General features: G+C 35.1%; 2 protein-coding genes across 3 annotated transcripts; one reads left to right on the plus strand and one right to left on the minus strand.

Moving 5' to 3' along the window:
* Window positions 1–26,055: 26,055 nt before the first annotated feature.
* LOC127554765 (derlin-1-like) lies at window positions 26,056–26,439 on the minus strand. Its single transcript, XM_051986605.1, has one exon. The coding sequence runs from the start codon at window positions 26,437–26,439 to the stop codon at window positions 26,056–26,058; it is 384 nt and encodes a 127-aa protein (XP_051842565.1).
* Window positions 26,440–33,870: 7,431 nt separating this feature from the next.
* On the plus strand, window positions 33,871–216,538 carry CRYL1 (crystallin lambda 1). 2 transcript variants are annotated; one of them, XM_051986596.1, is made up of 8 exons: window positions 33,871–34,019; window positions 45,053–45,160; window positions 64,492–64,618; window positions 144,987–145,148; window positions 161,121–161,315; window positions 200,905–201,010; window positions 212,172–212,278; window positions 212,765–216,538. In XM_051986596.1, exons 1-8 carry the CDS (start codon window positions 33,979–33,981, stop codon window positions 212,876–212,878), a joined length of 960 nt encoding a protein of 319 aa, XP_051842556.1. In that variant the 5' UTR covers window positions 33,871–33,978; the 3' UTR covers window positions 212,879–216,538. The 2 variants fall into 2 exon arrangements, with proteins under 2 accessions (XP_051842556.1, XP_051842557.1); XM_051986597.1 differs by lacking the exon at window positions 144,987–145,148.
* The last annotated feature ends 71,820 nt before the right edge of the window (window positions 216,539–288,358 follow it).

A 288,358-nucleotide genomic window follows, 5' to 3' on the forward strand; every position in this document is an offset into this window, starting at 1 on the left:
ACACCTTACCAGACCCCTTATTTAATATGATAGGAAAATAAATTTGAGAGTTTATGGTGCAAATGCACACATTAAAATACTGATTTTCACTAAGAAAAATGTGTTTGGTAAATAACATTTTTGTGTTGCTAGAAAGTGCTGATGCCTTTTAGTGATGCCATTAGGCTGTGGACTTCTCCACTGAACTGAGGTCTGCTACTGCTGTGTTTTTGCATCGTGGCCTTTGATCCTCCCTCCTGGCATCTGCTGCTCTGTGCTGTCTCTGTGCTGTCATCTGCTGGTTTTTGCATTGAACTGCAGCTATCTGGATCTCAGCTTTTATCTCCTAGCACCAGGACCATTGCAGCTTTTTTGAAAAAAATTCTGATTACTAGCCAGCCAGTTAATTAGACATGTCCATAAGCATTTAAGTCTTTTTTTGAACTGTTTCTTTATTGTTATCATCTCATTTGGGTTCTATCATATCCCTGGTTCCCAGCCTGATTTGCTGAAAATCTTCATGGGAGCTCCTCATAGCCAACTCTAAAGGGTCTCTGAGGGAATTGTGTTGAGAAGATTCCTTTAAAAAATCCATCATAGTTTTAGGTGAGCCTGAGTGGGTCAGTAATAACACTGAAAGGAGCTGGGTGGAGCTGGTCCTACTTTGTCCTACTTCTCCAAACAAATTGCTTCATTTCCTATATTATAAATTGATGTTGATTTTGACCTGTGCTCTAATTAGTCGTAAATATGATTGCATTAAGACAACTAACACGACTCCCACATTAATAACCAGTCTTTCCTGCCTATTAAGACAATAATTGTTTTCCTCACCATAATCCTGTGATAATGGTTCCCATTTTAGAAGTGAGAAAATTGAATTTCTAATATTTTAGCTTACTTGCCCAAGGTCATTCAGCTAGTAAATCTCTTCAGTGGGCTCTGAAATAAAGGTTTCTAATTTAGAATCCAGTATTAAAACACAGCATGCTTCAACATGGTATGGTGGTAGGGGTGGTGGTGGTGATGGTGATTATGTATGTGTGTGTTTGTGTGTGTAGTTGAAGGGAGATCAGAGTTCATCTAGTCTACCCTCTTCCAAAGTATATAAGACATTTGAAAAATGGTTCTTCAACCTTTGTTTATCTCCAATGGGGGGAACTTACTGCCTCACATTTATAATAATAATTCATGTATATTTAGAGTATTACAGTTTACAAACCTCTTTCCTTATAGCAATTCTGATAGGTTACGTAGTACAAATATAATTGTTCCCATTTTATAGGTGTGGAAACTGAAGCTCTTTGAAATTAAATGACTCATTGGCAATGATAAAACTTGAATACATGAATAGTTAAAACTTGGATGAAAAAACTAGAAACCAAAATGACAGTAAAATGATATCAGAAGGCAGTAACTAATAGAGATGAAGATAAAAAGTTTCAAAAAATCAACTTTATAAGTTGAAAAATCATAATAAAGGAAAACCTATGAGTTTGATTATATAAATATTAAGTACTGTCTTTAAAAGCACTGGAGAAAATATCTACAATAAATATTTCAGGTAATAGTTATAGACCCTAACATATAAGAAACCAATTCATAGTAATAAAAAAAAAACAAACCTTTCCTCAAAGGGGCAATAATTAAAGGAAAGGATCAGACAATTTAGGACAGATTACAATATCATAGATTTAGAGCTGAAAAGAACCTTAGAATCCATCTAGTGCAATCCCATAATTTTGACTATCATTGACCATATTAAAAAGATGGTCAAATTTCCTAATAAAGAGAAATGATAATCAAAACAACCTTAAGATACCACCCTATTAGTATAAGCAAAAATATATTAGATTCAGTATGGATAATGTTGGAAACAAACAGAAACTCTCATACATTGGTGGTGGTACTATTGAATGGTGCAAACATTTTTAGAAAAACAATATAACAATATGCAATAAAAGCAGTGTCATTGAACATACTTTGTACCTCAAGATTTACTTGGTTAAAGCTTTATTCTATAAGTATCATTTTTAAAAGGGCCTTTTTTTCACTTTAATAGCTTTTTATTTTTCCAAATATATGCAAAGATAATTTTCAATATTCACTTTTGTAAAATCTTGTGCTACAAATTTTTCTCCTTCCCATAGATAGCAAGCAATCCAATATAGATTAAACATGTGCACTTCTTCTAAACATATTTCCATATTTGTCATTCTGTACAAGAAAATTAGATCAAAGGGGGAAAGCCAAAAGAGGGACAGAGAGAAAGAAACACAAGCAAACAGCAATAATTAAAAAAAAAAAGGATAAATATACTATACCTTGATCCACATTCAGTCTCCATAATTTCCTCTCTGGATGCAGATGGCTCTTTCCATTACAAGACCACTAGAATGTCTTTGAATTACCTCGTTTTTGAAAAGAGCTAAGTCTATCACAGTTGATCATCACATAAACTTCTTGTTGCTGTGTACAATGTCCTCTTGTTCTGTTCACTTTACTTAGCATCAACTCATGTAAGTCTTTTCAGGCTTTTCTGAAATCAGCCTGCTTATCATTTCTTATAGAAGAATAATATTCCATTACATTCATATACCATAAGTTATTCATCTGTTAGCCAACTGATGGGCATCTACTCAATTTCCAGTTCCTTGCCAGTACAAAAAGGGCTGCTACAAACATTTTTCCATATGTGGGTCCTTTTTCTTTTTTCATGATCTCTTTGTGATACAGACCCAGTAGAGATAATGCTGGATGAAAGGGTTTGTGCAGTTTGATAGTCTTTTGGGCATTGTTCCAAATTGTTCTCCAGATTTATTAGAACTGTTCACAACTCCACCAACAATGCATTAGTGACCCAGTTTTCCTATATTCCCTCCAACATTTATCATTATCTTCTCATCTTATCAAATCTGAGGAGTGTGAAGTAGTACTTCAGAATTGCTTTAATTTGTATTTTTCTAATCAATAACAAACAATTTATTTTATAAAAATGCTCAATTTAGAAAATTTTTTCATATGACTAGAAATTAATTTCATCATTTGAAAATTGTTCATATCCTTTGACCATTTATCAATTGGGGAATGACTTGTGTTCTTATAAATTTGAGTCAATTCTTTATATAATTTAGAAATGAAGCCTTTATCAGAAACACTGGATGTAAAAAAAAATTTTTCCAGCTTTCTGCTTCCCTTCGAATCTTGGTTTCATTGGTTTTGTTTGTACAAAAACTTTTAAATTTAATATAATCAAAATTATCCATTTTGCATTTCATAATGTTCTCTAGTTCTTCTTTGGTCATAAATTCCTTCTCTCCAGATCTGAGACATAGACTATTCCTTGTTCTCCTAAAATCCCTTTATCGTATCATCCTTTATGTCTAAATTTTGAACCCATTTCAACTTTATCTTGATATAGAGTGTTAAAGGTTGATCAATGCCTAATTTTTGCCATGCTATTTTCCAGTTTTCTCAGCATTATTTGTCAAATAGTGAGTTCTTATCCCAGAAGTGGGAGTCTTTGGATTTATCAAACATAAGATTTTAATAGTCATTGACTTGTGTCTTATGAACCTAAACTATCCCACTGATCCACTACTCTATTTTTTAGTCAGTACCAAATAGATTTGATGACTACTACTTAATAGTTTTAGGTTTGGTACAGGTAGGCCACATTCTAAAGAACCTATTCATTCAACAATATACATAGCCACTCTATTTGTAATACATAAAAATTGGAAATAATCCATTTGCCCAATAACTGTAAAGCATTAATTAAATATGACATGTTTTAATATTATAATATTACATCAAATATAAACATCAAAAAAAGATTAAAATATCCCTATACAAAGTGATGAAAAGCAAAATCAACAGAACTACAACTCTACATACATTGACTTAAAACTATATACTTACTTAGCACCCGAAGCATCATCCCTCCCTTTTGTCTATGGAGCTTCCAGAAAAACTACTCCAGGTTCAAGATACTCTGTTGACCCATATCCACTCAAAACCATTGTGTTTACTTTTAGTACCTGTTCATTGAATAGGAATAATAAGGAAGAAAAGTAGCATAGAACTCCTGAGGCAATAAACCTGAGGCAAACATTACCACAATTACATACACTATCAAGGGAAAGAACACACAGGAATTACACATGAGGAGCACCACACATGGGAAAAATCTGTGTGCTGGGGTGTAAAAGGGCAGACACATAGAATTCATAGGATTTAAATTTAAAGCTGGAAGAGATTTTAGAGGTCACCTAGGCAGCTAGATGGCACAGTGGGCAGAGTACTGGACCTGGAATCAGTGAGACATCTTCCAGACTTCAAATTTGGCTTTGAATACCTCCTAACTATGCAACCCTGGACAAGTCACTTAACACTGTTTATCTCAGTTTCCATAATAAAATGAGCTGAAGATGGAAATGGCAAGCCACTCAGTATGAAAACCTCAAATGGATTCAAGAAGGATCAGACATGACCAAATGACAACAAATAAAAGACTTAGCACAAACATGACAACTTCTCTCATTCTATCCAAGTAGTCAGTGCAATGTGCTTGATATATTAGAAAACATTTTGAGAATAATGCAGATTTTGAGTTATGTACAACATCTTTTGTAAGATGAGCAGTGAAAATGCAAAAAATTGTACCACTTCACAATAGCTTATAAGTTGCAACCCTTTCGATAATTACTTCTAAAAGTTTTTAGTGCCTCTGTCCTTGGGTTGTTCCAAGGCCTTGAACTTCTGCTAAGCCTGGGCCTTTATTTCATATATTTTCAGTTGGGCAAAGTCTCTTGAAAGTTGGGCAGGCTGCAATTCTGGGCCTTCAACAGAGAAATTGCTGAATGGCCAGTGTATTCTCCTCTGCCCATAACTTTTCTGTGCTGATATGCAATAAACATGATACTTTGCCATACTACTTTAAAAAATAAAATGTAGGATATCTAACAGAAATAATAAAAGTAGAATATGAGAATGTGGGCCAAGAAGAAGACAATAACTTTTCCCTCCTACCTCATTTTTTTTTTTTTTTTTGCAAGTTGAGACTAATAGGATTTTAAGGTTGATAGGATTCAGTCCTGCATATGATGGTAGGAATTAGTGGAGAAAGCCAGAAACATAAATAAGTTTATAATACTCCCTGAGGCAAATGGGGAGGAACTTTAGTGGGGTCTTCTCAGCTTTAAGTGGGCACCTTTTGTTTTGAAATAGGCCTTTTGGTCAAGCGGACTTTTGATTACAGTTTCCACCCCAGGTCTACAGAAATTTCACCTTTACTGTATCCAATCAGAAAGCCAAGTTAGAATGTCAACCCCTGAGGTTATATTTCCTATAAAGGATCTGTTCATATGGGAGAGCATTGCTAACTTTTCTGTCAGTGACATAATCCTATCTTTTGGCATCTCCCCCTTAATGGACTCTTCCTCTGCTAATAGCTAAAACCCATTTCCTTACTAAAAAACTCTTATGAACTTAGCTCACTCTTAGCAGCCTAATAAAATTTTTGCCCTTTGATTTGGAGGATGTCCAAGCCTAAAAATTCTTTTTAGACAACTTGAGATTCCAGTTGATAACCCCAACATTCTTTTGGGTCATAATCCTATACCCCCTCACTTTGATGGGTAATCCCATCATTTTGGTGGTTTGGTATAAGAAAAGTATTGACTGAACCTCATAACCTCATCAGATACAAATTGTTAATCTGAGGAGTTGATTGGAATTGAAGTAGACATTCTCATCTTAAATCAGATATAAGATTTTAGCAATTTAATGATTCTGCTAGGAAACTAGTAGGAGCTAATATCTCAGGCTAAAATTTGCAAACAGCAACAATTAACTAGTTAGCATAGTTGGTCTCTCAGCTTGATCTTGCCTTCTTTAAATAGACCTGCTCATCTTAATTAAATGGGTATAATAAAATTGACTATCATTATCTTTAAATTTAAAGAGGATATGAGTTTTAAATGATACCCACACTGCTTGGAAGAGGGAAGATTGAGAAAAAGAAACTGATAGACAATGTCCCCAGCCCTGAACGCACTTTAAAAGCTGAGCTGGAAAATGTCAGTAGCAAAGAAAGAGCAAGTCAAAGAAGAAACCAAAAGATGAGTAAGTCTACAGTGATGAAGGGAAAGATTAAAATGAAATACAGGCTGCCTACAGGTGAGCTAAGTACATACTGAATGTGTGCTCTTTCTCCAATTTCTTTTTCCTCTTATCAGTTCAGTAAAAGGTACTATAATATGGTAGATAATAAATCATGACATATACTATAATATACCATAACATAATATGATATATAATATGTTTTGTTTTCTTCAAAATCATCCTAATGTTGCTACAGATAAAGAGAAGCCAGAGGGTTAAATATAAATACCCACACATTTAGATTAGGGCAGAGAGCCAAACTTCTGTGTAGATTTCAGGAATTCTCTTAACTGAGTTCTGATATAATGCTGAAGAAACTGAGCAAGACAGAAGTTAGAGACCAATTTAATAGTTTATTAAATGGAGAGATATCCTGGGACCAAATGGATCTTGGTCCCAGGGCTGGATGAGACTATCATTTCAAAGAATCCAGCCCTAAGTATCAGAGAGCAAGCTTTTAATAGGATAACAAGAACAATGACATAATGGGGGAGGTACCTGGATGGGGATAACCAAAGTGGGGAAGGTAGTGGAGAGGTTACTGATATTCTAATGACATCTAAAATGGATAGATCTTTATCCTGTCAAACATTAAGAAGGAATTACTATAACCTAAAGATATAAAACCTTTATCTCATCAACCATTTAAGAGGGAATGATTATATCCTGGGGTTTTGGGGCAGAGCAACTGAGGTAAACCTTTATCTCATCAAACATTAAGAGGGAAAGGTTATAACCTGAGGCAAAGTAACTAAATAGGACAATTAGGGAAACTAGGCCAGGAGATCAAAAGGGAACTGTGGTACAACTTTCCACACTCTCTCTCTTCTAACTATTCAAATCTTTGAATTACCTTCCTCTAAGAGGTTTTAGCACCATAATTTTGACGAACTCTATGTGAAGTAAATAGACTAAATAAAAATTAAAATAATGCTAGAACAATACAAGGACTTATGGCAAGGTCAAGTCTCTCCCTGATAACCCCAGAGTTAATCAGCAATACACAAAGTTCCTTATTTCAGTCATGTCAGGCCCTCTGCAGTTGGGGAGCATATGGCCAGTTCACTGTGAGTTAGGTCTGTGGTCATTTGTGTTTGATTCGGCCTCTGCTTACAGAGCAGCAGGGCTCAAGACAGTTGTGCTGCCCATTCAGAGGGGCAACCCGATCCAGGGGAGAAGGGTGAGGCTTGGAGTAGCTCCACCTGTCCCCTCCCAGAGGAACAGACAGGGCTGCAGAAAGGATCAGATTTCTGAGCAGATTATGCACAGTTAGACCAAGGCAGGAAAACCCCAAACTTTTAGAGGCCTGATATAACTACAAGGTCCTTTGAGAATGCTGAAATACTAATTAAGAATCTGGAGTAACAGGAGTGGAGAAACAGATCAGAGAGACTGCTAGTTCCAAGACAGGTATCCAATTTCTGGTTGTTTCTGAAAAATAATCCCCAAAACTGAGTCTGCCAGAGCAATTCCTACAGAATAAGGTATTTCAAAGTTAAAGCACAATCAGCAAATCATAGTCCAGTAAATTTAAGCAAGGAGTTAAAAATGAAAAGGACTGTTTAGAGGACTTCCAATGAAATCTGAACTAATAAGATAGGGGATAGAGCAGAAGTACCTAAGAAAATATACCAGTTTCCCCAATATCCTATTTCTTCCTCCCTTTTTTTTTTCAGAAAGGAATTGTCAAATAATCATCCCACATATAAGTCATATACATATGCATATACACAACAGACTAAAAGTCCCTCAAACATAACAGCAATAGTTACATAAGTTTAACAATTTCCATCCCAAGTCTTAAACACACAGTAATACAGTTAAAATTCTAACAATTCAACCACTTTCCCACTCCCCCATATCAGTCCAAATTATATCAGGAAAAGGGGCAATGGCTCTCAAAAGTTGCTTCCTGCTGAAAATTGGCGAAGATGCTCAGTCCAGGGAGGGGGATGGGTGTAGTGTGGCGTGCTGACAATCAAAGCTTGATCTAGGTCCCAGAAGCAAGTCAATATATCTGTAATTTGACCAAATCTAGAAACAAAAACAAATCTAACAAAGAAAAGTTAGAACAGTCTGAGATAGAAAGACTGATTCACAAGGATTGCTACAAGATGTGGCCTCTCATTAGTTATAAACCTTAGAAAAAACTTGAATATCCAGACACAATATCTAGTAACCAATAGATGACCAGACAGCAAGGCATGACATAATTGAATTGCATTAACAATTTCTTATTGACCATTGCTTTGATTATAGAAATCAATTACAGGAGGAAAAAAAATGCAGTGACATATTAACTAAAAACCCAAGAAATTTTACCTCCAATAACAAGTCCTAAACAGATATTTACCATAACCTTGTATTTATACAAATTGGTTTGCTGCTTTTAGCCAAGAACCAGGTAGCTATAACTTCATAAAGAAAATGTCTGGAACAATTTAGAGGGAGAGGGGAGGAGAGGATTCCATGTGACTGTCCTTCCCCTCACTTTATCTCCCAAGAGACAGGGGAGTGTGGGGAGAGGGAAGTTGAAGTAACAGCGGGGGTGGGGGGAGGGGGAAAGGGGGAGTTGGGGAGTTAGGGTGAGTTTAAATCTTTACAAAAGATTCCCACCCCACCTAACATTTAAAGTAGCAGAAATCATTGAGTGGGTGGATGGGCGGGGGAATTCCATAAAATCCACATGTCTAGCAGAGCTGGATTTAAAGCATAATTTAAAATGTTATAATATAGGTAACAAACAGCTTTAAATTCCCAATAATATAAAACTGCTTTTCCTATCTCATTTCAAATAATGAAACAGTATAGTTTCTTTCTCTCTCTCTAGCCCCATGTGGCCATTATTCCTAATGGACTCCTCCTAAGCTCCAACTCTGCTAGAGTTGAAGCTTTCAGAAAAGTCAGATCCTTTTTGCTACATATTTTACCTAATTAGAGGCACATGACCCCTTTAAGGCAAGTTAACAGAACTTCTTTAACAAGCTATTGTTCTTTTAAGATCTTATAAAGGTAACCTATTCTAGCCTGCATAGGCAACAGTAAAATTTATTCCCCAAATTTAGAATCATCTGTAAATTCCTGATCAAATGTTTTCTCCAGCTGGAGTTCCATATTGAAATAACCAATTCCCAAATTTGATCATTGTTCTTAAATTTAACAGAGCCCTTAAATTAACAAAACAAACAAATTACACAGAACACAGAACATAACTAGACTGTCCAGCAGCCATTTAACACAGACCAAAAAAAAAAAAAAAAATCACACAGAACCCAGAGCACAACTAGACTGTCCAGCAGCCATTTAACATTTAACACAGACCAGGGTCTATCTGGAAAGAATAGCCCTGAGGGAAGTTGTCTGCTCCAGTCTTTCCTTCCATAATCCAAACGGAGCCTTTTTTTTTTTTTTGGCCAGATGGTGTCTTAAAAAGGACACCCCAATAGTGACAACCGCATCCAGTTCGATACTTAATCAAGGCCAAGCCAAATGATGTCTTTTAAAGACAATGCTAATGAAACTGAGCAAGACAGAGGTTAGAGACCACTTTAATAGTTTATTAAATGAAGAGAGATACTGGGACCAAATGGATCTTGGTCCCAGGGCTGGAAAAGACTATCATCTCAAAGAATCCAGCCCTAAGTATCAGAGAGCAAGTTTTTTTTATAGGATAACAAGAACAATGACATAATGGGGGAGGTACCTGGATGGGGACAATCTAATGGGGGGAGGTAGTGGAGAGGTTACTGATATTCTAATGATTCTAAAATGGATAGATCTTTATCCTGTCAAACATTAAGAAGGAATGACTATAACCTAAAGATATAAAACCTTTATTTCATCAACCATTTAAGAGAGAATGATTATATCCTGGGTTTTGGGGCAGAGCAACTGAGGTAAACCTTTATCTCATCAAACATTAAGAGGGAAAAGTTATAACCTGAGGCAGAGTAACTAAATAAGACAATTAGAGAAACTAGGTCAGGAGATCAAAAGGGAACTGTGGCACAACACCGAGTTATGTTGTATTAATGTTTGTCTGACATAAATTTCATTAAATTGCAGAGAAAGGGACTCACTTTTACCAGATGGCCATCACCTTGCCCTTAGGCTACAAAGCCAATCAATTTGTGGTTCACTAATCTATAGAGTGAAGGACTGAAAGGGAGAGGATTGGTGGTTGTGATTAAAAAGATCATACTCTAAATCTCCTCCAGAGGGAAAAGCTAGGCTAGTGCTGGGAAGGATTTCACTCCATCCCTATTCATTAGGTAGGAGGATCAGAAAGATTCATTAATAGTCAACCTACCACAGCAATCTTAAACCCAATTCAGTAATTTTTTCAGTCCTACCTGACTCTTTTGGACCTCATTTGAGATTTTCTTGGCACATACTAGAGGGGTTTGCCATTTTACAGGTGAGGAAACTGAAACAATCAGGGTTAAGTTAGTTGTGTAGGGTTACACAGCTAGTAAGTGTCTGAAGTTGGATTTGAAGTCTGGTCTTCCAGACTCCTGGTAGCGAGGTGACACAATGAATAGAGCGCTGGATTTGTAATCGGGAAGATTCAAACAATTGATTATTTCCAATTTGGCTTGGCTTCCCTGACTCCTTCAAATCTCAGCTAAAATCCTACCTTCTATAAGATGCTATTCCTGATCCCTCTTTTTTTAAAATAACTTTTTATTGATTCATAGTTCTTGCCAGTATCCCTTCCCCTTTCAGAGAGCCATATTATGTAACAAATAATATTTTTTCAAGATTAAAAAAAAGAGGAAAGAAAAAAAATTAGCATGAACAATCTTAATTAGATGCTAGTATTTTCCCTCAGTTTGACAGGATTAAGAGAATGCTTAACCTAGCTTTTTAGCAAACCATTTCTTAAAATATTTCATTATAATCTTACTTTAAAAAAAAAGATACAAACTAGATATCCTTACAATTAGAGGATTTGGGATTGAATTAAAGCACTTATGTTGTAGTTGGTAGTTCAGTGTCAGCTTGGCAGGAAATCTTCAGATGAGTGCCTTCAGGATCTAGGCTTGGTAAGGTGGTATAACATTTTGATCATTGAACTTGATGAAGGTCATGCTTTTCAGATATCCAGATGACCCAAAGTCTTGAAAATTAGCTATCCACTAAATGACTTTTAAAAAAGATCTTGGCTGCATTAGACTGAATTACATATGAAATTATCATAGAGTTCTAATGGAATAATAAAGCGAGAGCTGTAAGGGGCCTCAGAAGACAATTTAGAGTCTTAGAGTTACTTTAGATATTGGGATGTTAGTTGATTAATAGAGCATCATATGGTCTGTTTATGTCAGAAGCAGGAGTTAGAGCTCAGGTCTCCCTACCTCTGAGTCTAGACCTTTATACATTACACTACCTCTCTATGAACTCCCAACGCTATCATATCCCCTCCTCCCCCCCAAACCCCCAAACCAAACAACCCCCAAACCAAACCCTTAAGCCCACATTTAATCCTTTAAAGATTTTCCTACTAAAATTACTTTTGAGTTAAAAAGCAAAATCTCTCATTATATAAGTTTCTTATTTCACAGCTTCCCAGTATTATTTCCCAGTACTTACAGTCCCCAGTTCAGTTTAATAATGTTACATAATGGGGCTTTTGTGAATGTTCAGATCACTTAAGAATTTGGCTCCCATGTAGGAAATGTTGTTGTGCCACAGTTCTCTTTTATGATCCTGACTCAGTTTCCCTAATTGTTCTGCTTCAGTTTATAATTGTTCTGCTCAATTCTGCAAAACCACCCCTCCCTCTTAATCAGAATATTTGACAAGGATAAAAGATCTTATATTTTAGAATATCAGAATGCCTCTCCCCATCCCAAGCTATCAGAATATCATATCTCCGGGGTGCCTCCCCACATTATATCATCCCCATCTCTGGTGGCTCACCCCACCCTATCAGAGTCCCATTCCCACTCTCAGCACCCTACCTCTGTCTCTGCTTCAGTCTACCCCTTGTGTCTGAACCATATATATATGTCATTGAGAATTCACATTGTTTGCTGGATTCTTGGAGACGATAGTCTCATTCAGCCCTGGGACCAAACCATGGATCTATTTGGTCCCAGTAAATCTCTCCCTTTCAAATAAGATATTAAATTTTCTCTAATCTCTATCTTGCCTCAGTTTCTCTGGCATTACATTGTTTCTGGAAGAAGATATCCTGCTTTTCCCTATATATGGGTAGGAACAGTCTCTTTCCCATTGATTTCATAAGTAGAACCTGCTTAATCTTTAAAACCATCAGATTGGGACATTTTTGTTCTCTCCTGAAAAAAAAAAAATAGGTGAAGGACCTGTTTATCCACAGCATGGGTACCATAAACTAAACTGGGTGGAAAATACAGCTACTTCTGTTCCCTTCTTTCCTCCTCTTCTCCCTTAGTCCTTGAGATCTCCAAAAACAAATGGATTTCTGGTTCTGTTCTGTATCATACATACTTTTCAGTTCTAAGTGAATATGGTATGGATCTGAAAACTTAAGTCCAGGATTGATGTTTCTGCCTACCCCCCAGGAAGCCCTCAGAAACCAGGTTACCAGGAAACCAGAGTTTGGACTTCCAACACAGTGGGGATTATGCTATAGAGGAATTTAGTTAAACTGTGAAACTAATTCACCTTCTCTCATCCAGAACTGAGGTGGGAAAAGAGAAGATTATGCCCTTAAAGTACTGAGGGAGAGATGTTTTTATGTTTATTCTTGCCTTGCCTTTGAAGTAAATATTCCTTTATAAAAGTTAACCTGACTTTTTAGTGGTTAAATGGAACTGGAGTGCAGGAAGTCCCTAGAATTGGAAGAACACTATCATTGGACACTTGAGCCAGTGGTAGAGAAACTAGACACCTCCAAACTCCTTTCAAAGTACTTGAGAACTCTGGGGGAAGGGTAAAATGTTATATAATTGGCTTTCAGGCAGTAGGGCCAAGGTACTCACTGTTTCACATAAAATTTCAAAACAAATCTCTGATTAAAGCAAGCTATAACTATAAGAGAGTGAACACACAGAGAGAAGACGAGGAAAAAATATTTTTTTAATGAATGGTCAAACATTTTTTGTAGCAGGCAAAAAGAGTAAAAGGGGAATTATAGAATATTTAATGACTGTTTCTTGTAATCATGTTTGGCTTTGCTCTAAGTTCAGAATCCATGAAAGGGGCTCTTCAAAAAGCAGCAAACTGTAACTCTTTCATGAAGTTCACACACTGTTCTCTTGTTAAAATTTAGCCTTTCATCCTGCACCAAAAACTCATTTTTAAAAGAACATAGTATAGAGTATGTATCCAAAGTAAATTCCCATCATTTTGCTTACCTTCTGCTTTTAGATGTTTAGATAAAACATCAGTTTCTTAACATAACATTAATTTTTCAGTTTACTTGATCCAGCAATTGAATCAATTTCATAGTGGCATCCACAACTATAAATTTAGTTCTTAATTCTTTTGAAGAGGCAGGAATATGTGACCTGGAAAGAAAACACCTAAAACTAAAAAAACATCTTCTGTAGTGAAATCTCATTTGTCCAAAATCCAAAATTTGAAGTTCAAATGACCTGAAATTTTCAAAGTACTATACAACAACATTAATAGCAAGCATTTACGTTGCACTTTAAACTTTGAGCTTTTGAGCTAAAATGTTATTCCATTTTATCCTCACAATGACCCTGAGAGATTGTCCCCACTTTATAGATGAGGAAGCTGAGGTAGAAAAGCATCAAGTAACTTTCTGAGGGTGACACTACTAAAAAGGTTGGATTTGCATTTGAGTGAAGATCTTTAAAAAATGGAGGCCTAGTATATTCTCTTGAAAGCCCAAGTACCTGGTTTCTGAGGAGATCTTGTGACCCAACAAGAAAAAAACATTTTCTGTAATAAGATTTCATTTGTCCAAAATCTAAGACCCCTATTACGATCAAAGAGCTTGAATTTTAACCAATTCTTGATTGGTCTGACTAGATGGCCCCCTAGTCAGGAGGAACTGAGTTCAAAACCAGATTCAGACACTTTAATACTTTCTAACAATGTGACCCTGGGCAAATCATTTAACCCTAGTTTCACCCAAAATAAAACTGAACTATACAAAACAAAAAGTAGAATCTGAATTTTTCAAACTATGCAATGATAATTGACCTTCAAAATGAAGCTTTTCTTTGTATCTTCAAAGAGAAAACTTTAGTATATAGGCTCACAGTTGACTCTGAAACTTTATCCAGAGGTTCTTTTCTATTCTTCTACCATAACTGTGTTTGCTTTTGTTTTTAAACAAACACATGCAATGCAGCGAAATTGTTGAGGTTGGGAAGGGAAATCCAAAAATTTGAAGTCACAGACTAGTATCATGAGATACTTTAAAAAATTTGCAGGCTTGAACCCATCTCCTTAGCCAAGAGGCAAAGTTTTTTGTAATTGTAATGCCATTACAAAGTGAACTGAAATTCTAAGAGAATTCAGCAGAGAAATAGAAGCAAGGAGACACATTTATCCCACTTTCAATCATTGACATGCTAATTCTAAGGTTCAGGAGTGGTCTCTGAAATTTGGTACTCATTGACCAACAGATTGTCACTATTGTCTCAGGAGTTTGGTCTTTGGGATTATCCTGAGGCCAGAAGCTTTCTGACAGTCAGCAATGAATTGTGGAGTGGTTTAGTCAGAATCAGATAGATTCTTATTTTGAGAGTGTGAGAAGTCCTTGAGGCAGACTCCAAAGCCAGAAGACTTAGGATTACTCACTTAGAACAGAAGCCCCCCTAATCAGGGAACTACAAAATCATATTACATCAAAATCATCTTTATCTAGAGACAGAATCCATCCTAAAAGTACAAACAGCAAGTAAATAAGACTTAAGGATAATCAATGTCAATTGTCTAGGACAGGAGTCCTCAAACTTTTTAAACAGGGGGCCAGTTCACTGTTCCTAAGACTGTTGGAGGGCCGGACTATAGTAAAAACAAAAAGTTTATTTTGTGGGCCTTTAAATAAAGAAACTTCATAGACCTGGGTGAGGGGGATAAACATCCTCAGCTGCTACATCTGGCCCACGGGCTATAGTTTGAGGACCCCTGGAGTGGATAGAGCACCAGCCCTGAAGTCAGGAGGACCTGAGTTTGGAATCTGACTTCAGACACTTACCACTTTCTGGCTGTGTGATCCTGGGCAAATCATTTAACCCCAATTGCCTCAGCAAAAAAAAAAAATAATAAAAATAATAAAAATAATAATAATAATAATAATAATAAAATAAAATAATATTAGAGATAAAATCTCTTGGCACTGTAACTAACATTCTTTTGGGTTCTGAATTTGATTGCCTGATCATTAAGTCAATAGCCCACCCTTCCAGAGAAATGTCATAAGTTTCTAGGTGTATGTCTTATTTGGGCAAGAGTTGGGAGGACAATCTTAACCTCTGTCTAAAGTGGGATCCTTCTGACTCAATTTCCCAGTTCTGTTTCTTTGTTTCCCACCTGATTATTCCTGAGTCTGGCTATGAAGTGGAATTATTATTGCATGATTAGCTGTCAAACAGATCTAAGGATGCTTTATTTTGTCATGTATGTGCTCTCAGGCTGAGGCCTGAAGGACCTGTTTTGATGCTATTATAATCATATTCCTGCTTTTTTCTCTTATAGCAGATTTCTATAATCAGAGCAAATGGTCAGTAGAAGCCATGAGCTCACTACAAGCATCCCAGGGGACAAAATGATTCTCTATTCTAGATCTTAAAGATGCTTTCTTTTGCATATCATTGCATAAAGACTCACAATTTCTTTTTGCCCTTGAAGGGGCAGATCCAGGGGAATATAATCCCCCTTCAATTAACTTGGACAATCATATCTACAACATGGAGGTAGCTCAGGGCCCCTGTGACAGCCTCTACGTATTTGAACAGGCACTGGCTATCCAGTATGTAGATGATATCTTGGTCTGCAACCCCACCGGAGAGGCTTCTCTTATTGCAGCCATACAAACACCTAACTTCCAGCCCCTCTCCCCTTCACACAGGGCTAGGAAGTTTCTTTGTCTAAAGGCTCACAAGTCCTATCAGTTCGTTAAGACTCTGAAAACTAAATCATTGTTTGCCCTGGCATTAGCCCTACCTAAAGCCTTTTACACTGTACTTTGTTGGAAGGCAGGGCCAGGTCCTAGGACTCTCAACTTGACTAGGGTTTCTGGAACTCTATCCCAAGACCCCTTGCTTACTTGCCTTAGAGCCAGCTGCCACAGCCCTTCTATTTGAGGAAGCCTTTAAGCTCACCATTGGGTTCAGAGCATTTTAGAAGCCAAAGGGCAACGATGGCTCACTAGTGGGAGCTTACCAGATATCAGGCTCTCCTGCTAGACACTCCCAACTTGACCTAATGTGTCACTCTCTTAATCCTGACCCTCTGCTCCTGTACAACATTCAGTTGGGTGACATTCATAATTGTGAGGAAGCTTTAGAATCTGTCTACTCCAGTCGACCTGACTTGAGGGACATTCTTCTTGACAACCCAGATGGTGAATGGTTTACAGATGGGTTCAGTTTCCTTGAAAATGGGAAAAGAAATGTGGGTTATTCTGTGATGACTCTCAATAGCACATTGGAGATTAGGCTCCTGTCTCCTCTGGGACTTCTGCCCAGAAAGCTGAACTCATTGCCCTTACTAGGGCTTTGGAACTGTGGAAGGGAATGAAAATGAACATCTATACTGACTCCAATATGCTTTTCATATTTTACACATTTATGTAGCTATATGGAAAGAAAGGAAACTTTTGACAGCAAAAAATTCTCTATTAATATGCAAGGGAGACAGGCTTGCAGATTCAGCTGCCTGTGCAGCTGCCCATTTGCCCCCAACTATGGCCCCTTTAATTCCCTCGCTCCTGAAAATTACATCCCTTCCCTCATTGGGGAAGAAAGAGGAAATACCCTTTCTCCTTCTAGTGGTTTCAAATAGTGGTCTCAGGCCAGCTTCTAATCCCAGAAGATTAGGCCCGTGGGAACTTCTTTTTGCCTGCCCAGCTTTTTGCAAAGCAGCAATGGCCCAACCTTTACTTCTTAAATAACTCAAAAGATAGTGGAGCCACTTTTTTTTGTTATTTTCCACTTTTTCCAGCTATACCTTTAACAGCATTCCAAGGATGAGAGCTTTGCTGTTAATATTTTCTCTCCGGCTCTCTTGGTGTCACACTATGGGTCCCTGCCAATGGGAAGATAACTCCTTAGTCTTTACTCAGGCTAGGGAACTCCGTGGACAGTAGGGGCATTCAGGATTGTTGAGTGTGCCCTCAGCATCCTCAAGATGGCCCACAGATGTGACCTGATTCATTATTTGCAAAGGACTTATTCTCAAATGTCACCATCCCCACCCTGGATGCCATCCCATTTGTACCAGCCACCTCCTCAGGGGAATAACTTTAACCTGATAATGTCATGTAATTATAATCATCCTTGGGGACAACTAATTAGGAAACTACTATAAAATTTGACCTCAAGTATTATCTTTGTACCTAAGGGATATGCTTTTCTTTGTAAAATGGGTTTTCCATTCTACTTCGATGTTTCTGAGGGTCCTGTTAACAGGAATGCCTCTAATTGGAATCTCCTTAATCTGTAATTCTCTCTACCGAATGCTTAACACCTTTTAAACATTACGGTGCTTGCACTCTAGTGTTCCTTTCACTGTATATAGTGCCACTGCTTTAGACACTGTCCCCACCTCTTCAAGGAGACAAAAGTGGGGATTTTGGGGAAAACATTCTTTGCCTGGGAAAAGCTGTTTGGATGAGAGGCATTCATGATAGCCTCATCTTCTCCCCAGCCTTCCTCTGAATGGAATTCCTGGCTATTGTCTCTGCTAACCCCTATATTTAAGTTAGTATACTTATTAAATATTCCCCTATACTAACTTAAATATTCTTTTTTTGCTTATATTTGGCCTTGCATTTTTAACCTACTTAGGAGATTTGTTTCCTCTAAGCCTCAAGCTATGAACTTCCAACTACTTGTTCCAAATGACTATCATGGGACTAACTAATTCTCAGGACACTCAACAGCTGCTAGATGTCACTGCTGCCATCTTCAAGTTGTGTGCCTTCCCTCCCCAGTATGGACCCCACTAAGCAGGGATATAGAACTGTCCCTTTATCACCATGAAGCAGCTTCAGAAGCTGAGATCTCTGTCCCTTTGTCCCAAATGAAATTGGGGTACAACTGTTTGAGAGAGGAAATGATGTAATCTGGAGGAGACAGCAATGATTTTGAGGTTCCCTGACCTTTTCTTTTCTAACAATAAGTCAGTAATTCTAAATCTTCTGGCTTTAGAATCTGCCTCAGAGATCTCCCACAACCAATCTAAGAATAACAATCTGTCTAATTCTTAATAGGCCACTCCTTAGTTCATTGCTGGTTTTTACATAGCTTCTGGCCTCAGAATAGTCCCTTGGACTAAACTCCTAAGACAATAGTGATAATTTGTTGGTCAAGGATAACCAAATTCCAGAGACTACTCCTTGGTTCTACCTCGGGGCCATAAAATTAGCATATTTATAATATGAAGAACAAGATAAAAATGTTTGCTTCTGTTCCTCTTCTAAATTTTCTTGGAATTTAAACCGTTTGTGATGGCATTATAATTACAGTAAACTTTACAAACAAACAATTATCTTGTACAGGAAAAGGGCTCAAGCGTGCAATTCTTTTGAGATACCTCATGACACTGGTCTGTGACCCTAAAGTTTTAGGGTTCTATTCCGAACCTCAACAAAGGGAGGATCAAAAAACTTCACATGGATTTATCAAGTTGTGAGGAAGCCAAGTCCCTAACCCCTGTGATGTGGAAGGGATAATTGCAGTAATAATGACAAGACTTCAAAAGTGCTCCTGTTCGTGGGGCATACAACAGAAAGTTGATATTTTGAAGAAAGGAAAAGCCAGCACTATCTGTCTTAATGTATGGAAAGATAAAGAGTGAATGGCATGCTATGTAAAAGCAATCAGCTTACTTAATATTTTTATTTTCAGTTCCAAATTTTCTGCCCCCTTTCCCTGCCATTGAGAAGGCAAGAAAAACAAAGCTCATTACAAATAGTCATGCAAACAAATTCCTTCATTAGATGTGTTTAAAAAAAAAAAAGGGAAAAGAGAATGTATTTCCATCTGTGCAGTTATTTTTAAGAATCTTGGCTAATTCCCAGACTCACTTTAAGGAAATAAAGTAAAAAGATCCCCAGAGGGGTTGCAAAGGATTTCCAAAGGAATTTAAAGTTCATAGCACAGGCTTGTTAAAATTGTAATCTTGAAAAATGAAGTGAATCGACTTCTTTGAGCCCACACTTATTCTACTATTCCTATAACATTTTAGACCGAGAATAAAATTGTATATGTGTATCTGTGGATAGCCTATACAAACAAGCTGAGGGGTTTGTTTTGATTATTTATATGTATGTATGCATGTATATATATATACATACATACATGTATGTGCTTTTACATGTATATGTATATATGTATGTGTATATATATGTGTGTGTATATATATATATTCAGGGGTTTTTTGGTTGCTTTTTTTTTCCTGAGGTAATTGGGGTTAAGTAACTTTCCAGTGTCACACAGCTAGGAAGTGTTAAGTGTCTGAAACCAGATTTGAACTCAGGTCTAACTGACTTCAGGGCTGGTGTTCTATCCACCACTTATCTAAGTGTGCCACTTAGCTGTCCCCTATATTCAGTTTTTAAACACTTAACTAGATACCAGATCATGTGCAGAGCAGTTGCGAATACAAAGACAGGCAAAAACAGTCCCTGCTTTCAAGGACACACATACACACATATATATGATACATAAAGGAGGTAATTGGATGTAATTTCAGAGAGAAAGCACTAGTATTAAAAGGACCAGGAAAGACTTCTTAACAGAAGGTGGGATTTTAGCTGAGATTTGAAGGAAATTAGGAAGCTATTACAAAGAGGGAAAAGCCAATGAAAATGAATGCAGACAGGAGATGGAATATCTTGTGAAAGAAACAGTAAGGAGACCAGTGCTGTGAATTATAGAGTATGTGGAAATGAGTGAAATACAAGAAGACCAGGAAAGCAAGAAGCAATCAGGTTATAAAAAAGCAGAGGATTTTACATTTTATCTTGGAAGTAAGAGGGGGCCACTGTAATTTGTTGATTAAGAGTATGACACGATTAGACTTAATTGTCTTTAATACCTCAAGAAAGCAGCAAAAGACCAGTTCCCTCCAGAAGTATACAGAGATTGCCTCTAATATTAAGTCTGAATTTATGGAAACTGAGTGGATGCCCTTCAATTGGAGAATGGCTGAATAAGTTGTGGTATATGAATGTTATGGAATATTATTGTTCTTTAAGAAATGACCAGCAGGATGATTTCAGAAAGACTTGGAGAGACTTACATGAACTGATGTTGAGTGAAATGAGCAGGACCAGGAGATCATTTTATACTTCAACAACAACATTATATGATGATCAATTCTGATGGCTGTGGGCCTCTTCAACAATGATATGAAACAAATCAGCTCCAATAGAACAATGATGAATTGAACCAGCTACACCCAGTGAAAGAACTCAGGGAAATGAGTGTAAACCACTACACAGAATTCCCAATCCCTCTATTTTTGTCCACCTGCATTTTTGATTTCCTTCACAGGTTAATTGTATACTATTTCAAAGTCTGATTCTTTTTGGGCAACAAAATAACTATATGGACATGTATGCATATATTGTATTTAACATATACTTTAATATATTTAACATGTATTGATCTACCTGCCATCTGGGGAAGGGGTTGGGGGAAGGAGAGAAAAAATTGGAATAAAAGCTTTTGCGATTGTCAATGCTGAAAAATTACCCATGCATATATCTTGTAAATAAAAAGCTATAATAATAAAAAAAGTCTGAATTTAGAAACAGTTGGAAGAACAAAAAAAAGTCCCACAACAAAAAACTACTATTGTGATATGAATTCTAACGACCCAAACCCCAAAGAAAACATACCTTGGGCACAAATTCAACTAGAATTCCTGTAAGAGGGGAATTAAGAAGTGTTTTTTTTTTTTTTTTTAAGTGGTGGTGTTTTTTAATCTATGAAATGAGAGTGGTAGAAAGGAAAAATGTAAAAGAAATGAGAGCTATGAAAGAAAGAATTGGACAGGAAATTAATAGTTTGAGATAAGAGATACAAAACTTTACCCAAGGCAAAAACTGCTTGAAAATTAGAATGGACCAAATAGAAACCAATGATTTTATGAGACAGCAAGAAATATTAAAGCAAGATGAAAAGGCTGAAAAGATAAAAAGAATATGTAAAATTTCTCATAGCAAGAACTGACCTGAATAACAGATTTTGAACTGTCCCAAAATAATATATTCTACTTTGAAGGAGTTAGTTCTCCCTCACTGGAAGTCATAAAGAAAAAGAGAAGTTTTCCATTTATAAGGTATATTAAAGTAACAATATAGTAAAAGAGAGACTGCTGAACTTGAGGTTAGGAAGATCTGGGTCTAAATTATGCTTACATACCATCCTCATGACCTTGAGCCACTTAGATTTCCTTTTTGTAAAATGAAGATAATAATATATCTTAACTGACAAGGTTATTATAAGGATCACGTGAAATAGTACCTGTATTCCTTAAAGCATTGTGTTAACTTGAGTTATTAAAATTGGGAAATCTTTGTTTAGGCATTGTTTGGGCTAAGATCCTATATTTCTGTGGTGCCTTTGCTCCGGAGACTTTCCAGGGAGTACAACATCAATTCTGACTCAAGTCACCAGCCTCTGACTTCTTTTTTTTCTCTTTAGGCCCTTCTGAGGTGATCTAGAAGCCTTTCTTCCTCCCTCTCTCCCTTCCTTCCTTCCTTTCTTCCTTTCTATATTTGATATAGATTATATATGTGTTGTCATATTAAACATATTTCCATATTAGTCATATTGCAAAAGAAAACACAGACCAACAATAACAACAACAAATAGCAACTAAGAAAAATAAAGTATGTTTCAATCTGCTTTCACATTCCATCAGTTCTTTCTTTGGAGATGAAAAGCATTTTTCATCATGAATTCTTTGGAATTGTCTTGCATTGTTATATTGCTGAGAATAGCTAAACTATTCATAATTGAGCATTGTACAATATTGTTGTTACTGTGTACAATGGACTGAATATCAGACTTGAAATGGACATGTCCTGGCCCTGGAGATAACCTTGTGAGATCAAAATGCATGGACATCTTTGATCCTCAGACAGCATTGACTGCACTCTGAAGGAGTTGCCAACAACTACTCCAGTGCTATTGGAATAAATGACTACCAAAGGATGAGGCTGTTTCTTAGCCTAGTTTTCTAGAAGACATCTACCCTGATGGGGCGAACAGTATAGAACCAAGGTAAAATTACCTATTCAAGCAGTCTCATAAAATTATGTATTGATGACTTAAGTCTCATCCTTCCAGCAGTTGTCTGACAATGTATGCTCGTGAAAACGTTTTGTGCTTTTCATTTCTTTTATTTGAAAGAAATAAGTGCCTGCCTTATACTGTAAGGCAGTTTTTCATTGTACATTAAGTATCTTTTTACTCTTGTTTTGGGGAGACCTTAGACATAAACCAGTACCTAAGTTTTATGTAAAGCTTCCTTGGGTAGACCCAGAGTTTGGAGTTCAATGAGCCAATGAGTTCAAGAAAAGAAGCCTAACCTTTATTTCAGGTCCATGCTTCTCCAGGACTGAATCTGATATAAACTTCATGCCAGGATCCAGAGCAGAAGGTCCTTTGAGTGAAAAAAAAATTGGGTACAATGTTCCCAAGCTCAGCAGTGGTTCTAATTGCTAAACAAGTAAATAAACTTTTTTCCCCTTTGAGTTTTGTGAACTGTTTTTCTGCTTGCAACAGAAATTGGTGACAGCACACTGATGGTGTCAGATAAGATGTTCCCAGATTATCTGGGTTGGGGAAATGAGCCAGAGAATTGAGTAATCCCCTAAAATGTACCCAGTCCTTCAGTGCCACAGGAGAATATTTAATACAAAAAAAGGTGATATTGTTGCTAGATATGGTGAAATTAGTAATCCATGCATATAGGACATAGAGGCTACATAAGACATGTAAAGCATATAGAATATTAACTGGAGCTAATTCAGTTAAAATGAAACAAAGCTAACATATATGAAAAGAAACAGCATGGCAGGGTAGATAAAGAACTGGCCTCAGAGTCAGAAAAGTTGGGTTCATGGCCCACTTCTGACATACACTCTCTAGGTAACCTAGACAAATTTAGTCTTTTAGTCATCTTCCCAAACTAAATTGCACAAAAGATTCAGATGTTCATTGGTTGAAGAGGTTCCTCACTGGGAACTCCCCATGCTGGTGAAATCATAGGACTGGCAAAAATATGTACAATAACAAAAAATTGAAACACACCATTTTTCTGGGTCTTTACTATATCTTTTATATTAATGGTTCTCCAAGTATAGTCTGGGGAATCATGACTGCTGCTGTCTTCCAGGTGGTCAGTGAGTTTATCTCTTTTAGCATAAATGTTTACAGTAACAATCTATACGTTTAGTTTTTGCATAAATTAAAATTAATTAATAAGTATATATAATGACTATCTTTAGTAATTTAAGATTAGCCTGGCATAGTAAAAAATTCACAGAATCAAAGTTCTGAGCTCTAAGGTCATTTCCAACTTGTAAATTCTATGATACAAATCCTTAACTTTCTTTCAAAGATGGTCTCTTAAGGAAGTCATTCAACTTTTGTGAGCTCATTAGAAAAACTAGGGAGTTGGACTACATGATCTTTAAGGGCCCTTGTAAGCTCTAACACCTTTAAATCTGTAGTGTCTGATTAAAGAAAGTACTAGATTATTGAGTAATCATTTCCTGATTATCTGCCCACTCTGGAAAATTAACTGTTTGAAATTAGTGTTCTGCATTTTTTTTTTTTTTTGCCTTTTTGAAATAGTTCATTTTTTAAAAATTAAAAATATTTTTAAAACACTTCAAAAAACTTTATTTGGTGACAAACCTTGCTCTGATGGAGGAAAAAAAAACTCACTAGGAAAAAGATTTCCATATTGTTTTGATTCACAGAAGTTATTCACTCATATCTAAAAATGACAAAACCAGAAACATTTGGACCTTCCTGTATTTATTTTTAAAATATTTAACTTTTAATATATAATGCAGTTTGGGATCAATTCATATATATATATTTTTAAGAGAAGCAAAACTTTCCCATTCATAATCCATGATGGACAATATTGCTGATCCCAATACAAATCTGCATAGCTCTTGACTCAATAAAATGTCATATGAAACAAAAATATTTGGATAAGTGTGGCAAATGAGGTCTGGCTGCAGCTCTGCAGGAGCACTGCAGAGGGGTCAGTGTTGGACCTCTGCCAACACCCAACAGGTTAAGAATCAGGCCAAAGTCAGCTTCTGTCCTTCTCTCTTCTTCTGCTTTCAGCCAATCTTCTCCCTGTCTTCTTTCTCAAGCTATGAGGCCTTCTCCTCCTCTCTGCCCCCACAGGCAAGGAATAGTGTTCTACAAGAGCTCCTGGCACCCAAAATAACCCCAAAAGTCATAAGGTAAGAGAGCTCACTATATAGGTCCATCACTAAAGGAACAACCTCTAAGTTTCAAAGAGTGATGGCATCTTTGATGGGGTGGGAAACAGGCACTGGGAGGAGGGGGTCTTTAGAACCATCTTTTATCAAAGTTTTGGTTATATTACTGCAGAACATTTTTGTACAGAGCCATTCAAACCTGGACCAGAGTACCCGTTGTTCAGAAATGAGGAGGGTGAACAAAAGAAACAAAAACAGCAGCTCATTTTGGAAGTGCAGAATTGATGTTTCTTTAGAGTAGTAAAGAGTAGAGCATGATCACTAATTTGGAGGGAAATTTAACATTTTTTTCAGGATTTTTTTATTATACCTTTTTATTTACAAGACATATGCATGGGTAATTTTTCAGCATTGACAATTGCCAAACCTTTTGTTCCAACTTTTCCCCTCCTTCCCCCAACTCCTTCCCCCAGATGGTAGGTTGACCAAGACATGTTAAATATGTTAAAGTATAAATTAAATATAATATAAGTATACATGTCCAAACATCTATTTTATTGTACAAAAAGAATCAGACTTTGAAATATTGTACAATTAGCCTGTGAAGGAAATAAAAAATGCAGGCAGACAAAAATACAGGGATTGGGGATTCTATGTAGTGGTTCATAGCCATCTCTCAGAGTTCTTTCGCTGAGTCTAGCTGGTTCAATTCATTATTGTTCTATTGGAGCTGATTTGTTTCATCTCATTCTTGAAGAGGGCCATGTCCATCAGAATTAATCATCATATAGTATTGTTATTGAAGTATATAATGATCTCCTGGTCCTGCTCATTTCATTCAGCATCAGTTCTCTCCAGGCCTCTCTGAAATCATCCTGTTGGTCATTTCTTACAGAACAACAAAATCCATAACATTTATATACCACAATTTATTCAACCATTCTCCAACTGATGGGCATCCACTCAGTTTCCAGTTTCTGGACACTACAAGGATGACTGCCACAAATATTCTTGCACATATAGATCCTTTTCCTTCTTTAAAATCTCTTTGGGATATTAGCCCAATTTTCTTCAGGATTTTTAACAGTTTGTCTTGTTCCGAAAAAAATTACATTTTACATGGGCCAGATGTACCAGCATTAGATAAAACACAGATCTTAAGTACAAATCATACCAGGAAGAATCCTAAACTGCACAGTATCACTGTTTGCTGAATACGACTGTGCTTTTCAGTGATCTCCTAGTTGGAAGCCCTGGCCCTAGTTGTGTGGACCACCTCCACCACGCTGATGTTCTGCAGCTCATCTCATGCTTGAAGGTGGAACACCAAATCTAGAGATGGTTCCTCTCCTACTGGAATGCCAGGGGTACAGACACTGAGGGGTATACAAAAAAATTATCCCTCCCAAATCAATTGGGTATTTGAACATTAAGAAGTAATATAGATGTTCAACAAGATTTCTTATCAGTTCATTGAAAAGCAATCCTCCAGTAATGTAGTTGAATACAAGAATGACCCAAGGCAAATAATAAGCGTTAGTGTTCCAAACCGAAATGATAACAATCATTTCTCTCTTCAAATGGGTCCAGACATAGAGTACTGATATGATCAAAAGAATAGTCAGCAACTGCATGTCCATCATTAAACTAGTAATAATGATGCAAACCCAGTTAAAAAGGAGCATGAACATATACTCAGTTGGCCTTCCATCAAAATTCTAGTCATGTAGGGTACTGATAGAAGAAATATAAATTCACCAAGCAGAGAAGTCCAATTCCTGGACCAAGTGGGAAAAAAAAGGTTATAGTGATTGGCCTCCATATTTAGAAGTGGTACAGGAAGGTGTCTGGCCGGGGTAAGAAGTAGCTTGCATTGATGAGGCTGAGTTTGCCAACAAAGGGCACCACCATGGTGCCCTTGAGCCAGTACCACATGCTGATTAGGATGCTCCTAAAGTGGTCCCCTAAATCCAACATATTCACAACTCAGGCTCCTAGGACCAATAGCATCTCCAATTCCTCCCTTTCTCTCACCAAAATCAGAATCATTTTATTTTTAACACCTAGTCTTTAAAAAAAAAAGCCACAAGAGATTGTATTGTTAAAGATTAAGATATTTTTCTCTTTCTCTTGAAAAAGTTTCAAGTTTTCCTCATAGCAAAACTTTCAAAAGATCTCATCAATGTTCTCTGCAGAGCTTCAGCAGAATATGGCTGAGGTCATTCTAGGTCAACATCTTGTTTGACTCAGAACTTATTCTGTTTGTCTGTTTGCAGGGGCAGGCTGCCTTTTTGTTGATTTAACTTTTCAGTCTTCTATTGATGGCTAATTCCTTGTGATCTTAGTAAAATTCAGGACCTCCAACACACACACACACACACACACACACACACACACACACACACACACACTCCCTCTCCCCTCTTTCTCTTCCTCCTCTTCTCTTTCTCACTCCCTCCCATGCTGTCCCTCTCTTTCCTTTCTCCCTCTCCTCCCCACTCTCTGTGTCTCTCTCTTTCTCTCCTTTCTCCCCTCTTAACCTCAAGCCGTTGCCTACTTTACAAGTTCAGATATCTGAGTGGTCATCAATAGGGGTAAAGCCCAAAATCTGGCTGTAGGCAAACCCCAACAACATCATGGGGAAGAGGAAGACAATAAGCATTTATATAAGATCTACTTATTGCCAGATACTAGAATTCATATCCATCCTTTAATTGATTCTGATTTTCAAACCAAGTGGTGATTTCACTGGCTGCAGTTGCTGAACCAGAACAAGCAGGGACCTCCAAAAAGCCTTAGTAGTCTTTACTCTCTCTTGACTAGAGCTACATTCCATCTTTTTCTTTGAATAATATTTTCCCCCAATTACATGACTCTTTTTTTTTTTGCTTAGGCAATTGGGGTTAAGTGACTTGCCCACATAATCACATAATTAGGAAGTGTTAAGTGTTTGAGATCAAATTTGAACTCAGGTTCTCTTGACTTCAAGGCTGGTGCTCCATCTACTGTGCCCTAGCTGCCCCCTAATTACATGAAAAAATAATTTTTAACATTTTTTTGTAAGATTTTGAGTTCTAAATCTTTTCCCTCCCTCTCTACATTCTTTCTTGGGATGATAAGTAATCTGATATAAGTTATACATGCAAAACATATTTCCATACTAATTTTGTTGTGAAAGAAAACATACCAAAAACAAACAAAAAACCCATGAAAAATAAAGTAAAAAATAGTATGATTCAATTTGCCTTCGGAATCCATCAATTCTTTCTCTGGAGGTAGATAGCATTTTTCATCATAAATCCTTTGGAATTGTCTTGGATCAATGTGTTACTAAGAATAGCTAAGTTATTTAAAATAATCATCATACAATATTGTTGTCACTATGTACATAGTTTTCCTCATTCACTTTGTATCAGTTCATGCAAGTTTTCAGGTTTTTATGAAATCATTCAGTAAAGCTACTTCTCTTGAGTTGAATCCTTCACAAAAAAAATCCTCACACTAAAAAAAATTTGGTGTTATAAGGATTGAGGACCTGAAGCCGATATATAACTTAAGAATTCAAGTCTTTATTTCCTTACTAGCTTCAGTGTTTGTTTCTTTGTGAAGATTTATTTGGAGACTCTCACCCAGAATTTTGAAAGATCAAGAAAATAAATCATCTAGGCAGCCAAGATTTGACAATCAGCCTAGAATCAGTGCTTTTAGGATGGCAGCAATGCTTTATTTGGACATTGTTGTGCGATCTATGATATCCTAACCACTCTTCTCATATGAGTTTGGCTAGTTTTTCCTTAAAAGATATTGGGATCATCCTTGAGACTTGATTTGCTTAGAGGACTAAAGGCTCAGTCTGTTGATGTTACTTCATGGCTGCCAGGATACAAAGCAGCCAGGAGGAGCAACAGGCATCCATTTTTGATTTCTGACTAGATAACTCAGGTCCGGGAGTTTTGTTCAATTGAATCAGTTTGAGGTGACCTTAATACTTACCACTATTGGTATATCCTTCTACAATGGCTAAGTAAATCTCTATTTGTTAACTATTGAATAATTTACAAATGTCTCACTTTGTCAAAATATAAAACAAACTAGCAGAGGGCTGGCTTAAATTAGTCAGTCCAGAACAGACATGAATTTGGTAGGACTGATACTATGTAGAAACTGTGCTGAGTCTGAACACATTCTCTCCAGAGATGAAGGTTGTAAAGGGAAGTCAAGCACTCTCAAAACATCAAGAGAAATGTTTGTACTTTTCTTCTATTTCTTTGAAGTATTTCTTTGCAAAAACTAATGTTAAATGGCTAAATAGAATTGGGACATTGGCCACTGTTAGGTAACAAAGGGAGGAATTCCCAGAAATGGGGGCTTGAACTGATAGAATTAGAGAAGTAATATCTCATCTCTCAGGAACCATGAGAAAAAGCTATGCAGTTTGGCATTGAGATAGTGAGTCAGAGTATATATAACTTGTAATATTTTTTTTAGTCATTTAAATTTAACATGGGAGTTACAAATGTTGCTGACCTGATTTTCTTTATCCTCTGAACTTTTTTCTGCTCTTTTCTATTTTTTTTTCTTTTGGAATAGCATTTTATTTTTTTCTGATTACATGCAAAAATAGTTTTCAGCATTCAATTTTTATGTAATTTTGAGTTCTATTCTTTTTTTCCTTTTTCTACTTTATCCTTTCTCTCCAAGACAGCAAATAATCTGAAATGTTACACATGTTCAATCAAGTAAACATTTTTCTACATTAGCCATATTGTGAAAGAGCAAAACAAAAGGGAAAATCCATGAAAAAACAAACAAAAAAACCCCAACAAAAGTGAAAATAGTATGCTTTGACCTACATTCAGACTCTATAATACTTTCTCTAGATGTGGATAGCATTTTCTATTATGAGTCTGGACCCCTTATCTTTTTTTCACTCAAAATTGAAAGTCAAAAGACCAAGATCTCTCTTTTCTCAAGCTTTGTCAGCTCTACCCCTAACACAGGCATGGGATATTAAGGAATTGATCCCCACCAATGAGAATTCCATGCAAATGGGCTATGAAGCTCAGGTTACATTTGTTTTACACACACACACACACACACACACACACACACACACACACACACACATATATATTTATAACATGGAATGTTGTTTTCCCTTACAGAAAGTCAGTTCCTTGAGAACAGGGACTTTCTTTTTGTCCTGCTACCCTCAATGTCTAAGATAGTGCTTTTATATAGTGTGTACTTAAATAAATGTTTGTTCATTGATAGATTTACAGTGCCTTGTATATTGTATGCTCAATATAGATATTTAATGAATGAATGAGTCAAACAAGAATTGTGTAGTATTTAGCTACACAATATGTCTCAGTAGATAGAGTAGTATTAGATTGGAGTCAGGAAGACCTAGATCTGAATCCCACCTTGGATGTTTATATAATTTGAGGCTTAAAGTCATTTGCATAAGTATCTCTTCATTGGTGGAGATTGATTAATTATACTTACTACTTTTAATTGTAATCCTGGACAAGTCACTTAACCTCTTTCAATCTCAACAGCCTGATCTCTTAAAATGGGGAAAATAATAGCATTTGCTTCACAGAGTTATTGTGAATATTAAATGAGATAATAATGTGTAAAACATTTGCAAGCCATAAAACACTATATAAATATTAACTCTTATTAAACCAAGTTCAGGGAGGTGAGAGCTGATAAGCTTAGACTTATATTTCCTTCATTTCTTAGCTAAACTCTTAGAAAGTTGCCTACATTCATTGTACTTTTCTCCTTAAGTCATTCTTCAATCTTTTGAGATCCTATTTTAGACCTCAAAATTGCTTTTTCCAACGTTATCAGTGATCTCTTAAATGACAACTCTTTTCTCAATCCTAATTCCTTTAGACATATCTGCTGAAGACACTATTGACCAATCCATTCTTTCTGGGTTGTGTCTCTCTTCTGGAGTTTCATGACACTATTCTTACTTGTTCATCTTCTGCCTGACTACTTTGAAGTTGTCTTTATTAGTTCATTATCTATATTAGAGGTTCTAACCCTTATCCTTAGGGTATTTCTAAAGATTCTGTCTTGGAAAAATTCCCTTTCTTTCCTTGTTGCATATACTCTATTTCTTGGTAACCTTCCTTTACTATCCATTTAATTATCATCTTTATACAGAGAACTCCCATATCTATATACCTATGATATAATATAGCCTTTAGAGGAGATAGCAATGATTTTGAAGTCCCCTGATGTTGGGGGGGGGGAGCTTCTGTTCTAACAATAAGTCAGTAATCCTAAATCTTCTGGTTTTGGAGTCTACTTCAGGGACTTCCCATACCCAATCTCAGAACACTAATATGTCTGATTCTGAATAGACCATTCCTCAATTCATTGCTGACTGTAGGATAGCTTCTGGCTTCAGAATGGATCCGGACCAAACTCTTGAGACAATAGTGAAAATCTGCTGGTTAGTGAGAACCAAATTCCAGAGATGATCACTCCTTGGTCCTACCTCTGGGCCATAGATTTAGCATGTCAATGATAGTAAGCTGGATAAAGCTTACTCTCTCTTCTCTCAGTATTTTGCTAAATTCTTTTGAAATTTAGCCCTGCTTCAATTGGCATTACAATAACAATAAGCTTTACTCCTTGACAAGGAAATAAGTTTAAGCCTGGAAATAATTTTGAGATACCTCATGCCCCCAAACTTTTGGGGTCCCTTTCCTAACTTCAACACATAGAATTCAAGGTGAACTAACACTAATGGTATGAGGGTTTGACTAGCCCTTTTCAGGGCTGCTCTTATACCTTTGGTGTCCATCTGTCACTGAACTTTCACTTGTAGCTCCAAGAAACATGGATTGGCCACACACTGGTGAATCATCTGGGCAAATGGGCTAAATCAGGTTTGAGGGTAACCCAACAGATCCCTAACCCTTTGGTGAATTAGGAGAATGTTTATCCCCAGTGAATGAAGACTTTCCCCTCTTTATTGGCAGATAAGAACAGTTTGTTTCAATGAAGGCAGCTGAAGCAGGTACTATAGAACACTTAAAAACTTTGTTAGACATTAAAGACACCAAGATCACCCACTGCATCCCAGGCCATTGTCAATCATTTTCACTTTTTTCTTGCTACTAGACTTTGATGACTCTGAAAGAGAAAGAGAAGCTGAAGACTTTGTGCAACTCTTAAATCCAATTCACAAATTTTTCTTTTTCTTTTTTTATTATAGCTTTTTACTTATAAAACATATGCATGAGTAATTTTTTCAACATTGACCCTTGCAAAACCTTCTGTTCCAAATTTTCTCCTCCTCCCCACCCTCTTCCCTACATGGCAGGTAGTCCAATACATGTTAAATATGTTAAAATACATGTTAAATCCAATATATGTATGCATATTTATACAGTTATCTTGCTGCACAAGAAAAATCTGATCTAGAAAGAAAAAAAAAACCTGAGAAGGAAAACAAAAATGCAAGGAAACAATAACAGAAAGAATGAAAATGCTATATTATGGCCCACACTCTCTGGATGTAGATGGCTCTCATCATCACTGAACGACTCATTTGAATCAACTCATAGTTGAAGAGAGCCATATCCATCAGACTTGATCATCATATAGTCTTGTTATTGCTATGTATAATGATTTCCTGGTTCTGCTCATTTCATTCAGCATCAATTCATGTAAGTGTCTCCAGGCCTTCCTGAAATCATCCTATTGGTCATTTCTTATAGGACAATAACATTCTATAGCATTCATTATTTAGCCATTCTCCAACTGATGGGCATCCATTCAGTTTCCATTTTTTGGCCACTACAAAGAGTGTTGCCACAAACATTTTTGCACATGTAGGTCTCTTTCCCTTCTTTAATATCTCTTTGGGATATAAGCCCAGTAGTAATACTGCTGGATCAAAGGGTATGCACAGTTTGATAACTTTTTGAGCATAGTTCCAAATTGCTCTCTAGAATAATAGGATTCATTCACAATTTCACCAACAATGTATCAGTGTCCTAGTTTTCCCACATCCCATCCAATATTCATCATTATCTTTTCCTGTCATCTTAGCCAATTTGACAAGTGTGTAGTGGTATTTCAGAGTTGTCTTAATTTGCATTTCCCTAATCAATAGTGATTTGGAACACTCATATGAATGGAAATAGTTTCAATTTCATCATCTGAAAATTGTCTGTTCATATCCTTTGACCATATATATTTTGGAAATGAAGCCTTTATCAGAACCTTTAACTGTGAAAATGTTTCCCCAGTTTGTTGCTTCCCTTCTAATTTGTTTGCATTAGTTTTGTTGTACAAAGGCTTTTTAATTTGATATAATCAAAATTTTCTATTTTGTGATCAATAATGATCTCTAGTTCATCTTTGGTCACAAATTTCTTCCTTTAAAATCACATGACTTTTCATTTCTGTTCATACAGCATTATGGAATTTCATGGAAACTTTTAGTTTCAAAGATCAAGAAAATAGAATCTCCCACCATCCCCCTTTCAATTTATAGAAGGAAGCTGATGGCTTGGTGGAAATACAGCAATAAACACTACCAAGTTTGAAGGTCTGTAACAGTTGCAATCAAATGTTGTAAGGGTGTGTCTGAACCGAGAGATAATGTCAGCTTTCCTTTTCTTCTGTTTAAATAATTTGTGAACAATCCATGTTCAAAAAAGACCAGGGTTTTTCTTGACAAACTTGATTTTAAATTCTAAGATTGGCAAAAAAGTTTTTTTTAAAAAGAAGAAAGAAGAAATTGCTCAAGAATTAGTTTTTCCTCCCATACTCATACAGTTTTTGTAGCCATTACTTCATGCAATGGATTTATGAACTTCACCAGCCCCGCCCGGTAATTCATCCCTTCACCAAGGAATTAAATTATATAGATGTGCTGATTAGCGGGCCCGCCCGCAAGCTTTCTGGCGAAGGTTTCCCCAACTGTAGTCACGTTTCCACGAGTGCTCACTTCCCTCAGCCTATCGGAGGGCTCCTTTCACCTCGCATTGGGGGAGCCCTCCCTAACGCTGGGGCTGGAGAAGAGAAGGAAGGAGCCAATGAGAATGCGAGTTACATTCCTCTCGGTGCTTTAAGAGCCACTGACTTGGAGCCGGGCAGGCAGTTCTCCCCCTCCTCCTTCTCTTCCTGCCGGCTCGGCCTCCCGCTGCAGGATCTCCTCGGGCTTTGGGCTCACCCAGTCAGCGCAGGAGATGACTTCCACTCAGGATGGCAGTGTTGTGATTTTTGGCAGGTAAAAGTTTCGGCGTGCCCAGTTGGGGCTTGGCCACAGAGCCCGGCTAGCTGCCATTTGCGACCTTGGGGAGAAGAGAAGTTGCAGATTCTAGCTATTTGTACCTGAGAATGGAGCCGCCCCCTCCATCCATCCCCCTTTTCATTTCCTTCCCCGATCCTCGCGGCTCTGGCAGCTGTCGCCGATTTTTTTCCTATTTTCAAATTACTTGTATTTATTGTTTAAATGTTTAAAGCTCTCCTTCAAAATGCAATCAAAATCCGGTCTCCAGTTGTTTCTTTGGAAGAAAATGCACAACCTTGTACTTGTTCCTGCTTGTAATTATTTAGTTAAAGACATTGTCTTCCCTTGGGTGTGTGTGGTGGTGTTCATTTTCATGGTTTCTTAAAGCTAGGTCATGCATTTAAGCCATCCTTCTGGAAGGCTGGATGAGAGAGCCTTAAAACAGGAGCAGCACCTTTGGTAAATTTAATTCAGTCTACCGGAAGCAGTCAACGAACACTTATTAACTTGGCACTTGGACATTCAGAGAAGCAAATAGTCCCTGCTCTAGAAGGAGCTGCCAGTCTTAACAGGAGATGTAAACTTCTGTGTACAAATATATAGTAAAATGTAAACCTCTATGTACAAACAAAATATATGCCAGATTAACTGGGTATAGAGCCAAAGGGAAGGAAAGAAGATGGAGGACTGGAAAGTTTGTTGCAGAAGGAAGCTCATACTTTTCCAACCCAATTATTCCCTTTGACTTTTTTGACTTTGTGATCAACATAGGGAAATCTTCCCTAAGTGACAAAATTTGGAGCGGAAGAATGACGATTTTCCATTGGATGACATCTTGTCAATTTGAGATGCATCTTATGCCTGGAACTATAGTCTCTCCCTCCCTGTCCCTCCCAATAAACTTTTCCTGTTTTTATACAAAACAAAACAGTTTTTTTGTTTTGTTTGTTTTGCTTCTGGGTTTTTGTTTTGTTTTGTTTTGTTTTGTTTTTTGTGTGTAATTGTAGTAGTATGGCAATTTAACCTAGCAACATCTTTGGACAATTGACTTCATAAGTTGGCTTTTTGTCCCTGGAAAGTTGAGGAAACAGTTACATGTATTTTTCTTATCATTTATTACTAATAGTATTGGTGAATTCTGTAAGTTTCCTGTTGACTTTCTGCCCAGGAAATGGTGAAGATTAACCTGACTTTGACCTATCTGTGCATGATTTTGGCCTGTTGTGTGGTGAAGGCGTAAAAAATGACCTTGTAGATAGAAATGGTTATCTGGTGGCAATGAGCCTCATACTTAATGCTCTTTTGATGCATTTAGAGGTCTGCTGTTCAGCAATCATATTTTTGAAGTCATTTACCTAGTTTATTTCTAACCATATTAAAAATGGAATTGGACTTCAATTTTAAGCCCCAAAGAACTCCTAACGTAAATGTGTTTTAAGATTAAAAAAAAAATACTTGTCTTGATAATATGAATTATAATGTCCCCATTCTTCAGATCTCTACTTCAGTTTCTTCTCCACTGAAAACAAGCAAAAAATGGAAAAAAGATGGGAAACTGGATTGGGGCAGTTTATTGAGGGATTCTTGTAAATCATACTCTTAGATTTCAAGGTACTCAAATAGTCATTTAAAATTTTTTTGAGTCAGATTTTCCCAGGGTCATCCAGCTAGTGATGGAGGCCAGATTTGAACTATCCAATGTGCTATACAGCTGTCCCCCATTTCAATTTAAGAAAAAAGATTCCTCTGTTGGCTTTCCCCATTTTCTGTCAAATACCAAACTCCAGGTGAAAGACGGTTATCAGAAATGAACTTTTTGCATTATAAAATCCTTTCCCTTTTTCCTTCCTCCCACCTTTTTTTTCTCTTTAGAGGTAATTGGGGTTAAGTGACTTGCCCAGTGTCACACAGTTAGGAAGTGTTAAGTATCTGAGACTACATTTGAACTCAGGTCCTCTTGACTTAAGGGCTGGTGCTCTATCTACTGTGCCATTTAGCTGCCCCTCTCCTTTTTCTAAAAGGCACTTTGCATAAGAATTTCTCAATTATTTTTGTCTACCAGGTCTAGTGATTAATGCCCTCATTGGGAGTGGTACACGGGTTAGAAAAGGACTGAAAGGGCAAGAATAGGAAACTAAAGAGGGAAAAACTAGGAAATGACAACTTTTAAGGAATAATTAATCACTCCTACAGACTGAGCTCCTTGAGAGTCAAGACTTTTTCTTCTTCTTTCTTTGTAACTCTTAGCATAATACCTAGCACATAGGGTGCACTTAATACTTGTTGTCTTGATTAATACATGTGAATGCAAATGAAGATTAAAGTATAGCTGTTGAAGACTGAAGTGTAATTGTATATAACTCTACAAAGATACATGGTTATAAATGTTGAAAACAATGAGTAGTGTTTCCAGGGGTCATTTAAATCTTGTGCAAGATTATTTAGGATAGCTATATTTGACAATAGTAAATATGTTTCTGATTATGTGTGTACTTTGAACCTGGTTCTAAAGACTATTACTAAATCTTGGAACCTTAAAGGTTATATAATAATGTCACCTATTAGTTTCCTTGACTTCAAATTTCAACTCATGTTCTATCTTATGCAAGAGGCTTTTCCCCATCCCTATCCATTCCAGCTACTATTGCCTCTCTCTGAAATTATCTTCCCATCTCCTTTGTATATACCATACATATTTGTACTTAGCTATTTAGATATAGTCTCCTTTGAATGTAAGTTTCTTGGGACCAGTTCTTCTCCTTTTCTCCCCGCTCCCCTTTTCCTAGTATCCATAGTCCTTAGCAGAAAATCTGTTACAAATAGTTTAATAAATTCTCAGTGGACTGACTATGAAGGCCATAGTTTCAACTCAAAAGGAGCTTGGCTAACTAAATTGAGAGACACCAAATTACCAGTTGGTCACAGTTTGGTCACTTTTTTTTTTTTTTTTGCCTTAGGTCTTGGGGTTATCTACTAAATAATGATCAGTATGAATTGGAATAGTATTCACAAGATGAGACTGTAGATTACTAAAACATTGGATTGATAGCCTTTGTTCTCTTAGGCATGAGGGAGGGACTTAATAAGTACACTTTGGATTTTGTTTAGATGAGATTTTTACTTAGACTTGCAACCTTCTGAAAGAGGAACTTGACTTATTTACCATTTTTTAATAAAAAAAAACACATAACAATTTTTTCTTTAGTTTGTAATAATATTGATATTGAAAATCTCAGTAGTATTAATTTATTTTAAATGCTTTAAAAAATTTTAGTCAGTTTAACAGCATGCATTAGGCACTTACTATGTGCTGCTTATCATTTAAAAAATGTCTTTATATTTCCAGAATATTACTAAAAATGAAAAAAAAAAAGATGGGAATAGTATTAGAAGGATTGTGGAAAGACAGCACATTAATGAAATGGTGGAACTATGAATTTAGTCCAACTGTTTTTGGAAAAGCAGTTTTGGAAAAGCACAGCCCCCACAAGATGGGGCTGCCTCAACTGAAGAATATCAACAGGTAATTTCAAACTTGGTTGATATTTTAATTTATTTTATTAATTTTTTTTCAACTTTTAGTACTTCACAAGGTATAAACCATTTGAATTGGAGTGGAGTATCACTAATCAATTGGCCAATTAGAAAAATTAGCTTTCTAATAAAACTTTTTTACCCCCAATTTTTCATACTTGACTATGTAGCCCCTTTGGATACATATCCATTTGGATGTGTATCAGTAATAAATTGGCCAGTTGGAAGAGTCAGAATTAAAATTTTAAAAATATGATTAGGGTCAGGTCAAGCATAGAGTAGGAATATAATTGATCATAGAGTTAAGCCTATAATGGGGTAGAATCATGGCTAAATAATAAAAATGTTTTATTCTTCCTTCCTATACCACAATGTATGTGCTGATGTATAATGTCCAAGCTAGCTCTCTGGAAGGCCTCAGGATCAAAGTCGGGATCAGTCAAAGTCCTTGGTCTTTAGGAGGAGAAGTAAAGGAGGCAGGCAAGCTGCCATGTGGCTCATTAAAGATGAATCCTTGAGTTTGGAGCTTGAAATCTTCTCTTCTCAGTGCTCTGCAGCAGAGAGACTCTGATCTCTTTCCCTCAGCCCTCCAATCCTTGCCTACAATTATCTCACCACCACACATTCCGCTAGGGGCAATCTTGAGGAGAGCCATCACATTACCATATCATCTAAGTATATGCTTATAGAACCATTAACTCACATTGAGTAGTTAATTAGCCTTAAGTGCTCTGCTGTCTTAGATTCAAGTACACCTTTTCAGAGTTCTAGCCCTCTACACTGATGCACATACACATAGGGGTATTCCAAAAGTCTTAGTGCAATTTTAAATTGTTAAAGCTGCACTAAGACTTTTAGCACAGCCTGTATGCAATTGTAATTATTATTTTGATGTCACTGCTACCTAGAAATTTTGGTTCCCTCTTATCAGTTTTGTAGTTCATAAACAGATGTCATGATTGCAAGACATTTAATTTAGATTTTTAGGGATGGAGAAGAAGGAGATTATAGGTACAGGGAATAGCTTGAGAATAGAGCAAAGAAATCTCAACATGTTGAGAGGATAGGAAGCAGGGTTTTTTTTGATAAAGTATAATGCTCATAATAGGTACGAAATGAAGCTAGAAAGGCAGAAGTGATGCCAAATTGTGGAGGGCCTCTAAACTTACACAAAAGTTTTAATGTTTCTTGGTGGGTTAGAGGGAGCTGCTGAAGATTTTTTTTTGTAAAACTGAATGCTGTTGTTAGGTTAATGAATCAGTTAAGATTAATGTGGGAGCGGATGCCTATACCATTATAACATTTTAGTCTCTTTGATTTTAGTCCCTCCATTTATCTGCAACGTAGCTGCCAAATTAATATTGTTAAATCATAGGCTTATGTCATTGCCCTGCTCAAAAATCTTCAGTGACAACCTTCTATCTCAGAATAAAGTATTCTTCAAGTTTCTCAGCTTACAGTCTAGTCTACAGTTCCTTTTGTAGACTTCTTTCAGTGGTTCTCCTTTATGAATTCATTCTGCCAACTGAACTGGCCACCTGGCTATTTCCTAAAAATCAATGTTATTCTTTTACATAGGCTGTTCTCCCATTCCTGGAATGTACTCCCTCTTAGAATCCCTAACTTCATTTAAAGTTTAGTATAGGTACTACTTCCTATGTAAAATCTTTCCTCATTTCTTCCCTCACCTAGATTGTTGGTTAGTACTTTATCCTTCCTGAAATAACTTTTGTTTTTGTACACATTGTGTCTCACTAATAGAATAATAACTCTTTGAATTCACAGTTCAGTTTCATTGTTGTCTTTGCACATTACTGTCTTGCACAGAGTAGGGTCTTTATTAATGTTTGTTGCAAAATTGAAATGTGAAGCTAGTCTATTTTTGGACTACTCCAATTTGTAGGAAATTTTTCCTTACACAGAGCTGAAATTTGCCTCTTCAATTTCTACAGCTTGTTTCTCCTTCTGACTTCTGGGGCCAAGGCTTAATTTTTATGCTTTTCTAGCAGTATGTTTTCTGTTTTGATTTCTTTGAGTATTTTTCCCCAGAAGAATGACATGCTTTATGCAAATGATCAGTATTGGTTATCATACCAAGTACATCTCTGGTTGCAAATCTGTAAATTACAATCTGGTTCATAAACCAGTCTCTTAAGAAGTTGTTGATAAAAATCAGTTTCCTAGAGCCTTGATTGATGAGGTTAGTGGTAGTTTAGAGAGTTGTGATAATCCCCTTCCGGTAGGTGCAGGTCCTTTGTGAAAGACTTCACAAATCCAAAATATTGAATGGCAAAAGGGAAGTTTATTGTAGGATGAGAAGTCTGCTTTGCTAGGAGACTGACTTTCTCAGTGGCAGAGAAATAACAAAAAGTTTTTCCCCTGAGAAGAGGATGTCTTCACAATGGACAGGAGTCCTGATAGGCAGCTTCTGAACAGCTTTTGGCTAAATGTATTCCACATGTAATTGCTGCCCAGAGTCCTAATAGCTCTATTATTTTGTTGCTTTTTCCTACTCAATAATTATAATTTGAAGCTATAGTGTAGTTAGAGCATTTTTGGTCAATTTGCTTGTAACTGCCCTATTTTCTTTCACTATACAGTATTTTTTTGAGGAGCAGTAGCACACTTTTGATATTTCACTTTTTCCCCAAGGTACTGTTCAGCTGACCTATCCAGTTTGTTTTTCAGTGTTGGAAAGATTTTACATGTGTAAATAGTTAATACGCAAAGAATATCTGTAAACCTTTTTGTACCCATGCAAGCTTGAAAAGCCTCCTACTTGAAAATTATACTAATTCAACAAATTATTTAAGGAACACTTCTAGAAATCCTAAATCACCACATAGCAAATGTTATATATACTTTTTCATTAGCATTATCTACCCTTTTCTCCCCTACCTTCAATCAAAGAATAAATGCTTACTGAGCTAGGGACTTTGCTAAATGCTGAGTATATAAACAATCATCCCTGCCTTCAAGAAGCTGACAATCTAATGATTCCCAATAAGGCTTATTCATCTCTTCATCTGAGCCCTTGATCCATCCCAGCTTGATTCCTTCAAGACATTGACCCAGTACTCATTTCTTCTTAAGTATTTTCGTTTCCTTCCTCAAACCATTTTCATCTGTTTATGAATATTTTATGTTCAGAGCTCTTCAGTGTAAAAAAAAAAAAAAAAAGCTTTTTCTTAATGACTTCACTTCATTCCACTTCAGTTTGTCTCTATTTCCCTTTACTGACAAATTTTTGCCTTTTTGGAGGTCTCAGGACAGAGTTCAAGGTAATGAAACAATCTGGCTTTTGTCTTCACCATTCTACCACAATTACTGTCTCTATGGTAATGACCATTGACCTTGTAATTGCTAAATCCATTGGCTTGTTTTTTCTTTTAATCCAGGTTATCCTTGACTTTTAGCAGCATTTGATGCTTTGACTACCACCATCTTCTTTTAAATATTTCTCCATTGCTTCCAAAAGTGCTTTATTGTTCTAATTCTCTTTCTTCTTTCACCTAAAGACAGCCTTTTTTTTTTTTTTAATTTAATTTTATTTAATAATAACTTTGTATTGACAGAATCCATGCCAGGATAATTTTTACATAACATTATCCCTTGCAATCACTTATGTTTCGTTTTTTCCCTTCCCTCCCTCCTCCCTCCCCCCCCCCCAAGATGGCAAGCAATCCTATATATGTTAAATATGTTGCAGTATATCCTAGATACAATACTTATTTGCAGAACCGAACAGTTCTCCCGCTGCACAGGGAGAATTGGATTCAGAAGGTAAAAATAACTCGGGAAGAAAATCAAAAATGCAAATAGTTCACATTCATTTTCCAGTATTGCTTCTTTGGGTGTAGCTGTTTCTGTCCATCATTTATCCAATGAAACTCAGTTAAGTCTCTTTGTCAGAGAAATCCACTTCCATCAGAATACATCCTCATACAATATCGTTGTCGAAGTGTATAATGATCTCTTGGTTCTGCTCATCTCACTTAGCATCAGTCCATGTATGTCTCTCCAAGCCTCTCTGTATTCATCCTGCTGGTCATTCCTTACAGAGCAATAATATTCCATAACATTCATATACCACAATTTACCCAGCCATTCTCCAATTGATGGGCATCCATTCATTTTCCAGTTTCTAGCCACTACAAACAGGACAGCCTCTTTTTTAACTCTTTATTTTGTCTCTTCATCCTCTTCCCAGTTTCCTTAGGTGAATGTTCATAAGGGTCTATATTTGATCATCTTCTCTTCTCTCTCCTTTAATCTTTCTGCATCTAGACTCTTCCCTCTTGAATCCATCTGATAGCTACCAATCCAGAAGCTGCCTTCTTAAATGAAGGCAGGTAGGTGGCACAGTGGGTAGAGTGATGGACCTAGATAGGAAGACCTGAAATCAAATCCTACTTCAGATACTTACCCTTACTTCAGATATGACCCTGAGCAACTTTCTTAACCTGTCTGCCTCAGTTTCCTGAACTCTCAAGTGAGTCTAATAAAAACACCTATTCTGAGATTGTTGGGAGAATCAAATGAGATATTTGTAAAGTGTTCTGCAAACTTATAACAATATATAAATGCTAGTTGTTATATTGTTGTTCTTGTTACAATATCACAGATTTGACAACATCTCCAGATCAAGAATTCTCAGTGACTCCTTATTACCTCTGGACTTTTAGCAGTCACTTTTAGTTTTATCCTATTCATATGTGACAAATACTACTGGATGTTTAAATATAATTTAAAAACATGAAGCTTCAATTGATTCGTATGAGTTATACCAATTGTGTCAGTATGCTGTCAACTTTTGACTTTACATACAACCTTTCATGGCACCATTTGACCCTCTGCCTCAAAAATGACCCTGACTGTGTTTACAGAGCTTTTTTTTTAAGTAAGCATCAAGTTGGCACACTAAATAAAAAGAAGACTAGACATTTCCAGGATGTAGCTCTGTCTCAATTTTCAATCTTTTCCTTAGTATTTTTGTGAAGTTCACCACAACAGAGAAGTGCTTTTCTTTTGTTTTCCCCTTTTGTATGCTCTTTTTCTTTTTGTACAGTTATATTGTACAAAAGTTGATTCTTCAAAGTAGACTAGTTAAAGTTCCATAATTCCTTTTATTTAGTTTGAGAGAGAGAGCCTGTAGAGGTAGAGAAAAAGGTGTCTTAAGAGACACATACAAGTTCTCAGTATTCCAGGAGCACTTACACAGGTAAGTACAACTTATAGTTGTAAGTTATTGATAGATAGTTGATTTGCTTTGGTTTGATGAAACCTGTAATTCCATTTCCCTGTAATGATGAAATAAAAAAAAACTGGACCAGAAGAAGAAAACTTTCTTGAAGTTATGAATAGATATCCACATTATGTTAAAACAAATCAAAAACTTATGTAAGCCCCTTGACGAGAAAGATGACTCCATTTTTTGACATGCACTTAAAGTCAGACTTGTGGTTTCACTATTATTCTTTCATAGAAGGAACTTTCACTAATGTATATTGTAACTTGTAGTCTAATGTGTGTGGACACTGAAAGGTTAAATGATTTGTTCTGGGTTAAACAGCCTTGGAACTTGGGAGTTAGGATCAGGTTATGAAAATATTTCTCTGTCCACTTGCCCCTTATCCTTTTTGGGCTGGCACATAGGAGGAGATAATAAATACCTGATGAATGATTAAGTGAAGAAGGCAGGAAACAAATATTTATTAAGCACTTACAATGGACAGTCCCTGCCTTCAAGGAGCTTACATTCTAATGGGGGACAACAACTTATAATAGGTAGCTGAAAACTGGAAGTGAGCAGATGAAGCTACCTGGCATTAAGGCTTAATGTTGAAGTCTAGAAAATCGGGAACTAGTGATGCAGGAGGAGAAGGGTGGCCCATGCCACCCTTTTCCCCTTCACAAAATGGAGGCTTCAAGTAGAATTAACCAGTGGTTGACTGAGTTGTGAACAGCATGAATTTAGTAATTTGGGAACCGGTCCATTATATTGATCCTCTAGTTCTGATTCCAGCTTTGTTCTAGAAAGACAAACAAACCCTCAGGTAAATGGAGTCGAGTCTACCTCCCATATATAGGTATGTTGCTAGAGGAATCCCTTTTTTAGTGGCCTTTGGAAACAGAAAGCTGAGGCAAAATTTACCTAGTCAGTCATAGTCCTAGAACAACAAAGGAATTAGGATCTGAGCTTGGGGAAGTGTAAGGGGAAATGGAAAGAATGGGATTGTTAGAATTAATAAGTTGGCAATGAGGAAGAAAAAACAAAGTGTTATTAGGAAAAAATGAAAAGACCATAATGACTATTTCCTTTCTAGAATTGTTAGAGAAATTGCTTGGTTGCCTTCTAGTGTCAGTCCTTAGGACCTGTAGAGCATAGAAATTTTGTTTGACCTTTGCTATGAAATGCACCACAGAAAACTGAATTTGAATAAAAGTTTAGATTATATATCCAAAGTAAACTCAAAGACACATTCTCTCCGAGATTACTTTCCATTTCCCTTGTCCCATATGTACTTAGTTGTTTCCCTCATTAGAATGTGAACTCCTTGAAGGCAAGGAGGATTTTTGAAGTTCTTTTTATCCTAAGCACTTAACATAGTATCTGACATATAGTAAGTTCTTAATAAATGATTATTCACTTATCCTTTGTGATGCTTGTTATTTCATAGATCCATATAAGACAAATACAAGAAAAAATGGAAGGTAATCTCAAAGGGAGTAATTAAGAGCATAGAGAAATGAAAGGCTTCTTGCTAACAGTTGAATTTGAGCGATGTCTTAAATCTCTTCTAATAGGGTAGATACAGAATCTTTGTCATTAGATCACAGATTATTGAAGTAATATATGCTAAATCAGTATGGAAAGAGAATCAGACAAAAGGCATGGGTATTAGAAATCTGCTAAACTTTATCTGGCAGTTTTCTTTACACTGAGTTTAAACTGGCGTTTCCTTCTCAAGAAAAAATTTTTCTTTTTTTAATATGGACATAAAAATTGAGCACCGGCAAAAATGGTCAACATTTAAATATTGATAGATTGCTTTGTTGCTAAGAGGTTTTTGTTTTAAGTTCAAAATCTGAGTAATTGTATTTTCAAGTAGGAATTTTTGTACTTTTCCAAGCAGAAAAAAGGAAAATAATTAATTTCTTCATATTATGAGATGTCCCGCCTACTTAGAGTATATCATTCAAACTTTTCTTCAGATCCAGTTTTCTGTGGTTTATTTCAGGACCAAAGATGAAACAAAATTTCTGTGTTCTGCACTACTGTGAGAATAAAGAAAGACGAGAGATTTACTTATTAGAAATTATATATATGTATACATATATATGTATAGGACAATTATTAAGAAATTTTATTTCAGATTTCAAATGAGAAAACAAAAATCTCTTCTCCTGTTCTAATGTTGTTTTTCAGCATAAAGTAATAGTTCTTTTAGTTATTCAGATGACTTATGTTGGCTCTTAATTTTCTTTCTTTCCAGTGGACTCATTGGCCGAAGCTGGGCTATGTTATTTGCCAGTGGAGGTTTCAAGGTAAAACTTTATGATATAGAGCAGCAGCAGATAACCAATGCACTGGAAAACATCAGGTAAGATAGCTTATACTTTCTATTGTGATACTGAAGTTTTTTTTTTTTTTTTTTTTTTAAGAGAAACTTAGAGCCAAAGACTATAAACAGACCTGGTTTGTCTTGACTATGTTCAGCTCTGAGAATATTACCCAACAGGAGGATGATCTCATTCCTTCAATTCAACAAATATTTTTGAAGTGCATACTTTAAGAAACAGCATCATTATTGGAAACAGTTCTAGATCAGGTATTGCATTAATGGGACTCATTCATCTGGTGTTTTGAGTGTCAGGTTGTCAAGAATGCTTGCTTTTCATGCAGGGCATCTCTCTGAGGGTGCTTCTTCCCCCCATTATGTTTGGTTGAGACTTTGGAGCTGGTATTAAGCATGGGATCCTTAGGGCCTGGGGAACTTAAATAGTTATTTCCTTTCCCAGAAGGTTGGATTGAACTTTTAAAATCTTAGCCATACTATCTATACCCTCAGTATTCCTGTTTTTTGAGTATAGTAATAGAAGCTGATATCATTGCCCTTGTTCTATATCAGTTCATACTCATCTAAGCCAGTGGAATACATTGGCCCCAAACTGCTAATTCTGTCTCCATTCTATGTCAAAGTTTAAATCTCAGCTCTGCAATTTACTATCTGTGTAATCTTGATCAAGATTCCTAATGTCTTTGGACCTTTTATTTCCTTATTTGTAAAATTAGAGGTTGAATTGGATTAGAGATCTAAGGTCCTTTTTAGCCCTAAATCCTATCATTCAGATCTTCTTCTACACCAATTAATCTTTCTTTAAATTTTTTCTTCTTATTTATTTATTTTTAATATTCATTGCAATTTTTTTGAGTTCTGAATTCTCTCCCTCCTTCCAGCTTCTATCCCATCTATCAAGAAGGCAAAAAATGTAATATCAGTTATATATGTGAAATCATGCAAAAGATATTTCCGTGTTAGATATATTTACAATAACAAAAAACAATGTAGGGTTGAGGCTGCAAAGGGAAATAACCTGAGTTCAGCCAAATCATAAAATTAAATTAAACATATACTCTGAAAATAAGCCAATCATTTTAGGGCTCACAAATAGAGAGTAAGCCTTGGTATTTATTTTTTTAAGTTCTAGTATTTTTTTGCTGTTATCCTTAAATACAGTCATGCTGACTAAAGCTAAAGCTAAATAGAAAGTTAAACTGCTTCATGAGATATTAATGTTTACATATTAATATTTGTAGTGTCTCAGAGAAAGCAAGTTGTCTATGATGGAAACTGGTTTTTTGACCAACAATGTTGCAGTTAGGTAGTAGTTATTAGAGGATCAGCCTCAGACACTTAATAGCTATGTGACCATGGGCTTGTCACTTAAGCTTACTTCAGTTCCTTATCTCTCTCTCAAATCATTTACAGAAACAAATGGTAAATCAGTGCAGTATTTTGCTAAGAATACTTCAAATGAAGTCTTGAAGAGTCAAATTTGATTGAATGACAAACAATATAAAGCAAGAAAAATAAAGGAAGAAAAAAAATTAAAGCTTCATTCTACACTTAGACTCCACTGGAAATAAATACCATTCTTCATCATAAGTTCTTCAGAATTATCTTCGATCATTGTATTGACCAAATAACTAAGTCATTCACTTGATTATCATACAATATTGCTGTTACTGTGCACAAGGTTGTCTCACTTTACTTTGCAGGAGTTCATCTAAGTCTTACCAGGTTTTTCTGTAACCATCCTACTTGTCATTTTTTAAGGATAGTATTCCATCATTATCATATACCACACCTTGCTTAGCCGTTCCCCAACTGATGGTCATCATCTCTATTTTCAATTTTTTTTGCCACCATGAAAAAGAGCTACTATAATTTACCTTTTTCTTTAACCTCTTTGAGCTATAGATGTAGTGGTGATATTGTTGGATCAAATGGTATGTGTACAGTTTGATATAGCCCTTTGGGCATGGTTCCAAATTGTTCTCTAGAATGATTGGATTATTTCACAACTTTGCTAAGAATGCATTAGTGTCTCTATTTTTCCACATCCTTCCAACATATCATTTTCTTTTTGTTATGTTAGCCAGTCTATTAGGTATGAAGTAGCACTTCATATTTGTTTTAATTTGTATTTCTGTAATTGGTTATAATTTAGAGCATTTTTTAATATGACTATAGATAGCTTTGATTTTTTTTTGTTTGAAAACTGCCTGCCTGTTCATAACCTTTGATTATTTATCAAATGGAGAATGACTTATATTTTTATAAATTTGACTCTGTGTTCTATATATTTGATAAACGAGATCTTATTAGAGAAATGTGGTGTAAATCTCCCCCCCACCCCTTTCCATTTTCCTGCTTTTTTTCCCTAATCTTGGCTATATTGTTTTTATTTGTGCAAAACTTTTAAACTTATTTTCATCAGTTATTCAATTTTTCACTTTTCATCTCATGATTCTCTCTCTATTTTTTAAAATCATAAATCCTTCCTTTATCCATAGATCTGATATGTAAAATTTTCCATGGTCCTTTAATTTGCTTAGGATAATAGCACTCTTTATATCTAGATCATATATCCATTTTGACATAATTTTGGTATATATAATGTGAGCTGTTGGTCTACACTTTGGTTTCTGCCAAATTGCTTTCTTGTTTTCCCAGCAATTCTTGGTGACTTCATAACCTAAAAGTTTAGATATTTTGGTTTATCAAACACTAGGTTTACCATGTCATTTACTACTGGGTATTGTATACCTAATCTGTTTCACTAATCTACCATTCTATTTCTTAGCCAGTTTCATATTGTTTTGATGATTACTTTTGTGTGATACAGTTTGAAATTTGCTACTGGTAGGCCTCCTTCATTCACATTTTTTTCATTGATTCTCTTGACATTCTTAATCTTTTGTTCTAACAAATATATTTTGTTATTATTTTTTCTAACTCTATAAGATTATTATTATTTTTGACAATTTGGTATGGCACTGAATAAGTAAATTGATTTAGGTAGAATCATTATTTTTTATTATGTGGGCTTGGCTTATTCATGAGCAATTAATATTTTTCCAGTTGTTTAGATCTTTGTGTGACAAATGTTTTGTAATTTTGTTCATATAGTTTCTGAGTTTGTCTTGGCAGATAGATTCCTAGGTTTTTTTATATTGTCTGAAGATATTTTAAATGGAATTTTTCCTCCTATCTCTTTTGGCTAGACTTTGTTGGTAACATCTAGAATATGCTGATGATTTACGTGGGTAATTTTGTTAAAGTTCATTGTTCAGCTAGTTTTTTAGTAGATTCTCTATATATGCCATTATAATATCTGCAAAGCATGATAGTTTTATTTCTTCATTATGTATTCTAATTCCTTCAATTTATTTTTCTTGTCTTGTTGCTATATCTAGTATTACTAGTACAATATTGAATAATGGAAATAATGAGCATCTTTGCTTCACCTCTTTTCATATTGATAAGGCTTCTAGCTTCTAACCTCATTACAGAAATGCTTGCTTTGATTTTAAATAGATACTAATTATTATTTTAAGAAAAACTCCATTTATTCCTATGTATTCTAGTATTTTTTGGTAGGATTTTTTAATCCACTATGCTATTCACTTCTGTTTTATTTATATGGGAAAATATATCCCATTCACATTTAGTTATGATTATCAGTTTTGTTTTTCCTTCCATCCTATTTTCTCCCTTGTATGTACTTTTGTTCTGTCTTTCCACCTTGTCCTTAGTTGTGTTTTTATTTTATCTACCCCATCCACTATATCTCTTATTACCCCTCTTCCTTCTTTTAGTAGTATTTTAACCTTATCTTCTATCACCATTCCCTCCCTTCTCTTATCTTTTCCTCTAGTGTTTCTGCTTTCCTTTCTATCTTTTCTTTTCTTTCTCCTCCTATTTCTTTATAAGGTTAGATAAATTTCTTTACCCAACTGAATGATTAAATTATTTCTTCTTAGAGCCAAAACTGATGAGATCAAGCTTCAGACAATGCTCATCCCCCTCTCTCCTTTCCTTTCATTGTAATAGGTTTTTTACACCTCTTCATGTGAACTAATTGTCCCATTATACTGATGTTTATATGTAGGTGTTCTTGTTGGTTTTCTGAAGGTCTTGGGAGCAGCCTTCATTTCAGTTGAGTAATCACCACGAGAATAGTCAGATGTTAAAGTCTAAATCCTTTATTATCTCCTTTACAGTCTAGTTTCTTTGCCTGGGGCCCAGCTAGCTTTCTTGAGAGCCTTTCAGACTGGCCTTGGTCTCAGTGGGAGAAGTACAGGAGGCCATCCACGGTGGTGTGAGATGAAGTGAATGAATCTGGTTCTGCCCCTGGCTTTGTCCCAGTTTATATGCTCTACACCAAGTATAACCAATCACTATATCCCTAGGAAACCATTATTTGTTGTAAGATTAAATCAATCATACTGAACTTAGAGAACTCATTAATCACCATACTAAACTAGATAACCATTGTCTTATCAATTCCACTGACTTAATACTTTGTAAGAATCCTTGTTTTAAGTATAGAGTTCTGGCCCATAACATTTATAGAGGATGTGTCCAGAGATTTGAACCCTGGACTTCTGCTTCCTAGCAGAGTTCTAAATTTACTGTGTTTTGCTGCAAACCCCCCACAAAACTTCAACAGAAGTTCACAATTCCTTTAAGTCCAGGTCAAAATTCAATTTTTTATAGGACTCCTCCACTTAATTTTAATGCCTTCCCTCTATTATTTCCTATTTACTTTGTATATTGCTTGTTTTGTTATGTATTTATTTGCGTATTGTCTCCCCGATTAGTTTGTAAGTTCTTTTAGGGCAGGGACTGCCTTTTGCTTTCTTTTGTATTTCTAGCACTTTTCCCAATGCTTGGCACATAATATATGTTTATGGATGCATGATTGATTATACAGCCTATTATTATTATTTTTTGTATATTGAAATAATTATATTTTTCTGATGGTTATTATTCCATAATTTTTTAAAAGCACTACAAATGGTAGAGAGGAGAGGGAAAAACTGGCTTCTGCAGAACTAGAGATTTCATGTTCTCCTTAAATCCTTTAAAGAAATCCTTCTCCTCTCTTAAGCAATATAGGGAATCAAAACCAGTGGGCATTCTGGATGAAATCTAAGATTCCTTAATTCTAAGAGAGTAAGGAAATTTTAGTAGTGTTTCTTCTCGCTTTCTGTGCTTTACTGCTTATACTATAATCCTGGCTCTGCTTCTTAAGGATTTTTTACAATGGAAAACATGTATCATTTGTGCTTAAAATCTCTACTTCCCTTGAAGAGATTGTGTTACATGATTTGTCCTAATCGGACACAAGGGCCTGTTTACAGATGAGCTGTTTTTTGTTGTTTTAGTCATTTTTTTGGTTCTGTCTGACTCTTGTTACCTCATTTAGAGTTTTCTCGACAAAAATACTGGAGTAGTTTGTCATTTCCTTCTCCATCTCCTTTGACAGATGAGGAAACTGAGGCAAATAAGGTTAAGTGACTTGCCTACAGCCACATAGCTAGTATTTGGGGCCAAATAGGAACTCAGGGAGAGGTGTTTTCCTGATTCCAGGCCCTGCACTCTATTTGCTGTATCACTTAGCCATCCCTCATAGTGACTTAAAAAACCACAAATTAACATTATCTCTGTTGTGTTGTATCATTATTTGTTTTGCTAAATAGTTTCCAATTACATTTTAACCTGGTTGGACTTTTCAGGAGAGTTTCCCACTTACAGTTTTCTCTGTCCTTAGGAGAGACCCCTCTGGTGTAGTGGCCTTAGGAGTAAGGAACCTTTGAGTTCAAGGTCTTGCTTCTTCTGATCCATACTGGTTACCTGTCTAAAACTATAAATGGCAGAGAAGGTGCTAATATGTGTTAGTATGAGAATGTTTTCTTATCTGGTGTTAACTATCCCAATAAAATCACAGCTTCTGTACAAAAGAATGGTAAATGGGGAAAAAAAGAAATAAATTTTTAGAGCCAGATGGACTTTAGTTGTTATAAGCCTCTTATCCTCTAAAGAAAGAGTTCTCTTTCATTATATGGTGATTGGTTTCAGTATCAAGTACCTACCACTGAGCTTTCCTTTAAAATATATTGTATGTAGTTTCTCAGATGATACTACAGATGCAGAAAGTTGTCAGAACTCTTGTCAGAGTTTAATCCCTCACATAGTGATATTATACAATAAGAATGTTTTAAAATTTAAGATGCAGAGATATTTTTGTAGTGGAAAGATTTCATACATATTTTCTTCATTAGTGTTGCTACTCAGGTTCAATCATAGTGCTTTAAGAGGGAAAATAAAGTGAAAATGAAATCAATGCATAATTCTAATTTTAATTGACTAGTGAATTGTGAACATTTTTTTTTTTTTCAAATGGGAATCCATTGGTTGCTAGGTTCCTAGATACCTTAATTTTCTCTATGTATCTGAAATTGCAGCCTCTCCTGAGGGTTCTGAACCTCACTCAGGCTGGTAGACAGATCTAGGCAGGATTTCCTTTTGATCTGGGCCTTTGGGTGCCCCTGCCTTCTACTTCTAAGATATCCATGTTCCTAGAATAGATTCATCAACATTTTCATTAATATTCATTAGAGATTTTGGTCTATAGTTTTCCCTCTTTGCTTTATCTCTTTCTACTTCAAGTTTCAGGACCATATTTGTTTTATCAAAGGAGTTTGTTAGGCATGTTAAATTTAACAGAATTGCCTTGTCTGTTTTTGGTCATTTCTAGGTATGTTAATTTGATAATGGAGATGGGAAGTCTTGGAGCCCTACTTTTAAGAAAAATCTAATCAATTTAGATTTCCCAACTTCTTTATAAGATTCCCTACCCCTCACCTCCAACTCCCAGGTATAAATAGAAGCAGTTGGCCTTACCTGTTAAGTAGTGCCTATTCTTCTAGGATATAAAGGAGCTGTGTCTTGTTTTAGAATAAAGTGGTGAGTTTTAAAAATAAATGATTTATCAAGCTTTATAAACCTAAACTTAATTAGTTTAAAGTTCTGTTAAGGTTTAAAGTTATTTCACATCTAATTAATTACATTTTAGTAAAAAACAGTTCACTACATAAACTGCTTATAACAGTTATTTAATCACTGGAAAATTTTGTTGTCCATTTATCCCTTTACATTTTTTCAGCATTTTCATTCTTTTTAGTTTGTTTGCTTCGTGATGTTGTCTGCCCAGTTCTAATTTTTAATATATGATTTTCTTCAGTTAGCTTTTGATCTTTTTTCCATTTGATTAATTCTACTTTTTAAGGTGTTGTTTTCTTAAGTGAATTTTTTTTTTTTTTGTATTTGACCAATTGTATTTTTTAAAAATAAATTTTCTTTTTCCAAGCTGTTGACTCTCTCTTACATATCATTTCTTTGTCCAGTTTTTTTCTTCTAATACTCTTATTTGGCTTTTAAAATCTTTTGTGAGCACTTCTAAGACGCCTCTTTAGGCTTGAGACAAATTCATATCACACTTTGAGATCTCCCAAGTGGGCATTTTGTCCTTATCTGAGTTGGTGTTTTAATCTTCCTTGTTACTATAGTAGCTTTCTATGGTTAAGGTTCTTTTTTTCTTTCCCTCCCTTTGTTCCTTCTTCCCTCCCTCCCTCTTTCCTTTCCTTCTTCCTACACTTTAGGAGAAATCACTTTGTCAGCTAATGTGATCAGAATGGATTGGAGAGAGAAGAGATTTGAGATTAGGAAACCAATTCAGAAGTTCTTAAAATATAGTCCAGATCCTGAATTAGAGTGGTAACTTAATAGAAAGGAGACATATGGGAGAGAACGTTTGTGGAAGTAGAGATAAAAAGATTTGACAACTAGTTAGATATATGATGTAAGAGTGAAGTATTGAAGATTAAATTACATAGAGGTTAGAGCCTGCGTGACTGGAAGGATTCCCTTGAAAATAGAAGAGGACCTAAATGGGCAACATATTTATAGCAGCTTTTTTTTTTTTTTTTTTTTTTTTTTTTTTTTTTGTGGTGGCAAAGAATTGGAAATTGAAATGATGCCTATCATCTGGAGAATGAATGAACAAGTTATGTAATATGAATGTAATGGAAGATTATTGTTCTATAAGAAATGCTGAGCAAGCAGATTTCAGAAAAACCTAGAAAGATTTATGTGAACTGATGCTGAGTGAAGGGAGCAAAACCAGGAGAACAATGGACACAGTAACAGGAACATTATTTGATGATCAACTGTAATAGACTTAGATCTTCTCAGCAATACAGTGATTCAGGATAATTCCAACATGAAAAATGCCATCTGCAACCAAAAAAAGCTTACTATTTTCACTTTTTTTTTCCTTCTAGTGCTTTTCCCTTTTGTTGTAAGTTTTTTTTTCCACAATTGACTAATGTGGAAATATGCTTAACATGATTGTATGTGTATAACGTATATTAGATTGTTCGCTGTCTTGGGTGTGCTGGAAAAAAGAGAGAGAGAGAACATTTTGGAGCTCAAAATTTTACAAAGATGAGTGATGAAAACAATCTTTACATGTAATTGAGGAAAAACAATCTTTACATGTAATTGAGGGAAAAAAAACTATCAAATAAAAAGTTATAAGTAAGTATGAGTGCAAAAGATATCATAGGAGATAATTTAGGGTATTGAGGTGCAGGAAATGGGCTTGTAGTAGTCAGCCTCCAATAATAAGTAAGATTTTTGTCTTTGGTGTTTGCCTTCCACTTTTGTTCTATTCCTCGTGATTCTTCTTCCCAGAACCTGAGAATTCCAGTCTCCTGCTACTGTCTGGCTCTCCAGAATCTCTGCTCTATCTCTATTCCCCTTCCCTAATATCCTGTTGTCAAATTATGTAAGGGAGATAGATTCTCCCCCACAAAGAGCCAATCTCACAAAGCCAGAAGTCAGGACTGACAGTTTGGGACCTCACTTCTGAAAAATACTAACTTATAGCAAATCATATCTGTTTTGATCTCAGGAAACTACCGATTGCCTGAACAAAGACTTATCTAGTGATTATTCTGTGTTATAGAGACATATTTCCCTGAAAAAAGGAAAAGTCTCTCCCCAATCCAGATTTGCAGTTAGATGGTGTTGGCAAAGAACAATATTTCTGTGTAAGCAGCCGATGTTTTTCTTCAAGACTTTGACACTAAAAAATTTTCCTAAGTCCTCTGTCAATGTTTAGGCAATAAGTAGTGAGTGGGAGATGAATCTGTGGGGGAAGAGATGTGTTCAGGAAACTGGAGTATCATTTGGTGATATTTGGCTATGGTTCCCTGGAGAACAGTTATGAACAGCTTGTTCAAGAAAAATCCTGAGGTGTACATGAATACTGACTGAGAGGTGGAGCACTCTCTTTACAGAGGAAAAAGGGACTTGTGTTTGTTTTTTCACATATTCTCATATTCTTGATTCCAGCTATGTTCTTGATCAGTTTTCATTTCAGGATGAATAAATAGATTAAAAATGAAATCCTGCTTTTCAGAGTTTTTTATTTTTGAGCCAAATAGGAGATTCTGGATCTTCCTTCCCAGTGCCTTGAACCAAATGTCATTCATTTTGATATCCTGGTCCGGGATTTTACTTCACAGGGTTATTCTGAGACAAAAATGAAATAAAATTTGTAACGTAGTTAGTACTTAGTATGGTATCTGGCATGTAGTGCTTAAAAAATGCTTATTCCCTTCCTTTTCTTTCTCTTCACTTTCTTTCATTGATTACCTTAAATTAACAAAACTGCTACAGGAACTGTACAGCAACTCTTTACTACATGGCTTGGAAAAGAGCAGATTCATAGAAACTTTCTTTAGATTAAAAAGGGAAAAACTAAATACAATATACATTTTTTCTCTTCAAGAGCTTATGGTTTTAATAGACAAGACAGGAACATGTGAAATAGGCAATGGCACAAGATATATGTTTAAGTGAGTATAGATTATGGATCTGGAATCAGGAATCTGACTTCAAATTTGGCCGCAGACACTTACTCGCAAATCATTTAACCTCTGCTTGTCTCAATTTCTTCAACTGTAAAATGGGAATAATGAACCTTTCCAGGTTTATTGTGAAAATCAAATAAGATAATTATTTTTACCATAGTTGCTGACACACAGCAAGCACTTTATCAGTGTTAGCTGTTATTATCATCATCATTATTATTCATATATTAGGGAGATCAATGTGGGTTGTAGTAGTTGGGAAGGTCTGGTAGAGAGAGCTTGACTTTGACCACGGCTCAGAAAGTCAGGTAGGATTCAGATAGACAGGAGAAAATTATTCTAGGTGAAAAGCACTTCATGAGCAGAGCCTTGAAATCAGAAATGAACCTGATTCATAGGATCATATACTAGGTGGTAGAAGGAATCTTTAAAGTTCCTTTTTAAGAATGAAGAACTTGAGCCCTGAAGATATGAAATGATTTGCCCAAGATCTCATAGGTAGTGAGAGGTATTTCTAGGGCTCCTTGGGCAAATTTATTCTCCAGGACAAATGAAATCATCTACATAAAAGGCTTTGAAAACTTTAAAGTGCTATATGAGTCAGTTATTATTAATATCCTCATACTTCTTTATTTCATCTACTAATTGTTTTTTTTAAAATTAGGATATTTTATATTATCATTAGGTACTTTTGTATAATATTTGAAAGACATTTGTTTCATTCTATAGTAGTGGTTTCAAACTCTTTAAGTATGAGATTTCCTTTTAAATGTCAAATTTTGTTGATTTCCCTTTTGATAGTTAATATTTGCCAATTGAGAAAATATGTGATAACAAAAAACCTACTGTGAACTCATTTATGTTTTTAAATGAATTAGTACTTCATTCATTTCACAAAAAATCATATAGATGAAAAATATGTAGGATATTATTTAGCCTTTAAAAGATATCTATCTCCATTATATATTATTCATCTGTTTATCTTCTTGCTGCTAAATCATGATCAAAAAGATAATACTTTGTGTGTGGTGGATATGGAACCCTTGCTATAGCTCCAGGGCTTCATAGAGGTACTGGGGTAGCAGGTTAAGGAATCACTGACATAAAGAAACTAAAGAAATTAAACTGGGTTTGGCCAGTTTATAAATGTCATCAATAAAAACAAAACAAAACAAAAACCAAACCAAAAGAAACAAAAAACTCCCACAACGGTATACAATATTAACCAGTTAACCATTTAACCAACAGTAACCAATATTAGCATTATAACAATATTAAATTACACTATTAACCATTTGTCTTTGAATCCTTTTGTTAGAGTGACCTCTACTGGACAATTGAGGTTCTGCAATTGCATCCTAACTTGTTCTGTAAACCTTTTTCAATATTAGATAGTTAAAAATTCTGGCGGGTGAGAGACATTTTTGTAAGTTGGTTGATGTTTTTTCAGAAGCAGCCTAATAATGCAAAGCACATTTTAGATATCTTATGTTACTCCCTCCTTTGAGGCAGGTCCCGCGGTTATCATTATGCTCATTTTATTGATAAGGAAACTGGATCTTAGAGAGATTGACTTGCTCATGGAAACAGACCTATAAAGTATTGGAATTAGGATTCAAACCCAAGTCTCTCTTTACCTTAAAGTCTCTACAACACTATTTTGCCTTCATTAGATACATAGTGTAGTATAAAATCTAAAGAAAATTGTGATAATGTTCTAACTTGTAGGTGGCAAATCTACATGTAACAGTTTCCCTTCCCCTCCCCCCCAATGGGTCATAGGGGGTTATAAATTATCGGAATTATGCTATCTATGAAATTCATTGTAGGAATTGGATTAAGAAAGTTTAACATCCTTTGAAAGAGTAGAAGGCAGAAGGAAGCACTACAGTGATAATAAGCTTCATGTGGAATTGCAGGGTTGTGGAAAGTGACTGTGGATTATTTGTAGAGACTATTTTGTCTCTGTTATTTGCTCCACATCTCTCATTGGAAATATAGACTCATCAAAATAGGAGTTTCTGAAGGGTAGTGCCCTGTTTTAGGTCAAAGCAGGAATGATTACAACATAGCTGTGATAGATGCTACATAAAGTGGATGTGGGACAATAGTAACTGGAGTGGACAGCAAACAAAATAATTTTAAATGATAATGCCTATATACAAATAGATAGATCATCTTTTGTGAACAGCGGTTAGGAGTTGGACATAAAATAGGGGGAGAGAAGAAAGAGTTCCAAAACATTCTAGGCCTTAAGGAGAATGACCACAAACCAGAAAGAGCTTATTCAAAGCATTCAGCTGACAGCATTGAAATCTCATTGGTATTGTTTTTGTAGTAAAAGTAAAACAATAAACATTAACAAAAAAATGTAGTAAAAGATTTTATTCTTCAAATTTCAAGGAGAGCTATAATAATAATTTCTATTTTATGAGACCATAGATATGAGCTGATAGAACCCTAAGGGGCATTTAAGTATTTAAGTATTTAGCAATTTCATGAAGAGTTTAATGTATTATGGTTACTTGGTGCAAACTAATTAAATTTTGATCTTTCTCATAACTATTTATTTGAATCTTGTTTTTTAAAAATTGAGTACAGGAATTTTTCAGAATGGAAATAAGCATTATGAAAGAATTATCTTTATGATAATGACTTAATTTAAATAATCAATTTTTATTTATATAAAGTGTCATCTACTTAAATTAGTCTCTTTCAGAATGACATCTAATCTCTGAAACAGGCATCAATTTATTAATAGTTTTTCATTATCGCGAGAAATTAAAAATGCTTTATTACTATCACTTTTAATACTTTCAGCTTTAGGTTGAACCAAATGTTATGGCATAACATTTCAAGATTTAAACAATTACTGGTTACCATTATTAGCTGTTGAAATTGTCTTTAAAAATAAAAAAAAAAAACTATACCAGTGAGAAATGGTCATCAAAGGAAAAATCTGATTGGAAAGAGGCAATTGAAAGGGTTTGTGCATGGTAGGAGAGTTATAAAGATAACAAATCTCTCTTGAGTGGCATATCTTTTATTTTGGCTTAAGTCAAACTGCTGGGGAGTAGAGGAAAGAAAGAAAGCAGTGACAACAAAATTACAACCCACTCTCGTATCTTTATCAAGAAAACCCTAAATGGAGTTAGACGTGATTGAATGACAACAACCAACCAATAGTAATAATTTGTGGATGTGTATTTATTTAAATCTTGCTTCAAGTTATATTTCTTAATTATGCATATATATGTCAGAAATTATTGGTTGGTTGCTATTGGGTTTTAAACTACCAGATTTTAAGATCTTGAGGATAAGGACTTTTATTTATCATCCCCACAGTTCCTTCTTCAGAATAAATGCTCAATAAATATTTATTTAATTAAAATATCCATCCAATGTTATTTCTAATAGATTTGACTATATCTAGCATTTGACTATATATAGCATTGACTATATCTTCTTTCTTTTTTTTTTTTTTAATTTTCTTCCGGACTAGTCATTTTATGAAAGCTTTACCTTTGATTTCCCTGTAATATGTATTTACTAGCTTCTCCCTGAAAAACATCTGTTTCCTTTGCTTTTTTTGAATGGGTGTTCTCTATTTGGCTTCCTCTGTTCTATCCAAATTCATTTTTTGGTATGATAATCCTCTATTGTAGTAGAAGGTTGTTTTATTACTTCTTTATAATTTGTGGGTACTGGCTTAGAGGCCTGTATTTGTGAGAGCTCCCAGAAGATTCCCACTTGTACTAGTACTTGCCTGGTTGTGCAAATCCACAAAGGAGCGATAATTCTTTGAATTGGGGAACTTTCCTGATATGATAGATACTTCCTCCATCCTTTCTTGTTTTTTAAATTCAACATTCTATCTGCTATGTTGCCTCTCATTTGAAAAAAGGAGGGGAAAAGAAAGCAATATATTATTGGGGGTGTTTTTTTTTTTTTGTGTGTGTTTTGTTCTGTTCTGTTTTTTGCTATTGCTCCAATTTTCCAGGTAAGGAGGGATTTTCAGGCATAGAAAAGGAATTAATCAGGCAGTGCAGCAAGCTTGTGGTGTCTTAAGTTTTTTTTATGTTTGATCTGATGCATTTACAGATGGTGGTATATGTTAAAGAGCTGTTTAATAGTTATATTTCCAGCTACACTGGTGATCTTGATGGTCCTCCCCAGGCTACTTTTTGAGGAAGAACTCAGACTAAAAAGGAGTTCAAGAAATGCTCAATCACAATAGTCCTTTGGAAAAAGTACCAAAGGTACAATTGTCATGCTTTCAGTGTCAAGGTCCACTACAGAAATTTAGTCCAAGTTCATTTCCTTCAACAAACTGTCATGCTTGGCTTGCATGGAAGGGAGCCTAATTAATCCACTTTGATTGTAATCAGTGAATGAGATAACCCTTTGTACTCTTTCTTTCTACTTCATGGTTTTTGTAAGAAAAAAAAATGCAGTGTTCAGCACCCTGAAGATTACCAAGCTGTTGAACTTTGTTACAAATGGTTACTGATTTGAGATGCATTTCATTACTTAGATCATATCTCCTTTTAAAAAATTACTTATTAATTTTTATTTATTTATTTTGCTGAAGCAATTGGGGGTAAATGAGTTGCCTAGGGTCACATAGTTTTAAATGGCTGAGGTCAAATTTAAACTCAGGTCCTCCTGACTTCAGGGCTGGTGCTCTATCTACTACATCAACCAGCTGCTCCTATTTATTAATTTTTAACATTCATTTAAAAAATCAAATTCCAAATTTTCTCCCTCTCCCCCCTCCCTACCCATTGTGAAGGCAAGAAAAGTGATATCAATTATGTGAAATCATGGTTACAAAAAAAAAAAAAAACCAAGAAAAATAAAATGAAAAAATTACGCTTTAATTTGTATTCAAACCCATCAGTTCTTTCTCTAGAAGTAGATAACAATTTTTGATCAAAAGTTCTTTAGAATATTTTGGATCATTGTCTTGATGAGAGTAGCTAAAGCATTCATAATACATTATTGTACAGTATTGCTGTTACTTTGTAAAATGTCCTCCTGGTTTTGCTCATTTTCACTTTGCTTCAGTTCATATAAATCTTTTCAGCTTTTTTGGAAATTATTCTGTTCTTCATTTCTTATAACATAATAGTATCCATCACAATCATATACCACAATTTGCTCAGCTATTCTCCAATTGATGAGCATTCTCTCAATTTCTAGTTCTTTGCTACCAGAAAAAATGTTGCTATAAATATTTTTATACATATAGGTTCTTTTCCCTTTTCTTTGATGTTTTTGGGATGGGTCAAAGGGCAGGCACAATTTTATATCACTTTGGGTATAGTTCCAAATTATTCTCCAAGATGGTTAGATCTGTATATAACTCCTCCAGCAGTGCATTAGTGTTTCTTTTTTTTTTCTTCCATATCCCCTCCAACATTTGTCATTTTCTTTTTTAATTAGCCAATCTGATAGATGGGAGGTAGAAAATCAGTTGTTTTAATTTGAATTTCTTTAATCAATAGTGATGTAGAACATTTTTTTTTCATATGGCTATAATTAAGTTTTATTTCTTCTGAAAGCTTCCTGTTCATATTCTTTCACCATTTTGCCATTAGGAATAAATTTGAGGGGCAGCTAAGTGGTGCAGTAGATAGAATACCAGCCCTGAAGTCAGGAGGACCTGAGTTCAAATGTGACCTCAGACACTTAATACTTCCTAGCAGCGTGACCCTGGGCAAATCACTTAATCCCAGTTGCCCCAGCCAAAAAAAAAAAAAAAAAAAAAGAAAAAAAAAGAAAGAAAAAAGGATAAATTTGACTTAGTTCTTGCTACAGTTGATAAATGAAGGCAATATCAGAGAAACTTACTTACTGTAAAGTTACAGCAGGAAAAACTTGCTGTAAAAAGTTTTGTACTTTCCTTCTAATCTTGGTTGCATTGATTTTGTTTGTGCAAAACCTTTTAAATTTCATGTAATCAAAATCATTCATTTTGCTTCCTGTGATTCTCTCTATTCTCTTATTTGCTCCCCTAATTTGCTTATGATATTACCTTTTATATTTAAATTACGTATCTATTTTATCTTCATGTAATTAAAGATGTTGGTCCATACCTAGTTTCTGTCAAACTGCTTTCTGGTTTTCCTAGCAATTTTTGCCAGTTAGTAGTGAATTCTTATCCTAAAGATCTGAGATCTTGGCTAGATCACCTTCACAATTTTTTCAGTTGATTCCCTTTATATTCTTGATTTTTGTTCTTGCAGATGAATTTTGTTATTATTTTTTCTAATAGTATAAAATAATTCTTTTGGTAGTTTGATTGGTATGGCACTAGATAAGTAAATTAATTTAGATAGAACTGCTATTTTTAATTATATTGGCTTGGATTACTCATAATTGATTAATATTTCTTCAATTGTTTAGATCTGTATTTTTTGAAAAATGTTTTGTAATTGTGTTCATATATTGTTGGGTTTATCTTGGCAAGTAGATTTTGTAAATATTTTCTGTTATCTGCAGTATGGACCTTCTCTTTCTTTCTCTTTCTGCTGGACTTTGTTAGTAGAATAGAGAAATAATCACTTATATGGGTTTCTATATCTTTCATTTTGCTAAAATAATTATTTTTAGTTGATTTTATATATGTCATAATATCATGACAGTTTTTTCCTTCAATACCTATTCTAATTTCTTCAGTTTGTTTTTCTTGTTTTATAGCTATAGCATTTCTAACACAATATTGAATAAAAGTGGTGATAATAGATGTCCTTGTTTCACTTCTGATTGTATTGGGAAGACTTTTAGAATATCACTATTAGAGATAGTGTTTGCTCTTTATTTTAAGGAGATACTAATTATCATTTTAAGAAAAGTATCATTTATTCCTATGCTTTCCAGTGTTGTTGTTTTTTTCTAATAGGACAGTGTGTTGAATTTTGTCAAGCTTTTTTCTGGCTTTTTTTGAGATAATTATGATTTTTGGTTGGGGTGTGTGTGTGTGTGTGTGTGTGAGAGAGAGAGAGAGAGAGAGAGAGAGAGAGAGAGAGAGAGTGTGATATGGTCAATTTTGCTGATAGTTTTTTAAATATCTGGTCATAATTGTAGAGGGTCATAGACAGTAGGGAAACTCTGGGTGAGATATAAGATCCTTCAGCCTAGAGGGAACCTGTTAACAATGTCTGGTTTGGCTCCCCATCTCCCCTGGGGAGTTCTCTGCCTTCCTGAGAAGTCAGGGGGTGGTGACAACCTGTGTTGTGATGGAAGCAGAGTGATACTAGGTGGAAGAGTGATACCACATGGCAAACTACATATGATAACAAGTTGTTTATGTGGCCCCACATGTGCAGTAGATACTTGGCCCATGCCCAGAGTTGTGTTTATTATATAAGGGTCTGAGAGTATAAAAAGGGGAAAGTCCTTGGAATAAATGGACTCCATTTTTCCACCATCCTCAGGAGTCCTGCCTCATTACTTCTCCACTAGAAAGCATGGTATGTTTTGTCACCCCAATTTGGGGGTTTTAGAAAGCAAGACACAACACATGATGTATGATCTTTGTGATAAATTGCTATAATCTCCTTGCTAGTATTTTATTTTTAGAAATTGCATCAATATTTATTAGGGAAATTGGTTTATAGTTTATTTTCTCTGTTTTTTGTTTTTCCCGATTTAGACCATATATGTCAGAAAAAGGATTTGGTAGAACTCCTTTGCCAATTTTCTCAAATAATTTATATAGTATTAGAATTAATTGCTCTTGTTTGGTTGAATTCATTTGTGAATCCATCTAGTTCTGGAGATTTTTTTCTTAGGTCCTCTTCTGTTAATCTGGGCAATTTATATTTTTAAATCATTTATTCATTTCACTTAGATTGTCAAATTTATTGGCATATAATTGGGCAAAATTGTTCTTTTTGTGTTGTTTTAGTCTTATCTAAATTTTTGTGACACCATGTGGAGGTTTTTTTGTCAAAGATACTATAGTGATTTGTCATTACCTTCTATAGCTCTTTTTACAGAGGAGGAAGAACTGGGACAATGATGATTAACTAACTTGCTCAGGGTCACCCCACTACTAGATTTTTGAGACCAAATGTGAACAAAGATTTGAATTAAAGCCCTCCTGACTCCGGGGTCAACACTTAATCTACTGCACCACAAAGTTGCCCCAGTTGAGCAAAATAGCTCCTAATAATTGCTTTAATTTCACTTTTATTGGTGATGAATCTACCTCCAAAGCAGGTATAATAAGCTTCCTGTTTCATCAATTTTGCCATATGAATACATGTTTTTGGTATGGATAAAACTGGTTGAAAGCCTGCCAGAGGAGCTAGAACTCTGTTCTCAGTAGTTGGCTATCTTAAGTTGTATGCTCTGTGTTCTATTATTTGTATGGAATGAAGTTTGAGACAGAAGTTATATATGGGTGCTGTTCTTGACAGGCCTCCTGAAGAAAATGATCATTTCCCAGGATTAATGCAAGGTAGAACAATTTAAAAAATAAACAAACTAGACCTTGATCTCTCTAGAATACATGAAAAAATACCTAAGCATAAGTTTCTGCTCATTCCCCTCTATATAGCTGAAAAGAAAAAAGAACTTTTTTTCTTTTTTTTTTAAATTTTATTTTATTTAATAATAACTTTGTATTGACAGAATCCATGCCAGGATAATTTTTACACGACATTATCCCTTGCAATCACTTATGTTTCGTTTTTTCCCCTCCCTCCCTCCTCCCCCCCCCCAAGATGGCAAGCAGTCCTATATATGTTAAATATGTTGCAGTATATCCTATATACAATACATATTTGCAGAATCGAACAGTTCTCCCGCTGCACAGGGAGAATTGGATTCAGAAGGTAAAAATAACTCGGGAAGAAAATCAAAAATGCAAATAGTTCACATTCATTTCCCAGTATTCCTTCTTTGGGTGTAGCTGTTTCTGTCCATCATTTCTCCAATGAAACTCAGTTAAGTCTCTTTGTCAGAGAAATCCACTTCCATCAGAATACATCCTCATACAATATCGTTGTCGAAGTGTATAATGATCTCTTGGTTCTGCTCATCTCACTTAGCATCAGTCCATGTAGGTCTCTCCAAGCCTCTCTGTATTCATCCTGCTGGTCATTCCTTACAGAGCAATAATATTCCATAACATTCATATACCACAATTTACCCAGCCATTCTCCAATTGATGGGCATCCATTCATTTTCCAGTAAGAACTTTTTTTCTTAAGGAACTCATTACTTTCTTCTCCTGCTTTGCTGTTCTGCAGGGATATAATTATGTGATCTACCTTATTTAAATATGTAACATATGAATAAGTGTTTCCCTGTAGCATCCTAGACACACAGACTCTTAGACATGGAGATATATTTTGTTCCCATAGCCATAATTTCAGATATATTCTGTGATCTTTCTCTGTTGCTGTCTCCTAGAAAAGAGATGAAGACTCTGGAGCAGAATGGTACCCTAAAAGGATCTTTAAGCGCTGATCAGCAGTTGGCTCTTATCAGTGGTTGCACCGACATCAAAGTGGCAGTAGAGGGCGCCATTTACATTCAGGTGAGAGGAGTATCTGTACATCATCTTACTCATGGGCAGGAGTAATTCTGAAGTACTATGCATTTTGCCTATATTGGAAGAATGAGACAGGCAAGAAACAATCATATAAAGGATGTAACTGACTCTTATAAAACTTTGAAAAAAGGAAATGCTAATTTAAAATGCATCATAAATAGATTCTAACATAAATAAAATAAATATTGTGGTAATAATGGATTAGGAACATTTCTTTTTCTTTTTTTTTTAAATTTTATTTTATTTAATAATAACTTTGTATTGACAGAATCCATGCCAGGATAATTTTTACACGACATTATCCCTTGCAATCACTTATGTTTCGTTTTTTCCCCTCCCTCCCTCCTCTCCCCCCCCCCCCAAGATGGCAAGCAGTCCTATATATGTTAAATATGTTGCAGTATATCCTATATACAATACATATTTGCAGAACCGAACAGTTCTCCCGCTGCACAGGGAGAATTGGATTCAGAAGGTAAAAATAACTCGGGAAGAAAATCAAAAATGCAAATAGTTCACATTCATTTCCCAGTATTCCTTCTTTGGGTGTAGCTGTTTCTGTCCATCATTTCTCCAATGAAACTCAGTTAAGTCTCTTTGTCAGAGAAATCCACTTCCATCAGAATACATCCTCATACAATATCGTTGTCGAAGTGTATAATGATCTCTTGGTTCTGCTCATCTCACTTAGCATCAGTCCATGTAGGTCTCTCCAAGCCTCTCTGTATTCATCCTGCTGGTCATTCCTTACAGAGCAATAATATTCCATAACATTCATATACCACAATTTACCCAGCCATTCTCCAATTGATGGGCATCCATTCATTTTCCAGTAAGAACTTTTTTTCTTAAGGAACTCATTACTTTCTTCTCCTGCTTTGCTGTTCTGCAGGGATATAATTATGTGATCTACCTTATTTAAATATGTAACATATGAATAAGTGTTTCCTTATCATAAACATATGGGTAAGTTTTATCCATACCAAAAACATGTATTCATATGGCAAAATTGATGAAACAGGAAGCTTATTATACCTGCTTTGGAGGTAGATTCATCACCAATAAAAGTGAAATTAAAGCAATTATTAGGAGCTATTTTGCTCAACTGGGGCAACTTTGTGGTGCAGTAGATTAAGTGTTGACCCCGGAGTCAGGAGGGCTTTAATTCAAATCTTTGTTCACATTTGGTCTCAAAAATCTAGTAGTGGGAAGACTACTTATTCATATGTTACATATGAATAAATCATACTCAAAAATCTAGTAGTGGGAAGAAGTGCATCCTAGACACACAGACTCTTAGACATGGAGATACATTTTGTTCCCATAGCCATAATTTCAGATATATTCTGTGATCTTTCTCTGTTGCTGTCTCCTAGAAAAGAGATGAAGACTCTGGAGCAGAATGGTACCCTAAAAGGATCTTTAAGCGCTGATCAGCAGTTGGCTCTTATCAGTGGTTGCACCGACATCAAAGTGGCAGTAGAGGGCGCCATTTACATTCAGGTGAGAGGAGTATCTGTACATCATCTTACTCATGGGCAGGAGTAATTCTGAAGTACTATGCATTTTGCCTATATTGGAAGAATGAGACAGGCAAGAAACAATCATATAAAGGATGTAACTGACTCTTATAAAACTGAAAAAAGGAAATGCTAATTTAAAATGCATCATAAATAGATTTTAACATAAATAAAATAAATATTGTGGTAATAATGGATTAGGAACATTTCTTTTTCTTTCTTTCTTTCTTTCTTTTTTTTTTTTTTTTTTATTCTCCAAATGAAAAGTGGCAGTGTTTTCCTTTGTTCATTTTTTTTCTCTTTGTGAATCTATGTAGATGACTAAATGTCTGAAAAGTCTATAATAATATATATTTTTTATTTATTAGATTTTTATCCAGTCCATTAGAACAAAGCTCTTTAAACTGAATGTAGGGTTGCAAAATTATGATTTATTGTCAATAAATGTTTGATTTGTATACCTATTTTGCATATCTCTGTCTTTGTATGTCTATGGTGAAAAGGGCTCACAAATAGAAAATATTTAAGAAACTCTGCACTAGAACATCAAGTTTCTATTTCACATGGACTACTTTCTTCCCCCCTCCCATCTTTCTATACTCTACATTTTATTTTCAAAATATATGCATAGATAATTTTCAACATTCACCCTTGCAAAACTTTGTGCTCCAAATTTTTTTTCCTTCTCCCTACCCCCTCCTTTAGACAGCAAGTAATCCAATATAAGTTAAACATGTGCGTATTTCCACAGTTATCATGCTGCACACTAAAAATCAAATCAAAAGAGAGAAAATAAGAAAGAAAACAAAAAACAAGCAAATAACAAAAAAAGTGAAAATACTATGTTGTGATCAGCATTCGATCCCCACAGTCTCTCTCAGGATGCAGAGGGCTTTCTTCATCACAAGTCCATTGGAACTGGTCTGAATTATCTTGCTGGTAAAAAGAGCCATATTCATCAGATTTGATCATTGTTGCTGCTGTGTGCAATGCTCTTTTGATTCTTCTCATTTCACTTAGCATCAGTTCATATAAGTCTCTCCAGGCCTTTCTGAAATCATTCTGCCAAACATTTCATAAAGAACTATCTTATTCCATAACATTCACATATCATAATTTATTCAGCCATTCTCCAACAGATTTTTGACTCTGTTTCCACTTCTTTGCTGCTACAACCATTTTTGCACATGTGAGTCCTTTTCCCTTTTTTATGATCTCTTTGGGATATAAGCCCAGTAGAGACACTGCTGGATCAAAAGGTATGCACAATTTGGTAACCCTTGGGGCTTAGTTCCATATTCTCCAGAATAGATGGATCAGTTCACAGCTCTACCAACAGTGTATTAGTGCCCCAGTTTTCCCACATTCCTTCCAACATATGGATCACTTTGTAGACTTATTTCTCCTTTACTGTACTTGTGCAGTGTAGAATTTTTTTTTTTTAATTCACAGGCAGGACTTTATCCCAATTACATTTCATTTTGTTAATTTCAACCCAATAAATCAAGCCACTGAGATATTTTTGGATACTAATTTTATAATCCATTGTATTTATGATCACTGTTAGCTTTGTGTTAGGCAAAGATTTGATGTTTGCATTTCCCTATTTATTCATAAAGTGTTGAACAAAACAAATATTTAGAGTATTCTCTTGAAGACTTCCTTCTAATATAATGTTATATCTATCAATTCTTCACTCTTAGATCCAAAACCACTTAACTGTACTAATAATCTAGCTTGCATTATCCCATCTTATTTACAGATGATAGTGAAAGAAAATTGGTAAATAAATGACATGCTGAAATCCTGATACACAATGACTGTAATATTTCTCAGGCCAGTAGCCTGCAAAAAAATAAACTACTTTCGTCATATACAATTCTTTTTTCAAACCCATTTTACTCATAATTATTGCCTTCCATTGTTTCCAAATGCTCACAAATTACCACTGTAATAAATTCTACTAGAATTTAAAAGTTAAGTTTACCAGTCTACTTGTAATTTGAAATAGTCACCTTTTCCCATTATTTTAAGATTGGGATTTTTGTCCATCTGTAATGCTGATGTTCTTCTTTGATTCTTCATAATGCTTTAAAAATCATTGAGAACATGTCAGCAAATAATGTCTGTTGTTCTGTTTTTCTGTGTTGTAGTTTGTCCAGGCTCTCATTTGGGGGCAGTGTGAGCTGTCACCATCTTCTTCCTTTTTACAGTTCTATTTATTTACTTTTTTGTCCTTTATAGTCTGAAGATCATTCTCCTTGTAGAAAAGGTAGAAGCTAGTTAGGGTTGTATACTCTTCTCCTTAATACAGTATGATTTTCTTGCCAGTGCCAAAGAAGCTAGATGTCTCTAGCCCCAAAAGCTATCCTCAGAAAACTATAAACTTGTAGAATTCCTCAGCACTCACTATAAAAGAGAAGTTGGCTTATGAGGAATGGGAGAACAAGATTTTGTGAATACTGGCATTTTTGGTTCATGAATAAGAAAAGGGTGAGGGATATAATAAGGCCAATCTGGTTTGGTAGTGGAATCAGAGTTCAGAAAGACAAATTATAAAAAACAGAGGGATAGACGTGAAAACAGGTGACTGAAGGTGATCATAAAAGAATGATAAAGTTCCATGAGAATGATTTTGAAAAGACTTCTTTTTATCTATGTAGCTAGTTCCAGTATAGTGTCTTGTCTCCATAGTGGGGACTTAATACATATTTATTGAATTATCTTGAATTGAAGCCTAATATGAGCTAAGGTTTTTTTTTTTTTTTAATAAATGACTAATAATAACAATTTATATTTCATATAATACCTTTAAAATTTACAAAGTCCTTTGGATAAGTGCAAGTATTATTATTCCCATTTTATAGTTAAAAAAAATCAACTTGTGTACAAGTTCTTGCTGTATATTGGATATTTATGTGCATTGTTAGCTTTCGGTCTTGGTTTTGTCACATAGTAACAATAACAACAATAATAATTTTAATATTACTTTAAGATTTGCAAAGGGCTTTACAAATATTATCTTATTTGATCCTTATAAGAACCCTGGAAGGCAGGTGCTATTATTCTCCTCCTTTTATAGATGAGGAAACTGAGGCTGAGGTTAAGTGATATGCTCAGGATCACATGGGTAATTAGTATCTGAGACCAAGTTTGAAGTCTAGTCTTTCTGACTCTGTGTCCTGTGCAGTTTGATCACAAAGAAGTTCTTCTAGCCTCTTTTGAGTCTCAGTTTTTTCTCATTTGTAGTTCTGTTATTTACCTCAAAGAAGTATTTTGAGGAAAGTATTTTTTAAATCTTAAAAGCTCTGTAGGGGTAGCTAGTTGGTGTAGTGGATAGAGCATCAGCCCCAAAGGCAGGAAGATTTGAGTTCAAATTGATCTTAGACATGTAACACTGCCTGGCTGTGTGACCTTGGGCAAGGCACTTAACCCCAATTGCCTCAGCAAAAAACAAACACACAAAAAAAGCTCTATAATAAAGATTGTAGACATTATTTGGGGCTATCTTCCACCTTCTTTTGATACTTTGCTGAAGCCTGTCTATCCTTTTCTTAGAATAATGCTATTAAATGTGTAAAATACACATACAAAATACAAAGGAAACTAATTATATTGAAACTTATTTACCAAACTGTTGGAAAAAGAAAGATCTTAGACCCTAGGTTAAGAACTTTTATTTATAGGAGTCAAGTACTTATAGAATTATAGATTTCAACTGGGAAGGGACCTTAATAGCCATCTAGTAATGATAATTATAAGTAACCTCCTCATAGACACTAGAAATCAGGGCGACGCTTATGGGTTATGCTACAAACTTAAATAAATGACATAATATAAACATATACTGGGTATCACCTCAATCTGTACAATGAAGTACTTTTGATAAAGTAATTTTTTTTTTTTGTGGGGCAATGTCCTATTGTTGTATTTATGTCATAATTTCTTTGGTACTTAGAATTGCATGATAACTATTTCTACCCCATATTGCTGTCACATGATTGTCTCTGGTGGCTTTTGAAGTTCAAACTGTTCTGGATTCCTTATGATAATGGGGAGCAGTGGAGATTGGCTGTGTAATTTTGTTTCTGATCTAACTCTAAATTTAATTTTTAATGACGCCAGTAGGGCCATCTTAAATTCTTTGACATCCTACTCTTTAATTTCACCCATTGCTTTAGTATCATAAGAGTTTACTTGATCAGCTGAGCATAATTAATAAACAGCCTCTTAGGGAATATCTTTCAAAAAAAGGGTTAATACTCTCTTCCTGTGCTAGAGAGGTTTGTGAGATATCTACTATCTACAGGCACAATAAAGTACTTATAACTAAGAAAAAACTACAAGGGACCTGCTTTGGGCAGCATAAGCTAGTTTAGTATATATATAGTATAGGCATAATAACACAAGTCTGTATGATGGGAATACTTGGATCCATTATGGTTACATGTACTTTCTTACAGTAGATACAAGAAAAGTACCTGTTAATTACCTCTATTCATTCACCAAATAGAATGAGAGAAAAAAAGTCACTGTGCTAGGATACGTATCTCTTTGTACAGTTAACATCTTTGCTGAATTTATACTTTTTTGGGGGTATTCCATAGGAGGAAATCTTCCCCCATACCAATAAGCAAATTATAGATCTAATCAAAAGAAAAGTTCTGAGTGGGCTGGGGTGATTGATTCTAGGACAGATTTTTAAAATAATCATAATAAATTATATATATGTATATATGTGTGTATGTAGTATATACATTATATACTACATACACACACACACACACACACACGTGTGTGTATATATATGTACTGCTGAGGTTATTGGGGTTAAGTGACTTGCCCAGGATCACACATCTAGGAAGAGTTAAGTATTTGAGACCAGATTTGAACTCAGGTCCTCCTGACTTCAGAGCTGGTGCTCTATCCACTGCACTACCTAGCTGCTCTAAATCTAATATATTTTGTTGCTGATGCATGATTCTTGTATGACATGCCTCTAAAACTACTTCTTTTCTTCTTGAGACATTTTTTAAAAAATGGTATCTTCTAAATGACAATGCTATATGCTCAACAATCCAGGTCATTTTTGACTTGTTTTTCTTTATGTTAAGACATTAGATTAGATGTTTTTTCCAATTCCCCTTTAATCCCAAGATTCTGTGATACTTTTTTGGTTAACACAAAATTCATGAGAAGTTTCATAATACTCAATAGGTCAAAGTCATGGAAATCTGAAGGCATTCTTTCTTCTTAAAAATGAATTTTCCATCTAAATCTCAGAGGGCAGGAACATGGGTCAGAAACTTGCCTAATACTTTGTTGAAATGTAGGAGCATGCAAGTTTGAAACTTGAAATTCCAGACCTCACTACAGTATTTCAAACTAAATCTTGCCTGGCAAGAAAACCTTTCAGTTAGTTTAAAAGAAAAACCAATTCCAGAACATGTCAAAAGAACTTTTTTTTTAAAGTCATAATGCATATATATAATAGTTAATTGAGAATCGGGATTTTGGAGATCTCCAAAACCATCAAAGGAGAATGGGAAATGTCAGTGACATTGTGAAATTAGGTTAATCTTCTTTTCAGCAAACCATATCCTGACCTACTAAAAAGTTTAAAAAAAGACACCTAGTCACATAGTTGTACTACTGGAAACTGAAATTTGCAATCCAAACTTACATTTTCATTAAAATTTCTAAAATACTACATTTTAAATATTTTATCAAATCTATTTTTTCCTTCCAAATAACTAAGGGAATCCTTACATTTTATAAATTAAGAAGGAATTTTTCCATGAAAATAGAGGTTTTGAAACCAATAAAATTGACTATACTTTCCTTAATTCACTGAGAATCCAAATATTGTTATTGTGTTCTTCTGTTACATTGGCATGAGAGAGTATGGTTATAGATTTTTGCTTTTCTAGTTCTGTGGTTATTTACAAAGAAATCAGGCTAGAATCAATTTAGTGGAAATAAAAAAGAAATAAAGTGTATTATACTTTAAAGACTGGGAAATCATTTTTACTATGTTATTCTTTTATAATATACATTATATGTTAATGTAGATTTGACCATCAATCTTTGTGGGATAAAAATACAGTATTATCAAACTAAAATTATTTGTCCTTAGAATGTGAAGGTTCCAAAGAGTTGGAAACTATCCCGGTTTCTGAATTTAGATTTTGTTTCTTAATTTACCCTATTGTTAATAGAAGTTTTTTCCTTCAAAATTTAAAATTTAAAAAGAAAACATGATCTAAGGTTCCTAAAACATAGCTGCTAATATTGTCATCTCTTGCTTTAGGTATATGTAGTTTTATATGATTAAAAACTTTTGGAACTAATAAAGGAGCACGTTGTTTTAATTTACAGAGCCTCCAAACCTGGCCTTAAAGAATCTTTAGGCCTTAAAAAATGTTATGTTTAACATTATTGGATTACTTGCTATCTGGGGGAAGGAGTAGGGAAAAGAAGAAAATTTGGAACACAAGATTTTCTAAGAGTCGATTTTGAAAAATTATCCATGCATATGTTTTGAAAATAAAAAGTTTTAATAAACAAAATAAAAAATAAAAAATTTTTAAAAATGTTATGTTAAACAGAAATACTTATTTGAAAAAACAAACTATAAGAGTTCAACTCGGGAGTGTTAAAAATGGGAAGAAAGAAGAGAACCCAGATTTAAGAAATAAAAATGGGGAGTCAAGGAATCTAAAGTCATGGAGAAAAGAATGGACATATAGTGTGTGGGATGTTTAGTGCATACAGCTTTGAGAGGGAGCATTTGGACCTGTGATTTAGAATCAGAAGGTAAAAGAACTGGAAAAACTTGGAAAAAAAACATGATTAAAAGATTAACAAAGGCATTCCCAACAACTTGATACCACACACATTTTTTATCTTCTACTGTGATTTTTTTTTTAATCCTGTAGGAGCAACTTTGATTTTATTGTGGAATCCTCTATCACTATTAAGGAAACCCCATCATTGTGACATGACATGAAGAATAATTGTAGACATATGACCTCTGCAAACCACAGAAGAGAAAACAGGATGTGTCTTGCTGCTCTAACTCATGATAATGACAGGAAAGGTCACAAAAATGATGGGGAAAACAGAGTTTACTTTGCAACCACCTTTAAGGAAATGCAATATTCATGAAGCAATGAAAATGCTGGTGTGCTGTTTGTGTGTGTGTCAGAACTAGACATAATTAGGGAAATAAGATAATTAATCTATGAAGAAACAGGAGTAGTAAGCTAAGTGCAAGGTTTTAGAAATGATTGTTCACTTAAAATCAATTTGATTTATCAAAGAATCTAGCAGTTGGAAGGGATGTTGGTGGTGATCTAGTCCAACCCAGATTGTAAGAAGAATACTTTCTAACACATATTAGGTCATCTAGTTTTTTTTTTGAAAGCCTCTTGTTGGAGGGAATCTACTCATTCCTGAGCCAATCCATTCCATTTTTGGGTAACTCCAAATTTTTTGAAATGGCCATTGCGTGCCAGAGTTATGTGACATGACATTAAGTAGAACTGTGCTTGAATTGGGTTCCTCATGATTCCTGAAGGGGCAAGTATTAGTCATCCTATGTCAGCAGGAAAATATAGTCATTTTCTTTTGGAGTTCCTGAAAGAAAATCTGTATTTTTCCAAACTGAAGAATAATTGACCTTAATTTCCATCAAATTAAAACAATGTCATCTTTGAAAACAATTTAAATAACATGATGTTATCATAAACAACTGATTTGATTAAAACAACATGCTTGATTTCAAACCCATCACTCTACTACACCATATTCTAAGATCTAGGCTTATAGCTCAATTCTGATACCAGCTGTGTGATTGTAGGCAAAAACTACTTAGTCTTTCTGAGCTGCATTTCTTCAGCTGTAAGTAATATTTGCATTTACTTTACTTATTGTAAGGAGAACTTTTGTTAACCTAAATTGCTATGTAAATAAATTATAGTTATTCAGCACTGTACAGAAATTGTCATGATTTTACTATTTAAATAGTTTATTTGTTCTGGGGAAATTATACCATGCTTTCAAAAACCTCAGACTTCTCCCCAAAATAAACAAGTAAAAGCAGTATTTCTAATATTAGTATTCTTCCAGTGATTAGAAATCATGACACGTTATCATCTCTGAAGACTTAAAATGTAGGTTACAAATGGTAAAGGAGAAGTGTATAGTGGGCATCAAAAGGCCATGGCATATTGCCAATTGTGACATGCCCATGAGAAAGTATAAAATATTTATAAACATTTAGAGAGTCAAGATGGCAGACTTGTGGAAGCAATGTGATGAGGTCCCGCTTTCCAAAACAGGTCTAGAACATCCACCAAACTGAATCAGGATGGGGAAATCCAAGAAAAAGTCATGGTGAGTCGGTCATTTTTCCATCTCAGGTTGGAATAAGGAGGCAAATAAGATAGGTCTGCAGAAGCCAGGATTTGAGCCTGATGCAAAACTGTTGCACAGAGCTAAATAGCAATGAGTCGAACAGAGCACACTAGCACTCAAGAAGAGGCTGTGAACTAGGGCAAGAAGAGAGCTTAAATCCATACTGGGGCATTCCCAGCTAGCAGCTTCATTGCCTTCCTACCCACTTCTGGGTCACAGATTCAGGCAGACTGAGAAGGGGTTCTGTTCCTCTTTTCTCACACCTTTGTTTTCTAAAAGCTGTCCCAAGTCTGGTATTAGGCCATATACTGGAATAAGAACAAGTTGAGTAGCAGCTGTGTGGTTCAGACCCAAGGAACAAGATAGGGTCATAGATCCTGCCTCCAGCACAGTCTGAAGTCTGCAGAATAATGAACAAGGTAGGAATCCCAGACCAAAGGGGAGCCTGCATCTCAGTCACTTTGAACCATTGGAATTTCTGCAGACAATGATTGAGTCCAGCAGCAATATGTTGTTGCTCAGACCCCAGCCTAGATCAAAAATAACAATCAGATTTTACCCTGAATTAAATCACTTTGGGAGTGCTGAAAGATTGTAGGTCACAAGCCTGAACTGGATAATATAGCACTTAACACCAAGAAAGCAGCAGTAGGACCAGCTTAGACCTTCTGTAACATCAGGTCTAAAGTCAAGAAGTAGTCTGGAAGAATGAGCAAATGATAAAAAAAAGATTTCACCTTAGTAAGTTATTATGGTGACAGGAATACCTAAGACCAAACCCAGAAAAAGAGAATGTTTAATACATCTATAAGCAAAGCCTCAAAGGAACACTGTACAGTCATGGATTCAACTAGAATTCCTGAAAGAAATGAAGCAAAAGTTTAAAAAAAAAAGAATTAAAAATATTTTGTCAATGAATTGACACTGCTAGAGGGAAAAATCGAAAAAGAAATTGAAAGACTTGGAAGAAGAAAGACTTGGAAAGGGAATTAATAGCTTGGAACAAGAGATATAAACCTTACCAAAACAACAGATTTCCAAAAAATTAGAATAGCTGATATAGAAGTCAGTAATTCTATGAGATAACAAGAATTATTAAAGCAATAAAAATAATTGGAGAAAAGTGAAGGTATCTCATAGCAAAAACAAATGGACAGAAAAATGGATTGCAGAGAATAATTTTTTGCAGAGAGTAATTAAAGAATTACTCTATGACCTGAAGGCCATTTCTTTTTTAAAAATAGCTTTTTATTTTTCCAAACACATGCTGTTATGGGCCAGAACTCTGAAACTAGGATTCTTACAAGGTGTTAAGTCAGTAGAATTGATGAGACAATGGTTATCTAGTTTCGCATGGTGATTAATAGTTCTCTAAGTTCAGTATGACTGACTTAAATCTTACAACAAATAATGGTTTCCCAATGATATAATGATTGGTTTATACTTAGTGTAGAGCATATAAGCTGGAACTCAGAGTCAGAGATATTTACTCCATCTCACACTACTGTAGTGACAGGCCTGTCCTACTTTACTTTTGCACTGAAACCAAGACTCTGTAAGGCCTTTAAGAAAGCTAGCCTGGGCCCTAGGAAAGTAAACTAGACTGTGAAGGAGACAATAAAGAATTTGGACTTTAACACCTGGCTATTCTTGTGATTACTCAACGGAAAAGAAGGCTGCTCAAAGACTTCCAGAAAACCAAACAAGAACATTATAACATGCAAATATAGTTTTCAGCATTCACCTTTGCAAAACTTTATGTTACAAATTTTTCTCCCTCCCTCTTATTTCTTTCCATAGACAGCAAGCAATCCAAACTAGGTTTGTACATATACAATGTACAATTCTTCTAAATAAATTTCCATATTTCTTCATGCTGTACAAAAAAAATCAGATCAAAAGGTGGAAGAAAAATAGTATGAGAAGAAAAAAACAATAACAAAAGTGAAAATACTATCTTTTATCCACATTCATTCTCCATAGTTTTCTGTCTGGATACAGATGTTTTTTTTCTATCACAAGTCTATTAGAATTGCCTTGAATCATCTCGTTGTTAGAAAGAGCCAAACTGGACACCATATTTCAAGAAATCTTAAAAGAAAACTGCTCTCCTACCAAATTCCTTTTATGACACAGACATGGGGGTGATACCTAAACCAGGTAGGATGAAAAGGGAGAAAGAAAAATTATAGACCAATTTCCCTAATGAATACTGATGCAAAAATCTAAAACAAAATATTGGCAAAGAGATTACAAAAAGTCATCTCCAGGATAATACACCATGACCAAGTAGGATTTATACCAGGAATGCAAGGCTAGTTCAATATTAGGAAAACTATTAGCACAATTGATTATATCAATAACCAAATTAACAAAACCATATGATTATCTTAATGGATGCAAAAAAAGCATTTAATAAAATCCAACATCCATTTCTGTTAAAAAATACTAGAGAGTATAGGAATAAATGAATAGTCAGTAGCATCTATTTAAAACCATCAGCAAGCATCACATGTAATGGGGATAAACTAGAACCATTCCCAGTAAGATCAGGGATGAAACAAGGTTGTCCACTATCATCATTACTATTCAATATTTAGAAATGCTAACTTTGGCAATGAGAAGAAAAAGAGATTAAAGGAATTACAATAGGTCATGAGGAAACCAAATTACCACTCTTTGCAGACGATAATGATGGTATACATAGAGAAACCTAGAAAATCAACTAAAAACTGTTAGAAATAATCTACAACTTTAGCAAAGTTGCAGGATACAAAATAAATCCACATAAATCATCAGCATTTTTATACATCACTAACAAAATCCAACTGCAAGAGATACAAAGAGAAATTCCATTTAAAATAACTGTTGATAATATAAAATATTTGGGAATCTGTTTGCTAAGGGAAAGTCATGAATTATATGAACAAAATTACAAAACACTTTTCACACAAATAAAGTCAGATCTAAACAATTAGAAAAATATCAAGTGCTCTTGTGTAGCTCAAGTGAAAAAGATGACAATACTATCTAAACTAATTTATTTAGTGCTATACCAATCAACTTCCAAAACTATTTTACTGATCTAGAAGAAATAACAACAAAATTCATCTGGAAGAACAAAAGGTCAAGAATTTCAGGGGAATTAATGAAAAAATAAAGAAATGAAGGTAACCTAGCTGTACCAGATCTAAAACTAGTATTATAAAACAGCAGTCATCAAAACCATTTGGTACTGGCTAAGAAATAGAGCAGTTGATCAGTGGAATAGGTTAGGTTCACAGGACAAAATAGTCAGTGATTATAGTAATCTGATGTTTGACAAATCCAAAGACGCCAGCTTTGGGGATAAGAATTCACTATTCAACAAAAACTGCTGGGAAAATTGAAAATTAGTATGACAGAAACTAGGCATTGACCCACCCCAATCATTGTATACCAAGATAAAGTTGAAATGGGTTCATGATCTAGACAATAAGAATGATATTATAAACAAATTAGAACAACCTAGGAGAGTTTACCTCTCAGAAATGTGGAGGAAGAAGGAATTTGTGACCAAAGAACTAGAGATCATTATTAATCACAAAATAGATAATTTTGATTATATTATGTTAAAAAGTTTTTGTACAAACAAAACTAATGCAGACAAGATCAAAGGGAAGCAATAAACTGGGAAAACATTTTTACATTCAAAGGTCCTAATAAAGGCCACATTTCTAAAATATATAGAGAATTGACTCACATTTATATGAATTCAAGCAATTCTCCAATTGATAAATGGTCAAAGGATATGAACAGACAATTTTCAGATGAAGAAATTGAAGCTATTTCTAGTCATTGAAAAGGTACTTTAAATCACTATTGATCAGAGAAGTGCAAATGAAGACAACTCTGAGATGCCACTACAGACCTCATATTGGCTAAGATGACAGGAAAAGATAATGATGAATGTTAGAGGGGATGTGGGAAAACTGGGACACTAATACATTATTGGTGGAACTGTGAATGGATCCAACTATTTTGGAGAGCAATTTGGAACTATACTCAAAATGTTATCAAACTGCCTATCCTTTGATCCAGCAGTGTTTCTACTGGGCTTGTATCTCAAAGAGATCTTAAAGGAGGGATAGGGACCCACATGTGCAAAAATGTTTGTGGCAGCCCTTATTGTGATGGCAAAAAATTGGAAACTGAATGGATGCCCATCAGTTGGAGAATGGCTAAATAAATTATGGTATAGGAATGCTATGGAATATTATTGTTCTGTAAGAAATGACTAACAGGATAATTTCAGAAAGGCCTGGAGAGACTTACATGAACTGATGCTGAGTGAAATGAACAGGACCAGGGGATCGTTATATACTTAAACAACAATACTATATGATGATCAATTCTGATGGATGTTTCTCTCTTCAACAATGAGATGATTCAAATCAGTTCCAGTTGTTCATTCATGAAGAGAGCCATCTACACCCAGAGAGAGGATGGTGGGAACTGAATTTGGTTCACAATTTAGCATTTTCACTCTTTTTGTTGTTGCTTGCTTGCATTTTATTTTGATTCTTTTTTTTTTTTTTTACTATTTTGATTTGATTTTTCTTGTGTAGCACAATAATTATATAAACATGTATGTATATATTAGATTTAACATTTCTACCATGTTTAATTTGCATTGGACTACTTGTCATGTAGGGGAGGGCATGGGAAAAGGGAGGGAAAATTGTAACACAAGGTTTTGCAAAGTCTCATGCTGAAGAATTGTCCATGCATATGCTTTGAAAAAAATAAAAAGCTTTAATTAAAAAAAAAAAAGAAAACTGCCTATATCTCTTGGAATTAGAGGTCAAAATGGAAATGGCAAGTCACCACCAGTCACCTCCTGAAACTTCAAAATGAAAAATTCCAGAAATTTTATAGCAAAAATCCAGTTTTTCAAGTCAAAGGAAAAATACTACATGCAAGAAGAAATGAAAGAATTCAAATGCTAAGGGGTCACAGTCAAGATCACACATGATTTAGAAATCACTAATATAAGGGAGCAGAGAACTTGGAATATTCCAGAAGACATGTTACATAGGATATATATGCTCATAGTCAAGAATAATTTTTGGACAGCTAGGTAGCAGAGTAGATAGAGTGCTGGACTTGAAGTCAGGAAGACATCTTCATAGATTCAAGTCAGACATTAACTTGACAAGTCACCTAATTCTGCTTTCTTTTATTTCCATATTTTTAAATTAAACTGGAGAAAGAAATGAAAAATGACTCCAGTATTTTTGCCAAGAAAACTCCAAATGAAATCATGAGGAATCAGACAAAAATGAAGCTGTTGAATGACAGCAAAGAATAATTTTCCCAGCAAAAGAGGATATAATCCTACAGGGAAAAAATTGCATTTTTAAAAGAATAAAGGAATTCTAAATACTCCTGATGAAAAGACCACAGATATATAGAAATTTTGACGTTCAAATATAGGTGTTAAGAAAAGCATAAAAAGATACTCAATAAACAATGATTAAGGACTAAGCAAGGATAAACTATTTACATCCTAATATGAAGAGATGATTTATATGTCTTCTGAATCTTATTATTGTTAAGTTATTATAGAGGGCATCTAATTAAACAGAAGGCCTGGGAATGGTTTTTTTTTTTTTTTTTTTTTTTTAATGCTTAGATGATCCTAAAAGAACAATGGAGAAGGAATAGGGGAAGAAGAATACTAGAAGGTAAAGGACAAGAAGTTGGAAAAAATTTTCTCATAATCAGGGTGTCCAAGTAGATATCTCTACAAATAAGGAGGAGGGAAGGACACTTGAACCCTTACTCTGTTATCTGAACTGGTCAAAGGAGGGAAGAATACACATACACACAAAGATGGGTAAAAAAAAAAAAATACATTTTACCCAACAGAAAAATAGGAAGGAAAAAGGAAGAAAGGGGGATTAAAAGAAGGATAAATTAAGGGATTAGTCCTAAATAAAACAAACTCTGAGGCTACATGAAACTAATAGCTTTTTTGAGGTAGAAAAGTATGGAAATTTGAGGAGATGCCCAAGGGGAAAATGGCTAAACAAGTTATGGTATGTAAATGTGATAGAATGTTACTGTATTAGAAAAAAAAATGACATAGGACAGTATTTTAAAGAAATCTGGGAAGACATATGAATTTATGCACAGTAAAGTGAACAGAAGGTAGAGAACAATTTATACAAAGACAGCAGTATGAGATAGACAAACAGATTTGCAAAAATTTTGAATTCAGATCACTGTAATAACCAATTTTAGTTCCAGAGTATTAATGATGAAATGTGCTACCTACCTCCTGCTAGAGAAGTAAAGGACTCAGAACACAGTATAAAACATATATGTTTTTGAACTTAGTTAATGTGGAAATTTGTCTTTTTTGACTATATATGTTTGTAACAAGGATTCTATTTTTCCTCCCTTCTCAGTGATGGGATTAAGGAAAGGAAGAGAAAAGAAGGTAGAATTTTGCTGATTGAAAAATGAAATATAATTAAAAAACAAAAGTAGAACAAAAAAATTAGAGCTGGAAAAGAAGGTGGATCTGTCGTAAGAGCACAAATTACAGTGCTAATCAGAAAATGTAGGTATAGAAGAAGCTCTCTAGAACATTACATAACAGTCTTTGTGACGATTTGTTAGAGAATATGAATAAGATTCACATGGATGAAAAAGAGATGTATTGTGATCTGCCACTGCTTTGCTTCTGAGATTACCTTCAACATAGTCTGAATGTGTATTTTATGTACATAGTTGTTTGCATGTTGTCTCACCCATTACAATGTGGCAGGGACTGTTTATACTTTTCTTTTCATCCTCAGCACATAGCTTCGTACCCGGCACATGGTAAATGATTAATAAAAGTTTGTTGAATTGTTGAAAAAAGCAATGTAAGTATATAAGTTCAAAGAGTGTCAGATTGGTGCCCAAAGTTTAAAATATAATAGGTATCTCATACAAATTTTTTTTTTTTGTTCTTTTAAATCAGGCTAAATGAAATAGATCAGCATCCTTTATATAAACTGATGATATTGTTTGACAGAATAAACCTGTGTCAGTTCCCTAGCAGAAACATAGTACAGTTCAAGTAGTCACATCATACTAATTAATGCTTTTTTCCAACAATTACAGTATTTGTCTCTGTTTTCTTTCTCTCTCTCCCTCCTCTTCCTTCCTTTCCTCCTCCTCCTCCTCTTCCTTCTCTTCCTCCTTCTCTTCCTCCTCCTTTTCCTCTTCTCTCTCTCTCTCTCTCTCTCTTTCTCTCTCTCTCCTCTCCTCCCCCCCCCCCCCCTTCTCTCTCTAGTGGCTGTAATGGGGGGGAGGGAGGGGAGGAGATCTGACTTAAGTGCCCAGGATCATACAGCTAAGAAGTTCTGGACATTTTTCCAAGAGATGTTTCAGTTTGACATGGGGGGGGGGGAGGAGGGGCAGTCAATGTTTACTAACAACCCCAAACAAATCAGATAATGATCTCTTGCCTTCCAAGCACTTAGAGTGGTATAAGACTTTATTTCTGAGTCCATGGATGATTTATATTAATAAAGGCTAAAGGACACCTATGGATCATTCAGTGACTACCAAAGAGGGAGATGCAAGAGTAGAGGACCTTGGAGAAAAGTACCAGTTGTTTTCCTTTAGCTTTTCATGCTTTGTATTGTCTCCTGAGTGCCCCAGACATCCCGGTCTTCTTACTTGCTCTGTACAGCCTTGGTTGTGTGTTTATTTTAATTTGAAAGCCGATATCCAAAGAATTGTTGCCCGGTATATCTGTGAACCACAGCAAAAAATCATAAAAGGTTTCTTTCAAGCTTCTGACTTTCACCTTTGAGGAGCTGGGGCTGAAGGAGATCTGGGCAGTATCACACAGTGGATATCTTCCTGTCATTTAAAAGCCTCTGTCATTAGCAAGTATTGAATTGCACATTTGTGTTAGGGAATACATTTGGGATACTTGAGTAGCTGTTTTTGTTTCTTTGACTGAGGAGTCAGGGAACTATTGACTGCATTTTGCTTCAGAATTCGAAATAAGTATTTGTGTGTGAAGGAGGGGGCTATGTAGAAAGGAGACCCATACTTGGATATGTCAGCCCTAAGGAGGCACAGGTTTCTTGGAACCTAATTGGCATATCATGTAATTTTTGCAGCATCTCTGCAAGACTCTGTACCATTTAAGAGAGCTTCTTTTGGTTTGTATTTTAGGAATGATAAAGCTTTATGTAAACCTTCCTTTAGTCAGCCTTTCCCAATTGGATTTTCAGAGCTTGCTTAGAATTCCTAAGAAACCTTTTTCTTTTTGAATTTGCTTCCCCCAATGGACCTTATATAGGCCATTGTTTTTCACCTTCCTAATGCATTTATTAAGTTTTATGGTTATCTGTGTAAAAATCTATATACTTTAAGCTTCATTATATTCCCCAGCAATGACCACAGTGCTTTTTATGTGGTAGAAATTTAATAAGATGTTTTTTGAATTGAATTGAATTGAATTTGTTCATTCATATAATGCTTTAAAGTGTTCTATATATGTTATCTCATTTGGTCCTTACAATAATTGTGTGAAATAGGGTCATTATCTTCCTAATTTTTCCAATAAGGAAACTGAGGCAAAGAGAAGTTAATTGATTTGCCCAAGTCACACAGCTAGTAAGTATCTGAGGCAGGATTTGAATTCAGATTTTCCTGATTCTAAGGCCAGTACTCTATCCATGATACTACCTCATTATCTTATGAACTAGCATATATCCTGCCACATCTGCTGGCTTTTTGCAGTTAAAAAAATAAAAAAAGAACTTCACCAAATCAAGATAGTCTTAGATCTGGTAGATTGGTGGAGCAGCTACAGTAATTCCTATCATATTTCTCACTAAGCTGTGCATGTGATGAAATTAATCCTCAACTACAGGAAGGTTTTCCCAATTCCTCTTAATTCTATTGCTTTCTGTCTTTTGACTATTTCCTATTTATCCTATATATAACTTTTTTGTACAGATTTGTTTGTTGTCTCTCCTATTAGATTGTAAGTTCCTTGAGGAAAGGGACTGTCTTTTGCTTCTTTTTGTATTTTTAGCATTTAGCGCAGAGTGCCTCTGGCTTATAGTGGGTGCTTAATAAGTATTTATTAATTGATTGCTATCTAGAACATAGTAGGAGTGTAATAAATGCTTATTGATTTTTATTCATACATGTATAATATATGTGCAAATCTATATTTGTCTATCATCTTCTATACAGGGTGTTTCAAAAGCCTTAGTGTAGCTTTAACCTATCAAAGCTTAAAATCAATCATTCTATCCAACTTGGTGATAAGTCCCTCAGAGCTAGTAGGATTTAGCTTGTTAATATTTAAAATAGCACTAAATTTTTTGGATACTCTGTGTATATCTGTCTGTCTTTCCCATAAGTCCAGGAGTTGCTATTAATGCATACTTCTAGCAGTTTCAGTGTCCCCACAGAATTGTTCATTGGGTGGTTTCTTCTAACTCAGGTTTCTTCCAGTTCAGATGACCAGTTCTTTTTTTTTTAATTATTTTTTTTTATTTAAATTTTATTTTATTTAATAATAACTTTGTATTGACAGAATCCATGCCAGGGTAATTTTTTACAACATTATCCCTTGCACTCGCTTATGTTTCGATTTTTTCCCCTCCCTCCCTCCACCCCCCCCCCCCCCCAAGATGGCAAGCAGTCCTATAAATGTTAAATATGTTGCAGTATATCCTAGATACAATACATATTTGCAGAACCGAACAGTTCTCCTGTTGCACAGGGAGAATTGGATTCAGAAGGTAAAAATAACTCGGGAAGAAAATCAAAAATGCAAATAGTTCACATTCGTTTCCCAGTGTTCTTTCTTTGGGTGTAGCTGTTTTTGTCCATCATTTATCCAATGAAACTCAGTTAGGTCTCTTTGTCATAGAAATCCACTTCCATCAGAATACATCCTCATATAATATCGTTGTCGAAGTGTATAATGATCTCCTGGTTCTGCTCATCTCACTTAGCATCAGTCCACCTAGGTCTCTCCAAGCCTCTCTGTATTCATCCTGCTGGTCATTCCTTACAGAGCAATAATATTCCATAACATTCATATACCACAATTTACCTAGCCATTCTCCAATTGATGGGCATCCATTCATTTTCCAGTTTCTAGCCACTACAAACAGGGCTGCTACAAACATTTTGGCACATACAGGTCCCTTTCCCTTTTTTAGTATCTCTTTGGGGTATAAGCCTAATAGAAACACTGCTGGATCAAAGGGTATGCACAGTTTGATAACTTTTTGGGCATAATTCCAGATTGCTCTCCAGAATGGTTGGGTTCGTTCACAACTCCACCAACAATGCATTAGTGTCCCCGTTTTCCCGCATCCCCTCCAACATTCATCAGATGACCAGTTCTGTGAAGTGTGGGCACTGAAGTTTTCCTGGTAGTACCCATTAATGGCAGTCACTAAACGTGGTGGCTATACCTATAGGTGTCTGCTTCATGCACCTTGTTAAATATGGGTTCCCTATTAATCTCCTTTAAATAAAGTCACTAAATTACATGGTCTCTAAGGCTTGTCTAGTTCTGTATCCTATAATTTTACTACAGGTCCTCAATATGACATGGAAATGAATAGGAAATGCTAACATAATTAAAATGTAATCTCTGGTAGATACTTGCAAAGTAAAGAGTCTATGAATATGAACATGCTAACCTATGTAGTTAAGTTGAGCAAGACTCATCTCCAGAAGGCTGGCGACCAGCTGACAAATTATTTCTGGCCATGGTGACTCATGAAGACAGTTTAGTAAGTGCTATAGAAAGTCTGTGGTCTGAGTCAGAGGATGGAATATGCATAATGACAAAATAACATTTCTTTTTAATCAGAATACTGAATTATATTTATAGGTCAGATAAATTTTTTATAAAGTGTATTTAATTACAACACTTACTTATCTTTTTATATGTTCAGTCTTCAGTATTGCTTAGGTAAAAGAAAAATGAAAGAATCATTATTCCCATTCCTAATTCCTCTTCTAATGAAGCATCACAACTGGGCAGGAGAGTCAAACATAACATGTTCTCTGAAGTTTCCATCTATTAAAATCAGTGCTGATGTCAACTTGGGCCTCTGATATATAAATGAGGGAACTACAGGCCAGAGTGCTTTAAGCAAAATCTTTTTCTTTCTTTTTCTTTTTTTTTTGTGGACCTGGGATTTCCTTGGAATTTCCAGTGAGACAACTCCCTTGATCATTGTAGATCAATGAAGACTCTGAAACATACAGTTTTATAGAGGAAGCCGAGTCAGAAAGACTTTGGGTTTAAGTACCACCTGGGCTACCTATTTGGCTATCTAATCTTATGGAAGTTATTTAACCTCTCAGAATTTCAGGCATTTCTAAACAAAAACATGGGAATGAAAACTGCATTGTTGTTACCCTGTAACTGGGCATTATAGCGCTTGTATCTATATAAATAGACAGTTCTCTTTTGGTAGTCATATACTTGTGTAGTTTCCAAGTCCATTTGTCTGTAATTTTCCATTTACTCAAATTATTTTTTTTATACATATAAGTCCTTTTATTTTCTTTCCTTTTTTTCTTTTTTCTTTGTTTAATTATTCCTCACTATTTATTTTATTTTATTTTTTATAATTATAACTTTTTATTGACAGTACAAATGCATGGATAATTTTTTACAACATTATCCCTTGCGTTTACTTCTGTTCCGAGTTTTCCCTTCCTTCCACCCCCTTCCCTAGATGGCAGGCAATCTTACACATGTTAAATATATTGTCCTAGATACAATTTATGTGTACAGAACCTAACAATTCTCTTGTTGCACAGGGAGAATTAGATTCAGAAGGTAAAAATAACCCGGGAAGAAAAACAAAAATGCAAGCAATTTACATTCATTCCCCAGTGTTCTTTCTTTGGGTGTAGCTGCTTCTGTCCATCATTGATCAATTGGAACTGAATTAGATATTCTCTTTGTCGAAGAAATCCACTTCTGTCAGAATACATCCTCATACAGTACTGTTGTTGAAGTATATAATGATTTCCTGGTTCTGCTTATTTCATTTCACTCAACATCAGTTCATGTAAGTCTCTCCAATCCTCTCTGTATTCATCCTGCTGGTCATTTCTTACAGAACAACAATATTCCATAATATTCATATACCACAATTTATTCAACCATTCTCCAATTGATGGGCATCCATTCATTTTCCAGCTTCTAGCCACTACAAACAGGGCTGCCACAAACATTTTGGCATATACAGGTCCCTTTCCCTTCTTTAGTATCTCTTTGGGGTATAAACCCAGTAGAAACACTGCTGGATCAAAGGGTATGCACAGTTTGATAACTTTTTGGGCATAATTCCAGATTGCTCTCCAGAATAGTTAGATTTGTTCACAACTCCAACAACAAATGTTTTCCTAGTTTGTTGCTTCCCTTCTAATCTTGTTTACATTAGTTTTGTTTGTACAAAAGCTTTTTAGTTTGATGTAATCAAAATTTTCTATTTTGTGGTCAATAATGATCTCTAGTTCTTCTTTGGTCACAAATTCCTTCCTCCTCCACAAGTCTAAGAGATAAATCATCCTATGTTCTTATAATTTATTTATGATCTCGTTCTTTATGCCTAAATCATGGACCCATTTTGATCTTATCTTGGTATAGTTGTTAAGTGTGGGACCATGCCTAATTTCTGCCATACTAATTTCCAGTTTTCCCAGCAGTTTTTGTCAAATAATTAATTCTTATCCCCAAAGTTGGGGTCTTTGGGTTTGTCAAACACTAGATTGTTATAGTTATTGACTATTTTGTCCTGTGAACCTAACCTATTCTATTGATCAACTGATCTATTTCTTAGCCAATACCAAATGGTTTTTTTTATAACATAGTTTTAGATCAGGTACAGCTAGGCCACCTTCATCAAATTATTTTTTAAAATAAAATTCTAATTGAATAGAGAATCCTGATTTATACCGATTTACTGATTTATGGAAATGGAAACTTTCACTCTTTCACTCAATAGAGCTGTGAATATGGGGAAGGGAATTCTTTTCTAGCTATCTCTAAAAACTAAATGACCATATTTCCCAATAGTTTGGTGGTATATCATCAGAGTATCATTTTTGTGTAATTTTTTTACAACTTTGGTCTTGATATAATTCCATAATAATACTTAAGTCTTATGAAATGGCTTTCTTTAGATACATTAAGTGTACCTTTTAGGCATCACTTATGGTTAGTAAATGCATTAGGTCTTGTATAGGTATCTGACTCCACAGAGTAGGCTCAGTACCTCTATAGTTGAAATATATTAAAATCCTTTTTTAGTCTTTTTATTTAAATTCATTTCTTTCTCTAACTCACTCTTTGCCTCTTCCTTTCTCCTTTTTAGTCTATTTATTTATTTATTTATTTATCTACCTATCTATCTATCTCTTGACTGATTTGGATATGGAACTCAAATCATTTCTACCCAAGATAAACTGGATTATGTTGATGCTGAGTTGGAGCTTTCTATCAGTTCTGAGTCCAGCACCAAAAGGGGGGGGAGAGTTGCTTTGCTCTTTTTCCTTCAGCTTTCATTATTCTTTTTTTTTTTTTGACTATATACTGGTGCCAAGCCATAATTTCATACTTAACAAATGGGAGGAAAGGGTATACTGGAAGTATTTCCACTCTGGGAATAAGGAAATAATGGAGAAAAGATCTAGTGTGTATGTAATGAAGAGGAGGCAATTAGGTCTGAGATATACTAGAACTTTTTGGTTATGGTTCCTATTACCTGACTTTTTATGAGCTATCAAATGTACAGTTTGAATCTCAGCTTTCAAAAATGTATCCTCTGCTCTGTCATAATCTGGAGGTGACTCTGGTTTTTCAGAAGTTATATTAGCAGAGTACAAGCTCTGGTAGTTTCTATCATCTCAGAAAGGCTACAATGGAGCATCTCCTTTCTGAGGACCAGCTCAGTTAAGTATGGAGAAACTCAAGACTATAGTCTGGTTAGCCATGTGGTAATGGATTTTTTGGTTATGGTTACCCATGAAATAAAAGAAAGGGCAAATTGCTCTCAATCACAAATTTGTGCTTCCAAAGTGATAGTGGCAGAATGTTAGGAAAGGGGAAAGGATAAGAGGGTACAAAGAATCACAGAGCTTTTTTCAGGCCATTTATAATTATTAACTTAATTATTGGTATTTAAATGTGAGATCCTTGTCTAATGACTGAACATACTAGTGACAGAATTAAATTTCCTTCTAAAATTTTTATCTTTCATTTTACATTACCATTAATACCTCTCTCCTTCTCTCTCCCCTAGCCAGAGAACTATACCTTCTTAACAATAAAAAAGAAAGGAAGAAATAAGCTTGGCAAAGCTAATCACTATATCAATCATGTTTGATAGTAGAGACAGGATTCCACACCTAGACTTTTCACCCTCTTCAAATTAGAGTGAAAGGTATATTTTCTCCTTTCTTTAGAGACTTGCTTGATTATTATCACTACACAGTGTTCAATATCATTTTGTTCTTGTTTTTTTTTCCAAATCCTTGCATATTTTGTTTTCCTGGTTCTGTTTATTTTGCTTTACAATATTTCATGTGATTCTTCTCATGCTTCTCTGGATCCTTCATTGTTTCTTATGGTATTTCATTTCATTATAATTCCTTATAATAGTGCTCCCTTAGCTGGAAGGGATAAATTTCAAGATCTCCAATGGATGTTGAAATCACAAATAGTAAAGAAACCATCACAGACTGTTTTTGCTTTAACTTTAAACAACTATGTCAACTTTATTATACCATACTGTGCTTGGGAGCCGTGCATGCTCTTTTTGCTTCTCCCCATTGGCTTGGCATTGCACAGCCTTTTACTCCTTCCCCCCAAATAAAACCCTAAAAAAAGCCTCCAAGTAAAAGCAGAAAAGTGGATGGCACCGAGAGACCACACCACAGTTCCTGCTGGATTGGGGCTTGGCTTGAGATCTTCAGCACCCAGGGAGGAGACCTTTGTCCCAATCTGCCCAATCATCCATGTATCTAGATCCCTCCATTCCCAGTATCCATCATGTGTCTGCTTTTGGTCCCCTTGTAGACTCATGTGCTGGCTCTCTTTCTGCATGGGCCTTCGATCGCCTTCTGGAATTCACAGTTGACTGAGGGTAATGGAAACCTTGGACAACAGAACCATGGATGAAAGGGTGGATTTCTGTATACTAAAATACCAGTTTGTTTAGCCATTCCCCACTTGATTGACTTCTGTTTTGTTTCCAGTTCTTTGTTAGTGATACTAGCCTATAGCTAAGAAACTTCATCTCAACTCTGGGCATTTTTTCTGGCAGTCCCTCCTGCTTGGAATGCTTTTCCTTCTCTCTGACTTCTGGTTTCCCTGGCTTCCTTCATATTACAGATAAAATTCCACCTTCTGAAGAAAGCTTATTCAATGCCTCTCAATTGTAGACCAGTGGGAACTTTGTTATTTTATTTCTAATTGATCCTATATATAGCTTGTTTCTTTATTTGTTGTTGTTCTTCAATTGTGTCTGACTCGTTGTAATCCCATTTGGGGTTTTCTTGGCAAAGATATTGAAGTGGTTTGCCATTTCCTTTTCCAGCTTATTTTACAAGATGAGGAAACTGAGGCAAACAGGATTAAATAACTTTCTCAGTCAGTCACATAGTGAGTGTCTAAGGCCAGATTTGAACCCTGGAAGATGAGTCTTTCCTGATTTTGGATGGGTCTCTTTATTTCCTGCACCATCTAGCTATTCTTTATACATACTTATTTGTGCCTCTCTTCCCCTCTCCTCCCATTAGACTAGTGAACACCTGGAGAACAGGCACTATCTTTATATCTCTAGTATCTGACATTAATAAATGATTAATGTTGAGATTGGGGTTTGGTCATGTGAAGAATTCACAGTGGCCATTCTCTTTGGCAAAAAGTAGTTTATTTAGGAGAAAAGGTTACAGAAAAAATACAATAAACATAAAGAATGGTAAATATGAAATAGAGTTGGGAGAGCTCATAGCAGGGAAACGGGTTTTAATAATTAATAATGGAAAAGACAAGTTCCCTAGTGGAACTCACAATTAGCCAGAAAAAAAGGAAACACCCCATGAGGTTGTAGTATGCCTTTAGTTGGCAGCACCCTAAAAGAGTTAGCTATAAGAAGGAGAAAGATACTGTAAGATATAAGGAAGAGAGAGACCATGTGACAAAATGGGGATATGGGAGGTGAGGTACCATATAGCATAGGGGATGGCAAGTAAAGGGAATGACATCAAGAGGCAGAGTGTCATAGTGAGCTATAATCCCAGGAGGAATTCGGGATGTAAAAATTTTTTTCCCCAGTTTTCTGCTTACCTTCTAAGTGTGTTGTTGGTTTTGTTTGTAGAAAAAAATTTTAATTTAATATAATCAAAATTTTACATTTTGCATTTCATAATATTTTCTAGTTCTTCTTTGGATATAAATAAATCCCTTCCTTCTCCACAGACCTGAGGAGTAGACTATCTCTTGCTCTCCTAATTTGCTTATGTATCACCCTTTATGGTAAACCATGAACCCATTTTGATCCTATCTTAGTGTAGGATCTTAGGTGTTGGTCAGTGCCTAGTTTCTGCCATATTATTTTCCAATTTTTCCAGCAATTTTTGTCAGATAGTTAATTCTTATCCCAGAGTCTTTGAGTTTATCAAATATTAGATTACTATAGTCATTGACTATTGTGTCTTGTGAACTTAACTTATTCCACTGATCCACTACTTTATTTCATAGCCATATCCCAGTATTTTTATGACCACTGTTTTGATTTTAAAGCATGGTCCCTAAGAAAAAAATCTAGCCAGTAAAATCCAAGATATCATGCAAGGTTTCAGCAATCAAAATGTACATTCCTTTGGGCAGATAAGTGTATGATACTCTATGTAGACAGAGGGAAGGGAAGGGAAGGGAAGAGGGTAGGAAAGGAAAGAAAAGAAAAAAAGGGAACCGTGTTATTTAGTGGGCCAGTTCTAGTTAGATCCTCAGTGGGGCAGCTCCTAAAATGGCTTGCCTTCTCAAGGAGGGGAAATGGGAGGAAAAGAGGGAAAGAATTGGATCTCAAAAATTTAAAAACTTTTTTTTACATGTAATTGGAAAAAAGTATAAAAATATTTTAAAAATCATGAAAATAATTGTAACTTCTGTACCAGCAATTATTGTAGTAGAGGAAGTATAGCAGAAGACTTCTGTGAAGAACTTGAAAGGCATGCAAATTAATGTAGCCGTTCTCAAATTTTTTTTGATCTCAGGACCACTTTATAAGTTGTCTTAAAAGGTGTTGAGGAATCTCAAAGAACTTTTGTTTTATGTGTATTACATCATTTTTTGCCACATTAAAAATTAAAATGTTTTAGCATTAATATGAAAATAGATTTAGTCATTAAACCATCTTTTTGGCTTTGTGGATCTCTCCTAAGAGGGTTTAACTCCACATTGAGATCCACTGTATTAATATATACCTTAATACTTAGGAACTTTTATGCAAAGTGGAAAATAATAGTCAAAAACATTGTAAAATGTAAAATAAGAAATAAGATAGGCTAAAGGATTATATGCTACCCAAAAACCTTATATCTATAAATCAGCAGTTATTTGTTCTGGAAAAAAGTTGGGAAGTGCTAGAAAGGGTGAGTACTCAATGCATCATGAAAAAATGAAGTTGATTATATTTCAATAAACAGGAGACAGATAATTATTAATGTAAGCATTATTTCTAAATCGTTTGTCTTTACAGTCAGACCACCAACTTCTTAGAACAAAGGTGAAATTTAGTACAAAAATAAAAAACAAAAATGAGGAAAAAATATGACTTGCTATTTTATTGATTGAACTATATGAAACAGATTTTGACATTAAAAAATGGGAACTAGTTCAATGAATAGAGATCTTGTTATATGACTGATCCACCTCATTTTCCTCTTCTATATCTTTCTGATGATATCCTTTATGCCTTTCTTCCTGTGCAGCTGTTTTGTGGTAATATATTGCAGTCATTACTCATGGGTAACCTACAATGGAAGTCTTTGGAGCTTATGTTATTACAAAGTTCATAGTCATTTAGCATCACCAGATAAATATTGATCTTAAAAAGATAGACCTTTGTTTCAGAAGGAGACTTGGAGTCTCACTGCATAATTTCCCAAAGCATTTTAACCTGCTTACTTCCTCTTATTCAGAATTACACCCTGTTCATTGCTCACCTGCTATCTCTGCCCACCATATAGCAGAAGGGCTAGCTCTATAGGTTGTCAATCTAACAGCAACATATTCTGGACAACAGTCTTTTTTCATTCTAGAATTTAACAGTGGTAAACAAATATCCAGGAAGAAGATTGATTTTAAGGAAGGAGATTTTGTAAGTCTGAACTTTCATATTTCTTAGATAATGAGTCAATCTTATCCAAGGGGACTGTCAGGGGGATTTTGGTATAGTTAGGGAATGGCTTTATGTAAGATTATTTTGAGGAGGCATATGAATCAAAAGAGAGAGTCTAGTGAACTATGTTTTGCAGCTAATTGAGAATTAGAAAATGCATAGATGATTATGAAAGTGGATGTGTGGAGGGTTGGCGTAGTAATGCTGTTAGTATTCAATGTGATTCTTCATGTATATTCAATGAATTCAATGTATGAGCCCTTAGCAGAAGAGAGGAACTAGAGGAAAAGGGCTTATTGACACTTTCTTTATTAACACAGTTTTCGGTGCTTTCTTCCCTCTAATTCTTTCTTGTAACTAAGAAATGTAGTTAACCAAAACATGTATCTGACCATAGGATGCTTCATTTCACATTTCTTTATTGAGAGGAAGGAGGTTTACTTTAATGCTTTGATTTTCTGTTCTTTTAGCATTATTTTTCTTTACATTATTGTTCAAAAAATATTTTCAAGTTAAAATGGAATAGGGAAGTATGTTGGTGGAATGTATTCTGCTATATGTGAAGACAAAGAATACTGCAGGGTGGTGAACTCTTATGTATTCCCAGTTCTTTTACCTGTAGTTAAAGGATTCTTTAACTTTGTTTCTGTAATATATATATATAGTTTCTGTAATCCTAGCATTCAGTTTAATTCATCAAATGTTTATTAATTACCTTCTGTGTGTAGAGTTTAGTGCTAGGTGGAGGTATGAGGAGACATATCAGAATTTAGATAAGAGAGAGTCCATGACTTACTGGAGTTCCCAGTTAGGTAGGGGGATATGACACATACAAACTCTAATAAATAATTGCATATGATCAGTGCATCAAAGAGGTGCAAAGTGCTGTGTGAACTGGGGAGATAAATAATTTAATATAATAATAAAAAAATCTCAGAAAACAGAAAATAACTGTTTTCTTTGTAACTTAACCAAACTGCTGTTCCTCTCTCAAATTTTCCCTTTTCTGTTGATTGCACAGTCAGCTATTCTTTTGTCACCCAGGCATGATATCTTGAAATAGTCTTTGATTTTTTTTTTTGTTCTCATTCACCTCCCACGTTCAGTCCATTGCCAAGTCTTGTCAATTTTATCTCCAAAATCTCTCTCACATCCGCCCCCTCCTTTCCACTCCCATTGAACCAATCTAGTTCAGACCCTCATCACCTCTCACCTAGAATATGCTAACAGCCTCTTCACTGTTTTTTTTCTATTTATAGTCACTTAAGTCTGCAATGTACTCCCTCACTACATTTTTCAGTATGTAATCTTATTTTTTTCTGGTCAAATAATTCCTTTGCTAAAAATTCTTTAGTGATTTCCACTGTTCATCAAATAAAGTAGAACCTTCTTCCTTGACATTGCTTCAGCTTATCTTCCCAAATTTACATCATACTATCCCCATTCACGTACACTGTGTTCCAGTCACTATACCTGTGACTAAACTAAAACCCTCTTCCCTGCCCAACATTCCCCTGTGTTGAGTCCTTCTCAGTAATTTGCAAATTCTCTAAGGGGAATAGCTTTTGCATAGGAGATGCTTAATAAGTACTTTTTCATTCATTCATTATCATTATCCATTTACCATTCTTGTTCAGCATTCTGACTTCATGTCTTTGCTTATATCATCAAAGTGCCTGGAATGGATTCTGTTTTTTTCTTTTCATGCTACATACTATTTCTGTTAGAAAATCACATAATTTCAGAATTGGAAGGGATCTAGGGCAGCCTATACCAAAAAATAATCCCTACTTCTATTTATCCAAAAAGTCATTGGTCCCTATTTGAAGACCTCTGGTGAAAGATAATAATAACAGCTAATATTTATGTATGCATACTATGAACCAGGCACTGTGCTAAGTGCTTTACGATCATTTGATTCTCACAATAGCCCTGAAATGTGAGTACTTTTATTATCTCTATTTCATAGATGAAGAAACTAAGGCAAACAGAGATTAAGTGGTTAGCTCAAAGTCACAGAGCTAGAAAGTGTCTGAGGCTATATTTGAACTTGGGCCTTACTGACTTCAGGTCCAGCATTCTATTCATTGTGCTATCTAGAACCCTCTACTTGCTTAGGCATCCCAATTCTACTTTTGTATTTATAGTTTTAATTATTTTTCTGATGTTAAGCCTAACTTTGTACTTTTGCAATTTCTACATCTTACTCCTGATTCTTCCCTTTAAGGCCAGAAAGAAGAAAATTAATCCGTTATTCATTGGACAGTCTTTCAGACACTTAAAACAACTATCACAGCCTTTTGTTCTCCAGCCTAAACATCCCCATTTCCTTAACCAATGCTCACATGTCATGAACTCAAGGCCCTTTGACATTCTATTTTCCTTCTTAAACTGGGAGTGAGACTATCATCTCCTTATCCTTGAAAGCTTTGCCTCTTACTATACCCAATATTACCTTAGTTTAATTCATTGACATATTTAACTCATACTGAGCTTGCTGTCCACTAAAAACCCCTGATGTATTTCAGAAGAATTGCATTCTAATTATACTTTTTCTACCTTAACTGAGTTAAAAATAATAGGCTTTACAAGTTTAAGAATTTACATTTATCCCTGTTAAATTTTATGTTATTAGATTCATGAATGTTCATGATCTTTTTGGATGGCTGCTGCTGCTGCTATTGAGTGTGTTAACTATACTATTTAGCTTTAAATAGACCTGTATGTCAGTCATTAATTAAATGTTTAACAGTATGGGCCTTCATATAAATCTTTGGGTATTGCAGTGGTGACCTCCTTTCTTTTTTTTTTTTTTTTTTAAATTTTTATTTAATAATTACTTTATATTGACAGAATCCATGCCAGGGTAATTTTTTTACAACATTATCCCTTGCACTCATTTCTGTTCCGATTTTTCCCCTCCCTCCCTCCACCCCCTTCCCTAGATGGCAAGCAGTCCTATATATGTTGGATATGTTGCAGTATATCCTAGATACAATATATGTTTGCAGAACTGAACAGTTCTCTTGTTGCACAGGGAGAATTGGATTCAGAAGGTATAAATAACCCGGGAAGAAAAACAAAAATGCAGATAGTTCACATTCGTTTCCCAGTGTTTTTTCTTTGGGTGTAGCTGCTTCTGTCTGTCATTTATCAATTGAAACTCAGGTCTCTTTGGGTGACCTCCTTTCAATAGTTCGTGACAAAGAATTTGAATCTGACCAGTTAGCCTGTTTTGATTCTCTCTAATTGTACTGGCAACTAGCTGGCATCTATGAGAAGAGGATAAAAGTTTATAAAAATTTTAATTGGATGTAAGTAAACTCAATTTCTCTGTTCTAAAGATTTAGTAACTTTAAAAAAATAAGGTTAACCTGACAAACCTATTTTTGATGAAACCATGTTTCATCACTGCTTTTTTTTCCATATGTTAATAAATCATTTTTGAAAATACATCCTAAGAGGTAGAGGTATTACCTCACACCTATTAGATTGTTTTACATGATAGAAAAGGAAAATGACAAATACTGAAAGGGATGTCGAAAAATAGGTACATCAGTGCACTGTTGGTGTAGTTGTGAGTGGGTCCGACCAGTTTGGAGAACAATTTGGAACTATGGCCAAAAGGCTATAAAACTATAAATACCCTTTGATTTTTCAGTAAAAGGAAAGGGACTTAGATATAGTAAAACATTTATAGCAGCTCTTTTTGTGATGGCAAAAAATTGAAAATTAAAAGGTTATCCATCAATTTATGTGCTTGTGATGGAATATTATTGTGCTCTAAAAAATGATGAGCAGGATGTTTTCAGAATAACTTAGATGAACACATGCAAAGTGAAGTAAGTAGAACCAAGAAAACATTGTGCACAGTAACAGCAATATTGTAAGGATGATTCTCTGTAATAGACTTGGTTATTCTGATCAAAACAATGATCCAAGACAATTCTGAAAGACTTAGAGAATCTCCTTCAGAGAGAGAACTGATGAAGTCTCAATGCAGATTGAAGCATAATTTTTAAAAATTTTTTTCTTGTTTTTAAAATTTTTGCAACATAGCATATACATTACTTGTATAATTGATCTCACATTGCTTGCCATCTCAAGGGTAGAGGCAAAGGGTGAAAGAAAGAAAGAGCATTCAGAACTACAATTTTTAAAAAATCAATGTCAAAAATAAGTAAATAACAAATCTGTTTCTTTAAAAAAAAAATACATCCTAGGTATTCCCAAGGAATTAAAATGGAACTAATTGGCTGTAGTTTGTGAATCTATTTTGGAAACCTGCAACATTTAATTTTCTCTAGTCCTATAGTACTTTTTCTCTTCTCCATAATCTTTCAACTGTTTGTGATTCAGTAATCATACCTGCCTGTTCTTTCAACATCCAGAGAAATTACTGTGCCAGGTGACTTTGAATTGATTAAGGACATGTATCTCTCCCTTTTCATTTTCTATTGAAGACTTTCTTTTCCTTTAGTACCAAACTTCAATTTCTACTTTCTCTTATCTGTATCTCTACCCTCACTCTCCAATTTGAACTGTTTAGTTAGATAGGAATGTATCTGTAGTGGAGGGAATTCTCACACCTAGAGGGAACCTAAAAGGATTTAAAAATATTGATATACTCATTTTACTCACCCCCTTTTAGATTGTCAGCTTCAAAATATTGGATTTATTGTATTTTTTCTTATGGACAAAATCAATTTAAAGGCTATCTGTGAGAAATTCCAAAATATTTTTCACAAATGCCTAGAATTGTGTTTGGGATCTGATTCTAAATCAATTTGATGTTCAGCTGATTCATTTAATCTCTCACTACCTGATTGAGTTGACATGGCAAGATAAGGATAAAATTGTACATAGTTAGACTGATTTCCTGATTTCCAGGACAATTTTTTATTAGTCTTAAACTACTAATTTCCGTATACTTTTTTTTCTGACTCTAGGATAATTTTAAGGTGTTCTTGATGGGAATTTAAATTATTGTAAGAACAATATGCCATTTGAGTAGGAAGTCTTAACATATGCTATATAAAGACTTGCTGAAAAAAAAATTAACCTGTTTAGTTTTTTAAAAATGTCCTTTTTCCATTTTTCTTTCTTTCTGAAAAAGAAAGCAAATAGTAAATGAAGTAACATTTTTGAGATGCATAAAAATATCCTTATCAAAGTTAATCCTTTGGCAAAAAAAAACCCCAAACCAAAACTGACTTCTCAGATTATGAGTGCAATCTCTTCCCTAACATCATTATATAGAAAGATCTATTGCTTTGGACATGTTGATGAGTTCCTCTGAGACAGACACTTTCTCAAAAACAGAGACCTCAGATGTAATTTGTATTGTCTATCCTAAGATGCTCATGAGAAATACACATCTCAGCTCTTGCTGGATTCTCCCATATCTAGAAGGTATAGCTCACCTTAGTAACTTTATCCATGGGTGCTGGCTATGACTATTATTTTTTCACAAACTTTTTTCATTTTTGTCATTAATTCCACCCTATGCCTCTTCAGTGATACAGAGAGATTTTTGTACACTCTGTCCTATTTGGGGAGAAAATCTCCTTTAAGTTTTAATAGTAGGAATAAGTAATAACACTTGCTTCCTTCCTGTCCCCTCAGGTCATCTGTTTTGCTTCTTTTTCTTCTTCTTCTTTTTTTTTTTTTTTTTTTTTTTTGGTAACAAATATACTTCTAAGACCTGTGATTTCTTTGCTATTTGTACCCAGGCCCCTCTGCAGTGCATATCCCAATCTTGATTTAGTAAGCATTATTTGTGAGTTGCTTTTGTCCCCAAAATAAGTTCTTTGGTGCTTAATCTTCATCTTTAGTTAGGGTCCTCAGACAATAGACATACATTCATTTCTGGACCTGGCTTGAAATCTTTCTGGCTTGTGGGAACTTATACTGGTACACCAGCACTGGGTTTGGAGTCAGGAAGACTTAAGTTTTAAACATTCATCACTTGTGTGATCTTGGGCAAAATCACTTAATTTCTATTTGCTTTTATCCAATGAAGAAGGAAATAGCAAACTACTCACTCTTCAAGAACAAAGTCTTCAAAATGGGTCATCTCTATGCCATAATGATGTATTAGACTTCAGTGGAAGACCTGGAAATAAGAAACACATAATTTATACCAAATTTGGGGCAGCTTGGTGGCTCAGTGGATAGAGCACCAGCCCTGAAATCAGGAGGACCTGAGTTCAAATCTTATCTTAGACACTTAACACGTTCTACCTGTGTGACCCTGGGCAAGTCACTGAACCCCAACTGCCTCAGCCGAAAAAAAAAATTATATCAAATTTTCCTTTGGATCAGAGACAGACTAAGTAGAGTTTGTATTTCATTTCAGTTTCCTTTCTTTTTATTCTATGATTGACCATAGGTATTGATGAACTGCTGAACTTGGGGCTCAGCCTGAATTACCTTTCAAAAACAGCATCTTTTTCAGGCAGTAGCTACAGGCCCAAACAAAACCTAGTGTGTGAAACTTATGAGCTCTCCCAGAGAGCATGGCCAAGTGTGAAATAATCACCTAATTATTTTAAGTGTAGGCTATTAAACACTATAGATTGGTGTGTAATGGGTATTTTGCATCTCAGCTGATGATGTTCTGCCAAGGAAATTTTCACACAGATAAGTTAATTAAAATATCACTCCATTCCTTGGTCCTGGCTGGGCTCCAGAATGTTCTTAAGAGCATTGCTTGAGCATGCTATAGTTTATTTTGATGTTCTGTGCTTTCAGGTTATTTCTTTTAGCCATGTAAAATGCTAAAAAGATACTCTGAGCATCTACAGACTTGAAGGTAGACTTTACATAACAATTCTGCTAGGAAATTCCAAGTCATAGCTATTCATGTAGTAAAAGGAGGATTGATATTTGAACTTTTAAATTATTTATATAAAGATTTCTCTCCTTTGATAGGCTTTTAGTTTTTGGTCTTCAAATGTGAAAAAGGATGCTTGAAATGAATTTTCTATGTGTTTTTATTAGAAGTAAGACAATGTCACACCATCTTGTTTTTAAATTTTTTAACCTTCCTAACTTAAGATTTTGGGAGACTTTATTGTTTTGATTTGAAACCACTTAGTGGAGGATTTATGCCTTTTTTTTTTTTTTTTTTTTTTTTTTTTTTTTTTTTTAAGATCAAGACTAAGGATGCTTCTATATTGTTTAATTTTTTGGTTAAAGGGAAAAGACTCCACTCCTACTTTTACCCTCAAGCTGTTTGTTTGTTAATGATTCCCTGTTTTTTTTTTTTTTAACTTTTTATTTTCAAAATACATACATAGAGAGTTTTCAACATTCACTCTTGCAAAATCTTGTTTCCGAAATTTTTTCTCCCTCCTTTCCCCCACCTTCTGCCTTAAACAGCAAGTAATCCAATATATGTTAAACATGTGTAATTCTTCTATATATTTCCACAATTTTCATGCTGCACAAGAAAAATCAGATCAAAAAGGAAAAAAATGAGAACGAAAACAAAAAGCAAACAAAACAACAACAAAAAAGATGAAAATATTATGTTGTGATCCATCCTTAGTCCCCACTGTCTTCTCTCTGGAGGCAAATGGCTTTCTCCATCATTGGAACTGGCCTGGATCACCTCACTGGTGAAAAGAGCCTTGTCCATCAGAATTGATCACTGCATAATCTTGCTGTTGCCATGTACAATGTTCTTTTGGTTCTATTCACGTCATTTAGCATCTATTCATATAAGTCTCTCCAGGTTTCTCTGAAATCATCCTGCTGATAGTTTCTTATAGAACAATAATATTCCATAACATTCATATACCATAACTTATTCAGCCATTCCCCAAATGATAGGCATCCACTCAGTTTTGACTCATTGTTTTTAAATAATCTGTAGTTGTTGTTGTTATTCAGTCCTGTCCAGCTCTTTGTGATCCTGTATGGGGTTCTCTACTTGAATATTTTACTATTTTTTTCCTCCACTAGATTAAGGCAAATAGAAGTTAACTTGCCCAGGCTCACATGTCTGAAGTTGGATTTGAACTTGGCTCTTCCTGACTCCAAACTCAGTATTCTATCCACTGGCCCACATAGCTGTCTGTTTTTATTTTTTCTTATAATATATCTGCTATCAAGTTGTGAGCATCCATTTGAAAAGTTCTTCATTGACTTATTTTGTTGTAATGAATTTCCTTTTAACTGGTCATAGGATTGTAGATTTAAAATGGGTACCTTTAGGTCATCTATTCTACTCTCCAAAGGCCAAGAAATTAAGTGATTTATCCCATGTAATATAAGTGGTAAGTAGTAGAGCTAGAAAGTCAGTACTGAGCCTCTGAATCTCTCACACTCTCTTCTTTGTATCATTCTACTTCTAATGTTTGGTTCCAGGTCGACTGTGTCTCCAGAATTACACTGTATCCCTCAAATATGCTCACAAGCAAATAAACTGTTTGAGGATAGGAACTGCTTTTTATTTTTGTTTTACATGCCCATAATCTAGCACAATGCCTCATACGGAGTAGATGGTTAATAAGTGTTTGTTGAATTGAATGAATGAATGAAGAAACAAACATAGGACTTTATTGAAGTAAATATCAAAGATATGGAGATATTTTTTCCTTTAATATTGAGTTATATTTAATCTAATTCAAAATATTTTCACATATAATCTCTTTACCCATCATTTTAGAGAATACATTTTCCAGTGTCAGTATACAATATGTGATTTTGCTAAATACCTTTTTAGGAAACATTGAATTATATGAGTGATTATTTTGAGCTAATGTGCCCATCATGTACTTTCAAGTAGTCACTTGCTTATTATACTTTGTCTCTTGCCTTCATCATTATTTTCTCCACCCAGTCTTTCTGAGTGTTACTGCCATAGTTATGATCTTCTTACTACTGAAGGATAGAATTGAATTTCCTTATATAAGTACTATTTCTTTAAGGTAATAATGCCTTTCATTTGAAGCAGTTCAGCTTTCAAACGGGCAGAAAAAAAAGAATTAAAAATCAAATTTGAAGCCTAAAAGGAGTAAGCTTAAATTATTTCTTACAATATGTATGATGATGCCTTATTTGTATGTTAATAGTTTGATAGTTTGAAGGGACAAAGAAATAACTTTTATTTATTAAAACCTGATATCATGAATATGAAGAAATGCATTATCAAGAATTCAGATTCAGATGGAAGAACACTAAGAGCTACAGGGCATTATTGTTCTTCATTTCAATTGAATGTAATTAAGACCTAAGAAGGTGAAACTTAAAAAAAGAGTAAGAAAAGAAAAGAAAGATTACATAACTATTTAAAGACTGAGGGATGATTAAATAAATACTATTAATTTTGCAGAAGAAAATTGATGAGTAGTTACATCATAAGTTAAAGATGAGTTACTGAAAAATCAGGAGACCCTGCCATACACCATTAAATGGTATGTAAAGTTGAGGCTAAGATTGGAGTGGTCAAGAATTAGCTGGAGAGAACTCATCAAGAGGTTTCAAAGCTGCTTTGTCCTAACTAGTTGAAGAAATGAACACAAAAATTGTCAGCTGCTAAAAAGGCTTTTGCTGCTAGTTCCTGATTGTTTGAATAAAGATTTAAGTTCTTTGAAAAGGAGTTTCACTTCTAGCTATTGCAGTTCCTTTCTAATTAGAGCTTCAGAAAGGTGAAGTCTTTCAAAAGGACCTATTATTCTTTAATGAGAAAAAAGCTGAGAAGGAAAGATATATTTTGCAGCTGTTTCACTATGTAAGAAGAAATACTGAGAGACAAAATCTTGAGTAAATACTTAAGTGTTCTGGGCTGTATGGCCCAGAAATAGCCAGTCTCATGAACTTGATAATTCTTTGTTTAAAAGGGGATTGCTACTTATATTCTTTTAGTTATTATTTGCTTGCATTTTTGTTTTTCTTCCCAGGTTATTTTTAACCTTATTTCTAAAACTGATTTTTCTTGTGCAACAAGATAATGGCATAAATATGTATACATATATTGTATTTAACATATACTTTAACATATTTAACATGTATAGGAGTACTTGCCATCTAGGGGAGAAGATAAAGGGAAGGAGGGGAAAAGTTGGAACAGAAGTTTTTGCAAGGATCAATGTTGAAAAATTACCCATTTATATGTTTTGTCAATAAGAAGCTATAATAATTTTAAAAAGGGATCTGCTAGCCAATTGAGTAGTGTAACACTTTTCTAACAGTCTCTTAAGGGTGATTTTAAATTGAGAGTTTGTAAATATTTTGTTGGCTCAATAATACAAGAGAAATTGTCCAGCTAGAGAAGCATAAAGCACAGGGAAACAAGTAGTTGGCAGAGAGGCAGTTTCATACTGAACATAAGTTCTGAAAGAACTAATACTTTCAAAGCCTTCTGTCCTGAACTGTGGGTTTCCCCTACCCATGTTCTTTTCTGCCAGGCTTTTTTTTTGTCTATGCGCTGCCAAAATTATCGAATTAGGAGAGTATGTTAGTGTATTTATTTCCCATATTTGCCTTATATATTTATACTTGTGATGCTATCATTATTTATTTTGCCTAAATGCTAAATAAATAATTATTTAACCATTAGTAACTGGCTTATGTAAATACTTATGGAGGCTCAAAACTATAAATGATGAGTAGGGGTGTTTTATTCTTCTAAAATAGTGTTAACCCTTGAGAGAATATGAGTGTAATCAGGTGTTGCTGACTTTTTTTTTGGTAAGCTAGACCTGCCAGTATGGAAGCAGGTTGGAGTGAGTAAGTAGATGCCCAAATGAAGTGCTATATAATGGTTAACCACTCCCTGCAGTCATTCAGTTGGGTAGCAGAGAGCTGACATGGAAAGTAAGGGTGGGATAGGGAAGAAAAGTAGTTGAGAGAGAGGGAGGGAGGATAGAAGGAGAGGGAGGAAATGTTGATAGAAAGAAAAGCAGGAAGTTCCAGGAGGATAATAATAGGGGGTGGGAAAGGTGATGTGAGTGAAATGAGTAGGTAGTGGGGTAATAAGTGGTGGTAGAGGCATTAGGTGACAGTAATAGAGAAAGGAGAAAAGAGAAAGTTGTTAGATGAGTGGAACAAAAGGAGGTAAGATGTGTAGGAAAATGATGACTGAGTAAATAAAAAATTGCATACTAAAAAAAAATTTGAGTGGTTGAGAAACAAAGAGGAATTAAGGGATGAGACAGTAAGTGCTTGATGAATTGCAAAAGAAGCAATGAGGTGAGAATGAGATCAGCAACATAAAATTCTTTTCACCAGAAATAATGTCAGTCATACACAGCTGATCAACATAGCGATGACAGCATTCATCAGGTGTTGCTGATACCTGGGTGGGTGTTTTTTATTTATTTAAATTTGTTGGTAGCATTCATAATTTGTAACTGGAAACATTTGCTTTGTAAATCTAGGCCAGTAATTGAGTTGGTCCTTTACTAACTTTATTTGACATGTTGGACAGAACATGTAACTTTCAGTAGGTATCTCTAAATTAGCTTGTTCAGAACAAAGCTCATTCATTATTTTCTCCTCTATATCTTTCTCTCTTTTGAACTTGCTTCTGACTGTTGAGAACTCATAGCCACCCAGGCTCAAAAACATAGGATCTTCTTTGATTCATCTCTCATGCTGACTCCATGTATCCAACAACTTTTACAGCACTTCTCATATACAGCTCCTTCTCTCTACCCACACAGTTACCACTCAGTGCTCTCATTCGGTCTGTCCTTCACTTAGCTGCCAAAGTGATTTTCCTAAAGTGCAAATCTGACTATATGATCCTATCTTACTCAAACTTCAGTGGTTCCCTATTACCTTCGGGATCAAGTATGAAACACTGTCACTTAAAACCTTGTACTTGCACATTCCTATCTTTTTAAACACATTTTCCTCCACTTACTTTATTATCCAGAAACACTTGCCTTCTTGCTATTCCTCATACGTGATACTCTATCTCTTGATTCTGCTGTTTCCTGATTGTTCCTGATTGTTTGTGGGTATCCTCCATGCCTAGAATGCCTTCCCTTCTCATTCTGTCTATTGGATTCAAAAAGCAGCTTAAATCTCCTTCTTTCCTCAGTCTCTCTCTACACTTCCACCTTAATTCTATTTCTTAGCATACCTCTCTGCATGCTCTGAAGTTGATCTTAGAATAATAGCAGTCATTCCCCTTCTACACACATATAAAGTGGAGATTTTTTGTTATGGAGGCTGTGGCACTTGACTGAATGTGGAATATTTCTTAAATCTCAGCTTGTCCTCTCATATACCATTCGTACATATTCCATGCTGGTCTCCTACGAGTAGGGACTTAAGAGGTAGAAATAGTAAGAAATAATAAAGATAGGAGCACTTTGTAGAACAAATAAGAAGCAAAGATTCTATAGGGACAGCTGGATGGTAGTGCTTTCATGAATCTTGCTTTTTTGACTCAGTCAATAAATAAGTTTTTATTGAACTCCTTTTATAAACTCAATGTAGTTATTTCTTTCACATCATGACTTTCCCCATTGCAGTTTTAATATATCCCAAGTTAGCATAAGAAATTAAATGGAAAATTTTTGAGAGTTTTGTGGAAGCCGCAGAGGACACATGAAGGCTAGTGGATGACACAGAGCCTACGACCAAATACTTAACCCAAATTTTACAATAAAGTATTGTAAATACCACATAAAAGAAAAAAGAAAAAAATTCAAATTTCTTCTCTGGTAGGAAGGGAAGGCCAAAAAATTTATGTGGATTTTCCAGATTGAGGAGGTGTTTCATGCCTAACCTCCATGATATAAAAAGGAAAACCGTACTGTCCTGAGAGCTGTGATATAAAACATAACTTCTGAAATGGTCCATTTGAATCAACGTAGATAAAATAATACATATTCACTAGCATCTTTAAATGTTTAAGATTTATTGATTTTTAAATAAAGAATGTAGTGAGAACATGTGCTGGTCTATGGTATAAAATTGGGTATAAGCCTAATTGCTTGGGTTCTTTTCATTGGGATCCAAGGCAGACCATGATAATCTTGAGGTCCCTCTAAGAGATGGTCACCTATCCCAGGTCTGCAGAATGAACTGATGGTTATGAATGCTTAATATTCAGAAGAACCAAAGAATCTATAATCCTTTAGAAATATACCATTCTTGTATAAGGTACCTTTAAGTATATCAATCTAACTAATAAACTAGATAAGAGTGCATCCAGGGGTTGATAAAATTCTTTTGCTGCTCATTGGTCATACTAACAAATATGTCTAGTTGTTTTTGTTTTTGTCTCCCTCTGTCCATACAAGGAAATAGCCTAGTGTAATCAAACATGTTCATATGTAACTAAACACAAAATAAATAAATAGTGTTGTTTTTTTTCAATGGAGAGGCATTCACTATTTGGGAGAAGTGGAAATCAGGAAAGGCATGAAATAGGAGTTATAATTTGAACTGAATTTTGAAGGAAGTTAAGTATTCCAAGAGATAGAGATGACTGGGAGTATGTTCCAAGCTTGAGGGATAGACTTTCCAAAGTACAGCTAAAAATGGAATGAGCTACTGGGGTATATGTAATGAGTTTCCTGTCACTGGTAGTCTTAAAGAAGAGCCCTTGTCAGGGGTATCATAGACTCAATGCCTGTTCATTTGGGCTAGATGACCTCTGAAGTCCCTTTTAATATGGAAACCTTGTGATTCTAATGATCTTATGGAATATTTCTGAAAGTAATCTGGCTAATAAAAGGAATGTATTAGGGGAAGTGACAAATAAGGTTGGCTATTTATGATAAGGATTATAGTCTCTGGATAAAAGATCAATCAGAGAGCAGAGGAGAATAGAGAGACTTCATTTTAGCCTTTGAGGGAGAAGGATTGAGGGGGAGGCAGATCTGTTCTTTTTCTCTTTCACTATCTTCTCCTTTACCCCTACCTAGCTTTTATATCTTTTTCTATCTCTGGAGCCAGAAGATGGGTTAAAGGAAATATTCAGGGACAGAATGGGATATCATGGAGGTTTCTTCCCCCTTCTTGCCATTTGAACCTTTGCTTCTTTTCCTCAGAAAGAATGAGAGGTAGGAAAAGAAATATTTATGGTGTGAATAATCCACAAAGTAGATTATCTACCTTAGAATCATTGACAGTTGGCTCTAGTTTATAAGGATCTTTATAGTTTTTTAAAAGCAGGAGGAAATGGTTTTATATCTCCTTTATTTTGTTCTTTGTTCTTTTTAACTGCTCTTGATTTCCTCAGACTTTTCCCATATAGTGAATAAATGTACAAAATCCCTGATTCCTATTAAATAGGAATCAGTTCTTCCAAGATCTGAGTGACTCAGTACAAATATACTGCCAACCTTGTTGGTAGTTTCCTTTTTTTCTTCTTGATGCTGATTTTAATGAGGCCAGTATATTTCAGTGATAACGCTGCTTTTGTTTGTGCATTTGACAAGGTTTTTATATCTCAGAACTTAGCACTTTTATTTAATTTCCTCTTTTAATTGTTTTTTTTTTTTTTTTTTGGTCTCTGTCATACTCAATATCCTTCACATCTTGATTTGTAGTGCCTTTGTACTTTTGTTGAGTTACTGAGCACTCTGGTAATCAATTTTTTATTTATTTTTTATTTTTTAAATTTAGTAACTTTTTATTGACAGAACCCATGCCAGGGTAATTTTTTACAACATTATCCCTTGCACTCACTTCTGTTCCGATTTTTCCCTTCTCTCCCTCCACCCCCTCCCCCAGATGGCAAGCAGTCCTATATATGTTAAATAGGTTACAGTATATCCTAGATATATATGTGTGCAGTACTGAACAGTTCTCTTGTTGCACAGGGAGAATTGGATTTAGAAGGTAGAAATAACCCAGGAAGAAAAACAAAAATGCAAACAGTTTATATTCATTTCTCTGGTAATCAGTCTTAAGAAAAGCATTGAAAATCCCTGTTCTAGAACCAGAAGAAAAATTTACAGAATGACCACAGTAGAGGAAAAGGAGATAGCTTTGAAAGATTTTAGAACTTTGATCAATGCAGTTGTCAAACTTGAGTTCAGAAGGCTTATGATAAAGCATGTTAAATTTCATGGCAAGAAAAGTGATGGACTAAAGGTATCAAATAAGATGTACAACTTTAGATATAACTAGTGCATTGATTTTTTTTTTTTAATTTGACTGTATTTGTTTAAAGTGAGTTGGAAGACGGTGAATTAATGGGTAGTGATAGATATGAAAATGAAAATAGTAAAGAGCATCAGTAAAACAAGTTCAGGGCAGCTAGATGACTCAGTGTATAGAGTCTTGGAGTTAGGAAGATCTGAGTTTAAAGTAGGCTTCAGACACTAGCTGTGTGAGCTTGGGTAAGTCAGTTAACCTCTGTTTGCTTTAATCCATTGGAGAAGGAAATGATGAACCACTCCAGTGGCTTTGCCAAGAAAATTTCATGGACAGTATGGTCCATGGGGTCATGAAGAGTTGGATGGAACAGAACAATAAAAACAAAGTCAGAAGGGGCCACAATTTGTTACTACCCTTTAACATTTAAAAATCCCCATTTGATAGCAAACTCTGTAACAAATGTATAGTTTCACATATATATTCCTCTTTTTGTTCTTTGTATATTAAAATGTATGTGTTGATGATTATTGAATTCAAAAAATTTTTAAAACCAAAAAAAAAAAAAATCCCATAGAAAGAATACCTGCTCCACAGTCCCCTCCTCTGTCAGAGATAAGCACATGAAAATATTTTCAAACTAAAAAGCCATCTGCTTTTGCTTTTGTTCTCTGTCCTTAATCTAACTGAGGGTTGTCCCTGTCTGTACTTAGCTCACCTGAGAGCACATCTGGACCACTCTCAGTGTTATCATTGTGGACTGGTTGGTGTCAATGAGATGCTTTTTTGGCAGATGGTGAGTGCTGCCTGGCGCCTGGAGGAATACTGGCATTCACCACATTGACATAGATCTGTGTCGGTCAGTTCCCATTATACCCTCTCCAGCAATGGACAAAAGGCTTTTCTGAACACCTCTTCCTCCTCCTTGCCACCTTCTTTCTAGTCTGAGCTCAAGGTCCCCGAGACTGGGTAGGGCAACTCCTGAATAGAATTCCCTAACCCCCATTTAACCTCATTTTCTTGGTAACTTTCCATAGATTACAGAGGCATTTCCTTGAATTCAGTCAGAACTTATAGATTCCATAAAGTATATGACTTGACTCTTCAGAGAACATGCTGTTTTGTGCCTCCTGCCCTACTCTTGTACACTGTCCTTTAATTTCTTTTGTCAAAACATCTACTTATTCCTACACATTGAAACATCCTATTATTAGCCCTCAGGGAATCTCTTTCCTTTTTTTTTTTTTTTTTTTTAATATTCCCTAATTATTAGAATGACAGGTTAGGTGGCATTGAATTTATGAAATTATATTTCCTTAAATGATATCATTTGAGTTTTTTATGGTGATCTAATTTATTTTCACATTTTGCACTTATTTCAGAACATTCTTATTATCTTAGTTTTACCAGATAAAGGCATGTCTCTGGCAGATATAGTAGGAAGGCTTTTTCACAGGCAGCATATAAGCTTTAGAACTGGGAGGGATCATATCTCTGATACAATTCCCTCATTTGACAGATAAAAAAATTGAGGCTCAGAAAAGTTAAGTGAATGGCTCATGATCACAAAGGAAGCACAATCAGAATTTGAACCCAGGTCTTCTGTCTCTAAGTCTAATGAGTATTCTTTCAACTTATGCTATTTGAAGATTTTCTATTTCAATTCTAATATTTTGATGTTTTTTTCTTTTTTTCTTTTTCCCTTTAACAATATTTTATTTTTCTAAATACATGCAAAAATAGTTTTTAATATTCACTTTTGCAAAACTTTCTATTCCAAATTTTTCTCCCTTCCTTCTCTTTTTCCCTCCCTCCCTCCTATATAATGCAATATAGGTTAAATGTATACAATTCTTCTAAACTTATTTTCATATTCATCATGCTGCTCAAGAAAAATCAGGTCAAAAGCATGAGAAAAACAAATAACAAAAGCAAAGGTGAAAATGCTATGTTGTGATCCACATTCAATCCCCATGTCCTTTCTCTGGATGTAGATGACTCTTTCCATCACAAGATTATTGGAACTGCTCTGAATCACATCATTGTTGAAAAGAGCCAAGTCCATCACAGTTGATCATCATATGATAAAAATACACATCGTATTTTGTGTACATTGTTCTCTTGGTTCTACTCACTTCATTTATCATCAGTTCATGTAAGTCTATCCTGGCTCCTCTGAAATGATCGTACTGATCATTTCTTAAAGAACAATAATATTCCCTTACATTCATATACTATAATATGCATATTCCATAATTTATTCAGCCGTTCTTTTTTTTTTATTTTTTTTTATTTTTTTATTTTTTAAATTTTTTATTTAATAATTACATTATATTGACACTCATTTCTGTTCCGATTTTTTTTTTCCCCTCCCTCCCTCCACCCCCTCCCCTAGATGGCAAGCAGTCCTTTATATGTTGGATATGTTGCAGTATATCCTAGATACAATATATGTTTTATTCAGCCGTTCTTCAACAAATGGGCACCCACTCTGTTTCCAGTTTCTAGCCACTACAAAAAGGATTAGTACAAACGTTTTTGTACATATAGGTCTTTTTTCCTTTTTTATGATATATTTTGGGATCTCTTTGAGATGCAGACTCAGCAGAGACAATGCTAGATCATAGGGTATGCATAGTTTGATTGATAGACCTTTGGGCATAGTTCTGATAATTTTTAAAGTTCAATAGTTTAAAGAATAATGTAGTGACTTGTCAATTGATTTTTTTGTACTTGGATGTTAAACTGCATATAAGCATTAAATCAGATAGAATGTTTTACAAATTCATGTTTCTTTTTGAATTTTTAAAAAACTATTTTAATCTGAACCCAAAGACTTATTAATTCCATTTATGAAGTTATGAAGCACTTACTTACAAGGTACTGTACTTGGTGCTGTAGAAATGAAGATAAAGAATGGGTCCTTGGCCCAAAGCAGCTTCTTATCTAAAAGGAGGTATACAAGCACAAAAATAAGTATTACATGAGGTCAAACATGAAAAGAGGAAAAAGATCAAAACAAAATACAACAGTAAAACTGAATGAAGTAGAAGCCACTTTTAGCTGGGGAGAAAAGGGACTCTTTTACACGCCAGTTGCCACTGGAGCTAGATCTTGTTTAATTATCTAGATTCAAGATCTAAGATTTCACTGTCAGAGAAGCAGAGAATCTCAGAGTTGAAAGGGTTATCTAGGCCAGTCTATACCCAAACAACAGTCCTTTTATGGTATTCATGACAAGTGGCAGTCCAGCTTTCTCTTAAAATCACAATTAACTCATACCATCTCAAGGTTGTCCATTGGTATGTTTGCATGGCTCTAATTTTTAAGGAGTTTTCCCTTATATTCAACCAAATCTTACTCTTTATGACTTACTCTATTTCTCTATCTCTTGAAACAAATTTAATTCCCATCCTTCCCCCAACCCCTTGAAACTATTCTGCTCATCATAGCACAATAGTATTTCATCACAATCATAGACTCCATCTTGTTAAGTCATTACCTAGTTGATATCTAATTCTTTAATTCTTATTCTTTAATATCTAATTCTTTGCCATCACAAAAAGAGCTGCTATAAATAGTTTCTCCTTTTCATTGATCTCTTTGAAATACCTAATAGTGGTATTGTTGGGTCAAAGACCACACATCTTTGGGCATAGTTCATGTTGCTCTCCAGAATTATTGCAAGTTCTCAGCTCTTTATTTTTCCACATTCCTTTAAATATTTTTCTTTTTCTTTGTTTTAAAATCATGTTAGCCAATATAAGTGGTACTTCAGAGTTATTTTAATTTGTACTTCTCTAATCAATAGTGATTTACAACAAATTTTTATGTGTCTACTAATAACTTTGATTTCTTCTGAAACATGTATGATATATATGGGCTTATTTTATATTCTGTTAGTTTGCTAAAGTGGTTAATTGTTTCAAATAGTTTTTTGTAGATGCTTTAGTGTTTTCTATATGATCATGTTATCAGCAAAGAGTTATAGTTTTGTTTTTCATCCTTCAATTTCTTTTGGTCTTATTGCTATAACTGATAGTCATTTTTTATCATTACTTTTTGGATCTAATTGTTCAGTTTTGAATCTACATAATTTTACTATATCAATTGGTCATCATGCAGATATAAGGACCTATATTATACAGAGCACTGTACTAAATAGGCATTAATTCAAGTGTAGGTAAGATAGTTCATATGCTCAAGTATATTATGTTCTAGTAGGATGATAAGATACTAATAAGACTTTCATTAGTAAAAGAAAGAATAAGTTAAAACAACTAGAAAAGCAACAAATAAAAATCCCCTAACAATACCATAATAGAAATTCTCAACAATCAAGGAAGAGATTAACAAAATCGAAAGCAAAAAATTTCATTCAATTGAGAAATAAAAGTAAAATCTCAATATAAAAATGTAATGGTTATATAGTCTGATTTTAAAAAAGAGAATGGAATAAAATTATATCCAAAAATGTAAAAAGGAGTAGTTACAACAAATGAAGAGGAAATTAAAGAAAACTATCGGAAATGTTTTTGCCCAATTATATGCCAACAAAATTGATAGCTTAGATTAAATGAATACATGTAAAAAATATAAAGTGTCCAGATTAACAAAAGAAGAATAAACTATTTAAATAATCTAATATTAGAAAAAATTCAACCAGCTATAAATGAACTCCCAAAGGGGACAAAATAATTCATAGGACCAAATGGATATATAAATAAATTCTATCATGGAATAATTAATTATAATATTATATAACCAATTGCAAAAATAGAAAGAGACCCTTCTAAAGATATTCTTTCTATTATACTAATATGATATTAATATCTAAACATGGGAGAGACAAATCAGAGATAAAATGGTAAACTAATTTCCCTAATGATCATAATGCAAAAATATTGAATTAGATATTGATAAACTTGCTATAATAGCATATTAAAAAGATTAAGTACTATAATCATTTTAGAATTATACCATGAAAGCAGAGTTGGTTCAATGTAAAGAAAACCATAAGCTAATAGGTAATATTAATGACAATTATTAAAAGTCACAATCATATCAATTGATACTGAAAAAGGCTTTTGTTCAAAATCAAACACCTAATTTTTGAAACATTTTAATTAATTAATCTATTCAAAATTTTAAATAGTGTTTTATTGTTTCCAAATACATGCAAAGATACTTTTTTATGTTCAGTTTTGTAAATCCTTGTGTTCCAAATTTTTTCTCTCTTTCTCCCTATCTTCCCTTTCCCCAAGTCAGCAAGCAATCTCATATATGTTAACCATGCAAGTAGAACAATATATTGACTTTTCCTTAATATAATAATATTTATTTTAAACCAAGACCAAACATATGTAATGGAGAAATAATGGAAGGCTAATGCAAACATGCCCTTTATCACCATTCTTATTTAATATAGTGCTTGAAATACTAGATATAGCAATAAGATAAAAAGAAACTGAGGGAATAAACCTAATGACAGAAGAAATAAAATGATTGCTTATTGCAACTAATATTTCTATGTAGAGAACTCTAAATTAAATTAAAGAGTAAGAAAGATATTAATACAGCTATAAATATTAGATAAATGTATTTTGTTTTAAAATGCTGTGTAAGATCTGAGAGCTCAGATCCTTAACAACTCTGAACATTAGGGAAGACTTTCTGGAAGAGAAAACATTTGAATGATGTGGGTACAATTTAAGAGATGGATACAATTTAATAGGCAAAGAGAGGGAGAGAATTTCAATCATAAGAGACAGCATAAGGACATAGTGCTTGTTCCAGGAACAGAGTTGTTGAGTTTGGTTGGAATATAGAGAGTTAGAAGGGGAGAAATATGTGCCAAGGCTAGATTTAAAATATGGTGCTAGGTTGAGAGACTTTGTCATTTGCCTTGTTGAAATCTAGATATAACATTTCCTGACCTGATAGTCCACTAATCCTCTCTGAAAGGAAATTAGGTTAACCTGTAATGACTTGTTTTTGATTGTCAGTGTGGTTCTTAGTGATTAATTTTTCTCATCTTAAATAGTCAAAATCTATTTCCTTAATATGTTACATAATTTTGTTAGGGATCAAAATCATACTCACTGGCTTATACTTGGAAAAATTATAAGCCTTTCCCATTTTGGAAAATACAGGTAATGTCTGCTTATTTCTTGCAAAGCTGTGTATCCCTTCTAAGTTCCCCTCCTCCCGCCCCAGAGATTCCTGACAGCAGTTTAGCAATTATTTCTGTCATTTCTTTCTTTGCCCTGGGATGCAGTAAGATTAGACTTGATTCTTCACTCCACCCTCAGTTAGCTTATTTTAATTAAATCAAGAAATGTGCAAAGCATGCAGTATTGGGATCTAAGTGAATAAATGTTATTATTAAACTTTTTTCTTTTTTTGTTATTAAACTTACTGTGATATGAAATAAGGTCTTTATATTCATCAATTTAAACTCTATTTTGCATATGATTATTGATTGTTATGTATTGATTACTAGTTGATAATACCTGTTAAAATGTTATTGCTAAATGTACAAGTAAAGACACTTAAAAATCCCCAGTAACCTCTCCTATAACAAACTAGGGGCACTTCACACATATTCTTAGAAATCTTCTACTTTTTTTTTTGACATTTTAATGAAACTAAGCTTTATCATTTTAAAGTTTTAAGTTGCCAATTTTGTTTTGCAAGCATCAAGAAGTTATGGCTGTGTTAATCATGCAAGATCAGTTAAATTTGTCTTGAGAATTCTCTCTTACCATTTTTTTTCTCTCTTGCATTTGTCTTCCTATTAACTTTATTTACTCTATCCATTAGAATTGAGAGTAGAATTAAATCAGAATATAATGGCTTTGTGAGGAGAAGGGGTGCTCTTCCTTAGATGAGGAAAGGATAAGAGAATGGATATGAATGAAGAGGTATCTAGTAGGGGAAATGAGAGAACTTATGATGAATGGCCTTAACTTATTCAATAATATAAAGTTGGAAAAAATTTTTAAAAACACACTTTTTAGAGTGGTTGGCCATTTTAACCTTGAAAATTATGAGTATTTGTATCCCTTTTAAATACCTTCTCTTCCATTAGAGGTGGTTTTGACCTCATTTACCATGATTAAGGAGGGGGGAATAAGGGGAAAAACTTATTAAAATACATGAACTATCAATTAGAAACAAGCGGCTTATTAATTTGAGTATTTTGATATAACTTTTCATATTAGTCATTTGAAATCAGAATATATAGATATCCATCTTCCCATCTATTCTCTTTCCCCTTGTTCCTTGTTCCTTCTTGCTCAATATCACTTATTCCCTCCTGAGTCAGGTTAGATTAGCCCATTTCTGAACTCCATCTAGGTGTGTCCAGCCTTGACTATGTTTTCATATTTATTCATTCACTCACTATTTCACTTAACTGAACTTGCCTTTTTCTTCACTAAAAATATTAAAGTCATCAAAAGTGGATTTTCTCAACTTCATAAAAACCATCTGCAGCTAGTCTTCCCCTTTTTCTTCAATCTCAGTGTGAAATGACCCTCCTGCTTGCCAATGCTTATCCTTCTACCTGGACCCTTGGATGTCCTTTCCTCCCCTCTATTTTAGAATTTGATGCCATAAATCATCCTCTTTTATGATCGATCTCTTTCTCTCTTCAGTCTGCAAAAAGTCCTCAGGTAGTTCTTATCCCAGAATTCCTCCTGTTGACCTGGTCATTCCCTTAAATTGTCATCCAGTTTCTCTAGGAGTGCTTATCCTGGAGAAGAGAAGACTTAGGGATGACATGGAGGCTGTCTTTAAGTATCTGTCACATGAAAGAAGGGCTACACTTGTTCTTCTTGGTCCTGGAAGACAGAATTAGGAGCATTAGGTAGAAGTTGCAAAGAGGATGGATATAGGTTTGTTGTAAGGAAAGATTTTTGGAAAATTATAGATCTACAAAAATTGAATGGGCTGTCTCCTAGTTTCTGCCTCAAGTCAAAACTAAATGGCTAATTCTTGTTTAAATATTAAATTAGATAATAATGATAATCATGATAATTACAATATTGAATTTTAGGGTTTGCAATATACTTAATATGTTTCTTTTTGAGCCACAGAATGACTCTGTGAAGTGGGTAATTATTATTTCCATTTTACAGATGAAGAAACTCAGGCTGAAAAGATTAAGTGACTTGTTCAGGGTCATACAGCTAAAAAGTTTCTGAGACAGGATTTGAATTCAGGTCGTCCTGATTCCAAGTCTAGCACTCTATCTACAGAACTGCCTAGATGAACTCTGAGATTTTAACACCAGACAGAACTTAGCATTGGGCCTACAGGGAGAAGAACCAAGGTCATAGTCTAGAATCCACAATTAGAGTAGATACATAATTAGTACAAACCATTTGTTTTTTAATGCCTTATTTTATCCCTCAGTTAAATGAGAATCTGTCTCTTATCAGCTAGGGTATCTTTGAGAGTATCTTAAACAATATAAAAATCCATTGGGGAAGTAAAGTAAATTCTTTTAGGAATGCATTTTTGAATGACCATGGGCTTTATTATATTATCTTTGGGTGCTTTTCCCCCTCTTAAATTCCTCAAAGTTGGCTCTTCTGACATGTTTTGTTGAAGTTTCTGCTAGTTATTTCTCCAGTTTCTTTTCCTTATGATCATTGTACCTTCCTCAGAGTGTGGATAGAGAAAACAAAGGAGTTGAAACCTGTAATAATTAATGTTGTTACCTGTTATTACCTTTATAGGAGCTAGCCTTAGAGTTGGATGAATGGATTTGTGACTGGGTCTATTACTTTCTAGTTAAGACTTCCAGCAAGTCACTTCAATTCTCTGAATCTTTGTTTCTTCATCTTTAAAATAATTATGATGATGATGATAATGATGATGATAGCTAGCATTTTATATCAATTACTATGTGTCAGACACCATGATGTTTTATAAATATCTCATATTATTCTCATAACAATTTCGAGAGGTAGATATTATTATTATCAGACCTGTTTTACAGTTGAAGAAACTGAAGGAAATTGAGATTTTGACTTGTCCAAAGTCACATAGTATTAAGTATTTGAGGCTGTATTTGAACTCAGACATTGTTCATTTGAGGACCAGCTGTCTTCTAACCACTGCCCTATCAAACTGCCCAAATGCAAATAATACCTGCATCATCTTACTTTTAGAATTATGAGATTAATAAGCAGTTTGTAAACCATGAAGTGATATAGAAATTTTTGTTGCCTCCATTGCAAATCAAGAAAAAGGATGGAAATTTGAAATAATTTCATATTTTTGCACCGTGTATGGACTTTAGGTATGCTATTCCTATATTTGGTTAATATAAACAATCAAGAATTAGGTCTAATAGTCATATAGTTATTTACAAGAATGGCACTCACATTTACTATCATATAAAACATGTCTTCTGTCACTTTTTTTCTCAAAGAATTTTTTTCCCTCAAATATATTTAGACCATAACTTCTATAAGGCAACTAGGACTTTTCCTCAGGATTCTGAAATTTATGTGTGTGTGTGTGTGTGTGTGTGTGTGTGTGTGTGTGTTTAGGGGAGCTATTTGGGGTGAAGTGACTTGCCAGGGTCACACAACTTATCAAGTTTTAAGTGTCTGAGGATCACATTTGAACTCAGTTCCTCCTGACTCCAGGGTAGGTTTCTAGCCACTACACCATCTAGCTGCCCTGAGCATTCTGAAATTCAGAGGACTGATAGCACTTAAGCTTCTTTCTTCAATATAAAAACAATTTAACAGTTAATGAGCTTAAGAAAAATAGAAAGTTAATAGAAGATATGTATTTCCTTTTTGCCATGACCCTTCCATGGAGGAAGTGAGCTCCTCTAGGAATTTATTCCTGTTATTTCTTGTATTATTTTGGTTATCTTTATTCTTTCAGTTTTGAGTATATATATAGCATCTTTTAAGTCAGTAAAAAGAAATGAGCTGGCAAAGCCAAAATCCTTTTGCCATTATAAGACTAATGTTTCTTGACTAAATTATGGAAAGAAGTACTTTATTTTCTTAATCCCTCCAAGAATAATTTTATGTGAATGAATTAATCACAAGGTTTCATCCTGTTGCTAAATATTCCTGGTTCAGATGAGTTTGTAAACATAAGGATCTTTAAAAATTCCATCATTTGGTTTTTTTTTTTTTTTTTTGACTAGACTACAAGCTAATTTTGTCACAGTGCTCAAAGGCAAATGACTTTTTTTTTTTTAATATTAGTATATGACAGATCCTGTTAAAATATTTTAACAAATTAGATGATCAGAAAAAGTTCTTAACACTAAAATTGGACAAAGTAATGGAGAAAACTGGGAGAAATTCAACTACAAAGTAAGCTCTGATCTAGAATGGTTTCTCAGTACAAATGAGGAGAATACTGGCTCTCAAGTTGTTTAAGAAAAGATTGGACAACATTGTCTAGAAATAAATAGGATATAGCCTTTTCCATAATCATCTTAACAATTTGTTCCATTTCCCCAATATGTAGTCTCTATGGAACATGGGAGCCAAGTTGATATAAAGTCACTGATTCTTTTTTTCCTTCTAAACTTAATTTGCTTGTAATTATTTTTTGAGGGGTGGGCAGTAGTGGCTATAGGATGGGATGGGGGTAGGGAGGAGGAGGCCCTGGGCCTACTAATTTGCAGAGTGGTTGAAAGCATTCCATATTAGCAAGAAATCTCTGTTTTGTTTCTCTATCCTATACTTGTCAGTAGTTGAAGTGCAGATATGTCAGACCATTTGTCTCCTCCAAAATGAGAGAAACGACTAGAAGTGATTACTGCTTGCTAATGAAGAGGAGGGGGAAAGTATTAAAGACTGGAGTAATTATCTCTACTCATTTTTTTAAAACCACAATGAACATTAACCAACAACTGTTCAAACAAATCTTTTACCAATATGAAAGCCTAATTGTCTTCTTTAGCAGTTGTTTCTGATTGATATGTTATTTTCTGCTATTATAATTTGTGGATTGTTAACAATTGGATATGTTCTGTATTTAACTTTAATCCTTTAGTATCAACATTGTCTAGGATCTTTGAACTGACACTGATATTGTCATGTTTATCGTATCAGTCCTTTTGACTACTTCCTTTACCCTATATTATTTTACCTCATGTTTTTCTGAACTCTTCATAGTCATTGTTCCTTTGAACACAGTAACATTACAGGGTATTCAATTAGTACCCAGTTATTAGACATGTATTATATTTTTAGTTTTTTTTGATATTATGAATATGTGCCCATTTGTATGTGCTATTGTTAACTTCTTTGAAGATATAAACCCAGTTGTAGATTTTGGAGTTAAAGGATATATTTGGCAGCTTTTCTTAAATACAAATTGTTTTCCAGAATGGGTTTTTACCATGAATTCTAGTATATTCTTCTTTCTCTCCAGACTCACCTTCAGATCCCAGAAATTTTATCACATTGTCTTTACTGCTGTAATTCTTGAATAGAGAGCTTTACATGAAAATTAGTATTTGCAGAATTCACTGAAGAATTCTTTTAGTTAATCATCTCTTCTATTAGACTTGTCATATGATTGTTAGACTTTAAAATATAATTTGCATATGATTTTTCAAGAATATTTATTATGCATAAACTAGATATACCTACTACAAATGAGACTACTTCCTTTGATTTACATGCATATTATTTATTTTTTTACGGTCCTTAATTTTTATATTAAAATTTTTCTTTCATCCTTAATAATTTTTTTCTTTTTAAATTTGTTTATTAGTTTTTGACATTTGTTTTTATAAGATTTTGATTTGTTTTTTTTCTCCCACTCTACCCTCACACCTTTCCAAGGTAGCAATCAATCTGATATGGGATAGATATGAATAATCATATTAAACATATTTCTATATTAGTCATGTTGTGAGAGAAGAATCAGAACAAATATGAGGAGAAAAAAAAAAAGAAAGAAAAAAATTTTCTTCCATCCAAAGTTAGACTCCAAAATTCTTCTCTGGAAGTGTATAGCATTTTCCATAATGAGTTTTTAAGAATTGTCTTAGATCATTGTATTGCCAAAAAGAGCAAAGTCTGTCAAAGATGATCATCTGCACAATGTTGCTGTTACTGTATATGGTGTTCTCCTGGTTCCATGCAATTTATTTTTACAGTTCTGTCGGTATCTTTGTGCCTGTGTTTGCCCAGAGATAATGAAGCCTGTCTCTGACTGAAGTTTTTAGAAGTCTGGGATCTTACCTAGCTTTATATGGTATAAATGCAAATATTTGCCTGCTTATGCTAGTGGCAACAAAGAGTTCTATGGCTGTTATTTTACAATTCTGTACTATCCTGGAACATCAGTTGCTGATTTTATCCCAGTTGTAGTTTCTGGGAGTCCTTTTTGCAATGTATTTTTTTTTTTTTTCAAAAAAGAGTCTTTGTTAGATGAGTTTTAATGAGAAAGAGCTGGAAACACAGTTTGGTTTAATGAAAAGAGACTTGGATTAGGAATTAGGAGGACCTTGGATCAAACTTGCGTCTGCTGCTTAACTTGTGGCATAGTGAGCAAGTTGCTTATCCTTTTGGGACCTCAGTCCCTCATCTATAAAATGGAAGGCAGGGTTGGATTTGGTTTCTTCCAGCTTTAAGTCTGTGATTTTATTATTTTATGGATAAAGATAATCACTCTCTTGCTTGGGATTTTGACTCCATTTGATTTGAGAACAGTACTCTTCCTCAGGATAGTTTAATTGATGAATATAGGAATGAATGACTTTAATAGAATATTACTGTACTTCAAGAAATGAGGAATATGGAAAGAAAAACAAGAAGTGTTGCAGGATAAAGGAAGTAGTCAAAAGAATGATGTGCAACAATCATGACAAAGTCAATCTTAATTCGAAGACCACATATGATGTGATGTTGATGCAGAAGTATTAAAGTTAAAGAATGCACCTTAAATGTTGATGTCCTTAACTTCTTTGACTGAATGGGGCACCCATGGAATGTGGAGGGGCCGTCCAACTAACCAGACAGAACAACAGGCCTAAGTCCTGGAAAACAGTAGCACAATGGATATCACTACTAGATTGGTCTTACATATGCATCTTATATTCACTTCTGAATTAACTAGAAATTGTAGAAATTGTAGAAAAGTAGATTTAAGATCAACCTAAAGAAAAATGTTCTAACAATTAGCAAATAAAATGTCCCAAAATAAAATGAACTGCTTCAGGAAGTTGTGGATTTTTCATTGCTATAAATCTTCCAGTAGAGTCTGGATGACTACTTGATGCAGTGATCAGAGAATCACAATGTTAGAACTGAAAGGGACTTCAGACATTATTGAATCCAACCTCTTGATTTTACAGATAAGGAAACTGAGGCTCAGAGAAGTTGTTGACATGCCTGGGATCATACAGTTAATAAGTATCTGAAGCAGGATTTGATCCTGGGTCATCGTGACTTCAAGTCCAGCCTTCTGATCACTATATCATGTTATTTTTCATATGCTGTTTAGATAAACTCTGAGGTTCTTTAGAACAATGAAGTTTGGTGATTTTGAGTCTAGAAATGATTCTCAGCACTGACAGAAATCTGAGTCTTTCTTCATGACTCATGGCTTCTATGGATTTGCATCAGACATGCTATTTCAATTTAGGTAATCTAAACACTGATGAAACATGTGATTTAGTTTGGGTAGGGTTTGTGCTTTGTTGTTGGCATTAACTTACTCTTTAAGTCTTCAGCTAAGGAAAAAGTCTTTAATTTGGAGAATGATAATCTTCAAAAACAAAACAAAACAAAACAACTTTTCAAAGCCTCTAGGGAAATAAGACTCATTTGGAGTGGTTGGACTAGATGGGAAATAGGTCAAGGGTCCATGCTTTCTTTTTCCACACGTACCTGGGTGATCAGACTTGAAGGGAGGCACTGAGGCTCCTAAAACTACTGTGCCGAATATCCTAAATTGATGGTACCCAGAACCAGGGCTTTCTGGGGGCAGATTAAATGCGGTCCTTTGAATAAAGCTCCTCCTGTAGAGCTCTTAGAGGCAGAGGATCACTTTAACTTTCCCTCCTTTAATCAGAAGCAGTCCATACTCAAATGCTTTTAGCTTTTTATGTCAGAGATTCAGGATGAGTCCAGAATTGGAGCTTAAGGGTCTTCATTTTATTTTGGGATAATTAATGCCTTTTTCTGGTAAGTAGATGAAGAGAGGGCTAAACAACAGAACAATGGGAAAGTACTGAAACAGGGGCCAGGAAATGGGTTCTTTTCTCAGTTTGGTAGCTCATTAACTATTCCATCTTGGGAAAGTTAATCACCTTTTCCAATTCTTCAGTTTCCTCATTGGGTAAAATAAGTGGGCTGGACCAGATCATCTGTTTCATAAGATTGCTTCTAACTCAAACATTCTATGTTTTTAAGTACTTTTTTCTCAATACAATTTCTTCCCTGACCTACTTACCTTCTTGGAGATTGTTATTATTATTATTATTACTATTTAGGTAAGGAAGAATATAATTTCACTCTGACAATCAGGTGGAATCACCAAGCACAGTGCTTTATAGCAGATTCTTAAGAAATGTTTCCTAAATAGAATCATGATTAGGAAGTTTTCTTCTTTTTTTTTTTTCCTAATCTAAAATCTTAAATTTATCCATATAATATATCTTACTTAACTGGATTCAATATTTAGCTTTGTCAGTTCTCCCTTCCTCACCTTAGTTTTATCTATCCTTCCTAGATTCATGTTACCTGAGCTTTGATGTCTATTACATCTATGACTCTATCCAAATAATTGATAAATATTAATAATAATTGATTATTTAAAGAGCACTTAAAGTTTGCAAAGTGCTTTATGTGTGTTATTTCATTTGATTTGATTCTCACAACAATCCCATGAAGTTTTATTCTTATTGTTATTTGGAAAAGAAGGAAGCTTAGGCCCAGAGAGATTAAAAGACCTTCCCAGAGTCAGACAGTTAGTAAATATCTGAAGTAGGCTATGAACTTAGACCTTCCTGACTCCAAGAATGGAATTCAGTTCAGTCAAATCAGGTGTTATGTATAGTTTTACGTATATCTATAGCCACCCACTTCTGTTAAGAAGGGAAGAAGGTATATTATTCCCTCTCTTCTTTAGGACCAAACTTGTTCATTATTATGATTCATTGTTCAGTCTTTTATTTTTATTTTTGTTTTTCCCATTTACTTTGAGGTAATCATTGCATTTAGAAGTTTTGCCCTTCCTAATATAACCTAAATTACATTAGCTTTTTTTGGTTGCCACACCAATATTCACCTGCATATTGAGCCTTTAATCCACTAAAAATCTCCTTTGTTTTTTAGAACAACTATCGTCTAAATGTATGGCTTATATCTTGTTCTTGAGAAGTTCATTTTTCCTACCTAAGTGAAAGACATTATAATTTTCCTTACAGCTAGGCAGCACAGTGGAAAGAACATGGAACTTGGTGTCATGAAGACAAGAGTTCCTATCTGGTTTCTGGCACTTCCTTGCTATGTGATCCTGAACAGATCACTGGGCCACTGTTTGCTCCCTCAGTTACAAAATGGGGCTAATAATAACATCTTCCTCCCAGTGTTGGGGTGAGGATAAGAGGAGATAATATTTGTAAATCACTTAGCACTGTGCCAGGTGCATAAAGGGTGCTTGTTCCCACTTCCCACCTACTCCCCCAGTGAGTTTCATTATATCAGATTCAGCTTACTACTGTAGCATGATAAGATCTTTTTGAATCCTCTCATGATCAATGCCATCTATTTCTTTATCTAACTTATTGTTTACAAATAATGAACAGCACAGGGCCCAGTCACAGATTCCTGGGGTACTTTAGTAAGGACCTGCCACAATTAACTTTTCCCATTAGCAGTTACACTTGTAGTCTTCTTGATCTACTAGCTACTTTCAAATCCATATAATTGTATTATTGTCTAATCCACATCACATCATCAAGAATAATATAAAATAAACTATCAGTAGACTTATTATGCATTTACTGTGAGCTAGGCCCTATGCTAAACTCTAGGGCTATAGAAATAGGCAAAAGATAGTCCTCCCTCAAGTAACTTTCAATCCAATGCAATACTTTATTAAAAGCTTGGCTAAAATTAAAAACTTTATTAATTTAGGTATACTTTCCATAGTATTCTTTTCAGCAAGTGGCTTAGTAATCCTGTCAAAAAAAGGAAATGAAATTAATCTGGCACAACTTGTCCTTTTATTATCCTTCTTTCCTTAATAAATAACAAACATTTAAGAATGTGTTTTAGAATTTTCTTAGGAACTAAAGTTTAAACTCTTGTTTATAGAGTGTTCTTTTCCATTTTATCTTTATTTATTTATTTTTAGAAAATAGGAACAATTGTCCTCTAAGTTTGTTATACCCCACCTGTGACTAATCCATATTGTGCCAGTACATATCCTTTCAAATTATCACTGATCGTGACTCAGAAATCACATCAACCAATTCTTTCAATATCAAAGAATACAGTTTATGTGGCTCAGTTGACTTGAATTCATCAAGGGCAATTAATACAGTTCTTGACATATAATAGGTATTTAATAAATGTCCCATTGACAGACTGACCTAGGTGCTTTTTAGAATTATTTCCTTGTTTATCTTGTGTATCTACTCTCTCTTAGTCATGTTATAGTAGAAATTCTGTTCTCATTGACAGAAAAAAAACACAAGCAAAATAAGAATTGAGCATGCATCTTTATTGCCATTTATTATAATCCCATCTTTCTCAAGTGAACCTCCTATCCTTTCTTTGATCTTATTTTTTCCTTTAATAACTTAAAAAAAAATTCTGCTTTATATTTTTAGTTGTTTTCTTTAGCCCTAGATCATTCTGAGCTTTAAGACTCCTAACACTATATTATTAATTTAACTATTTTCTATGAATGGAAAATCTTATTTTCTCTCCCTGCCATTTCTCCTTTTTCTTATTGGAAAACAAACAAAACTTTTGTATCAAATATCAAAATAAAAAAGAAATACCATGAGAAAAGGGAGAAATACATAAAAATAGTATGCTTTGATTTGCATTCAATCTCTATAATTCTTTCTCTGGATGCAGATGGCATTTTCTATCCCAGATCTATTGGAATTATCTTGGACCACTGTGTTACTAAGAGCTAAGTTTGTCATAGTCTTCTTGTTGCTACATAAAATGTTTTCTTGGTGCTACTTGCTTCACTCAGCATCAGTTCATGTAAGTCTCTCCAGGCTTTTCTGAAATCAGCCTGCTGATTGTTTCTTTATAGAACAGTAATATTCCATTACATTCATATACACTTTGTTCAGTCATTCCCTATTGATGGGCATCCACTCAGTTTCCAATCCTTTGCCACAACAGAAACAGTTGCTACAAACATTTTTGCACATGTGGGTCCTTTCTTTTCTTTTATGATTTAAAGTGTATGCACAGTTTGATGGCCCTTTGGGCACAGTTCCAAATTTTTCTTCAGAATGGTTGGATCAGTTTACAACTCTACTAACAATGCATTAGTAATCCCAGGTTTTCCACATCTTCTCCAACATTTATCATTATCTCTTCCTAGTATCTTAGCCAATCTGACAGGTACGAGGTGGTACATCAGAGTTGTTTTAATTTGCGTTTCTTTAATCAATAGTGATTTAGAGCATTTTTCATATGATTATAGATAACTTTAATTTCTTCAGAGTTTTTAAATTTATTTATTTTTAAAATTATTTATCTTTTATTTTTAAAATTTTTAAAAAATTATTTATCTTTTAAAATATTTAATATAATATAATTTAATTATTTATCTAAACATAGCATAAAATACTTACAAGTATATTTGCCAAGAAAAACCCAGGAACTATAGGAACATAATCATAAAACACTTTTTATACAAAAAAGTCAGTTTTAAATAATTGAAGAAATATTAATTATTCATGGGTGAACAGAACCAACATAATAAAAATGATAATTCTGCCGAGTAATGTAATTCAATGCCATCCCAATTAAATCTCCCCTCCCCCAAATTCATTAAGCTAGAAAAATAATTGCAAAATTCATTTGGTGGAACAAAAGATCAAGAATATGGTAATGGAATTAATTTTTTAAAAAGTCAAGGAAGAAGCGTTAGCACTATCATATTTTAAACTATATTATAAGCAAGTAATAATCAAAACTATCTGGTACTGGTTAAGAAAATAAAAAGGTGGATCAGTAGAAAAGAATTGACATAAATACACAGTAGCAAATGATTATAGTAACCTTGTGTTTAACAAAGGTAAAGATTTAAGCTTTTGGGATAAGAATTCAATATTTGGTAAAAATTGTTGAGAAAACTGGTAAACAGCCTCACAGAAATTGAGAATAGACTAATATCTTATGCCATATGCCAATATAAGGTCAAACTGGATATAGCTGTGACCTAGATATGAAAAGAGATATCATAAAAAAATCTGAAGACCATGGAACATATTACTTTTCAGACTTATGGACAAGAGAAGAATTTACGAATGAACAAGAAATAGAGAACATTGTGAGATATAATTTTGATTAAACAAATTAAAATGTTTTTGTACAAATCAAATTAACGTAACTAAGATTAGAAGGAAAGTAGGAAATTTTGGAGGAAATTTTGTAGACAATTTTTTGGATAAAGGTCTCATAACTCAAATATATAAAGAACTGTCAAATTTGTAAGAATATGAATTATTCCTCAACTGATATTTGGCTAAATGTTATGAATAGATAGTTTTAGGGTAAATAAATCAATTATATATTGTTGTTGCTTAGTAATTTTTCAGTCATGTCCAACTTTTTGTGGCTCCATTTGGAGTTTTCTTGGCAAAGATATGGGAGTGGTTTGCCATTTCCTTCTCCAGCTCATTTTACGGATAAGGAAGCTTCAGCAACCAGGATTAAATAATATGCTCAAGGTTACAAAGCTAGTAAGTATATGAGGACAGATTTGAACACCTGAAAATGAGTCCTCCTGATGTTAGTCATGTGAAAAAAATGCTCAAAATCATTATTGGGTCAGAGAAATGCAAATTAAAACAGCTTTGAGATATCATCTCATACCTCTCAGATTGACTAAAATGAAAGAAAGAGAAGCTGACAAATATTGAAGGGTCTATGGAAAAAGGACACACAGACTTTGTTGGTGGAACTATGAACAACTTTTTGTAGAGTAATCTGGAATTATTCCCAATGTATTATAAAATTGTGTATTCCCTCTGACCCAGCAACACTCTTATTCGGTCTGTTTCCCAAGCTGATCAGAGAAAAAGGGAAAACCTATATGTTCTAAAATATTTATAGAAGTTCTCTTTGTGCAGGCAAAGAACTGGAAATTGAGGAGATGCTTATCAGTTGGGAAATGGCTAAACAAGTTGTATTGTATGATTGTGATGGAATACTACTGTGTTGTAAGAAATGATAAGCTGGTTGGTTTTAGAAAAACAGGGGGAAGTCTTGCATGAAATGAATAAAATCAAGACAATGTTGGATATAGTAATAGCAACACTGTTTGAAAAATAACTGTGACTATTATAAATGTCCAAATAATTTACAAATGAGTTACATGAAGGAAAATGTTATAGATCTCCAGAGAAAAAAAATTAATAAATAGAAGTATGCATATTATGGTTTTACATACAGACACATACACACATACATAAAATTTGTATCAAATGGTGGCCTTCTCTAGGGCAGGGTGGGCAAGGAAGGAGGGAGAGAGTTTAGAACTTAAAATGTAATAAAAATTAAAAAAAAAAACAAAGTGATTTATCTTTAGAACACTACTATATAATCCTTCTATGGTAGGCTTGTGACATATTTCCTAAATTTCTGGTTTATTAATTTTTTTTTTTTCTGTCCAAGTGGTCTTTAGGATATTGCAGTGAGAAATCTCTAGTATTTCTTCCTCTATTGGCCTTTACCCAAATACTTCATGCTTTCTCCATCTGTTGCCTGGATTATGAGTATACTTTCTTAATATACAATGCTATACCACCCCACTTTTACTGATTTAAAAAAATAATATTCTATTTTTTCCCAATTACACATTTCCCAGTTACATTTAGCATTCATTTTTACAAGATTTTGCATGCCAAATTTTTCTCCTAACCCCCTTCTCCACTTCTGAAAGTGTTAGGCATTTTAGGACTTAAAATATAACCCCCAAAATTGAAAAAACAAAGTGATTTATCTTTACAATGTTTTTGCATAAATTATTCTCTTGGTTCTGCTTATTTTGCTTTGCATCAGTTCACACATTTTCCCAGGTTTCTCTGGAACTGTATTTTTTGTTATGGGGTGTGTGTGTGTGTGTGTGTGTGTGTGCGTGTGTGTGTGCGTGTGTGTGTGCATGTGTGTGAGATGACAGCATTCTATTAATTAATCATTTTTTATTCCATTAATTTATAAACTATTATTTGTTTAGTCATTACTCAACTGATATATATTCTCTTCGTTTTCAGTTTTTTTGCCACCACAAAAATAACTGATGTAAATATTTTCATACATATAGGTGCTTTTCTTCTTTTTTAAATCCTTTTGGGGTATAGGTTTAATAGTGTTTTCACTTGCTTAAAGAATATATATAGTTTAGCAAATTTTTTTCAAGTGACAGATTGCTTTTTACAATGTCTGAGCAATTTACAGCTCCAACAGTATATTGATGTTTGAATTCTTTCTTTCTTTCTTTATTTTTACAGAACCATGTCATGCTCTCATATTTATTCACTGTTACCTGGTTTTGCTTCCTTTCTAAATTTTGGTTAATTAGTGAGTTTCTTATTTATTCATTCTTACCATATTTTCTGTTCATTGGAATTTTTTCACTTCTGTGTCATCAAAACTTCATTCTTGAAAATATCCTCATTTCCTTGAACTGACTTCTTTTGCATATTTTAATCCATGGAATCATACCCAACATTCCTCTGAACTTTTGGAAGTGTGCTTATCTAAAATTTAGCATGCATGTCATAATATGCTATGATTTTCTTTTTCATCTTCATCACAAACTCTAGAAGAGAGTGGTCACTTTCCCCTGGGCTTCCCATTATTTCCACCCCAGCAATTGGTTCCTTCTAATTAGTGAGATTTAGATCAAAAATGCGATTTCCCTTGGTTAGTTTTTCTACCTTTTGAAGATGAAATTTATCTCTCAGGCAAATCAAGAAGTTATTATCTGATCTGCGTTTGGCAGAGAGAACTTCAGTAGATATCTATCTAAGCACCCTAATTTGACTATATTATCCCTGTATACAAGGCTTGTTACTTGTTTCTTAAATTTCTGGTTTATTAAATATTTTTTCTGTCCAAGTGGTCTGTAGGATATTACAGTGAAAAATCTCTAATATTTCTCCCTGTATTGGCCTTTATATTACTTCATGCTTTCCCCATCTGTCTCCTGGATTATGAGTATATTTTCTTAATATATGATGCTATACCATCCCCACCCTCTTTTACTGATCTTTTAAAAAATAGCATTCTATTTTTTCCCAATTACATGTCAAAACACTTTTTAGTATTCAGTTTTACAAGATTTTGAATAAAGTGTACTCATCTAGTTTCATAATCAAGTCATCAGTTTTATCACACCAACTCCAACTCTCTGTAGTAAAGGTTAAATTTTCCATTTTTCACTAGGACATTTAATTCTTATAGTTTTACTACTAATTCTTTTCATGAATTTTGTTTCTTATGAATTTCTCAGTTTCTCAACTGCTATTTTCAACTGTTCATCAATAGTTTGAGGTATATATGTTGGTACTTTTCTTTTTTCCTCAACCTTTTTAGTTTTAAGCTCTTTTCATCTTAATTTCAAGACACTTGACAAATACATCCCTATCCATATTTCCTAGGTATACTCCATCTCTGGGAAAGATTCTGTCATCTGTATATATTAAGTTGGATTTCAGAAGTCCAAATCTCATTCTTAGTCATCACCTTCTTCTTCTTTTGAAGGTGATTAGTAAGTATTTGCTTATTGCTCCTTCATATACCACAGACTGAGCAACCATTCTTCATTGGTGGCACTCCTCAGATTCTTTGCCACCTCAAAAAGAGCTGTATTCTTATGTAGTCTTGAATTTGTATTGCCTACTATTAATCCCTCCATTAAATTACCCTTCCTTTTGATCTCCCCTTTCCATGTTCCTTTTGAATGAAGACACCACCTTTTAAACTAGCTCTTCACTTCCCAGATTAATTTTTCTCTTCTGCATCTGTCCTCTTTACAGTGAGGAAAAGTCTGTGATCTTCAATTTGTTGTCATAGATAATAGTTGTTGGCAATACTTTTTAGGTTTTTGTTAGCACTGTCATTTATGCTCTTGGGAATCACCAAAAGAGAATAATTGTCACCTTTTTTATTAGCATTGGGAGATTCTCTGTTATGTCTTCAATGCACACTCTAGAAAGAAAACAGGCCTCTCCACTGTTGCTATCATGTCAGTAAATATTTGCCTTAGTACTCTTAAATAAGGTATCATGACTTTGATTCTTCTGACTTTTCTAGATGGTCTCTCACTTGTTAACTTTTGTGGTTCTATTATGTCATTTTTTGAGGGGAAGAAAAGCAGCTTCTTCCTTTTCAGAACTTCCAGATCCTTATTCAAAAATAATCTTTTTTCTTTTATGCCTTTAAATTTTTTAAGGCTTTTTATTTTCAAAACATATGTATTTATAGTTTTCAACATTTACTCTCATAAAACCTTGTGTTCCAAATTTTTTCTCCCTCCTTCCTTGCTATCCCCTCACTTATTCAGCAAGTGATCCAATATATGTTGAACATGTACAGTTCTTCTATACATATTTCCACAATTATGTTGCACAAGAAAAATCATATCAAAAATGAAAAATGAAAAAGAAAACAAAATGCAAACCATCACCACCATCACCAAAACCGAAAATATTATGTTGTGATGCACACTCAGTCCTCTCTCTGGGTGCAGATGGCTCTTTTCATCAAATGGAACTGGAATGAATCACTTAGCTGTTGAAAGAGCTATGTCCATCAGAATTAATCATCATATAATCTCGTTGTGCACAATGGTCTCTTGGTTCTACTCACTTCACTCAGCATCTGTTCATGTAAGTTTCTCCAGGCCTTCCTGAAATCATTCTGCTGGTCATTTCTTACAGAACAATAATATTCCACAACATTCATAATACCATAACTTATTCAGCCATTCTCTAACTGATGGACATCCACTCAGTTTCTATTTGTCAAGAAGAGTCTTAATTCTGCTTTAAACCTTAATTGTTTAGTAGTCCTTTTCTTTACCAAAGAAAGTTACATGAAACATTGCATTGGGCTTGGAATTAGGAAGACCTGAATGGCCTTAGACATTTACTAGCAGAGTGATTTTGAAAAGTCACTTAACCTCTGTCTCAGTTTTTTTAACTGCAAAACTGCAAAACTGCAAAACAAAAAAAAAAAAAAAAAAGGCAAATAATAGCAACTACCTTCCAGTGTTATTTTAACGATCAAATGAGATATCTGTCAAGTACTAGCATAGTGCTCAACACATAGTAGGCAGTTAAAAAGTGTCCCCCCACCCCACCCCTTCTTTATTCTCTTTGTAACACTCTTATTTTCCAATATCTGATAAGGGTCAAGATTTCCCAATTCCAACTCAGATTCCTCCCTTCTCCCCCTTTGCAACTCTTTGTTTTCTTTAAGAACTTCATTATCTCCAATACCTTGGAATGAAGAGGGTGATACATTCTTTCGGCACAGTTTTGATGAAAACTAAGAAAAGTTAAATGGGAAAAATTTTCAGGCTCAGATATTGATTTCAGGTTGATTCTATTTTTTAATACTTGTTTTTTAACTTCAGATTAAAAAAAAACTATTTGAATGTTTACAACTCAACTCTAAATTCTGGCTAAAATTTTCACAGCTAATCATCAGCTCTCAAAATTCTTCATATTATTTACAAATTTTTTTTTTCTTTTCTGCTTTTCCCACAACCTTTTTTTTCATGAAAACCAGAGGTTGAAAAAATTTATCAAAGCTTGAACCTAGGTGCCAAAACTCTGAGTGTGCTTTCAATGATTATTTACTTTCAGTAGCCAGAAATAAATGAACTTTCAACCCAGTTAGGAAGAATAATTGGCAGATATATAGAACTTTCTTCCCCTAATGGCAGAACCCCAGGAGTACAATTACTCCTGTTCTAAACTGCTTCCTTCTACTCCTGTGTTCCTATCTTGATTCTTTTGAGCTGTTATAGGATCTCAGTCTCCTTCTTTGGGGCCATATGCTTCAGGTTATCTTTCCTGTGCACATCCCCTAACTCCCACTCCACCCTTAATCTATCCTCAGAAGTTGATTTGAAGGAATGCTCATTGCTTTGGGCATCAATATTGCTTGCCTTTAATATTTATTTGCCATCTTCATAAATATTGTCTCCTTCATAGTCTCACAACATTAAGTAAGTTTAAGATTGCAAAGTATAATCCAACTCTGAAATTTATAATGTTTTTGCTTTGGCAAGAAGTTGAAATACTTCAAAATACTACTGACTACACGTTGGCAAATGTCTTTTCCAAAGGCAGTAACATCAGCAGGACTGATCAGTTAATCAAATGAAAACCTCCAGGGATGCATTCTCTTGGAAGGCACACATTTGTGAGGTCAAGTGTGTTTTCTTTAAAATTTACAGAGATTATGTTTAAACCAGATTACTTGGATTTATTCTGTTTTCTTTTTTATCTTGGGAGTGTTGAAAGAAACTAAAAATGTTTATGTAAAAAGATACCACTTATTTTATTTCCTCCAAGATTGTTTAAAGCCTAAAGATTTTTTTGTTTTTTATCACTTTATTCCAACTCAGCTTTTGCCCTTGCCCTTCTTGTACTTGATATAAATTATCAGAATTGCTGTCAGGTTAGGACACCATTGCCAAGAGATCACTGAGCCCCTTATTTTGGACTAGCCTCCTTCAACAAATATTGTGCCTGAGGGATCCCAATGAAAGCTTTACTATTCTTATCATCATTTCCTGACAACAATAACACTTGTCAAGCTCTAGGGATACAAATACAAACTAAAATTAAAAAGGCCTTGCCCTCAAGTTGCTTATATTCTAATTAGGAATACAACACTTAAAAGGGAACTGAAAAGCAAGAGATTGGAGGAAGGTTGGAAGGAGAAAGAGAGAAAGGATATGGGAGACTGGAGAAAGGAGCAACATGATGGCAAAGGGGCATGACTCCAGAGAGTCAGAAGCACAGCTGGGAGGAGAATGGAACATAATTGAGATGGGATAGTCTTATAAATGGAGGTCTCAGAAGAAATATATTAGTGGCAGATTCTGACATGACATAAGGATGTTTCAGGTTGAGAAGACCCCTAGACACTAAGAGAAATTGTGGGTAAGAGGGTGAAATCTGGAGAGTCAGAAGCACAGCTGGAAGGGGAGTCTTATGGTAAAGGGCCATATAGGTAGCTAGCATTATAGAACCTACTAAATCTTAAAGCTAAAAGATTTCTTAGAGGTTCTTAGTCCAGTCTGTAACTCAATAGCAATCTCCATTGTAGAGTCCTCTACTAAAGGTCATTTGATTTCTGCTCAAAAGTCTTTTGGAAAGAAGAGTTTCCCCTTGTCTCCCAAATTAGCCCATTTTACTTTGGGACAAATGTTTCCTTATCAGGAGTCAACTTAGATGGGTGTTAGGTGGATTCAGAGTCCATGCTTGTCAGCTATGGAAGGCTTGGAGCTTTGGTTTGGATAGATAATGTGCTTCTGAGACCAAGAAGGAATCCTAAAGAATGAATTAGGAAAAAGGAAAAAGAATCTATATATTCTAAAATGTTTATAGCAGTTCTCTTTGTGGTAGCAAAGAACTGCAATGCTTATCAGTTGGGAAATGGCTGAACTAGTTGTGGTATATGATTGTGATTGTCATGAAATGCTAGAAAAATATGTAACAACTTGCACAAAATAATGAAAAGCAAAATGAGCAGAACCAAGAGAACATTATTTTAAGAATGAGTAAATAAGTGATTTTGAATATTATAAATACCCAAATTAAATTATAAAGGACATATGAAGAAAGACACTATTTACATCCAGAGAAAGAATTGATAAATAGATAAGTAGAAGTATGTACAGAATAATTTAACATATGTGTGTACACATTTACACATACACACTATATATGTATATATAAACACACCTATTTATGTCTGATGGCATTCATGGGATGGAGTAGGGGTGGAGGAGGGAAAAAAGGGAAAAAAAGAAATTCACATGACAATTTTGTTCTATATCTGAAAGGAATAGCAATGTGCATAGTAGTTTTGCAGTTTCATTTGCAATCATCTTATTTATTGTACTATGTTATTGCAATACTTGTTTTATTCCACAAAGTAAAAATAAAAAAAGTGAATTATTGAATCAGGTCAGTTTTGGCACTGATATGTGCCACCACTGATAAATGGCACCAGTTAGAGGCAAGATGGCAGCAAAGACCAAATAACAAAGATGTAGTTTAGTTCAATATCGGTGCATAAGAGGTAGCTCCATTTCTGCTTGCTGCCACTGTGGTTTTATTGCCTTTATGTGGACACTGAATCTTCCCTGACTTTTTTTCTCCCTCTGCTCTTCCCATTCCTATCAATATAACTAGCTGGCTGAGCTTGTGCACCTCCTTCCATTACCACAGGAATTGTTAGTGGAGGTATCTAAGTGCCCAGCTGTGGGAAAATACATACCACTAATGTAAAGTCACCTGCTGGTGGTGATTATATCTTTGGAAAAGGGGTATAATTATAGGCAGGACTAACAGCTCCCTAGCTTTCATGCCTGTAGGTTGGTTTAATGGCTTGGCTGAGAAACAATATGAGACCATTGGGGCTATTTAAGAGTGGTGGTGGCTTAATCCAGAGTTTAGATTTGCAATCATTGCCCATAGTAGTATCTAGTTTCCTTCCTTTACTGCCCTTTTTTTCTGAGTGTGGTCCCCTGTGGGTTTTTTACATTGAATTGGAACCATTTAGAATGTGTAAGAGTGAGTCTTGTATGTGTGTACTTTAGGGAGAATGAGGGTCTCTGGTAAATTCACACTCATATTTTATGTCTGGGGGTTATAGGAATAGGTTGGATGAAAGACAGGAGTTGGTTACTAATTTCCTAATTTTCATGTGAAGAAAGATCGTTTCCAAGCTGAGTTTTGTAAATTTGTATCTGAGATGCAGGAGGCACATGAGTTAATATTTAAATTGGATGTATAATCCAGTTTCTCCTAGCACAACTCCAAGAGGGAATTTTATGGTCCTAAATTCATAGGATCATAGATTGACTCATAGATTAAGAGGACTCCTCTAATGCAGTGGTTTCAAACTCAGAAGGAAATGGGGATCACTAATCTGTACAAAAGAATCCTAGTGGGTCACAAATTGACTTAGTTCAAAAATGTAATATCTGTTTTATTGCATTTTTATTTAGTTAAATGTTTCCCAATTACATTTGAATCTGGTCCAGGCTGCTGCAGGAGTATTGTGGACTACTTAGGCTGGGAGGTACACATTTGATGCCTCTGATATAGTCCAGTCACTGTATTAGAGAGGAGGAAACTGAGTTCCTAGGAAGTGAGCCTGATATCATACTTCAAGAGCAAACAAGAATAATGCCTGTAATCTTTGCACATTATCTTCTGGAAATGACATGATTTTTAACTTATGATACCCACATGCCAATTATTCTTTGAATAATTTTCTAGATTAGTCACATTGACTCCATATACATATAGGTATAATGTCACATATATATAACAGGCCAAGTCTTCAGAGATTTTAGAAAGGAAGATGAGTCCTTGTGTATGAAGTAATTTATTCTTCATGCCCTTCACAAAATAGATTTATGGCTTCTTTTTTTTTTATTTCTATAGCTGCTCCTTTGTCTTTTTAACCCATTCAAATCTTTTCTGAACAAAACATTCTTTTCTTGACAGAAGTTAGTACCTTTTTGGAACAGGCTATGATGTTATTGGTTGTGTGCATAAAGAAACAAGAAATTGGATTGGGTATATATATATTTTTAATAGCTTTTTATATACAAACATATACATGGGTAATTTTTCAACATTGACCCTTGCAAAACCTTCTGTTTCAGTTTTTCCCCTCCTTCCCTCCAACCCCTCCCCTAGATGGCAGGTAGTCCCATACATGTTAAATATGTTAAAGTATATGTTCAATACAATATATGTATATATATTTATACAGTTATCTTGTTGCACAAGAAAGATTGGATTTAGAAAGAAGGTAAAAATAACCGGAGAAGAAAAAACAAAAATGCAAGTGAACAATAACAGAAAGAGTAGAAATGTTATGTTGTGGTATTGGGTAGATATTTAAACTTAGAGAAAAGAAAGAATTTAGCTAGAGTGCTGGACCTGGAGTTAGGAAGACCTGAGTTTTTGAATCCTGCCTCAGAAACTTTCTGGCTGTGTGACCCTGGAGAAATCACTTCACTTCTGTCTGCCTCAGTTTCTTCAACAATAAAATAGTGATGTGACTGTAGTGAATGTTGTCCTTGGTTCTTTTGAGGATCAAATAAGATAACATATGTAAAATGCTTTGACAAATTTTCATTATTCTTATTATCGATTATGAGCAAATCAGGAATTTTCATTGGCCATATGATTGAAGTTGAAGATTCACCAACTGATATTGGAATAGTTTTTTTTTTTTTAAATAGCTTTTTCATTTTCAAAATACATGGAAAGATAGTTTTCAACATTCATCCTTGTAAAACCTGTGTTCCATATTTTTCCCTCTTCTCTCCTTTCCTCCCCTAGACAGCAAATATAGATTAAACATGTGCAATTCTTCTAAACATATTTCCACATTTATCATGCTGCAAAAGAAAAAAATCAGACAAAAAGAAAAAAAAAATAGAGGGGAAAAAAAAGCAATCAAAAACAACAACAAAAGTGAAAATACTATGTTATCATCCACATTCTGTCCCTATAAACCTCTCTCTTGATGTAGATGGCTCTCTCCATCACAAGTCTATTGGAATTGGCCTGAATCATCTTATTGTTGAAAAGAGCCAAGTCCATCACAGTTAATCATCACATAATCTTGTTGTTGCTGTGTACAATGTTCTTTTGGTTCTATTTACTTCCCTTAGCATCAATTCATGTCTCTCCAGGCCTTTCTGAAATCATCCTGATGGTCATTTCTTACAGAACAATAATATTCCATAACATTCATATAGCACATTTTATTCAGCCATTTTTCAACTGATGGGCATCTACTCAGTTTCCAGTTCCTTGTCACTACAAAAGAGGCTGTTACAAACATTTTTGCACATGTGGATCCTTTTTTATGGTATCTTTGGGATACAGACTGAGTAGAGACATTCCTGGATCATAGAGTATGCACAGTTTGATAGCTCTTTGGGCACAGTTTCAAATTGCTCTCCAGAATAGTTGAATGAATTCACAATTCCACCAACAATGCATTAGTGTCCCACTTTTCCCTCATCCCCTCCAATATTCATCACTATCGTTTCCTGTCATCTTAGCCAATCTGAGAGGTATGAAGTGATACGTCAGAGTTGTCTTAATTTTTCTAATCAATAGTGAGTTTTTCATATGACTAGAAATGGCTTTAATTTCTTCATCTGAAAATTTTCTGTTCTTATCCTTTTACCATTTGTAATTGAAAAATAACTTTTATTCTTATAAATTTGATTCAGTTTTCTATGTATTTTAGAAATGAGGCCTTTATCAGAGCTCTTGAATGTAAGTTCCCCCTCCTCCCCTAGTTTTCTGTTTTCCTTTTAATCTTGGTTGCATCGATTTCATTTGTATAGAACCTTTTAAAATTAATATAATCAAAATTATCCATTTTGTATTCCATAATGTTCTCTAGTTCATCTTTGGCTATAAATTTCTTCCTTCTTCACAGATCTGAGAGATAAATTATCCATTGTTCTCTTAATTCACTTATAGTATCATACTTTATGTTTAAATCATGAACCCATTTTGACATTTTGGTATAGGGTGTTAGGTGTTCATTAGTTCTTAGTTTCTGCCATACCATTTTTCAATTTTCCCAGAAATTTTTTGTCAAATAGCAAGTTCTTATCTCAGAAGTTGGAGTCTTTAGGCTTATTAGACACTAGATTACTATAGTCATTAACTATTGTGTCTTGTAAACCTAACCTATTCCACTGATCCACTACTCTATTTCTTAGACAATACCAAATGGTTTTGATGACTGTTGCTTTATAATATAATTTTAGGTCTGGTACATCTATGGCACTTTACATTTTTTTCATTAATTCTCTTGAAATTCTTGACTTTTTGTTTTTTCCACATGAATTTTGATATTTTTCTGTGATGTTCTCTTCTTTTCTATAATATGATGGTTCTCTCTGGGAGCAGGTTTCTTGGGGAAGTTTTCTGGAGGCAGCCTTAGTTTCAGTTCCAAGTAATAATCATCTCAAATGGAGCCAGGTGTTAAAGGTTTAAATCCTTTATTGTCTCCTTCAAAATAGCCTGGTTAGTTTTCTTAGAGTTCTGTCTCCCTCCTTGGTTCCAAGAGCTCTTGCAGCTTGTCTGCCAGCTTCAGCCTCCAGCTCTTTCTGAATCTTGGTTCTTTTTTTTTTTTTTTTTATAACTTTTTATTGATAGAACCCATGCCAGGGTAATTTTTTTTTACAGCATTATCCCTTGCATTCACTTCTGTTCTGATTTTTCCTCTCCCTCCCTCCACCCCTTCCCCTAGATGGCAAGCAGTCCTTTACATGTTGAAGAGGTTACAGTATATCCTAGATACAATATATGTGTGCAGAACTGAACAGTTTTCTTGTTGCACAGGGAGAATTGAATTCAGAAGGTAGAAATAACCCGGGAAGAAAAATAAAAATGCAAGCAGTTTATATTCATTTCCCAGTGTTCTTTCTTTGGGTGTAGCTGCTTCTGTCCATCTTTGATCTGAATTAACTCTCTTTATCGAAGAGATCCACTTCCATCTTTGATCTGAATTAACTCTCTTTATCGAAGAGATCCACTTCCATCAGAATACATCCTCATACAGTATCGTTGTTGAGAGGTATATAATGATCTCCTGGTTCTGCTCGTTTCACTTAGCATCAGTTCATGAAAGTCTCGCCAGTCCTCTCTGTATTCATCCTGCTGGTCATTCCTTACAGAACAATAATTGAATCTTGGTTCTGAATCTCCCGACTGAATTCTGGCTCTCAATCTCTTTAACTGACTCTTCCACTGACTCCTGGCTCTCAATATCTCCAACTAACTTACTTCTGACTCCAGGAGTTCCTTATATATGATCTCTTAAAGGTGTGAACCCAAAGGTTGACTCTTCCTCTGAGAGATGGGATTGTGGGTTTCTGACTTGTGAATCTCCCGGACTTGTGAACTCTAATGTATGAGCTAATGTGTGAACTCTCAAAGCTGTAAACTTAAGCATTGTTTCTATCAATTCTAGGGACTTAACATCTTGTTTCAAGTTCTGGCTCATAACATTTTTCTAGTTTTCTAAAGTAATTTCCTGGCAGTTAGATTGGTATGGCACTGAATTAAGTAAATTAATTTAGGTACAATTATCATTTTTATTATATTAGCTTGGCCTAGCCATAAGCACTTGATATTCTTCCAATTCTTTAGATCTAATTTTATTTGTGTGAAAAGTGTTTTGTAATTCTGTTCATATAGTTCCTGACTTTGTCTTGGCAGGTAAATTCCCAAATATTTTATAGTGTGTACAGTTATTTTAAATGGAATTTCTCTCTTTCTGCTGGATTTTGTTGGTAATATATAGAAATGCTTATGATTTATGTGGATTTATTTTGTATTCTGCAACTTTGCAAAAGTTGTTAATTGTTCCTAATAGTTTTTTAGTTGATTCTCTAGGATTCTCTAATTATACCATTATATCACATGCAAAGAGTGATAATTTTGTTTCCTCATTACCTTCTCTAATTTCTTCAATTTCTTTTTCTTCTCTTAATTGCTAGAGTTAACATTTCTAATATAAGACTGAATGGTAATGGGCAACCTTATATCACTCCCGATGGAATCGCTTTTAAAGTGAAGTTTATTTCCATTTCCATTTTAAAAAGGAGGAAAGATCCTCTGCAATTACCAATAAATTGAGACCTTTTTTCTTCATTGCTTTTTCCCTCAAAAAATGTCAGATGGGGAGCTTCTTTAGAAGCCTTAACTTTAGATATAAAGTACCTTATGAGTACATTCATAAAATTTCTCATGTAAACAGTGCTGGACATTGAAGGTTCCTATGATTCTGTTTTATTTAGCAAAAAGGTTGCTTTTTTAAGAAAGGAATTTGAATTGTTAAAATATCACAATGATTTAAAAACTGCAGGTGCAGTCATAATATTCACAATGTAGAATTTATTTGCTTTGGAAAATGTAAATGAAATAGTTGTATTTATCAAGGAACTGCTTTAGAAGAAAATGCTTGCCTAGCTCCCTTTCTCCAAAGAGTTTATTCTGGAAAACTGACAAATTGGCATGTAACTGACTCTTCCAGTTAGATGCTCTTGAGGTTGGATTAAATTGAAAGTCAAGCATGATACTTCCGGTAGATGCTGGAATCTTGGACAAGAGTTTGATTTTTGTAGTTATGGCTTTTGAGAAGAACATGGCCATGAGACTTTAAAATGTCCAGAGTGGATTCCTACCTGGGTTGCAGAGTTCTTTTTATAAGAGAGCATGGTTATTGTGGAGATTTGGAGCTGTTTTGCCTCCTCATTGTTTGATGATCATTTTTCTCAGGGCAAACAATAGCTGCAGAATTCTCTTATTTTGTTATCAGCATTAAGTGATGAAATTCCTGATTTATAGTATTTCAGTCTTGCTTTCCCCATCTCTGTACTTTAGGGAGTCAGTATCCCTTGTTGGAGAAAATGATTCCAAGCTTGACATGGACAGAGACATTATTGCCCTGGTCCAACAAATCGAATACAATTGGGCCACTATAAAAGATACTTCAAGCAAATGTGCCATTTAAAAACCTTACATAATCATAGCAGGTTTGGGTTTCCTACTTTCAAGTTTTCTTACCTCTTTGATTATCACAGGATCTGAAGAAAGGCATAGAATTTCAGGGGGAGAATCTGTAGGGCATGCGACAATAAGGCTATTCATTCATGGCTCCTCTTTTATTAGCTCTTGCAGTATCTGCATCATTCCTAGTCTCTGGCTTTGCTAAAAGAATCTATTTAAACTCAACCCAACTCACAAACTTAACTGATCCAGGAATTACTCAATACAACTAGGCAGTTACTGTAGCTTTTTTTTGATAAGGAGATTTAATACAATGGGCTTTACAGTTCTTAAATGACTCCACTTTTTTCTATCTTTGTAACGTGGTACTTTTCTGACCTTTTGTTCTTAGTAAAATTCCTGCATAGTTTGTGATATTTTAAAAAAGTATACACAAATACAACATCAACTCCCCACCCTGTGGAGTAAAAGTTTTAACTCCTGTAGATCAAATGCAAGTGGAATTTATGCCTCCTGAAGGATATTTACACAGCTGATTTAAGTGTACAGCAGAGCCTCTGGACAATATTAAATTTAAATAGAAACCTTCTTTTGGGGGGTATTGCTGATAAAATGGATAAGAGAGTTGACACTGATTTAACTTTCTAGTGCTAATTGGAAGTTCTATTCATCTAACAAAATTAACAATTTATAGTAGTTTACCTAAGATGAAACTATTCAGGAAGAGTTTGAGAATCACTGTGTGGGTGAGAATCACTGTGTGGGCAAAAAGATAAGCACAAAGAAGCGGTCACTATGTGCATCTACCTTCCCTTCCATCTGTGACTAGATTGAGATCCCAAGTGGCTTGGAATGATCCCAACCTGTTTAGTCAGCAGAATCTTTTGATACAGAATTCTCAATGGCAAATCCAGGAGAATGTAGTCTTGTTTCTGTACTTTAGAGTGGTAGTTCCCTTCTTTTCAGTTGCAGCACTTTAAGGAGGAGCCAATGGCATTACATCAAGAGATCATTTTCATTAAATGACTTTGTATAATAAATAAACATTTCCTGCAGACTGTTGTTACTGTTTTAAAAATATGCATATAGTTTAGTTGAGCTTATTATTAATTCCAGTAATAATAATAGTGGTAGCTAGGGTTTTTATGGGGCAGCTAGGTGGCACAATGGGTAGACTACTGAACCTGAAGTCAGGAAGACTCATCTTCCTGAATTAAAAACTGGCCTCAGACATTTACTAGCAGTGTGACCCTGGACAAATCACTTTACTCTGCCTAAGTTTTTCATCTGTAAAATGAGCTACAGAAAGAGATGGCAAACCTCTTTAATTTATTTGCCAAGAAAACCCCAAATAAGTCTCACAAAAGTAAGACATAACTGAAAATGACTGAACCAAACATTTGTATAGCATTTTAAAGTTTATAAAGCATTTTATACATATTATCTCATTTAGTCCTCATGGCTAACCTGTGCTATTATTATCACAATTTTCAGATATAAGAGATCACATAACTAGAAAGTGTTTGAGCAATATTTAAACCTTGGGTTTCCATGGCTAAGGAAATATTAATTTACTTAACATTCTTAATTTTTTCTCATGCATTTTTTTGAATCATTAGATTCAAATAAGCATATTTACCATCATATCAAAGTCAAAAAAAACCTTTTTGTTGTACTCAAAAATATTTGAAACTATGGTTCAGATTGTCTCTATAAGCATCTTTGCTTCCTCAGTCTCTCCCCATTTATTGCCTACAAAACACCCATATCTTCTCCATCCTTAAAAAATCGTCAGTTCTATTATCCTGTCTCTTCTGCTATCTATAATCATTGCCTCTATTTTTCTTCTCACTGACTCATTTTTCAGTCCTTTTCAGTCTAGCTTCTGAATGGATCACTCAGTTGACACTACTCTCTCCAAAATTATCATTGATCTTTTAGCTGACAAATCTAAAATCCTTTTCCAAATCATACTTTCTGAACTCTTTGCAGCCTTTGCCACTACTAACCATGTTCTCCTCCTAGATAATGTCGCTTTCTGAACTCTCTGCAGTCTTTGCTACTACTACCATGTTCTCCTCCTAGATAATGTCTCTTCACTGCGTTTTCATGACACTCCTCTCTCATGACATGGTACTGTTCTTTCTACATATCTGACCTCTGGTTGTTTCTTGATATTATATTACCTAAGTATTGATGTTCTCCAAGGCTCTACCCTTTACCTTCTTGTCTTTTCTCTATATATTTATTACACAACTTTATCAGCTCCCAAACATTTGATTATCATGTCTATATACATGATTCTCAGATCTATTTATCTTGCCCTCATCTTTCTCCTGAGCTCCAGGAAGGCATTACCATTTGAATGTTGGAACTCGTAAACTGGATATTATAGACATTTAAAACTCAACAAATCTAAAACAACTCATTTTGCCCTGCCACAATTTTCAAAATGTATCCCTTTATAATGAATTTCCTTATTACGATCCTCCCAGTTTCCTAGCTTCATAACCTTGGTAATATCCCCTATTCCTAACTCTCTGTCACCCTATATCTCCAATCTTGTTTTTCAAACAGTAACTTCAGTATGCAGAAAATGTTTATTTATTATACAAAGTCATTTAATGAAAATGATCTCTTGATGTAATGCCATTGGCTCCTCCCTAAGATGCTGCAACTGAAAAGAAGGGAATCACCACTCTAAAGTACAGAAACAAGGCTGGATCCTCCTGGATTTGCCATTGAGAATTCTGTATCAAAAGGTTCTGCTGACTAAACAGTCATTCCAACCCACTTGGGATCTTAATCTAGTCACTGGATAGAAGGGAAGGTAGATGCACACAGTGATCACTTCAAATCTTTTTTTATTCCTTCATACATCTCTTGACTCTGTCCCCTTCTGTCTACTCTCATGCCATTGTCCTCATTTAAACACTCATCTCTTAGATTATTGCCTCCTACTTGGTTTCCTTGGTTTAAGTCTCTACTTATTCCAATCCATTCTCCATACAAGTGCCAAAATAATCATTTTTTTCTAATGTCCAGCTCTGTCCATGTCACTATCCTTAGTATCTCTAGGTGCAAATATAAACTTTTAAATGTTGCTCTTAAAGTTCTTTCCAATTTAACTTGTCAGTTTTATTACACAGTCTTGCCTCCCTTCTCTCGCTAGGTGGTCCCAGCCAATGGGCTTCATTAATGTACTCTTACACAGCCCATATCCAGTTTCCATGTTTTTGTACTAGTTGTCTTTCATACCTGAAATGAACTCCCCCTTTGCCTCTGCCTCTGAGAATGCAGATTTCTGTTAATAGTTCAGACACTACCTTCTAACTTTCTGATTCATTTCCCTCTGTCTCCTTCTGCTTCCCTAACTTTTATTTGTTATTGATTGGATAAATACCTATAGGTGAATATACCCATATCATCTAATAAAATAGCTATGAACTACTTAATTTTCATCTTTGTATCTTGATTTTTAAGTTGTATATATGTCATATACCTTTTTGGGTAGCATATAAAGAAAGCTCTTTGGAAATTATATGATGTAAAATATATTCTAATTCTATGCTTATTATTTTCCTGGGAAAATCAGTTCTTTAGCTTGTTAGGGCAGGCCAACTGCTTTAAACAAAGAAAAAGTAAATGGTTAAGAACACTATGTTTGCAGCAGTTTGCTTGCCTGAGGTATGTAGTCTGTCTATAAATCACACCTCCCAACTGGCTTGGCAAACTTCTGGTAGAAGGTAGAAGGTATTTTTTGTGGGTTTTATATTATTTCCTTTTTGGAACAAATCCAACCGAGAAATGCTCCTGTGAAGTTAATGAGAAGTATACTCATCATTAATAGTAATTATAAATCTGTCTCCCATTGTTTTCAGGAATGCACTCCCGAAAATCTTGATTTGAAAAAGAAGGTTTTTTCTCAATTAGACCTTATTGTTGATGATAAAGTCATCTTGAGCAGCTCCAGTTCCTGCCTTTTGCCTTCAAAGATGTTTGTGGGTTTGAAGCATGTAAAACAATGCATTGTAGCTCATCCTGTGAGTACCTAAATATGTTTTGATTTTTTTTCTTTATTATTTCTTTTGTTAATTTCCTTACCAATTCACTAAGATTTTTTCCAAGAAGCAATTTTATATTCTACATATGAGATAGGTAAAAGTCTGAATCAATGTTTATGGTGTAACAGGTTTGACATATAAGTGACACAAATTTATCTATTGTCTATGCCTAAATAATCATTCAGATTGTTTCAAAACAGTTTTTAAGTTAATGTAATAATAATAGATCTGCAGGAATCATTATCAGATTTTCTCTTCTTTTTATTAAGTTCTACAAATAGACATTATGCCTAGGTAATAAAAGGGGCAGTTGTATGGTGCAGTGAATAGAGCGCTAGACTTGGAATTGGGAAGAGTCCTTTTCATGAACTGGAGAAAGAAATGGCAGGCTACTTTAGTAACTTTGGCAGGAAACAGCCCCCCCCCCCCCCAAGAGTCATGAAGAATCAGATATGACTGAAAATGACTAAAGAATAATAAATGTAAATGTAAAAAAATCAGTTTTTAGATCATCTATAAATATTAACTGTTAGTACTCTAATTCTGAGACTTTTATCCAGAGACCAGTGATCCACAAGTAAGCCTACCACTGAATTAACTGGATGACAATCAATTTAGGCATTGCCACCATAAGCTAAACAAAAAAACTAAAGAAAATTATAACTAAATGGAAGGAATGGGTAATAGTTACCTTATCAAGAAATAAATGAAGGCACAGATAGAGTTTTACCATGCATACAAAGACAAGAAGAAATATGAAATTTGGTTATCTTGTCTTGCAAAGCTCAGAATAAGCATTTAAAAAAAACACCACCATGAAATTTTTTGTAACTTCTATATCAACATCTGTTTGAGAAGCTCAAGAAGTAGAGTAGTTCCATGAATAACTGAATAATAGCCTTCAAATTAAATCAATTTATATTTTACTACTTAGTAACTTCTCTGCCAAAGTGGGCATAGGAGGAGGACAGCAAAAAAAATATATTCGAAAACATGATTTAGATCAGAGACCAAAGGCTTGTTGACTACATAAAAGGCTCAAGTATATGTATTATGAACATGTTCTTCAAGAAGAGAGTTAAAAAATGTTGGAAACATTAAATAAAATCACACATTAAAATGAAACTAATTATATTCTAAGAAAAAACCTAATTACTAATAGAATCATTTTTTAATCACCAATTTGCACACAATCAGATCATCAACTTGTTAAAGGTAAAAATCAGTGCCAAAGTAGAAAAATGAATAAAAATGGAAAAGTAAAACATTTAATGTAATCTGTTTAAACAGTTGCCAACTTAAAAAAAAAAAAGGAAAAGTGAATAAAAGAACAGACATTGACACAGGTCATTATCATTTCCTAAAGAATTTAAACCAGTATAACCAATTAACACAATGATGAGATGAGCAAATTTTGAAAAGTCTTTTAGTGAGTGAACCTTTGATCTCCTTTTTAAGGAGAACAATATGGCAATTAAGTACAACATTGGTTTAGTGTGTAAACTCATTTGTAAAATTTTATAAAAGACAATGATGGAAAATTGTAGAGGGTCACAAATAGTGGAGGAACTCTGGGTAAGGTATAAGATCCTTTAGTCCACAGGGAACCTGCTAACAGTGTCTGGTTTGGTTCCCCATTTCCCCTAAAAATTTTCAGCCTTCCTGAGAAATCAGGGGTGGTGACAACCTGTGTTATGATTGAAGCAGAGTGATATCAGGTGGAAGAGTGATACCAGATAGCAAACTACATAAAATGGCAAGTTATTTATGTGGTCCCAATGTGCAGTCTATACTAGGTGCATGCCCAGTATATTTGTTACATAAAGATATGAGAGCACAAAAAGGGGAAAGTCCTTGGAATAAACAGACCCATATTTCCACCATTCTCAGGAGTCCTGCCTCATCACTTCTTCACTAAGATGGCATATTTTAATCACCCTGGCATGGGGGCTCTAGAAAGCATGGTACTGTCACCCCAATTGGGGGCTCTAGAAAGCAGCACACAACAGAAAGTCATGATCAATATTGACTTGTAAAATATCAAGAAGAGGAAGGGGAAAATGAGTTTACAAGAAGCAAGGTAAGAAACTCAACTAAGCCAGATGAACCCAAATTAAGTACTTGGGGATAACACTGAAAGGAAGACAACAGAAAGATAAAAAAATGGAAAAGATTTGCTAAGACTTTTATAACAAACTTTTTTTTTTTTTGGTCAATGATAGCTTGTCTACTATATTTAGATATTAACATTATAATCCTTAATATGTTGTACAAAAAAGAAGAAATGTCACTTAAAAAAACCCCAAATGAGGAAAGCATCAAAATCAGACCAAGTATACACAAAGAAAGTTAGTGCTGAAAATGGCACAGTTTTGAGGCTATTAATTGTCAGGATTACTGAAAGAACACCATACACCTTTTTTTGATAATTTTATTTATTTATTTTAAATTTCCTAGTTACATGTAAAAACAATATTTTTTTGTTTGTTTATACACGTACATTCATTTTTTTTTTTTTAAACATATTTCCCTATGAATCTTGTTGGGAGAGAAAAATCATAACAAAAGTGAAAAACCAAAAAAAAAAAAAAAAAAAAAAAAAAGAAGAAAAAGTTAACACAGCATCTGTTGATTTACATTCAGTCTCCATAGTTTTCTCTCTGAGTGAGGATGGTGTTTTCCATCCAAAGTTTATTGGGGTTGCCTTGGATCACTCAACTGCTGAAAAGAACCAAGTGATCATTGCATACTCTTGATGTGGCTGTGTACAATGTTTTCTTGCCTTGTTTCACTCAACATCAGTTCAAGTAAATCTTTCTAGGCCTTTCTAAAATCATCCTGTTCATTATTTTTTATAGAACAATAATATTCCATTACTTTTATATACCATAACGTATTCAGCTATTCCCCGATTGATGGCCATCTACTCATTTTCCAGTTCTTTGCCACCACAGAAAGAGGTGCTACAAACATTTTTGCACATGTGAGTCGTTTTCCCTCTTTTATGATTTCTTTGGGATATAAAACCAATAGTGGCACAGCTGGATCAAAGAGTATACACAGTTTTATAGTCCTTTGGGCATAAGAACACAACCACTTTGGAAAAAACTTCTAAAACCTTATTGTTACCAAAAAAAGACAACTGGGGAAATAGTAACAATCCTTAATCCATGTACTTATTTTCTTTCTTCTACACCATCTTTATGAAAATAATTTTCATGCACCTATTAACATTTTTGAAATACTGTAGAGGGCTGAAACTCTTGAGTTGTTGCACTGAGGTCGGTTCAAGCACTTAGGGCTAATTACTGATTGGACAATACTCTGTGGATATATGTTTGGAAAATGGCCCTTCCCACTATCCTGTGCTGGCTTGATGATTGATGTATACAGAGAATTGTAGGAGGGACTGGGGGTGGAGTAAGACTAGCCAGAGTCACTTTGACGGTAGACAAGGAAGAAGGAGTTTGCAGAGATCCTGCTTCCATCCCCTTCACTTCTACCCCTAAAGACCAAGAATAAAGACTAAGGACTTTTGCTTATCCTGACTCTGGCTGATTCTAAGGTATCCTGGGTGCTAACGCAGTCGTCACAAAATACCTTTGAGAGGGAATAGATAGGTTTTTATAAAATATTTTATAGCAGACCATATCTTTACTATCATAATTGACTGAAAAATACAATGAATGTTAGGCTCTATTATTTATTGTTTGTTGATTATACAAAAATAGCATTAGAGGAAAATATTGCCCTTAAGGCTTTCCTTCAACAAGATATCTCTCATGCACAAAGTTACATGGTTGACAATTTTCTGATTATTAATATCAAGCAAGGCATAAAGCATATGTATATTTGCCAAAGATGTTTGCCATGATTCTTGAGTATGGTCAGTGAAGAATCCAAATGAAAGAGGGATTCCTTATAGATAAAAAGTCTTTAACTATTTGTTTGTCATGGAAGCCATTAGCTGAATCTTGAAGCCTATAGACCTCTTTTTCATAATAATGTTTTTAAATGCATAAAGTAAAATGCATAAAATTACAAAAGGATTGCAATTATTTTGAAGTGCATTTATCAAATGAATAACTCTTTCTATAGATGGTGGGGCCCTCCAAATACTTCTATTTGCAAATGGCATTAGTTTGATTTCATTAATTCCTGGAATACATGTCAAAAGAGTTTTAGCTTATTTATACACACAGGAGAACTAAGAGAATAAAGAATGGCTTTTATTTAGGTTATAATATACAGATCCAAAATAGTATGCTTCATTAGCCCGACACTGCAGATGGGCAGTGAATTGTATCTAAAATTGAATAGTAGAGAAATGAGCTAGATTTGGGAAATTGTGCAGTGTTCTAAATAATTCCAAGTTCCTCCTTGAAACAGACCTATTTTTTATTTTATTTTGCATATTTATTGATAGCTTTTGTTTTTACATAACCTCTATTCCTGAATATGTCCCTCCATCTGTCATACCCAGCAAATTGTTCCTTAGAACAAAGACTAAAAACTGAACAATTCATTAAAACTAACCAGCTAATCAGCTAAGGCTGTGTAGTGTTTCATATCTAGAAGTGAAGTTTTTTTGTCTCTACCTCAGGGCCATGCTTGAACATTTATTATTATCTGGCATTCAGCATTTTTTGTATCAGTTCATGTAAATCTTACCAGGGTTCTCTGAATTCTTCCTATTTATAATTTTTTATGGTTCAGGAACATTCCCTTATGTTTGCATGGCAAAATTTGCTTAACCTTTCCCCAATCAATGGATATTTATTTTGTCTCCAGGTTTTTACTTCCCCTTCTCTCCCATTCCCTAATACTGCTCTGAATATTTTGATAAGACTCATCTTTTTAACACCAGTTTTATTCTGGTCATGCTGTATGACTGTGAAAAGTGGAATGCCACAGTTTCTGAGGAACTAAAATTGCAGGCCATTCAAAGGACAATGAAAAGGAATATGGGGTTGGGTATGAGGAGGCTACAACATAAACATTTGAACAGGAAAAATAGTGAAAAGGATATCATTAGAAAGATGATTTCCCAGAAAGGAAGTAGACTCACAATAGCAAGAATGAATAATGGACATAATTCCTGTGAACATCATTGTTTCTACATAATATTGAAAGATCTAGAATAAGACCCCCAGTGATTGGGTGACCCTCAGTGATTGGATGACTTTATAAAAAGCTATAGATAAGAGTTGCATAGGATGAAAAGAAATGGATGAATGGTGCTTTGTTCTATCTGAGGAACTTTCCCTTTGATCTTTGGAAAATTTGGTTATAGATCCATGGAAAAGATGAAGGAATTATGTAAGAGTCAATTCTGAGCTTTCTTTTGTTTTAATTTAGAGAAAATTTTTCTACCCATATAAAAGTACCAGTGAACTTAGCATCTGTATCCTTAAATAAAACATTTTTTGCCTATGCTTTAATTAATGATGTTTTTGCAAAGTATAATCTATTGTTTATAACTCAGTTGCTATCTCAAATGTTTGAGATGTAACTATAAAGTGAAGAGATTGAGTTTGCCTACACAAGAATAACATAAACCCATAGTTCCATCATATAGTTTGATAACTTCTCAGAGGCAGTCTAAATATTCTTCCAAGCATGTCCTGAAAGAATATCTCAGGAATATCTCTTTTCATTGTCATTCAGTGCTCTTGAAAGGTGGCCAAAATTATTAGTGTCTGAAGACATCTAGAACCACCCATCAAGTAATTAGATTGTCTTCATTTACTATACTTCCGTACTAGATGTAAATCAATGACCTCACATCTGAACATTTTCAGTTCCAAAAATTGTCAGCTCATTTTCAAATCTGTGTGAGGTCACGTAATTAATTAAAAGTGTTAGACATTTCCCAGACAGGTTAGTTTAATAAACCTTCTACCTTGTCACATGCTTTCTTTTTACCTACACTCTTCCTTCTCCCATTGAAATGGAGCCAAAATTTCAATGATCTGTGCTAATAGCACAGGAGTAGCCAAACAGCATCAGATGAATCTGTAATTAATTCAGGAATTCATTTTGACAATTAATTTCAAACTCACATTTAGAAAAAAATGAAATTTTATCAATATCTTTAAAAAAAAACACCTCTTATTTATTTATTTCCCTCCAAGAAAGCTATCCTTTAAAACAAAGAATTAAAAAAAAGGCAGGAAAAATACTTTGGCAAAACTAACAAACATATTGAGAAAAATCTGATATATACAATATTCTGTTTCTACTGTCTCTTATCTCTATAAAAAGTGAGCAAAAGTACTTTTTCATATCTTTCTTTTAAGATCAAGTTGGATTTTTTCTTTTTTAAAAAAGTCATGCTTAATATATAAGCTAACAAGAATGATTCCAGTTTACCTTTTCCATGTTATTTCATAGATCTTCTCAAGTAGTCTACAGGTTCATATAATCCATTCAAATCCAATATTATTAAATTTGTCTCATACTTACCTCCCTTTGCTCTAGTTTTTTTTTTTAATTATAGCTTTTTATTTACAAGTTATATGCATGGGTAATTTTACAGCATTGACAATTGCCAAACCTTTTGTTCCAATTTTTCCCCTCCTTCCCCCCACCCTCTCCCCCTCATGGCAGGTTGACCAATACATGTTAAGTATGTTAAAGCATATATGTCCTAACAGTTATTTTGCTGTACAAAAAGAATCAGAGTTTGAAATAGTGTACTATTAGCTTGTGAAGGAAATAAAAAATGCAGGCGGACAAAAATAGAGGGATTGGGAATTCTATGTAATGGTTCATAGTCATCTCCCAGAATTCTTTTGCTGGGTGTAGCTGGTTCAGTTCATTACTGCTCTATTGGAACTGATCTCATTGCTGAAGAGGACCATGTCCATCAGAATTGATCATCATACAGTATTGTTGTTGAAGTATATAAGGATTTCCTGATCCTGCTCATTTCACTCAGCATCAGTTCATGTAAGTCTCTCCAAGCCTTTCTGAAATCCTCCTGCTGGTCATTTCTTACAGAACAATAATATTCCATAATATTCATACACCATAATTTATTCAGCCATTTTCCAATTGATGAGCATCCATTCAGTTTCCAGTTTCTGACCACTACAAAGAGACCTGCCACAAACATCTGTGAACATACAGGTCCCTTTCCCTTCTTTAAGATTTCTTTGGGATATAAGCCCAGCAGAAACACTGCTGGATCAAAGGGTATCCTTTGCTCTATTTAAAAAAAATAATAAACCTGGGTTAACCTTTGTACTCTTCTCCCATTTCCATCTCTGTCTGTTGATACCATGCCTATTTTTGAAGACTCAGCCTAAATACTACCTTTTCCATTAATTTTGATGTTATTGTTCAGTCATTTTCAGTTATATCTTACTCTTTGTGACCTCATTTGGGGTTTTCTTGGCAGAGATTCTGGAATAGTTTTACTATTTTCTACTCAAGCTCATTTTACATATGAGGAAATTGAGGCAAATAGGGTTAAGTGATTTGCTTAGGGTCACACAGCTAGGAATGTCTGAAGCTGGATTTTAATTCAGAAAAATGAGTCTTACTAATTTCAGGTCTTATACTCAATCCACTTCTCTATCTTGCTATACCACTACTAGATTGAAAATACATTTAAAACAATGATTGTCTTATTTATCTTTGTAATAAGACAAACACTCTAGCAATTAACCTAGTTCAATCACACATAAAAATCACGGAATAAGTGTTAAATGAATGAATGAATAGGTTTCTTTTCTTCCTTTACCCATCTTTCTGTAGAGTTACTCAATGATCAATATTCAATGAAGTGACGAAAAGGCAAATTTCAAGTAGTTAGATATGGAAAAGCCTAGATAATCCCATTTGAACTGAATAAGCTGGCCCTGAATAATCAAGGGTTGACTGATATACTCTTTTTGAGGAACTACAGTAATTTGTGCCCATCCCTTCTAGACCCAAATGGCAAAGCTCAGGCAAATCAGCTAACACCCTATTCCTTATACTAGGCTTAAATCATTAGTGATTCTGTGCACTGGCAAGGAAATAGGTTATAGTGAAAAGAGAATCTAAGCCATTGAAAGGTTTTGACAGAAATTAATGTTTAGTACATAAGATGAGGAAGTACTACCTCCTCCTTCCCTTCCTCCCTCCCCACCCCCCAGCCCATGTACCTGAGTCAAAGATCTCAACATAAATATGTTAATTCTTGGGCACCATTTTTTTTTTGAAGGTTCCTCTATCTTTACTCCAAACACACCATTTTTCCAATAATAACTGAAATAAAATTGTATAGAATAGGGTTTCTTGAACTTTTTCCACTTGTGACTCCTTTTTGCCTAAGAACTTTTTATGTGACTGTAGGTATATGGGTATATAAAGTAGGTATACAAATTAAATAGTTGCTGATAATAAATCATAATTTCATAATCCCCATCTTCTATTATGTGATTCCCATATGTGGTTGCAATCCATAGTTTAAGAACCCTTGGTATAGAGATTCACCATCTAAAAAATGAACTGACATAAAGCATCAAAATACGTTTGATAGGAAAACTCAGGGAAATGACAAGAACTATAAACATGAACTATAAACATTGATAGTTGATAACCACAGAGTGGTCAACAGAATTCTGCTTATTCTCAACCATACTTTAAACTATCAGTATTATCCCCAATTTTTTATTTCCTTTCAGCTTATTTTATCACTGCATTAGAGCAGACAGGACCTTAAAGATTACCTGCTCTAACACACTAATTTTATAAATCAACAAACATATTTATTAAATTATAAGACTTAGTAGGCAAAAACAGTCTCTGCTTTCAAAGAACTTATGTTCTTATGGGAGAAATAACATTCATCAGAATATATCAGAATATATTTATTGTATAAGAACAAACAAGAAAAATACTTAGTGCTGGGAGTAACTGAGGAGATCATTTTATATTTGTATAGTGTTTTAAGTAAAATGTTCGTGTTATTTCTTTGATCCCTGTCTTATATAGGACACCTATATAAGACACCCTATTTCCTGATGGCATTTTCAAGGCTTTCCCCTATATTTGGTATTCCCTCCCTCTTCACCTCTTCCTCCTGGTTTTCTTTTCTTAATTTTCTTAATTAATTCTCTTAAGTATCTTTCCTTTGAAATCATCTCCAATTTATTCAGCACATAATCTTGTTTATACATAGTTCTTTGTACGTTATCGCCCTCATTATATTGTAAACTTCTTGAAGGCAAGTGTAGTTTTAGCTTCACATCCTCAGTAAAGAGCACAGTGAATGGCATAAAGTAGATACTTAATAAATGTTTGTTTACTCTATTTGACTCACAGCAAGTCTGTGAGGTGGAGCTGTCATTTTCCCCATTTTTTGGAAGAGCATTATTGAGACCAGGAGAGGTTAAATAATTTGTCCAGGATCATACACTATCATACACATACACATACACTGAAGTGACATATGACTTCAAGTTCTATTCTCCATTCACTAGGTCAAATTGCCTCCTTTTCTTATAGTTGGAATCTCAAAAAATGATTTTGTGAGACCATAGTAGTACATATAGGAGGGGGTAAATCCAGTGATATATTTTCTAAATTGAAGGACACTTAGTCTTACTGATTAACCCACTTAAAATCCTACATTTACTTTGAATAGACTTTTTAAAAAAATTTAGTTACCCAGAGTAATTTTCATCAAAATCACTGTATCTGAATATACTACTATTATGACACACAGTTACATTACCATAACAGTGTCACAAAAATCACTTGTGCCAGTGTTTATGGGTAATAGAAATGCTTAATTTATGCATTTGATGTCTATACATCTGTGTGTCTTTGTATGCTCTTTGTGTGTAGCTGTATTCCCATTATCTGTAGATGATTGTAAACTCCTTTAGTTAGGAATATTTTCAAAAATATATCTTGTTATCTCCTTGTTTAACTAAATATCATGTGCCCAAGAGTGCCTAATAAATGTTATTTAGTGTTAGATTATTAAGGATTGTTAAACAATGTTAAAGTTATTCAGTTGCATAAAGACCTCCTCTCCCCTTTTTTGTTTTTAATTGTGTGTGCATTTTATGTGAGATAGTGTTGTATAATGGAAGGAATCCTAGATCTGGAGTCAGAACTGGATTTATAAGAATCTAATCCCTTCATTTTTGCAGATGGGGAAACTGAGGCCAAAGGCTGGGGAGTGAAATAACTTGACTCAAGATCACATAAGTAGCAAGTACCATAATCCATTATCTGAATTCAGGTCTTCGGACTCAATCCAGGACTGTTCCTCATTTCACCAGGATTAAAATTCCAGCCTTCTTCTTTAGGACCTCAGACAAGTCAAGTCCCTTCTTTGAGGCTTGGCTTTTTCATCTCTGAGGTCCCTTCCAGCTGTCAGTCCTATGCTTACCTCTAGGTTTCTTTCCCAGGAAACAGGTTTTAAAATAAACCCCCTCATCTCAGCAGCTTGAGGCCTTTCTACCCGTTCTGGGTGGATATTTATGTGTGAATGAATTGTAAATTGTTGAAGCAGTCTTCTGGGAAAAGTAGCAGTCTGCCTTTCCTGACTAGTTTAGTTTCATTGAATCTCAGCAGAGAGAAAATAAATGAACCCTGTGTCTTTAGTGCCCAGCATGATGGAGGGGGTCACATGATCCCTAGGCTCTCTTTCAGCTCCTGCCCAGAGACTTTTCATAGAGATGAATGAAAGAACATTGCATTTGTATAGCCTCGTTCAACCTGAGACCTCAAAGAACTTCATAGATACTACAATTTGTCTCTTGTGCGTCTAGTGCCTAACTGCAGCACACACAGTTCTTTCAGGACAGGAGCAGGGAGACCATCTTGTTGGATCTTTATCTGTACTACCTACTTTCCTTATTTATTTCTTTAAAAAAGTTTCTTGAGTATAGATTAGAGATAGATTTTTCCCAGGATTCTCTAATAGCTTCTAGCAGTAAAGGGCCACAGCTCTTTCTCACCTCTGGGTTAAAGCATGTAACTTCTTAAGCCTATTGAGTTAAAGAGTGTCATGTTTCAGAAAGTGCACCCATTCTTTTACTTTCTTACGGAACTCACTTGCTTTTAATTATCTCCTCTCCTTTTTTTCTTTCCCCTAATGTTAACTCTTCTCATTCTATTCTTATGTACTAGATTAAGTTGGTGGATATATTCTTAGAGTTCTCACTGTGGATCAGCAATAGGGAATGGCATTCTTGTCTAGGCACCTAGGTACCGTGAGAAGATGATTTTTCATTAATACCAGGGACAACTCAGATTTGTTTTCAGTTTTTTTCAGCATGTCAACCTTCTGTAGTTTTAGGGAATACCAAACATAATGCCAAGAAAAGTACATTTACAGTAACCATATCTTTGCAAGTGCCTTTTGCGTTGCAGAGTAAGCCTAATTGCCTAGAACAGAGTTGGATCAATCTGCAGGTCTTCTGATTAGAGATTCTAGAGGGCAAAACTTCCATGGAATAGTGCTTCTAAGTCTGAGCCTTTGAGGGTACAGGGCACTAAAATATATTGTACCTTTGGTACAATATACAATTTTTAAAATGGTAATGATACCTTTTGTTTTCATTTAATCTTAATTCATTAATTCACTTAGCTTTAATTCATGATGTGGACAGCTAGGTGCATACTGGATAGAAGCCAGGAAGTCATTTTCCTGATCTTATGTTATCCTTTGACACTAGCTGTGTGATCCTGGGCAAGTCACTTAACCTTGTTCACTTAAGTTTCTTCATCTATAAAATGAGCTGAAGAAGGAGATGACAAACTGTTCCATTATTTTTGGCAAGAAAACTCCAAATGGGGTTACAAAGAGATGAACACAATTGGAGTACTATTCCTCACCCTGGTCAAAGACTTGAGAAGGAAGTGCCTTCTTTTATCTCTTCTTTGGGACCAAATAAATATAATTTTTTTGGAGCATGATAAATGTAGCTCAAGACACCACTGTTCTTGAAATACATGAGAGTAGAAAGAGCATTAGATTAGGAATCAAAAGATATGGCTGCATTCAAGCCCTATGTTGACTGTTTATGAGCTATGTGATCATACTATGTATTAGCCAACTATGTGCTAGGGATTAAAAATATGAAAACTTAAACAAGTCTTTGCCTTTCCAGGAACTGCATTCTATTGGAGTAAACAACATATAAAAGATAAGTAAACATAAAATATATACAAAGAATAATTAAGAGTGGGTAGGGAACAGGTCTAAAGGATATAGGAAGGGTCTAATGAAGAAGGTGGTCTGGAGAGACTTAAGCAAATTCTGTTTCTCCAGTTTCTCATGTACGTCTTGTTCGTACATAATTGTTTTCATGTTGTCAATTCCGTTAGACTGTTAGCTTTGTCAGAGGAGGAGCTGTCTTTTATCTCTCTTTGTATGCCCGACTCTTAGCATAGTGTTTGGCACATAGTAGGTATTTAATAAATGCTGTTTCTTTATAACTGAAAGCATTTAACCTCTGTGTGAGCATCATGAAGTTCTCTAAGACTATAAATTAAAAGCATGTTGCAATCCACATATGTAAATGAAGTTCTTATCTTAAGTTTTCCCACAACTACAAAGATATACTGTTCTGCTTCAGTTCATTGAATTTGGTATTCATAGTATTTCAATGAAGAAAAATATGCTTATTGCATGTGGTTATTGTTTTAGTTAAGCAGTAGAGATGTAAGGTTCGTCTGATATGCTGTCCAGTCCCCGTGGTTGCTGCTATTGCCCTTAGCCATGGACAGCTCCTTCTCAGAGAAGGCAGTAGTGTGCAGAACAGTCAAGTTGGAGCCCAAGATGCTTATGTTGTGTATGTTGGCAAGCAGGTCTCAGGACAGTTCCTTCAGAATGATGTGCCTGCAGTGTATAGTCTTTCTGCTCCTAGAACATCAGTACTGGAAAGGATACGAACATGAGTGCTCAGCAGGAGGAGAAGCAGCAGAAGGAACAGCAGTGGTGGTGTGAGCAGTAGGAGCCAGGACCCCAGGCAGAGGTGGTGACAGTGGTGATAGTGGATCCTGGCAGTCCAAATCCTGGGGCATTGACCAGAGTCCTAGGCATCCAGGTACTTCTTTCCCATCCCTGACCCCCATGGAAGGAAGTTTGGACTCCATGGGGTGGAGGGAGAGTATAAAGTTCTTGGTTCCTCTCAGAAAATAAATTGAATCAAAAAAGAAGGAGCCCAGTAGGGTTGAATTGGGCTGAATTGTTTCTCTACCACTGGAAGTCCTACTTACCCCTTTGGGAAATTGTGAGGGCAGACATTGACTGTGGATTGGAGATGTACTCCTTATGGAAAAAATTCATTAAGTACTTTTTTTTTTTTTTTTGCCACTTGAGCCTTCTGGAACCAATTAATGACAAATACTAAGGTATCACTGTACTTTGGGCAAATTATTCAACTATTCAAGGCCTCATTTTCCTGATCTGGAAAGTAGAAATAACACTACTTGAATTCCTTAGGATATTCTTATAGGATAGCTGTGAGGAAAATGCTTTATTAATTGTAAAACTTTATTATTTTGTCCTCTATGAATGACTGTGATTTTTGGTTTTTCTAGTGCCCACTTTGAACATTTCATTTCGTTTTCTCTGTATTCTTTCTTCTCAATTTTGTTAATTCCCAAGAAGCTAATCTAATTTTCTAAAATAATATTTAGCCTGGGATTGACTCAACTGAGGTAACAAAATCACTGGGCTTATAACATTTATATTTTAAGCTAAGTTGGTAGTTAACTGTCCAGTCTTGTTAACTAAATATTGTAATCCACTCCTACTTGAATTAGGAAATATTAAATTGTTATTGAAATAGCCTCCCTAGGGTTTTATTTCATCATTATGGTTGGAGGTAGGAGTAATCAGTTAGTGTCTATAAGCAAATAGAATTCTCAGTTCCTCAATAATTCTTTTCTTAGCCTAAGTTTTAAATACTGTTTATCACTGAAGAATCTTGTATTGCCAACTATGAAACTTTATACATATATTTATACACACATTATATATATATATATATATATATATGTGTGTGTGTGTGTGTGTGTGTGCGTGTGTGTGTGTGTGTGGATTAGAAGGAGCCTCTGAACTCATTTAATTCAACTCATGACTAAAAAGGAAAAGTGTCTACGTCAAACCTGACAAGTAGTTTTCCAGGGTGGCTTAAATACTTTTGGTTATGAGGAGCTCATTATCCTCCCAACTGTATGATTGCAGTTTCCCTGCAGTTTCTCTCTCTCAGGTCTCTGTGTACCCTAATCCATCTTCCACTCAGGTGCCAAGAGGATTTTTCTCAAGTCTCAGTCTGACCATGTTGTCACTCCCACTTCCTCCTGCCCAAGGTGCTCCATTGTTTCTGTTATTATTGTAAGGGTCGAGTGTAAACATCTCTGACATTTATAGCTCCTTATAACCTGGCCCCTCCCAACCTTCTTGTCTTCTTACACCTTGCTTCCCTTCATTCTTCTATGCTATAAATACATTGGCCTACATGTAGTTCATCAAATTGGACACTACCCCTTCCATCCTTGTACCTTTGTCTTGGTGGTCCTCCAGGCATGGAGTGTTTCACTCCTTCACCTTGTTTCTTAGATTCTCTGGCTTCCTTCAAGAGTTAATTTTAAGCTCCCATCTCTCCAGAAAGATAACCTTGGACAAGCCACTGAACCCTGTTTGCCTCAGTTTCTTACCTATAAAGTAGGGATAATAATAGTACCTATCTCCCAGGGTTATTGTGAGGAATAAATGAGATAATATTTGTAAAGCACATAGTGAAATGTTTGGCACATGATAAATGTTATATAAATGTTTATTCTCTTTTCCTCCTCCCCCTTCTTATAAGTAGAGTTTAATTGTAGTTTATGTGGTAATATTTAAGGCTAGAAAGTGATGCTAAAGGTTAAGATAATGAAGATTGAGGAGAATGGGTAGATAAATTGAAAAGAAATAATGGTAAGTTATAGTAGTAATATAAATAGAAGATATTTGTTGGTAAGTTTTTAGTTTTTAGTTGGGGAGGAAGAAAAGAAAGGCCAGAGTAGCAAGAATTTGGAATTATTATGAAACAAAAGAAGTTGTGAGATTGGAAGGAAATATACATTGACAATTGGAAACAAACTCATAAAGTTCGGGCAAGACATCAGAAGGCCCCATTAGTGAAAGGAATTGGGGAACCACAACTCTAGATATGCCTAATTCTATGAGATAGAGCACTCAGTGAATTTGTAATCAGAAGCTCTGGCTCTTCAACTTACCAGTAGGATGACTTTGGATTTAGTTAAAATGCATTCTCTATGACTCAGTTTTTTAAAATCTGCAAATGAGATTAATATCTGGACTATGTACTTCATAGCATAACTTATCAGACTTGTATGAGGTAATGTGAAAGTACTTTATAACTCTAGTTTTATAAAAATGGAAACTGTTAGGTTAGTTGTCAAAACACTAAATTCTGTCCTCCAGATATTGCAGCTGCTAAGGCCATTTCAACCTTTATTAATTAATTTATTTCTTAGCTTGCCTTTGGCTTTTTTTTTTTTTTAATTGTAAAATGTTTATTATCCAGAAGAAACTCAAGGATATATATTTTTTAATAATTATAACTTTTTATTGACAGAACCCATGCCAGGGTAATTTTTTACAACATTATCCCTTGCACTCACTTCTGTTCTGATTTTTCCCTTCCTTCTCTCCCCCCCTCCCCGAGATGGCAAGAAGTCCTATACATGTTAAATATGTCACAGTATATCCTAGATACATTATATGTGTGCAGTTATTAGCTTCTAATGCTAAAGAAACCATTCCTTTCCAACTGAGAGAAATTCCCACTATTATTGAATTCATGTTGTTATTGAAGATTAGTTTTTCTTTTTGTGCTTTAAAAAGAGAGCAAGAAAGCTGTATTCTATGCTTCTAAAACACTTTTTCTGACTTTCTGTTTCTTGTTATTTTTTTCTTTTGTCAAGGTAAATCCACCATATTATGTACCATTGGTTGAATTGGTCCCACATCCAGAGACAGATCCTTCAACAATGGAGAGAACCTATGCTATTATGAAGAAAATTGGGCAGTCACCTGTCAAAATAATGAAGGAGATTGATGGATTTATTCTTAATCGACTCCAGTATGCCATCATCAGTGAAGCCTGGAGGCTTATTGACGTATGTTTGCTTTTTCTAAACTTTTTTTGAGATTTTGCACAAATGTGATAGAAATAGGTGACTTTCTGTGAAAATGCCACATATTCACCTAATTTACCAGATAACGATGGGCTGGGGATAGGTCATAAGGTGGTACCCATGAAATGGGAAGCTATAAAAACTTGAAACAGATACCAAAAAAAAAATTAAGATAAAAAATGTTTAAGCCCTGAGAACAGTCATATCCACATAATGCAGTTGCTTATTGAGCTTAAGAGAAAAAATTTAGATGATTGGAAAGTCAGAAACAGTTCTGTTATTTGTCAAGTTTGCTATCATTTTCAGTTTCATTCAGGAAGCTATTGGCTATTTTTTCTCTTGGCTTCAGTCAAAAGGTAATGAAAATAAAATTGAAGTTAGAAAGCTACTAATGTTTCAGGAATTCTCTCCAAAGTAAATTGTTATTTGATATTAAGATACAATGACAGATTTCCTCTTTCTCTTTCATACCATTCCCTCATAATTATCTGTTTGTAAGATTCTAGATTTTCCCATTGCTTTAGTCCTGGCCACAGAGAATTATAACTTTTCAGAAGAAATAGATAAATTATATTGTATCTGGAGCTAACATTCATTTTCTAAAAAGAAACTCGTTTATTTTTAGTCATTTATAAAAAATGAATGAAAAAGGAGATTGGCATCTTAAGGTTGTTAATATGATGTGTGTACCTCAAACATTAGTAAACATTCTCCTCAGGTTGTTTTTTAAACTATTTTTCCCTTATGAATATCAAAGAAACATGAGTTTGGCCATGATAATAAGTAATTTCTGACAGGGCTGTAACTAGAAGCAAATTACTTAAAGCACACTTTCAGTTCTGTTGGAGAAGTTATCAAATATCCTAAGACCACATATAGTTGACACTAAGAGATGGTGGTATGATAGGATAGTATTCACCTGGATGCCACTATAGGTAGAGGAAGTTGGCATCTGGGAGTTTCCTTTTTTAAAAAATTCTTTTAATTTTCAAAATATATGCAAAGATAGTTTTCAACATTAACCCTGTAAATTCTTGCATTGCAGATTTTTCTCCTTCCCTTTCTCCTACCCTCTTCTCCATTTGACAAGCAATCCAATATGTGGTAAATATGTATAATTCTTCTATACATATTTCCACATTTATCATTCTGCACAAGAAAAATCAGATCAAAAAGGGAAAAATGATAAAGAAAACAAAAAGCAACCAAACAACAACAAAAAAATGAAAATACCATGTTGTGATCCTCACTTAGTCCCCATAGTTCTCTCTCTGGGTGCAAATGGCTCTCTCTATCACAAGTCTATTAGAATTATCCTGAATCATCTAATGATTGAAAAGAACCATGTCCATCAGAATTGATCATCACATGATCTTCTTGTTGCTTTGTACAATTAATTGTCTTTTGGTTCTACTCATTTTACTTAGTATCAGTTGATCTTCAGGCCTTTCTGAAATCATCCTGCTGGTCATTTCTGATAGAACAATAATATTCCACAACATTCATATACTATAACTTATTCAGCTATTCCCTACCCAATGGGCATCCACTCAGTTTCTAGTTCTTTGCCACTAGAACAGGTGCTGCTACAAACATTTTTATACATGTGGGTCCTTTTTCATTTTTTATGATCTCTTTAGGATATAGACCCAGGAGAAGCACTGCTGGATCAAAGGATATGTACAGTTTTATAGCACTTTGGGTATAGTTCCAAAATGCTCTCCAGGGATGGTCACAACTGCACCAAAAATGTATTAGTGTGGGAGCTTCCTTTTAAAAAACTAATTATTAGAACTCACAGTGGCTATAAAATCATCCTTGGAGACAGGAAAATAAGGGTTATTAACACATACTGTCATGATCCTGGATAAGTCAATTTAAGACTGCAAGTTTCAGAGCAAGTGCTGACCCACATTAACACAAAGAGTTTCAAGTATTTATAGCAGCCCTTTTTGTGGTGACAAATTATTGAAAATTGAGGTGATGCCATAAGTTGGGGAATGATTAAACAAGCTTTAATGGAACGGAATGCTATTGTACAATAAAGAATGATGAAAAGGAAGATTTCAGAAAAGCCAGGAAAAATTTGTATGAACTGATGCAAAGTAAAATGAGCAGAACCAGAAATACACTGTCAGCAATATTGCATGATGATCGACTGTGAATGACTCAGCTCTTCTCAGCAACACAATGATCTAAGAGAAATTTGTACTTTTGGACTAATGAAGGAAAATGCTACCCATATCCAAATAAAGAACTGATGGACTCTGAATGCAGATCAAAGCATATTTTTTTCATTTACTTTATTCTTTCTCATGTTTTTTTTTTTCTTTTAATCTGTTTCTTCTTTTACAACTGTGACTAATATTAAAACATGTTCAACACAATAGCACATGTATACAACTCTCTACTATTTTTGGAAGAAGGGAAGGAAAGAAAAATAATTGGAAATCAAAATCTTGTAAAAATGAATGCTAAAAGGAGCAGCTAGTTGGTGTAGTGACTAGAGCACCAGCTCTGAAGTCAGGAGGTCCTGAGTCCTGGCCTCAGGCACTTAACACTTCCTGGCTGTGTGACCCTGGGTGAGTCACTTAAACCCAATTGTCTCAGGGGAAAAAAATGCTAAAAATTTTCTTGACATGTAACTGGGAAAAAATGCTTTAAAAAATAGAGGGTATTAGTGAAATCACAGGACTAAACAAAAAAGAAATCTTACTAAGTTGTATTAATCACAGTTGTTTTTATGCTACTGAAAGACTGAAAGTTCAGCCAGTACCATCCTTAATTTCAGTGCCCTAAGATAAAACTGTAGTAACTCTGCCCTTTTATTCTTAAGCTTAAAAAGTCAGCAAATCTACAGGCTTCCTCTTTCTCTGTATCCCCCTTCCTCTTTCCTTCCTTTTCTTTTCTTTTTCCCCTGGTGTGTACCCCAGTTGGGATCCAATATGGTAGATTGACTTAAACATGAACAAGGTAGTTAATCTTTAAGGCAGATCTGCTTATCCTTTTGGAAAGGATCCTGAAATGGGGATATGTGGAGATGAATTCTTTTTAGGTAATATTGCTGACTCACCATGCTATCCTGATTCAACTTCCCTCTATATAAAGTAAGACAATGATAATCCATTAATCTAATCTAGAGCCCAGGAACATGGCAAAGTGAGATAATGTATTGAAATTTGGGAGAATGTGTTGTATTAGCATTTTCAGATCTCTTAAACATTTATATTATCCTACAGATCATGCTACAATTCACTGCTTTGTGTCTAAGGTATTTATTCTATATTCAAGCCAGGAACCAGGAAGTAAAAGTAGATGTAGCCAAAGAATGTATGTGATGTTCCAATTCTTCTTTCTGGCCTTTGATCAAATTATAATTATTATTATTTTTTACAAGTCCGCCAGTTTTCTACTTTCCAGGAATTACTTGTCCCCATCCTACCTCACTATCACTTCAATGTAGCAACCTTGTATCATATACAATAAAGCAGAGATTATTGAGACAATTCTGAACTTTCCTTTTCTGAGCCAGAGGCCCTTTGGGCATTCTAGTTGTCTTTGGACAGTATCAAGGACATTTCATTACCCTATCAGTGTTCTCTAGGGCATTAATAAACAAAATCAAAAAGTTCTCACTGAGAAAAAATGATTCTACAGATATTTAAAATGCTTATCCTCATCTAGAACTAATTAAATTAACAAAATAAAATTATATTTTGTGTGTGTGTGTGTGTGTGTGTGTGTGTGTGTGTGTGTAATTATTGTAGCTTAAAAACTAAGAAAATCAACCTGAACCTTTTTTGAGGAAGGTTAATATGTGCAGCAACAGACCTATTTTCTTTCCAAGATTTCAAGGTAAAAAGGAAAGTATCATATTTCAATTTTGTGATCACTACTTTTCTGACTTTTCTTCTTTTTCCTATTCCCTTATTGTTAAAGGATTCTATTCTCAATTTCCTCTCATTGTCTCATTCTATACTCCTTCATGCCTTATGCCCAAGGCTTCAATAATTTATAGAACATAGCTATACACTTAAGATTCATTTAATAAATGCATATTACTTCCCCTTCCACTCCTTTCCTTCTCCTTATAAATATCGCTCACATCTTTATCTTGAACATTATTCTCCTTTTTGAGTTCCAGATAATATTTCAATTTCCCAGATATCCTGTTAACACCTCAACTCTAGGGTATACAAAAGTGAAACTCTTCATTTCTTTCCCAGCAATCCCTTTTTCTGCTCTTTTTCCTCTTGATTTCCTTATCTCTATCCATGGCACCATCCTCCTAACCACAAAACCTTAGAGGCATTTTTTATTTCTCCCTGCTTCTTTCTGCCTGTTTCAGTCATTCTCTAAGATCCAACTTTGTTGAGTCTCAGGTTCTTCATCTATTAATGAAGGGGTTGGATTAGATATCCTTTGAAGTTTCTTTTGTCTCTAGATCTATGATTCTATGTTCTTTCATTATATCCCTTGAACCTGTGCTCCTGACATTCCCCACACCATTGCCCTAGTGTAAGTAGACCCTCATTACCTCTTTTCTGGTTTTTCAATAGATTCCTAAATGGGAATAGATAGATTAATTTATTGGATGGATAGATTAATTTGTTTTTCTACCTTTTTTACTCTAATCTGGCCTTATTAAGTGTTTACTTTGTACTAAGCACCAGGCAAAATATTGAAGTTATGAAGAGAAAAATGAAACTATCCCTGCCCTCAAGGAGCTTACTTTAGGCCAGGAGAGAGAGCATGTACACAGATAGGTCAATACAAAATATATGTAAACAAAGACAAGGAATTGTGTTCAAAGAAGGCAATATCAATCCAGGAGGATCAGAAAACCTCATGTGTGGATGTTGAGCTGGACTTTAAGGTAGCTAAAGACCTGAGAGGTAGAAATGAGGAAAAGAGAACTTTCTATGCCTGAGAGACAGACTGTGCAAAGATTGATGGCAAGAGATAGAAAATGTTATATATGAGAAACTTATAAGTAGGACAGCTTGGATAGGTCATAGAGTGTAAGGAGAAATAATATGCAAATCAATCAGGAAAGGTAGTTTGGAGACAGATTGTGAAAGACTTTGAAAATTAAATAGGGGAGTTTGTATGTTACTGACAAAGCTGCATTTAAAGAAGGCAAAATTGGCATCCCCCTATAATGTGAGATAGAAATTGCATCATGAGTCACTTTTTAATCTTACACATAATTTTTAATGCCAGAATATCCTGCTCTTCTTGGCAAGCAGGTATTTATTTTTAATATGTTACCTGTGTTTCGTGAACAAGCCTATATTTAGAGTTGGAAGTGAACTTAGATACATATCATATAATGCATTTTATAAATGAGTAAAGTAAGACTCAAAGAAATGAACTGATTTTCCCAAAAGGAACAGAGCCAACTTTTGATCCCAACTTTTGATCAGATGTACTGATCCTGAATTTTTTCAATTTCAAAATACATTTATTATAAAATATATAAAATACTATACAGATCTAATACTTTCTTTCACAGTACAATATGATAATCAAGTCTCTGTTTCTCCATTAGTTATAGGCACAGGTGCTGTAATTTTCCAATTTTTTCTAGGACATATAAATATTTTGTCCTGTCATGAATGCCATATTGATTTTTTTTTTTTTTGAAATTTAACTGATCGTATCAACAACTTCCAAAAAAAATAACATCCAGATTCCTTATTTTAGCATTTAAAAACTCTTTTAATTTGGCTCCAACCTGCTTTTCCAGCTTGATCTCTTACTATTGTCCTTTACAGGTTAAGTCCCTATTGGCTAGGGTGTGACCTTCACAAGTCATTTCATGTATCTGAGCTTCAAATATATTTCATGTACCCCAATAATGGGAGTGGATGGACTAAGTGATGTCTGTAGTACCTTCCTTCTTTGGATTGTATTAGCTTTCAGGGACTTGTAGGATAGTTACCTTTTGAAAACAGGGTGGGTTGGATAGACTCTGAGATAGTCTGTCAAAGGGCAACTATCTCTACAGGTTCCTTCATTTGTTTTTCTCCTGACTGCTTTTTTATGTGTCAGTATGCTCAGAGAGACATGAGATGTAAAAGATTTTGCTAAAGTAGGATTGAAAGCAGTTGACAACTGATAGTACTTGACACAGTAGGCGCTTTATTGAATTGAACTAATAAGATGTGTAGAATAAAGGAGAGAGAACAATCAAAGACAACTCAACAGTTTGAAGCCTGGTTAACCATTAGGCTTTTGTAGGCATGTTGGTGCCATAAATAGAAGGAAAGAAGTTAAGAGGAGGAGCATGAATTTAGGGGAAACTGAGGAATTCACTTTTGGATCTGTTGAATCTGATGGCTTTAACTAAATGAACTTTTTTCCTTGTGCCTTTGCTGCTGCTTGGAATGCCCTTCCCTTCCAAGCTCCATTCACCCAATTTCTCTCTATACTTCAATTGTGTCCTTCCTGTACTTCTAACCCAAATACCCCCTTCTTCATGAAATTTTTTCCTCATCCATCCACATGACAGTGATCTCTTTTGAACCCCTATAGCTTTTTATGCCTCTTCCTACTTATTCATGTTCCAGCTTATTACTTTGGTTATTTTGTACATCTTCTTTCCCACTAGACTATAAGCTCTAATAGAGCAGGAACCTTATAATAGAATTCTTTAGAAGTCTCAAACCACTAAGAACAGTATCTTGAATATAAAGACATTCTACATATATTTTTGTTGTTGAATGGATTCATTCATTCATGTGTATATATGTAAATGGTATCAGATTGCTTTGGGGAAGGAAATAATCTTCTTGACAGTATTTTTACCTTCTTCTTTGACACTGTTGTATAAATCTTGTTTTCTTTTGGATATTTCAAGCCAGACTGGACCATTGATTTGTTCTTTCTTTTTCTGATAGTTCAATGTGAGAATATGGGCAGAAATGAGATAGAATTGATGGCAGGAGTGATAATATATAGTTGTTGATCTGTCTCTGCCTTAGCTTATCTCACTTCACCTTGGTCTGGTGAATCGTGTTACAGGTTCAAAGCAATTCAACAAATGTTTATTGAGTTTCCACCATGTGGAAAATATTGTTCTAGGTACTAAGAATACAAACCACAGAGAGGTTACGGTATAATTGGGGGATTTGACATATTTACAAATACAGATACAGAGTCGGCTATGATATAAGCAAAGGCATGTATGTGTGTGTATGGAGGAAGGGGGCCTTTCACCAACATGTTCTAAAAAATTGATAATGGAGAGAGAGCATCTGATGAAAATGCTCCATAGAAGAAGTAACACCTGATCCTTGAAGAAAGATAACTATTTTAATAGGAGGAAATGAAGAAAGAATTGTTTCAGTGTAGAACTGACCATTTCACTCATTCACTCAAGAAATTTTAGTGGTTCTTTGCCTTTAAAATAAAACATAAACTCCTCTGTCATTAAAGCCCTTCACACTCTGTCTTAAGCTTTACTCTCCAGGCTGATTATATATTCTTCTTTTTCACTCCAACCAGATTCAGCTAGTCCAACTGCCCCTGATATTACAAATGATGAAAATGAGGCTTAGGGAAGTGAGTCTTTTAAGAAAAATGTCAATTTCCAGATTATTTTTGGTGAACTTTTTGTACTATGTGGACTTTGCCCAAAAGCACCCTAGTTGATTAGCTGAAGACAACAAATGTTTAAGCTTGAAGAAAAAAATAAGGGAAGACCAATATGATTCCTTCCTCCTATTGTGATATCACAGAGACAAAAAGTAGATAATAATCAGACAATTTGCTGTCCTTTGAACTTGATGTTCTGTCTTTGCCTTTGCCTAGGCTATTCCCTATACACAGAAGATTCTTCCTTCTTTTCCTTGGCTTCTTAGAATCCTGTGAACCCTTTAAGATTCAGTTCTTGGGCATTTATAAAGTGCCTACTATATGCCAGACATTGTGTTAGATGCTGTTATTTCAGAAAAAAGGCTTTAAGATTCTTCTGTTCTGTTAGAAAAACAACTTATATGCAGATAAACAAATTCAAAATATAAGCAAAGTAAATACAAAATAATTGAGGTGTATGGCACATTTCAGGGATTTTTAACCTTTTTGTCTGCCACAGACTCTTTTGACAGCTTGATGAAGCATCTTTTCAGAATAATGTTATTAAATTCATAAAATACAGAAGATTGCAAAGGAAACCCATCAATGTGCAATATAGTCTATAGACAGAAAGATTATGAGTATGCGCAATCAGTTGGTCTAATAAATGCAAAAATTTCAAAGTAGATATAAACATAATTGATATTTCAAGATATTTGCAACAACTATACTGTTTTATGAAAATATCTGTGATTTCTCTTGATAACAGTCATAGGTACTGTTAATACTACTGTGGTTTGTGGCTTCCATTTATAATGAAAGGAAATACTAATTTTTAATTAGAGTTGGATGAAAATAAAGGTATAATTTTTTCCCATTTAAGGTCATGGATTCCCTGAAATCTATCCACAAACTCTTTGGGAATCTATGGATTCCAGGATTGAGGACCTCTGCTTAGTAACTGAGGGCATCAAGATAGATTTCATGGAGGAAGAAAATGGGGTTTTCTGCAGGAGTTTTTTGAAATGAAATGCATATTGTTTGCCTATTTGTTATCTTTATCCATTTCAAATTGTTAACAATATGATGTAACAGAATACATCGCTGTATTTACCAGATAGCCACTGCAAGGCTTTGAAGTTCTTTATGAGAAAACCCCAAGTACGTGCTTAGGCACCATATCCATAATAGGGCTGGGTGGATGACAAACTTCCAGCTCATCATTTGAGATTACTTACAATTTTGTGTTCCATAGAGATGATTAACACCAAGCATGCTGGGCACTGGGCTAAGCACTTTTTCTCTGATGTTTTACAGCCTTTGGAAGTGAGATCTTCTCAAGAGAAACCCTAGCAAATCTTTAGTCCCTAAATTAAGCAAAATAATTTCAAACAGAATCATTCACATGTATTGATGCTTGGGGGTGTTCCATGTTCTTTACCACAAATAAATCTTTTAAGCACAATATGGTTATGCTTAATAATAATAATTATTAATAATAATATATGATATATAATATTAATAAAATTAATAATAATAGTAAATAGTGGTTTTCTGTACAATCTGAGGAAAGTGCATGAATAACATTTTCCTTACAATACCTCTGTTTGATTACAGATTGAAACTGTCTCAGATGAGACAGAGTAGAGGCAGATCTGCTAAAATGAATAGGGTTTTTGCAAATTTCATTTAGAAAGTGAAAAAGAATCCTTTGTTTGCATCATTAAAGACAGTTTACAAAATAAATTTCTGGTTTTATATTTCTGATTCAGGTAGGGTCAGTGAAAGCATAACTTTCATATGACTTTTTATGTTTTTTTTTCTCCTGAAATTGCCAAAAAATATATATGCTTAGGAATTACTACAGCTGAGCATTGGTTGTCTATTAGGAGCTAGGCACAAAGGAGAAACTCTAGGAAGAAATGAACTTTCTTCTCTCTGAGCATATAACTTTTACTCTCTCAGATGCAAAGGGGAGTGGAGTTCAGAGAAGATTGTTTCTAAGCTAGGAAAGAGATAAAATACTAGGAATGAGATAGTGAATCTTGGTTCTTACTGTCATGTTTTTTCAAAGAGCCAAATTATTTTTTTCTGATTCAAGTTTGGATTAAGAATGGAGGTGTATTATTTTTTATGACATTTTGGCAATGCTACACACCGAGACTGGGAAGTAACTACTGTTACTTGCTCTTTTAACTGAACATCCATTTTCCCAAATTGGGTTCAATTGCTGGGTAAGATAACCCTGCCCACTGGGGCCTCATGCCAAGAAATTTTGAGAAGAGATTCTTAAGGCATTAGCACATCAAAGGAAGTAATGGTGTGATGACATGTCCTTTACCATTAAAAAAGTTGAGTTTGTATTTGTAGGAGAATTCTCTGACAGTAGAGTTATAGTAAGTGGGTGGTGATAATTTAAATGAATCATAAGAAAGCAAATTAAAGCTGTCAACATATTTTCTGCCTATCTCTATGCGTCAGTGATGGAGAAATTGAGGGATGTTATTTTCCTCTGATGTTTCCAATCCTTATGAAATGATGTGATGTCAAATTGGAGCCCCCTAAGTCTTTGACTCTTTAACTTCAGAAACCATAGGTTCTTGATCCTTTGGTTTGGGAAGACTGTGACTCATTATTTTTTAATATTAGGACTTCGTCTCTGTTTGGAATAAGGTTCCATCTTTTGCATAGATAAAACTCGTCCCCTTTATCAAAATGCATGCCCTATTAGTCATCACAAACAAAACAAAAGAGCAAAATAGGTCAGACAGAAGATTTGGATAGTGAGCTCAGTCACAGATTTTTATCAAATGAGAAGAAAAATGTGTGGAAATAATGGGGTGGAAACTGAACATTTTGCCATCCATAGACAATTGAGGGTTTAGCTCAGTAGAAAAGCTTATGATGATCATCTGATAAGATGAGGTGTTGTTTTTTTTAGGTTTAAATTCCTCTGACTTGCTTCTTTTCCATGTCTTGTTTTTACATTTAGAATAGGAAGGGAACTTATTAGTCATTTAATTGAATACTTTTTTGTATCTGTGTGTATATTCTACCCCTCCTGTATCTTTATGTCCATGTCTACCTATCTTGCTCCATGGATCCACATGTCTTTGGGCCAAATTCATATTCAGAGCCTTCTTTAAAGGAAAATATTGTCACATATTATTCATAAATCTGTTTCTTAATCCTGGTTTCATTAAATACTTAAATGGATCTGTGATTTCATTGATTTATGAGTTTCTTCCAGTGTTTCAGTTCACAACCTTTCCCTATCTGCCCATCCTGATGATTTGGGGGTATGGAGTAATGTCAACCTAATACACTAGAGCCCTACCTGATTTTCTCTTGATTTGCTAGGGTTCAAGTGGAGCATTGGCTGTTCATATATCATTCCTTATTCTTGACATGTGACCAGCCCCTCTCTTCCTTCCTATAATTACTTGATCATTTATTTCTGTTTTTTGAAATTTCTCCTTGATTATGTATTGCAGCCTGCTCACACTAATTTGGCATCTTTTTTTCTGTTCTTTATGTGATAATTCATTTTTTAGTTTTTCAGAGATAGTTGTATCATATATTTGCTATGATTCAGCAATCCTAGTAGCATATTAGTATTTTTTAAATGAATCTGTAGTTTTATGGGAAATTTCGGCTTGGTAAGTGACTTTGCTTTAGTAATTAGCTTAGCTTTGCAATATCCCATAAAGCAGTACAATTCTCTGTTCTCCTCTTGTCCCACTCTGAGTCCATTTTGTTCATCTCCATTGTCTGTCCTAGGTGGACAGACTGATAAATTCTAAAGACTGTTCATTCAAATGCATGTAGACATCTGAGTAGTAGAAAGTCTTCATATACTTGGTCTTGCCTATGTGGCTCGATAGCCAAATTCTTTAGGATGATTATAGATTTCTCAGAGGACTCGGTGATGTTCTGACACTAATGCACTCATCACTAAATCATTCTGAAAATAGAAGCATTTGAAAAATCATCTCATCTGCAGGAGGTCCATCTTCATCCTGAACTTCACAATAGCAAATACTTTTGATAAGGATACACCTTTCAATTTTATGCATCATTTTATATTTGTTATCAAAAGTTGTTGCACTGGGTTATTTCTGTTTTTAAATTCTGTTGTTTGCATGGAAGACAGCTTGTTATAAAAAATTCTGTGGGGCATTATTTGCCCTACTAAATCATCTGCCTTTTGGGGAATCATTAGGCAATGAGCAGAATGGGAACCTTATATTTCCTACAGTTTTCAGTTAATTCTGAAAGATAAAGATGTCCATTGCTGAACTTCATTTGTTTCTTTCTATCTCATAGAGGATGCCCTTAATTTATATATAGGTGAATCTCATAAAGGTTATATATAGATAGAAGAGTTGACATATATATGTGTGTGTGTGTGTGTGTGTGTGTGTGTATAAGGATGTGTGTCTATGCATGCATATATGAAGTTATTGATAAAGCCCAACATTTTTCCTACCTTCTTGATATCTTTCCCCAAGTAACACATAAATATTAGAAATAAAGTATTTAAAAAAAGTCTATAGAGAACTTGACAAGATCTCCCAAATCAAATCAATATGTATTCTGATATTTAGTGACTTCAATGCAAAGATAAGAAAAGTTAAATTGAGCAAGTTCCAGTTTCCAGAATATACATATACATATATGTGCATATATATCTCTTTCTGTGTGTTTTCCAAAAGAAAAACAGAGGCCAAAGGTTCGTAAAATGTACAGAAACTTAATATCTCTTAGTCATTAATACTTTGTTAGAGGAAAGAACTGATAGGCTCTGGACAAGATGAATACCAAATAACACCATAAAGAATGAAATTGACTGGTTTTATGAATAGGAAAAACTTGTTATCGATGAAAGAATTTTACCTATCATTATGTAATCAGATCATTGACTTGTCAGAAGGAAGGTTAGAATTAATTAAAAAAAAACAACAAACTATGGCACATACAGTAATTGAAACAATTTAACCTTGAATCATTTAAATAAGTAATTGAAAATAAAAATTGGGAAACTAAAATATCATTGACACCAACTATATTAATTGTTTCCAGAAGTTTAACCAATTAAAATTAACTGCCATTAGGAAACCAAAGTAGTTTAAGAGAATGTCTTGGTTGATAGTAAATGTTGGACTTGCTTGTCAAATGGTGAGAGATGGCTGCCCAAATACTACTTGCAAAGGTAAAAATATAAATTTATAAACTCTTAGGGAAAAGGATGACAGACAATAATAAGAAATATTTTCATAAAGCAAAGAGAAACAATGGAGGGTAAAACCAATTTAAAAGAAAGGTGATAAGATGCTCAATTAAGCAAAATCATTGTAATCTATTCCAAGGATGAAAATGGAAAGTAGACTGACTACAAGCAGAAGAAAAATGGGTAAAATTTACAAAAAAAACATTTTACCAAACTACTTTTTTTATCAAGGATAGTAGAACTACCACAGTTGGAGCTTAATATCATAGTCCCAGATGCACTTTAATCAATAAATCAATCAATAAACATTTATTATGCACCTGCAACAGAAGTTAAAATAACACTAAAGAAAACAAAAAAATGAGAAGAAAAGATGGATTGAACTAAATTTGTTTAGAGGAGAGTTGTGCTATAGGGAATATCATTGTGAAAACATTGAGGAACCAAATTATCTAGAAATTAAATAATTTAAATTAATTTTGACTTTTTAACATATATGAGGGAATGGAAAAGACTATTAAAGCAGGAGTGGGATTTATAATAAAAGGATGCTACAATACACATTTCTAAATAGCTCCATCTTCAGGTGATGTTTTCCCTATTAGACTAATTATTCTATGTAACGACATTATAATATGCTTGTCTAACCACTAGATTTCCTAAGCAAAGATACAGATGGACAGATTTTCCTCTTGGTAAGCCTGTGATCAAAGGCTGATCGTTAAAGATAAATTTGATACCATGGTTGTCTGCAGTCAAAAAGAAAAGAAACTTCCTAGCTCAACTATACTTTAATGGAGAAGTGTGTGTGTGAGTGTGTGTGTGTGTGTGTGTGTGTGTGTGTATAAGAGAAAGGGAAACAGAAACTGAGACACACACACACACACACACACACACACACACCCCAAGATTATACAATTAGAGGTGTGAGTTATTTTTCTATAAGTGATATAAAATCTTCCAGTACAATGTTCTAGCTAAAGTTGAAAGTAGCCAACCTTTCTCAGATTGGAAAGCTGTTACAGAGAGGTATTGATGGGTTAAGGAATGGTATAAAAATGAATCTTCAGTCATGAAACTCTTTCTTATCTAGTATGCACAGTACACAAGTATGTATGGCCTTGCCACAGCTTCTCTCATGATATCTTGCTCTGAATGCCTTTTATGATTCATTGGAAAGTGTCATACCGTAGCAGCCTAAATGGACTACCATAAATGGAAAGAGTTATCCAGGCTAAGGACTGGATTTAAACTGAAGTCCTAAGGAGGAGTAAATATAGAGAAATTTTCCTTTTCTCCACCATCAGAAAATAAGTATCAACCCAAGCTTCTTGGCCCTTACAACAACCTTTAAGAAAAAAAGATGTTTTTTTCAGAATCCGGCTGTTCAGAACCTATTAAAGAAGAAATCACTCAGTAGCAGACATAGGGTCAATTAATAGCAGTTTCTGAAGTGGACTAAGTTCATGATATCTAATGCTTCTTTCTTTTGAATTCTATATCTCACATTCTAACATTAATTAATTCTAACCATATTAATAGAGCTGGGGAAGAATCAAATATTGTTAATTTTAGGTAGTTAAATAGTAATCATGTCAAAAGAATATATAAAATGCTAGAATTCAAAAACTAGATAAGATTGGACCAAAAAAAGAGAGATTATTAAATCTGGATTTGGACTACCAAAGCAATACCTGTAACTAAAGACTAGATTGAAATGCAAATATTTTGAAATCACAGCCCAGTTTAAGTCAATAAGTAAACACATATTTATTAAGAGTTTACTATTGTTTGACACAGCATAATTGGGAGATGAAAATCTGGGGAGTAGGATGGGAAGCTTATACATGTGGAAACATGGAGAATTTGGGAGGGTGAAGAATGGAGAAGGAGACGAGTTTAGGAATGAACATGGATCTGGCTTGGCATTTCCTCAAAATAGAGGTTTTGAGAGTACTTTAACAGAGAAATAGATTACAAGGTGGAGGGATCTTCCAAAGTGAAAAGACTAGAGATGGAGGTGAATGGAAAAGACTGGCGAATTAGGAGGAGAGATGGTAAAGAAATGAAGAAGTGATCATGACCATGAGGCTGGCCTGGGAAATTTCTCAAAATGAATGCTCTGTACAAGTGTGGGTTGCTACTATTAGTTACTCGATTAGCTTTACTCCCATCCTCCTTTATTTTTTCTTCCCTCTCCCTCCCACAGTTTCCTCCTTGTAGGACAAGGTACTATTGCCTCTTCCATTGAGCTCCACAGTGCTTCTGTACAAAGTATCCAATTGAGATCCAGTACTAGAGGCTTTGTTGGGAATCTTCAGATCAGCTTTTCCATTCTTTGTAACATTTTGGTTAATTCTTACTTTGTGGCAAAAGAGGATGCTTTTCTTCTATTTTTCACAATAAACTGCATACATGTCAAGATGCTTGGTACCTTGACCGCTCCATAAATATATAGGTAGATGTAGGTATTTATTAGCTTCTCAAAAACTAATAAACAAAATAAACCTTTTGCCTGCCAATTGTTTAGAGACCTAATATCAAGAAGAAACATAGGATCAAAATGAAGCCAGAGGAATGAAGGGAAAGAGACAACATTTGTTTCAGTCATACAAAGCCAAATCAGAGAAAAGACATTCTGCAAGTGGCTCTGCAGTGGCCTTGGAGCTTGAGGTATTTAAAGCTGGAAGAGATAAAGCATGAAAAAGCTTGTTCAGGGCAGTCTTTTACAGATAAAAACAGAAAAACTTCTAAAATAACCTCACCTTCCTACTATCTGTATAAATGTTTGAAATAATGTGGACTCCACCTCAGGCTATCGCTAATCTGAAATGCATCCAACAGCAAAATGCTAAGGCAGAAGAAAGGAAAGAGACAATGAGAACATTGCCAATATCTAGTCACATGAATATTTTAAAATAAAAATATAGGATTACTAAGGAAGTCATTTATGTTGAAATATGGTTATCAAAATCTTTAAAAAGCAAATTTATTGTGCTTTCAACTTAAGAAACCCTGCTTGAAAATTTTATTTAAAAAACAAACACAATCCTCAGTCCTTTAGACAAATATAGATATAGGTTAGTTAATTGTTCTTGAAAAGTATAAATATAAAAGGCTTAAAGAAAAAAAATTATGACAAAGATGGTACTCATAGGTTAGTTTTGTGTATTCTTCCCCTCAGAACCACTCTGTGCCTCACTTCTTCTTCAGGAATATTGCCATTTAGGTTTTGTTGAGTCTTTTCTGTCAACCCTCATCATTTATTATAGCAGAAGAGCTGTAGGTAATTCATAGACCCATATTCTTTGTCCTCCAGTTAAAATAGCTTCTTTTTCTAGCCAAGATGTCTACATAAATGATTGGAGACCTGTACTCAGGTTTCTAGAACTCTACCCTGAGATACCATAGACTCCTAAAGATCTAGCTCTCTGAACCTCAAAATTTCAGGGGAATCCTGACAAGTGGAGGAGTAAATAAAGGAGTTCATATGCTATGGTTCGAGACCAAACAAAGCCAATCATGCTATCCCAAAAGCCAAAAAAGAGGGTAGGCTAGTCCTGGCACAAAGTCCAGCACAGAAATTAAGGCTGAAGAGATGAGCAAATCCAGCAAGACACAGACCACTTTAAGGAATTATAAATGATACAAAGGAATTATAAAAGATACAAACATAGAAGAGGGAAATAACAGTCTAAATGTTGATTTTTCCAAAGTACTACATGAGGAAATGAAGCAATAGATAATAAATGAAATTAAAACTTTTCAGGAAATAATTGCAAGGAGAGTAAATGGCTTAGAACAGAAAATGATAAATCTTTCCCAAGTGACGGACTTACCAAAAATTAAAATAGACCACAGAAATTAAAATAGACCAAAGAGCAATCTGTGATTCCATGAGACATTAGGAAATATTAGAACAAAATCAAAAGATTAACAAAACAACTAATTTTGAACATAGGTTTAGGAGAAACAATGTAAAAAACTATCAGACTTCCTGAAAACCATGATTAAAAATAAAAAGCTTAAATAACATATTTCAAGAAATTATAAATAACCCTAGATCTGCTGGAACCAAAAAATAAAGATTCTACCAATCACCTCCTGAAAGAAACTTAAAAGGAAAAATCTCAAGAATCAAATAACCAAAATCCAAACTTTTTACATCAAAGAAAAAATATTGCAACCTGCCAGAAAGAAGCAGTTCAGGTATCAAATAATTATAATTAGGAACATTTAAAATTTGGCAATCTTTTTTATAAATGAGAGGAGATCTTGGAATACAGTGTCCCAAAGTTTAAACAAACAAACAAACAAACAGAATATAATTCTGCAGGGGACAAAATCTGACCTTTAGTAAAATAAAATTACTTTTGAGCATTCCTTATGAATAGACCAGAGCAGACTTGGAACTTTGAAATACAAACATAAGAGTCAAGAAAACTTAGAAAGGTAACTTTATTTGAATAATGAGAATAGATTCTAATAGCGGAGAAGAAACAAATATGCCTTCAGAATCTTAACGATTCAAAGGATATTGACTAAGTCAAATAAGAAAATCTAAAGACTTGTGGGGATAGTTTGGTTCAAATCTAAGGTTTTTAAAAAGAGAAAGAAAAGTAAAGGTAAAATGACTATAACAACATAGAAAAGAAGGAGATAGAATTTATTTTCCTTAATTTCAAATGTGCTTGAGAAGAAGAGTATACAAATATGAAAGAAAAGGTTGAGGGAACAGACATCAGAAGAACCTCATTTTTAACTTAACTATACACAAGAGGATTTAACATATAAAAATTATATGCATACATACTTTGGTATAGAAACTTACCAGTTGAAAGTAAAATAGGGTTGGGAATGGCAGTGAAAAAAGGAGTTAACTGGAAGGATAACACCAGGGTGGCAAAACCACAAGCAAAACAAATTTCCTGATCTTAAAAGAGAAAAAAAGAAAACATTTGGAAATCAAGGCATTGTTCTTCAATTTGTGAGGAATTGCTGAACAAATAATTATTTGTCAATATAACAAATATTGTATCATAAGAAATGACAAATGAGATGATTTTAGAGAATCCTGGTAAGTAGGAACTGATGCAGAGTGAACTGAACATAATAAAGAGAAAGTTTATATGTCAACTGTTATATTGTTTGTTTTTTTAATAGCATTTTATTTTTCCAAATACATGTAAAGATAGTTTTCAACATTAATTTTTGTAAGAAATATATTTCAAATTATTTTCAAATACATTTTCAAATGTATTTTCAAATTTGTATTTCAAATTTTCCCCTCTCTGTTGCTTACCTCTTCTCTCCCCAAGACAACAAGCAATCTGATGTAGGTCAAATACATGCTGTCCTTTTAAACATTTACATATTTGTCATGTTATGCAAGAAAAATGAGACTGAAAGGGAAAAAAACACAAGAAAGAAAAATTTAAAACAAAAAAAGGTTCTTAAATCCATATTCATTCTCCATAGTTCTCTCTCTGAATGTGATTAGCAGTTTCCATCCCAAGTCTTTTGGAATTGTCTTGAATCACTGCATTGTTGAAAAGAACCAAGTCTATCACAATTGACCATTACATAATCTTGTTGTTAATGTGTACAATGTCCTTCTGGGTCTGCTCATTTCACTCAGCATCAGTTCATGTAAGTCTTTCCAGGCTTTTCTGAAATTAGCCTGCTCATCATTTCTTTTAGGCAATATTTCATTACATTCATTTAGCATAACTTATTCAGCCATTCTTTAACTGTTGGGCATCCACTCAATTTCAAATTCCTTGATATTACAAAGAAAGTTTGTAGCAACTTTCTTTGTAGTAGCAAGGAATTGGAAATTGCTACAAACATTTGTTATATTGTTAAGAAAAACAATTTTGAAAGACCTTATTAAGAACTCTGTTCAAAGAAATTATAAACAACATCTCCAGAGGATGTAGGATGGGACATGAAGAAAACTGATGTGGAGAGAAACTTACATTTTTTGGTCATTGCCATGGTGTGGATTTGTTTTGTTACTCTACTTATTTTTTTCTGTTTTTCATTATTGACAAGTAAGGAAAGTTATAATTGTGATGCAAAAAGTACAGAGGAAAACAGAAGGAAACACAGATAAGCAATACTGTTTTTTTTTTTAATTATAGCTTTTTATTTACAAGTTATATGTATGGGTAATTTTACAGCATTGACAATTGCCAAACCTTTTGTTCCAATTTTTCCCCTCCTTCCCCCCATCCCCTCCCCCATATGGCAGGTTGACCAATCATGTTAAGTATGTTAAAGTATAAATTAAATATAATATAAGTATACATGTCCAAACAGTTATTTTGCTGTATAAAAAGAATCAGAGTTTGAAATAGTGTACAATTAACCTGAGAAGGAAATCAAAAATGCAGGCAGACAAAAATATAGGGATTAGGAATTCTATGTAATAGTTCATAGTCATCTCCCAGAGTTCGTTCACTGGGTATAGCTGGTTCAATTCATTACTTCTCTATTGGAACTGATTTGGTTCATCTCATTGCTGGAGATGGCCATGTCCATCAGAATTGATTATCATAAAGTATTGTTGTTAAAGTATATAATGATCTCCTGGTCCTGCTCATTTCACTCAGAGTTCATGTAAGTCGCTCCAGGCCTTTCTGAAATCATCCTGCTGGGTCAAGCAATACTATTTTGGAAGTAATGGGTTGAATTTATTATACATATAAAATGTGTATATATATGCATATATATAGTTTAAAGCAATTCATAGTTTCATGCATGATCTCCTTTTCTATATTAATTGAAATAAAAAATGTACATTTTTAAATTTTAAAAGGATTGGTTTTCTCATAGCATATTATACTTTGGAGTGATTTCCCTCTAATTTCTGTTTGCCTTTTTAGTTTTTTGGTTATACTACATGTAGAAACTACAAAGAAGCTAATTAAGCTTATTGTCAGGGAAAAACTTCTAGCAACCAGAGCTGTCCAAATATAGAATATTCTATGCTGGGAAGTTGTGAGTTCTAACTTGAAGTTTTCAGAGAAATGCCAAATGATCACTTTTGGGGCATGTTGCAGAAGGCATTCTTGTTAGGGCATGGGTCAGATTAGATGCCTCCTGATTAAAAGTTCCTTTTAACTCTGGGATTGTGTTTCTGGTTTGGCATAAGTGCTATACAATTGCCTATATGCTTTCAGCCTGACCTTTTCTTCTTCTGGGACCAGACCAATGTCTGTTTCTGTTTCTCCAAGATATACACATTTTTTCAATACTTTGATGGATATATTGATATCAATGGTCAATGAGCTTATCAAAGTGATTACTCCCATCAGTAATGCAATGCATAATGCAGTCTGTCTATGCTTTCTAGTCGTGTGTAACTCTTATCCTGACATGTCATATCTTCAGTGTGCTAGGGGCCTTCCCCTAGATTTCTTGACTTTGTGAGTCCCACAGAGTACTTTGTGAGCACATGGTAGGTTTTCATTAATTCCTCTCTCACTGCATGACTAGCCCACCAGCTTTTCCAGTCATACCTCTTTTTACTGATATACTTTAGAGGTAACACCACTCAACCAATAAACATTATTAAGTGCATACTATGTGCAAGGCACAGGAGTACATGGTGCAGCTAAGGTGAAGAGAGGATAGAGCACTGGACCTACAGTCAGGAAGAACTGAGTTCAGAAGTGGCCTCATTTGTGTGACTCTGGCCAAGTTACTTAATCCTTATTTGTTTCAGTTTCTCATCAGTAAAATATACATTGGAGAAGAAATGGCGAACTGCTCCAGCATCTTTGTCAAGAAAATCCCACAGATAAGTCCACAAGGTCACAAAGAGTCAGACACAATTGAACAGTAACAATGTGCCAGGCACCGTGATAAGCTCTGAGGATACCAAAAAGGGCAAAAGACAGTCCCCGACCTTAAGGAGTTTACCATCTAATGAGGGAAACAACATGAAAACTAATATATACAAAGGAAGCTATGGGTAGAATAAATAGTAACTAATGGAAGACATTAGAATTAAGGGGAGAGGGGTTAGGGAAAGCTTCCATTGGAAGATGGGATTTTAATTGGGACTAAAGGAAACCTTAGTAGTCAGCGCAGAGGAGAGAGCATTCCAAGCATGGGAAAAAGCAAGAGAAAATACCCAGAGCTGAGAGACTATTTTGTTCATGGAACAGCCAGGAAGCCAGAGTCACTGGATCAAAGAATACACATGGGGAGTAATGGTAAGAAGACTGGAAAAGTAGGAGTGGGCTAGATTGTGAAAGGCTTTGGATGCTGAACAGCATTTTGTATTTTGTGACTGAAGTGACCAGAGTTCATGGAATCGGAAGATGGCATGATGGGACCCGTGTTTCAGGAAACTCACTTTAGCAATTGGATAGTCAATAAATTGTGGTGGGAGAGAAGCTTGAGGCAGGCCAACCTGTCAACAGGCTGTTTCATAGTCCATAATGAGGTGATGAAGACCTGCCCTAGAGCGGTGACAGTGTCAGGGGTGACAAGGGAGCATATCTGAGAGATGTTTGAGTAGATTGGATATGGGGGGTGGGGATGGATCTAGGATGACTCTTAGGCTGGGACCCTGAGGGATTGGAAGGATGGTATTCACTTTTGGTGGTAGTATTGTTGTTTGTTCTTCATCAGCTTCATCCCTTTTCCTGAGTCCTCAAAGTCCAGTAGCAGGATGAAAGTCAAGACTACTAGTGATACATGTTTAACCTATATCAGATTGCCTGCTATCTAGAGGAGGGGATTTGTGGGAAGGCAGGAAGAAAGGGAGAAAAATTTGGACACAAGATTTTTCAGGGTGAATGTTGAAAATTATGCATGTATTTTGAAAAATAAAAAGCTATTATTATTTTTAAAAATTGTTAGTGATGGTCTGGGATGTAGTGGATGACCTTGTCTTTAGTACTTTCTTCAATTGCCTTTGTGACTTCTGTGACAAATTGTTCTCACCCTCCCATTCTGTTAGAGGAAGTCTTTGTCTTCATATATTTGGAATAGACATCCCTGTAACTCATCAGTGGGATTGAGGCCTGTGGGTTACCATCAACCCTGGGTTAGCCTGTTTGCTGAGAGATTATTGAGGTGTGTCTGCTGCAGCCCAGGCTGCAACTCCGAAGCCATAGGTGAGAGTTGGATAAAGCAGGGAGACACCAAAGATAATGAAGCAGCCTTCAAAAAGGCTCAGTGAGCCCTCACACCAGAACTTCTAGTCTTTCCTGAACATCCCAGACACCTCCTCTACAGTAATAAGGAAAGTTAGAGGAAGTGAGGGCTTAAGGGGAAAGATATACTGCTCCAGACATGTGAGGATATCCATCAGATCCCCACTTCAAAATGTCCGAAATGCAACTGGAGATGTGAGAATTTAGGCAGTTTGGTATAATGGGTAGAGTATTGGGTTTGGAATCAGGAAGACCAAAGTTTGAATCCCAGCCCTGGCACTTATCATTTGATCTTGAACAAGTTACTTAACTTTTTCCTATCTCAATTTCCTTACCTGAAAATAAGAGGTAAGAATATCTGTATTGCCTTACTCAGTGAATGTTTAGAAGCTGATGATGTATCTTGAAGGAGAGAAATACTAACCCAGCACATCTTATGGGTACTGTGTTTACTGAGTACAGGAATGACAGAGATTTCAGAGAGCTGAGCCATACAGATCTGCCAGAGGGTGAGTGGAAGTGCTGTATCAATACCTGCATTAGATAAGCTTGAACACAAACTTGTAAAGCAATCAAAGGGACTATGATTATACTTGTGTGTGGCTAGGGCTTCATTAGATGTAGTACATGAATTTGCAGGGGACTTGACTGTGCAGAGTCTTGACTGTAGAGAAATAGAGCTCTCTAGGAGTTTTGCTAAAGGAAAAACTAAGAACTATGTTACAGTCTTTTTTTTTATGTGTTTATTATTGCGTTAAATAAATCTATTTTATGTTTTCCTAAGTTCTTTCAATATTGCTGAGGTTGGAAAAGAGCCAGATTTTTATATTCCCAAACACTGTTTGGGGTCATGAGCCGTTGATACTTATATTAGAAAAAGGTGTCCAAGAATGATTGGTTCTTTGCGTCAGAAGTCAGAGTCTAACACACAGATTATTTTTGTAAGAATGCAGAAACCATATTATCAGTGGTTCTTGAGCCTCATTCTATATAATAACTACAAGTTTGGAAGGTTATAAAACTTATACAAAGACATGAATCTTATCAGAATAACATATGATTCAATCCTGATCATTGAGTATATAATAGATTGTTTTCAGCAAAGCTGAAGTAACTTTTTTTTATTTGTAGAGTAGCATCAAGAATATAACACATGCTTTAGTGTAATATAAATGTTTAGACTACTTTAAAATTTTTTCAATAGTTTTATTTTTCAAATATATGTAAATATAGTTTTTTCCAATATGTGTGTACATATTTATACAGTTATCTTGCTTCACAAGAAAAATTGGATCAAGAAGGAAAAAAAAAGCTGAGAAAGAAAACAAAATGCAAGCAAACAACAACAGAAAGTGTGAGAATGTTATGTTGTGTTCCACATTGTTTCCACAGGCCTCTCTCTCGGAATAGATGGCTCTCTTCATCACTGAACAATTGGAATTGGCTTGAATCATCTCATTGTTGAAGAGAGCCACGTCAATCAGAATTGATCATCATATAATCTTGTTGTTGCTATGTATAATGATCTCCTGATTCTGCTCATTTCACTTAGCATCAGTTCATGCAAGTCTCTCCAGGCCTCTCTGAAGTCATCCTACTGGTTGTTTCTTACAAAATAATAATATTCCATAACATTCATATATCAGAATTTATTCAGCCATTCTCCAATTGATGGGCATCCATTCAGTTTCCAGTTTCTTGCCACTACAAAAAGGGCTGCCACAAACAGTAAATATAGTTTTCAACATTCATTTTTATAAGACTTGGTGTTCCAAATTTTTTTGCCTTTCTTTCTTCATCTTCCCCCTCCTCAAGACAGCAAGTAATCTGATATGGTTTAAAAATATATAATTCTTTTAAACATATTTCCATATTTGTCATGTTGTTCAAGAAAAATAAGACCACAGGGAAAAAAACATGAGAAAAAAAGAGAAATAAACAAACAAAAGATGAAAATACTGTGCTTCCATCCATATTCTTTCTGGATGTGGATGACATTTTCTATTAAGTTTATTGGAATTGCTTTGAATCACTGCATTGTTGGGAAGAGCCAAGTCCATTAAAATTGATCACACAATCTTGTTACTGTGTACAGTGTTTTATTGGTTCTGCTCACTTCACTCAGCATCAGTTCAGGATTTTTCTAAAATTGGCCTGCTTGTCATTTCTTACAGAACAATAATATTCCATTACATTCATATACCATAAGTTATTCATCTATTCCCCAACTGATGGGCATCTACTCAATTTCCAGTTTCTTGACACTACAAAAAGGACTGCTACAAACATTTTTGCATGTGTGGTAGACTGCTTTTTAAAAAATATAGATCATATTCTTTGACTCAAATATTTCACTACTAGATATTTATGCCAAGAAGGTCAATAAAAAGAAAGGCTCCATATTCATCAAAACATATATAACAACTCTTTTTATTTTGGTGTAGAACTTGAGCCAAAGTAAATGCCCATGTTCCTAATTGTCTTCAAAATTAATCACCTCCCCTTTTCCCCCCCACCTCCCCCAAACCTCCTCTCTTCCAAACTTTCCTATGTTGGTAGAAAACTGCCATTCTTTCAATCTTCCAGATTTATAACTGGTGTATTATCCTGATCTCTCTCTTCACTTTATAATCTAGTTAGTTATCCAATCTGTCCATTTCTATCCTTCCAGAATTTTTCTGATTTCTTTTAGTGCTCACATAGTTACCACCTTAGTTCAGTCCCTCTTCACCTCTTGACAAGATTATTGCAACAGCCTCCTAATTGGCTCCTTGCCTCAAGTCTCTGATGTCTCTCTTCTTCTCCAATCCATACCACACACTACAGCCATATTAATGTTTTTATCAAGCATATATCTGACCACAAGACCCCCCAATTTAGTCAACTCTAGTTGCTTCTTATTACCTCTAGGATCATATAAAAACTTTTCTTTTTAGCTTTAAAGCTACAGACAATCTGGCCACTTTGTTCCAGCCTTGTTGAACATAACTGCAATCCAACCACACTGGTCTTCTTCCTGTTCTTACACAATACTCCATCCTTCTAACTCCAAGCCTTCACATTAGTTGTCCTCCATGACAGAAAAGCTTTCTCTCATGGAGTTCCTTTCTTTAAGACTAGGCTTAAGCACTATCTTTCACATTCCCCAATTGCTAGTGCCCTCCCTCCAAAATTACCTTATATTTTAAACTACTCAATATATGTTTGTTTTTATTAACTTTTTATTTGTTCTTCATATAACTTTTCATGTATTTCTTGGGATCAAGGAAAGCCATGTTCCTTGGGTAGAGTTTGTTTCATGCTTTGTCCATGTATCTTCATTGTTGAACAAATACTTATGATTGAGTGATCATCTTTCTTTACACTTTAGGGGGCCCTTTTTAAAATCAACTTTGTGAGATAAGTAGTCTTAAATACTGTCATTTTCCTTACTGCTGTGGAAACTGAAGCCCATAGACTTTAAGTGATATAACTAAGATGGCAGCGGGTTTCTTGACAACCAGCTTTGATCTGGAAGGATGGGGTGGGCAGTGATGCTGGAAGAAAGGAGACACCAGCTCCTTAATTCTAGCCAGAAAAGCAGCGGCTAGTCCAAATTCTAGTTGCTGTTTTTCACAGATGAGTAAGGAAACTACAATTTTTAGGCTTGGAATGCCCTGAAAGATCTTTCCATGTGTTTGCATAAATGATTCCCATTACAGATATTCCACAGTTAGATGCATGGCTGAAAGAATAAATATCAGCTGACTTAATACATTGAATCTCACTCCCACTGAAGTCTAGTAGTATGCTGGTCATAGCTATAGAAAATGACATCATTCTCTTTGCTGTTTTTAGAGGGGATATTACTAGGTTAGTTGAGAGTAGTAGGTAATGGCACGCCTTGAGGTAGGGAAGTTAACTCACAAGGGTAGGGAAGAGGCATAAAAAGGGAGGGCTGAGGAATTAGCATAAAAACTTTGCATAGGATTGGTCCTATTTACATGCAATATGGGTGGAAGGTAGGGAAGCTATGCCCAAAGGGTTTTTTGTTAGAATTGAAATGTATACAGTCTTACCTCTTTAAGTATGGGTCATGAAGTTTTTTGTCATAAAAGGTTTTTTCCTTAAATAATTAATTGAGGTACAATTATACTTTTACCACGGGGCAGATAATTATACATACATTCAATCATATATATTATACCTTTAAAAAATCAAAGCGTAAAGGTGGTACATGTCTGTAATCCCCTACTGTAGGGTATGTTGAGGCTGGTGGATTACTTAAATTCAGGAGTCTTGAGTTGCGATAGGGCTGTAGCCAATTGGGTCTTCACAGTAAGTTTTAACACCAATATATTGAACCGCCTCTCCATTCCCAGCACTTTTCTCCTTCCTCTCTTGAGGAGTTCCAAAGCTACCAGGCTGCCTAAGGAGGGACAACCTGGCCTAGGTTAGAAACAGAAGTGATCAAAGTTTCTATGTCTACAAGTAGTGGGGTGGGGTGACTGCTGAACTTCTAGCCCAAGCTAGAGAGAGAGAGAGATAATGTTAGAAAGAAAGAAAAGAAAAGAGAGAGAAACAAATGTATTTAGTTTTTCCCCATTATCTTTTAAATTTTTTTTATTTATGGTTCTAAACTGTTTCATGAGAGAAATTCTAAAGTCACTAGGCTCAAGTGTAGAAGATTTAACTTCTATGTTCCAGGTCTTCAGAGCTCTGGGACTTCCTGAGTGAGGATTCCTTGTATTTAAAAAAAGAGCTTAGCTCTTCTAGGCCTTAATAGATGATCATTGTGGGTTTGTTTGTTTGTCTGTTTTGAGAAATAGTAGAACTAGATGTTCACTAAGATTCTTGCCATCTCTAAAGTCTATGATTTCTTCCCTCCCCTCCCCCCGCCAATTCTATAATTCTTAGTTGGGAATATGAGATCATGTGATTTCATTGGTGTGACCCTTTCAAGTATGAAAACTTCCTCTATCAGTGAAGAACTGGCAACTTATCCATAATTTACAGTCAGAGAGAGTAATTTGAGATACAAAGGTTACACATCCAACATTTATCAGTCAGATAGGCTTCCCTAAATCTAGGGCTGTTAGATTACAGAGATGGTCCACAGTCTCTGCTCTGTGATATCTTTTATTGTGAATTGTTTCATCACTCTTTAGCCAAGCTGGGGTATGAACTTTTCCAAACTTAGCCAAGCTTGTCCACAGACAGCAGACATGCAATCTCTGGTTGGATTTATGCACAAAGCCTTTCCTGCCTGCTCTGAGATCTGCCACAACTTGCTCTCCAGCTCTCAGAGCCTTTGTTAAGTTGAGGTCGTCTCCACCCTATTATGAGGCAGCAGAGGAGAATGTGAATGCATGTATGATATTAGAAAGAAAAGCCCTATTGGATTGTCCCATGGATTTGCTTCTGGGACATTACAAGGCAGTTGAATTTAATATAATGTTACCTGTTCAGAGTTCCTCCCCTTCCTATCCTCCCCTTCTTTTATTGGCTCAGAAGCTTTGATCTACTCTGTTTGAAATCTGGACTGGTTTGCCCCTTCTTAGGCATTAGGCAGTCTGCTGCTCACAGAGGGTACCACTTGTCATCCAATGGCCTTTGGCTCTCCTGCAGTTTTTGTCCCTCAGTTGTCATGTCTCTTCTGGTCATAGTTATTCCCCATTGCTGTTATCCCACCAATCTTGGAATGTTTTTACAGAATAGTTGTTCTAAAGTCATTCCTTCATCTTATTGTGTTAGTTAAGACATGGTGCACAAATCGATATTCTTGTTAACAAGATGCTTCTGTGCTGTTCTATACAAATATCTGTGTTCCTCCCTACAAAGGCTTGTAGGCATTAGCAGCAGACAGAGCAATCTAATAGGTCTAACCACAAGTGCCTGAGTAATAACATGACAGCTGCACAGCAGCCTCTTGTATTTTTTTTTAAGTAAAGTTTTTTTGTTTGTTTGTTTGCCTTACCTTTTACCTGGAAGGCAGTGGTGAGTAGGATAGAGTTGATGAAGGTTTTGCTCCTAGGGCCAAGTTTATATTGCTGAGTATGAAAGAAGCAGGTTAAGTGAATATGTTGTAAAGGAAGAAAATATATCCAAGAGCAACTTAAAGTTTCCCATGGGAAAAGCCAAATTTACCTGATGCCTGGTTTTCGTAGAAGGTGCTTTGAATTCTGCACCTATATTGTTTGCTATTGCAGTGATATCTTGCCAGTTAGATGTTCAAAATCAGGCATCCAAAATATATCTCTGTAGTTACCAGATGCCCATTCTGCTGTTGTTTCTTTGTTAATGTCATTTCATGAGCTCCCATATGTGATTTTCCCTCAAAAGAAAATAAGACTCTTAAGAAAACAAAGTCATTTTTGACTTTGTACTTTCTGGCACCCCAGTGCATGGTGGGTATTGGATAAAATACTGGACAAATGTTCTATGGCCCCTCTTGAAGACATTTTCTACCTGGTTTGTATTTGGAGACTAATTGGGAGTCTTTAGCTTCTTATTAGGTAAGGGTCAAATGGGCTTCTTCATGAATCATAGTTTAAGAGAGGCACAGAATCTACATGAGAGGTTCATTTGCCCAAGGAAAACATACATAAAGTGCTGGACAAATTATGGTTTAAAATAGAATGATGTGCACTAAAGTAAGAAAAGGGAAGATTTTTTTTTAAAGCCAAGAATTAGGCAAAAAAGGTTGGGAGAGAGGTTAGGAAGAAAAACAGGAAGAGTGTCATAAAAAAGAATAATTAAAAAAAAGATGATGAGATAGTGAAAAGAGCAATCAATGGCTTGAGAGTCAGGAAACTTGGATTCCAATTCTGACTTTACACTCCCCAATATGGATATAACTTCTGACAAATCATTTAACCTCAATAGCTCTCAATGTCCTATATTCCATAAGGCTGCTTCAAGCTTTAAAATGCTATGACCTAATGAAAAGGGCAGGTAGGCAGTAAAATGAACAGAATGTTGGGCAGAAGACTCCTTTTCATGACTTCAAATCTAGCCTTACACAGTTCCTGGCTGTGTGACTGTGGGCAAGTCACTTAATCCTGTTTGCCTCAGTTTCCTCATCTGTAAAATGAGTTGGAGAAAGAAATAGAAAACCACTCCAGCATTTTTGCCAAGAAAACCCTAAATAGGGTTACAAAGAGTTGGGCATGAGTGAAAAATGACTGAACAACCACAACCTAATGTGAAAAGCAAAAGAAAATAGAAGAAAAAGAAGAGGGGAAAAAAGGATGAATAAATTGAAAATTGAAATAGGTTGAATATATGGGGATGGTAGGGATCTTGGTGTGATGGAATTCTTAAACTAAAAGATGAACCAATTAATTTTAATCACTAATTTTTGGCTCCCAAGAACTGCTGATGAATCCTACCTTCCTTCCCATGAGAAGAGTCTAGGGGAATTACAGATAGGGAATAACATATACCATCCAATAAGATTGTTGTATTAATTAGTTTTGCTTAGGTGGTTTTTTTCCTTCCTTCCTTTTCCTTTTCCTCTTTTTTTTCCTTCCTTCCAAAAGATAATTTTATTTTTTAATTTTATTATTATTATTGTTATTATTTTTGCCCGGGATCACACAGCTGTAAGTGTTAAGTGTTTGAAGACAGATTTTAACTTGGGTCCTCCTGACCAGGGCTGGTGCTCTATCCATTGCACCAATTAGCTGCACCTAAAAGAGAGTTTTAAAGGGAGGATTTTAAGTGGGAGATATGATTATAATCTAAAAACAACTGGTACTAATGAAACTTAAATTTTTTTTTTTCACAGCACAGTAGAATTGTGATGCTAGAGCCCTTTTGTAACCCTGCCTCCCAAAATGTTTAGTGTGTTTATAAATCGTTGAATGATTGAGAGTGTAGAAGGGGATAATAGAAAAGGGGATGTCCTAAGAGAATTAATTTATTTGCAGATAGGTAAGAGAGAGGTGGCAAGAGAAAATATAAGTAAAAATTCTAAATAACTAGGATTTTATTTGTCTTTAGAGCATACCTTTCTTACTATGTAACTGTTGCAGCCCTAGATGAAATGTATTTTCCCTTTCCTCCCCTTATCTATCTATTTTATCTTTATTTATTACTTATCATTTCCATGTGTCTTGATTTTCCAATTATATTCTAAGTATACAGTTATTCCTTCCCCATTGTTGAGGTTAGGGGCATAGTGTCCCCACACTCTGGAAAATCTGTGTAAAGTTTTTTGGCCATCCTTTTATACCAGAGATGTCTGAATTATTATGATATTAAAAGATAAAATAGGTTGATATTATACAATACTATGCATATAGTTTATGCATTTCTGAGTTTCTAAATCTTTTCTGTGTCATCTGTTGGCCTTCATGTGTCATCTGTGGCTTCTGAAAAACTGCCCCAAAATTCCCATTTAACTTCTTATGCCAACCTGTGGTATATTGAAACCATATTGGGGAAGTCATGATGTGGAAAGATTAACTGCATTCTCAGTCACAATCACTCTGTTACATGGTTTTGCTTAAATCAGTGGTTCTTAACCTGAGGATCCATAAACTTGTTTATTTATTATTTTGATCAGTGTATTTTAATGAAATTCATTTTATCCATTTACAAATATTATTCTGAGAAGGCTTCATGAATACCAGAAGCATCCATGAACCAAAAAATATGAAGGACCTCTGGCTTAAATGTTTTTGAGGAATGTACCATGTATGTCAAGGATTTTTACTGGGCATGTATTGGAAAGTGTCAGGTCAAGATGAAGTTTAGATTGCAAGCACCCTGAAGGCAGGGGTCATCAACTTTGAGGACCTAAAAAGACATCTTAAGTTCAGTACTTCAGGGATCTGTGATTTTATTGATGTGGGTACTTTTGCACCAATAGAGATTATAGCCTCTTAGATAGTCTTTGATGGTTGCTGTGGCCAAAAATTTTGTCACATTATAACCAAACATTCTTCCTAAAATTTGTGAGACAAATATATATATATATATATATGTGTATATTTGTGTATATATATGTACGTATGCGCGTATATATGCTGTGTTGAAAACTTTAATAAACTTGAAACTTTTGTAAGACTTTTAGGACACCCTTCATGTCCTTTCAGGCCCATCCTCAGAACTCTCCTGTGTGAGAAAACCTGCCTGGACTAGCATATCCTTTAAGAAGCCCAAAACACTGCCCTACCTCCCGGCATCTGAGGAGGCTTTTCCTGGAGCCCAGGCAGAAAGCTGCTGACTAATGGATTGATCATGCTCTAGTTGTTCCTTCTAACAGTTCCCAAATTCCATCTACAAGGAAGTAGAAGTAGGGAGTTTTGTTTAAAGGGACTTCTTTGGTGGATTCTGTATCCACTTTACTTTGGCACAGTTCTACTCATTGACTTTCAGGGTATGGTGCAAGAACATGTAGTCTTATGCCTTAATTGTTTTTATTGTTTTGTTTTCTGTGTGTTAACAATTGCATAACTAGTTGGGGTTTCTTTCTACTTATACTCTGACATTATATTATTCCAAAGAATGCAATGTAAAAAAATTGAGGTAGCAGTAACAGCAGTGTTTTTATTATTGTTGTTATTAACAATAACAATAATAGTCAATTAACCAGATCACAGCAACATACTAGAGAGTCTGAAAAATTCAGAAAGTCTGCAAAGTATTAACCAATGATTCTAGGATTCTTTAGCCAGTTTAATTTTTTGAGCTGAAACAAGAGATACCTCCCAGTTCTTTATCCAATTATTGGTATTTTTGAGGCCACCTATGTTATTTATTTGTTTGGTTGGAACTGACTCATCAGCAAAATGGTATATAATTCACTCACTTGAGAACAGGAACTGAATTAGTGTCTCCAGAGCTAGTATGATGCTTGGCATATAATAGACATTTAATAAATGATTGTTGACTGATTGATAGCGATAATCTCTGGAGAAAGACCTGGACTTGGAACCCCTAGTACAGTGCCAAGCATTATAATGTAGTAGCACTGTGGGTATACTTTATAGAGATTTGCTTGACTGGCTAGAAAGCTCATTTACAGCAAAGACAATAGAGTTGTTTCCCATTAAGGAACAATTTTGACTGAAAGTCTAGATCTGTTACTGAGTGATCCTGAGCAAATCAAGACTCAGTTTTCTTATCTGTAAAACAAAGGGTTTGAATCATGTAATCTTTCAGGACCCTTCAGGTCCCCCTCAATTTAAAAATCTATGCCATTCTGACCTTTTAGATCTTCAAGGAAGAGGGACTCAAGCTCTCAGAAGATTAGACAGCATCATTGGAGAAGAACATGTACATAGGGAAAAGAACAATGAATTTAGAATTAGAAGATGTAGGTTAGAGTTTCAGCTCTCTTGCTAAGTATGTGACCTTAGGCAAAGCTTTCTCTCTTAGGGTCTAAATTTTCCTTATTTTCAAAATGAAGGAGTTGGATTAGATGATTTTTAAGATTATTCTTGGATCTGAAGCTATGATTTAATGGCATAGGACTGACTGGGATCCTCTAGCATATTAAGAATGAATAATTCATTTTATAAGTAAAGTAGAAAAGAGTAAAGGGAATATGGTAATGAATGAAAGAATTCTTTGCTCATAATCAGGAGTTGGATATAGTGGTCTTCTTGGGCTTAAGGCCTTATTGTTGATAACCTTGATTATGCATAAAAATAAACTTTTGTTATGTCTTCAGTTTTTTATATCGTATATACTTCTAGTATCCTTCAAACTCAGAAAATATACAAGCATACAATTATATAGAAAAATTGCATTGGCATAGCCTCTAGTTTTATATTATTTCATGATTTTAAATGCAAAAATTAAAACTAAACAGTTCTTTGAAAGGTTAACTTAAAAAGTGACCACAAGTTTCCCTTTGCCCAACTTGGTTACACGTTATAATGCCCATGGACTTCTGGAATGTCAGAGCAGATGAAGAGCTCTTCTGTCAAAAGCTCAGCCCTGCAGTTACACTCCTAGGGCACGTTTAGTGCCACTACCTCCATATAACAACAGGTAATAGGGCTAGGAATACCCCTCTTCCTCTCCTCACACACATAGACCAGCATTTTGAAAGAGGGAAGGAGGGGAAAATCTGTAACATTCTTCTGACTCGTTTCAGAATAGCGAATTCCTTATTTTCTAGGTTAAAAATGAATCACTTGATTATCCAGGCTAATTTCTGGGCTATGGATTATCTCAATTGGTTAATAAACATTTATTAAGCACTTATTGTGTGTCAGGAATGATGTTAAGCAGATTAAAATATAAATAAAAACAAACAATCCTTGCTCTCAAGGAGTTTACAGTCTAATGGGGACACTTTTCTTCTCTCTGGATCCTTTCATTTTGGCAGGCCACTTTTAGGCCATCTCAATGCCATTTGAGGGAAGAGAAAATGACACAAAAACTTCTGAAAGTCTCTTTGATAATTTTGTTTTTGTTAACTGCTCAAATGAACAAACTGGCAGGAAGAACTTGTTGGAATTACTCAGCCTCATTTAATTTTCCATTTTTGCTTTCTTGATGCTTATTTTTATGCATAACAAAATGGGGAAGAGTGCTGGATTTAGAGCCAAAAGATTTGGATTTACAAATCCTGTAAATTATCTTCTCTCTGTTGCTTAAGTAGGAGATACTTAGCCTTTCTGGAATTCAATTTCTTCATCTGTTAAATGAGAAAATTGAACTAGGTTTTCTTACATGTCTAAATTTTTTATCCAGTGGTGAGCATTTATTCCATTTAGAAAGATCCAGAATTTATCAGAACTTTTGGAGAAAAAAATTTTTTTTAATTCAAAACCAAGTGGGTGAAAGGGGCGGCAGCCTTCCAGCTACCAGTTGATTAAGTTGATTTTTACCCCTATCATTTATGAAAAGACAGTATATATGGAATAAGCAGCTGAGTTTCCCTGGTAACTTTGGAGAGATGGGGAGGAAGAGGAGAAACAGTAGAGGGAGCTCCAGCCTCCATTTCACACACTGTGAGAGAAGATGGGAGATGGGCCCAACAAGGGCGGGGAGGAGCTCTCCACCCACTTGAGAACTTGGAAAATGGCATAGAGGGCTCATTCAAAGTGGGCTCGGGTTTGAAGGGAAGGGCGCAAGCAGTCTTGAGTAAGATTGGTGATGCTTCCACATACACACAGGCACACACCCTGGATGAAAGGCAGCACCCTCTTAGAATACAATAGGTAGCCCTTTCAAGGAAAGCCTCAAGGATTTGTCAGGTAAATTGTAGTAAAACCAATGATCCTCTGCCTGTTTGAGCCTGTTGTTACACGGAGATGTGTGTGTTTGTAAATGGGCCCCAACAAGAGCTCTTCAACTGCTTGTCTCAGTCATCTGCCAGTGGAGTTTGGTGCTAAACTGGGGCACTTCCGCTCCAGCCTGGTGCTGCAAAAAGCCGTGGGTGGTGGTAGCCCATAACTGATGGTGCAGTTCTTGCAGATGATCTGCTTTGGTTGGTTTCTGTTCCTTCCTCACACAATGTTCCATCTGAGAAAGAAGGCACTAGTTTAGGAGATAATAATGAGAGGTGAAATGCAAACTTCCTTCATAGTTCCTCCCCTAGTAAATAATAATGGGAGGTGGGGGGGGGGGGGTGGGAAGGAGACAGGTAACTTCCCCTGTCTGGCTTTGGCCCACCTTTTCAGGATTATTATACATTGCTCTCCTTTAGACAATCTGCATTTCAACCAAGATAGCCTACTTGCTGTTTCCCTGTAGACAAAATTTACGTAACATTCCAATTTCTGTCTTCATGAATTTACTGTCTTTCCCACCCCCTTCCCCAAATGCTTTTCTCCTTTGCTACTGCCTCTTAGAGTTCTGAATTGCACCTTTTAGCTTAAGTGCCATCTCCTATGTCAGTGACCTCTAGAGTGGGGGCTTTATATACCAAGGGGTACATAGGGTGATCAATCAAGATCCACAAAGAAAATGAGTTCTGGCTCCCTAATTCTGAGCACTGTGAGTTCCTTTATAAGAGGTAGTGGCAACCAAAGGACTTACTGGTTCTTATCTCCCTCCCATACCTGCCTTTAGAGGTTAGGGACAGATGCAATAGTCACATGTGCCAGTAAGACAGTGGGAAAGGCTGCAGTAGACTGGAGTTAGGGGCCAGGACCAATAAAAGCCTGGATTGAAACTGGGTGAAGATAGTAGAACTGAGGAGTCTGGGGTTGGGGACACCATGGAGGCTAACATGGGTTATATGGGACTGTTACTAGGAGTGTCGGGTCAGAACACCTGGTCCAGTGGATTGGTGGAAGGTAACAGTCAGTAAGCATTTAATTAATAATCACCTTCTATGTTCCAGACAGTGGGGAAACATAAAACTGAAGTAGTTCCTTTCCTCAAGAAGCTAACATTCTCTTGAAGGAGACAACATGTACATATAAGTATATATGAATAGATACAAAATAAATATAAGATCATTTTAAGGGAAAGACTGTGGTACTGGGGGAGTAGGAAGTCAATTAAGACTTTTTAGAGAAAAATGGTTTTGAATCTGGGTCTTGGAGGAAGCTATGGATTCTAATGACAGTGAAGAGAAAATACATTTTGGGTATTGGGGACAGCTAGGAAAAAGGCATAGAAATTAGAGCTTTCTGCCATGTAACAGGGACAGTGAAAAGTGAAACAAGGACACTTTTGCTTTACCAAAGAGTATATGTGAAGAGGAATATTAAGACTGTATTAAATGTCAAACACAAGACAATATTAGACAAATCTTTGAAAAAGAAGAATATTTCTCACTAGAGTTGATATCATCGTAGTGAGAAAGAGACAAAAAATGAACATCGGAAAAACATGGAGGACAACTGATGTCATTGTCTTGCTAAGGTCTGCAGGTACCTTCAGCAAAGTAATTTTGTTTTCTGATAGAAAAAGTGAGATGCTGAAGCTTCATTTTCCAAATGGACCTTAGACCTTCTTATGAACTTATGAGTCATTGCTTTGGACCCTTTAAGGAATGCTTTTGAGAGAGGAAGAACTGGGTGGATAGTGGAGAGTGAGCCAGGCAGCATACATAGGTGCATACTAAGCCAACTTCACAATCAGTGATGCCGAGAAGGGCAAGACGATTCAGAAGCATATCCAATGCCACACAATTAAAAAGCGAGCAAATACAAGAATGAACCTAATCTGAACAGACTGTTTAACTGGAAGACAGGTCAGTCTCCAAGATTCTTTTACACAGATGCCAGAACAAACAAAGGTATCACTGGGAGAGAATACATTGATGGAATACCTGAAAACCCTAAAAAGTATATCCTTGGAACTGAAATGATCTTTGCAGATATTAAGAAGAAGGCAGAAAAGTCAGACTTGATAGCACATCTTAAAAAAAATTAACCAGTAATAGTTGTCTGGTGACTTATTTATTATAAAAAGATGTCTCTCATGATAGAATTTCTTTTTCTTTTATGTGTACCATAATTACCTTATTTAAATTGGTTTCATCAACCAGAGAATTTTCATTATGAATGGCTGTTTAAAAATTTTGTTCAACAGTCCTTATAAAAGAATTATGTATATTAGGTAAAAAATTTCTAATAATATTCTAACTAAATGTGGTTATTGAGTTACGTCAACTTAAAGCCCCTCCGGAGGTAGCATGTTAATTTTTTTTTTATCATTAAAGCTTTTTATTTTCAAAACATATGCATAGATAATTTTCAAACATCCACCCTTGCAAAACCTTGTGTTCCAAATTTTACCCCTGCCTTCTACCCACCCCCTTCCCTAGATATGTTAAACATGTACATATTTCTACGATTATCAATGTCGAACATTTCAATATGAAGAAAATGGAACATTTCCAGGAGCTGGGAATGCAGATGAATGGCAGTTGTAATTATTCTTTCTTGTGATTTCTAATATTGCCATTACAACAAGCTGTTTGCATAAAGAATTGGCTCTACTACTACATGGAAATGTTCTTATAAAAGAGAAAAATAACCCTCTTAACAGCTCAGATGTTTCAGGAACCTAAATCCAAGAAAGACACAAAGATTACCACAAGAAAAATATTCCTGCAAAGCTGGGTTACTAAAGAAACAAGTTTGGAATCTGAGAAACCATTAGTTATATCCAAAAAATATATGAGGACTTTTGAAGCCTGGCTGGATTTCCTAAAGTAAAAAGATGCTTGAAGAAATCTATTGACTTTATTACTTATAGGTATGGATGAGTTTAAAGGGAGAGTTTCAGAGCAAGGTGCTATAATACTAAGAAGAGCTATTAAAAGCATATGACAAATCAGTGTTTTAGCATTTTAGCAGTTAACTGAAGTAATCTGCTATCTTTCAGACACTGTTGTCATAATCAATTAAAAAGGCTCATCCTTATCAATCAATCATGCTTTTTAGCTTGTAGTTATAATAGCATGATTTCCTTAAGTGAGTGGAAGGTTGCTCTCCATGTCTTGTGGTTGCTGCCCTCCCCCTTTATCAGTAGTAAGATCCAGGTTCTAGTTAACTTCTTGGGTTTGCTTGCAGAAGCAGATCAGGTGCTACTGATTAACAGGATGTAAAAAGAGACAAGTATTGTTGGTTTTCTTTCCTCTCTGCATTTTAAAATCTGTTACAAATCAAGTTTTACTAATTTTGAATGTGTGATTGACATTAACACTCACTTGTCCCGTATGTCAGACAACAATATTGTCACATGAGGTATGTGAAGTATCCTGAGGAGAAGGCAGTAATTCTATGATGCAGAGAGGCTGAGAATAGTGGTATCACTTGTTCTCTTATTTTTCTATTATCAGTTGATAGTGGGGCACCCAGCAGGCCCCATCATCAGAGAAGGTTCTGTGCTCTGTGAACAAAACAGAATTGAAGTAGCTCAAAAGAAACTCAAGATGTGCAAATTTAGAGAATCCATCCCAAATATTCACATGGATGATTTGTGCCTGATCTTTGATGAAAATTCTGAGCTCCTATTGGTCTGATCAGCCACAGTTAGACACACCATAACTTGACATCGTGATATAATTTGAGTCCTCTTTGAGAAATAAGGAACACAACCATCAAGATATATTGTTATAATACAAAATGTTAAAGCAAATTTGCAAAGTAACAATAAACAATTAATTCTCAAAATTCTCAAAAAATATTGATAATATTTTAGGAAAGCAAAAAAGTTTTTTGAAGTATTAATAAATAAAATAAAGATGCTTTAAATATTTCATCTTTGTCTCTTAATTTCTATATTTGTGTATACTTTATAACATAATTATCATAATTATTAAAATGTAATATAATTATTAGTAAAGCTATATATATACACACTATATATATATGTAGAATTCCTAAATAAGTAAATATCCAAAATTGGGGGATATACTAAAAAGTTTTTACTGTGTGGATATAGGATCAAAAACATTTGGAGATGACTGTCCTACATGAGACTTCTCCTATTCTTCCCAATTCCAAGCCTTCTTCCTTGGAAATGACTGTTTACTCTGTATATTGGTTTTAATTATCAGATAAATTCATGTTGTTTTCCTATCATCATGTAAGCTCCTTGAAGGCAGGAACAATTTCATTTTGTCTATATATATCATGTATATACCATATCTGGCACATAGCAGATGCTTAATAAATGCTTCCTGAACCACGAAGCATTTTTTTTTTTTTTACCCCAGAATGGTTTAAATACCCGAGTTGAGTGGGTTCTTCAGTAGTAAGAGTTTACATCCTGTTTGCAAAATTTTGAGTCCCAATTTTGCAAGTGAAGACCTGAAAAGGATCCTAAGCAGCTTTTTAATCACACATTCACTTTTATTAAAAGTTGAATTAGGGAGAGCTTGAAGTGACATTTTTTGTTTTGTTTGGGATTTATTGTTTCTTTTTCTTTTTTTTCCTGGTGGTTTCATTTTAACTCTCTTTCCATTCCTTAGCTTATAGTTTAATAGCATGATTTCCTTAAGTGAGGGGAAGGTTGCTCTCCATATCTTGTGGTTGCTGCCCTTTTCCCACCCCCCCACCCCCCTTTATCAGTAGTAAGATCCAGGTTCTAGCTAACTTCTTGGGTTTGCTTGCAGAAGCAGATCAGATGCTACTGAGTAATAGGATGTTAATGGAGAAATGGAAACTGCAAGGAGAACTCTTTTCAGTTTCTCATGCTTTCTCCTCATTTCTTCCTTTTGTCTTCTTAAAAGCTTCAACTGGTAAATTGTAGTATTTAGAGTTTGAAGAAACCTAAGAGATCATTTAATTCAAACCCTTCATTTTCCAGAAGAGGAAACCAAGCCAGAGAAATCAGACGTGCTTTGCCCAGGGTCACACTGGATACAAAACCATATTTTATGACCAGGTCTCACAAGGAATCCACTTTAAGTCTATATATGATTTCTGGAATATTTGTCCAACTCTAATTTCCTTGGAACTGTTTCATATATCTGTTTATTGCATTATCTGTTGTGAAATTTGTATATTCATTCATGTACTCCACTGACCAGAACAAGTATAGCAGAAACTTCATCTAGATTAACTGAATTGGAGGGTTATTTCTTGACATTTTGCTCCATAAGACATGCTAATCACAGTAGTGTTCATAACGAAATTTCTTTGCTATTCAGAATACTGACTGATTTTATACCCTTTTTTTCATTTAGGAAGGACTAGTATCTCCCTCTGATCTTGATATCGTGATGTCAGATGGTCTTGGAATGCGATATGCTTTCATTGGACCCTTGGAAACAATGCATCTCAATGCAGAAGGTATTTTTTGATTTGAATTAAATTGAGAATTCCTTGCTATGTGATATTTTTTTTATTTCAGTTGAATTTTTGTTGGGCAGAAAAAAACCTCAACCAAATAATTTTACTAGGTCTGGCTTTATAAAAATAACATCACAAAAAAAAAAACCAAAAACAAAAAAAAACAAAACCTCAGAGCCTCAATTCTGAGATTGTCTATCATTTTTAGACAAGAAATGGCTGGACCAACCATTCATGGTTTAGAAGCTGAGTAACAAATTTACCTTTGTATAGAGGAAACATGTTCTAAAGTTAGGCATTTGTTCAGATAAGGATACAGGGTATTCTTTCTCAGAACTGTGAACATACTAGTCTAATGATAGAAAGATTAGTGTTGAGATCACTCTTCTGAATGAGATGTTCTCATGAAGATTCTGGCTATGTGATCTTGGATTCTGAGCCTTCCTTTCCACTTCTATAAAAGGAGGATAATCATATTTGCATTATTCATTTCACAGGGTTGTGTTGAGGAAAGTTCTATGTTAGCTTTAAAGCACTGTATAAATAAATTGAGCTACTATTATCATCATAACAGTCTAGGGAATTAGGGTTAAGGGAATAATGTCCTGGTATGTCATTTGCTTAAAATGATAATTTTTGGTACTTTCATTTTTCTATATAACATACACACACAGTCTTTGATAAATAGTGAACATCCCTTAATCACTTAGATTTAAGTAAAAATTCTGTAGTCTCATTATACTTTCTTTCCTTTCTTCCCTTCCTCCCAAATCCACTGATTTAAGTTAAGTGTAAGTCATTGTGCTAGGTACTGAAAACAATCAAAGGATATCCCAGGTACCCATAGAAATCAGCAGGGAAAAGGGCATTGAGAATAGTTTCACCTTTTAAACAAATAGTCATAGAGGCCAGTGAAACCAGAAACTTGAGAAGTCCATAAGTAGTGTGCTGTAGACAGGATGGAGGCCCATAGTAATTTTTTAAACAAGAGACATCTGATAAGAATATCTAGTGGGCTGAATGACAGTGATGTGGATTTCAACCTCAGTGCATTCCAAAGACCAAGGTTAGACATGTAAGAAATGATTTAGAATACATTGAAAGCCTCATTACCCTTCTTGCAGAAATCAGGATCTATCAAGATTGGAAGTTAGAATAGTTTTTTTCCTTTTATTATTGCGTTTTGTGATGATATTTTCATAAAGTCAGTGCACCAAAAGATTTATCCAGACTTAATAAAATAACTTGTCTAAGAATTTTTTTGCCTCTGAATTCAACTGAAACATGACCCTTTCCCCCAGTATCCTCTAGCATGTATGTATTTCTTTTTGTATCTTTTTTTCCAAGATACAAGTGTGAGAAGATTTTTACACATAGTTTTGTACCTTACCTACAGGCAATATTAGATGAATTTTGAAAGGAAGAAAGAAAAGTACAGTAATGCCACAAGTTTTCTTCTTATATCTCTAAATAATTTTGTTAGATCCATTAATTGTTTATTTCTATATGTGCATGGTATATAGACATGAGAAAATGTCAAAAGATATTGTTTTTGCAATGACACTTCAGGATACTCTTCCCTTAATTCTTAAGCTGTTATGAGGATAATAATTACATGCATTATTTTTTAACATAGTGCTTCAAAGTATGCACAGAATTTTCCTTGCAAAAGCCCTATGAAATGAGAAGTGCAAGTATAATTATCTTCATTTTACAGAGGTATTTCTCTCCTTACACATAGATTTGATTTTTATAATTAAGAATTACCAATGTATAACTTTGATTCATTTATATGATGATGTTCTTCACTTAATATTAAAAGGCCAGTTGATTGAACCTATGGTCTTGCCTGAATTAGGAGTTGTCAGTTTTTCTGGCTGAACTAGTGACTCATTCATTCCAGGCAGAAGAGGAAACTAAGATTCAGATTCTAAGATCAAATAGTCAGGATCTTCATAAAAACATCACATATTAAGTGGTATTACTTCAACACAAATCTATTTGTTATCAGACTTAATATTAACTTTTATGTCATAATTTATTCAACCACTTGATAGTTTAAAAAAAAAAAACCTAACTAACCCTGTTAGTTTTTAGTTCTTTGCCACCACAAAAAGAGGACTTTTTCTTCTTTCACTGAATTCTGGGATAAAGGTACAGCAGTGGTATCACTAATTCAAAAAAATATTTGGAGTTTAATAATTTGCTTTTTAGAATGGCCGGGCCAACTCATAACTCCAACAACAGTGCATTAATGTGCATACTTGCCTACGTCCTTAGCAATGTTTGTTATATTCTTTTTTTGGTCTACTTTGTGAATATGATGAATATAAGGGAAAACTTTAGAGTTGTTTTAATTTGCTTTTTTTCGGATTATTGGTAATTTTAAGTATTTCATATAACTAAATATTTTTAGTTTCTTCCTTTGAGAGTAGCCAGTTCATATTGTTGAACTATGTATAAATTGAGAAATACCTCTTATTCTTTTTTTATTATAGCTTTTTATTTACAAGATATATGCATGGGTAATTTTTCAGCATTGACAATTGCAAAACCCTTTGTTCCAATTTTTCCCTTTCTTCCCTCCACCCCCTCCTCCAGATTTCAGGTTGACCAATACATGTTAAACATGTTAAAGCATAAGTTAAATACAATATATGTTATACATGTCCATACAGTTATTTTGCTGTACAAAAAGAATCAGACTTTGAAATAGTATACAGTTAACCTGTGAAGGAAATCAAAAATGCAGGTGGATTAAAATAGAGGGATTGGGAATTCCATGTAGTGGTTCATGGCCAACTCCCAGAGTTCTTTCGCTGGATGTAGCTGGTTCAATTTATTATTGCTCTATTGGAACTGATTTGGTTCATCTCATTGCCGAAATGGACCACATCTGTCAGAATTGATCATTATATAGTATTGTTGTTGAAATATACAATGATCTCCTGGTCCTGCTCATTTCACTCAGCATCAGTTCATGTACATCTCTCCATGCCTCTTATTCTTATAAATTTGAACCAGTTCCTATGCTCAAGGGGTTATAAATTCATGCATATGCTTTGACATGACAATATTGCTACTACTAGACATAAATACCAAAAAAGATTTTTTTAAAAGAAAAAGGATCTATATGTTCAAAAAATATTTATAGCAGCTCTCTTCTCAAGACAAAAAATCAGAATTTGAGGGGATACCCATCAACTGAGGAATGGCTGAATAAATTGTGGTATGTGTTTGTGATAGAATATTATTTTTCTATGGGAAATGATGAGCATGATGCTCTCAGAAAAAAAAAAAAACTTGGAGAGAACTCTATAAAGTCAATCAAAGTGAAATATACAATATACAAAGTAATAGCAATGTTCTGGGATAACCAGCTATTTGGGACTTTGCTATTCTCAGCAGTACAATGATTCATGACTACGCTGAAGGACTTATGATGAAAAATACTAATCCATACCCAGAGAAGAAACTGATTGTTTCTGAATACAAATTGAAGTAAACTTTCTTTGTCTCTGTCTGTCTCTCTTTTTAACTTTATTTTTCTTGACTTTTTTTTTTTCACTAGAATAGGAAAACTATTTTCTTTCATAACATGATGTTTTTTGGAAATCGTTTACATAACTTCACGTGATTTCTTAATGGGGCATAGGGGTAGGGATAAGGGAGAGAACCTAGAACTCAAAAGTTTTAAAATCAAATGTAAAAAAATTGTTTTAAATGGACCTGTGGAAAAATATTAAATGCATACATTTTAAAAAATTTTGAATCAGTTTCTTATCGTTTGTTAACTGTGTAGCTGAGACCACCTGATTTTTTGTGGTTCTTTTTTTAAAATCATAAAAAAATTTTGAGATGAAAATAGCAAGTGAGTTTATGGGTCAGAATATTCTTCTCTGAGTGGAATCTTACACTGAAATCATTTAGAGTTGGGCTCCATTGGGCAGTATCTAGAACTATATCTGTACTATTCACTATCAAATAGCATTATCTGATTATTCCTTGTGTTTTAAAAATGGGAAATTTCCCTTCTCACACACAGATTTGATGTTTATGATTAAAAACTATCCAAAGGATAGATTTGATTCATTTATATGAAAGTTTCATTCATTTTAGATAGAGGTCAATTGATTGAAGCTTGGCTTTGCCTGAATTAGGAAGTCTTAGTTTATTTTCTGGCTGTATTGTTGACTCATTCATTCTCCAGGTAATTCATCATTTCTACTAAAATTTAGGAGCTTTTTAAAAGAATTAGATTTTGTCTCTTGGAAAACTGAGCTTTGGAGCCCTTTGCTTTTGATCTTCATCAATAAGCTTTGTGAAGAATTGCTTCTTAAAACCAGAAAGCTTCATTCAAGTTGGTGAACATCAGCTTTAGAAAATTCAGGTTAGTTTGGAATAACAAACTCTAGAGCCTTCCATACTATGTGCTTACAAATGCCATGGAAGCTCAGATTCCACTGGAATTTTTCACTAAACTCTTATTCATAATGATCTTTCTTTGGGTTTGTCAGTGAACCTTGTTTGCCTCAGTTTTCTTATCTGAAAATGAGCTGAAAAAGGACTCAGTAATAATCACCCAAATTTGACACTTATAAGCTACATTGAGGATTATACAGAAGAAAACATTGTAAAAATAGAATATAAATGTCAGTTATATTATATTACAAAATATCAAATTTGGAAGTGATCTTGATGTTGGTCAATTGTTTTCAGTCATAATCAGTTCTTCTTGATCGATTTGGCATTTTCTTGTCAAAGATACTAGAGTGGTTTGTCTTTTCCTTCTCCAGTTAATTTTTCAGATGAAGAAACTGAGGCAAGTGGAATGAGTTGTCTTTCCTGGGTTAGATTTGAACTCAGGAAGATGAATCTTCCTAACTCCAGGCTTGACATTCTATTCACTGTGACACCTAATGTCTAAAAGAGATCTTACATTCCTCATAAATAGTCACTGAGCCTTCATTGAAGACCCCTAGTGAGAGGAATCTCTTACCTTCCAGGGGAGCCCATTCCACTTTAGGACAATTGAAATTGTTAGAATATTTTTATATTTGACAGAAATCCACCTAACTACCTCATTGCATCGTCTATCCACTGTCATCCTTCTGAGACCAATGAGAGCACACTGAATCTCTCTTTCACATTTTGATTTTTTTAAAGCTGGGATTTATTTAATAGCTTTTTATTTTTCCAAATACATGCAAAGATAGTTTTCAGCATTCACCTTTGCAAAATCTTATATTCCAAGTTTTTTCCCTTCCTCCCAAACTCTTCATTCCCCTAGACAGCAAGCAATCCAATTTAGGTTAAACAATTTTTCTAAACATATTTCCATATTTGTCATACTGCACAAGAAAAACCTGATCAAAAAGGAAAAAAGAACATGAGAGAAAAAAAAAAAACAAGCAAACAACAACAACAAAAAGATGAAAATATTATGCTTTGATCCACATTCAATCTTTGTAGTTCTTTCTCTGGATGAGTATGACTCTTTCCATGTAAGTCTGTTAGAACTTGCTTTGAATCGCCTCATTACTGAAAAAAGCCAATTCCATCATAATTGACCATCATATAATCTTACTGTTACTTTGTACAATGTTCTCTTGGTTTTACTTATTTCACATAGCATCAGTTCATGTAAGTCTTTCCAAGTTTTTCTGAAATCAGCCTGCTCATCATTTCTTAGAGAACAATAATATTCCATAACATTCATATACCACAACTTATTCAGTCGTTCTCCAATGGATGAGTATTCATTCAATTTCTAGTTCCTTGCCACTACAAAAAGAGCTGCTACGAACATTTTTTCCATGTGTGGGTCATTTCTCCATTTTTATGATCTCTTTGGGATACAGACCTAGTAGAGACACTGCTAGATTCAAGAATATGCACAATTTTATAATCCTTTGGGCAAAATGGTTGCACTAGTTCACAACTTCATCAACAGTATATTACTGTCCCAGTTTTCCTACATCTCCTATAATTTATCATTATTCACATGAAAGCCCTTTAGAGTCTTGAAGGCAGCTGAAAGCTATTAATGTTAATCAATAAGTGTTAAGCATCTACTATTTATTAGGCACTATTCCAGATATTGAGTCTGCTCTTCCTTAGGCTAAATATTCACAGTTCCTTTAACTGATCCTCCATTTCTTAGGATAGAGGTACCTCAGTACCCTCCTCAGATAACCTCTTTTTAAAAAGAATATTGACAAATAATAAAGCTATGTTTCAAATGTATTCTGATCAAGACAGAATCCAGGACGAGTGTACCCCTCCTGTGCCTTGGACACTGAACTTTTTATTGTGACTTAAAAGCTTGTCTCGATCATGATGAAAGCTTAGCTTACTACTTATATATATATATATATATATATTATATATATATATATATATATATATATACATAAATGTATACTTAATCCACATAATAAACATTGATAAGCACAAGCATTTCAATATATGAAGACCAAAAGAAGAGACTAGTATATGAAGCTGCGCCTCAAATTATATATGTATTATATAGTCTATTATCCATTATATATTTATTTATACACACCTATACAACACACACACATAGATAAATATAACATATATTATATTTAACAGTGCCTTTTGGGGCTTTGCTTACCTCTTTACTTTTCTTCTTAGTATTTAATTGATGTTCTTTTCTTTTGGCATCATGACTCTTTCTTCTATCTCCCTCTCCCAAAGAAAAGTCCTCTCTTATAGTAAATTAATCTACAAAACATACACACATTAGCCATGTTTTTAAAAAGTATGTCTCATTTTGCATATCAAAAAGAAGGAGGGGGGAAAATGCCACATCATCAATCTTTTGGAGTTGTGATTGTCAGTGCATTATTCACAACTCTTAAGTGTTTCACAACTGTTTTCCTTTTCAATACTGTAATCATATAGATTTTCTCCTAGTTCATTTCACTCTGTATTTTACGTAAATTGTTCTAAGTTTCTCTGAGTCTGTCAATTCATTTAGGAGAGATAATAAGTATATAAACGTGGGCTTTTGGCACTTAACGCCTACAGCAAGTTGTTGAACATGAATATAGTGGAATATTACTGTACTGTTAACAAGTGATGACTGTTAAGCGAATTCAACCAAGAAAGTCTTTTAAAGGTACAATTATTAATATAGTATTAGCTTAATTAGCAGCACTGGTTCTTGCTGTTCTTGTTTTCAATTGGGTCAAACTCTCTGTGACCACATTTGGGTTTTTCTTGGCAAAGACATTGGAGTGGATTGCCATTTCCTTCTCCAGCTCATTTTACAGATGAGGCAAACAGGGTTACATGACTTGCCCAGGATTACACAGCTAGTAAGTGTTTGAGGCTGGATTTGAACTCATAAAGATGAGTCTTCCTGACTTCAGACTTAGCATTTTGTCTTAGGGGAATCCTTAAAGATGCTAAACACTTATTAATACCCATGGAGGCTGCAGAGAAGAGTGATGTATCACTAAAGAAAATAGATGGACTCCTTAGTAACTTATCAAGAAACAGTTTCTGCTCATTTCACAAAAGACAAAGTTATTTACCAAGTATTTCTTGACTTTACAATGTGAGAAATATTTATACAAGAGAATTTAAAGATAGAAATTGAAAGAAAATATAAATTGTAATATATAGCAAGTAAAAGGTTTCACTATTTTTAGTTCTACTTGAAGAACTAAGTGGGTCTTTAAAAAACAAATTTAAAAAGCAATCAAATTAACTGCCCCACTTTTATTCCATTCAACTTATTTGTTAAAACAAACCTATGGAAAATTTAGGTGCACCATCCCTGTGTCCTTTCACCTGAGGATAGCTTCATGTGTAATGGGGATCATAAGCTTTAGAACCAGAAGAACCTTTGGGATCATCTAATACAATGTATCTGTTTTTACTAAGATGAGAAAACTAAGGCCCATCTAGAGAAAAGGCAAGACTTACCTTAGGTTACTAATAGCAGAGCAGAATTTGAACCAGGTCTTCTGTAACTCCAGATTCAGAATTTATGATGGAGTGTTGATTTGGGGCAGATAAGGACACTCACAGATGAAAGCTGGTGCAGGAATTGGCTTTAGCAGAATTAGAACTTCTCCTTGAGTAAGGAGGAGCTGTTATTCTGCATTATCTTTTCTGGATCCTGATCAGGTTAATAGTGTTTGCCTTCTAATTGTGAGACCATGTAACTAGTTCCTGTGAACCTGTGACTCTCTTCACAAATAATGTCTTTTGACTCTTCTTGGCTCTTTTATTCTTGTTAAGGCTACAGGAATCAACCATAACCAGCTTGGGTTTCTTGTAGTACTTATTGGCAAATACTATCCACTTAGTACTCTTAAAAAGGCATTAAATGAGGAAGACTTCTTTTTCTGGAATAAACTAAAACCCATAGGTAACATCATTCAGCAAATTTAAAGAGAACTAATTAGTATATATATCCTGAGCCCCAAAGGAAAAGTTCAAATTTGACCTTGACACTTAGTAACTGTGTGACCCTGGGGAAGTTAATTAATTTTGCTTCAGTTTCCTCATCCATAAAATGAACTAGAGAAGAAAATGGCAATTTCCTCCAATGTCTTTACCAAGAAACTCCAAATGGGGTCATGAAGAGTTGGACATGATTGAAAAACGAGTGAACAGTCAAAGGAAAAAAAAAAAAAACTTGGTTATAGTTTCCAAGTTCCAGTACTGTTGAGATCACTTAAACAGAATAAAAAGAAAATTTTAAAACATTTGACTTCTTGAAGAACTTGGGAGAACTGAAGAATTTGGAATCAAGATCCAAGATTCAAATTCAGGCTCTGTAATTTGCTATTTGTAGAATGTTTAGCAATTCATTTAATCCGAACCTTGTTTCTTCATCTATAAAAAACATGTCCTAACATGCTTTCCAGTTCCAAATCCTATAATTCTATATTTGGATTTTTTAATAAAAATATTTCTAAGTGGGGATATGGATAATGTTTTAGCATAAAGAAATAGAAGAAAAATATTATGGAGGCAAAATGAAATGAAATTACTGAGTTTAGGATCAAATCCTGTGATGTCAGGCAAATATGAACTGAACATTGAAGAAGATGGTTTTGGTTTCTATTTTCTTTAAGGAAAAAAAGTTGAACCTCAGAGCCTAAGGACTGATTCAGTTTAATTTTAAATGATTTACTCTGGTATTTTTGAGGAGGAGGTGATTGAGGTTTTGTGGCATCTCATCTTACTCTTTTCCTTTTCTATGTCCATCTCATTCCTGAGTTAAAAGCATACATTATTGAGTTTTTACTTAAGACATCTTGGAAATGGGCCAAAGGTGTAGCCGCAACAGCAAGAGGAAGAATCGTTCCTTGTATAGAGCATTCGGCCAGGATTTGGGGACTTCAGTTTCTTTCTTTAAAAGGGAAAAAAAATGAAACCCAGGATCTACTTCTGACTGGGTTGGATTTCCAAGCAAACTCTCTCACCCGGCTCAACTTCACCTTCCTCCTTCCTCTTAGAAAGTAAATAGAATAACATTTGTAGCTGCCTCCCAGAGAGGCATAGACAATGGAATGTGAAGGAGGAACTCATGAAGACAGACAGAGCATGTCAGGACAATAATGTTGCCCTCACAACAGGAGGAAGTAGGGTGACTTTTCTGGCAGGTCAGGATTCTGAGTGATAATCTTAGCTTTAATGACATACAGAGTAGAAAGAATGATGAATTTGGAATGCCCTTTGGGAAGGGCATAGATTTGGATGTATTTCCAAATGAGCTTGGTTAAAAACACAGTATAAAATAAGACAAATGGACTAGAAAAGACCAGCTCTAATGTTTGGGATTATTGTCCTATAATTCATGTATGTAAGTACAAAAAGAAAAAGGAAAAAAAAAAAAAAAGAAGAAGGGCAGTCCCTTCCCTGAAGGAGTTTCCAATCTAATGGGGGAAGATAATACGTTTTAAAAGGAAGCCAGGGGAAGGTGAGGAAGTATGAGCCTCAAATCTCGTTAGATCTTACAAGATGATGAACTTTCTGAAAAATGATATAATTTTCAAATTCCAGTGCTGTTAAGGTCACTTAGAGAAGTGGTGCCAAAGTCATGCAATCAAGTAGGAAATAAAAATCTATTCTGAGCCCTTACATGGCGTATTGGCAGGGTGTGGGGTGGATTTAAATTTGGAATTCATCATTGTGAGGAATTTTTAGTGTAGAAACTTACTGTCTATACTTTATGGCCTTAGACACAGGCAGTATGTGTCAAAGGTAAGCCGTAAATCCAAGGCTTCATGACTCCAAGGTCAGCTCTCTATTCATATGGCATCTTCTCATCATAGATGTATCATCCATAATTTAGAAAGCATTACTGGGGAATCTCCATCTTTGTGTTTTCCCAACCTTCCTTAGGTCAGAGAAGGCTATATAGAATACCATTTCTTAATAATTATAAATTTGGCTACTATTAGAAGCTTTTGTACCAGTTGCTTTACATTCCTTTCTTTCTTCATTCCCTAATAATTATTTTTTTTCAATACTACCACATTGGGTATGCAGTTGGATTTAGGGGGACGGCTCTGACAAGAAAAGGTGGGAAACATCTACATACCTGAGATAATTGGTTGGGATCGGGGCCAGTGAAGACACAATGGTTTCTATGCCAAAAGATCTTATTAGAGAAGAAAAAAGAATTTCAGAAAATAGTAGAGGGTTCCATCAAAAGAGCTCTCCTCTGTTCTTGATCAGTACAATTCCTTTTCTTGATTGAACTTGCACTAATAAAACTCTTAGAAAATATATTTAATGCAATCTCACCTTTTTTTTTTTTTTTTAATCTTCCTTGCACCTCACTTATTTGAGGAAACAGTTCCATGGTCGTCTTTAGGATTTGTGTAGCTGGTAGTTTCCTTCATGGGTTATTTACTGGTCATTATAAGATGTTAGATTTGAAGAGTCACATAATTTTTTTCTCCTTGGATTTTATGAACTGAATTCAGAAAAGAAAAAAAAAAAAGATGATTTGGTAATCTCAGCCATTGCTAAACTAATGAGGAAAGGCTAGATCTGATCTCCCTTCAAAGTCAAGCCTATTAATTTAAAAAAAGTTTTTTTGATTGGGGATCTTCATTGCTAAGTGATATTTATATTACTAATATACTTTAATCCTGTCTCATCATTTCAGGCATGTTGGATTATTGTAACCGATACAGTGAAGGCATGAAGCGTGTACTAAAAACATTTGGGCCAATTCCAGATTTTTCTGGAGCAGGTTTAGAGAAAGTTCATCAGGTATGTATTCTGGTGTGGAAATTCCCTTCACCAATTCAGATCAGTCCTCATCTACAACTTAGAGCTTTAGACAATTGAAGCCCACTCAAATCCTGCTTTCCTTCTCCTATATGGAACTTTGGTGTAATCTTTGCTTTCCTCTCTGGCCCTAGAAGGTCCTTATGGCTCTTGATCAGGCTTTTGCAGGGATAATGAGCACAGAGGCTTTATCAGAACTACCAGTACCCAAGAGATCATTCAAGAACTCAAAAGCAGTATCAGCGATGAATATATTTCACTTGGTAATTCATGATTGATTAGTCTCAGGTTGAATTTGTAGGGACAGCATCCTCACAGTAACTGGGAAGCCCCATGCTAAGATTAACATTCCCATCTCTTGTGCTGGCTGAGAAATGAAAAGATCATGGTTGATGTAAAAGTGAAGAAAGCAGAACCAGTGTCTCCCTCTGAGCACCTTCACCAAATCTCCCTTTTCTTTTACCACAGGACATGTGTGCCCACATTCCTGCTGATCCAGCACACCTGGCTGCCAGGAGGCAGTGGCGAGATGAATGCCTCATGAAGCTTGCCAAGTTGAAAAGCCAAATGCAGGCTGAGTGAAGTTTCCCACAATAACACTGTTGTCATGGCTCATGTGGCAAGCACTTTCTGGGTTGTAATCATAGAAATGTCTAATCTGATTGCTTTAAACCAATGAAAACCCTCAGTTCCCTTTAGAACCAGAGAAGTCTCCTCCCCTTTTAGCAGCAGAATTCACTACTTGACTTGATAAGCTGTGGCAAAAACCACATGGGGCTAGCCCAGAACGCACATTTGGTGTTCTCAGAAACATGACTCTGGACAGGTGTTGTGTTTCCAGGAGCTGTTTGTCCTAGCACCAGAGACAGAAAGGAGTCTGATGAGGCAATCACCGGTGACTGCCTAAAACAAAAGCAATCATTGATGAGACGGAATCCTTTTGTTTTTATTGTGATTATGTATAGTAGCTTTACACATGATTCTGTTGTAGCTCCATGATACTTTGATTTATATTGAAATGTTTTTGTGTCAAATCATTTATTCCTAAATATGCCATATAATTATTCTAAACACTGCGTGTGACTATCTATGCATTTACTTTATGAGTTATTCTTAATAAACATTACTGGTTTCCATAAAGTGATTCATCTTCTCGACAGTCTTTTAGCCAGTGATGGTGCTTAGTCCTGGCTCTCTCTTCAGGGGTAAAGGAAGTCTATACTCAGTGCAGCGTCAGCAGGGAGTCTGTGCTGATTAGTGCTGCTTTCATAGAAATGCCTTTATCTGGAGAGGACAAGTACAGGGTGATGGATAAAGAACCAGCCCCAGAGGGGCAGCTCGTTGGCACAGTGGATACAGCACCAGCCTTGAAGTCAGGAGGACCGGAGTTCTAATTTGATCTCATACACTTCACATTTCCTAACTGTGTAACCCTGGGCAAATCACTTAACCCCAATTGCCTCAGCAAAAAAAAGAGTCAGGAGGACCTGGGTTTCAAGTCTCATTTCTGACTTATATTGTCTGTGTTGCTAAGAGCGAATTACATAATGGTTGCCAGTCTTCATTGGAAGAGATAGTTTCCTCAATAGAAATTCCCTACGATAATGATATTAAAGGTTCACATTCTCCCAAAAAGTGGGAAGTAGAGCTAATTTATTTGTTATTGTTGACTATTATAAGAAACAGCACAGTGCATGGAGTTGAGAGAACAATTCTTGAGGCAGCTGGTGGTACAACACTGGCCTAAAGTCAGGAAAACCTGAATTCAAATCCAGCCTCAGATATCTTCTAATTGTGTGATCCTGGGAAAGTCACTTAAAGTCTGTCTACCTTCATTTCCTCATCTATAAAATGGGGATACTGCACCTGACTTTCACAGTTGTATCAAATGAAATAATATTTGTAAAATCCTGAGGATATTGCCTGACACATAGAAGGTGCTTAATAAATGCATATTCCCTTCTCTTCCCCAATTCTGCCTCTATCCTGGATCAGAGAAACAGTGTGAACTAGAAATAATAATAACAATAACTTACATCTATATAGAACATGAAAATTTCTAAAATTCTTTACATATGTTGTCTCGAGCTTTGCAACTACTTGTGAAGTAGGTTCTCTGGTGATTATATCCTGCTTTTACAGATGAGGGAACTGAGGTTATATTAGGCCATTTTTCAATTCCCATACTTTCTCCATAGGATCATAAAGGATATTAAATTTTATCTTCACATTTTATAAAAATTGAAGCATAGAAATTTACCCAAGTTTATACCAGGTTGTAATAAAATGATAGAATTCGAAACCAGGTCCTCCAATTCCAAATCCACTGCACCATGCTACCTCCCACTGTGAAATCCATTCTTGCTCTATCACTGACTCCCTGATGACATGGGGAATGTTCCCAGCACCACGATATGTGCTCACTTTTTCCTTCTCTTAAGTATATATCTTAAAACTGATTATCTAGAGTAGGGGTATCAAAATCAAATAGAAACAGGAGCCAATAAACCCTATTTAGGCATTCCTGCAACAAGCATATTAACTTAGATAACCATATATTAACACTATCTATGCTATATTGTATTTTTGTTTACATTTTATATTCTAATTACATTTTAATATGGGTTTATATTCAGTATAGTTGAAAGCTGCAATACTATGCCTGTTAGATATCTCAGACTTGGAATGTGGGGAGGGTCCAGATGTTATTCCTAAAAGGTGCTATTGATGTAAATGGTGTCCTCTTTAATCTTGAGGGGAGGGTCAAAATGGAATCTTTGGGGGAAGGGTGATTTGGGGTCTCAAACCCTCTTGACCTCTGGGAGGGGCACATCCTCCTGTCCATAAGGAAAACTCTCAAGATAAGTAATCTCATTCACTTTTGAATTTAATTGAATTGAAAATCAGTCTTTCATATTCATCCAGTGATTGGCCCTCGCTCGGGGTAAAAGATGATCTTGAACCCCGAATCTTTGCTAAATGCCCTTTTGAACTTAGCCCACTGGTCTTTCTCAGTGTAAACCTTTGCAGAAGTCCTAACAGGATTTTGCCCACTGATGAAGATTTTCTTCTCAGTGTAAACCCATCTTTGCAAAAATAATCCTCACAGGATTCTTTGCTAACTAAGAAAGCTGTTTTCTTAGTGCAAATAAATCCTCTTTTGCCACAAACTTCGAGTTTGTGAATTCTTTCGCAAAGGATCTGTGATATAGGCCAGAAGAGATCTCTTCCCCTCAATTCTTACACCTCAGCAGGATACTTTTCTTCTAAGGCTAAACCCAAATAAGTTACTTGTTCAAGACCTCTTGACCTGGGAGCCATATATTTTTTCTTTTGTTTAAAAATTATCTGGGGCAGCTAGTTGGTGCAGTGGATAGAGCACCGGCCCTGAAGTCAGGAGGATCTGAGTTTAAATCTGGCTTCAGACACTTAATATTTCCTAGCTGTGTGACCCTAAGCAAGTCATTTAATCCCAATTACCTCAGAAAAAATATATACATACATTTCTTGATCACTGTATTTCATTATAATTTGTCCCCTTTATAATTTGTTATGTTTAATTTTGTGATTCTGAGATGGGGATCGAATGATTAAAGAAATCCATGACACATAAAATTAAGAACTCCTGCTCTATGCCTCACCTTCTTAAACTGTGGGTTATCTGTGCAACAGGAGAACTGTTCGGTTTTGCAAATATGTATTTTATCTAGGATATACTGCAACATATTTAAAATTTATAGGACTGCTTGCCATCTTGGGGGGGGTAGAGGGAGGGAGAGGAAAAAATTGAAACATAAGTGAGTGCAAGGGATAATGTTGTAAAAAATTACCCTGGCATGGATTCTGTCAATACAAAGTTATTATTAAATAAAATAAAATTTAAATTAAAAAAAAAAAAGAAAACTGAGAAAAAAAAATAAACTGTGGGTTATGACCCCATATGGGGTCTCATAACTGAATGTGGGGGTCATAAAGTTATGATTTACTATCAATAAATGTTTGATTTGTATGCCTGTTTTATACTCTTATATCCCCGGGCTCATGTAACCATTTCAGCACATTTCTTGGGCTAAAAGATGCTGAGAATGGAAAAAGTTTAAGAAGCCCTGCTTTAAACTTTAAGTTCTTGGACCTCTCATTTTGGCTTGTAATTGTGGGAAGTTTCCTTATAGGTTGTACTTTGTTTTTTGTCTGGGTGGTTTTTGTATTTTGAGATCTGAAAATAAAAGATCCCTCCTGAAATGTTTTGTTTTTCTTTCTCTAAAAAAGGTTCTTTGACTGCCATCAGCATGTGGATTATAAATGAGAAAGATTTTATGTCCCTGATATGGAAGATTTCAATTATTTCAAGATAAAAAGGAAATGTAAAAATGTTGACTCTGTGTGATTAATAAAATGTTATATACATATCTCTTTGATATGTATATACTTGAGCTTACATGTGAAATGTCGGTAGTTTAAGTATATATTAGTATCTAGTTTATATTAGTAAGTATATATATTAGTATATATAGTAGTATAAGTATATATTAGTATAGTAGTATCTACACTGCAGATGAAGAGTGCTGCTATTTTCAGAAGACAATTGATCTACACTATAAAGCCTCTTTAGTGAAATTTGTAATAGTGTGAAAGAGGTAAATGAACAATTGGACAACAAATATATATTTTAAAAGTGTATTCCTGTCTTGCTGCTAGACAAGGAAGCCAATTCCATCAGTTAGTTGCTACATATATTTTCATGGATTAGAGATAAAAGTGTTTATCAGTACACATCTCTTAGATAGACTTTGCAAAAAGCAATAAATAGGTACCAGAAGTAAAGAGGAGGGCAAGTTGGATTTCCTTCAAGAAAATATGCTTTATCTTTAATCACCATAAACTTAACACTGAAACAAAGGCTCATCTTTTTCATATGATAGTCTTTCTATATAATTCATGGCTGCCAGTCATGAAATATCACAACCTCCAAAAAATTAAAGCTATGGACAACTCATGGTAAGTATGAATAGGCTATATTGCTGTTGTGTTGTGTCCTATTCTTTGTGATTGTGACCCTATTAGGGTTTTCTTGGCAGTGATTTGTAGTGGTTTGCTATTTTTTTTTTCCAGCTCATTTTATAGATGAAGAACTGAGGCAAATAAGATTAAATGATTTGCCCTGGATCACCGAGCTAGTGTCTGAGGTCAAATTTGATCTCAGAAAGATAAGTTTTGCTGATTTCACTCCAGCACTTTATCTATTGCTCCTCCCTAGCTGCCTTTGCAGAATTATGCAAGATAAAGACTAATAATAAAGATTTGTAAGAATAAGATTAATAAAGAATAATATCGGGGGCAGCTAGGTGGTGCAGTAGACAGAGCGCCAACCCTGAAGTCAGGAGGACCTGAGTTCAAATTTGATCTCAGATGCTTAACACTTCCTAGCTGTGTGGCCTGGGGCAAGTCACTTAACCCCAACTGCCTCAACAAAAAATAAAAATAAAGAATGAGACCAGCCACTATTTATAGTACCTTAAAGTTTTCAGAGGGTTTGAAATATATTTTCTCATTTGAGTCTCATCATGAACTCCAGGAGATAGGAAATACTATTATTGTCCTTATTTTACAGAACAGGAAACTGAGGTAAAGAAATTTAAATGACTTGCCTAAAGGATCACACAATAATTATTGGGCAGGAAATAAAGTGACTAAAATGTACTTTGACCCAGATTGTCCATTGACTTTTGAACCACAGAGAAGAAAATATCTATATATATCTAATATTTGCAGCAGTACCTCTTGCATTAGCAAAAAATTGAAAACAAAATAACAGCCTGTTGCTTGGGGAGTGACTAAATAAACATAAATGCAATGCAATATTACCGAGCTATAAGAAATAGCAAATATAATGAATATAGAAAAGTGTAGAAAGTTCATAAATTAATGTAAAGGGAAGTGAATAGAACCACGAAATCAGTACATAAAATGATTACAGTAATGCAAATGCAAAGAACCAAGAGAACATAGCAAAATTATTAAAACAAACAAGCAGAACTTGAAAAAAGAAGAGATGCTTCCCCTTTGCAGAAATAGAAGGTCCATAAGTGTTGCATATTACACATACTTTTCACTGTTGACCAGTTATGCTGATTTTTTTTTTTTAATCTTTGAAAAATACTACTTGTTACATAGATAGCTCTCTGGGAGAGGGAGAAAGAAGAATACTTTTAAAAATTGACAGTGTTAAAAAAAAAAAAAACTCTCAACATTAGTTCAAATTTGTGAAAAATAACAAATCCAGGGACAGATCTTCTGAATTTCAAATCCAGATTCTTATTTATTATATTGTATTGCATCTTGAGGGTGCCATTAGAAAGGTATATAACTAAAATGGAAGTAAATGAAAGTGAAAAATAATTGATAGCCTATGTATTCTGTTCATACAACATCAAAATTTCTAGAGAAGGGAATTCTTCCTCAACTCCCAGCTAATAACGCATCTTCTTTAAGAAGTCTTCACCGAGTTCCCTGAATGTTATTACCTTCCTTTGCCTGATTATTTTCCATTTTATCCTGTATGTATCCTGTTATAATTATATGTAGTTCATTGTTCACTGTTTCCCTCATTAGAATGTAACTGGCTTTGAAAACTCAGGCAGACTCCCCAAGTGTCAGAGATCTCAAATTTAGCCTAGGATATACGTCAGGGTAGGGACTGATTTTTTGCCTTTGTAACTCCAATGCTTTACACAGTGCCTGAAATATAATAGATGCTTAATAAATCCTTCTTAATTATTGACTGAATCCTGCACTGTAGGAGAATCCCCCTTCAAAAATTTATAGGAGATGAGAGAATGGACAAGAGTAGCACAAGATGAGAATTCATGGATAGATTGCAGTCTGAACCAATGGGAGGACTGCCTCCACTGAAGTATGTTTATTTTGGAAAAGTGTTACTGATGGATCCTGAATTGGGCCAGAATAAGGAGAAAAGGTCAGGCCAAATCACACATGGGAAACTGTGAAGTGCTTTATATATAATCCCACTAAAATTCTGGAATTGAATATAACTTCAGAAAACCTCCAATCTGGCTTCTAACAGAAAAAGAATGGTGACCCAGTGTTTATTTGAAGATCTTCAGTGAAGGGAAATGTTTTACCTTCTGTGGCAGTTTATTTCATGTTTCTGTAGCTCTAATTGTTAGGATATTTTTTCTTAGATCAAATCTAAATTTGCTGCTTTGCAACTTTATACCATTGTTTCCTAGCTTTGTCCTCTGGAGTTGAGCAGAATTTGTCTAACTTCCCTAACAGCTTTCATTTTAATGCCAATATTCTGCAGGTAATGCTATGGCTTTGAATCATGGGATTTTGCCATACCTGAAGAATTTAAATTGGAAATAGTCCAAAGAGAAATGGAAAGATGATATGTATAAACAGGCTGCAGCATGTTACCAATAATAGCTTGTTTGCAAAAAGTTGTCTCAGTGGTGTTATTATGGATATGTATTATCAGAGAAAAAATTGGGCCAATTATGCATGTAACTGGCTTTGCCATATGTGCTGCCATGAAAACTCAAGACTTAGAAAGTTACTTCCAACTAGTCAGGCAGACTTCCCAGAATTCTCCAGTGTTAGAGATTTCAAATTTGGCCTAGGACATACTGCCCGGAATATTCAGGAGGTTTTGAGTTTGACTGGCCTTCTGGGATACAGGAGAGGGTTGATATGTCGTTTTGGACTTAAAAAAGGGGGGTAAGAAAGATCTCTGTCTAGGACTCTGTCTAGAATCACGATCAAGCAAAGTTCAAAGCTTAAGTTGAGCATAAAGGCCTCTAGACCCAAGGAATTGTGGAAGTCTGTCTAACCAGAAAATCACTAAATCTTTAGTTTTTATGGCAATACCTGTGCATAGGGCAAGGCAGATTGCATAAAGAGAATGGAAGACAAAAGACGGATGATCTATTTGGGGTGCTGGTACCCTTTAGTGTGTTTGGATGACTTATAGGTACACATAGACAAGAATTGGACATGATAAAAGGTTATGGAGGGATTGATATTTACTTTGGTAGAAGGAATATCCACACTAGTGGAATCACTTATTTCCTACGAATCTGGGCCCATTATTTATTTGCGTTTGTTTTATATGCAAGTTTTTTATTTTGTTAAATGTTCCTAAATACTTTTTAATCTGGTTCTGGCATACTTAGGGAACACAAAAGACTAAGTAACACCTTTGTACCAAAGTACACATGCAGATAAAAAAAACCTGAGGCTTAAAGAAGTGTGTAGTCTTCATATGTAGTTGCCAATTACACCATGAAATATTTTTTTTTGCATCCATCCCTTTTTTCTTTTTGCTCACAGGTTCATAACCTGGTCTTCATCATCTTTCTTCTGGGTTGGGCTTCCTGATTAGTCTCTCTTCATTTTGCCTCTTCCTTCTTAAATCCTTACATGTAGTTCACTTCAGGAGGCTAACCAAAGAAGCACCTCTTGGCAGAAAGGTATAGGATGAGATGTACGTTTACAGACATCACCAATATATTTATATCTGTTTTACCTGACTTTAACTTCTTAGCAAGATGGTCTTGCTAAGAGAGATGTAGGGGAAGACTAGGAAAAAAAGTGATAGTAATGCCAAATGAAAAGAAGAAAGAAACAGAAAAAAGCATCAATAAAACATTTCAAATATTGTTGGGAGAAAGCAAAAAGAAATCCAGAATGTGACACAGAAAAACAGGGAAGTATTAGTATGTCATGGTGATTTATGGAACATCTATGTGAGCATGTGAGAATTATACAATTTTAAAGTCTTAGAGAACTTTTCTCTGTATCAGAATTTCAGAGGCAGTAAAGGAATAGGTGTATAAGACCTCAAAGATAACCTTTGGATTCTAGTCTTCAAAGTGAAGAAAAAATAATTCAGGAGTCTCTGATTATGCCTTTTGGGGAGCCCCTGTGAAATTCCAAGAGGCCAGGTATTACTGAGTCATGCTCCAGGAGTTAACCTACCACAAGAGATCAAACAAGCTTCTGGAGGAAAGGAAGGGGTTTACATGTAGGTACAGGTCAAACCCAATTTCCCAAACAACTTAAGCCATAAAGGTCTTTAAATACAAGTTGTAAAATTTGAAAATGCAATCCTTAGCATAAAGAACAACTATTAAATGTGCATATTTTTGGATACCTCAGCTACTTTTCATTTTGGTATTTGCTAACAGATGGAACAATGCTGGACAGTTGGTTTTCTTTTATGGCTAGTAGAACTGCTGCATAATTTCATTTAATGCCTATAGTTTAATATTTCAATGACTATGCCCACAGGCCTGGGCAATAGGAGCATTTTAAATACACAATTAAAAAAATTATAATTCTCTACATACATAAATATGCTACAGGCAGAATTACTGTGAAAGCCATTAACTTTCATGCCTATGCTTTGTATTGATTTCTTTTTATCTCAACCTTCTGATAATTAGTATGGTTTTCATAAAATTATGTATGGCTAAGTCAAATACTGTCTACAAGGTAATATAAACTGCTTGTTCTATCTTTCTTGAGTTTCTGGCACTACTAAAGAATTATTAGACATATCCAAATGTTTAGGCAACTCAAACTCATCATTGAATTCATTTTTTCCTCTCAAACCTACTTCTCTTCCAAACTCCCCTCTTTTGTCAGGAGTGTCACCAACCTTATAGTCACCCAGATTTACATCTGCAGTTATTCTTGCTCTTCCACATCCAATCAGTTGCCAAACCTTGTTGCTAATAATTCTACAATGTCTCACATTTTTTCCTTTCTCCCTACTTGCACAAACACCACCATTGTTCAGACTCCCCTCTCTTTTTACTTTACTATTGCAATAGCGTCTCACATGGTCTGTTTGCCTCTGGTACCTCTCCCTCTTGAATCCATCTCCATTCAACTGCCAAAGCATACCTCTGACCATGTTAATCCCCTGTTCAGAAAAGATGCTCAGCATCTTTTTGTTGCCTTTTTAGGTTCAAACACATTCTTCTTTGTTTGCAATTAAAAACTCTTCAAAATCTAGTACCAGCCTATCTTTCTACATACAGGATGTCCCTTCACACATGAAATTCTCTCTCTTACCTGGCACTAGTTGTCCCCCAAGTCAAAAGGCTCTCCTCCTCTTTTTGGAATATCTGGTCTCCTTCCAAGTAGATTTCAAATAACATCTTTTACCTGAGGCTTTTTCTGATCCCCATCCCCCAACAAATAATAATGCCTTCCCATGCCCTGATATTATTGTGCTTTTGCTTCATTTATTAAGCACCATTATTATTCACCATTATTAAGTACCAAGTAGGCACAAGGCCTGTGAAAAATACTGGGGATACGAGGACAAAAATATATCTTTATTTCTATATCTATACATCTCCATATCTCTTCGTTATTGTGATTTTCTTCATTGAGGTTTTGGGTCAGCATGAGAAGTTAAATGGAAATTTTGGGGGAGTTTTGAGGAAGCCACAGGCAAAACACATAAAGCCAGCAGTTAACACAGAAAAAATTTAGAAATTCAGTAATGAATAAAATATATATATATGATGTCAAAAGATAAAATATGTTGATATTATTATATAATTATATAATATTAATTGATATTATTGTTGATAATATTGTTGATATATTTATGGTATCAAAAGATAAAATATGTTGATATTGTTATATAATTATATAATAACATATTTTGTCTTTTGACACCATAAATATACACAATTTCTTTTTAAAAATTAAAATAAATAAAAAATTAAAGTTTGCAAAAAAAGAATAAAACCAGTAGATCACACAAAGGTTAGAAATGTAGGGATATCCTTAAAAGTTTAGTAACTTATAAATGCATCTCAAATTTCTCCTATCTTTGTATTGTTTAAGTTGCAAAAGGAAGGCCAAAATTTTTTTCTAATCATGAGGGTGGATGAGTGCCAGGCCTCTAACCTTTATAATATGAAACGGATAACTGCATACCTATTTGGCATATATTTTACAAGTTTTTTATTATTTTAATGTTTATATCCAATAACTATTGTGATTTCAAAGGGAATGAGCAATTTAATTATAATTATAGAATAGATAAGATCAAAATTATTTTCCTTAGTAGCTGGACCAATTGACAGTTCCAGTTATAGTATTTAGTGTGCCTCTCTTCTTATAGTTCTTCCATGACTGAATTTTTTTTTATCATAGTGTCCAATTTTGTAGTTATGAGTTGAAACCTCAGAGATGTTTTAATTTACATTTTTTCCTTATTAGTGATTTGGAATGGTTTTTTCAAAATATTGATAATTTAAATTTTTCTTTCAAAAATTGTTCACATCTTTTGACCAATTTTTAAAATTGGGAAATGAGTCTTGTTCTTGTATATTATGACAAGAGGGATAATAGAACAAAGTTTTTTCTGTTGTTATATATTTCACGGAATTTTGTCTAATTTTGACACCTTCACAGGAGAGAAACTTTGTTAAAAGTGATTCTTTAGACTGATATTGTGATCTGCCAAATCATATATTAAACAATAAGGATAATGGATCTTGAATTTTCTTGACTATATCTTTCAGTCAGCCATGTGATGATAGATATATTCTCTGTAATAGAATTTCACTTGTGAGAAAACCTATTTAATTCCTATAGACAGTTTCATAGAAGATGTCCTTAATGTCTTATTGCAAATTATTGTAATAAAAAAGTTTTTAGATGGGAGAATAAATATATGTGGTCATTAAAGTTTTCTTGTTCACTTTTCCCCCAGCAATAAATGATCAGAAAATTTCCTCATGCTTTTATTGTCTTTCCCTCCATGAGATATCCTGAAAACTAATTTCAGTGCACTCAAAATTGCATGTCATACAAAGATTTTCTCTCTGAAAATTTGGCCTACTTCAGCTGTTTTTTTTTTCCCCATCATTACCATTTTTAGTGCCATTTCCATTTTTCTGTAAACTTATCTGGGACTAATATGTTATAGTCCAAATATAGTGATGTCCCTGTTGCAGATCTTTTCCATTTTTCCTAGGTAAGGTATAGAGTATGGAAATTCTCACTTGCTAAAGGAGTTACCTAAAGTCATGGAAGAGATCCAGCACTTAGTCCAATTCAAAGAAAGTCCAATGTCAAAGAAAGACAATGTACTCTAAGTCCTTTTTTCAGGTAACATTTTGCTGATTATGTCAAGCCTTAGAATATTGCAGATATTCCTGTATGTGATCCATTATCCCTTAAAAAGGTTTATTTTCATTATTCACATAGAAAAAGTCAAGTGGATGACAAATTCCTGTTGTCTAGACTATGATAAACAATTGCTTGGACAAGTTATAGGGTTCATCTATTACCACATACACATCTACATGAATATTGTGTATATATGTGTGTGTGTGTGTGTGTGTGTATGTGTGTGTGTGTGTGTGTGTGTGTGTGTGTATACACTTATGTATATGTGTGTGAGAGAGATAAAATGAATTGGCCTTAGAATTAAGGAGAAGAAAAGATAAAGTCTACAATGCTCTTGGGAATTTAATGAATTCTTTTAATGAATCTAAGCTTACTCCTAAAGCAAGGACCATCTTTTTTTTAAATAAAGCTTTTTCTTTTCTTTTCTTTTTAATAGCCTTTTATTTTACAAGTTATATGCACGGGTAATTTTACAGCATTGACAATTGCCAAACCTTTTGTTCCAATTTTTCCCCTCCTTCCCCCTAGCCCCTCCCCTAGATGGCAGGATGACCAATACATGTTAAATATGTTAAAGTATAAATTAAATACAAAATAAGTATACATGTCCAAACCATTATTTTGCTGTACAAAAAGAATCGGACTCTGAAATAATGTACAATTAGCCTGTGAAGGAAATCAAAAATGCAGGTGGACAAAAATAGAGGGATTGGGAATTCTATGTAATAGTTCATAGTCATCTCCCAGAGTTCTTTCGCTGGGTCATTACTGCTCCATTGGAACTGATTTGGTTCATTACACTGCTGAAGATGGCCAAGTCCATCAGAATTGATCATCATATAGTATTGTTGTTGAAGTATATAATGATCTCCTGTTCCTGCTCATTTCACTCAAAAGCTTTTTATTTTCAAAACATATACATAGATAGTTTTCAACATTCACCTGTTGTGCCACAGTTCTCTTTTATTGTCCTGACTCAGTTTCCATAAATTGGTTCTGTCTCAGTTTCCCTAATTGTCCTGAATCGGTTTCCCTTAATTGTTCTGCCTCATTTTCCCTAATTGTTTTGACTCAGTTTCCCTAATTGGTCCTGCCTCAGTTTCCCTAATTCTTATACCTCATTCCCCTTAGTTGCAAACTCCAATCTGGTTTATCAAGACTGAATATAACTCAGGGCTATTTGCTCTAAGGTTATAAATTGTCAATGTGTAAACGCAGAAAGGGGGACTGCAGACATTTTGTCTGTAGCCAGACACTTTCTTAACTTCCAGTTAGTAAGAATTTATGGTCCTATCCCGCAACCTGTCAGAGCCAAGTTAATGGTTCCTGCCTGGAGATTCCCACTCACCACAGTTTGGACTTCACCCCTCTGCCTTTGTTTAGCTACTGTGTATAAATATGTCATGGAGAACTCTCATTGGCAGCTGGATGCTGGATTCTTGTAGATGATAGTCTCATTCAGCCTTGGGACCAAAGCATGGATCCATTTGGTCCCAATAAATCTCTCCCTTTCAAATAAAATATTAAAAAAACTCTCTAATCTCTATCTTGCCTCAGTTTCTCTGGCATTACATTTGGAGGTCCCACCACGATACTAGAAACCGAGGCAGAACCAATTTAGGGAAACTTAGTCAGGACAATAAAAGAGAACTGTGGCACAACACACCCTTGCAAAACCTTGTGTTCCAAAATTTTTTTTCTCCTTTCTTGTCCCTCACCCCCTGCCCTAGATGGCAAGCAATCCAGTATAGGTTAAACTTGTGCAATTCTTCTAAACATATTTCCACATTTATCATGCTGCAGAAGAAAAATCAGATCAAAAAGGAAAAAAACAAGAGAAACAAAACAAAATGCAAGCAAACAACAACAACAACAAGTGAAAATACTATCTTGTGATCCACACTCAGTTCCCACAGTCCTCTCTCTGGGTGCAGATGACTCTCTCCTGATCATTGGACCTGGCTTGATTCACCTTGCTGTTGAAAAAAGCCATGTCCTTCAGAATTGATCATTGTATATAAACTTGCTGTTGCCATGTACAATGTTCTCTTGATTCTATTCACTTCATTTAGCATCAGTTTGTGTAAGTCTCTCCAAGCCTCTCTGAAATCATTCTATTGATTGTTTCTTACAGAAAATAATATTCCATAACATTCACATACCATAAATTATTCAACCATTCTCCAACTGATGGGCATCCACTCAGTTTCCAATTCCTTGCTACAAACATTTTTGCACACGTGGGTCCTTTTCCCTTTTTTATGATCTTTTTGCAATGCAGACCCAGTAAAGACACTGCTGAATCAAAAGGTATGCACAGCTTGACAGCCCTTTGGGCATAGTTCTAAATTGCTCTCCAGAAAGGTTGGATCAGTTCACAATTCCATCAACAATGTATTAGTGTCCCAGTTTTCCCATATCCTTTTCAACATTCATTTTTATCTTTTCCTGTCATTTTAGCCAATCTGAGAGGGATGTAGTGTACTTAAGAGTTGTCTTAATGTGCATTTCTCTGATCAGTAGTGATTTAGAGCACTGTTTCATATGACTAGAAATAATTTTAATTTCTTCATTGAAAATTGTCTGTTTATATCTTTTGGCCAAGGCCATCTTTTTTTTTTTTTTAAGAGAAATTATGTTTTATTAAGAACTTAACATTAAATGTTAATACAAATGCCTATACTTCCACTTTAATTTAATTTATTATATATATAATATAATTAATATTTTAATTTAATTTATTAATTTTAATAATTTAAACTTAATTCCAGTTTAAAGCATCATAATATTTTTTCAGTTTCTCCCTCTGAGTCTTCATTTGGACTATTCATTCTACTCATTTTTCCTCATGCGATCATAATGTGTACGACCTTCTTATGGCTAGGCTTTGTTATCTTTGAATTATTTTATAAAGATCTTTCTAGATTTTTTTTTGCATTACCCACATTCCTTCATCTTAATTGCTTTATTAAAATGTTCCATTACATTAATGTTGAATTGTATTAGACCAATAGATTTCATTGGTATATTGGAATTTCCAATAAGAAAATCCCCTCTACAGATTAAGCTTTTCCACAACTTATAGTCTTTTTTTGTTTGTTTGTTTATCATCTATTTTTTCATTAAAGCTTTTTATTTTCAAAACATATGCATGGATAATTTTTCCATACCAACCCTTGCAAAACTTTGTGTTCCAATTTTCCCCCTTTCCCCATCCTCATGGTAGAAATATATGTTAAATCCAATATATGCATATATATTTATATACAATTATGTTGCTGCACAAGAAATATCAAATCAGACAGGGAAAAAAAGGAGAAGGAAAATAAAATTTAAGCAAAAAAAACAACAAAAGGAGTGAAGATTCTATGTAGTGATCCACAATTCTCTCTCTGGGTATAGATGGCTCTCTTCATCACAAGATCATTGGAATTGGTCTGAATCATCTCATTTTGAAGAGAGCTGTGTTCTTCAGAACTGATCATCATATAGTATTGTTGTTGACATGTATAATGATCTCCTGGTCCTGCTCATTTCACTCAGCATCAGTTCCTGTAAGCCTCTCCAGGCCTCTCTGAAATCATCCTGTTGATCGTTTCTTACAGAACAATAATATTCCATAACATTCATATACCATAACTTATTCAGCCATTCTCCAACTGATGGGCATCCACTCACTTTCCAGTTTCGTGCCACTACAAAAGGGCTGCCACAAACATTGTGCAACTTATAGTATTAAGGGAGTTGCCTGAAATTAATGAGAAATTAAGTGATCAAGGTCACTAGGGTTACACAATCACTATAAGGTTAAAATCTGAATCCATGTAGTTCTTGATGCTGAGGCTAGTTCTCTAATCCTCATACTATAGTGCTTCTCACCTCGATGTAATTTATTTAATCCTTTCCCTATTTGGGGATATTAAATTGCTTTCAGTTTAAAAAAAAGTTTTCACTAGTATTTTCTCTTTTTTATCCTTCCCAAAGAGCCATTTCCTGTAATAAATAATATTTTTAGAGAGGGAAAAAAAAGTCAGCAAGCCAATTGATACATTAAAAAAGCTTTAAAATGTGCCTTATGTAACACATGTGAACCTCCCATCTCCACAAAATGGTGATTGGGTTGTGCTTGATTTTTATTTGTTATGTGTACTTTTAACTTTTTGGTGTATGGTTATTTCCATTTACATTGTTGTAGTTCCTGTGTATTCTGTTTTCTTGGCTCTAGTTTATGCAGATCGTTCCATGCTTCTCTGTATTTCTCATTCACTCCTATCAACATTTTGGTGTATATGAGAACTTTCTTTTTATTTATGGCTTCCTTGGGATATAAACCCAGTAATGGAATCTCTGCTTCAAAGGCTATGGATGCTTCAGTAATAATTATTTTCATAATTCCAAATTGCCTTCTAAAATTATACCATTTCACAATAGTTGTTTTGATTTGCTTGTCTCTTATTATTAGTTATTTGGATAAATTTTTCCTGTGGTTGTAACTATTCTGCAATTCTTATTTTGAGAAATACTTCATCATATCTTTTGACCAATTATCTATTGAGAAATGTTTATTATTTTATTTACTTTTATTCTGTATCTTGAATATGTAACCTTATCAAAGAAATCTTACACAAAAATTTTATACAACTATTTTCTTTCTTATATGAAATAATTTCATTTGTGCAGAAACTTTTCAGTTTCATATAATTTAAATTATCATATCTTTTTAAACTGATTCTGTCTCTTATTTGGTAAAGAATACATCTCTTACATATACCTATAAGAAGTATATGACCTTTTTTTCTGATATTTTTATATATTATGGTCTTTAATATTAATATTGAATATGAATTTAGAATGTATTGTGAAACACAGTATAAGGTGTTGGTCCAAGCCTCATTTCTGTCAGACTTTCTAGTTTTCTCAGATTTTTTTTTAATCCATTAGGGAGTTTTTCCTTACTAAATTGTGTATTCCTTTCCACCAAACAGTAGGTTTTTAAGTTTTATTGTTTCTCATTCTTCTTTGTATAGATAGTTTCATTGATTTATTTTGTTAAATTGATGCAAGATAGTTTTCATGACTGTTGCTTTGTAATATAATTTGAGATTTGAATGTGCTATTTCCCTTTGTCAGCATTTTTTCAAGTATTTCCCTTGAAATTTCAGATCTTTTGTTTTTTTAAATGAATTTCATTATTATTTTGTCAAGTTTTATTAATCATCCCTTTAGTAATATGATGTTATAGTATTAAAAGTGTAAATTATTTTTGATAGTGTTGGTATTTTTATTATGTTGGCATATCCTAGTCATGAGCACCAAATATTTATTTAACTATTCAATTTTTCTCTATCTCTTTAAGGAGCACTTTGCAATAGAGTTTATCAAGTTTCTTGTGCACTTTGGAAGGTTGACCCACAGATATTTTATATGTTTTGTAGTTATTTGGAATAGGATTTCCCTTTATATTTTGCTTCTTGTGTTTTTAAATAATTATATTGCTATTGATTTTTGAGGATCTATTTTGTAGTCTGGAACTTTGATGAAGCTGTTGTCTTAATTAGTATTTTGGCTGTTTCCTTAGACTTTTCCAAGTAAACCACCATAATATCATCAGCAAATAGGGACAATTTTATCTTCTTTTTGCCTATCTTTATTCTTTTAATTATCTTTTCTTGTCTTATAGCTATTGTTAACATTTCAAGAACTATATCAAATAATAGTGGAGAGAGTGGAAATCCTTGCTTCACTCCCACATTTACTGAGGAAGGTTCTAGTGTACACTCATTATATATGATACTTGCTTTTGATTTTAGACAGGCGTTTTAAATAATATTAAAAAAGGTTCTTCTGTGCCTATTTTGTGTAAGGTTTTTAGCAAAGAGTCCCATTTGAGAAAAGTCTATATTTGGAAGATATGAAGGTTTTAACTGTTCTCCTGATTCCTGCTCCCTCTCCAAGCAAGGACAGTGCTGTGAGGAAGTCTCTAAAGTAAGAATTTTGATTCATACACTGACGTGGTGCTGTGCATCTGGCTGTGGGTGGGGAATGCTTGTGGGTTTGTCATCCTCTGCCCAGGCATGTCATATAACCTTCATTTGAGCAGTCTCAGCCTACACATCTGCACAATGGGGTTGAAAGGGCACCTCCTGACATACTTGGTGACCTCTGGATTGAGGATAAGAACCAAACATGTTCACCTCAAGAGATCCAGCCTCACTCCAAGTGCCAATCCTAGTGTGGGAAGGATGTAACATCACTCCAAAACATACTAGCTCCAACATCAATATTATGTGGTTTTCTAATTAATCACTGTTCTTGTCTCCAGCCTGTGTGAATAGGTTCCTTGTGTACCAGATGATTTTTATCTTTTTGAAAAGTTCAATTTTATTTTATTTTGGTTTCTGAATTCTCTCCTTCCTATCCTCCATTCCTCTCCTCCCCATCCCAATCTGACACTTATTGAGAAAGCAGGCAAGAAAAACAAACCATCTTATAAATATGTGTTATCTGTACATATTTGTGATTTTAAAAAATTATACTATGCTATGGAAATACTTGCTTTATCACATAAATTAAAAATAAAACATAAATTTAAAAATATATAATCAAGCAAAACAACTTTCCATATTAGCTATTAGATAGATGACTTTTCTTAATGTCGATTTTAGCAAAACTCTTCCCCCAAGCTGATTATTAGACAGAAAATAATTCCGGTTTGGTGGGACTGGATAATTGAAGAACAATTTCAGAGACAGCAATGTTTTTGCTGAGTCAGCATGACTATTTAGTGTGCTGGGCTTGGAATCAAGGAAAGGTGACGGTTTCCAGGATGGTCCAGGAACTGGGAAGGTATGAGTTAATCCCCTCCACTCTCACTGCATAAACTGAGATGGATGACAAGCACAAGCAGGCTATAGGGCATTTGGAATTAATCTTGCCCTTTGGTGGATTGATCTGGAATCCAGTTGTGGCCCTTTAGGTAACAGAAGACTTAATTCTTGAGACTCTAGGAAACTTTATTGTTGATTGCTTTTTAACCTTCTGACTGCCATCTTTTATTTTGGACCACTTTGAGAAATATTTCTACTTAAGATTTTCAAAATATGATTTTAATAAAAGAATTATTTTTTTAAAACACTTTGGCTCTAAGTGTCTGGCAGGAGGCACTTCATAAACGCTAGTTGAGTGATTGATTCTGAGAGATTCATTGCGCACTGGATTCAAGATGCGTGACAACTGAGTTCAAGGCCTGCATCTGGCACATACTAAAGTGCTCATGGGCAAGTTACCCAACCTCTCAAATACAGTTGCCAATCTTCATTGATATAGGCATTTGTATAGCAGAATTTTTTAGAGTGATGAAATCGCAATTCTGAACAAAACATCCTTTATGTTAATGTTAGGACTGAGGCCTCAGACCAAGACTTGATATGTACTTGATAGAAGTGATTCTGGGAGGGGAAGATGGAGATCCAAGATAATTCAACAAATTTTTACCCCCCCCCCAAAAAAAAAAAAAAAAACCAACAAAAAACAAAATCCAAAAGGTCTATTAAGCAGCTACTATGCACAGAACTTTTTGCTCAACTTTGGCAGAGAAATACAGTTGAGACAAGATATAGCTCTTTCCCTTATGGAGCTGGCAGTCTTGTAGGATACGAGTCTGGCACACAATCATAGTCAGAAGCTTGTGAAGACTTCTGGGGTTTCTGAATATCTGTGGGTCCAGAAAGTGTGAAGTAAGAAGGGTCCAAATGATATAGTGTTGGTAGCTGTGTAGAGCAGGAAGCTGAAAAAGCTTTAAGGGACCTGGGACATATAAGGAAAGTTAATTCCAGGGGCTCTGCCTAGAAAGAAGTAGACTAATAACGCAGAGGAAATCAATATGAAGCAGGTTGTGGTTACTTTAAGAAATTGTGTTTCCTATTAATCTGTGATCCTTTCAGATTTCCAGCCACTCCTGGCTGAGGCATATCCTCCCCAGACAAGTTGTCTTTCCAGGATTCCAGAGCCTTTGATTCAATTACAAATCTTGGTCAAAAAGCATCCCTTTGAATTCCAATAGGAGATCTGGGTTTGTCCCAGCCCGCACTGGATCTGAACCAACTTGGGCTCTCCCAGCCCCCACTGATTCTGATCTGCTCTGATTGTCTCCGCCCCCACCAAGACACCCAATATAATAAGCTCCCATCAACTAAAGTCTTTACAGATGGACCTTGGCAGCTCCCTTTACTGCCAGGGCTTTCTGTCCACTGAGAACTGCATTCTCAGTGCAAAACTCCATTTTTTATAGATCTGCCCCTATAGAAGTCAGTCTCTTGGATTTCTATCTAACAATAAACTTTCATTTTGCAACTAATAATTCGGGAATGAGTGAATTCTTTCACTTCTAAAACTTGCTGCCAATTTAAAGCGGATTCTTGACTCTCTTATAGCCACTAATCTCTAGACCACCAGGAATCTAGATCACTCATACAGCATCAAATATACACAGCATAAGCAAACCACTAAGCTGGGATCTGCATGGCTTCACTGAGAATAATTCTTGATTCAAGGTATGGACCATTGATGAAAAGGAGTTTGGTTCTCCAATAACCAGATGAGCTGAAGAAAGAGAGAGTTCAATCTTGATTATGGAATTAGTCATTGATTAAAAAAAAAAAAAGGCTTGGATGCTTTTTAAAAAATAATATTTTCCCCTAGTTACATGTAAAGATAATTTTTAACATTCATTTTTTAAATTGTCGAGTTCCAAATTTTCTACTTTCTTTACTTTCCCTCTACCTAAGATGGTGAACAATTTGATATACTGTTATACCACAGTTCTCTTTTGTTGTCCTGACTCAGTTTCCCTAATTATCCTGACTCAGTCCTACCTCAGTTTCCCTGCTTCTCAGTTCTGCAAAACCTCCCCTCCCTCTTTATCAGGATACTTGATAAAGATAAAATATCTTATGTTTTAGAATATCAGAAAGCTTCTTCTCATCCCAAGCTATTAGAATATCAGATACTGTCTTATCAAGATGCCTCTTCCTATATCCGGGGTACCTCCCCCTAATTATGTCATCCCCTTACTCCACCCTGTCAGAGTCCGGTTCTCCCTCTCAGAACCCTGACTCCGCCCCTGCCTCAGTCTATCCCCTGCATCTGAGCCTCGTATATATATGTCATTGAGAACTCTGATTATGGACTGGATTTTTGGAGATGATAGTCACATTCAGCCCTGGGACCAATCCATGAATCCATTTGGTTCTAATATATCTTTCCATTTAATAAACTATTAAATACTCTCTAATCTCTATCTTGCTCAATTTCTCCAGCATTACAATACATTATACATATTCAATCATGTATGATATTGCTATCTTAGTTATGTTGTGAAAAAAGACATAGTTCCAAAGAAAACACACACATACACACACACAATACAGTGAAAAATAATACGTTTGATTTTCATTCAGACTCCATAAGTTCTTCCTCTGAAAGTGGATAATATTTTTCATTATGAGTCCTTTGGAATTGTCTTGGACCATTGTATCGATGAGAATAGTTAATACATTCACAATTGATTATCATACATTATTGCTGTTACCATTTATAATGTTCTCTTGGTTCTGCTCACTTCATTTTGTATCAGTTCATCTAAGTCTCCTCAGGTTTTTCTAAAATCATCCTGTTCATCATTTCTTAAAGCAGAGTAATAATCCATTATAATCATGTACCACAGCTTGTTTAGTAAATGATGGGCAGAAAAGCCTGAATTCTTAATGTACTCAGAATATGCCAGATTTGTACATAGCAGGTGGCCAGAGATCCTTATAAGAATATAGGTTGTGCCATCTCAGGGAATCAGTGAAGCCAGTTGGATATAAGAAAAATAAGAGCAATAAATAGTGAGAAGTTAATTTTATCTACAATCCAAATTCTCACTTATAGAACATTATGAGACTCAGAGACTGGTAGAGTTGTCTGAATTTTAGAGGAAGAGAAATTAAATGGGTGGGAAGTTAAGTGCCAGAGATCAGATGATGAATGTTACAATTAGGATCATAAATAATAAATTTAAAGAAGGAAGGACCTTAGAAGTTAGCCAGTCCAATCTCCTCCTTTACAGCTGAGGAAACTGAGAGTGACAGAAGTTAGGTGACTTCCTCCAGATCACTCAGCTATTAAGTGTCAGAGGTAAGATTTAAATTCAAGTCTATCCACTCTACCCAGATGCCTCATACAAAGAATACAAAGCCTATTGAAAAAGACAAAAGCCATTTCTTGCTCACAGTCTAATAAAGGTGACAACATGCAAACAACCACGTATAAACAAGACACATGCAGAATAAGTTGGAGATAAAAAACAAAGGAAAGACACCAATATTAAACCAGAGCAGGAAAGACTTCTTGCAAAAGGGGAGATCTGAAAGAGGTCAGGGAAGGCAAGAGGCAGAATTGAGGAGGTAGAGAATTCCAGGCATTGGGACACAGATAGTGAAAATGAACTGAATTGTAGGGTGGAGTATTGTTTGAAGACTAGCAAAGAAGCCAGCATATCTAGATCACAGAGAACATTGTGAAGAAAAATGGAAAGGTTGGAGTGATCCAGGTTGGGAAAAGCTTTGAATGACAAAGGATTTATATTTTATACTGGAGCTAACAGGGAACTGAAGAAGCTGTAACATATACAGAAGCTGTAACATGTTCACTAGATTACTCCCTATAACTTTTTCTTTCTTCCCTCCTCACAGAGAGAGCCATTCCTAGAACAAAGAATTTTTTTTTAAAAAAATGAGGATAATTCAGCAAAATCAGTCACAGTATATTTAAAAACATTTATATTATATTCAATACTCTTTATTAATTATTCATGTTGGTTATTATTTATTATTATTAATTATTTATTAAAAATTCACATTAATCTATGAACTGGTCTACACACTAGAAAGACTGTCTTGACAGATTAAAAAAAATTCTTTGTTATATGGAATGGTGCTCTGAGAAAGAAGGAGAGGGATGCAATTTAAACAAAATAAAACAGATATTAATAAAATTTATTCTTGACCAACGAAGTTATCACCAAAGATGAGATATGAAAAGGTACTTTATTCCATTTCTTTACAGAGTTGGATGGGGGAAGACCAGTTCATAGATTAATGTGAATTTTTAATAAATAATTAATAAAATAAATAATAACCAACATGAATAATTAATAAAGAATATTGAATATAATATTAATGTTTTTAAATATACTGTGATTGATTTTGCTGAATTATCCTCATTTTTTTAAAAAAAATTCTTTGTTCTAGGAATGGCTCTCTCTGTGAGGAGGGAAGAAAGAAAAAGTTATAGGGGGTAATGTAGGCAATATAAACACAAAAGTTATTAATTAAAGGAAGCAAACAGACAGGAACTTAAAGAATTTCAAGACCAAAGTGATGGGTCACAGTTTGTTGGTTTGTTTTAGACCTTGGGTCAGTGAGTCTTGGCTAAAACAAATTGTCCATATGTCAATCAATGTATTAAAGTAACTCTATGCCAACTTAGTCGTTGGCTTCAACAAGACCTCAGTCTTCTGCTTTGTTCTGCATGATCCTGCTTAGACTAAGTTCTGGGCAAGTATGACGCCCAGATTTCCCAGGGGTCCCTGGCACTGAGTTTGGAAAGCTCCTCCTCTCCTTCAAAATATTTAGCTGCACTGGCCAAACATCCCGGGTGATGGCAGGGGGCTCAGCTGGTAGTTCCCAAAGCATCTCTCTTTAAGTTCACTGTGCTGACCTTTTGTTTTCTTCTTTGGCAAAAGGGTTAGCACCCTGAGGCTTGGGTCATTTATATTCCGCTGAGGCAAGGGTTCTGCCTGTTTCCTTTTTGTGTTTCTGCATTTTAGATCTCAGTAGGTCCCCAGAGTTTTAGTCCAGGGTCATCCCCCACCCCCTTTGGAATCTGCCTCCTCAGCTACAATTCCTTCTCCTCCTTCCCTCAAAAGTTCTTCTTGGACAATTAAAAAGCCCCCAATTAGAAACTCCAGAGAATGCTCAGTGAAACCATAGGAGACATCAAAATGGAGATAATCCCTTACCTCCTGTTCCTTCTCCTTTTCCTCTTCTCACTCTCACTCCCTTCCCATTTCCCCAAGAAATAGTGACTTATTACCAGTTCTCCTGAATAGAAATGCTCTTTTTTAGTTGCCTCTCCCCCCCACCCCCCAATCCCACTCAGATGTCTCATGGTGACCTTGAGGTGACTGAGTTTCCAGAGGCCAAGGCAATGGAATGCAAATGCTAGCAGATTCTACAAAAGTAGAAAGGCTTTCTGTATGGGCCTGGTAGAGGACTGTACATCTGTCATCAGAGGAGAAATCTAGCTACATTTGGGCAGGCTCATCATTAGAATACAGATAGCAGATAATAGGTTTTGTAGCACAGCAATTCTCAAAATTGCTCTCCTGGAAAGGGGAGTGGTGATTTACATTGGTATAGATTGAAGGTTCTTAACAATTTTTGTGTCTTGGAACCTTAGGGGAACCTGGTGAAACTTATGGACCCCTTCTCAAAATAACTTTCTAAATGCATAAAGTAGAATAGATAATATTACAAAGGAAGTCAATTATATTAAAATAATGATTTCAAAATATTAAAAAGAAAAAAAAAAGCAAATCCATGGATCCCAAGTAAGAACCTGTGAAATAGAGAAAATCCAAATATAAATAAAATCATGGAGCTTGGGATAGTGGAGTAATTTTTTTAGTACATCAGGATAGGTGAGCTGCTAGTGCACATATTTATTATTATTGTAGTAAGGTTTTTTGGTGCAGTTTAGATCAGTCATTTTGATGGTATAGAGGAATTCCCAGTGAAGAATTTTGCTTTGCCACTAATGCAGACATGCACCTGCTCTGTAAATTCTAGAGAATAGTGTACTAAAGTAAGAGGTTAAGGAATCTGCCAAAGGTTAGGCAACTAATATATATTGAAGGTGGGACTTGAACCTAAACCTTCCTGATTCTGAATTCAGCTCTGATCACTGAGTCAATAGTTGCCAATTTTTTGTTTATTTTTTCATTATGTAAATGTCTTCAACAAAACAACAATAAATCTGTTGTAAATTTTCAATGTAACAATATACTAGTTATAATGTTCTGCAATTATTTATTGTTTCTTGACCTTGTTAAGTTGTTTAAATTATGTCTGACCTTTGGTGTTTTCTTTGATCTTTGGTAGGGTTTTTTTGGTAAAGATACTGGAAAAGTTTATGTTTCCCTCTCTAATTCTTTTTACAAATGAGGAAACTGGGGCAAACAGAGTTAAGTAATTTACCCAGAGTCACACAACTAGTAAGTATCTGACGTCAGATTCAAACTCAGAAAGATGATTTTACTGACTTCAGGTCTGGTGCTCTATCCACTGTACCACCATTAAAGAATTTTTAGTGTGAATCCTTTAGACTATGATCTTGAATCCTCAAGTGTTTAAAGATTTAACAAATGTGAATCACTGCACTCAATCATGCCACCTCTGAGAGACATTATTATGATTAGTTATAATAATAATGAAAATGAACAATATAATGTTTTAAGGTGTTTTATAAACCTCAACAGTAGAGAGTGACGGTATTGTTATCCCTATTTTGCAGTTGAGATAACTGAGACTTAGAGAATTGAAGTGACATTCTCCAAGCTAACACAATTACTAAGTATTGGAACAAGTCTAGTATTTTTTCTCACTATGCTGAACTGCTTTTTATTTCAAATAACAGGGAGCTATAATTAGATGTGGAGTCAGTAGGCAACATTTATTTAATTCCTAGTATGTGTCAGCCACTGTGTTAAGCACTGGAGATACAAAAAGAGGCAAAAGACAGTGCCTTATTGTAAAGAACTAAAATTGAATGAAGGAGACAAGCAAACAGATATATACAAACTAGGTACACACAGGATAAATAGGTATACATGGTACCTATAAATAGGTAATACACGGGTATATATAGAATAAATAGAAAATAATTAAGAGAGGGAAAGGACTCGAATTAAGAAGAGTTGGGAAAGATTTCCTGTAGAAAGTGGGATTTTAGATAGGACTTTAAAAAAATTCTTTCTGATCCCAGCTTTTGGGATAAGAACTCACTGTTTGACAAAAATTGCTGGGAAAATTGGAAACTAGTCTGGCAGAAACTAGGCATTGACTCATACTTAACACCGTATACCAAGATAAGGTCAAAATGGGTTCATGACCTAGGTATAAAGAATGAGATTATAAATAAATTAGAGGAATACAGGATAGTTTACCTCTCAGACCAGTGGAAGAGAAAGGAATTTATGACCAAAGAAGAACTAGAGATCACTACTGACCACAAAATAGAAAATTTTGATTATATCAAATTGAAAAGTTTTTGTACAAACAAAACTAATATAGACAAGATTAGAAGGGAAGCAATAAACTGGGAAAACGTTTTTACAGTCAAAGGTTCTGATAAAGGCCACATTTCCAAAATATATAGAGAACTGAGTCTAATTTATAAGAAATCAAACCATTCTTCAATTGATAAATGGTCAAAGGATATGAACAGACAATTCTCAGACTAAGAAACTGAAACTATTTCTAGCCATATGAAAAGATGCTCCAAGTCATTATTAATCAGAGAAATGCCAATTAAGACAACTCTGAGATACCACTACACACCTGTCAGACTGGCTAGAATGACAGGGAAAGATGTTGGGGGGATGTGGGAAAACAGGGACACTAATACATTGTTGGTGGAATTGTGAATACATCCAACCATTCTGGAGAGCAATTTGGAACTATGCTCAAAAACTTATCAAACTGTGCATACCCTTTGATCCAGCAGTGTTACTACTGGGCTTATACCCCAAAGAGATACTAAAGAAAGGAAAGGGACCTGTATGTGCAAGAATGTTTGTGGCAGGTCTCTTTGTAGTGACCAGAAACTGGAAAATGAATGGATGCCCATCAATTGGAGAATGGCTGAATAAACTGTGGTATATGAATATTATGGAATATTATTGTTCAGTAAGAAATGACCAACAGGATGATTTCAGAAAGGCCTGGAGAGACTTACAGGAACTGATGCTGAGTGAAATGAGCAGGACCAGGAGATCATTATATATTTCAACAACAATACTATCTGATGATCAATTCTGATGGACTTGGCCATCTTCAGCAATGAGATGAACCAAATCAGTTCCAATGGAGCAGTAATGAATTGAATCAGTGAAAGAACTCTGGGAGATGACTAAGAACCATTACATTGAATTCCCAATCCCTATGTTTTTGCCTGCCTGCATTTTTGATTTCCTTCACAGGCTAATTGTACAATATTTTAGAGTCTGATTCTTTAGGAAAATCACTTTAGTGGTTGAAATTAGTTTAGTTTAGACCTTGGCCAAGTGAGTCTATCCCATCAAGTTTATTTTTTCACTTATAAAATGGAGGAAACAAAAGTTATATTGCCAATCTCTCAAAGTTGTTGTGAAAATCAAGTAAGGAATTGTCTTTTGTAACTCTAATGTTAGAAAACAGTAATACAGAGAGAGCTGGCTTCTGAGCCCAAGAGATTTAGGTTCAAGTTCTATGTCTTTAACATCCTTACTGCATAACCCTGGGCAAAACACTTAACTTCTCAGTACCTTAGCTTTTTGAGAAGATGCCAGTCTGCATTGGCACAGGATGTTTCATCATCTCAGGAGCTCACTAAACCAGTAAGATCAAAGTTCCAGTCCCTATCCCCAATCATAATTCTGTTTCTGTAATTGTGGAACCCAGGTAAAGTAGTGTAAGAGACATCTTTAATAAACATTTCCATTTTGGGAATTCAGGATAGGAGGGACTGGAGACCCTATGGTGTCAGATAGGGTGTATAGGACATCACAAGGAATTTGCAAGAAGGGTCTTCATGTATACCATCTGGTAGTTTCTTATTTTAAATAATTATTCTTGCTATCTATATGCTTAGTCTGTTTACCTAAAAAAGAAGTGCAAGTGCCATCAGCCTCTTGACTGATCTTCAGTCATCTTGGAACAAAACTCCTGTTATCACATCAGAGTTACAGTTCTAAATGATGCATCATATGACTACATCATTGGTAACATTGTTGAAATGCCTCCAAAATGTTGCCAAGAAATTGAAATATTTTGGTTAAAGTTAGAATGCATAAGGTGAAGAAATTATTTGAAAACATAGTCACAAACCATTTTTTTAACCTCTCAGTCCAATTAAAAATTCTTCTGAAATTTACCTGCCCTATTTTTCCAACAATGGTATGTTGGGAATAAGTTCAACCCAACATATATAAGACCCCAAGACTCTGAAATGAATAGTTTATTCCTTTTACTGACATCCATGAAAAGCAAAGTAGAAACAATATTACTGTTACTGTGTACAATATTTTGTTGGTTCTGCTCATTTCACTCTTCGTTATTTCACTCAAATTTATCCATGTTTTTCTAAGATCATTGACTTCATTATTTCTTATAGTATAATAGTATTCCATCACAATTATTATTACATACTACTACTCGATCAGTCATTCCCTAATTGATGGACATCCCTGAAATTTCCAGTTCTTTGATACTACAAAGAGAGCTGTTCTAAACACTTAGGGGGGAAAAGTGAAAAAGGGAAAAAAGACACTTACATCATAACTTTATTACATATTTAAGAAGAATGGCCAATTCCACACAATAGATTTGTAGTTTCATGTGCAAACATCTTTTTTATTTTACTATATTTTGAAGATCCTTGTTTTAGTCCATATATCAAAAATATAATAAAAATTTAAAAAGCAGAGTAAAGAATGCAAATGAGCTTTAATGAAATCATCCCTTCAGAGGCACTCTGGAGATGCCTAATTTTTTCTTTGAACTTACTAAGGAGAGTCTTGCTTGTCTATGCTCTTGGTGCCATCTCTTTGTTGCTGCTTCAGATTGAAGTCAGATCCAGTCAAGAAGCATTTTTAAGCATCTACTAAGTGCCAGGCACTGTGCTAAACACTGGGGATACAAAAAACGCAAAAGCAACCCCAAAACAAATCCAAATCCAAACCAAAAAAATCTTCAACACTGCTCTCAAGGATCTCAGTTTAACAGGGGAGATAATGTGCAAATAACCATATCTAAACAAGATGTGTGTCTTTGTGTGTGTGTGTGTGTGTGTGTGTGTGTGTGTGTGTGTGTGTAGGATAAATAAGAGATGATCACAGAGGGAAGGCATCAGCATTATGGGGAATAAGAATGTAGAAATTATTCTACAAGAAGAATGTAGGATTTGAAAGAAAACTAGGGAACTAGGAAGTAGTGATGAGGAGGGAAGACATTTCAAGCATGGAACAACCAGCAAAAATGCCCAAGAGATGGAATGTCTTACTGGAGGAAGAACATGGAGGCTAGTGTCCCTCTATGGCTCAAAGTAAGACTGCAAAGGTAGGAGGGGCCAGGGCCAGGTAATTGTTCTTCTCACAGCATCACTTTAATGAATTTGCTCTATCCTGCTTGGGAGCTTCTCTCTCTGCCAGTGGTCATGCCAAAAGAGTTCTGGGTCATGTAGTCAACATTAAGTTGTTCAGGAAAGACTCTCCTTGAGGTAGATCTGACTCTACAGATGTTGCTAATTACAGTGATTTGGAGACAATAATCATAGATGAAAATAGTACAAAAGGACTTAACTGTCCTTGTAGGAGTAAGCAGCTAGAGAAATTGAGTCAGCAAAAAGATGGACAGTTCAACTTATTCACCCTTGAAAATCATCAGTGATTTAAGTCATGCAAAGGAATTTTTTTTTCAGCCATGGTATGTTGAGTCAGTTAAATTATATTATGTAACCTAGTTTTCAACTGAGTTCATCAATATTGATGACACAGTTTAGACAAGCTAAGTGATACAGAGGATTGAGTGCCAGTGCTTGGAGTCAGAAAGATCTGAATTCAAATCTGGCTTCAGACACTAGCTGTCTGATCTTGGGCAACTTAACTTCTTGTCACTTAACTTTTGTTGGTCTCAGTTTCCTCATCTATTAATATGTGGACAATAATAGCATCTAACTACCAGAGTTGTTAAATGGAACAAATAAGATAATAATTGTAAAATGCTTGGCCCAGGGCCAGGCAAATATTAAGCACTATATAAATGATGTGATAAGCTAGACAGCACAGTGGATAGAGCACTAGACCTAGAGTCAGGACAACCTAATACTTACTGCCCCAGATTAGTTGTGTTATATTGGGCAAGTCACTTAACCCTAGTTTTCTCATCTGTAAATGAGCTGGAGAAGGAAATAACAAACCACTCCAGTATCTTTAAGACAACCCCAGATGGGGTTGCAAAATATCAGACATGTCTAAAACAACATAAATATTAACCATTATTAAATTCTTTTAAAAAGATCTTTTTATGAAGATGAAAATATTAGCAAATATATGTAGTTTTAAGGTCTACAAAGTGTATCTGAAAGCTAAGTAGTACAAGCATTGTGTCCTCGTTTCCATTGTACAGTTGGAGAATCTGAGGCTCCCTGTGATTTCCCTGGGGGATATTCGAGTGACAAGTGTCAAAACCCTGATTTAACCCGTTTCCTTAAGTTCAGGTCTAATGCATATCTGCCCCTTCGAAGAGATGTTTCTAGATAGGAAAAACACTGAGTTGTTATTATTAGCATAACTATAACAATCTTTCCAGAATTATTATTATCATTCAGTTCCCATGTTCTGGTACAGCTGAGTAAACTCATATTTGGCTATGTGCAGGGCCCATTAACTCTTTCTCAGGTTTTCAGAGTATCATTTAATATGGACTTACACATGATCTAGCACATTATTTCTTCACCAGCCTCTGTGGAAACAAAATAAATAAGACCACTATGAATTACCAAATTATTATCTCTTCAGGGGGAAGGAAATGTTTTAAATATTTTTTAAAAATAAATTAAAATTTAAAATTAAATAATTTATTAAAAATAAAAATTTAAAAATTTAAAAATCCATGTTCTCTTTCATTTAAAAAGATATTATTAGTACTCTAAAAATATTAAAAGCATCCCACTCCTGGTAGAAATTTTGAAATGTCCATTTTATATTAACTTAGGAACTGTAGAAGACAAGAAAAAGGCAGTATTTTGTTATTGGCTCATTATAGTTTGGATAAGACATAAAGCTACAATGAATACTATCCATAATAAATTACATTGCTGAATTAAAAATACTAGTTATTACATTTTTTTTTCTGTGAAAAGGAATTAGTGGTCAAGAATAGTATGAGAGAGAAGTTTTATAACAAGGTCAAAGTAGTGAAAAATGGAATTCCTATTTTCCTCATATTACTTTATAATCTAAACTTTTACATAATAGCTTACTTGAAATTTGTGGCATGTTTATCAGTATCAATCACGTTTTTCAACAACTGATCAATCAAAAAAACACCAAAAAACAAACAAACAAAACACCCACTTATTAAATGCCAGGAGCTATGTTAAGTGAATTAATGAATTCAGAGCCTTGGTCAATATCTCTCTCAAACTTGTCCTCAAACTAGGGGATTTCAGCACAGATATTAATGCTCTTTTAACCACCCTCACTTACCAGTTCCTCAATCCACTTAATTTCTAGGAACTACTTTTTCATTCTATTTCAGCTACACCCAGAAATAGTCATACTCTTGATCTTGCTATCACCCACAAGTGTTCCACTTACATATTCATAAACTCCAAAGTTCCTTTATCTGGATATATTATATTTGACCATTTTATCTTTCCCTCTGGCTTTCAACCCACAGTCCTTTTTTTTTTTTTTTAAATCCTCATCATAACCTTCAATTATCCCTCAGTTCTTTCTTTGCTCTGCTATGACCACTGCACTAACTAACTACACTATCCTCCTAACTTAGCCCTTTAGTAAAGGAATTCAACTTAACACTTGAATTCTTTGCCCCACTGTCCTATCATGAATCGCATCTTGCCATGCCTCAATCTTGGATTTTTTCCCACTATCAACTAACTGCCTTTTCCAATTTACAGGCTACTGAACAGAGCTAAAGAAAATCACAAGACACTGCTGACTGAGTCTACTTAAAATTTTGTAATAATTGGCCTTTTGTTACAGCAAAACAATCCTTTTTATCATTTCCCTCATTGATTTATGATCACTACAGCTGCTATTCCAGACCTTTTCAGCCTTCTGTAAACTACTCTCCATTGTTCTCCTTCCCCCTACTCTCTTAGGATCTTGCCTCTCACACAGTCAAAAACTGTAAAGCGATGCTCTGAAAACTTCCTCTTTTTCTCCATTCTTCATATCACATCATTCACACTATTTCCTATTCCTCCACTATTTTCCTTCATCCTTTTCTCACTTGAAAAGGTGGCCCCTGTCCTGCCAAGGATATCCATTTCTTTTGGCAGATTGTCAACTCTATAATATCGACTCTCTCCTAAATTTTCTCTTCCTGTCTACTAGCTTCTTCTATTCTGTCTCCAAATGTGCTCATGTCTCTGCCAACCTTAAAAAAAACCCCAAAAAAACCTGTCACTTGATTTGTCCATTCCCATCAGCTATAATCCTATAATCTCTCCTCCCTTTTATAATAAATTCTTGAAAAAGTTGTTTATGATTGGTGCCTTTTCTCCTCCTACTTTCTTCTTAACTTTGTAGTCTGGCTTCTAATGTCAACATTTAACTAAAATTGCTCTCTCCAGTTACTAATGTTCATTTAATTATTAAATCTAGTATCCTTTTCTTACTCTTCATCCTTCTTTACCTCTCTGCAGTGTCTGACACTGTCAAGCATTCTCTTCTTTTCTGGAAACTCTCTCCTCTATACATTTTAATGACACTATTCTCTCTCTTAATCTCTTCCTAGCTGTTTGATTTCATCTTCTCAGTCTCCTAAAAGTATCTTTGAACCTCTTTTCCCTCTCTATATCATCTACTGGGTTGATATCATCAGCTCATATAGTTTCAATGATCATCCTTTGCAGATGATTCTCAGATCTATTTATATATATCTAACTTTTGACTTGATCTCTAGTTTCACATTACCAACTGCCTATTAGACATCTTGAACTGAATATCTGATACATATCTTATATTCAACACATCCAAAAAAACCCAAAAACTAATCATCTTTCTCCCAAAACCTTCCTCTCTTCCTAAAATCCTTATCATTGTCTAAGGGACCATTCCTCCCAATCACCAGGATCATAACTGGGGTGTCACCCTCAACTTTTCATATGTACTCACCACTACATCAATCTGTTGTGTCTTGTAGTTTGTACCTTAATGATATCTTTTGTTTATATGTCCCCTTCTTTCTTCTGATAGTGCTGCTGTCCACTTCAAGTCCTCATTATCTCACTTCTGTTCTATTACAGTAGTCTGATGGTTGGTCTTTTTGCTTCAACTCTTTCTCCACTCTAATCCAATCACTCATCTTCCTAAAGAGTAGCTCTGACCATGTTATTTTTATACTTAATATATCAATGACTCCCTTTCCCTTCAAAATCAAATATAAAATGCTGTTTGGTCTTTACAGACCTACATAACTAAAACCCTTTTCTGAAGGAACAGGTACTTCTGAAAGAGGGTAGATCTTGGCCAGGTTGAAAACAGAGCAGGTCAAAGCTTCTGAGGGAATGTGAATAGGACCAATCCCAATGAGTAACACATTTATTTCCAGCCTTTGCTAGATAGGGAGACTCAATTTTTAAAAAATAAGCAAACTGAAAATCCAAACTAAAATGTCTACCTGGTTATACTATATGGCTATGAATGAAAAAACACCATGATCTTAGAAACATTAAAATTTCCAATAACCTAGAGGGCAATGGAAAAATGAATGGTGCAGGCTATGGCATGTTACAAGAAATGATTCGTGGCATTTAAGACAGTGGTAAGGGCATGTAGAATCTGACAATGAAGTGAGTTGGTTCTATGGCGAAAATGAGAATGCACAATTGATAGGTACAGTTCCATCAACTTAGAACAAGAAGGCTTTTAGTATGCTGGATGGATCCACTATGGAGGATTTATGGAAAGATGTGTTGAAATTGTAACTTGTTATGGTTTCTTCCTTTTACCCCACAGAAGTTAGTGAAGTAAGTAAGTAGCCAGTAATACTAACAAGGAATAGAAATTAACATTGTAAAAGGGAATAAAGGGGCCACTGCAAAAACTGATTCCTAAATTAAGACCACATCCAGAGACTATGTGCTAAAAGAGAAAACAGCTAATGGTTTGGTCCCTATTAAATAAGAGGCCATTATATTGAACTCTAGATGGCTTCTCCTAATAGTAGACCTTGCAGACCTAAATCTAAAAGCTGAGATAATCTCCAGACATGCACAATAAAATTATTATGCCTCTCAGGGATGCCCAAACTGGCAGTGATAACTTTGAGATGATATTGATCTATTGATGAGCTAAATGCAAGATAGATTGGATAAGTTGTGCTCTTGCCCTGCTCATCAAAATCCTATAAGAATGGATCCCAATGTCATGCTTCTTGAGCACCTATCTACCTACTATGAATCCCTCCTGCCCTAGTGCTCCCAATTCTGATCCAGTTATATAAAAAACTATATTTCTCCTTGTTTATTTCCAGAATCATCTGCCTCCTCTACCACTTTCCAACTCCATTCCCCACTGAGTAGTCTGCTTCTGTACCCTCCATGTCTTATTAAAATATGATTGACACATTACTTCCCACTTTCTACCAGTGTGAACTTTTCTACCGAGTATCCAAAGAACCAGGCTTGTTTGTCCTGTCTCAACTTGGGATCTTTTTGCTGACCATTTTCCCTTCTGCATAAACTGGGGCACTAGGATTAGGGGGAACAACTGAATCATGAATACACCTAATGTGGATGAGTTTGCTTCTCTGAGTTCATTGGTAGAGTGCAAGGGTGAACAAAGAAATCTGTACTTAACTCCCAAAGACTTCCCTATGTTGTTGGTTATAATAAAGTAAAAATATGAACAATTAGCACACAGGATAAGAAGTATGTATGAAGGATTACAAATTGAATCCGAGTAAAGAGTACCATCATAGAAAAGTGAACAGATTTGACAAAGAATTCAAGTACCTTTTGCTTTGAAAATGGTAGAGTGACTTGAATGAGACCTGTCTTTATGAAAATGCTATTATTATTAGGTGAATGATTAAAACTTGAAAATATTACAATTTGAGTTTGGAGTTAGTTGTTCCTTTTTCAAGTTAGTTGTTCAGTATTGGATCCTATTTATTTTGTCTATCCTTTTTTAGAATTCATAAGGTATAACAGCATATAATTTTTTAAAACTTGTCTCAAGCATGGATGTCTCGAGATGGATCGGAAAATGTATTCATAGGAAATGTTAATGTGTTAATATGCATATGAAATTCCCTAGTATGAGGGCAGGATTTGGGGACTCTGACAAGTCAAATAATTTTCTAAGCCTCATTTTCCTTCTTGGTAAAATGTAGATTTTTATAATCATAGTTAAATATAACATATAATAACTATAGAATAATAAAATAATAGCTTCTTGCTTTTATTATTTAGCTATCGTAAGTTACTCTTTATGACCTCCTTTGGGATTTTTTTGGCAAAGATTTTGAAGTGATTTGCCATTTCCTTTTTCAGATCATTTTACAGATGAAACTAAAGCAAACAGAGATAGGTGACTTGATACTTGCCCAGGTACACATAATAAGTATCTGAGATTAGAATTGAACTCAAGTCCTCCTGACTCCAAAACTGGAATTCCATCCACTTTGTCATCTTAATAATAGTTACACTATTATAAAATGAAAATTTTATAATAATGATAATGTTTTATAATAGCTTCTACCTCATAGGGTTGTTGTAAATATTAAGTTAGATAATATATATAAACATACTGTGCAGACTTTCAAACATTATAAATATCAGCAGCTATCATCATCATCACCAAAGAGTCCTGATTCTTATTACATAGACAGATAAGAAAATCTATATCCTGGACCATGGTTAGGAATAGAGGTTTCTCTTCTATTTAAAATAGTAATTCTTATCAATGGGGGAAACATAGAGTCCCCAGTGCAAGGCTTGGCAAGTGAAGGAGAATGAAGTAGGAAAAGAGTAACTGGTTCTGGTGAAGAATTCCTTTCAATTTCTCTTTCTTTGGGTTGTTTTTTTACTTGTGATTTCAATCACCATGAGGAGGGAGTATACCTATGCCATGCTGGTGACCTATAGCATAGCATCCTATACTAGTGAGTAATTTAGGTTTGGACAAAAAGTTGTATATGCTATGCTCTACTATTTCTTGGTCTTTAAATGAAGATATTTAAATTAAAGAAATATATAATGGTATGATTATAATGAGTTCCATTATCCTCTGTGTTCTAGAAGATGTGAAGTTCTGTACTGGAAGGAAAGTCAAAGTTGAATTGGGAAGATATGCTTTGGGTTTTAGCTTCTCTTCTCTTCATTTCAGTTCACTTCAATCTAATTCAATTTGGTCTAACAGAAATTTCTTTAGTATCTACTAAGTGCCAGGCACCATGCTAGATATAGGAAGTACAAAAACAAAAACTAGAAACTCCTCTTCCCCTAAGAAGTATACATTATACTAGGGGGGAAAACTATGTACATAGGTATTTACTTAGTACAATGCTTAGTAAAGGTGGCAGGAAAAGTTGTATGAAAGGAGAGCTGGCCTTAAAGATGGGAAATCCTGCATTCAGAATCAGTTTCTGTCAGGCTGCCCTGCTCAAATTATTTCTCAGAATTCTAGGTAACTTTGTAAGACATCTAGTTTCAGAGAAGGTATTTATTTTCATTGGTGAAGGAACCCCCTTGATTGAATTACAGGTCTAGCTTTTTTTTTTTTTAAGGAAATAAAATTATTTCCCAGTCCAATTTCAATCATAACAGTTTTTATGCTTTGTTGTGAGAAAAGAAAGCCTACTCCTTCCTTTGCTCTATTACTAGAGCTTGGCTAGGATCTTATAATCCTTATGAGACCTACTAAGAATGTGAAGAGATAAGTAGAAATTGGGCGGACAGACTTTCCCACACATTTTATCAACTGGAATATGGCACTTATTCTCACAAATTTGAATGGTTTCCCTTTATGTCCTGGAAATGAGATCTTTATCAAAATAACTTGTGATAAAATATTCCCCTCCTCCAGTTAATTCTTTGCTTAAAATATTAGCTTCATTGATTTGGTTTGTGCTCAAACTTTTGAATTTGCATAATTAAAATTGTCTATTTTATCTTCTGAGATTCTCTTTATTCTATGTATGGTCATGAACAATCCATCTATTCATAGATCCAAGAGATTGAAAGAATTCGTCAACACAGTTGCTGAAATTCATCTATACTCTACATAAAAATTATAACAATCTAGATCTTGGGGACCTATGCTTATAAATTTCTCAAGATTTTGCATTGCTGCTATATCTTTGTTGCTTATCTAGGAATATCTATCTATGGCTCAGACCCTACTTAGGTGGACCCACCTCTTTCTTTCCTAACATAGCTATGCTTATTCACCTTTATTTAAGGCCATCCTTTAAACACAGAATTCTAATTAGATTATTAAACATATGGCAATATCAGAAGCATTAATCACATATAAAAAAACCTGTAATATTCCATTCAGTTCCTGGATCTAGCCCCTCTCAAAGCAGAAATTCCTTATAAGTTTGGGATCCTTTCCCTTTTATTTTATAGCAATACAAAAAACTGCTACCTCTAGCACAAATCATTTCCCTATTGTAGTCCCAGGGAACTCTTCTGTGTTTCTACCTCAATTAGGAAAAGGACAGAAAGAATGTAAAACTTTCTCTCACATTAAGTAACTAGGGGGTACAGTGTAACTTCAGATAGTTACTAATTGTATGATCCTGAGCAAATCTCTTAATCTCTATCTTAGTTACTTCAATTGTAAAAGAGAGTTCTGAGGTTGTTCTGAGGATCAATTATATTATATCTGCAAATCGCTGGGTATATTGCCTGGCATATAGTAGATGCTTAATAAATGCTTGTTCTCATCCCTTAAGTTCATAAGTGTCATCTTGACACTTGGTCTTAGACCTGAAGCTCTAAATTCCATACTGACTGGAAAGGTCCCAGATGCTATTCAGAGTCAGTTTGCTCATCTCTATGATATTTAGATCAATAGCTGGATTTGGTTGGCTCTTCCAAGAGGCTTCTATCATCTCTCATTTCTTCAAAAGCAGAGATCTAGAAGAAAAAAACCACATTTTTTGTGACCTTTCTCAAAAACTCCCCCATTATGTGCTTCCAGCAACTATCTAACACAAATCATTATGGCATTGAGGTAAGAATATGGTCCCTACTAGATGCCTTGAGGCTAGAAGTTTTTATTGGAAACTACCTAAGCTTCTCAGTGAACACATGGTTTATATAGGTCTATGACATTTCAACAATATGCCTATCAAGTGACATGGTAACAAAAGGACATGAAGTTTTCTGGTGTGACTCATTCTAGATTAAAAAACAAAACAAAACAATGTTGACTCCCAAGCACCATTGTTTCCTTTTCTTGGTGGATGGTAAAGAGGTAAATCAAGGTTGGAGTTGAAGGGAAAATATCCTATCAGAGTTTTTAGGATGAGAAATGGGATATCACATTTGAGGCAGAATGGTATGGTAGAAAGAGCATTGACTCTGGAGTCTGAGGACTTGAATTCAAATTCTTCCTTGGACACTTATGACTAGTGTATCCTTGAACAAGTAACTTGACCTTTTGGGACTCAGTGTATTCATCTGCAAAATGAAGGTATTGGACAAGATGGCTTCACAAGTCTTCCTCAACTCTAAATCAGTGATCCTAGAACTCCCTGGGAATAGTAAATTCCTTGTCATTGGAGACTATCAAGCAAAATGCAAACAGGAAAGAATGCCATTTTGTAAATTAATGGTTGAATTTGGTTTATATTAAAGCTCTGAGAGTCCTTACAGTTCTGGAATTCTATAAATGTCCACAAATTATTCTTTAATAATATGTCCTTTATTTTGTATTCTGTCTTCTTCCCTTTTCTGAAAATCAAGACATTTGCTCATCTCTAATAATAACAGTAGGAATACCTGAGTCTAGAGAGGACTTTAAAGTTTGCCAAGCAATTTACAGACATTATCTTAATTGTTCTTCGCAACCACTCTGGTAGGTAGGGTTAGCATGGATTATTCTTCTGGGATTTTAATTGTCATTCAGTATATCATTTGAAGATTTGGTAAGTATGCCATCTGTGCCTTTATCCAAGTTTTTATTTTATTTAAAAATTTTAATCATATTATTTAATTTATATTTATATTATATCTCTCTAGTATTTAAAATATAAAACAACATAGGGCCAAGTACAGGTTCCTGGGACACTCCACTAGAGATTCTTGCCCAATAGATACCAAACATTAATCATTTGAACTTGGCCATTCCAATTTTCCTACCCTCTCTGTTTTTTTTTTTTTTGAGGTTGCTGCCATTCTTCAAATCATCCAGATTCACAAATCTCAGTCATCTTCATCTCTTTGTTCTTACTCCACTTTTCCCCACTTCCAAAGCTGATCAATTGCCAAGTCTTATCAATTCTGCCTCTACATCTCTTTGTCTTTTCCCATATGCTCTCTATGTCTCTGTCTGCCACCTTTCTCTGTTCTCTGTTCTCTGTCTCTGTCTTTCACTCTCTTCTCTCTCCCCTTTGCCTCTGTCTGTCTAGACATCAGTTAGTCTCCTTTTCTATATATATTCTCTTTTTTTCTCTGTATTTCTGTGTCTCTTCATGTTTTTCTCTATCTCTTTCTATCACTTCTAGAAAGTCTTTGGGAAGTCTTTCTATAACTTGAGTGCATCACTCCTTTTACCTCTTGCAAGATTTCATTGTCTCATTTTTGGGGAAATGAAAGGAGAAAGAAACTCTTTTTAAACCTGCACACAAAAATATTTCTCCAACTACCAGAAACTCTTAAGTTAGAGGCCCTTGGGATTTTCTATCTGCTTGTGGATATTTTCTCCAGTGACCTTAGAGGAAGGGACTATGCACTGAGAAGACTAGGAAAGACCTGATGCAACAGGTGATATTTGAGCTGAGTCCTGTAGGAAATCAGATATTCCAAGAAGCAAAGGTGATGAGGGAATGCATTCTGGGCAAGGCGGACAGTCAATGCAAAGTCACAGCAATATGGAGCAGAAGGATAGAGTTAGGAGTTATAAGTGCCAAATAATAATGGAAATTAATGAGTAAGAGAATGAGTCTATCAGACCTTTGCTTTAGGAAAATCACTTTCCATTTGGAGGATGAATTGGAGAAGGAAGATATATAAGCTAGTAAGTGTTAGAAATGAAATTCAATTCTCACAATTTCTGACTTCCAGATTACTACTCTAATTGCCATATTGTATCATTCTTCACTTTGCCATGGTTAATACAAGGTAGTTAACAACAAAGCTGAGATTTAAAATCAGATCTTTGGATATCAAATCCAGGGAGCTTCCATGTTTGCTGTTTCTAGATTGCATTGTCATATTCTTTTCAACCATAAGGAATTTGTGGTTTCCTTATTCAGAGGAACAGTGATATCAAATCAGCACTTTTAGCCAGGGCTTATTTAAAATTGGGTCAACTTAAGCAATCACCTTGAAGCAAGTAATTCTAAAAAGAGATTTAAAAGTCACCCTCTGAGTCACTCAGGAAGATTAAAAAGTTTAATGTCCACTACAGGCTCAAACTTAACTGCTTTGCTTTCTAGGATAAATACATTGAGTGTAAAAAATATGATTAGTATGAAGTTATATTGGCAATCCTAGGACTAGATTCATAGTGTCCCCATAAAAACCTGGCCACTTCACAAAATCAGGGCATGGTGGGGTGCAGTTCTCAATAATGAGTAAATGATTCTCAATGCTACCTTAGGCACTTAATTTAATATTTTCACATAACTGTTGTAAATTTTCTTCTTCTCTTATGAATTCTCTGAATCACATTTCCAATAGGAAAAAAAAAAAACTTGGTCTATTCAGATTAGCCTCTCATCATCTTATTCACCTACTAGTAGATCTTTGACCCCTTGTGTGGTTTAGCTATGGGTATCTGTATCACTTCAGGCATGACATGGGAAAAGTAATTTTTGTGCCTTGGATTCTTTATTTAAAGCGATTGAATCAGTTTGTAGCAACCCTTTGTTTCAAGACTTGTTTCTGGAATGTGGCTTGGATGGAGGCCCAATTTGTGATATAATAGTTCTGATGATAGCGAAAGTGAATTGGCTGCTTTGAGAGGACGTGTGATACAGTGGAAAGAGATATAAATGTTAGAAGCTATGTGTTATCTTGGGCAAGTAGAACTTACCTGTTCTAAGCCTTAATTTCCCCATTGGCTAAATGGGGATGATGTTGTTCAGTTATTTTCAATCATGTCTAACTTTCTGTGACCTCATCTGGAGTTTTCTTAGCAAAGATACTTGCATGGCTTGCCATTTCCTTCTTCAGCTCATTTTACAGATGAAACTGTGGGTTAAATGACTTGTTCTGCATTACACAGCTAATAAGTTGTCTGAGGCCAGTTTTGAACTTGGAAAGAGTCTTTCTGATTCCAAGCCCAGTGCTTTTTCCACTGAGTCACTTAAGCTGTCCTAAAGTGGGGATAGCTGTGAAATCTGGGTTAGCTCCCTGTTGACCTCAGGGATCAGCCAGAGTCAGGATCAGCAAAAGTCCTTGGTCTTTAGGGAGAGAAGTAGAGGAGATGGACGAAACTGCTACAAGCTCTCCACCTACTGACTTCCCTTCTCCTCGTTCTCCTCCAAAGTGACTCTGGCTTAACTTACTCCACCCCCTCATCCCTCCTACAATTCTCTGTATACATCAAAACACCGAGCCAGAACAGAATAGTGAGAAGGGCCATTTTTCCAAGCATATGCTAATAGAGTATTGTCCAATAGGTAATTAGCCTTAAGTGATCGTTTGTCTGATTCCAGTGCACCTATTCAGAGTTTCAGCCCTTTACATCTCCCACTTTCTTTTGTTTTAGAACACAGGTAGTCATGCCCTCCCTGACATCTTGGGAAGGGAAATGAAAAACACCAAAGGGAAGTGGGAAGTCAAGCCAGAGATTGCTAGCGGGTTTCTGGTCTGAAGGGTCTTACTAGAAACAGGTATGCACAAACTCGTCAGCAGAGGAGGTATTACACAAACACATAACAATGTAGCACAGGCTATTAGTGATGACTCTCAACCATAGTCAGGGCAAGCTCAATGTGGTGTAACAAACATGAATTATACATACAAGTAGTGATATAACAAACAATATAAATCAACATGGTGTTGTAAAAGATTTCCAGAAGTCCTAGAAGGAGGGTATGTAAATAGCAGTCACACATATGCTTTCTTCAGCAGCCAAGAGATAGTCCAAAACCAATCTATTGTCCATTGTTTCACGTGTCAGGGAATCCAATGATTCCTGGAAGTTTTTGAAGTTCTGCAGCAGTCTTTTTATGTGTTAGGGAATCCAGTTATTTCAGCAGATTGGGAAGTCCTACATCAGTCTTATCATGTCTCAGAAAAACCAACAATTCCTGAGGGTTTTGAAGTTCAAAAATTTTTTATGTCCATGAGTTAAATGTCATAACTGCCACGCTCTTTCAATGGTGAGCACAATCAGCAACAGAACCACCTGATTTTTTTTGGGTCTTCTCCTTTGTTTCAAGGGTCTGCTCTGCCTCTCTGCAATGGACAAGGTGAATACAGCTTGATGGCACCCATCTGATTCCTTCTCCATCTGTAGAGATACAAGCAAACCCTCTCCCCCAAGCAGTTAACCTATCTGGTCCCTTCTATTCACCACTTTCTGGGTCTCTCCACATCACCTGGCGATTATCTAAAGATAGTGGAGCTGCTCGCACTGGACACTGCCCTTCTAGTGAGTTAGAAAACTCTGCTGGAGCCAGTGCATCTTTGTCAAAAATCAAGAAATTAATAGTATAAAGAGCTAGATTTAGAAGTTCTTTAGGGTTACCTATGGCTCCCCCTTTCTTTTGTTTTTGGAGTAGCGTCTTAATGTCTCTGTATCTCCTCTCTGCTATTGCCTGGACCTTGAGGATTAAAGGGTATGCCAGTGGTGTATAAAATCTGATACTGTGCACAAAAGTGTGCAAAATGTTTAGAAATATATGCAGGTCTATTACCGTGTTTCCCTGATAATAAGACCTATCCCGAAAATAAGCCCTCCCCTTACTGTGTAAAATTCCTCTAAAATAAGCCCTCCCCCAAAAATAAGCCCTATTGAGATTGCTACTGTAGGGAAGGTGATCCCCTGTGCTACATGCTACATTATGGTACCCTCTGCATGCACCATCCTCTCCCCCTCTCCCCAGTGAAACGCACGCCATGCTCCAAGCTGCATCCAATCAGAGCTGCAGCAGTGAGCGCGTCATCCTGTTCTTCTCCAGTGATTTGCTTGCTGGCGCCATTGAGAGTAGTGCCGCGGCGGAGAGCTGAGGCAGGACAACATAAAAACCCAGTATGTAAGCGGGAGTGAGGGGGCATGATAGAGGATAAAAGAAGAACTCAGCCGGCACTTCCCGTGCTAAAGAAATGAAGAACTTCTTTGCAGAGAGAAGAATAGATCAAGTAATGATTCCTGCAGGAATGACTGCCTATCTCCAGACCCTTGATATTGCAATAAACAAGCCATTCAAGGACCATTTGCGCATGGAAGTCAATGACTACATTGAAAATAGAATGGAAAGAAATCAGCGTGGAAATTTTGTGAAGCCCTGTCTTCAAGAAGTGGTGACTTGGGTGAAGAAGTCATGGGATAAAATTACTGACAGCTGTGTCGCCAAGGCACTACGAGCAGGTTACCTGGACAAGACATGTTCATTTAAAGAGAGCTATATTGCTGGACATGACAGATTGGGTCCACTTCTTCTGAAGGAAATAGAGGCACAAGACATCCAGGATGGAATTCAGGGTATGGACACTTATGACGATGTTGTTGAAGAAGATGACATGATCATTATTGAATAAAGGTACTTTTTTTTGTTCACATTTACCTGTTTATTAAAATTGCTGTCAATGTTCATTAAAATAAGCCCTCCCCTGAAAATAAGCCCTCTGGAGTTTTTCTGTCCAAAAAATTAATAAGACAGTGTCTTATTATCAGGGAAACACGGTATCTGTTTTTATTACTTGTGGCACACTCATAATTGCAAATGCAAATTCAGTGACCACTAAGGCTGCCCTTTTGTTGCTGGTATTGCAAAAGTGAATCCTGTAAAGGTGTTTACCACAACATGGATAAAAGACAGATGACCAAAAGATTTATAATGGGTCACAACCATTTGCCAAATTTCATTGGGTCTCAAACCACAAGAATTCTTCCCTGGAGGGAGTATAGGAGCATGGAAAGGAAGGCAAGCTCTACGGGCTTTTACTATGCTCCTAGCTTCCTCTCTTCTTGTTCCAAATTGTAAATGTAAAGTTCGAGTAGACTGATGATATTTAGAATGAGATTTTTGGGCTTCTTGAAATAAAGGAGTATTGGCCGACATAGTTAGAAGGCTATCTGCCTTTGAATTACCACCAAAAATGGGACCTGGAAATCCACTATGAGAGTGGACATGCAAGATATAAATCTTACCTGAATGCTTTCTCACTTGCTCTTGAAGTTCCTTAAAGAGCTGATATATATTAGAGGCTACAAATTTTATTTGGGCTGTGGCAATTCTTTGTACCACACCTATTGAATAGACCGAATTAGATATTATATTTATGTCTCCTGGATAATAAATAAGAGCTAGAATCACTGCATTCAATTCATTCTGCTGAATGGACTGAAAAGGAGTTCTGACTACTCTCTTTATAGTTAAGTCACGAGAGGATACAGCACAAATATTATGTTTGGATGCATCTGTAGAGATAGTTGGTCCTTTAAGAGGAACTTTAGAAACCTTTTCTTCAAGAATCCATCGCCAATTATGTAATAGTCTGGTTATCTTTAATGAAGACCTGTGAGTAAAATTTGGAGCTATGGTCAGTAAAATTTGCCACTCTGAGATGATTTCACAGCATACACTAATTTTTGCATTAGTATAAAAGGTGTATATCTTGTCAGGTCTTATCCCAGATAATTGTACTGCTCACTTAATGGCCTTTAATAAAATTCTAGCCACAAGCACTGGGTAAGAAGTAAGGCTTTGTTCTGGTTGTGCTGGGAGGTTCACCCATTCTATCACACTGTCTCCTTGATGAAGGACTATTGTGGGTGCCTCTTGTGTAGCAAAAACTGCTATTTCAAAGAGTTTTTGAACGACTCTTTCAACCACATTGGATAAAGCCAGTTCAACTTCTCTCAAAACCTCTTGAGCTTCTTTTGTAAGCTGGCATGGTGAGTTTAAGCACTGTCTCCCCTTAAAATGTCATATAATGGTTGTAATCGATAGGTAGTCAAGCCTAATACTGGACGCATCCATTGGATATCTCCTATCAATTTCTGAAAGTCATTTAAGGTGTGTAGCTTCTCTGTTCTTAAGGAAAGTTTTTGTACTGTAAGCACCTTCACCTATATGAAGTATACTTCATATCCTAAATATTGAAAAGGAGCATGTCTTTGAATTTTTTCTGGAGTTATATGCAATTGGTAGCTCCTTAGTGTTTCTATGGTCTTTTGTAGATGTGCTTCTAACATTTGTTCCTCGGGTGCACATCCCAATATATCATCTATATAATGTAATAGCATAACTTTTGGAAATACTTTTCTTACTGGAGTAAGAGCAGCAGCAACATACTTGACACATAGTAAGGCTGTTTTTCATTCCCTGTGGCAAAACTGTCCATTCATATCTTTTATAAGGCTCAGCTAAGTTAATGCTGGGCACTGAAAAGGCAAATATTTTCATATCCTTCTTATCTAGAGAGATAGAATAGAAATAATCCTTAATGTCTATAACCCAAAGAGGTCATTATCTAGGCAATTGAGTAGGAGATGGAAGCCCAGGATGAAGAGTTCCCATAGTTTCCATCTGTTCATTTTCCTTTCTTAAATCAGTCAATATTCTCCATTTTCCAGATTTCTTTCTTACAACAGATAGCAATACTTATAACATGGCCTTTCACTCCAGTTGGCTGAATAGGAAGTCAACAACTATAAACCAATAAGATGGAGGAATATTGGGCTCTATTATCAGCTCTTCCACTGTGCTCTTTAGAATCCCATTTACTTCTATGTGATTTGCCAGGGTATACTGAAGAAATGTAATTTCTCTTCCAATTAGACTGTGAACTCCTTGAAAGCAGAGATTTTTTTGGTTTTCTATTTATGTCCCTATCACTTAGTACAATGCCTGGCACAGAATAAGCACTCAATATGTTCTCCTTCCTTTTTTTCTTCCTCTTTTCCTCTTTCCTTCCCTCCCTCCCTCCTTCCTTTCTCTTTCCTTCCCTTTCCCCCTCTTCCTTTCCCTTCCCTTCCCTTCCCTTTCCTTCCCTTCCCTTCCCTTCCCTTCCCTTCCCTTCCCTTCCCTTCCCTTCCCTTTCCCTCCCTTTCCCTTCCCTTCCCCTTCCCTTCCCTTCCCTCCTTCCTTCCTTCCCTTCCCCTTCCCTTCCCCTTCCTTCCCCTTTCCTTCCCCTTCCCTTCCCTTCCCTTCCCTTCCCTTTTCCCCTCCCCTTCCCTTCCCCTTTCCTTCCCTTCCCTTCCCTTTCCTTCCCTTTCCTTCCCTTCCCTTCCCTTTCCTTTCTTTCTTTCTTTCTTTCTTATTCCTCTTCATGAGTTAGGCTTATTCATAAGACTTCACGTAGCACAAGCCTTTATTTCTACTTCTAATTCTAATCCATGACCCTTCTTCACTTGTAGTAGGTTACTAATTAGGCTAAGCAAGAGTTTGAGGGTTGTGACAAGTTGAAGAGGATCACAAAGATATTTTATTCTTTGCTATTTGTCTAGCAATGATTGTAGCTAATGCAGGTTGCTTCAGCACCTGCAGGGATAATATTCAAGGCCTGCTTAGGAAAATTTCCTTACCATTCTAGCTAGGTGTACCTTTAAGGGTCATTTTTTTTCCTATATCCCAGCACTATTTAGCCAACACCACACTGGACTGTGCTTCACTTCCCATCCATCCAGCCATCCTGGCATCTTTTTGCCTCCTAGAATCTACAAATCTAAATATTCCCTGTCCTTCTCACATCTTCCTCCCCTTGCTCCAAGAATTGTAATCAAAGTATTATTAGCCTTGCTTTTAGAAAAAACAGATCAATCACATCACCTTCCTATGATACCATTCCCCTATATGTTGTGCCCACCAAACTCATTAATTAGTAAGCTCCTTGAGGGAAGGGAGCATTTGTATTTGTATTTCTAACACTTAGCATAGTGTGTGGCACATAATAAGCTATTCATAAATACCATCTATTCATTCACATGAAAGACCCAAGAGCTAAGTGTTTTATTTAGATTCCTTTGGATCTTCCAGAAGAAAAGTCTTCTATTTCTTTTGGAGTAATTGGCTGGGAAATTTGCTTTTCTTTTTGTATTGCCAACTCAAGACTTTTTCATCCTCAATATAACCAAATGTAGCTGGAAGGAACCAGGAGTTGATAGTCACACTATACTCTCCACTGGCTAAAAAACATTTTGGAGTATTGTGTTTGGTCAGCGCATCTTATTTTAGTGGAAAGAATACCAAACTTTAAGTCATAGAACCCAAGTTCAAATCCAGCTATATACTTTGTATCTGTATGATGCTGGGCAAATCACTTAATTGTTTCCTTATATGTTAATGGGAATAATAATTACACTTACCTCCCAGATTCTTGTGAAGATCAGATGAGATATTTGTAAAGTACTTAGTACTGGGACATAGCAGGAATTCAATAAAAAGTTTCTTTCTTTCCTTCCTTCTTGAGCATGTTAACTGTTTTCTGAGTTGTAATTTCTTCATTTTTAAAAAGATAGGGTTGAACCAGATGAACTTTCTTCAGGGCTGAACTTTAGACAAGTTTTCTGGTAGTTATTTTTGAAATTAGAACAAAGTGAGGCACTTATGAGTCAACAGTTGACAAAAAAAAGTTTACTTGTGGCTAGATGGCACCAGCCTTGAAGTCAGGAGGATCTAAGTTCAAATCTGGCCTCAGATATTTAACACTTCCTAGCTGTGTGACCCTGAGCATGTCACTTAACCTCAATAGCCTCGGGGAAAAAAAGTTTACTTATTAATCCCAGAAGGATAGTCAAGGATACACTTTGAAGAAGTCTAACTGAGTCAAGTCCCCTCTCCTAGTTGTTCATTGTATTCTGCCAGCTAATAGAATATATCTGCAGTTCCTTGTGGTTGTTTTGTATTTAGACCAGGGAGTGATATTAACAATCCTGAGTCAGTTAATCAAATCTTAAGAATAATTTCAATATCTTTCCTAAGGAAAACTAGCCTAACTTGCTTGGAAATATATATCAGAAGCTAAAATAATGCCCTTTCCACATTATGAGAGAAATATCTCTTTTCTAAGTTGATGCGCTCGCTAGCTGCTGCCAAAATATATACCTCAATGCAGAAATTATAGAGGCAAAAATCTAGACTTTATTATTAGGTTTAAGTATGGGATTCAGATCTTAGACAAAAAGTAAATCTGAACAAAGATTAGAATTCTAACAAGGCCTTTTGCAAACAAAATTTCATCATAGTGACAGAGAAATAATTCTGGATATAATATTGGAATCTTGTACCTTGTATCTTGACCTTTTCATATGAATTGTCCTTGAGCCAGATCTCTCCAAGCACTGGGGTTTGAACAGTTGATTTTTTGAACCTTAAACTAGGACTTTACATTTGTCCTTATTAGGTCCTATTGTTGTGCCACAGTTGTCTTTTATTGTCCTGACTCGGTTTCCCTAAATTGTTCTTCCTCAGTTTCCCTAAATTAATTCTGCCTCAGTTTTCCTAATTGTTCTGTCTCAATCCCCTTAGTTGCAATCCTCCCTCCCCCAGCCTTCCAGTTCATTAAGACTGATATAACTCAAGGTTATTTGCTCTAAGGTTATAAATTGTCAGTATGTAAACTCAGAAAAGGGGACTCCAGACATTCTGTCTCTTGCTATATACTTAACTCCCAGATAGTAAGAATTTATGGTCCTACCTCCCAACCTGTTGGAACTGGTTCCTGCCTGGAGATGCCCGCTCACCAGAATTTGGACTTCACCCCACGGACTTTGTTTAGCTACTGTGTGTAAATATGTCATTGAGAACTCGCATTGGCTGTTGGATGCTGGCTGGATGCTGGCTGGATGCTGAATTCTTGGAGATGATAGCCTCATTAAGCCTTGGGACCAAACCATGGATCCATTTGATACCAGTATATCTCTCCCATTTAATAAATTATTAAATACTCTCTAATCTCTATCTTGCCTCAGTTTCTCCGGCATTACACACTATTTCATTAGAGTTGGTCCATCATTTAATTTTTCAGAGAGATGTTTCTGAATCATGAATCTGTCATCTTCATTTAATCTTCAAAATGGACAAATACTTAGACCTTTTTCCAAATCATTCATAAAATGCTGAACAACACAGAGCCAAGGACGGATCTGTATTTCAGAGCTTTGTTCTATTATTAAGGTTTCAAATTTTCTCAGTTTGGATGGTTTCATTAAAAATCTCTCAAAGTGATTTGCCTTGGAATTTCAGGGAAAAACCTTTATTAATATAAATGCCCAGTGAAACTGAAGGATTTCAGGTAAATTCAGGTGCTAACAATGATTTTACATTCATATTTTATGACCAAGAGAGAATAACTTGTGATCCATTTATCTTTCTTTCTCCTCAAAGACTACTCCTTAGCCTCTCAGTAGTTAACCAAATTTACTACATGACCACACCATATCTACATCATATTCCTTTTTTTTTCCCCCAAAATCAAGATCTTTTTGGCCAAGACTTATAATCTTCTAGATAACAAGATTTCCCTGGGAAAAAATTGGACAACGACCAAAGAATGTAAATGAAAACTATTTATTTTGGAGAATGGTGGGAAACAAGGAGTATTTATCTGTGTCAAGTATAATTCATGCTTACAGTAAAGCCCAAACTACATGTTTTGTGTTTCCTCTTCCATCTTTCTGTTACGACTCACCTTGGCTACTTCATCCTAGATAAGTGACCTGTTCCCACGAGGAAGAAAAGACTTTTAGCCTATATATATGGGGTTTGGTTTCCTGGATTTTAACACTTGTTTGTTGTGTGGTCCAGGAATGGCTCGACTTTGATCCAATAAGAACTGAGTGTCAACTCTGTGCCTTACCCTAAATTCATATTTAATAAAGGCATATGAGAAAACATAACCTTTGGTATTAATAATAATCGTACTTATGTCACAGGTTTGTTGTGAGGATCAATTGAGATAACATGGAAAGTTCTTTGCAAATCTTAAAGTGAATATTAACTATTACTATTCTTTTATCAAATATACATAAACTTTATTGTGAATAGAATTTATGTGAATAAATTAATATAATATAATATTGTGAATAATGAATTCATAGTAACTTTCTCCCCTAAATTATGTATATTAATGTAAAGAGAATATACTTAATTTAAAGTGTTTGAATCTCACCTCAGTACTTACTGCTGTTTGATTCTGAACAAGACAATACATTTCTATCTCTCAAGGAACTCCCTAGGACTTACCTACTATAATCACCTGTGGTGAAAGAACTTTCCACATAGGCAGTAAGTTCCATAAGCTAATGAAATCAATCCATAATAAGAACCAAGGACAGATAAATAGATTCTTTTTCGTTCGTTTATTCATATAATGGATCTACAAATGGATACTACAGCTGCTATCTTATGGGAACATAACTTTTTATGATAAAAATGAATTCTCATATTCAAAAGAATGGTAAATTACTTATACAACATTTAGTCTAATAGAGAATAGGGGAAAACCAGGAGAAAATAACTGAAGGAACTTGACCAAAATTGATGGACTAGATAAAATGTCTTTGATCTTAGAGCCAAAGTAGAGTATAACACAAGATGAATATGGTACTAAGAGGGTTTTCAATAAATATTTATTGACTTTATTAGTCAATTTCTCCCAATTTTGAAAATAATCAGAGCCTTTTAAAGTAAGGGAAGAGTTGCATAGTGGTTAGACGGATAACCTAGAAGACCTGGGTTCAAATCTCACCCCTGATATATCCTGGCTATATGATCCTGGGCAAGTCACTTAATCTATTATTGCTGTGACCAATCTCTAGGACTACAAACAATAGTGAAGGCAGTCAACTTGTATTAGTAGAGGGAAGTTCCTCACCTGGGAATTTGTTATCCTGCTGAAATCATGAGTCCAGTCTCTATTTTATCCCCTTTGTTGTTGTTTCTTGCCCTACATTCTTAAAAAGGAGCATGATATCAGGGGGGTGATGCCATGACATGAATGTGAACTGGATTTAAGTGAGGGAGGGTTGGGAAAGGTCACCTGTCTCATTTTCCCTCCCAAAGCCATCTGGGTCCAGTGGCCAGATGTAGATAAAGAAGACTAGAGATGGCCCTGAATGAAATGGGAGACCTTGGCCTTTTTAAGCTAAGATCTTCAACAGGTCTTGGTTTGACTGAGGCCATACCCATCTAGTGATTAAGGCTGGGTAACAATTGAGGCAAAGAATCTCTTCTTTCATCTAGTCCAAAAAAAAAAATCTAAATAAATAAATGAATCTGGGAAGGGAACACCCTCAGGGTTCTGCCTAAGCAGAAATGATTGCTATTTATATTCAATCTGAATTAATCAGGACCCAAACAATGACCATATGGGACTTGGCCTAGGATGTATTGATGGTCAATTAGAATCACATTGTCTTAGAATGTTTGTGGCAGCCCTCTTTGTAGTGGCCAGAAACTTGAAACTGAGTGGATGCTCATCAGTTGGAGAATGGCTGAATAAGTTGTAGTATATAAATGTTATGGAATATTATTGTTCAGTAAGAAATGACCAGCAGGAGGATTTCAGAAAGGCCTGGAGAGACTTAGATGAACTGATGCTGAGTGAAATGAGCAGGACCAGGAGATCATTATACACAGCAACAATAACACTATATGATGATCAATTCTGATGGACATGGCCATCTTCAACAATGAGATGAACCAAATCAGTTCCAATAGCGCAGTAATGAACTGAACCAGCTACACCCAGTGAAAGAACTCTGGGAAATGACTATGAACCACTACATAGAATTCCCAATCCCTTTATTTTTGTCTGCCTTCATTTTTGAGTTCTTTCACAGGTTAATTGTACAGTATTTCAAAGTCTGATTCTTTTTGTACAGTAAAATAACTGTTAGGACTTGTATACATATATTGTATTTAACTTATACTTTAACATATTTTACATATATTGGTCAACCTGCCATCTGGGGGAAGAGGTGCGGGTAAGGAGGGAAAAAATTGGAATAAAAGGATTTGCAGTTGTCAATGCTGAAAAATTACCCATGCATATATTTTGTAAATAAAAAGCTATAATAAAAAATTTAAAAAAAAAAAAAAAGAATCAGATTGCCTTCCTTGTGATATCCTAAAGCTTTTGTCCAGGAAGAATTGGGATCAAGCTATGCATTTACATGGGAAAAGTACTGCTATCCTAGTGTCACCTGTAGATTTTTTGGTTTTGCTTTTATCCAGGTTTAATTAGCATAGTGTTTCCATTGATTCATAGGAAAAAACTGAGAAATATTTAAGATATCCTTGAAGTTCCTGGGTATTTCAATTGTAGCCCTTTAGGGAAGAGTTAGGGTGGGACCTAGGTCACCATATCTAATTATAATCTCCTGCAACTCAAGGCACTGGGAGTACGCCCAAAGGTTAGACGTATATTTCTCTATAAAATCTAATTTTTAAAAACTACTTGACATTATTTGCTTGTACAGTGTCTAGGCCAAGAGAGTGATTAGTCACTGTATTCTGCTCTTGATGAGACCACATCTGGAGCACTGGGTTCATTCTTCGAACCACATTTTGGGAGAGGCTTTTCTAAGTTGGACTACATCCAGCAGAGGACAATCAGAGTTGGGAAAGAACTTGAAACCATGCCAAAAGTTCACACCGCAACTCTAGACCAGGAATCAGTTGGAGGCACTGGGAACATTTTGTTTGGAGAAGAGAATTGTAAAGGATGAGATTGTTGTTTATTGAAGGTGTCATGTAATTCTACAGCACAGAATTAGATCTCCAAGTTACAGCAAAAGAGATTTCTATTCAACACAAGGATAAATTAAAAACAAACACAATTGTTTAAATTATAAGCTATATAACAATATAACAATGCAATAGGCTGATTTCTACTGCTAGGTGACCTGGATGGCCATTGCATTGGGATTTTATTTACCTACAGTGAGGAGGAGGCTGAAATTAGGTGGCTTTTATTCCATGTTAATCTTTCAAAGTTTCTGCTAATCTATTCCTCCCAGCTCTGGATCTTACATATGGTCAATGCAGGCATCAAAAAGTTATGGAGTTGCAATCAGATGAGATAGCTTTAAAAGCTGATCTTTGAGTTAGAAAGGCTGAGTTTGAGCCCCATTTCTGTTACTTACTACATGTGTGAAAGTCACTTTCTCTTATCAGGCTTCATTTTCTCATCTACAAAATGGGGATTATAATACTTGTTCTACCTACCTTACAGGGCTACTTCTAGGAAAGTGTTTTGTAAATTCCAAAGTGCTACAGCCATAGGATCTATCATCATTATAATTAGCATTCTAGCTTAATATAAGGGCAGGGATTTTATCTGGAGGGTTTGGTTAATAGAGCAATAATCAACAGCACAATCAGAAGGGTTGCTTCTGGAGAGAGCACTATTTGGTATCAGGAAGACCTGAATTCAAATTTGACCGCTAGACAGACGTATGACCCTGGGCAAGTCATCTAATTTCTACTTCTTCAAGTTCCCCAACTGTAAAGTACAATTAATAACAACTCCTACCTCCCAGAGTCATTGTAAGGATCAAATGAGATATTTGTAAAGCATTTAGCATAGTATTGGGCACCTAGAAGGTACTTAATAAATGTTTGCTCCATATTTTTTCCTAATTCTCTACATACTTGAGAACTGCAAGACATTTGAATTAATTTTCTCTCTAGGCTATGTTCCTAATTCTACAGATCTTTATTATGCCACAGAAATCTCTTCCTCATAGAAGTTCACTTTACTCCTGGACTTCTCATATTGAAAGTATCCTTCTAACCTTATGATCTCTTCCTCTGACTGATTCCTCCCTGAACCTCCATTATAAGAAAGACACCCAGGTCAGCTATATTTTCATTCATCTTCAGGGTATATTCTTGACTCTCCTGCCTTTCTCTACCATGGCATAAAAACCTTGAAAATTTGGCTCTACCCTTTTATAAAGGTACTTAATAAATGCTTGCTGACATTGATTTGACTTAACGAGGTTCCAGTAAAGGACAGACAAATTTGCCTATGGTGAATGAACTCATGAAATAAAGAATTCTCTGTAGAAATTCTCTACATATCAATAATTCTTAAATAGTACCCTTTGATTCAGTAATGTCTCTACTGGGTTTGTGACCCAAAGAGATCATAAAAAAGGGCAAAAGACCCAAATGCTCAAAATTTTTCATAGCATCCTTTTTTGTATTAGCAAAGAAGTAGAAATTGAGTGGATTCCATCAGTTGGAGTAATGGCTGAATAAGTTACAGTATATGAATATACTGGGATATTATTGTTCTATAAGAAATGACAAAAAGGCTGATTTCAGAAAAACCTGGAAAGACTTACATGAACTGATGCTAAAGTAAAGTAAGTAGAACCAAGAATAAAATTATTTGATGATCAACTATCATGACTTGGCTCTTTTCAACAATGAGGTGATTCAAGACAATTCCAAAAGACTTGTAATGGAAAGAGCCATTCTCATCCAGAGAAAGAACTATGGAAATTGAATGTAGACCAAAGCATAGTATTTTCCTGTTTTTGTTGTTGTTTTCTTGCTTGATTTTTTTCTTTCTCCTGTTTTTTCCCCTTTTAATCTGATTTTTCTTGTACAGCAAGATGAATATGGAAATATGTTTAGAAGAATTGAACATTTAACCTATATTGGATTTCTTGCTGTCTAGGTAAGGGGGGAGAGACCAAAGGTGGGAGAAAAATTTGGAACACAAGGTTTTGTAAAGATGAAGGTTGAAAATTATTTTTGCATATATTTGGAAAAATAAAACAAACTATTTGAAAATAACTTTTATATAACTTAAAACCTTAAGAGAGTTGCCTAGTGAGAATAATAGGATAAGATACTTGTTAATGGTCATACATGGAGTATGTGTCAAAGGCTGGAAATTGGAACATAAGTATTTCTAATGCTAAATCAAAGCAATTATAAGATGATACATAAGCAGGCAACATTTGAGTATCTTCCCCAACAAAAGAGGAATGGATTCATCACAGATTCCTAGCACAAGCTTTGCCAAACAGGTAAATGAAGTAGAGTAGCCCCTGTAGATGTTTTTTTTTTTTTCTGTCAAAGCAAGTAGGAGTAGAGTTAATAGAAAGGCATTACTCCTGAAAAGTAACCTGGAAACTTAAAGATCACAAGAATAATGCAAGGGAGAGTTTCAGAGAAACATTTAAAAACTGATGCAGAATGAAGTAAGCAGAACCAAGAGAACAATTTGTACAATACCAATATTACAAAAAACAGACAACTTTATAAGATTTAACAACTCTGATGAATGAAATGACTAATCACAATTTCAGAGGACTAGTAGTGGAACATGCTACCTATTTCCTGAGGAAGAGGTGATAGACTCAGAATACAAAATGAAGCATACATTTTTGGATGTGACCAAAATGAGAATTTGTTTTATTTCATTATCTATATCTGTTATAAAGTGTTAGGCTTTTACTTTTTTCCAATGGGGAGGGGAGGAAAAGAAGAAAATAGATTTTTGTTCATTGAAAATTATTTTATTGGATCAAAATATATGCATTTTGAATTTTGAAAGTATTAAAAATATATTTTATTGAAAATATGCCCTGATAGAGTTGTCTGCTTGAAAATTTTCTTAACAGCATATGTGATTACAAAAAATTGAAAGCTAATTTAAATAGGAATGATTAAGTCAAAGTTGATATATTAATGCAATATAATAGTTTAAAGCAATTAAGATGAGCAAGTATGAAGAATACAAGAAATATGCAAAACTTTCATAACATAATGAAAAATGAAAAAGAAGAGATAAAAGAATCAAAGAATCAACAAATCAAATTAGTAAACATTTATTAGCTACCTTATGAGGTTCAGCAGAGAGTTGTGGGAACCCTGCTCTGGTTTGCACAGGTCCTTCATAAAAGAATTTATGAACCCAAAAAGTTAGACTGGCAAAAAGAAGTTTATTGTTGGAACTGAGAAGCTAGCCTCTGCTAGGAAGATTGCCTTCCTTAGTGGCAAGTTCCTGACAGAGAAGTAAAGGTCTAGCACAGGAATCCTGACAGAGAGAGAGATAAAGCTCCTAGGAAAGAAATCTAGACAGAAGGGTAAAGAGGGGTATGGTCCTGTTAGGGAAATAAGTGAGAGAGATAAATTGGGGTTAATGATGAAAAGAAAAAGTCTTCTCAGTGGGCAGAGGGTCCTCAAAGGCAGCTACACCAAGGAGAGAGAGAGAGAGAGGTTCCTTGGCATAGCATGTCCTGCTTTTGGCCCTCTGCAAGGAGGTGCCCCAAGTTGCCCCTTTTTATAATTTGAAATTTTAATTAGGGGCTGGATGCAATTTGAGTTGAAATCATACTGAAATCTTTGCTAATTGAATCGAAATTTTCCAATTGAATGAGTGTCCCTGGATTACTGTCAACAGAGGTGGATAAAAATCTAGATCTCCAGCTTGGCTAAGTAGGAGTGGTCCTGGACTCAACTAGTCCACCCACATAACAGAATGAAATCATTTTATCTTGATTCCCTAGGATGGGTCTTTCTCAGGGGAGAGTTCAAGGAGTTTCTCCTCTTCAAGGAGTTCTCAATTGTTTACCTCATGGTTCACCCCCAAAGTCAGAGAGAAACAGTTTCAGGGTTCCCCACAGCTTACCTACTCAGTGTCAGGCACTATGGTAACACAAAGAGAGGCAAAAACAGTCTCTGCCCTCAAAAAGCTCATAGTCTAATAGTCAAAGGGAAATGACAAAATCCAAACAACTATGTATAAACAAGATAGATACAGGATAAATTGGAGATAATCTTATAGGGAAGGCAGTAGCATTAAGAGAGTTTGAGAAATTTTCTTTTAGAAGATGTGATTTTAGATAAGACATAAAAGAATACATGAAAGCCAGATATTGGTCAGGAGGGTTAGAATTCTAGCCTGAGGGCCGTCCAGTGAAAAAGAAAAGGAGATAAAATGTCATGCATAAGGACCAACAAGAAAAGTGTTGCCATGGAATCATGGAATACTTGAAGGGGAATAAGTTGGAAGAAGAGAACACAAAGGAGATGATTTAGAGGAAACAACTCTCAATAAGTCAATATGCATTTCAGCATGTTTGGCCAGATCTCAGAGTGCAGGAAGAGAAGTGATATGAGGTAAATTTAGAAAAAGAGACTGGAAAAGAAACCTCTGAATATAAAGCCTTTTGTTTTAGAGGAGGACATCAAGGTACAGAGAGGTAAATGATTTGTTCAAGATCATACAAGCCAGAGACCAGATCTTGAACTCAGACAAGAATCAGTTCCAAGAACTATATTCTCTCTACTTAAGAGAGGGAATGGAGAAAATAAAATGACATTCAATGTAGGATTTAAAGTCTTAGTTTCTTTTTCTGTAAACTAAGCAGACAGAAGCTATGAATGTTGAATAAAAAGAGAATTGTTGTGAATGAGGGTAGGCCTGAATTAGGAAGGCCCCAGTTTATTCCAAGGCTTCAAGGAGATGGTGAAAGCCTTCAATGAAATCAAAGTAATTAGATATGACCAAACTCAGATCTGGGCTGGTGTGTTCTTGGTGATCTTTACCAGATGGGCAGACAGTTGTAGGGGCACAGATCCTGTCTAAATCTCTTCATTTTACAGATGAGAAAACTGAGACCCAAAGAGGTTAAATGATTTTTTCATGGTCTTCTTTACCAAAACCAGAGAGATGGCAGGAGAGAGCAGCCCACCATTCTTTTCCTTACTCCTGTGGGAATTAGCAGTTACCAACTTTGACAATTTTGGCAATTACCAAATTGGTCATTATTCATCTGACTCTTGGTTGTGGCTGAGTCACAATATACTCTTCAAAGATAATGATAGATCAGAACTATGTGAATGTGAATCCTGGATTCTTGGCCCAGAGGATTGTGTAAAACCACACACCAACAGCTGCTTGTTGGCCATCTTACAGTTTAGGAGCCTGTGCTGCATGTTTTTTCATGTACTCTTTATCCTCCAGAGAGATCAGTATTCTTTCCTTCAGGGGCTCTGTATCTCCCCAAACTTGGAGAAGTGAGAGCTACTGTTTGAGTTGTTGAACTTTGGAGAAGAACTTTGGGCATGATTTTATGTTTGGAAATGGCCGCCAGACTCTTGAAGTTGGTCCAGTTAGGTACAAATCCTGTTGTGTACTCTCTGGGCATACCAGGTGTGGGTTCTTGGAACTGGGCCCTGAGAACATATCCCCACACTGAATTTTGGCCTCTCTCCAAGGAGCCCAGCCTCATTATGAAAGCTAGCAATGCTCAGGCTATTAGGTTGCGGCACTTTGTATTGTATGGGATCATACTGAATCTTGGTGGTAGAGCTCTTCCCTGGCAAAGGGTAAAAAAAAAAAAAAAATGATTTGTTTCTGGTAGACCCAGGGAGAGACTATTAAATTTAGAGAAAGATATTAGACACAGCCCAAACAATGGCATTAGGTCGCATAGTTGTTGCTATTGTCTTTGTCTGTTTGTTTAAGAAAGAAAAGTACTCTTTTCATAAAAGCCTCTTTTTGGCAATGATTGATTTTATTGAACTAACCACAAGCAAAAACCAAAAAGAAATTATCCCAAACTTTTTCTATGAATGGAAACTTTATATTCACTCCTCCCTTTTCCAACCTGTAGTTAGCAATGAATGATGCATTGTTTCTCATCACCCCCTCCAAAATCCAATTGTACTGAACTACTGGTTATTCTTACTGTCCATCTCCTATCTTCATGCCTTTGTCCAAGCTGTTTGCTATGTCTTGAATGCATTTCTCTTTTATTTCTAATTTCATTCCAAACTTAATGATTTCATTCTAAGCCTTTCCTCTTCCCTGAAATTGCTGGTGCCTTTCCCACCTCCCAAATTGCCATGTATTATTCACTTCATATATTTTGGTAGGGGGAGGTTTTCTAAGCTGTGAATTACCTATATTAATGAAATCATAGTTTCAATCCCTATCCCTTTATTCTTTCTACTTGTGTATGTACATATACATGCACATATATCCAGTTGTAAAACTGAATTATGATTTATTTGAATACTTTGTTTCAAGGCCTAATTAATTATACAAATATAGTTTATTAAAAGGCTATGTAATTAATGAAATGAGTTATTGCTGTGCTTTTTTCCTGCATAGGTGAAGAGAGGAACTCAGCATGGGTAACCTATGAAGTCCAGACTCTAAATTCTAAATTCAGGGTTAAAGATTTAGAACTATATTTATAAAAGAATGACTGGTGAGATCAGCTGTCATTTTATAAGGGAAAACCTCACATCAAACAGTCAAGGAGCTGTAATTCTGTCAGAGTGGGCACCCCTCCATTGTTGTGGATGGCATCCCTTGCAGAACTCAGAATATGATTCTGATAAGTTGCTGTGGCCAGCCTAGGGTTGAGCCCCTCTTAACTTGGCTAAGATAATAGACATATAATCTGTAACTGGGATAATTTTTGGATATTTTCTAGCTTGGAAAGATCTGGCATTTCCTCGCAGAGCCTTTGAGAATCCACAATCACCTTGATTCCATAGTGAGTTTTGGAATCAATAAAGGAATAAGTGTGTGTGTGTGTGTGTGTGTGTGTGTGTGTGTGTGCGCATGTATGTGAATGAAAGAGAGAGAGATTTCATCAGTATAAGGAAATTCCCATGGAAGAAACTTTATATATCAAAACAAATCAATGTGTTTATCAGTCAGCAAGCATTTATTAAGCACCTACTATGTACCAGGTAGAGACAAATAGATGACTCAATGGATAGAACACTGGGCCTAAGACCTGAGTTCAAATCTGACCTCAGACACTCACTAGCTATGTGATCCTAAGCAAGCTACTTAATCCACTACAGAAGAAAATGGCAAACCACTCCAGTGGCTTTGACAAGAAAATCCCATGAGGGTTCACAAAGAGTCAGACATGATTGAATGGTTGAACAATAGCATGTACCAGGCACTGTGCTAAATCCTAGAGATACAAAGAAAAATTTAAAAATATAGTTGCTGCTTTCAAGGTGCTCACAAAGAGGAAACAAAGTAAACTACATACAAACAAGACATATAAAGATAAATTAGAGAGATCTCAGAGAAAAAGCCTACCATTGAAGGGGGTTGGAAAAGGCTTCTTGTAGAAGGCAGGATTTCACCTAGAATTTGAAGAAAGCCTGGGAAGCCGAGAGGGCAAGAAGAGGGAGAATATTCCAGGAATGGTCAATGAAAATGCCCAGAACTGGGAGACAGGGTGTCACATGTGAGAAGCAGTAAGGAGAGTAGGATATATAAACGTTTAAAGATGGCAGGTTATTAAGGGCTTTTAAAAAGCCAAAGAGAGGATTTTATATTTGATATAAACTTGAGCCACAAGAGTTTATAGCTCAGAGGGGTGACATGATCATATCTATATATGAGGAAGATCAATTTATTTATTTATTTATTTTAGGTTAAACACATGCAATTCTTCTAAATATATTTCCATATTTCTCATGCTGCTCAAGAAAAATTAGATCAAAAGAGGGAAAAATGAGAAAGAAAAAAAAAAAACAAGCAAACAAACAGCAACAAAAAGGTGAAAATACTATGCTTTGATACACATTCAGTCTCTATATTCTTTCTCTGGATGCAGATGGCTCTTTCCATCTCAAATCTATTGGAATTGCAGAAATTACACTTAACATGGACATTCTTTGAACTTGTTAATAAGAATTGCCTTGAATCAGTTCATCATTGAAAAGAGCCACATCCATCCCAGTGGATGATCACATAATCTTGTTGTTGCTCACTTCACTCAGCATCAGTTCATGTAAGTCTTTCCAAGCTTTTCTGAAAGCAGTCTGCTCATCATTTCTTATAGAACAATAATATTCCATTACATTCATAGACCAGCTTATTCAGCCATTCCACAACTGATGGGCATCCACTCAATAGGAAGATCAATTTAAAAGGTGACAGAGAATCAATTGGAATAGTGAAAGAGTACAAGCTGGAAGACTCACCAAAAGACCACTGTAATCCCTCTGGCATGAGGCAACAAGGGTCTGCACCAGAATGGTGACAATGTCAGAGGAGGTAAAGGGATCATTTCAAAGGCAAAACAACAGGATTTGACATTTGATTGGATTTAGGGAGAGAGAGAAAGAAATCAAGGATCACACCCAGTTACCAACCTGGATGAATAGGTAAATGGTAATACTCTTGACTATAGGGAAGTTTGGAAGAAGAGAAGTTTTGGTAGGAAAGACAGAGTTCAGTTTTAGTCATGTTGAATTTTCTGTTTTCAGGACATCCAATCTGAGATGTTCAATAGACAATTGGAGATAAAAGACCTGAAGTTTTGAGAAAAATTAGGGCTGGACAAATAGATATGAGAATCATCTCACATGAGATAGAGATAATAATTGAATCTAAGAGAGCTGATAATATCATCAAGCAAAATAATACAGAGGGAGAAGAATAGAGGGCCTAGTGTTTCATATCTTAGAGAATTGTCTGGATCATTGAAGATTTTAAGGATTTTCCTAAGGTCAAATAAGATTACAATTCAGTTCTTGTTCCAGTCTATAGAACCCATTCTTCCTGACTCTGAAATTGGTTTTCCAATCATTGTACCATACTTCTTGGGAAATCTTTATTAAAAACAACAGAAATTACACTTAACATGGACATTCTTTGAACTTGTTAATAAGAAACATTGGAACCTCCATGAAGGATTGGTATTGGGTGGACAGAACTAACATTCATCTTAGGGCTAAACTATATTGGGTACCTGGTTGTTTCTTAGTAATTATGTTTGAAGAGTCTTGATCTGAATTATGACAAAAAAATAATCAATGCATCCAGGAAATAGTATAGTAGGAATTATACCATGTATTTAGTATGATCCACAAATAATATCTGATTATTTCCCACTGGTTGAAATAGAATTATTCCCAAGTTACAGATAAAGAGACTGAAACAAAAGAGTAAAGCTACACAGCTTTACTCCTACCCAGCTACACAGATAGGTCAGGTGTCAGGTGACAAATGATTTCATATAAATTGAAAAAGAATGCTATAATATTTCAGCAAGCACTTAAACTATAAAAATACTGTTTTGATGTTCCTTCAAGAAAATGAAATCTTCTGGAAACTTTACTTTTGCCTAAATCCATTCAGAAGAACGATCTCATTGAGGGAATATGGAAGGAGGTAAGATTGGAGCAAACTCTACTTTTCCAACAGTCCTCTAAAACTAAGCTTCTTAAACTGTGGATTAGACTCCACATGGAATCACATATTTGAATGTGGGGTTGTGTAAAAATTTCTTGAGCAAAAAGGGATCATGATTAGAAAAATTTAAGAAGCCCTGATCAAGAAATCTATTGCTTCCTGAGAGCAGAAAATATGTCTCCAAATTTTTACAGACTTTAGTGAGATATTCAGACTTAACCTGCAATATTATACTTACCTACAAAATTGCAAATTGCAAATGGCAAACATGGATATAGTACTTTAAAATTTGCAAAGTACTTAGCAAACAGCATTTTGTTATTTCTCTCAACATCCCAGGGAAATAGGTATTATTACTTTCTCTTTTATAAATGAAAGAAAATGAGGTTTAGAGAGTGATTTGCCTTGAATTGAACAGTTAGTAAATATCTGGACAGGATCTAAACCTGGGACTTACACATTCTAGTGTTATTATGTGACCTTATTATGTGTTTTATGCTAGGATCAATCTACACCCATGAATTTTCACAACAGAAGCTAAAATGGTATTTGATAAAAAAGGAATCCAATGAAAAACTGATAACAAGGAATGATGTCACATCATTTATAAACCCTTTCAAAGTGTGGGCTGTCCTTAGGAATTTGCATTGAGTAGTTTTAATTTCCATCCCCAGTCACTTTCATTGGATGTAACAATTGTTGACAAAATAGTTCATTTGCTCAGCTTTTGCCAATATTTTCTTTGGTGTGGGGGTATAAGATAGTCTGATGTACATCAGAATGGCATGCTTGCCAAATCAATTTGGCACATCCATTGACCTCTAATGCTCCTTATGAAGAGAGATAAAGATGAACAGTATCAGAATGCAAAGAGATAGCTGTATTTATGTACCAGTATGAATGCCATCATCCACACCACACTCAGAAAGGATAGATTATAGAATTACAGGGTTTAAATTTGGAAGACATTTTACAAGTAAATGGCTGCTCAATCATTTTAAAAGTAATCTTATTTCATACTATATCTGCAAAGTGGAGCAGCTTATAAGGGTTCCTCCACATCCACAAAAAACTAGCTAGCTCTACTGAGGTCTGCTTTATCACAATGTTGTTTCCTTCTTTTGTCACTGATATCTGAAAGGGTATATTGGACCCATAAAATTTTTGAATGGCATGGTTCATGAAGCTACCATATTTGTTCTTCATTTATGTGATAGCAGGTCATTGACTTAAAAATTAAGTTTAGTCCTAACTCTTCCTTGAAATGTTTTTCAACCTGGCATAATAAAATCTGAGCAGCAGAAAATGATGGTCAAACTAAATAAGTCCCAACACCAACTTCAGCAGATTCTACTTTTTGTCTTTTTATTTTTTTGACCATAGTTCAACTTTGCTCAATTGCAAAACTTTTTCCCTTTTAGATAAATTGCTCTTTGTTAAGTAATCAAAATGGTGACATTCTGGTTCCAAAATATACAGTCACTGTGGAAACATTCTGAGAGCCAAATAAAACTAGGATGATAAAACTGAGATGTTAAAACTGGGGCTCAGCACATTCCCTGTCCATCATAAGACAAGCAGTAAAGTCACCTGTTCTGAAGATCTCCAGTTCTTCCCTAGGCTTGTGAATTGCTGTGATAATAGGGGCTAAATTGATTTTTATTCCTTCTCTAGAAATTTTCTGGGACCACAATCATCAGCTACTGTTTCTTGAAACCCACATAAAGATCAGTGTGTCCCTACACAGCCCAGAAGTATGCAATGCTAATTTCTAAGATCTTGAATAATATAAAGCAGAACCTTAAGCATGAAGCAACTGGGCTTGCTTACCTAGAGGCGCCCATAGTGGGGCCACACTTTTAGTCAATCCTTCAGGCTGCCTTTGGCCTTATAACTGATGGTGGCACAAGGATACAAGTTCTTCTGGGAATTCCTCTTAGTGAGAATGTCCCATCCCCTTTTGCCCAGTCCCACTATCTGCTCTCTTTTGTCCACCCATTTTCTCCAATTCCACTTCTTCCCTGAGGTTGCTCAAAATGATCACACCCAACCTTCCTCTCTGTATACCCACTCCCAACTGAATTTGAATCTAGTTCCAAGATTCCTAGTTACAGTTATAGTATAAAATAAGGGTTATTTCTAATATCAGGCTTCAGTTCAATGTAGAAAGAAAAACAAAAGCAATTGTATTCTCTAGAGGGAAATTATACCTTAAGTAGAGCAATTTAATGTTTTGAAAGTAGGAACATTTCCACAGTTAATATTTGGATGGGACTATGATGTATGTTTTAGGGATTGTATTCCCACTGAAACCTATGCCACTCCTATTGGAGATAATGGGCCCTTGCTGTGAAACTGTGGAGAGGAGAATTTACTTTGGTATGGGGTTGGGAATAAATGATCATTTTAGTTTTTTGTTTTAAATAGATTTTTGCAGTGGGAGTAGCTCTGACATTAACAGTAGAAGATGAAGTAATAGGGACTTTTATGTTCACTAATGCATAAGCCCTCAAAATCTCTAAATATCCTTCTCTAAGTCACTAATCTTTATATATAATTTCACCATTCATGACATTTAAAAAACCAAACAAATCTTTGCCTGTAATTTTGATCAAAGTAGTTGTTGTTCAATTATGTCCCACTCTCTGTGACCCCAATTTGAAGTTTTCTTGGCAGAGATACTTGAGTGGTTTGCCATTTTCTTCTCCAGCTCATTTTACAATTGAGGAACTTAGGCAAACAAGGTTAAGTGACTTTCCCAGGATCACACAGCTGGTAAGTATCTCAGGTCATATTTGAACTTAGGAAGATCAGTTTTTCTGATTCCAAGACCTGGAGGTTGGCCCCCAGATCAGGGCCAAAGATCAAAGAAGCCCCAGCCTCAGAAGACTAAAAAGATGACTGAATCCCAAAGCTTTGCTAAATGCCCTTCTGGACTTCGCTCATTGATGAAGATATTTTCTTCTCAGTGTAAACCCATCTTTGCTAATTCCTATCAGGAGTTTGCTCTCTAAGAAAGCTTAGCTTACTGTTTTAAATACATCCATTTTTGCCACAAACCTCGTGCCTGTATATATTGGGGTTTGCTAATTCTTTTGCAAAATCTGCCACCGGCCAAAGGGGATCTCATTGCTGTTAAGGGATCTCTTACCCTCAATTCTCACACCTCATCATCTTGATTTGTCACTATTCATTTTATAAAATGGGAGAATTTATGATCCCAGATCTAAAACTTTGACTAGACAAAGACAAGAGAGAATCTGATGCTGGTGAAAAGAGAGAATGACACCTCTAGGGGTGGAGGATGGGAAGATAGAGCCTTTATCAGAAGGGCCAAAGAGCAACTTTAAAGAAAGAACTAATGGGTAATTTTCAGAAAATATTTGGGAGAACTCAGAATTTATATAGTTTGAAATTGATTCTCTTCTGTTTTAATACATGAAGAAATAGACTTTTACGGAACTCCATGAATGAGATAAACTAAGTGAAGACCCTCTTATGAGAATATGGCCTTAAACTATGCCCTAATTATGATTTGAAACTTTGCAATAATAAATTGAGCTATAGTTAAAAAGCTGCAGGTGTTTGTCCCCTCCTGTTTCCCATCACCTCTTAATTAGCATTTAAATACTTTTTAAAGAAGGAATTTTATCCTTTTATTTCTGGGATAGATTTCCACAATTAGTATGTAAGCTCAGACTCCCCCCCCAAAATGGAAAAGGCCAGGTAAAGGGGTTTCTGCATTCGGACTATTTAATGTTGTGTTTTGCAATTTGCATTTTGCACTTCTTTACTGACAAACATCTTGCCAAATGGGAGATGTCCTTTTTCTTGCTAATGGTAATAAATCCCTTTTTGCTCTTTCTCTTCTTGAGAGTCTGATTGTTTTTGTGGTGGCTACAATCTTACACACTCCATGACTTAACCCTACTTCATCAATTTCATCTTCTTTTCAGTACTTATCTCTACCCCAATTTTTTCTGATTTACTGTGCTGGAATTAATTCTGTTCTCTCCACTATCAAAACCTACTCCTTTTTTCAGGTCCAGCTCAAATCTCTCTTCCTCTAAGTATATGTTAAAGACAATAAACCAGATTATATCTAGAGGAAAGCAAATGAAATGGTGAGAAATCTAGAAGTCAAGTTTTTATTAAAGATGCTTAGAGGAATTCACTAGGAAGGTTGAACCTAAAAGGAAGAGAAAAGGGTAAGTCACAAAGGAGTGAGGAAGGAAAGTGTGGAAAAAGTGGAGTTGAATTTTGAATTATGGAAAAAGATAGAGGGATACAGATTTCAGCTCCATATATGGAAATTTAAAAACAATTAGAACAATTAGAACAGAATCATATTTCTCATCAAGTTTTTCAATAACAGAAGGGAATGAGACAATTATGGTAGTATTTTGTACTATGTAAGTACTATGTAAATGAATCATTGCTGGTATTTGTGATAAAGGAGAGCATACAAAGTGCCAGGTGAATTCAAGGAAGGGAGAAATTATTTCTATTTGGAAGATTCAGGAAAGATGATTTCATGAAGTTGCAACATTCAAACTGTGTCTTTAATGATGGGTGGACAGATGTAAATAAAGCTTGAGGTTAGGGACAGGTACTTCTCTTGTGATTTCATTAATATAGGAAACTCCCCAAGGAGGAAACTCCCTCCACAAATGCAGGTCAGCACCTTTTCTGTAATTTATAGTCTGAGTTTCTTAAAGCACTGAGAGGTCATCATCTTGTCTGTATATGTCAAAAGTGTGACCTGAACCCAGATTTCCTAACTCTGAAGATAGCTCTCTTCCCATAAAATTGTAATGCCTGTCTGTTCTTCTGGAAGACTGAGGAAGGAAATTTCAGGTACAATGAACATGAAAAAAGAGACTCACAGTTTTTCCTTTGGAAAATTTAAAAAACCTTTGGAAAATGTTATTCTCACATTTTTAAAAAAAAAGCAGATATGATGGTTTTTGTAGGTGACACATTTTCATGTTTTTGACAAGCTGGAAAAGAGAGAGTAAGTATATAGAAGGAGAAAACAGTTAAATGTATTAAAGATTGCAAAGAGGTTAAGGAGAGTGAGGAATGAGAAAAAGACTTCAACTCTGCTAAATATGAGAGCACCGGGGACTTTGAAGAGAAGCAATGAGTCAAGGATGATGAAAAGATGGAGCACCTAGAAGATTAATGAGAATCCAGATACTTTCATGGAGATGGAAATTTGGATGAAGGATAGATTTGGTAGAAAGAATAATGGGAAAAGATCCATGTGCATATCCAAAGCGATGTCTGTTCATACTCACTTTTTTCCAATAGGGGAAAAAAAACTTAGAAGAGGATTTCACAGGTCAGTAGTCCAGAGAAGAGGCTCTACTGGTGAAGAGGACAATCATGACATACAGGAAGTGATCCGGCAGCAAAGTGTTGGGATGCTGAAGAAAAAGGTGTGGAAAAATTTGCTTGCACAATTACTGTGAATCCCTTGCTTAGCAGTTAGATTCTAATAATCCTGAGCAATCTATGTATACATTAGACTCAATCAGTTGCTCATGCAATAAAAATTTATTAAGCATCTTTTGTGGACCAAGCACTATGTTAAGTGCAGTGAATAAAAAAAAGACAATAAAGATAGTCTCTGTCTTTAGGGAGCTCACAATCTAATAGGAAGAAAACCATACATAAAGAGAATTGAAAAGTTTATGGGGGAAGACAAAAGTTCAAAAAAGAGATAGCTGCCTTAAGTGATGCCTTTACCTGTTAAATGGAGAATCTGGGAGGACTCTCCATCGTTTATCTTTCACACTTCTTAATTAAAGGGAGGAACCCCAAAGGCAGATGATACCGAGGAGTTATGAGCTTCAAAGTTAAGGTTATCTTGAAGAATAATGAGATTTCAGAAACTATAATGGAAGTCCAGAAGATTTCATCAGGTAGGAAATGATGAAATGGCTTCTCTGAATGTCCTCTTAAATGGAGGATCTGGGAGGAGAAAGTAGAACAGGAAAACGAATTATAATGGGGGATGGGATTGTGTAAGAGACAAGCATATGAAGAACTATTTTAGGGGTATGATTACTTTATAATTGTTTAGTCCCATTATCCTTCAAATCAGATCACGACAACTCAGGGAGCCCACTTTGAAAATCACTTCTCTAGATGTTGCTTGACTAGAGTACAGCACTTCTATTACCGGCCTTGTTTTGAGCACCATATCTCTCTTAAACTCTGAAACAAATTCACTCTTTTTGGATGTCATAACATTGTTGCTTCATATAAGAGCAATGCGTATAGAGTCATAAAGACCTGAGCTAAAATCCAGTTTTAGACATATCTTGACTTAGACAAACCTATTGATGTCTATTTGCCTCAATTTCCTCATCTGTAAAATATGAACACCTACTTCACAGAGTTGTTGTGAAGCTCAAATAAGAGAATATTTATAAATGCTTAGTATGGTGTCTGGCATATTGTAGACAATGGGAAAAAAGCTTGTTTCCTTCCTGTTTACCATTACATTGACTCATAGTAAGCTTGCAGTTCTGTGAAACTTCCAGGTCTTTTTCAGACCATCAATATCTCACCATTTGAACAACTTCATTGTATCATGTACTTCATGAAGCTGATTTTTAAAAAAAATACAAGTATGGCTTTACCTTTACTCTATTAAGTTTCATAGTATTTATTTGATTAATATTGAAATTTCTTTTGTTGGATCCTGAATTTTTCAGTTAGGGTGTTAACCACCTCATGAGTTGTTCTATCTGCAAATTTGTTGATCTATGTGTTTATCTAGATCTTCAATTAAAGTATTAATGAGCAGAGGATCAAGAAGAGGTTCCTGAGGCACTCCACTGACCCCAAGAATTGAAGATTCATCTTTTAGTTGAGAGATTCAGCCAGTTCTATTTGTTTCATCATCAAAACTACATTTCTCCAACTTTTCCACATAAATACCACAAGAGTCTATCAAATGCTAAAACCTAGGCAAATTATAATATCTTCCTGATCAACTAGTTTTGTAAGTGCCAAAAAAGGAAACTTAATTGACAAGACCTGTTCTTTTTTTTTTTATTGATACCCAAACAATCTTATTTATTTATTTGTTTATTATTTATTTTTTTATAATAACTTTTTATTGACAGAACCTATGCCAGGGTAATTTTTTTTACAACATTATCCCTTGCACTTGCTTCTGTTCCGATTTTTCCACTCCCTCCCTCCACCCCTTCCTCTAGATGGCAAGCAGTCCTATATATGTTAAATATGGACAAGACCTGTTCTTGAAGAAATCATGAAGCCACTTTGTTCCAGGCTTTCTCTTTTATCCAGTATCCCTTTACTTTGTGACCTGTGAGAATTTGATAAGTATGCCATCTCTGACTTCATTCAAGGCATTGCTGAAAAATTTAAATGCACTATATCAAAGAGAGATTCAGGGGAATATTACATTAGAAATCCTCCAACCCAATTGTGACTACTTTTTGACCCTTGTCATTCAAATCAGTTCTGAATTCATCACATTGCGTGATTGCCCGGTCCATATCTCTCTTCTTGTTACACAAATATAGAACAAGAGAAGCTACCAAATGTTCTGCTGAAATCTAGGTATATGTTAACTAGAACATTTATTTGATCTTTCATTCTAGTAACTCTATTACAAAAAGACTTGAAGTTAGTCTGATGTGATTTATTTTTGATAATCTTATCCTAGTTCTACGACCACCATTTATTTTTTTTCCAGTTCTTTCAAGACTCTAAGAAATGAACTAAGTTCATGATAGGGTCATTAACAAAGAGTTTCTTAATCCTGATTTTTCCTGATATCTCTACAGCTTTTAGTTCATTTAGGCATCTTTAAATTTCATTTTCTATCTTCAAAAATGAAGAGATTAGATTCAATGAACTCTAAGGTTTCTTCTAGCTCTAAATTTATGAGCTTAGAAATTCTCTGTTAATCTATCTTGTTTTGCCCTTCTTGATCTAAAGATTTTTCTCTTTACTAGAGAAGAAAAAGCAAAATAGGAAAGGATCTTGAATGTCAGTGATAAGAAATTTGTACTTCATTCTGTGATAATGAATAGCCACTGAAAGATTTTCCACAGCAATATGAAACTATCAGAATAGTTCTGCATGAATATTATCTTGGCAGCTGCATATTGGGTAGATTCAAATTTGTAGAAACTTGTGGACAGGGAGACTATTAGGGGACTCTTGTAACAGTTCTGATTATATTCAATGAAAGTTGGGGCCAAGATGGTGACAGTGAGAGTAGGGGAGGTAGTGTGTGTAAGACACATTGGGGAGATAAAGGTAATAGGACTGATTGGGTGAAGAGACGATGAAAACTGAGACTGAACTGCTATATAAGTAAATAATTAAATAACTAGGTTCATGATGGAGTCATTAACAAAGACAGCTTTTGACAAAGGTGACCATAACTTCTTCTTGGATACATGTCACTCTGTCAGCTTTTGTGACATTGCTATATGATTATGAATCTTGGAACATCACAGCCTTAGAAAAAATCAAAATAGACCCAAAGGACTATTGAGAGCCATGTGGTAGGCAGAAATGTACCATAGCTCAGAGGTATCAGAATTGAGTATGGCCAGAACTAGATTAAAATATAATTGCTAAATGTTTAGCAAAATAAATAAAATGAAATATAACATAGAGTATGTTAATTTGTGATTTTCTAAATCTATATACAAGGGATCATTTCTATTTGTGTATGTGTGTGGAGATAAGCATTTCTATAGTATTTGCTATATGCCAGATTCTTCTCAGACTGTAAAAAAACCTGTAAAGCAGTTTTTACAAATATTATCTCATTTGACTCTCACAACAACTTTTGTAGGTATATACCATTATTACTCTCCTTTTATTGTTGGAGAAACTAACAGATTAAGTGATTTACAGCTAGTAAATAAGTGAGGCTAAATTTCCAGGTCTTCCTCATTTCAGACCTAGAACTCTATCTCCTCCACTTTTGACACCACTGTAAAGCCTATTCAAACAAACAATTATCTCCATAAAAGAAGTGACATTTAAAAAATTATCACAGATGTGAATGATGAAAAAAGGAAGAAGGATAATCTTGAAGCAAGAATGGACAATAACAGAGAGCTCTAAAGAAAGACTTGGAGTCCTATTGGGAAAACATGGACAAAAATTGCACAAGATGAGGCTTAGATGGGTTACAGTCTGGACTCTTGGTATAAGTTTCCACAAAAATGAGATCACAGGCCCATGGAATTATTCAAATTAAATGATATCTAAAGGCTCAACTTAGGTTAAATAGCATTAAGTTTCAGTGGAATCTCATTTTTCCAGAAATGTTGGAAAAATCAATAAGGAAAATAGAGAATGCATATAGTGGCTCTTATCTAGGGTTTAGGGATTCAAAGTTTTGTGGAGGTGATTCTTTCACTGGGTTTGGACTAGATGACTTCTAAGTTCAATTCCAGCTTTCTCTGATTCTGTGCCCTAAGCCTTTTCAGACATCTCTATAATGGTCTATTCCTGTTCTGAAATCCTGTGACAAGTTTTGTGTATATCATATATTTTCATTCTTGATCAATTGTTGCCATATGCTAAGATAGAAATATGTTTTGCATGGCTTCACATGTATAATTGAAATAAAATTGCTTGCCTTCTCAAGAAGGGGAAAGAGCTGGAAGATAAGTAGAGAATTTGAAACTCAAAATTTTAAAACATAATTGTTAAAAATTACATGTAATTGGGAAAAATCTAACAAAATAAATAATAATTTAAGAAATTCTTGCTATATGTTCTTTAATATTATCAAAGACATAGATTATCTTTTTTCATTTGCAACATTTGAACATCAAAAAGCTATTAGATTGGATGGCGAGTTGTAATTTTGGCCTCATATCTGCCCCTAATGAAGAGAATGGCCGAAGCTAGGTCACATAATCTCTCTGGACCTCAGTTTCTTCATCAGTAAATATCAATAATGATTCCTATCTTAACTAACTCAGTGTGAAATAGTGGGGAGAGAGCTGGATTTGGAAGCAGGGAATATGGCTCAAATCTTGCAGCTACCAAACATTTTTAATAAGCTTAATGTGTATGAAATACTGTGCTAAGTGCTGGTGACACAAAGGTAAAAATATGATCCCTGTCATCAAGGAACACACAAACATCTAGTTACATGTAAGACAGAGAGAAACTATTGGAAGGCAATCTCAGAGGGAAGGCATGAGCAGTGGAACAGAGTGGGAAAAACTGAAGAAGATGAGATTTGAACTGAATCTAGAAGGAATCCAGGAAAGCCAGAAAGCAGAGGTGTGAAGAGGTATGGTGGATAGCCAATGAAAAGGCATGAAGTCGATTCTGGGACTTCCGGTTAAGATGGCGGAGAGGAGGCACACAGCTGCGTAAGCTCCACGCTTTCTCTCACTATCCATTTCATTACAAGCCTCTGAATTAATGCTTGATGGAAAAAAAACCCACAAATAGTTACCAAGAAAAGCCATCCTTGAGATTCGCCAAGAAAGGTCTGTCTTTACTGGAGGGCTGGGACGGTTTTAGATCGGGCGCAGGCTGAGGGCAGCGGCAGTGAGAGCACGGGAACAGATGGGAGAGGGGGTGGGGAGTGATCGCAGCCGTCTCTGCGGGGAGAGCTTCGCTACAGGTTTGGATACTTTGCTCCGGCAGCAAGTCAGCAGCCCAGCAGAGAAGCTAAAAACACCGGGGCTGAAGAATACAACCCCAAACAGCTGGAGTCTCTCGGGACCTGGCCGCCCCCCCCATCCCCCCCACAGTGACTCAGCACGCTCTGGGACCTCAGAGCGCAGGCGCACACAGTCCTGCTAGTGCCTCACTGCTACCCCCTGCAGTCTGTAGAGGAAGCTTGGTAACACCACCCAGCCCCTCCCCCAAAGAAAGACTCCAGTTTTTTCTGTTTTTCTTTGGTAGTTTGTCTCTGATTATTAGACAGAATGAGCAAGAAGCTGAAGAGGACTTTAACCCTTGACAGCTTCTATACAGATAGAGAGCAGACTCTAAATCCTGAGGAGACTAAAAACAGACAGTCCCCAGGTGAATCCCCAAAGGAGGAGATCATCTGTTCCTCAGCACAGATGAACCTCATAGAAGTGATTAAAAAGGCTCTCACAAGGGAGCTAGAAGAAAAATGGGGAAAGCAGAGTGAGGCTTGGGAAAAGGAGAGGGAGGCTTGGCAAAAGGAGAGGGAAGCTTGGGAAAAGGAGAGGGAGGCTTGGCAAAAGAGCCTGGAGAAAGTTAAAGAGAGAGTGGATAAAGAAGTAAAATCCTTGAAAAATAGGATTAGTGAACTGGAAACAGAAAACAGCTCTCTAAAAAACAAAATTGGCGAAATGGAAAAAAATTCCACAGAACAAAAGAACTCAATGGGACAATTAGAAAAAGATTTTAAAAAAGTGAGTGAAGAAAATACTTCACTGAAAATCAGAATTGAACAAGTGGAATTGAAAGACTCGAGGAGACAAGAAGAATCAGTCAAGCAAATCCAAAAAAATCAAACAATGGAGAAAAATGTGAAATACCTTCTGGGGAAGACAACAGACCTGGAAAACAGATCCAGGAGAGACAATCTGAGAATCATTGGACTTCCAGAAAAACATGATGAAAAAAAGAGCCTGGACACTATTTTCCAGGAAATTATCAAAGAGAACTGCCCAGAAGTCATAGGAACAGAGGAAAAAATAAACATTGAAAGGATTCATCGATCACCCACTGAAAGGGATCCTAAAATCAAAACACCAAGGAATATAGTGGCCAAATGCCAGAACCCTCAGATGAAGGAAAAAATATTGCAAGCAGCCAGAAAAACCCAATTCAAGTATCAAGGAGCCACAATAAGGATCATCCAGGATCTGGCAGCATCCACATTAAAAGATCGAAGGGCCTGGAATATGATATTCCGAAAGGCTAAGGAACTTGGTATGCAACCAAAAATAACTTACCCAGCGAGAATGAGCATCTTTTTCCAGGGAAGAAGATAGACATTCAACGAAGTAAGCGAATTTCATCTATTTCTGATGAAAAAACCAGAACTTAACAAAAAGTTTGATCTACAAATATAGAACTCAAGAGAAATCTAAAAAGGTAAAGATTAATCTTGGGAACTATATTTTGACTATATAGATGTATAAAGAATACATGTATACCTTGTTCTAGAAATTGATGTGGAAAGGACATTGTATCAGAAAAAGGGTAAAGTGGGGGTAGTACATCTCATGAAGAGGCATAGGAAACCTATTATATCTGAGAGAAAGAATGGAGGGGGATGAATATAGTGGGTATCTTACTGCCTTCAGAATTGGCTTTAAGTGAAAAATCTTAAGACATATTCAATCTATGGTGAAACTTCTCCCACCTCATTGAAAAGTGAGAAGGGAAAAGTGAAAAGGGAAGGAATAAGCTAAGCGGAAGGGAATACGGGAACTGGGAGGGAAAGGGGTAAGATAGGGGGAGGAACTCTAAGGCGGGGGAGGGATACTAAAAAGGGAGGGCTGTGAGAAGCAAGTGGTGCTCACAAGCTTAATACTGGGAAGGGGGGGAAAGGGGAAAGAAGGGAGAAAAGCATAAACCGGGGTTAACAAGATGGCAAGTAATACAGAATTGGTCATTCTAACCATAAACGTGAACAGGGTAAACTCCCCCATAAAGAGGAAGCGGTTAGCAGAATGGATTAAAAGCCAGAATCCTACAATATGTTGTTTACAGGAAACACACCTGAAGCGGGGAGATACATGCAGGTTAAAGGTAAAAGGTTGGAGCAAAATCTACTATGCTTCAGGTGAAGTCAAAAAAGCAGGGGTAGCCATCCTGATCTCAGATCAAGCTAAAGCAAAAATTGATCTAATTAAAAGAGATAAGGAAGGGCATTATATCTTGCTAAAGGGTAGCATGGATAATGAAGCACTATCTATATTAAACATATATGCACCAAGTGGGGTAGCATCTAAATTCTTAAAAGAGAAACTAAGAGAGCTGCAAGAAGAAATAGACAGTAAAACTATAATAGTGGGAGATCTTAACCTTGCACTCTCAGAATTAGATAAATCAAACCACAAAATAAATAAGAAAGAAGTCAAAGAGGTAAATAGAATACTAGAAAAGTTAGATATGATAGATCTCTGGAGAAAATGTAATGGAGACAGAAAGGAATACACTTTCTTTTCAGCAGTTCATGGAACCTATACAAAAATTGACCATATATTAGGACATAAAAACCTCAAACTCAAATGCAGTAAGGCAGAAATAGTAAATGCA

This window comes from Antechinus flavipes, chromosome 3 (genome assembly GCF_016432865.1).
Source record: "Antechinus flavipes isolate AdamAnt ecotype Samford, QLD, Australia chromosome 3, AdamAnt_v2, whole genome shotgun sequence".
Taxonomy (NCBI): domain Eukaryota; kingdom Metazoa; phylum Chordata; class Mammalia; order Dasyuromorphia; family Dasyuridae; genus Antechinus; species Antechinus flavipes.

What these genes read in the sequence shown, in the direction of transcription:
- LOC127554765 (XM_051986605.1), bottom strand. Translation starts at nt 26,439, where the DNA reads ATGCTCCTTTTTAACTGGGTTTGCATCATTATTACTAGTTTAATGATG.
- CRYL1 (XM_051986596.1), top strand. Translation starts at nt 33,979, where the DNA reads ATGACTTCCACTCAGGATGGCAGTGTTGTGATTTTTGGCAG. An exon ending in AGTGTTGTGATTTTTGGCAG is followed by an intron (nt 34,020 to 45,052) that starts GTAAAAGTTTCG and finishes CTTTCTTTCCAG; the next exon opens with TGGACTCATTGGCCGAAGCT. An exon ending in AAGCCTGGAGGCTTATTGAC is followed by an intron (nt 161,316 to 200,904) that starts GTATGTTTGCTT and finishes TTTTTCATTTAG; the next exon opens with GAAGGACTAGTATCTCCCTC.